Genomic DNA, 278,575 nt, shown 5'->3' on the forward strand with positions numbered 1-278,575 from the left:
CTGCGCTCTGCAGAAAAAGAAACTGAGGCATGGAGAGATTCAATTACTTCCCTAGTTGCTAGCTGGTGGATGGCTGGCCTGGGTCTGTAAGGCTCTAACTTGCCTCAAAACTGGGAAGAGTTAGGGGCGCCTGAGTGGCTCAGTGGGTTAAAGCCTCTGCCTTCAGCTCAGGTCATGATCCCGGGGTCCTGGGATCGAGCCCCACATTGGGCTCTCTGCTCCGCAGGGAGCCTGCTTCCTCCTCTCTCTCGGCCTGCCTCTCTGCCTACTTGTGATCTCTGTCTGTCAAATAAATAAAATCTTTAAAAAAACAAACACACACACAAACAAAAAAAACTGGGAAGAGTTAGCCTGAGGGCCCTCAGCCAGAAAGTGGCACGGACTGAATTCCAATCCTCTTCGGACCAAACAGGGGTCTCAGACTGGTAGATGATACTGGTACACTGTGTGACCTTGGGCTGGTGGCCTTAACCTCTCTGTGCCTCCGTGTTCTCATCTATAAATTAGAGATAACCATCTCCGAAGGTGGTTGTGAAGACGAAATGAACTACTATTCTACGTAAAAAACCCAGAACAGAGCCTGGAGTAGCCAACATCCAAAGTCTTAGCTCTTCATTTCTCCTTGGAACACATACAAAAATTGATCACGGGGGTGTCTGGGTGGCTCAGGTAGTTAAGCATCTGCCTTTGGCTCAGGTCAGGTCCTGGGATTGAGCCCCACAACAGGTTTTCTGCTCAGCAGGAGAGTACGTTTCTCCCTCTCTCTCTTCCCCCATTCGCTGCTTGTGCGTGTACCCTCTCTCTTTCTCTCTCTCAAATAAGATCTTTAAAAAAAAAAATAAATAAGGAAATGCAATTGAAATGACTAGAGAGCAGTGAAAAAGACTGGCCCATCAGACATCAGAAGGAGCTGTAACTTTTGCGAAGTTGAGTATGGTAGTAGCATCATTACGCTGGTCTAGCCAGTCGAGCATGTGACTCTTGACCTTGGGGTTGTAGGTTCAAGCCCCGTGACAGTTGTAGAGATTACTTACAAAAAGAAAGTCCTGGGGCACCTGAGTGGCTCAGTCGTTAAGTGTCTGCCTTTGACTCAGCTCATGATCCCAGGGTTCTGGGATCAAGCCCTATGTTGGGGTCCCTGCTGGGCTCCCTGCTTCTCCCTCTCCCACTCCCCCCTGCTTGTGTTCCTTCTCTCTCACTGTGTTTCTCTCTCCGTCAAATAAATAAATACATAAATAAATATTTTTAAAAATAATAAAATCTTTTTTAAAAAGTACATTTTCATTTGTGCATTTGTCTTTCTCCTTTACTAGACTGATTTTCTGGAAGGCAGGAACTGTGTTTCATTTACTCTGGTACCCACCAACCTGTCTTGCACTCAACAGTTGCTCACACATTGAATGACTCCTTTCTCTCCTCCTCCAGAGAAATTGTATTTATTGAATAAATTAACTTTTCCTTCATTTTCAAACAGATGATTTGAACAGCTAGTATTTTTCCTTTCTTGTCCATAATATTAGCTTCATTTTTATTACACAAATACTTGCTCAGCATAAAAAATTTCAAGTAGAATACGGAACATATAGAAATAGGAGAAAAAAGTAAAAAACTACCTGAGATCTCACTGCCATTAGAAATTTGGTGATTTTCCAGGGCGCCTGGGTGGTGCAGTTGGTTAAGCATCTGACTTCTTTGATTTCAGCCCAGGTCACCATCCCAGGACCCTGGGATGGAGCCCTGTGTCCGGCTCCGTACTCTGCAGAGAATCTGCTTCAGGATTCTCTTTCTCCCTCTGCTCCTCCCCCTACTCATCTCTCTTTCTCAAATAAATCATTTTTTTAAAAGATTTTATTTATTTATTTGACAGAGATCACAAGTAGGCAGAGAGGCGGGCAGAGAGAGGGGGAAGTAGGCTCCTTACTAAGCAGAGAGCCCAATGCGGGGCTCGATCCCAGGACCCCGGGATCATGACCTGAGCCGAAGGCAGAGACTTAACCCACTGAGCCACCCAGGCACCCCTCAAATAAATAAATCTTTTTTTAAAAAATATTTTATTTGTTTGACAGAGAGAAATCACAACTAGGCAGAGGCAGGCAGAGAGAGAAGAGGAAGCAGGCTCCCTGCGGAGCAGAGACCCTGATGCGGGGCTCTATCCCAGGACCCTGGGATCATGACCCGAGCCGAAAGCAGAGGCTTTAACCCACTGAGCCACCCAGGCGCCCCCCCAAATAAATAAATCTTAAAGAAAAAATAAATGTTAAAGAAAAAAGAAAAAAAAATCTTAAAGAAAAAAAAATTTGGCGTTTTCCTATCAATGCATTTATGTTTATAGTTATATGTTAAAAAAATAGGATTGTCATAAAATTTTTAAAAGGAAGCACACTTTATTATTTTTATTTAATGTTTTTATTTTTTCTTATTTTTAATTTAAATTCTAGTTAGTTAACATACAGTGTAATATTAGTTAAGATATTTATTTATTGGGGCACCTGGGTGGCTCAGTGGGTTAAAGCCTCTGCCTTCAGCTCAGGTCATGATCCCGGGGTCCTGGGATCGAGCCCCGCATTGGGCTCTCTGCTCAGCAGGGAGCCTGCTTCCCCCTCTCTCTTTCTCTCTGCCTCCCTCTCTGCCTACTGTGATCTCTGTCAAATAAAAAAAATAAATAAAAAATAAAAATACATTGAGTTCTTAAAACGTACTGAACAATGTCCAGGTAACCTGATTCCTCTCCAAAGTCTTCACTAATAACATGGGCTGTATACCCTTCTATAGCTTTGTCTATCCTCAGGTAATCAAATGCAGACATGCACATGCGCACATACATGGGGTTTTACAAAAACAAGATCATGGAATATACATTTCTCTGCTTTTCTTATCTAATGACAGCACAGAAGTCCCTCTTGGTATGGATTAACTGATTTTCAAGTCTGCCTAATAATCCTGGTTAGGGATTCCAGTTTGCTGAACCCTTCACTTATTTTTTTTTTTAGTTTTTTTTTTTTTTTTTGATAGAGACACAGCGAGAGAGGGAACGCAAGAAGGGGGAGTGGGAGAGGGAGAAGCAGGCTTCCCGCTGAGCAGGGAGGCCCGATGTGAGGCTCCATCCCAGGACCCTGCGATCATGACCTGAGCCAAAGGCAGACGCTTAACGACTGAGCCACCCAGGTGCCCCTAACCCTTCACTTATTAAGGGAAACTCACTTTGTTTCAAGATTTTCCCTACTACAGAGAGTGCTACAGTAAAGGCAGTAGAAGACCATGAACACATTACATTACGTAATCACATGCCTTGAGTTGGGGCAGATTCCCAGAAGTGGGGCTAATACATTGAAAGGGCTTATTTTTAATTTTTCTTGAAAGGGATAGTTTTAATAGATGACAGAATGCTTTCCAAAAAAGAAATTTCTCAGTAGTGTTAGCACATTTGTTGTTTGCTATTTTGATGGTTATATAAAGAGATTCCTCATTATCACCTTAATTTGCATTTCCCTGCAGAGGGCGGGGGCTGGTGCGGTTTCATGTTTTTTTTTTTGCTATTTGGATTTGCTCTTCTGAGACTAGCCTATTCAGTCTTGGCTCATTTTCCATTGTTTTTGTGTTTTTTTCTAACTAGTTTTTAAGACTTCTTTGCATATTAGTGTTTTGTTTTTTTTTTTTAAGATTTTTGTTTGACAGGCAGAGAGGCAGGCAGAGAGAGGGGGAAGCAGGCTCCCCGCTGAGCAGAGAGCCAGATGCGGGGCTCGATTCCAGGACGCTGGGATCATGACCTGAGCCGAAGGCAGAGGCTTTAACCCACTGAGCCACCCAGGCGCCCCGCATATTAGCTCTTTATCACGTGTGGCAAATATAGTTTCCTAATGTGTTACTGTCTGTTGACTTTTATCATACAGTTTTTTATTTTTCTTTTTTAAAGATTTTATTTATTTGACAGAGAGATCACAAGTAGGCAGAGAGGCAGACAGAGAGAGAGGGGAAAGCAGGCTCCCGCTGAGCAAAGAGCCCCATGCGGGCTCGATTCCAGGACCCCGAGACCAGGACCCGAACCAAAATGACCCGAACTGAAATGACCCCAACCGAAGGCAGAGGCTCAACCCACTGAGCCACCCAGGGCCCCCTATTATACAGTTTTTAAAAAAATATTTATTTATTTGAGATCGAGCGAGCGAGCATGAGGGGGAGGGTCAGAGGGAGAAGCGACTCTCTGCGGAGTAGGGAGCCCAATGCCGGCCTCGATCCAGATCCCGGGACTCCAGGATCAGGACCTGACTGAAAGCAGTCGCTTAACCAACTGAGCCACCCAGGCCCCCTTATCATACAGTTTTAATTTCTTTGGTGATCAAGTTTATCTTTTATTACTCTGAGTTTCTTGTTTCCCTAAGTCTCTACCTCTAGATGACCCTGACAGTCGCCTACATAGTATTCTAGGTCTGTTTTATTGTTTAATTCAGGACCCTATACCATTTGTTAGCTCAATTTCTTCTTTACTGAATCTATTTACATATGGGGAATCTATTTCCAGTCTGTATTCCCACAACAAAAGCACTTTGTGTCATTATCATGTCTTGTATGTTCCTATTGTCTGAAAAGCAAGTTCCTCTTCAACCTCGTTTACAAGTTTCCCCACTATTTTCAAAATTATATGATTTTAAGATGATGTAATCAACCCCCAACCCAGTTGATTTTAATGGAAATGCAATGTATTTGTAAATTAATGTTGGAATTGACTTTATATTGTTTTCTGCCTAAGATTACGTGTTCTTCTCCAGGCTCAGATATTGCTTTGATCCTTCACAAAGACTATTTTACACCTTTTACTTTTTCTTCCATTTTTTTTTAAAGAAAACAGGAAGTCCCTTTTTACCTGCGGCGCGTCAACGGATCCGGTTTACGGACGCGCGCCGGCCCCTCCCCCGTCCCTCGGTTCCGGGTTACCATGGGAATCGAGAATTGACGTCACTTAGGGCTTCCGCGCCATACCCCCGCGGTCGACCATGAAGCGAAGGGCGGAGAAGCGGCTTTCACCCGTCTACGCATGCGCGCCCTGCTCCACTCCTCCCCGGCGGCAAATCTCGTTCGGCCTGGGTACCGCCGCGACCTCTTGCTAAATCCCAGCGAAGCTGCTCTCCGTGGGAGGGGAGTAGAGAAAAAAAATCGAACAAGCGACAGCCAATCCCATGACACTACGACGCAACCGAGAATGATTGACTCAACCAGCGTCAGCCAATGAGAAAGCCCGTTGCTCCCACGTCACAGTTTGCCCCACCCTATCCCCCTCCTTTCTGGACTCCGAGCTCAGTTCGCGCAGTAACAAATGAAGTGCGCGCAGCGCCACCTCCCAGCTCGCCAGGGTCGGCCGCCATTTCTTCGCCTGGCCTAACGGTCCGGCCAATCCCAGCGTGCATCGAAGAGGGCTAAGGCTCCACCAATCGCAGGCCGCCGATTCCGACCCCCTTGCCTCGGCTCGGCCCAATCCAGGCCTCGGACCCGTCGCCCCCGGCCCGCCCCCGCGGCGCCCTCTCTCCTCCCTCTTTGTGCGTCTCGCGCCGCCGCCGCCCGCCGCGTGAGAGGACGGGCTCGGCGCGCTCCGCGGCAGCGCAGTCGGGTCCCCTCCCCCCGGAAGGTTCGCGAAGAAGAAGAAGCCGCCGCCGCCGCCTAAAAGGAGCCGCCGGTGCCGGTCCCCGGGGGCGCCATGGCGACCGGAGCGAACGCCACGCCGCTGGGTAAGCTGGGCCCCCCCGGCCTTCCCCCCCTTTCCGGGCCCAAAGGGGGCTTCGAGCCGGGGCCACCGCCTGCTCCCGGGCCTGGGGCGGGGCTGCTGGTGCCCGGGCCGCCGCCACCCCCGCCCGTGGGCTCGGTGGGGGCCTTGACCGCGGCCTTCCCCTTCGCGGCGCTGCCGCCGCCGCCACCGCCGCCGCCCCCGCCTCCCCAGCAGCCGCCGCCGCCGCCGCCGCCCTCCCCGGGCTCCTCGTACCCGCCGCCGCAGCCTCCCCCTCCGCCGCCGCTCTACCAGCGCGTGTCGCCGCCGCAGCCGCCGCCACCCCAGCCGCCCCGTCAGGACCAGCAGCCGGGCCCGGTCGGCGGCGGAGGAGGTGAGTCGGGCCGAGAGCGCGAGAGGCGTCGCGCGGACGGGCCCGGCCGCCTGAGGGGCGCGCGGCGGCGGCGACGGCGGCTGCACGCGGCAGGGGCGCGCGCGCGCACGGGGAGGCCCCGGGCGGAGGCGCCACGGGGCGCGCGGCCCGGTTCTCGGGCCCCGAGTGCGCACGCGCGCTGGAAGGGGGGGGTGGGGTGGATAGAGAGCGGAGGCGCAGGCGCAGTGTGGCGGCCGCGCTTTGTGGCCCGACTCTAATTTGGCGGGGGTCTGCGTGGCTCTCTGGACCTTGGTATAGGAGAGGGGTGTCGAGTGGGTTGATTCGGTGGACGGGGTGGTGGGTGTGCATGTCAGGAGGGCGTGAAAGGGTCTACTGATGACGTGGAGCACTTCCTTCCTGTTTCTAGATAAGTGCAAAAAGCAGAAAAGTAGCAACTGTAGCCTTTTTCCCCCTATAGTAAGGCAAGGTTTTCACTACGGTGAAAGAAAGAGGTCGAAAATCCTCAGGTCGTGGTTGGGTCTGATGCACTTCTGGAGGAAGGAATTTTTTTCCTTCTCTCCATTTATCTTGGAGAAGTCTGATAAGCCTTCTCTTGTTGGGGCTTTCTGGGGGTGGGGGGGTTCGGGGGGGAGTTAGAACTGACTTGGGTACCAGAATGTGTAGGGAGTTATGTCTCTGATTAGGAGGAGACTTTGGCTGCTATTGTATATATTTCTCTTTGTCGGACTTTTGATACATTCCCTAGGAGTTCAGATGTTAGTTGGCCAGGAAAATTGAATCATTATCTTGGCTAAATTTCTGAAGAAGAAAAGTGGTCTTGTTGAAGAACTGGGCTTTTTCACTTAGTAAATCATAGGTTTGGTTGTGTTCTGGCCCATTTGGAAAGGTGACTGGTGGGGAGTGGAGGTGAGAAGAAACAGCAGTTTCCCGGGTCTTGGCTTTACCAAGGTCTGATTATTCGGTATACCTTGTCTCCCTGGGGCTTTTCAACAATCATGGTTGATGTCACGTATCTGAAACTTCAGGCATGAAGATGTGTTTGCTTGTTCACATACTTTGCGGTTTTCTTGGATATGTGTTATAAATGTGAAATGTTACTATCTCGGATCCAGAACCAGGTAGCCTTGTGGTGGCCGTTTGTCTCTGACTTCTCCGGTTTGTGTTCATTTTTTGCCATTTACGTTTTAGGTCAAGTTCTCAGTTTCCCAGTCTGCGGATGTTGTGTCTAGTACCATAAGTATCCTGAACTGCCTGTTGGTAGTTAATTTGCTGGTTTATATTTGCATTTGATGGACTTTATCCTGCCTTTAGACTTCCCAAGTAAGAAGCGAAAGAGGAGCCGCTGGAACCAAGATACCATGGAACAGAAGACAGTGATTCCAGGAATGCCGACAGTCATCCCCCCTGGACTTACTCGGGAACAAGAAAGAGCTTATATAGGTAAATACACGTTCTGCATCCAAATACGTTTTCAGATGGTTAACGGTTTATTCTGAGCAATGTTTAATGTGTCTTAAGTTTGAGACCTTAAAGTCTTGTTCTTTTGAGATGAGGTATGGTCAGGTGTAATGTCACGACTGTAACGTAACCCGTGAGTTTTTACTCTCTTAAGTCCTGCATTTCAAGCTCCTTGTTTTGGTCTGTTCCGTAATAGCAGTGTTCTCCATGAGTGCCAGGAAGGTAGAGGGACCCGCTTAGTGAGGGCAGTCCCCAGTCTAGCACCCCACCCCACCCCGCCCTTTTCAGCTGCTGCTCATTGCCTGTTGGTGAGGTGAGTGTCTTCTGCCTCTCTGGACACGGCCCCAGTGGAGAACACTGCAGGTATTATAAACTAAGTACCTTTTTCACAGCATGGCCTTTCACCATTTTACATTCCTCCCTCCCCTTCAAATGTGGTCTTTTACTTTTTATAGGTACTTTCTGAAAAGAAAAACTCAGTTTAATCAAAGAGTGGTCCTGAAAGTGTTGAACAGTGCACCCCTTTCTACCATTTTGTTGAATTTAACCTTTCCTTCAGCATCTTTTCTGGTTTGGTCTTTGGAGAGCTGTCTTAAAACGAGGGCTCTTTTACTATTTATTGTCAAAGAACTCTGCTGGGAAAGGGGTACTATTTGGATATGGAATGAGTGGTAGGATAAAAGATCTTAACTGTTGCGATATTTCAAGAATTAACGATAATTGTCCACAGTGTAAATGAAGTTAACCTCAAAATTACCTTTTTTTTAAATACAAGGTTTTTAATGCAAGTTTCACCTTTATTCATGTATCTGCAGCTGTCTCCAAAAAGTTCACTTGATAAACATTTCCTACTAACTAAATAAACAACCCCTTTGGAGTAAATTATGGCAAAGGCCGCCTAGGCCTCTGAGGCTGTATCCTTCACAGATAAAAAGCTTCAAGGCTGGCATGTGTTATTCTTGAGGATCGTATTGCTGAGAGGTTTCGAGGTGTTGGAATGGTTTATGTTGTTTTCATAGTACTAATATTTCTTCTTTCCCCGCTGTCCCAATTTACTTCCACCCACCCCCTTGTCTCATTAGATCGGCCTGGGTCTTTACAACCTTCTGGAAATGTCCTTAGTGGAATGACATTCCAAGAACACAAGCAGACTTAGGGGGCAAAACAGACTTACTCTCTAGGTCTCCAGTCCTCTTCCTGTGCAGGGAGTTAATGCACTGAGCCCTGAGGGTATCTCTAGCTATAAGTCAAAGGCCAGTGTAGATCTCAGATCCAAGAACGATCCCTTTGATTTAAGTACCAGCTATTTCCTCGGGTCAGACCCCACACCCCTACGTTCCGTTAGGAGGGCTGCCTGCCACCATGAAGCTGACTTCCACCTTGAGTTCTTGACCTTAGTACTTACTGCCAAGTCAGAAATTTTCTGGCATAGAAGAGGTTAGTGAGCCATGTATCTTAATTCTTCTGTGTCTCACGTACACACTGCTTTGTACAATGCCCCCAGTATCTTCTCTTGATGTGAATGTGGGTTTCCAGTTCTTTGGAGTGGAATGGTGTGTGGTATAGCCCTGTGGGATGTATTTAAAATTAGAAGGCTGTCTGGGGCTAGACTTGCAGTAATCCTATTTTGGAGCCAGCTCAGCTTTAACCCAACCCAGTAAGACTTGCCCTCACTAGAGGTGCCTGCTCACAACTCTGAGATGCCGCAAAGGTAAGAAAACAGGTGGGTCTTCAGTGTGCTGAAGGCCGTGATCTGGCTCTGCAGTTGCCGCACTGTCTTAAGTCATTGGGGTAGCATTTCCCTGGAGTCACTGAACTTTGGTGAAACCCTCTCTCTCTTTCACATACAGCCTCCTTTTGTCAAGGTCCGAGGGCCACACACACTGTCCTTGACCCACACTTTGTATTTTCTACATCCCCTACTTTTACTCCCCTCGTGAGGAGCAAGTCTGAGAACAGACTTCTTAACGTCTCACAGTTACTGGTTTATTAAGGTATATGGATTGTCACCTCAGACTGGAATAAAAGCAACAGGTATCGGGAGATCCTTAATAATATGGATCTGGTTGTACAGAAAGAGTATGTATAACGGGTTTTTGAAGAGGTGTCGAATTGGTTATTAAATGTCTTACATGTTTAAGGAATTTTGAACCTGGTATCAATGAAAATGATCTTTGCTCAGCTGGTATTTTTCCTTGTCCCATGTTAATTGGGTTTCATTTTGGGCTATGCTTAATATTTAACGAAGAAAAATAAACTCTCAAGAGTCTTGCCCTCAAAGTAATTTGGTTGGGAACAGGGTGTTGGTGATGACATACATGGTCTGTTCTGGGTGCCAATTGTCTAGCAAGCCTTGGCGGGGCGGGAGAGGTGAGACTCCTGGTAACTGCTTTGATGTTAGCCTTAGGGGACAGTCTATACCGCTAACCCCTCTTCCAGCAAACTGTTTGCTTCCTTAAGTGATAACCATTTTGAAGTGAAAAATCCCTGTAGATGTAAGTGGACTCCTGCCGGTAGGTGGCTGGGGGTTGCCTCAATGTGTTCACTGATCAATCGTCCCTTTCAAAGTCTCCGAGTTCTTCATGCTTGTTGTTGAGATTTGAGATGTTTTTTGGTAACATTGTCTTTTTTCCATCCTTTTTTTTTCTTTCCTAACCTGGTTTCTTCCAGTGCAACTGCAGATAGAAGACCTGACTCGTAAACTGCGCACAGGAGACCTGGGCATCCCCCCTAACCCTGAGGACAGGTTGGGAAACAGTTTTAACCAGCTGACAGTAACGCTTTTACCTTTTTCTCAATACGTTTTACTGGTGGCAACATATTGTGTCAGTTCAATGAAATCCTAGTGAGTCGACTGGTAATGCTCTGACCATTCTGGGGCCTAGGGTTTGATTAGCAATCTGTATGGTCAGTGATCAGTTAGAGAATTGGAGTGGAACTTAATTACTAGCAGAATAAAAAGTTACGGGAAAATGGACACCTGGTTTCCAGTTGGTAAGCATATGCAGATTTTCACCTGACTTACCCGCCCGTAGGGACAGTGAGGTGGCCCATTAACCAGCCTTTTCAGTAACTGCTTGGGTTGAAAGCCGAGGGGGTAGAGCTTTTCTCACAGGTACACGGGTGCAGGGATTAAGAAAACTTTTTGAGCATCACTGAGTTTGAGCAGACCAGAAGCTCAGTCTGGTTAGCTCTTTGCTGCAGTCTTCCTGCTCCTGGTTTTGAGATGGTTTTAAAGTAGATGAGATTCTAACCAGCTTCCTTCACTGCCAGTGAATTTTCCTGCCTCGGCCATTGCCTGGGGATATTGGGAGGGGCCAGAATATTCTCGCCTGTTTTGGAAAGGCTAGCAACCAACCCTAAATCTTTTTTTTTTTTTTTTTTTTTAAAGAGTGTGGTCTTCAGACAGCTGTGGTCACGTCCTTTCAGTTTATAATTTCTCTCACCTTTGAAAAGTAAAAAGTCTGAGGAAAATGAACTTTTTAACCAGGAATTAGCTGGTTGAACTTTGAACAGCTAAAATCTGGTCCATGTAATGAGGGCAGTATGCCTCCCTCTCTGTGAAATTGCTCTTAATGCATGCAGCATAATTGAAAACATTTTCACTTTAAAAAGTAGTGTTTTTAGTTTTTATTACCCAGTTAATGGCTTGTTAAATCAGGAAGATGATGTAATGGTTTTAGAAGCCACGCACTTACGCATCTTTCTGCTTCCCTTTGCAGGGAACAAATTAACTTAATCTCTTCATATGGGCTCTCTGATTTTACTTAATGAAATTTAGTAATTTTTTAACCTGTAGATTTCGGTTGGAGGGATGTGTTGTGTTTTATATATACATTTTTTTTTTTAAATTTTTTTTTTCCTCCAAAGATTTGCATTGTAGGTTGTAGACCACAACTGTATAGTGCTTTTTTGGCCTTTTTCCCTTTAATATGTCTAACAGGTTACCAGGCAATTCTCAAAAGGTTGAATTTTTAACAAACCTTTGCTTCCTGGAGAAATGGGATTAGAGTTTAGTTGATATATATGATTTGAAGTGAAGAAGTTGGGCCAATCTAACCTCCAGAATATTAGCTTTTGCCTTTTCACATCAACAATTTGGGAAGAGGTTAAACTGTTTTGTGAGGCTTTTAAATGACCAATTTGGTACTGGTAAACCTTGTTTTGTTGATTAGCCAGAAATGCTTAATTCTAGACAGCTATGGGGTGGGAATTAGAAATGTCAATCATGTCAGAAATAAAACCAGAGCAGTTTTTTTTCTCCCTGTATTCAGTTTGAAAGAGGGCCTAATGCCTGATTGGTTTTGCTTTTGAGCCCAGGTTGGAGGGAACTGCATGAGTTTCGTACCTTTACTAAGGTTATTTCCTAAGAAGGTGTATTCTCAATATTAAGCCACTATGCTATTTTGATGTTGCTTAAGTTGCACAGTTAAAAATGTTTTGAAAATATCTTGTAGACTTAAATGTATAAGATGATAGTCTAATGAGCTGGGGTACGTTTGTTTTTGTTCACTATTACTGGATTGTGTTAACAGTTTATATAAATGCTAGAAACGGAGGTGTCATTTAGCCGTCATTAGCCATGAACAAACCTGACCTTTTATTCCATCGTGTGTGTAACGTGGTATGACATGGTTCCCTTTAGGCTGAAGACAGTGGGAGCAGCCGAGTTCAGTCCTTGCTCTCCAACTAGGCAAGGTTCTCTCAACTAAACCAAGGGTATAGGAGTCTTGACTACTTTCAGGATGTTTTTTTAATAACCTGATCCACATGGTCTCTTCCCTTCTTGCAGCTGCTACTAAATTTTCATTCAGAATATCAAGCTATGGTCCTTTTTGTAATCTCAACTCAGAATTCTAGGAGCGTAACTTCTCTTTTTTTATTACCGCAAAATCCAGCTGTGGTAAACTGACCATTTTATCATTACTATTTTTTACTTGTAGCAACAGCATTTTACTCCTTAAAAAAATGAGAGAGAGAAAATCTGCTTTCTGGACTTGTAAACATTGGTGGAGAATCCTAGGTTTTCCCCTTGCCGTTTGCAGGTCCAGACCCTAGACAAGTACTTGACCAAATCTGCATTTGCAGCCTCTAGCAGAAGCTGCTTTAGCACGTTAACGTTTTTCTCTACCCAGACTCCCCAACCTCGAACAGCCAGAAAACAGGTTGACTCCTGGGCCTTGGACACAGCCAGCCAGGCCATTGAAGGAAAAGCAGAGACGAAGCCTTGAACCATCTCTCTCCATTGTGGGGCCAAGTAGCTGCAGCAGCCTTGAGTCCCAGTGGCATTGGGTTAAAGAGCTCATCCTTACTATGTGGCAGGGGTGCAGACACTGTTCCTGATAGGGCACGAGCTCTGCAAGAGTTCACATTTTACCTAAACTTGGGGTTTCCGTGGTTCATAAAGTTGTAATACTGTATAGTTTTTTTTTTTAAATGAAAAATTCATATTTGGCAAGAAGACTCCAGAGGATGGTACTGTCCTTGCCATCTACAGTCCACATATTTTCCCCCAGAGGGGCAGACTTTTTTCTTCTCAACACTTAGAAGCAAGACCTTTTTTTTTTCCTTTCTCACACACACCCCAGTCCCCCTAATGCTAAGCCAGCTTTCATCTCCCCATTCCACACGATCTTGAGTAGCACACGTTATGGTCGGTTCCTCCGAAGAGTGTTGTGTTAGGGTCTGAGAGGCAGAGGGGCTGGGGAAGACTAATTTTAGCCCATGTGGGATGAGAAAAGTGAAGGCAGAGCAGTAACGGTGGTCTGTTTCCCACAGGTCCCCTTCCCCTGAGCCCATCTACAATAGTGAGGGGAAGCGGCTTAACACCCGCGAGTTCCGCACCCGCAAAAAGCTTGAAGAGGAGCGACACAACCTCATCACCGAGATGGTTGCCCTCAACCCTGATTTCAAGCCACCTGCAGATTACAAGTAAGCAGAGGGGCTGGGTTGTCCAGGCCAAGAACTTTGATCTGTACAAGTAGAACTGTTTGGTACTAATGTTGCACCTCTTAACCTCAGATCATGTATGGTTAATACGTGGTAACGAGGTTGGTTCTGGAAGAGCTGTGGGTTATTTGTGTCCTCTCTGAAGAATATGCAGAGCCTATGAGTCTTGTCTTTTTTAGACCTCCAGCAACACGGGTGAGCGATAAAGTAATGATTCCACAAGATGAATATCCCGAAATCAACTTTGTGGGGCTGCTGATTGGGCCCAGGTGAGTAACTGCTACCCAGTGGGATACTGATTCCTAAGAAACTATGAGATGTATCACTGTTAGGCCCAGCTGGGTGCCATTGATGGCTTATCTTCTGTTTTTGGTGGGTGTTTACACTTTTCTGTGAGAAAATCTCTTTGACCCCGTTTTACTGCAGAGAACTCAAATCTTGAGGATTGGTGTGGCTGCCCTTAGAGATCATGGAGCTCTTGTTGGGAAACCCCAACTCTCTGCACTCACGGTTTCCTGCCAGTGTGATCAGCCTGCTCTGTCCCCTCTGGCATGTGATCTTACTTGACGAGTCTGTCAACTCAATTTTTTCTGCCCCTGATAGAGGGAACACCTTGAAAAACATAGAGAAGGAGTGTAATGCCAAGATTATGATCCGAGGGAAAGGGTCTGTCAAAGAAGGGAAAGTTGGCCGCAAGGATGGCCAGATGCTGCCCGGAGAAGACGAGCCGCTTCACGCCCTGGTTACTGCCAACACCATGGAGAATGTGAAGAAAGCTGTGGAGCAGGTGAGGCAACCAGAGAGGGAGCCTCTTGCTGGGAACCTAGCGGTGGTCCAAGCGTTTTACGTAACTCTGCCCATTGCGTCCCCACTAGATAAGAAACATCCTGAAGCAGGGTATCGAGACCCCTGAGGACCAGAATGATCTACGGAAGATGCAGCTTCGGGAGTTGGCTCGCTTGAATGGGACCCTTCGGGAAGATGACAACAGGTGTGTGATTGGGTTGGAGTAGACAGAGTGAAGACCTGCAGAACCTGTGGGGGGAGGAAGCTTGGCCATAGCCCTTGAGGTGACTTTCTTCCCCCCTCTCCCGTGACAGAATCTTAAGACCCTGGCAGAGCTCAGAGACACGCAGCATTACCAACACCACAGTGTGTACCAAGTGTGGAGGGGCTGGACACATTGCTTCGGATTGCAAATTCCAAAGGTGAGGGCCTGGGCTTGTGGCTTCTTTGTAGCCAGTGGTGCTCAAGACATTTCTTGAGCCTGTCCGTTGCTTGTTGTTAACTCTTGGACCCGAGAGCAGCTTGCTTTCTGTGAGTGTGGTCTGTAACAGTGTGGTGTTAAAGCCGAGGGTGACTAGAAGCAGCTTGTGCGAACACCTGTATTTTGTGGCTCGTGTTGAGTTCAGGAAAACTAGAAATTTCCATCCTGAGTATAAATGGGTCCACTGGGGCTCGTATTAACTATCTTGCTGCTTAGGATTGGTTTCAGAAGCCATCTGAATTTTTGACCATTTTTGAACCAGCCCTTGATAGCAACATTTTTTTGCTTTTTTCTCTTTTGGAAAACCTGGCAGGTGCTCTAGTCTTGCATAGACTTTTCTGCCCTCAAACTGGGAATGTAGGGTTTGATGAAAGTTTCCTCTTCGGAAGAGCCTGTGCTTTTCTGGCTCGCGTGCCTGGCTGGGTGCTCTGTCTTCTCTGTTGTGGCGGGAAATCCACGTGGTCTCCCAGATGCAGAGCTGGGCTTGGAACTGAGGACTTACTATATTGAGGAACAGTTAAAAAGGATGATTGAATTTCTCAAAACTCCCTGTCAGTTCTTCAGGATAGAACTTTCCTTCTTAATAATGAATTTTTTTTTCCCGCTCCTCTCTCTCTTGTGCCCCTTATCCCACCTTCAGGCCTGGTGACCCCCAGTCAGCTCAGGATAAAGCACGGATGGATAAAGAATATTTGTCCCTCATGGCTGAACTGGGCGAAGCACCCGTGCCAGCATCTGTGGGCTCCTCCTCTGGGCCCGCCACCACGCCCCTGGCCAGTGCACCTCGGCCTGCTGCTCCTGCCAACAACCCGCCGCCTCCGGTGAGTTTTGGGGCTGGTTCTTAGGGTCTGGCCTCCCCCCCCCCATTCTCTTTCGCAGAGATTGGGGGCTGTGGCCAGGTGCTTTGGGTAGAGCACACTGACAGACATGGCTGGCAACATTGTTCTTCCGGGTGTCAGGATGTTCAGGGATCTTTCACTTTAGGAAGATCCTGTCCTTGCATGTTTCCTGGTCCTCTTGGCACAGCCGGAAGGGCAGTGTTGCCACCAGGGGGAGCAGGCAGGGACGTCGGCGGGAAATGCTCTCACATAGTCTCTCATGTCCACCACCCAGAGCCGCCCACCCTGGATGAATTCCGGTCCTTCAGAAAGTCGGCCCTACCATGGCATGCACGGAGGTGGTCCTGGTGGGCCTGGAGGTGGCCCCCACAGCTTCCCACACCCGTTACCCAGCCTGACAGGTGGGCACGGTGGACATCCCATGCAGCACAACCCTAACGGACCCCCACCCCCTTGGATGCAGCCGCCTCCGCCACCGATGAACCAGGGCCCCCACCCACCTGGGCATCATGGCCCTCCTCCAATGGGTAAGTAAGTGTCAGACCAGAAACCTTGGGGCTTTGGGATAAGCAAGGGTGATACCTGGTTGCTGTAAACCGGAAGCAGCTCCCCCAGTGGCTGGATATTGCACCAGGTCTCTTGCCAAGGCTGGGGCTCCAGAAGGAGCAAGACTTCATCGTGATTTAGGAAGTGGTTTCTGTGTGGGGTAGACACAGGCCTCCCTCTTAAAGGCAGGGTTCCAGAACCGTTCATACTAGGGTATTGTATGGTTGCAAGCTATGGGATTCGAATCAGCTGTCGGTGGGGGCATCTTTCCCGGCCAGTTCAAATGTCCTGCTAAGTCCCTGCTCTTTCCTTCCATCAAGATCAGTACCTGGGAAGTACGCCTGTGGGCTCTGGGGTCTATCGCCTGCATCAAGGAAAAGGTAATGCGGCCCGTCACCTGCTCACTCTGGGCTGTGCCCTGCGCCCGGGAGTGGGGTCTCTGGCCGGGGTCCCTCTCCCCCGCCTCTCCCCCCCCAGGCCTCAACCTTGCCTCTGCCCACCTGCAGGTATGATGCCGCCGCCGCCTATGGGCATGATGCCGCCGCCGCCGCCGCCTCCCAGTGGGCAGCCCCCGCCCCCTCCCTCTGGTCCTCTTCCCCCATGGCAGCAGCAGCAGCAGCAGCCTCCGCCGCCCCCTCCGCCCAGCAGCAGTATGGCTTCCAGTACCCCCTTGCCATGGCAGCAAAGTGAGTGCACTATTTTGGGCCTGTGGGGGTGGGAGGGATGGGGAGGTGGGGCTGAGAGGAGCAGGAGCGAGCACCTCACGGGCGCGCAGGCAGGCAGACACCCGCGGAGGAGCGCTGCTCTCTGCCGGGGGTGTAAGCGGAAAGGGCCTCGTGGCCCCTGGGGGTCTGGGGGAGGAGAGCTGATGTTTGGCGTGGTTGTGTCTGGGGAGTGGTTTTGGGGGGCCTGGAGGGAACCTGCCATTGTAGGTGGGGTGCCAGAGTGCAGGCTCGCACCGGCTGGGCAGCTCGGCTGGGCTGCGGGAGCTGCCGGCTGCCGGCTTCTGGCCGGCCCCGAGCCTGTGTGGAAGGCCTGGGTGGGGAGGGCGCTTGCATGCTGCGGAGAGGGATGTGACTGGGGCCTGAGAGACTGCAGGGATGGGAGTGGGCTGTGGGGGGAGTAGCTGTGGCCTTGAGGTTGAATGTGCCGTTCGGTGGTGGCGGCGGATGGGCGGAGGGATGTCAGAGCCGGTTCTTGTGTCTGGTACCTTCCCCTCAGCCCTTCCAGGGGCACTGGTGACAAAGGGCTTACTCTGCTAAGCCCAGAGACCTCGAGGCTGACCCCAGGGTAGTCCTGCCCACCCCTCCACTCCCCATCACCAGGACAGCCCCGCCCGCCCGCCCCCCACCACCGTACCGCATGCCAAGCAAGGAGCAGGCGCCCCTCGCCCCCCCATCCCAAGGCAGCCGCCGCAGAGAGCCGCGGTGTGCCCCCGCGCGTGTGACCTTGGGCTTCTTTACCACCCCAGATACGACGACTACCACCACGAGCGCTGGCACAGGGTCCATCCCGCCATGGCAACAGCAGCAGGCGGCTGCCGCAGCTTCTCCAGGAGCCCCTCAGATGCAAGGCAACCCCACTATGGTGCCCCTGCCCCCCGGGGTCCAGCCGCCTCTGCCGCCCGGGGCCCCTCCCCCTCCGCCGCCTCCGCCGCCTGGTTCCGCCGGCATGATGTATGCCCCGCCCCCTCCTCCTCCGCCTCCCATGGACCCTTCTAACTTTGTCACCATGATGGGCATGGGGGTGGCGGGCATGCCGCCCTTCGGGATGCCTCCAGCTCCCCCACCGCCTCCACCACAGAACTAGACTCGGTTTTTTAAGAAAATATATATTATATATAGAGAGAATTGGTCTCGTTTAAACACACGCCGAACCTCACCATATGGAGCCAGACATTGGGATGCACGCATGTGATTTGTGTGCACGCATGTGTGTGTGTGCACGCACCGGGCTGGGCCAAGCGACTGAGGACTCGCTTGGGAACGGGCAGGTGGTAGTAGGGGCGCCAGCTTGGGCTCTCCTGGCGCCCCGTAGCATCGAGTGTCTTCTTTGTCTTCTTTCTCTCCTCACCCAACTCCCTTTGCCTCTCCCCAAACCGGGCCGCCAGGATCCCTCCCCGCAGCGGCGATGGCCCGAGCCATGAGAGTGAGGACTTTCCGCGCCCATTGGTGACCCTTCCAGGCAGACAGCCTCAGCAGCGCCCCTGGTGGACAGGATGGTTCGGCAAAGCAGCCTGAGTTATTTTTGTGGATGGAATCGGAACACGCTGGCTCCATATCGTGAAATTTTTATTAATTTTTTTCTTTTTCCTTTGTTGTTTCCTTATCTCTTCCTTTCTTCAGACTCCGTCCAAGGAGATGCTCTTCCCTGATCTTCTGCTGCAATTAGATTCCTTTCCTTTTTCTCCATTCCTTGTTCTTCTCTTCCCAAGGAGAGGAGGGAGCAAATGGTTTTAGGCGCAAGCTTTGGCCATTAATGTCAGTCTGTTTGAGGGGGGGAGAGGGTCCTTTGGTTCTAAGATTTTCAAGGTTGCCATGACCACCCCAGAGTTGTTGGTTTTTGGTTTTGTTTTTTGTTTTTTGTTTTTTTGTAGCGTAACATTTTGTCTTTGCCACCTTTATAGGGTAGTGGGTTAATTTCCAGGTCCGGGGCCGAAACCCATCCTGGCACCCCTGCCAGTGATAGGTGGGGCCACCTAAGCCACTTCAGGCTTGTCTGCCATCCTGGAGAGTCCTTTCTGTGCTCCCTGAGCACCTGAGCTGCCTCAGATTCCATTTGTCCTTCTCCTTCCTGGAAGGTTTCCTTTCAAATTTTATTTTAATCCCAAACTTCTGAATGTTTTGCAGTGTCTAGGGGTTCGAGCCCCTTGTTTTTCGTTCTGCTTTTTTCTTCCCTTCCCTCTTCGTGGAGTGATTATGTTGACAAGAATGTATAACGCGCGTTCTCCTCACTGGTTTATCTGCAGAAATTTCTCTGGGCTTTTTTTTTCGGTGTATGATTCAACACTGCGTTAAAGGGGGATGTTCCATTGAATAAAAGAGCAGTGTGGTTTTCTGGGTCTGTTTCTTTATTTTCTTTTCTCAGCAGCTCCAGAGTTCCCTCACCTGCCTGCATTCAGCACCTGGCCCCAGCCATCCCGTTCTCTCTTGGGAACCCCTGGGACATTCATTAAGGAGCCTCCCGCCTGCGTCCCTGTGTGTGGCTTTGCTCCGTGGCAGCCGAGTGTGTGGGTGGTCCCACCATCTCCACCTTGTTTACCAGTTCACAGCTGAGAACCGGGTTCTTCACAACCCCCCACCCCCATCACTGCTTTATCCCCTGGTCCCTGTTGTTCTGAAGGCCTTTTCCTGGGGCTTAGACCCCCCACATCTGCTGAGCTCTGGTTGCGATCTCTGTCTGGAAGCTGCCACGTGACTAAGGCCCTGGGCCTAGGGCGGCATCAGCACTAAAGGTCAGGCCAACGGATCCTGCCTGCCAGGCACAGAGCAGCTAAAATTAAAACCGTCAAGTGGCTTTTTCTTTTCCTGCTGGTGACTTGCAGCCTACCAGCCCCGCAGGCTTTGGGGATGGGTGGGGGCAAAGCTACCAGCCCCGCAGGCTTTGGGGATGGGTAGGGGCAAAGAAGAAAGTGCCCCGACTTGTGCTTTGTAAGTGCTGCTTTGCGGAAGGTCTCAGGCTGTTGCGTTCTTTCCTGTCTGGGGCAGTGCCGGTTCTGGCACCCGAAAAGTCCACATCAGGGTTCCAGGAGGCATGAGGTCCTCACCCAGCGGTTGCTGTGCTGCTCTGTCCCTGGGGAGAGCCATGCTGAGCCTGCCCTTCCCCTGGGGAAGGTTTCCTTCTTTTGGGGGAGGTTAAGGGACAGCAGTCTCCTGCTGCCCCCAGCACCTGGCCAGTGGGGCCAACTCTGGCTTGGGCTGCTTTCCATCTTGAGGTGGGGTCTGACCACTGCTCTGTGTCTAGAGCAGAAGCCAGTTGTGTGGGCCGGGTCCCAGATGTCTGTCCTGCTCAGTGGGTTTCCCTAACCAAGCCTGAAACTTCAGTTGACTAAAAGAAGAGAATGATCTTTTCTCTTTGTCCTTAACTGATGGGATGGGGGCAGGGCCTGGGGCCTAGCAACCCGCTTTGACCTTGGCTTCCCCTCATTGCTTCCCCCACAAGCTCGGTTTCCCTGGTGGGCTCATTGGGCGGTTAATTAGCTCTTTGAAGCTCTGGAAGAGGCAAAGTGGCGCTATGTGGGTTTTAGAAATAAAATCAATACATGACTTAACCACAGCCCAGCTATCTCCTCTGTCTCTCTCCCCTGGGGCCAGCTCCATTCCTGTGCTAGCTCCCTCCCTGCCGTCAGCTTTTGTTAAGGTTTTGGAGAGTAACAAAGTGGCTAACTAAGGCGCCCTGTCTCAGGCCTTTCTCCAAGCAGCTCCAGGCCCTGGGATGGAAGAGAGACAGCAGGAAGGCTTGGTCCTCAGAAGTGCCTGGAGCACCTGCCTTTGTGGCCCAGTGGGGGGAGAGGGAAAACACTTTCCCACCCACCTTGAGACGCTTCGGGTGGAGGAAGAAACCTTTGCTCAACCATGACTGTTCCTGTGTCCCCGCAGCACTGGCTCCCTGCCCCCAAGCTTGCTTGGTGAAAGGAATACCAGTTGGGAAAGGTCAGCATTAGGGCTCCGGAGAAACCCAAGATTGGTCCGGAGAAGGAGGCAGGATTTCTGGTCAGAAACCTAGTCAGACATAAACAACCTTGTTATTTCAAGTTGGTCAAGTGCTTCCAGGGTTCAAGATTGATCTGCCCCTGTGGTACTGGGGAGTGAGGGATTGGAGAGGACGTGGGGACACAAGAAGTGGGTCAGTTTGAGCCTTCAAGGTCTCATTGCTGGGCTGGGGCTTGCAAAATAAGAGGAGGGGCCCCAAGGTGGTGTCACCCTGGGAAAAAGCCTGGAAGCTGCTTGAGGGGGGGGGCACAAGGGAGGTAGTTGGAGAAGTCAAAAGTAATTTCTGAGCGCCTGGCTGGCTCAGTTGGTAAAGCGGGAGATTCTTGATCTCAGGGTGGTGAGTTCATGCCTCAAGTTGGGCATGGAGCCTACTTTAAAAAAGGAATTTCTGGGGTGCCTGGGTGGCTCAGCGGGTTAAAGCCTCTGCCTTCGGCTTGGGTCATGATCCCAGGGTCCTGGGATCGAGCCCCGCATCGGGCTCTCTGCTCAGCAGGGAGCCTGCTTCCCTTCCTCTCTCTCTGCCTGCCTCTCTGCCTACTTGTGATCTCTGTCAAATAAATAAAATAATCTAAAAAAAAAAAAAGGAATTTCTGTTTCCTAGTAGAAACAGGCCAAGTCCCAGCTGAGAAGGTCCCTTGAGCACCAAGGAAGGGCGAGCACAGTGCTGAGGCATAGGAAGAGGGTATCACAGCCAGTCAGCTGGAAGAAAATTGGATTCATTTGGGAAGTAGGATGAGAATTTGGGAATGGTTTTGGAGCAGGTCTTTACTGGCAGGAAAGTAAACTGGTCGGCAACTAGGGGTCTGTGCGGAGAAGGGCTGTGGGGCCAGGGTGCTGCCGCAGCGAGGGTGTGGGGTGACAGCACAGGTAACAGGCCCCTTCCTCTGGGGAGCACTGTGCACTAAGGAGCCTCTGAGCCTGGCTCAGAGCAGCCTCTTGAGAGCAGGTCCAGGCCCAGCAGCCCCAGATGCTAGCCAAGTCCAGAGACCAGCTCCTTGGAGGGTGGGTGACCCTGCAGAGGCACAGCCCTGGCGGGGAGCCCTGGGGACGGGAGCTCGGGAGAGACGAGGGAGCCACCAGACACTACTGAAATAGAATGTACAAAAGACCAAAAGGAGAAACTGGAAAATACTGAGAAATTTCAAGGTTTCTATATTCCTGCTACGTCTGTGTAGGCACACTTGGGTGTTTTCCTGATCTTTTTTCTCACTTTGAAGCATGGCAGCTATGGGAGATGAACACCGTAATGTCGTCTGGGAGCAGGGGAGAGCAGTGCCCCCCCACTAAGATTGTCCCTCCAGGGCTGGGTCTGCTGTGGCTCAGAATGTCCACCAAGACAGCTTGGCCTTCCCCGAAACCAGGCTCTCTGTAGCACCCTGCAGCTGTCCAGGCCTCTGACCTGCTTCCTTGATCTTCAGAGAACACCCAGTCCCTCTCCACCAGCCCACTGCCCAGGGAGGCCCAGGCATCCTCTGAAATAGCGCAAAGCCCTGGGCCCCTTTTGCTCAAAGAACAAAGCAGGAACCAGTCGCCTCCACAAGAGTAGGAGGCAGCCGCTGGAGGAGGCAGGAATTTATATTCTCATTTGAGAGTATAAATTGGATGAAGGCATTCGTGGCCCAGAAAAGTAAAGCAACCTGCTTGAGGTCACACAGCAAATCAGTGCTGGGGCTGGGGCATGAGCAGTGGACTGGGGACAGTCCCATAGCTGCCCGGCCGTGAAGACGAGTAAGTGGTGGTGTCAAGTCCCAGGTGCAGAGGCTCCCATTTTACAGGTGAGGTCACAGCTGTGAATCCTGACCCATACGTGGCCCCAGGTGGGAGGAACGAGTCGGAGGGAGGTCTCCAGTGACCTGGCAGCTGCGTCACAGGGAGACCTCATACCACTGGCCATTATCAGGAGTTGGTGGGGGATGCTTGTGTATTCTGCCACCCGTGGGCCCAGGACTACAGTTCCCAGAGGCCTCTGCTCTAGCCTGGCAGCCCCTAGCCTCTGCTCTAGCCTGGCAGCCCCTAGCCAAAGCTGGCCTGTAATCTGAATACCAGCCCTCTCAAAAGGTCACTACAGAGCTCCTTGAAGGACAGCAACAGGGGCAACTCTGGGAGGCTCGACTTCGGTGGGGGTGGGGGGAGCAGGAGCCCTGCCCCAGGCGACCTCCTCCATACCACCCCCCGGAACCCAGTGTCCTGGTCCCCCTTCTCTCAGGCGCCCAGTGTCATTTCCTGGCTACTCCTGTTCAGCTGACCCTCAGCTCCTGGCCCTTAAGCCTGCATGGGGGTGTCGTGGTCCCCAGTGCCACTGCATAGGACCTCCCCACCTGGGGCACAGGCCTCCCCCCTTCCCTGGGGAGGGCCACCATGGAAGCTTGGTCAGAGGTCTTCCGGATTGGAACTGGTGGGCTTTGGGCAAATGTCTAAAACAGCAGCCAGCCTGCTCTGAGGATGGCTTAGCCTCCTGCCGCCTGTCCCCCCGACAGCCCTCCTTGGCTCCTCCGGGAGCCCCGAACGAGGCCGCAACCCGGCCTCACTGTTCCTCCACAACCCAAGGAAAGGACCCAGATCAAGGCAACCTCTTGGCCAAAGGCACGGCCCCCGAGCTCCAGGGAGGCCTCAGGCCTCTCAGGGGTGACTGAGGCAGCCGCACCCTGTCTCTGACCCCGCAAGAGGCCGAGGCGGGCACAGCGGACCCCAGTGTGCGAGGCCTGCAGGAAGTGGGTCAGCACAGGGCTGTGAATGAGCCAGGCTGGGCCCGCTCTCCTGGCCCCTTTCCCTTCTCCCCCGCTTGCCCCCAAAATAGCTCCCTGAGCAGCCAGGCCAAGACCCTCCCATCGCAGGGGGAGGCGGGGCGGGCCTCTGGGAGCCAGGCTTATAAAACCCCAGGCGGCCGGGGGATCTCCACCCCCCCGGCTGGAGGCACTGCAGAGGCCGCTCGTCCACCCACCATCAGTCCGGCCCGCCCTCCCGCAGCCATGTCCCGGCCCCTGTCCGACCAGGACAAGAGGAAGCAAATCAGCGTGCGCGGCCTGGCCGGCGTGGAGAATGTCACCGAGCTCAAGAAGAACTTCAACCGGCACCTGCATTTCACACTCGTGAAGGACCGCAATGTGGCCACCCCCAGAGACTACTACTTCGCGCTGGCCCACACCGTGCGCGACCATCTCGTGGGCCGCTGGATCCGCACGCAGCAGCACTACTACGAGAAGGACCCCAAGGTGCTGCTTGGGGCGCCTGGGGGTGGGGAATGGGCTGTCGGGGGAGCCCAGAGATCTTGGCGAAGCAGCGGCCCTCTGTGGGGCCAGGGGTTTCGGCGGTGAAATAAAGGGGCCTTCCAGGCTGCTGACATTGGAGGCGCAGGAGCGCCAAGGGGAGCTGGGGCTGGGACAACCCGGGCCAAGAAACCTGGGTGGGGGGTGGCGGGGACAAGTTTGGGGGGCTCAGATCAGGCTGAGCCAGATCAGATCAGAGAGCGGAGGGGCTTCTGGTGGTTGGGAAGCTCCCTGCGGCCTGGGTTGGACCTGAAGTGGAAGCCCAGGTCGTTAAATTTGAGAGTGGTGTCCCTGTGCCACCGGAGGGGCTGGTGCGCCACCGGGACAGCTGGGGTAGTGAGATCAAGTGTCTGCTGGGGTCATGGTAAATGTCAGCAACCTGACACTCCCGGGCAGGGGAGGGGGAGGGGCAGGCGAGTGGGCCAGGGAGGGGACCTAGGAAACCAAGAGGCCAGGCACCCTCAGCATCCTCTGTCCTCTTCTTGGGGCTGAGGCTTGAGGATCAAGGGGAACGGGGGAACCTCAAAGACAGGAGGTGCCCAACTCTAGCCATGAGTGAGTCACAGTGACCTTGAGCAAATGACTGGTTTCTCTGCATCTTGGCCTTCCCCTCTGGGGGAGGACTTGGAGGGGCTTCCGTGCATCCTGACTCCCCTGTGGGTCGAGGGGAGGCTTGTGTGCGACGGCGGGGGTTCTCACCTCTTCTACGCACCTCAGTTGCCGAGGTAGCTAGGGCAGCCCTATTTTCCGGGGCAGGAGACTGAAGCTCAGAGAAGAAAAGCAAAGTGTCCAAAGTCAGAGGAAATGCTAGGCCGGAACCTTCCTGATGGGTTTGGAAACCTGTAATGAAAAGAAAATAAGTGGAGACAGGGCTGGCACATGCTGGGCCTGAGGAGGGGACCTCAGGGGTGAGAGGCCTGGGCAAATGCTGCTGGGCAGCCCTGATCCTTCCCCACACCTGTCTCTCCGGGCAGAGGATCTACTACCTGTCTCTGGAGTTCTACATGGGACGGACACTACAAAACACCATGGTGAACCTGGCCTTGGAGAACGCCTGTGATGAGGCCACCTACCAGGTGTGGAGGGGGCTGGGAGTGGGGCAGGGAGTGGGGCAAGCTGAGGAATCGGGGGATTCACCTGCTGGCCCTTGGCCTTGACCACTGCCACACCCTCCCCCCTCCAGCTGGGCCTGGACATGGAGGAGCTGGAGGAGATTGAGGAGGACGCGGGGCTGGGCAACGGGGGCCTGGGTCGGCTCGCTGGTAAGTAAGTGGGCAGGGTGGCAGGGGTGGGGTGGACAGAAGAGCTCCTTTCTGCCAGGTCCCTGACACCCACCTCCCTACATACCCCTAGCCTGCTTTCTGGACTCCATGGCAACACTGGGCCTGGCTGCCTACGGCTATGGGATCCGCTATGAGTTTGGGATTTTTAACCAGAAGATCTGCGGGGGCTGGCAGGTGAGCAGCCTTGGGCCCTGGCCTTGTGGGGGCCCAGGCATGATGGAGAGGACCCCCACCGGGTCATCTACCTCCAGATAGATCCAGAACCAACCTCAGCTTTGACAGAAAGCGCCCTTGTCCCTTCTCCCTGGCAACCCCCCAGGCCTAAAACCTGCTGGTCACTCTTGGAATGGGTGGTCCACGCCCGTGGAAGCTGTCAGACTCCCATACACATGCTGCGTCCCATCGGTTACCCCACCAGTCTGGGGGCCCACTCCAGGGCCCTTAGTTTACACTCTAGAGAGGGCACACCAGGGCCCGGCTCCTGCCCTACCCACTGTCCCCTGTGATGTGAGTCTGGGTCTGAGCCTGGGTCTGACGCTGCCTCCCTTTCTCCCCAACCTGCCTTGAGCTCAGATGGAGGAGGCTGATGACTGGCTTCGCTATGGAAACCCCTGGGAGAAGGCCCGACCTGAATTCACGCTGCCAGTGCACTTCTACGGCCGAGTGGAGCACACCAGCCAGGGGGCCAAGTGGGTGGACACACAGGTGAGGGAGTGAGAGGGAAGTGGGGAGGAGGAGGCTCTGGAAGAAAACAAGGAGATACAGGGCAGGAGCCTGGAGGCTACTGGACCCAGTGCTATTTAGCATGGAGGACACCGAGGCTCAGAGAGGTTAAGTGACTTACTCGAGGTCACACAGCTGGAGCCAGGAGAGGCGTGAGATAGGATCACAGAGGGGCCAGGCCAAGCACAGAGCCCAGGAGGAGGACAGAGACCACTCTGCTCCGCCAGGGCCCTTCCCCTGACCCAGCTCCTTTCCACCCCACAAGACTCGTCCAACAGTCTTGACTCCTCAGCACCTTGAACCTGGTAGCTTGATGGGGAGCAAAGCAACAGCCCAGAGAAGGGGACAGGGAGAAAATGAAAACCCTGAGAGAGGAATTGACTTGTTCAAGGTCACACAGGTTAGAGGGAGCTGAGAGCCAAACCAGGTGTCTGAATCCCAGGCCTGTCAGTTCTCTCGCGGTGGCTGCAGGTCACGGGCCTCCTGATGGTTGTGCAGAAACCTCTGGGCTTCAGACTCGGGCACCAGTTCCATTGATACGGTTCAGCGGGGGTTCAGGCAGCCTGCCTAGCTCTGTGCTCTTGGGTCAGTCCCTTCCCTCTCTGAGCTGCAGCTCCCGCTCTGGTCCACTCAGGGGCTCAGTGACTTAGTGTTGGGGAGAAGGGGCGCCACCCCTGGGGGACGTGATGTGCCCCCAGCCCTGTGGTAGCAGGAGCCACTGGCAGCAATTACTGATGTTGGCTTCTCACGGGAGGTGGGGCCGGCCTTAGTCACTGCTGATTAGCCCTGTGGTCAACCAGGCATAAGTCCTGGGGATGGACTTGACATCTGTGTCCCCTTCGGCCGGGCCCCGGGCTCCTCCATCCTTCTCATGAGCCCGGGGGGTCCTCTAGGTTGCGCTCAGGCCAGACGGGCCAGCTCATCCCCAGTCCCTTCGGGGTGGCCCCCAACAGAGCCCACCTCTGGGCTCCAGGCTTGTCACTGCCCCCTGTAATCCTCACAAGCAGCCAGGCAAGATGGGATGGGGGGTATGGGGAGGTCCTGGGGGGCGTCCTCTGTGGACGACATCCAGAGAGGTTCGGAGGCTTGTTCACGGTCACCCCGAGCTGGCACGAGACCCCGGGGTTGGGAGTTGGCAGAGCACAGGGACAAAGGCTGGAACGCCAGCTCTCAGAGCCCCACTAGTCGTGTGGCTGAGACCCAGCTCCTGACACCAAGCCCGACGCCCCTGCAGGTGGTGCTGGCCATGCCCTACGACACTCCGGTGCCTGGCTATCGCAACAACATTGTCAACACCATGCGCCTGTGGTCGGCCAAGGCCCCCAATGACTTCAACCTCAAGGACTGTGAGTCCGGCCCCAGTTGCCAGCGGCCCTGCCCACCCCGGCCCGTGCTCAGCCCCAGCCTGACGCTGTCCCCACTTTCACTCCTCAGTCAACGTCGGTGGCTACATCCAAGCCGTGCTGGACCGAAACCTTGCTGAGAACATCTCGCGTGTCCTGTACCCCAATGACAACGTATGTCACCTCCTGGGCTGCTACAGGAAGCCTGAGGGCCTGGGAGAGGGCGAAGATCGGGAGGGACCGTCTCTGGGGGCCCTAGTCACACCCAGGACCTATTTTTTGTTTTTCAAGTTTGTTTACTTTGTTTTAAGTTTGTTTATTTTTTAAGTTTGTTTACACCCAATGTGGGGCTTGAACTCGCGACCCAAAGATGAAGAGTTATGTGCTCTTCCGACTGACCAAGCCATGTGCCCTGCACCCTGGGACCTATGTGTCCTGTTCCCCTCCCCTGACCCCGCCGAGTTCTTTAAGAGGACACCTAAGTCTTGGGGACAGCGACTTAGGCAGGGCACTTTGGGGGGGGCTGTTGTTCCCTGGTATTGGTGCTGACAATACTCTCCGTCCTTGTGTGGCCCCTCCTCCTAACACCATCCCCTGCACTACTTCTTGGTGGGTGAAAGACCCTTGGGCCCTGAAGCTGGGGTTGTTCACGGCTCTGGGTCTCCGGGTGGGCAGGAGCCTCCTGGCCACGCCCACCGCAGCATTAGCAGCACCGCCGCCCCCCAACCACCACCTCGACTTGCTTAGCCTTGCCTTGAACTCTCCCCAGTTCTTTGAGGGGAAGGAGCTGCGTCTGAAGCAGGAGTACTTTGTCGTGGCCGCCACCCTCCAGGACATCATCCGCCGCTTCAAGTCTTCCAAGTTCGGGTGCCGTGACCCTGTGCGCACGAGCTTTGATGCCTTTCCAGACAAGGTGCCAGGGGCTGGGGAGGGCCCCTCTCTACACCTCCCATGAAGTGTGTGATGCCACCTCTCCCCTCCAGCCTCAGCCTGCCCCGCTCATTTTGTAGGTGAGGGAGTAGAGGCTGAGGGCGCCCTGCCCAGGATCCTCAATCGATGGGCACATAACCTGGGGACTGTCCCCCTCCTCCTGTCCACAGCTGCCCCTCTGAGGGCTTCTACCCCCAGCTCAGCCCTGGGGCCATGGGGGCCCTTAGAGGGGGGCGCTGAGGGAACAAAGCGCAGAGATCACAGCCGAGGTTTGGATCCCAGACTGACTCCCAGGCCCCCTCTCCACAGGTGGCCATCCAGCTGAATGACACCCACCCCTCCTTGGCCATCCCTGAGCTGATGAGGATTCTGGTGGACCTGGAGCGGCTGGACTGGGACAAGGTGGGCTTTCAGACCCCCCCTCCCCCGCGACTGACCCTCTGTCTGTCTCAGAGTTCCCTTCCTGGTCTGGGAGGTGGAAAAATGCGAGTGCAGTCCCCCGGAACAGACAGCAGTGTGAGGCCTGGAGGGAGAGTGTCCTAGAACCCAGGCTCCGGGCTGCATGCTGTATGGGGAGAGCCATGGTGGTTAGGTCCTGCGGTTCCTGACTCCCCAGTCCTGCCCATCAGGCCTGGGACGTGACGGTCAGGACCTGCGCCTATACCAACCACACTGTGCTGCCGGAGGCCCTGGAGCGCTGGCCCGTGCATCTCATTGAGACGCTGCTGCCCCGCCACCTCCAGATCATCTATGAGATCAACCAGCGCTTCCTGAATGTGAGCGGAGGAGGCTTGGAGTCGGGTGGGGGGCGGATCGAAGGGGAGGCATTGGGGAGGTGGGCTGTGCAGGGCTGCTGCCGCAGGCATCCTGACACTAGCGCGGAGGGCTATGGGCGGAGCTCTGGGGGTACCGGGCTGGGGACCTGGGTTCCGTGTCTGGGCCTGAGCTCTGGGCTCTCCCCGAACAGCGGGTGGCAGCTGCGTTCCCAGGGGATGTAGACCGGCTGCGGCGCATGTCGCTAGTGGAGGAGGGCGCAGTGAAGCGCATCAACATGGCCCACCTATGCATCGCCGGTTCACACGCGGTCAATGGCGTGGCTCGCATCCACTCGGAGATCCTCAAGAAGACCATGTGAGACACCTCCCTTCCTCCCCCCGGGCCCCGCCCCTGCTGGCCCCGCCCCTCCCTCTGGCCCCTCCGTGAGATTCCCACCTCCCACTGGCCCCGCCCCCCGCTGGCCCCGCCCCTCCAACTGGTCCCATCCCAGGTCCACCTCCTTGACTTACAGGCCTGGCTCCCTTGCTACCTGACCCCAGCCGGCCCTTTGCACAGGTAGCACGGTTTTTTAGAAGGGTCATGACCCCGATGTCCAGAACAGTTCTGTCCCCAGATGGCCTCTCTCAGCAAGAAACCAGGGTAGGGCCTCAGGGAGGAGGTCTTTGTCCCACAGGGACCAGTACTGACCCTCCAACCCCATCCTGCAGCTTCAAGGACTTCTACGAGCTGGAGCCTCATAAGTTCCAGAATAAGACCAACGGCATCACCCCTCGTCGCTGGCTAGTTCTGTGTAACCCTGGGCTGGCAGAGGTCATTGCTGAGGTGAGAGGTCACTGTATGGCCAGGAGGGGTCCACACTGGTCACTGCAGGGATCAGTTGTGTATGGACCGGTCACTGTAGGGGTTCCCTCATCCCCAGAAGGGCTGAAATCTATCCTGTTCTGCGTTCCCCAAACCTCCCATGTGCCTGGAGGAGGGGGACCATTTTTTCTCTCTTTTTTTTTTAAAAGATTATTTATTTATTTATTTATTTGACAGAGAGAGAGAGAAATCACAAGTAGGCAGAAGTAGGCAGAGAGGCAGGCAGAGAGAGAGGGGGAAGCAGGCTCCCTTTTGAGCAGAGAGCCCGATGTGGAGTTCGATCCCAGTCCCCTGAGATCATGACTGAGCTGCAGGCAGAGGCTTAACCCACTGAGCCACCCAGGCAGGGTGGGGAGTGGGGGGACCATTTTTTTGTTTGTGTGAGGTTGCTCTGTGGGCTAGTGGAGGCCTGACTGTGGTCAACAAGGTGGGAGTTCCCAGTCTAATGGAGAAGGTTGTCAGCAGGTCCCATCTGAAGTGAGACCGGCAGGCGGCAGAGATTGTGAGCAGGGCCTCGAAGTCATTGCCCATCTAAGGACAAGGCCAGGAGGAAGGCCTCCTGGGATCAAGTGGGGTCAGTCATCAGAGGTCAAGGTCCAGAGGGAAGAGGGCTGTGCATGCACCAAGCCCCTGCTGGGAGGCTGCAGAAGGAGGGGCTGTCTGCCAGAGACAGGGCTCCACCGACCTGGAAAGGGACCCCTCTATGAAGGTAGATGTGGGAGGGACAGAGGCCTGACTGCCCTCTCCCACAGCGCATCGGGGAGGACTACATCTCAGACCTGGACCAGCTGCGCAAACTGCTCTCCTTCGTGGATGATGAAGCCTTTATCCGGGATGTGGCCAAAGTGAAGCAGGTAGGCAGGGTGACACCCTGGGACGCTCGCGCCAGGGTGGGAGAGAGCGTGCCAGAGGCGCTGAGAGCCTGGGTCTGGGAATGGCCAGTGGAGCCTATCTCTCCTGCAACCTCAGGCCCTTGGTAAAAGCTTCCTGGAGTCCATGGCGAGAAGGCATCATCTGCTCGCCCTGGAAGAGTGCTGACATTGATTAGTGATGTCTGCTGTGGGGCAGCCATGGAGAGGGGTGGCTTGTGAGCCTCCCATCCTCTACCTTTCTGAGAAGGAAACGACACTGTGGGGTTTCCTGAGGCTGAGGCCTGTTGGTGAGCTTGTCCCCCTCCCTATCTTCAGGAAAACAAGTTAAAGTTTGCTGCGTACCTAGAGAAGGAGTACAAAGTCCATATCAACCCCAACTCGCTCTTCGACATCCAGGTGAAGCGAATCCATGAATATAAACGCCAGCTTCTCAACTGTCTCCATATCATCACCCTGTACAACCGTGAGTGGCAGGGTGTCCCTCTATCTCTCGGGCCTCCCCTCTGTGTGTACCCCATCCTTCCTGATCCATGTCTCTCTTTCGGCCTTGGGACGCCTCTTGGGACATGGGATTATCCCCATTTCATAGATGGGCAAACTGAGGCTCAGAGAGGGGAAAATGGCAGCTCTGAGGTCACATAGCAAATGGTTGCCCAAATCAGGTCTACTGTGTCCTAGCCAGGGCCCAGGCTGGATGGGTACTGTCAGGGGGTGTCGCCCAGAGGGAAGACCTGGCCCGCTGACCTCTGTTTTCTCCACAGGCATCAAGCAGGATCCCAATAGGTTTGTCGTGCCCCGAACTGTGATGATTGGAGGGAAGGTGAGAAGCCAGGACACAGACTGCGGCTCTGGTCCTTTGACACCCAGGCTGAGGTTGGCCTGGCTGGGTTGCAGGCTAGGGGGTAGGGGGCCGGGCTGTGGGGCTGAGCCGTGACTGTGCCCCCACAGGCTGCCCCTGGATACCACATGGCCAAGATGATCATCAAGCTCATCACGGCCATCGGGGATGTGGTTAACCACGACCCGGTGGTAGGAGACCGCCTCCGTGTGATCTTCCTGGAGAACTACCGAGTCTCGCTGGCAGAGAAAGGTGGGGTGCCACCAGAAGGAGGCTCTGAGGAGTACAGTGCCAGGAAGAGACATTGGTCACCTGTCCCTAGCCTACTGGCATTTGGAAGAATCTGGAGAGGACAAGGCTCAAATCACGAGGATGGCCCCCCTCTCACGGTGGAATTTCAGGCAGATTTGCCCTTCAAGTCACACACACATAGTGGGGTGGGTGCGGGGAGAGAATCCAGGTTAGATCTGAGACGTTTAAGGATCTCCAAGCGGTGACAGGGGGCTGGTGGTAAGAGGGAGACTCGGATAGTGACTTCTGAGGGGTTGGGGTGGGGGCGGTGCTCGGAATCTGGGTACCTCCACAGTCCCCGGCTGAGGTGGGACTATTCCTGGAGCTGAGCTTGTCCCCTGCTGTTGCCCCGCAGTGATCCCAGCTGCTGACCTGTCCGAGCAGATCTCCACGGCAGGCACTGAGGCCTCAGGCACGGGCAACATGAAGTTCATGCTCAATGGGGCTCTGACTATCGGCACCATGGACGGGGCCAATGTGGAGATGGCGGAAGAGGCTGGAGAAGAGAACTTCTTCATCTTCGGGATGCGGGTGGAGGACGTGGAAAAGCTGGACCAGAGAGGGTATGGTGGCGGGGAAGGGCTCCAAAGTTCACAGTCTGTGGGCAGGAGGCACCGAGGTGTGGCTACCGGAGGGTAGGGCTTGGGGGCCAGAGAGCATGCCTGGAAAGGCTGGCCCAGTCTGCGCAAGGTCTTGGTTTTGGCCCTCAGGATTCTGGAGAACTTTTGAGGTAACTTACAACACGTGAGGTTAATCGCATAGGAAAAGAAAGAAGCCACACAGAACTGAAGGCAAAGGCAAAGACAACTAGATCAATCCTAGGACATGATATTATTTCCGGAATTTCTGGAAGTAAATTTCAATTCTGAGCTCCCTGGCAGTGGTGGCAAAAAGGGAAATATGAGCAGAGTACATACAGTGGTGCTTGTGGTCAGAAATGCCGTTCTTCGAAGCAGATATTTTCCTGGCTTTACATTTCTTAAAATTTATTTCAAAAATATATTTTTTCCGTATCATAAAAGCAAGACGTGCTCCCGAATTGAAAACATACAAAACCACAAAGAATAAAATAACTGTCATTCATCATCTCGTCACCCATTTTTAAAGCCACAGCTCTTTTTCTACATAATTACGGGTGTGGGGGTATCTGTAAAAGTTGGGACCCGTGCCTGTACAATTTTGATGTCATCACATAATTTTGACTCCTGATGTCATTAAATAGTTTGTGAAATATTTTGAATGTCTGTATAGGGCTCCATTGTGACGGAGGTACCATCACTTACTGAACTGGTTCTATAGTGTTGGACATTAAGGTTGATTTCTGCTGTTCATCCTTGTAAATATCACTGCGTTGATCATGCTTTTACACCCATGTCCACATCTTTATTTCCTTAAGATAATGATCAGAGGGGATATTCCTGAGTCAAAAAAAGTATGAGTTCCTTTTTTTTTTTTTTTTAAAGTACGAGTTCTTAAGGCTCCTGGTGCATGTTGCCAAATGGCTTTCCAGAAAGTTTCTACCAGTATACACTCCCACCAACTGCTTCTGAGAGCTAGCATTAACTATGGAAAGGAAATTCCCCTGTTGGGCTTGACTAGGAAGTTCAGACTCTGTCCTTTGGACAGAAGGGAGACAGAACATGTTTTGAGCAAGACCCAACAGGCTCAGAAGCCGAGTCCTGATGGACAGTTTTGGCTGTGAGGTGGACACTGGGTGGCAGGGGTGTGGGGGGCGGGCAAAGTGCAGGTGGGGGCATGTGGGGGCTGACACCGGAACCCCTGAGAAGAGAGGGGCGGTGTCAGTGCTGGGATGGGGCTTAGGGATGTCCTCTGGCTCCCCGCCCCCTTGTATTTATGGCTTCTGACCCACTGCACCCACTCCCCGGCCTGGGTGGCTGGATGGACGTGCGGAGGGAAGGAAAGAGACGAGACTGGCCCTGGGGAGGGTTTTGAGTCCAGGTGGCTGAGGGGTCTCGTGCCGCCTCAGAAAGTGGCCCACAGGAGTCAAGCGGGCGCCGGGCCAGCGATGATGAGCTCGGCTGGACAGTGAGTTTAAGGAGGTTCCCGAGGACATGCCTGGGGCCCGAGGGCAGATGGACTTGGGAGAGGGAGGGAGGCCAGCCATTCAGGAAGGAAACACACAGGTTAGTAGAGGTAGTGTGTGTGGGAGGAAGAGTACTTGGTTTAGGGCCTTGGCTCTGCCGCTCTGCAGGATGAAAAGCTGAGCAGAGAAGGGGGGAGGCCTCCAGGGAAGGACCCCCAGAGGCCTGTGGCAGCCCCAGGGAGAGCAGCAGCTGTGGGGCCTGGAGGAGGAGCCAGGAACTCCTTTCCAGGGTGCACACCACTCTCCCCCACCCCCCCAGATACAACGCCCAGGAGTACTATGACCGCATTCCTGAGCTTCGGCAGATTATCGAGCAGCTGAGCAGCGGCTTCTTCTCCCCCAAACAGCCGGACCTGTTCAAGGACATCGTCAACATGCTCATGCACCATGACCGGTGAGCAGACCGGCCAGGGAACGTGCAGCGGGGGCTGCTGGGCCGAACCCGGCTTGTGCGCTGTGTGGAGAGGCTGCGTGGGGGTCCTGGGCAGTGGAGGCTAGGCTCCTTTGGAAGTAGCTCCATTCTCCTGGCCCCTAGAAGATCACTGGGACAGAATGGGCTTGGGCTTGACTTCCTGGAACTTCCTGCCTCTCTATTCCTTTCCAGGTTTAAAGTCTTTGCGGATTATGAAGACTACATTAAATGCCAGGAGAAAGTCAGTGCCTTGTACAAGGTGAGGCGTCCTAGGCCAGGGGTCGGCCAGGCTTTGGTGGCCCTGGCTGGGCGATGGTGGACTTTGGGGAGCCCACTGGCAGGATGAACCAGAGCTCTCTTTTGGCCTGTAGAACCCAAGAGAGTGGACGCGGATGGTGATCCGGAACATAGCCACATCTGGCAAGTTCTCCAGCGACAGAACCATTGCCCAGTATGCCCGGGAGATCTGGGGCGTCGAGCCTTCGCGCAAGCGCCTGCCAGCCCCGGACGAGAGCATCTGAGCCTCCAGACCAGACCCCAGACTGGCCCCTGAGTTTGTTTGCAATCCCTTGGGCCAACCCCAGTTCTTCATCTGGAGGGTGGTACTGGAGTTAGATCTCCCAGCCTTTTCCTGGAACCCTCCTATCCACCCCCCCCCCCCCCGCCATCAAGATCCTAGTGTCCGGCGTGACTAAGGACACTGCTCTCATCCTGGCCTCTGGCTCCCTGCCCCCTCCTATTTATGGGTCTGACCGATTGCAACCACTCCCCAATAAATTGATCCTCCTTGGGAGCCTCCTTACTCCCCTGTCTGTTGGGAAATATTTTTAGCTCTGGGCAGGCATCACAGCAGCTGCGCAGTCACCACGCCTTACCGACCCCTCCACCCGCAGGTGCGTCCCTTGCAAAGAAGGGGGGCAGCCCATGGGGGCGGGGCCCGAAACTCTCCAGCCTCCTTTCGGGAGTCACCTTCCACGCCTCTCTTCCCAGAGCTGTGTCCATACTAGGTCAGCGGCCTGCCAGGCTGGCCGAGGGCGGGGCGTCTCCTGGGTGGGGCCCCCCGGGGCCGGGAGCTGGGACTCGGGCAGAAGCCTCCGGGACTACCGAGGATCCACGCGGTCCGGGGCAGGACTTAGGAGGGGGAGGAGCCTGTGGGTGGTTGGCGCCTTCTTGACTCCGCCCTTAGCCCCGCCCCACTGCGGTGTTTAAGGGTCTCTAAGCAGGTGGCTACACTTGGTCTAAGGTCGGGGGAGTCAGGGCGGGGGACACTCACAGACTGTCTAGGCTAGGCCAGTGTTGCCCCCCACCCCCCGCACTTTGGAGAAACTGAGGACCGGAAAGGGTCTGTTTCTGGGCCTCGTATTACCAAGATTGAGGTGTGGGGGAGGTCCTGCCTCCCTAGCCCTGAGGCAGGAAAGGGCAAGCCTCGAAAGGCAGGTTTGGGGCCCGCGGTTTCGCAGTGAGTGTGTTTGAACCCAAACCGCCGGAAATGGTTACTGGCTCCCCTAGGCCTGGCTTGTGGGGACCCCAACTGCCTATGGCTGCCCCTCCCAAGTTCCTCCCTGCCGGGGGGAGGGGCGACCCGCACACAGGTCTCCAGTCTCCAAGCTGCGCAGAACCCACCCCCGGTTTGCAGCTGCCCCTTCCCATCTGGCCCCGTGGGGAGCCAGGCTTCCAGGGCCCGTCCCCACTGTGTAAATTGGAACCCCCCCGCCCCCATTCCCCCAGTCATCGAGGCCACGTTTTCAGGTAGCCGCATTTTCATTCCTCCCTCCCACAGGCCCCTGTCCCCAAAATGTTCCTAGCCCCTCCTCCAGGCTATCACAAGGACCCGCTCTCCCCACGCCCCCGATCTCTACCAGGTTTCTGCCCCCCTCTGCCCGCAGGAAGACGCCCAGCCCCGGGTCCGGTTAGCCCCGTGGGAACGGTTAGTCTCGAAAACAGGAACCCGGGCCGGGGGCGGGGCGAGGCGCCCCTTCCCCACCGCAGTCCGCTTCCTGCCCCTCCCGGCTTCCTCTGCCCAACACCAGGCAGGGCGGGGGGCATAGGGGCATCTGGGTGGGGGGAGAGGGCTCTCGGTTTGGCTCCCCCCTCCAAGAACCGCGAGGCCTGACCTCCGCTCGCCCACCCTCGGCGCGGCGGGTGGCTCAGCCCCAGCCCGCGGCTCTGGCCTCCCGGGCGGCGCGGCGGGGGAGGGGTTAAGCTGCCGCAGGGACCGCCGCGTGCGGGGCGAGAGGGAGCCCCCGATGGGGGTGGCGCAGCGGGATGTGCGGAGCCCCGCGCAGGGGCGGGAGGGGCGGGGAGGGGAGGGGGCGGCCGCGGCGCGGGGGCGGGGCGGCGGGAAGCGGGGCCGCGGCGCGGAGGGCGGGCGGGAGCCGCAGCCGCAGCGAGGCCGGCGGGCGGGAGCGCACGGAGGTGGCGCCGGCCCGGCCGAGAGCGGGCTCCGTGCCGCGGGTCCCAAGAGTGAGTGAGCGAGAGCGGGCGGGGCGCTGGGCAGAAGAGGGCCCGGCCCCTTGGGTGTCCCCCACGGGCGACGCAGGCGGGCTAGGGGCAGCGGGTATGGATTGGTGGGTGCGGAGTCGGCGGCCGGGTCCGGGGTGGAAGGGAGAGAGCTGGAGCGCCCCGGACAACCCGCGGGAGAGGGCGGCATCCGCGGCGCAACCGGCTCTTCCCAGCCACGTCTTAGCTGGCCCTTCTCCCGCGGAACCCCCCATTTGACAGATGAGAAAATTGAGGCTCCGAGAGGCCAACTGACTCTCAAGGTCACACAGCGAGACAGCGGCAGGGCTAGACGGGGTTGGCAACGGGTGGCTCCTAGGAAAAGTCCGCCAGAGAACTCAGGAGAGGAGCCCCCCTCCAGCCCAGGGGAGTTTGTGTAGGGGCAGGGTTCCTCTTTGTGGGGCCAGGCCCTGCCTGCACCCGGGGATGAGGGGTGTCAGGGCGTTGTGGCCGCAGAGCTTTTCCTGGACTGCGGATGAAAGGGGGGGCGGCGGCGGAATGGGCGTGTGTGCTCACCCACGGGGGTGTGTGCGTATGTGGGAATGTGCATGCGTGTAGGTGTCCTGTCTTGTGTGTGTGCACACGTGTGCGATTCCAGCGCCTCTGTGGCCGCGGAACTCCAGGCTGGCCTGGCTCGAGTGAGCTGCAAGTCCGGGAACGGGCCCCATCAACGGGCTGGCCGCATTCTGGGCTGGAAGGCTGGGTATGTGTGCCGGAGGGTTCCTTCCTGCAGGTGTGTGCTGGGTGTGAGTGCCATTGTGTGTATGAGACAGGATGGGAGACAAGTGCCAGAGGCTCGGGTGTGTGTGTGGGGGGGGGGGAGGAGGTCTTACACCCCAGTGTGGGCCCCTGGCCTCGGGTTTAGAACGAGTGGGTGCGTCTGACCCTGCTGATGGATACCGCCAGGCATTCTCCACCCCTCACGGCGCTAGCGCCCCCTTCTGGGCACCCTGCTCTATGTGCTTGAATGTGGCCGGCCTCTGTGTGCGCTCACAGTTCGACTGTGCAGTATGGGGGCCTGGAACTCCGGCTGGGGAGGAAGATGGTCTGCTGAAGGGTTGAGCCTGGACCCCTGGGGCCTTCACTGAGGAGGTGGCTTGGGAGCGCGCGGTTCCCAGGCTCAGGCTTCCCGCTGACGCCTCCCGGCAGCAGCGGGCTACCCCCACCCCCACCCCGCACCCCGCCCCAGGAATGTTCTTCTCCACTCCAGCTCGCCTCCCCAAGGGCAGGCCCCTGGGGGCTGCCACAGCCCCGCCTCCCCTCCCCGGGAGCCCGGGAGGGGGCGATGCGGGCAGGACGCCTGGGTTCCTCCCTCCCTCCCATCCCAGGGAGAAATTCCTCCGAGGTCCCCTCAGGCTCTGGGTTCCCAAAATAACCCTGCGGGGGAAGGGAGGCTGTGGCGGGAGGGAAGCGGGAGGGGCGCGGAGCCGAGCCGCGGGGTGCTGCAGGTGCCTCTGGGGGAGAGGACGCGAGGGGAAGAAGGCCTAGGAGGGGCTGGGGCACAAACCAGTCCCCGGAGTCCTGGCTCGTCCCCCTTCCCGGGGAGCCCCTCGGCCTTCCCGTGACTCCGAGGGTGAGCCGGAAGCCTCTCGGCAGCTCGGTTTCCCAACTGGTGGGTTGCACCATCCCGGGCCAGACCGTTTAACCCCGGGAGTGGCCGCAGCGGACTACTCCGCCCCTGCCCAGCAGGGGGCGTGCCCGCCCCGCCCCGCCCCTACCCGCCCCGCGACTCGAACCCCCGCCCCCCGCCGGCCCCTCGGCAGACTCCCTCTCTGCCTCTCCTGGGACAGGGGTCCGGTCCGAGCCCCGTGGGAGGCTCCGGAGTGCAGCTGGGCCCAGCCTACCCGCTCCGGCAGTCATGGCGGGCACCCTAGACCTGGACAAGGGCTGCACAGTGGAGGAGCTGCTCCGCGGCTGCATCGAAGCCTTCGGTGAGTGGCACGCGAGGGCACACCCAGCCCGAGCCCAGCCCCGAGCCTGAAGCCGGGTCCCTGCCTCCCAGGACAGACCACCGGCCTAGACCCACCCCGTTCCGCAGGCTGCAACCATTTTAACGAAAGTCTGCTCTTCATCACAGGGTAGAGGGACCCACAGGCTTCAGAAAGGTTGTTCCCCTTCCCTAGCATGCCGGCATTGAAGGGAGTGGGATGGGGTCCCCAGACTCTGGCACATGAGGCGATTATCTGTCTCCCCGGAGATTCCGGAGGAACTCTCTATCTCCGGCCTGGGAGCTGTTTCCGGCTGATGGGGGGCGGCTTATCTGGTGAAGGGGTGCCCCTTCCCCCAAGCACACAGGAAATGACCTCTCGATTCCTGACCCTGGGGAACCCAGGCTTCTTCCGCCCCAGCTGGTTCCCCTCGGGATGGTGGCCGGGTCGGACAGTCCCCTCCTCCAGATCTTCGGATCCTGCCTTATCCCTCTCCCACCCTACCTTTTCTCCCATATCTGCCTACTGGTTGCAGAGTCCTGGGAAAGCAAGTGATGGGCGGGGAGGGGGAGATACCCGGCGGGCGGTGAGGTAGGCTTGAGGGACCACAGCTGCGGGACGAAGGGTCAACCCTCTCCTCTCTGACCCCTCGGAGTTAGATGACTCCGGGAAGGTGCGGGACCCTCAACTGGTGCGTATGTTCCTCATGATGCATCCTTGGTACATCCCGTCCTCTCAGCTGGCGGCAAAACTGCTTCACATATATCCTTCGCAGGCCGCGCCATGGGCCCCGCGGTCCCGGTCCATGAGGGAGCCTGGCTGCCCGGCCCAGCCCAGGCCGAGACTGGGCTTTACTCCTACAGCGTGAGCCCCTCCTGTGTCCTAGAATTCAGGCTTGGCCCAGCCTCGCTCCACGGCCTAGGCTCCGCCCCTTTCCTCTTCTAGACTCAGGCCCCGCCCCCTCCCCAACCGGGGCTTTGCTCTCCTGCTCCCTACAGTCTAAGACCTGTCCCTGCTCCCAGCCCAGGTCCCTCCTCTGGCCTCTCTTCTGGAGCCCAGGCCATGCTTTCAGCCACCCCCAGAACCTAGCCCCCTCCCCAGCTGTACACCCACCCAAACCTCACCCCTCACCCCAGACTTCAGCCCCTTTCCGACCGGCCTCGCCCCAGATCCCGCCCCCAGCATTTCTCCTAGGACCAGGCCCAGCCTTCAGCAGCCTCCCTCCGGAACTCGGAACCCTTCCGCAGCCTCCCTTTCTAGAATTAGTCTCCTCCTTTCTCGATTTCCTTAACCCCCCTTCACCTACCAACAGTCCCGGAAGGACAACTCCAATTCGCTGCAGGTGAAAACATGCCACCTGGTCAGGTGAGTCTTCCTTTTGGGGCTCTGTCCCCTCCTTTTGCTCCCTTCTCTCAGGCTTCAGATTGGCCTGATGGAGTGGAAAGGGCCCGTTCTGGGAAGTCAGTCGTGTGGGCTCGAGTTCCGGCTCTGTCCATGGTGGGCTTGCTGCTGCCGGCTCGCCCCTTGCTCGTCTGGGTCTGGTTTTGGGATCTGCCCAGAAGGGGTGGGGAGGGAATGAACCCGGAGGTGGGGGGACCACAGTCTTGGGGCTCTTTCCCCCTCTCTGGGGAGCTCCAGTCTCTGGGGACGGAGGGGGAGGCCTGCTTCGGGTGACTCGAAGCTTCTAGCAGGTACTGGATCTCAGCATTCCCAGCAGAGTTTGATTTGAACCCTGAGCTCGCAGAGCAGATCAAGGAGCTGAAGGCTCTGCTTGACCAAGAAGGGAACCGGCGGCACAGCAGCCTCATTGACATCGAGAGCGTGTGCGTGGGGCGAGCTAGAGGGCTGGGGAGGGCGCTCAGCATCCCACACCATCTGTCCTTAATAAATGTTTGTTAAATTGAATGAGTGAGGGTCATGTCACTCTCTTGCTTGAAAACCTGTGGCTCCCTGTCACCTTCACAATGTCTCGGCCGGGGATTAAAGCCTTTGGTAGTCTCCGGCCAGCTTGGCGTCCCTGCATCATCTTCCACTGCCCGCTCCCATCCCACGCCCTTCATACCGCAGCTGCACGCCATTCTCCAGCCTTCCCTCCCCACCATGGTGCTCTGCTCAACTGGGTCCCTTTGCCTGCCTCTCTGTGTTGTGGAGACTCTGCTCAGGCATGGGCTCCGAGTCCGTGGGCTCGGAGGGCTCAGAAGGCTTCCAGGGAAGAATTTGTCATTCCCTCCTGTGTCCCCCGCCACCAGGCGCTGTGCGGAGACGCCCTCCCCTCCACCCCCCCTCGCCCGCTGCCCCATGCAAAGACCTGCATACGTGCCACGCTGTTCTGTGATTGTTTCTGTGTCTGTCTCCCTCAGTAGACTGTGAGCTCCTCAAGGGCAGGAAACTGTGTGCTACTCATCTCTGTACGCCCCAGCGCCTAGCACAGTGCCTGAGTGCATGACAAGGGGGAGACTGTAGGAGTTGTGGGGACGGGGGACCTCAGTGTCCGTCTGGCATAGTACTTTAGATGGTGGAGGTCCCCCGTGAGCCTGAGTGGTGCGTCTGCATGGGTGTGGGGCCGCCGCGGATAGGGCGTCTCCAGCAAAGGACTCACGGCTCCTACCCCACCTCCCAGCCCCACCTACAAGTGGAAGAGGCAGGTGACCCAGCGGAACCCCGTAGGACAGAAAAAGCGAAAGATGTCCCTATTGTTCGACCACCTGGAGCCCATGGAGCTGGCCGAGCATCTCACCTACTTGGAGTATCGCTCCTTCTGCAAGATCCTGGTGCGGCCCAAGGGCCTTGGGGCAGGGTGGGCTGGGAAGAGGGTCCGGGGAGGGACGGGGTCCCTGGGATTAGGCAGGGTCACAGGGCTGGTCGGGGGTTTCAGGGTCACCAACCAAGGGCAGCCCAAGGGCAGCTGGAGGGTGAGGAGGGGCCATCTTTGAGGGGAGAGGCCTGAAGGGGCTGAGGCCGCTCCTGCCCCCAGTTCCAGGACTATCACAGCTTTGTGACTCATGGCTGCACGGTGGACAACCCGGTCCTGGAGCGGTTCATCTCCCTCTTCAACAGTGTCTCCCAGTGGGTGCAGCTCATGATCCTCAGCAAGCCCACAGCTCCTCAGAGGGCCCTGGTCATCACACACTTTGTCCACGTGGCAGAGGTGCCTGCCCCACCCCTCTCCCAAGCCCGGCCCCTCTCCCAAGCCCCACCCCCATCTCCCAAGTCCCGCCCCTCAAGCCCCGCCCTCCCAAGGAGGGCGACTCCCTCCTTTCTGCTCACTCACTGCCTCCTCTCCAGAGAAGCCTGGCCAAATCTAGGGCCTTGTCCAGTGACTCACTGCCTCGCTCCTCCTCGTTTGCCCCCACCCCCCCCCAGAAGCTGCTGCAGTTGCAGAATTTCAACACTCTGATGGCGGTGGTCGGAGGCCTGAGTCACAGCTCCATCTCCCGCCTCAAGGAGACCCACAGTCATGTTAGCCCTGAGACCATCAAGGTGCCTGGGACCCCGGGGTTGGCCGGGGGGGGGGCGTCGGGGGAAGAGCCTCGTCAAGCCTGGGGTCAGCCTTCCCACGTCTGGCCTCCCTGAGTAGAGCTGGGATCTGGGCACTCCTGTCTCCATTTGACAGATACAGAAACTGAGGCTCGGAGGGGTTCAGTGCTCTTCCTAGGTTATACAGTGAGAGTGGCAGAGGGGGGGCTCACAGGACTGCCTGACCCCAGAGTTGGCACTTTCCTCCTCTCCTTATATTTATCTTCTCACATATCGGGTGATGTACATATAGAGACATATAGAAAACAAATGTAGAGATTAAAGAAAAATTATAAAGAAAATGCCTGTGTAACTACCACACAGGTCAAGAAATAGAACATTGCCAGCCCCCGAAGCTCCCAGCACCTTAGAGCATAACTCCCTCCCCATCAGAGGTAACCCGTGTCATGACTTTCGTAATGATGATGGCCTTGGTTTTCTTTATAGCTCTGCCACTTACGTATGAATCTCCAAACAATGTGGGGTTTTTGTCGCCTGTTTTTGGATTTTCTATGAATGGAATCCTGTTGTATGTTATTTTATGTCTTGCTTCTTTCATTCTCACATTCTGTTACTTGGAGCTGTTATTCATGCGGTTCTGTGGCCGTATGATATTTTATTGTAAGTCCTAACCACAATGTGTAGATCTGTTCTCCTGCTGAACATCTGGGGGTCTTTCCAGTGTGGGCTGTCACAAACGGCGCAGCCAGGAACATTCTTCTGGATCTTTCTCCTGTGCTCTTTGCCTCCCTGAGCCTCAGTTTTTTCCTCTTATGAAGTGTTGGTGGTAGTGCGTGCTCAGACCTGGTGCAGAGGTGTGGTGTTTGGCTGTGGGTGTTCCCTTGAGCTCATGACCTACGAACTCTGACCTCCTCCCGGGGCTAAGGGAAACAGTTTTGGGGGACAGTGAGGGAGGATTTTTAATCTTTTGCCCATCCCGGACTCTGACTCCTCATCCTCTCCCACATGTCCTGGGCGGGGGTGGGTGGGTGGGAGGGTAGTTGAGCCAGTGACGTGCGTGCGTGTGTGTGTGTGTGTGTGTGTGTGTGTGTGTGACCGTGACCCTCTCCCTTCTGCCTCCCCCCCAACCCCCCAGCTCTGGGAAGGTCTGACAGAGCTAGTGACGGCCACCGGCAACTACGGCAACTACCGGCGCCGGCTGGCCGCCTGTGTGGGTTTCCGCTTTCCCATCCTGGGCGTACACCTCAAGGACTTGGTGGCCCTCCAGCTGGCACTGCCTGACTGGTTGGACCCTGCCCGGACCCGACTTAATGGGGCCAAGATGAAGCAGCTCTTCAGCATCCTGGAGGAGCTGGCCATGGTGACCAGCCTTCGGCCACCAGTGCAGGCCAACCCCGATCTCCTGAGCCTACTCACGGTGAGCGGTGGGGAGCAGGGATGCTGGGTGCCTGGGCACCAGGGATGACAACCGTACCTGGTCTTGGGTTTGTGCAAGGCTGCAAATGTGGCCTTGAGTTTGAGGTCCTGATCGAGGGATGGAGATCCAGCCTGGGCTGCAGGGTCTGGAGTGGACTCTGAGATGAGTTCCGGGCTCTGAATGGGGCTATGGATGGAGGTCTGACTCGAGGCTGCCATGTGGGCTTTCTGTGTTGGGCCTTGAAGCTGGGCCTGGGTCCTGGGTTGAGTTCCTGGGACTGGGTTGTATTCAAGGCCTGGGGCCCAGCGCTGGGTTCTGGGTGTGGGAGTGGTTTCTAAACATAGCCTTGAGCGCAAGCCCAGACTTGGACTTGGTTTTGGGGTCTAGGATGAGAGTGAAGTTCTAGTCCAGATTTGGATTAGATTCTAGACGTGGATCTGGGGCTTGGGTTTTGGGTTTAGAGTGAATTCTTAGCTGTTTCTAGGCTCTGGACTGGGATCAGGATTGAAATCTGAGCTGGGTGGTGGACGCTGGGTTCTAGGTTGGGGCTTAATCTCGGAGCTCTTGGCTGTGTTCTGACCTAGATTCTTGGCCGGATTCTTGTCAGTGCCTTCTGCTCCAGGTTTGGGCCAAGATGTGGTCCATGTGCTAGGCTGGTGTGTGGTTGCTGGCTCGATCTCATGACAGCGAGATCATGACCAGAGGCAAAATCAAGCCTGAGCCACCCAGGCGCCCTGCTGGGGTGTATTCTAAGCTGACCTTTGTCCTGAGTCTAGCTTCTAGACGGGGTTCCAGGCTGAGCTGTGGCCTCTAGGTGGACCTATGACCCTGGGCTCTGGACAGTGGACTCCTGAGGGCATCAGGGGGCAATGGGTATGATTAGACCTGTGTGTGTTGCAGGTATCTTTGGATCAGTATCAGACAGAGGATGAACTCTATCAGCTGTCCCTACAGCGGGAGCCACGCTCCAAGTCCTCGGTGAGATAGGGAATCACTGCTTCCCCACTTTGCCCAACCTCTTCCTCCCCTACCTCTGCCCTTTCTGAGAATCCCAGGACATGAGGGCAAGCAGAGCTCTTAGAAACTACCTCACTTCTCCAGCTCGCTGGGCGGGCTTCCTTCTCCCCCGGGCTCCCTCCTCCTCTGCTCCCCTAGGCCCTGGGCTCCTTCCCTCTGGCCCTCACTCAGTCCTGACCATTCCCATAGCCAACCAGCCCCACAAGCTGCACCCCACCTCCCCGGCCCCCAGTGCTGGATGAGTGGACCTCAGCTGCCAAGCCCAAGTTGGATCAGGCACTTATGGTGGAACACATCGAGAAGATGGTGGAGGTGAGACTCTGTGGCAGCCTGCCCTGGCACCTGAGGGGCTGGGAGACAGGTCCGTAGTGGTCAATCAAGAGTGATTTTGCCGGCCACTACCCTTGGAGCCATACCAGTGCCATGTTCAAGGGCCAGTGCTCCGTCTCCAGAAGACAAGGGGCGTTGGGGTTGGGGCAGGGGTCTGGAAGAGGGAGATAAAAGGAGAGATGGAGAGCCCCCGCATCTGATCCACCCTTCCTAACACGGGCTGGGAAGATGGGCATTTTGTTTTACGCTCCTGCCCCCTGTATGTCCCTCTGTGTGTTCCAGTCTGTGTTCCGGAACTTTGATGTCGATGGGGACGGCCACATCTCACAGGAAGAGTTCCAGATCATCCGTGGGAACTTCCCTTACCTCAGCGCCTTTGGGGATCTCGACCAGAACCAGTGAGGAGGGCTGGGGGTTGGGGGAGAGGGAAGGCAGGCTCACTTCCCCTCCGGTTTCAGCTTCCTGCTGTGCAAGAGAAGGCCATTGAACCAGATGATCTCTGCAGAGGAAGCTACCAATGTGGGGAGGGGCTCTTATTTGGGTGGGGGGAGGCTGTCAGCTGTGGCAGCACAGGGTCACCTCACTTGTTCAGGCAGATGGGGGGGGCTCCACCTGACTCTCACAAAGACGGGGGCCTGGGGACAGTGGCGCTTGCAGCTGGCAAAAAGTGTGGGCAAGTTCAACTCCTGGGTAGCCTGTTTTAATGAATAGAAAAGAAAGGCCTGTAATTAGCAGCACCCACTTGCTTATCAACAATTCACATCCTGACAATTTGGACAAACAACTGGTTTTCTGAAGTAGGTTAAACATGCCCCCCACAACCACGTTCAGATCCCCATTTTGCTGAGCAGACAAAACGCTAGTCAAAATTTACAGTCCAGCTCGGGTCGAGTTATATTTTAATGTTATTCATGTTTCAAAACTCTGTTTTTTTTTTTAATTTTCCATACTGTAAAACCCCATGGTAAAAAAGAAATCCAGGTAGCGAAATAGATTTATAGTGAACAAAGCCTGTGAATTAAGAAACCTAAGTTCCCTTCTTTTCCCCATCTTTCCCATCCGAAGAGGTTCTATTATCCTTAGCAACACATTAACAATGTTCCTGGTTTGGCTACAGTGTATCCTTCCAGTCTTTTTTTCCCATGTTCCGTAGGAGTTGATCCAGATTTTGTCTCTCTGGGTCTGTTCCTTAGACAAACAGGATCACTGTATAAATCTGCCTCTGCCCATGGTGCTGGTTGTCATTGTCTCGTTTCTGCTCCCAGAACTGAGACCAAGTTCTAGGTTAGGTCCCTGGGTGGGTGGGTGGATTTTTTTTTTCCAGGTCACACGTTCAGTGAGGGTGCAGCCCTTGGAGACCTTGGAAATAGCTTTCCTCAGGGGTCTCAAACCTTAACCCCCCAACTTCTCCACGTGCCAAGCCTTGGGCCCAGCCCATCTGGGTATCAAAACCAGCACCCGGCTCACTGGGGAGACCAGCAACCCCCTCCTGGGGCGGCCTCAGCCTCTGGTCCCCACTCCCTGCATCAGCTTGAAGCTCACTCTTTTTTTCTGCAACTTGGGGGACATCCATTTGTATCTGGCAAATTCACCTTTGCACTTGAAGCAAATGTGGATGTATTTTAATACCAGAATCTATGTATTCGTAGCAGTAGGATTGTCAGGTTTTTGTGTTGTTGTTCTTGTTGGTTTCTTTTTTTTTTCTTTTTTTTTCTTTTTTCTTTTCAATCCCTGTCTTGATGGAATGGCACATCTTGGCTTTTTGCCTTTGTTTTTGTTTTCCACTTAACCCTTTATCATGGACAGCTTTCTATGCTGCTTCATGCAGAACCCGACCTCCTCGTTGTTTAGAAAAGCTGCAGCAGAGCTCCACAGTGTAGCCAGGCCGTCACTGGCCTCCCCATTCTCCTGCTGACAGACGTGGAGACTGTTCCCAGTGTTTCGCTATTAATATACGCCATGCTGCTGTGAGCATCTTTGTACCCATGCACTCAGGCCACTATTTCAGTAGGAGAAATTCCTAGAAGTGGGATAATTGGATCAAAAGATATGCACATTCTAAATTAGGAGAGAGACTGCCAAAGTGACCTCAGGCAAGGTTGTGCCAGCTTGCACCCCGATCAGCAGTGAGCAAGTGCCCATCTCCCAACTTCCTTGCCAACAGTGGACGCTATAATAAGCTTTACAGTTTTGTCAGTCTAATTGGCAAACGGTGTCTTGGTTAAATCTGGATCTCTTCAATACTAGTGGGGGTAGGATATCTTTTCATATGTTTATTGGCCTCTTGTATTTCCTCTGTGGATTGCCTGTTCATAGTCTTTCTCCATTATTCCACTGGATTCATTGGTCTTTTTCTCATCAATTTTCAGAATCTCTGTTAATGGATATTAACCCTTTGCTGTTGAATGTGTTCGCAAATATTTCTCCCAGTCTGTCATTTATGTTGTCTTTTGCCATATAAAGTTTTTAAAAAATGTCGTGTGCTCAATATGTCAGTCTTTTCCTTTATGGCTTCTCGGATTTGTGTTATGTGTAGAAGAGCCCTACTTGCCTGGAAATTACAAAGTAATTCTCTTACACCTTTTCCGAGACTTTGATAAGTTTTTTTTTTTTTTTTTTTTTTTTTACATTAGTGTTCTCAGTTCGGTGAGGATTTTAGTGCTCATGCACGGTGTGAGATAGGGATCTAGGGTGATATTCTTTTCTAGATGGACAGTGGACCCCATGCCCCATTGAACGGAAGGGTCGGTCACCCGGATCATGTCACAGAGCCCGAGGTATAATGGGCAGGAGTTTCCAACAAGGACCAACCCTGCTGGAAGTAGCTCCTGGTGGCCCAGGACCCACTAACTACAAAGACACAGTTGTAAATGCTTACTGTATACCTCATTCACCAAATCCTCACCAAAACCCTCTAAGGGGCAGGGATTATCACTGTCCCCATTTGCAGAAGCAGAAACTGAGGCACAGGGAGATTAACTAGCCCAAAGGTCACACAGCCAGGATTAGCAGACCAGAATTTGAATTGAGGTCTGTCTCCAGATCACATGCTCACTCTTGCCCTACAGCACATTGATGGGTAAGGAAAGGGTTCTGTGGGCAGCCCTGGATTATGTGGGGAACCCTGACCGCAGGTGTCCTTCCGGCAGTCAGTCACATGAGAGTGAGACGCAAGTGGCTTTTCCCCATCTTGCCCGGCCCCAGAGCTCCTCAGAAATCTAATTCTCAGGGCTCCCCACTGGTGTTCCAAGGCTGATGATCTTGTGGGCAGGGGCACAGCCCTTTCAGTTAGTGTCCGCCCCTACTATGTGAAGTGGCCATGGCAGGAATTCGATCCCCATTTTTCTGGGAAGGCGGCCTGGGGTTAGTGATTTGCTCAAGACCACACAAGTAGTTGGTAGTGGCCTGCGCACCTGCCTCGCTCCAAGGCTAGCGTTCTCTCTGCTGCACCAGGAGTCCCAAATCAGGAGTTGGGTGAGGATCTTTTTCCTGGTAGGGAACTTCCCAGTGGGATGGGTTAGGCCGCTTGGTGGGTCGTCCTGGGGAGGGCCCACCCTGAGGCACTCCCCCTGCCCCCGAACAGGGATGGCTGCATCAGCAGGGAGGAGATGGTCTCCTACTTCCTGCGCTCCAGCTCGGTGCTGGGCGGCCGCATGGGCTTCGTGCACAACTTCCAGGAGAGCAACTCCTTGCGCCCGGTTGCCTGCCGCCACTGCAAGGCCCTGGTGAGCCCCCGCCCAAGCCACGCCCCCAGTCCCGACCCCTCCCCACACTGGCCCCTCCGCACCTGCTGGAGCCTTCTCTACCTTATTAATCCCGCCTGCCTCTCCTCCTGCTGTTCTGCGTCTACCCAGCCCTGAGGGGGCCCCAGAGAGGGCCAGCCTCAGACCTTGCCCTTGAAAAGGAAGACGTAGAGCCTTTAGCTCTAAAGACCTCTTCGCCAGCACGGCCCCCTTCTCTATTTCAGATCCTGGGCATCTACAAACAGGGCCTCAAATGCCGAGGTGAGCGGGGCAGGTGGGCTAAATTTTGGGGGGATAGTTACTCCCTGGGTGGTGATTCTTATTTGGGTGGGGCATTTGCGGAGCAGTGAAGAACCTTGCAGCCCGAGAGGCGCAGTGATTATATTGCAGGGGGTACCCATCCAGTGGGCTTTTATTTTGGTGAGACAGCTGCCCAGGGAGCCGAGCACTTTGGAGAGGGCAGGGACTGGCAAGTAGGATGAAGAGAACGGTTTGGAAGAGGATTCTTATTTTGGTGGGGCAGCTGCTCGGGAGCAAAAGAAACTGGGGAGAAGTACAGGCCTGGAGATGGGGACGAGGGTGTTCCGACCAATGGCCCTGGCCAGGGGGCCCCCCCAACTGCCGACCCCCTCTCCCCACCGTCTGCCTCCCCCAGCCTGTGGTGTGAACTGCCACAAACAGTGTAAAGACCGTCTGTCAGTTGAATGCCGACGCCGGGCCCAGAGTGTGAGTCTGGAGGGGTCTGCACCCTCCCCCTCCCCCACCCACACCCATCATCGGGCCTTCAGCTTCTCCCTGCCCCGCCCTGGGCGTCGAGGCTCCCGGCCTCCAGGTAAGAGGGGATCTCATTCTGTGCTGGTCTCTGAAGGGAGGGAGGCAGCACCATGCTGGCAAAGTGTTCACTTACCCAGAATGGAAACCATTCTGGAGTTGTAGTTCTCTTATTTTGGTGGGGTGATCCAGCAGGGTTGGACAGGTAAGGGGGCCAGAAGATGGCTCAGGAACCCTTGACCTTGGGAAGCTCAGAGAGACTAATACATAAAGAAGAGTAAAAGGGAAAGAGGCTTCAAGATTCCAGTTGCGGGGGGCACCTGGCTGGCTCAGCCAGTAGAGCATGTGACTCTTGATTTCAGGGTAGTGAGTTCAAACCCCACGTTGGGCATAAAGCTTACCTAAAAAAAAAAAAAAAAAATCCAGTCACACTCTAATTTTGTTAGGGGGGTTGACAATGGATTGGAGAGGGAATTGCGTGAACCATTTGTCTGTATTTTCCCTTTTTGGCTGCTCCGGAGGCCATTCTGAGAAAAGTCCCTTGCCCCGAACATCTCCGGCGGCTCTCTTGGGGTCTCTGGTGGCTTTAGGCCAATTTGCTGAATGACAATTCCCCCAAATGATTATTTTGCTGAGAACAGTCTGAGCGGCCACGTTAAACGGGGGTCTAAGGCAGTGACCACAACCGTTTGGATTGGCATAAGTCCTGAAAAAATAGAGGCAGGCACCAGGTATGAGTCCTCAAAAATCGAAAAGATGAAACCATTTGCATTGAGCCTTCCAGAAGTGCTGGGGTCTAAAATGTGAAATACACACAAAATTGACATTTTAAGCAAACTGCACTGACAAATCTGCGGCTGTGGAAAAGCTGCGGCAGAATGAAAACTTAGAGAAAGAGCCTCAAAAATGGGCCCGATTGGTCATTCAGTGAATTGATTTTTGGTGGATGGGTCTGCTTCCAGGATGGGGTGGGCTGTCTCCTGTGAGTGGGGGAAGGGCCGCCCAAGGCACTGGGACCCAGAAATTGTTCCTTGCCCCATCCCCACCCCAATTTCCCTGCAGAGATCCGAGAAGAGGATGTGCAGACAGTGGAGGGTGGCGTATTTGATATCCACTTGTAATGGATGGTGAGTGCCACTGAGGGCTGGGGGCATGGAGGGAGTGGCGGGAGGGATCAGGGAAACATACGCTCTGTGCAAATGGCCCAGTGTAGGCGGACTCCTACTTTTGGGGGGAAGGTCTTCCTTACAACCTCTGTTTTTTTGCCTTTTTTTTTTTTTTTCTTTCCCAGCTGTGACTGGATCAAACACTCATATCTGCCTTGGAGAAAAGACTTGGACCAGAGCAGAAAGCCTGGGGTGCTGGGGCAGCAGGCTGGGGCTGGGTGGGTGGGGTGTGAGGGTGGCATGCAACTGAGGGTTGGGCCAGGGCTGGCGTCCCTAAGGTTGTACAGACTCTTGTGAATATTTGTACTTTCCAGATGGAATAAAAAAAGGCCCATGTAATTAACCTGGACCATCAGAGTCTAGAATCTTCACGTGGCTGGGGGCGTGTGTGGGGGGGGGCGGGAACAGTAATCATAGGGACTAGAGTCTTGGAGTCTAGAACTTTGTAGTCAGAGACTCTTGGGAGATCTGGGATCTCATGTGCTGGGAATCGGAGAGGGACTAGAATTGGGGGCTAGAACTGTAGCGCCAAAATACCTTGGAACATAACGATTTGGGGGAGGGTCTAGAATCTCCAGGAATCCAGAAACTTGGGCATCTGAAACTTGAAGCCTGTGCTTCCTTGCTCCAGAATTACTGGGTCCAGTGGTCATGGATAACCATAGCCTTCAGCCCATAGCCAGAATTCCCTTGCTTGACAGGTGACCTCTCAGCTCTAGCTTGGATCCTTCCAGTGATGGGGACCTCACTGCAGAGAATCATGGGGGAGAGAGGGTGGGAGTGCCGGCCATGGGGAAGGGGAGAGGGTGGGACCCTGGGCAGCCCAGGCCCCAGTAGCTCTCACTGGTCTTGCGTGCCTCAGGGTGGGCGTGCACTCTGAGCTCAGAGCCTCCTGGCCTTGTGCTGTTCTGCTGCCAGCCGGAAGGACAGTTACTTCCAGAGGAAATGCATATTGATCCTGCTGTCAGCCTCCTGTGGCCTCTCCCAGCCCAGCCCTTCCCTCCTGAGTTTACAGCACGGAGGTTTTGGGGGTCACCGCTACCTGAGGAAGGCTGAGGCTGCTTCTAAGGCTGGTCTGGGTGAAGAGGGTGGGCTGGGGGGGGTCTTCTAAAGGTTCTGAAGCTGGGCCGGGCTCTGGCAGCCCCCCTCCCCCCCCAGAGAGTGGGGGAGCTACCTCCTCACTCCCGAACCTGGGGTGTATCCTACAGCAGCTGTGGGTTGTCCTGGGGGTGGAGGCTTGGGCGTCCCAATTTCCACCTGTGAAGCAATGGCCTCAGCCCCTCCCTCCGGGTTCCCTGACCCCATGCCCACCTCTCCCCTTGGGACCCCGCTCTCCGACCAACTCCTCATTGAGGTCACCCCCCCCGCCCAGTTACTTCTCAGCCACAGCACTGCCCTCCATCAGGCCCCCCAGGGGTGTCCCCGTGTCCCCCATCGGGTCCCTCACTCTAGCGGCCTCAGCCCCCTCCTGGCCCTTCCCCCTCTGAAGGCTGTAATATCCGTTTCACGATTTGGGGGCTGAGTTGCTATAACAACAGACGGGGATTGTGTTGTGAAGAGCGGCTCGCTCCCTGTGCCGCCTCCACCCCTGCAGCCTGGTCGGCTCCCCTCCCTGCAGCCCTCCGCCCCAGCCTGGCCTATTCCCAGCATATGTGTGTGTGTGTGTGTGTGTGTGTGTGTGTGTGCATGCAGATGTGTGCCCAAGGTCTGCCCTGCCCAGGGAGGGTCACGTGTGACTGTTTCACGGTTGCATGTGTGAATGTCATGTAGAAGCTTCCACGCTGCACGTGTGTGTGTGTGTGTGTGCGCACGCGCAGATGCACACGCTCTGTTTGCTGCATTTTCCCTCCACCCTGGGTCCCCACTGGACTGTGCCTGGGAGAAGGGCCACACTGGGTGGGTGACTTTGGGGAGGGGTGCCTTCAGGTGGTGGGTCCCAGCTACGTTGGGTCGCCTGAACCTTGGACCTTGGGGGGAGACAGTCCTGTACCTGGGAGGAGGGGCTGGAGGTGCAGCAGCTGCCAGGTGACCTTTCCTGCCCTTGATGGGCAAAGGTGGCCCAGGGAGCTGGGGGTAGGGACAGGAGACAGATGCTCACTCTTCCATCTCTCCCTGGCCCTGCCCTCCTGTCCCTTTTTACACCCATCAAAAAGGGTCTGTGAGAGTCTCTGAGTCACTGCCCCTCTCCACCTGTCTCTCTGTGTCCGGGTGCCTGGCTGGACATGTCTGTGTGTGTGGGGGGGGTGGTGGTGGTGTGGTGTGTGTAGGCTGTGGGGAGAGGCGCAGTGGGGGATGGCTGGGGCAGTGGGCTTTGGGGTCAGAGAGGACATTTCACATCCACAGACCCTGACTCAGCAGTTCCCATTCTCTGGCTCCTCTAGTGGCCTTGGTGGGGCCAGCCTGAGGGTCTTTACATGGTCAGCGTGGGCCTCAAGTCTGGGAGCTGGCTTAGGGATAGCTCTTCCAGACCCCTAAAAATCGCCCCTAGCAGTCTGGGTCCCCTGCTCCCCCACACAGTCCGGAGAGGAAGACCACTTGTGGGTGGGTATCCTCGCCCATCTACTCTCTGTAACCGGCCACTTTTGTGCAAAGTGCTTCGCGGGGGCGGAATGACCCTGTGAGCCAGTCCTCTGTGAGCCTCTGTTCCCCTGGCCCCGTGCATTTACCCCCGTGCTGGCGCTTGTGTGCTCAAGTTTGTATGCATATGTGTATGTTCTTGGGCAAGCGTGTGCTTCCTGTGGGGATCTTGCCCACAGGAGATGGGCAAGGGGATCACTGCCCATCTTGCAGTGGGGCATTTCTGCAACTGTCCCTGTGTGTCTCTTTGGGAATGCCTGTATGCACATGGATAGTTGTGCATGGCTGTGAGTGTGCTGTGGTGTGCCCGTGCATGCATTACCTCCAGCTAAAGAAACACCACCTACTATGGGCTATGCAAATCATGGCCCCTGCAAATCATGGCCCCTGCAACAGAGATCAGGGTTCTGGGCGAGGTGGCAGAATGGTGTGGTGTACACACACACACACACACACGCACACAGCCTCATTCAGAAGTCCAGTGTCCAACTTTGTGGTACACACACTAGGTGCCAGGTCCACCTTTGATTGGCTGGGTGAGTGAAGGGGTGTCCCCTTCCTCCCACACTCATCCACGCGCACATTCAGGGTGTCCTCACAGGGAAGGCCTCCACCCAGCGCCACGCTCACTCTGAAACTCCCGGTTGGGGGGAGGAGCACAGAGGACCCGGCTGCTGCCAGCATTCCTTCCGGGATCCAGGCAAAGTGCAGCCTCGCCTCTGCCCCCAGACCTGCTCCTGCCCACGTCCGGAGTTCCGGGCAGGACTGGGAACCAGGCTTCAAACTCGGATTCCCATCAAGTAGCGCTGGGAAACCCCAAGCCCTTAGGTCTACCCCGCCATCATCGCTGCCTTTCCCTCCCCGCTGCCTCCTTCCTTAGAGACCCTCACGCCTCAGTTCTAGGGGAAGCCAGGGCGTCCTCGGGCGGTGGGAGGCGGAGGCCAGGCTAAGGGTTTGGAAAAAGCCCCCCCACCGCGGCCTCGGGCTGGTCTTCCTTCCCTAGGCTCCCGACAGCCTGGGCCCGCCCTGGGCGTAACCAGTAGAGGGCGCTGCGACCCGGGTCCCTCACTGGTCCTGCTCCCTCCGTGCCCCAAGTCGGGGCCCACAGCCTCTCCTTGGGCACGTCCCAGTCCTGGGCGCTGCTACACGGGGCCGTCGGCCGAGGGATGCGGGACCGGAGAACCCGACCCAATAAGGGAGAGGCTAGGGCGTCTGGGTTGCCAGAAAAGACATTGGGGCTGGGTTGGGGGTCTGCCTGGTTGGGAGCCCCGGCGCCAGGGCTAAGGACCGCGAGAGGCGGGGAAGAGCTCGGATGCCCTGGGGCCGGGACGCCTGGGTCCCTGGCAGGGGAGGGAGGTGGGCCCGTGGAGCCGCGGGACTGGCGCCTTCTGCGCCTTCGCATTGGCTGCGCCGCTCGTCCGTTAGCGCAGCGTGGCCCAATGCGCGTGTCTGGGGGGCGGGCACTGGTGCTGATGCTGCCGTCAGTCGGTGTTGCAGGGATGCGGCGGCGGGAGCAGCCGCCCTGACTCGCAGAGCATCTTCCTCCGAGCGGCACCGCGGCGGGGCGGGCGGGCGGACGAGCCGGCGGGCGGGGAAGCGGCGGGGAGCGAGAGAGGCGCGAGGCGGCCGACACCGCTGGCCCCAGCTCTGCCACCCGCTGGAGACGGGGCGACCCTGGGGCTCTGATCCCCACCCTCCAGCTCCAGCTGCCCCCAGAACCAGGTACGGGGGGGGGGGCTGCGGCGGAGACGGGCGGGGGGCGGGAGCGGATCGGAATCGGGGGAGGGGAGCGATCGGAGGGGCGGGGGAGGCAGGAAGGATGGATTGGGGGGCGGGGGCGCTGCCGCGCTGAGAGGGCTGGCTGGGTGACAGCGAGGAGGCTAAGTGGCTGGGGAGGGGGTTGGGGGTCGGAGGCTCCCTGTGGAAGGGGCACTGGCCCTGAGCAGGGGTGAGTGGAGAGGAATGGGAGGGAGGGTCGTTGGGGGAAGGGATGGGGCAAAAAGGAGGGGCATCCGGAGGGCTGGGAGGGAGGCTCTGAATGGGGGGTCCCCAGTCTGTGCTAGCCCCAAGGGCTGGAAGCAGTGTTCGTCCAGAGGGGCTGGGAAGCTGTTGTGCTCTAAGGGTCTGCAGGGGAGAAACCAGTGAGGAACTGGGCTTGGTGGGCGAAGGAGAGGGCGCTGGAGAGGGGAAAGAGAGAAGTGGAGAGGCAAGGAAGGAGCAGGGGCCAGGCCAAGGGCTTCATACTGGGGGGCACCACGGAGGACCAGGCTTTACTGGGGGATGGGAGCCAAGGGGAGAGGAGGTTATCGGGAGGGAGCAGAGGGGAAGGTGCCAAGATGCTTGAGGCGGAGCTGGGTCTGTGCTGGTGGAGAGCCGGGAAAGATGGGGGGGCCTGAGGGAAAGCAGCGGAAGCTTGCGGGGAAGGTTGGGGGCGACGGAGAGGGAGACTGGGAAATCAGTAGGAGGGGGCTGTGCTGGGGTGGAATGCGCTGGGGGCGGCGACGGGGTTATGGTCAGAGAGCGCTGCAGGGAGAGGCAGCTGCAGGGCCCTGGGCTGGCTCCCCCACCCCCAAAGAGGAGGGGACCATTTCTCATGTCCCAGCCTCTCCCCCAGCTGAAGGAGCCATCTGCCCTGGGTTCTTTGGTCTGGGTGTGAGCCCTTGAACCCTTGATGGGCCCTTGGAGGCGAAAGGGGCTTCTCAGAGGGCGGTTGTCTTCTTTACTCTTAACCCCCACCTGAGTCCTGGGTGAAGGCATTTGGTGCCTCATTGAACGAGCAAGGGCTGGGAGGGGATTGTTTCTTGGTGCCTGGAGGTGAAAGGGGTAGTCGTCCAGACCTGGAGGGACGGAATAAGCCTTAGGGGGTGGGTCTTGGGTGTCCAGTCCTCTCCACTGCTTTGCGGGTTTCCATACACCCCTGGTTTTGTATGTGTTGGGGGTGGGGTGGGGTGGGGTGGGCGAGGGCCTCCCACTCACTCCTGCCCCTGCCTCTGGCCACCTGCCTTGTGTCCGGGTATTCGTTTTGGGGAGCTTGAGGGTTTTGCATTCTCTATCTTCTGCAGAGAAATAGAAAGAGAGAAAGGAGACAGAAGGAAGAATGAGTGGAGGGAGGTCGGCTGGTCTGTTAATTGTGAGGCCTTTGGATTTGTGGGGTGCTTCAGCCACTCCAGTCCCTAAGTCCTCCTGCCTCCAGGGACGCCCCTGGGGATGCTGGCATCTGAGGCTGGGTTGGATCTTCATGAGGGCAGGGCAGAAGGGTCTAGCTGGGGGTTCCTTCATTCCCGCTGGAGGAAGTGTTCTCAGACTCCTCCTGTCCTCAGAGCCATGGGGGTGGATGGGACTGACAGACAGGCAGAGGCCAGTGGTCACTGGGTGGCTGGGGAGCCCTCTCCAGGAGTCGAGGTCCTGTCCTCGCTTCTCGGCTTGAGCTGAATCCACACTACGGGCTCCTGAGAGGCTGGCTGGGCTCTGGGGGTGCTGTTAGGGACCTCTCTGGGAAGCTCTCCGTCTCTGCCCGAGTCCAGCTGCTCCCTCCTGCCCGCCCTTGTCAGTGACACAGACAAGCTGACACTGATACATACACTCGGTGGCACCCACCCAGACACACACCTACACAGGCACACACACCTGCGTACACAATACGCCTCCCGGCAGCACCCCGCCTACACTCCCCACCCGGGGAGACTGCCACCTCGCTGCCTGCCTCCGAGACCTCCCCCAGGTGCCCTGCGCTCCTGTACATGACACATGCCTGGCCCCTACCTGCCCCCAGAGCCCCAGCTCTGCACCGTCAGCTCTCACCCTCACACACTACACACACACAGCCCCCCGCCCACCCAGCCCCCCGCCCACCCATTCACCTCCCCAGGATGACGCAGCCAAGTCAGCACACCTGCGCTCCTCCCTACACACCCTCGCCCCCGGACACACCCTCCTGGACACCCCCCTGCCCCAGTCAGCATCACATGGGTCATGGTGCCACTTTGCCTCAGGCCTTTGTGTGTGTGTGTGTGTGTGTGTATGTGTGTTTCTGCACCCCGGCACACACTTACGCTCACTAACACCCTTTATGCCCTGGCTCACCCCCTAAGCTTCTCCCCCACTTTCATTCACTCGGATATCTTTGCTCCTTGAAAGAGAGCACCACCACCCCAAGCCCCAGGCCCTCCTACCCGTCCCGACCAGGACCGCAGTCCCTCCCTGTCACTCAGCTACACCTGGCCTTCCCCAGGAACTCCCATCCCACCTCTCCCACTAATCCTCGGGGGCCCTACCCCCGCCTGACACAGGGGCCACGCCGTCCATTCATTCCCAGCTCTGAGCTCAGCCCCCAGGGGGATGCAGACCATGTGTCTCACACGCCACCCACCCTGCCGCTCCATCTGTCGGGGCGGCTCCCCACCCGGCCCTATCCACACCGACAGACAGGCCCGTGGGGCTCAGAGACTCACTCAACAGATAAGCCCGCGCATCGTGGCACCCAAGCCATTACCAAGCCTTCTTGCCACCACCCTGGGGGCGCCACGTGGGCTCCGCTCTGCCCCTCAGTGAGCCTCCGCTCCTCATCTGTAAAATGAGGGGGTCCTTGTACCTATCTTGTGGGATTCTTGCAAAGGACCAGATAAGGGGCCAATAATGGTAACAACTTTATGCATCGCGTTCCTACCGTGAACCCGGCTCAGGTCTAAGTGCTCTGAAATTCACCTCCTGTATTTGTCAGGACCGGAGCGAGCCTCCGGCAAGCAGTGGCTGATTCCATCATGATCATGTAACCTTCCACACACTCGTGTGCACACACCTGTCCTGGGTACCTTTAGGAACTGACCCAGGTACCTCCTGCTGACTCACAAGGCTGCCCCTGGAAACCATCTGTCCCCTCTGCATCACTGGGGTGTGCCCACCCAGGTTGGTGTCTCCCAGCTGTGCACAGCTCAGGGATGGGCGTAGGGGTGAGCTCAGCGGTCCCACTGTCTGCCCCCAGGCTCCTAGGCACCGAAGCCCCAGCCCCCACTTTGCCGAGTCATTCCATCAGACCTCGGCCCCCAGCCCACCCAACTTCTCAGCCCCACACCTGACAACAGCCTCGTTGTGCATGCCTTGAGCTGCCGCCTCTTATGCCCAGCCCCCTGCATGCTTCTCTCCACATGCACAGAGACCCACTCAGGGGGCTGCGATGTGTATGACATTCACTTCTAGCGTTGCCACTATGGGACTCCCTCTGGTCTTTAGACCTTGTCCCACCTTCCTAGGCAGGAAGAGGTGCCCAACAGAATCGGGGAGGGCCCAGGGAGCAAAATTTGAGTCCCAACTCTGCCACCTCCAAACTCTGTGACCTTGGGGGGTCCCTTTCCCTCTTTGAGTGTGTTTCCCCATCTGCAAAAGGGGGCAGTGAGAAGCCCCGCCTTGATTGCTTCACTCACTGGGCCTGGTGGAATCAAAGGAAACACGAGACACGTGGAGTTTTGCAAATTGCAAGATGCTGAGATGAGGAGATTTAAATGTAATCATTAACACAACACATTCAGGCTATGCCAGGCGCTGTCATGAAGTGCTTTACATATATTAACTCTTAATTTGGACAACGCCAGTCTTACCGTTATTTTACACGTAAGGAAACTGAGGCCCAGAGGGGCTAAGTAATTTGCCCAAAGTCACACAGCCGGAAAAGGGTAGGGCTGGTATTTGAACCCAGGCTCCGGGGTGAGTGCCTCTGATCACTGCTTTGTTCCTGCCAGCTGCTAAGGTGAGGCCAGATGCCAACATGCTCTAGGTCTCCCCAAAAAAGTCATCAGGGCTGGGAGAAGGGAGCGGAGGAGGGAGATCAGAACTGTTTTCGGCCCACCAAGCCTGCCTGTGGTTTTAGGGAGGAGAAGGGACCCTCCAAAAAACACATTGGGACCGAAAGGGACTTTAGGGCTCAAGTAGTGTGATGGCCCCTCCCCTAGGATCCCAGGGCCCCCTCCTGAGCCGCTCTGAGCAGTAGTCTTTCTGCTCTGCTCACACACCTCCACAGAAAGGGAACTCATCCCCCCCCCCCCCCGGAGGCAGCCTACTCCACTGTTGGAGGTTCTAAATTGCCAGCAAGCCTCTCTTTAGCTCGAGCCAAAATCTCCCTCCCCCTAACACGCACTTCTCCCACCTGTCCACGGGCTGCCTTCTGGGGCCACCAGAATGTGTGCAAACCCAGCTTTTCCTCCCTGGCGCCTGGGGGAGGCCCCTGCTGTCACACTCCCAGCTGGCATGAGAGGGAGCTGGCGTGAGGCGAAGAGAGCCAGAGGGAGGCTGGCATTCCCATGGCTGGAGGTGTGTGTGCGTGCGCACGCGCGAGTGTGGTATCGAGGTGGCCCGAGATGGGGTGGGTGGGTGTGGGGAGAAGGCCCCTGGCCAGGGGCTCTGCCAGAGTGGGTGTGGACTCTCTGTCCTCCTGGGATTTGCCTCTATTCGCTCAGGTTGCCCTGGTCGTCATGGGGAGGTGGGGGGCGGGGAGGGAGCTGAGGCTTTTGGTCAGGCGAAAGGCCCAGGTCTGGAACAGTGGGTACAGTGGGGAGCATCTAGAATGGAAGGCCAGGGACCTTGGTTTTAGTCTTGCTCAGCTGGGTGGCCCCGGGTCAGTCATTGCCCCTCTCTGGGACTCAGTTTCCACCTCAGAGAAAGCCAGAGAGTTGAACTCCCGGAGCTCTGAGTTCTGTGGTTCTCATTCCGGGGGGCAGGCTCAGTCTGGGTTGCCTGGAGAGGGTAGCGGCCCCTGTGAATTCCCCATCAGAGAAAGGGGGACTCCGAGCTCAACACTTCCTTCCCTGTGGCCCGTGGAGCGGACCAGGTGGCAGGAAGGCCATAGGCGTTGGAGACAGCCCACCCCTTACCTGCACTCGCACGCACTTGCGCGAATGGATTTATCTTGCTAAGCTCTGAAAGCCTGGGGTGATGGGGGAGCCCATCAAACCGCCGAAACTGAGGGTGAGATGAGACAGTGTATGGTTGTCCAGCCAGGCGCTGGGCGCAACTGGAGAGCCCAGAAGTTCCAGCCCACGTGACACCGGCCTGGCCGTGGGAGATGAGAAGGCGGCTGTCAGCCTAGAAAGGCCTAGAAAGGGTCTGTGGGAGAGGGCTCAGTGGGTGAGAGAGTAGGCCTCTCAGAGGAGCCTAGTCACCCCACACCCCCTGCCCCCGCGGCTCCCCTCCCCACTGGCTCCAGGCTCCAGGGGCCATCTGTGGGTAGGAGGCGCTGGGAGGCTGACTGGGTGCAGAGTCCCAGGGAACATGGGAGAGGTCAGGTCCCCAGAGGAACAGTGGCCGGGGGCCAGCCGTGGCTGGCAGTGTGCACTGCGCTGACGTCAGTCAGCCGACAGGATATCCCGAGGCTGCGCTGGCCTGTGTCCCTGCACTGACAGTGGGCATTGGAGAGAAAGAGTGGGTCTTGGGGAGCAGTGCCTGGATGGTGGGGGCAGGGGGCTCCCAGTGGGGGAGGGGCCGTTGCCCTGTACAACTCCAGGGGAACCATTTACTTGATGTAGTTGTGCAAGGAGATCTGAGGCCAGAGAGCCGTGTGCCAAGAGTAGAGGAAGGTTAGTGGGTCCTAGGTTTGCAGGAAACCCCTGCATCCTGGGAGGAAGGCGGGGTTGGAGGCTGGGTCAGCAGAAGTTTCATCCAGGGGAGGTGAGGGAGGGAGCGGCAGGTTTCCCAGGGAACTGTGGGGTGGGGTGGGGTGGAAGGGACCCAAGTGTCCACTTAGCACACCCTCCTCTTGGGGCCATCTCTGTCTCCCGAGCCTGCAGCTGCCCCAAGGGTTTCTGGGTCCCTGCAGCGAGGACCCGGGGAGGACTGGGGCTTCCTCCTGGCCAGGCCGGCAGCCCCTGTGCCCGGCACTGAGCCAGCCTGGCCTGGGCTGTAGAGCTGTGGGCTGTGGGGAGAATGAGTAATGAGTCTTGAGGGGCCCTGGTTCCCAGACCCTGCCCTCGCCCCTCCCTGGAGACACCGCCCAGGCCCAGTCTCTGCCCCCACAGCTGCCTCTCAGCACAGTACCCGCTCCCTTCTCACACTCTCCCTCCACAGCCTGGCACACGCGCCCCGTGGAGTCATCCCCTCCCGGACCCTCACACACTTTGCCTCCCCTCACCCCCACTGGCCTCCAGGTACATTCCTTCTGGCTCCTAGGACCCAGGCGTCTACCGCCCAGCCTCTGGGGGCTTCCTCACCAACCTCCACTCGATCAGTGCCCTGCCAGCCTCCTGAGCAAGGGAGACCGGCCCCGGAGGCATTTTCAGTAAGAAGCCCTCGGCCAGCTCCCTGGAGGGTGGGGGATGTGAGTATGACAGGGGGACTGGGTTTCGGGGTGGGGCAGGGGAGCCAATCCCCTCCCTCTCCTGAGCTGAGGGGCGAGTGGACAGCAGCCCGCAATCCTATTCCCTCTGCTAGTGGAAATCGATAGCTAATTAATTCCCTCCCCAAAATGTGTCCGGAGGTGGGGGTGGGGGTTGGGAGAGAGGCAGGGAGAGGCTGGGCCAGTCAGAGACTGAGACCCCAGCACGGGGAGGGAGAGAGGAAGGGGAGGGAGAGAGGAAGGACGTCACTTTTCTGGTCTTCCGGCCTGTGCCTCCGCTGGGGGTCTCCCTGCCCCCTCTGCAGAAGAGGGGGTTTGGCCTTTCCCTCCCCCAAGCCTGAGGGTCCCCTTCCCCTGCCCTGGGCCAGGGTGGGGGTGCATGTGTGTGTGTGTGGGGGGGGTAAGGGCGTCAATCAGCCTGGGAGCAGGTGCTGTATTTAATTTGATTGGCTAATTAGCCCGCGCATGTTAATTATCTCCATTACCCAATGAGGAGAGGCAGTGACAAAGCTATATATAACCCGGACAGTGTTCGCAGGGAGAGGGGGCTGTCTGCCTGCTCTGTCCCCTGCTTGGGAAGGAGCAGCCCTTGGGGGGGCGGCAGTGAGGCAGGACACTTGAGTCCCCATTGATGCTGGTGGGTCTGGCTGGGGAGTGGTGGTGATGGGGGGCAACAGTCAGAAGCAGCCAGGAGGAAGGACCTGAGAACGGGGATTTTAGAGTCTCTTGGGGATGGCTCCCCAGACTCTCCCGCTGTTCCCCTAGGCTTTCCGTGCCCCTTCTTCCTTTGGCAAACATGTCACTCCAACCATCCCTGCCCTCCCGTGACTCTCTCCTCACTCCTCTGCTATGGTTTTTTTAGGGGCCCCCTGGCTTTCTCTGTCTCCCTTCATACCCCAGCTTTCTTCCATGGAGAAGGGAACCGCACCCACCCCAACTTCTGCCTTGCCCCTCTTCTCTTGTTTGGGTTCGCGCTGCCCTGAGCTACACCCGAGGCTGCCCCACCCTTTGTGCCTTTGTGGGGAGACTGGAGTCTGACACATGAGGATCTAAGTCCCAGTTCTCTGCTGTGTGACCTTGGGCTAGTCTCTAGTCTTTCTATGAGGGCTTCCCCAGTGGTTAGTGGGAATAGTGGGGCTTCTGAGAGTGATTAGTAAAATGCCATTTGTAAAAAGGCCCAACATCCAGGGCCTTGACAAATGCTGTTTGGATTAATTTTCTCTACGGTCTCTTTCCTCTTCTCCCCATCAGGCCGCCCTTCTCCTCCACTACTCCTCTGTCTCTGTCGCTCTTTCTGCAATTTCCACCCCTCAAACTTCAGTCTTTCCCTGTCTCTTCCTAAACTTCGGCCCTTCCCTCCTTCTCTCCCAGGCTTCTCCCCACCTCCTTCCCTTCCTCCCTCCCCAAAATAAAATCAATGCAATATTCAGGAGGGTTGTTGGATATAAATAATTACGACTCGGAGTTTAACGAGATGCAAATTCCCCTCCCCGGTGTGGGGTATAAATTGCTCTCTGACAGCCCGTTACAAGGGTAATCATTTCAGAAAGGCAATTTTATGGAAATAAGGCTGCCTGCCTCCTGGTGGCTCCCCCAGCCCTGAATGGGGAGGAGGTGGAACTGAGGGCTGAAGAGAACCCAGGTACCGGGGCCAGGCCTGAGGCAGAGGACTGGGAACTGGAGGTTGAGTGTGACAGACATTTAGGTTTTGGAAGGATCTGGGCTGGTGAGCAGTGGGGTTGGGGCCCAGGAAGAGGTGAGTGTTGTTTGGGGGCATTTGGAGACATGTGTCTTTGCATGATTGGAGAGGGTTTGGGGCCTGGATGCCTGGGTCCTCGCTGGCTTCTCTCCCTTGCCCCCTTCTCAGCCGGGTTACCCAATGATCCCATTGACGAATTGGCATTTAATTAATCCCAATGAATTATTTAGCAACTTCATTATCCAGCATCAGGAGCTGATGAGAGAGCCCCGGACTGGCTGGCTGGGGGTGGGAGCATCGCCCAGGCGTTGGGTGGTTCAGAGAGAAAGGGGCGGGGGCGGGGCGGGGGAGTGGTCGCCACCTGGTGGAGGGTCTCCAGGCCGCACCCACAGGAGCTGGCCCTGGTCCTGACGGGAGGCGAGGGTGAAGGCATCCGACTTGGGCTCCTACCGGACTTTAAGATGCTACTACCCACCCGCCCACATCTCAAATTAATAATTACCTTAATGAGCGCCATAACTCTGCAAGGGCTGGACCCCCAGTCCTACCGTCGTCGGTGGTGGTGTCTCTTGCTCTGGGACCCTCTCCGGGTAGGGCCGGCTCCTCAAGTCCTAAAAGGAAACATTTGAGTGCTTGCTGGTGTGATGGGGGAGTCAGCACCGATGATCCCCTCCTTAACCCTCTCCCCTCCTCCGAACCCCTCATTAACCCTTTCCTCTCTGTTTCCCCCGCAGGCATCCCTCCCCCATCCTCCGTTGGAGACCGCCGCGGGGGAGGGGCGCCGCCGCCGCCACCGCCGCCGCCCCGGGAAGCCGGTACCTGGGCCTCTGCGCCTCGCCCCGTGGCCGGGCCCATGGCACTGTGAGCCAGCGAGGGAGCCCCGCTCGGCGCGGGGGGCGCCCGGCCCCCTCCCCGCCCCATGCGCCCGCGGCTCTGAAGCCTGAGCGGGGCCGGGGGCCGGGCGGGGCCGGGGCCGCCGGAGGTATGGCGGCCGGGAGCCGGTGGCGGCCGCCGTCGCCGCGGTTGCTGCTGCCCCTGCTGTTGGTGCTGGCGGCGGGCGCCGGCGGCCTGGAGTTCGGCGGCGGCCCCGGGCAGTGGGCTCGCTACGCGCGCTGGGCGGGCGCGGCGAGCAGCGGCGAGCTCAGCTTCAGCCTGCGCACCAACGCCACGCGCGCGCTGCTGCTCTACCTGGACGACGGTGGCGACTGCGACTTCCTGGAGCTGCTGCTGGTGGACGGGCGCCTGCGGCTACGCTTCACGCTCTCGTGCGCCGAGCCGGCCACACTGCAGCTGGACACGCCGGTGGCCGACGACCGCTGGCACATGGTGCTGCTGACCCGCGATGCGCGCCGCACGGCGCTGGCGGTGGACGGCGAGGCCCGTGCGGCCGAGGTGCGCTCCAAGAGGCGTGAGATGCAGGTGGCCAGCGACCTGTTCGTGGGCGGCATCCCGCCCGACGTGCGCCTCTCGGCGCTCACGCTCAGCACCGTCAAGTACGAGCCGCCCTTCCGCGGCCTCCTGGCCAACCTGAAGCTGGGCGAGCGGCCCCCCGCGCTCCTGGGCAGCCAGGGCCTGCGAGGCGCCGCCGCCGACCCACTGTGCGCGCCTGCGCGCAACCCCTGTGCCAACGGCGGCCTCTGCACGGTGCTGGCCCCTGGCGAGGTGGGCTGCGACTGCAGCCACACAGGCTTCGGCGGCAAGTTCTGCAGCGAAGGTGAGCCCGGGGGAGCCGCCGCTGGGCGCCTGGGCTCGGGAGCCAGGGCTTGCCCGTGCTGGGTCCCAGGGTCACGCATGTCCTGGGGGGTTGCCGGCGGCCAAGGACGTGTGAGAGCGCGCGCCAGGCCGCGGGGTCGTGAGATGTGTCCTTGCGAGGAATGGGTGAGGACGCCTGTCCTGAGGAGAGGGGGCGCGAGACTAGCCAGTGAACTGTGTGGACGTGGCCTGTGCAGGGCGGCCTGTGAGTAGTACTGTGCCGTTTGGTCCTGTAAGGGGCTGGCTGGAGCCCGAGGGTCCGAGCGCTTGAGGGTCTCTGGGTCCGGTGTGTGAGGGACTGTGCCGACAGGATGGGTGCCGGCGGGCTTTTGTGGGCGGGGACTATGGGGCTGTGAGATCTACTGTGGGTGCAGCCTGGAAGGCTAGGCGGTGTGCGGGTCGGGAGGGTGAGGGGTCTGCCCGGGGTTGGGGGTTGGGGTGGGGCGTGAAGGGCTGCGAGTGGGGCCTGTGTGGGCGGGGCCTACAGAGGCGGGGTCTTGGCGGGCCCAGGCCCGCCGAGCAGGTGTGGCCCCCATCGGAGAATTTCTGAGAGTGAAGCCTGCGAAGTATGGCTGGTGAGGCCGGGGCCGGCCGGGAGGAAGAGGACCTGGGCATGGGGAGGAGGGCACACAGCGACGGCAGGTGAGGGACATTGGGGATGGCCAGGTTGTGCCTGGAAAGGGAGGTTTCAGGGAGGGAGAGCTTCCACCAGCTCTCCGGCTTCAAGGGGAGGAGCTGAGTGAGATGAGGGGACAGGTCGTGGGGGTGGCGCCATGCCGGGTCCCTGAGGGCTGTGGTTCAGGGGGACAGGGAAGGAGGGACTTGAAGGCACCTGTTGTACCTTGGTCTGGCGGGGCAGTGGGGGAGACGTTCCCTATCAGTTTGGGGACTAGGATGGGCATCTCCTTTGCCCCCGGTCTGTGGAGGCAGGTATGCTTTCCTCTGCCCCAGACCCCTAGAAGCTGTTGGCCACCTAGCCACTGTGTGTGTGTGTCTGCCCCCTCCCCGGAGAGGTAGAGCCTTTTGGGGAGTGTGTGTGTGTGTGTGTGTGCCCTCAAACTAGTGCAGCAGTGGGACTGTCTTGGGGATGGGTGTCCTCCTGGCTGTCAGCATGTGCACAGCCCTGGGAGGAGCCGAGGCTGCCCGTGTGGTCCTGGGTTTGGGATATGCTGTATTTTGACTGTGTATCTGTGGTTGTGGTAGAGGAATCCTTAAGGAAAGTGTTTGGATTGCTTTTGTAGGGTTATTTGCATAAGGCTGTGGACTGTATCTTCAGGAACTGTGTGTATTAAGTTAACCTGACACCTTCTCACCTTTTCTCCAAGGAATGCAGGTGCTCTCTAAACTGTGAAAGTGTGTGTCTGTGTGTGTTTGGCTGCACGCAGAGGCTGGAGTCTGGCAGCATGTATTACGTGTGAATGGTCTGCTTGACTAGAGTGGGGTTTACAGACAGGAGCTGCAGGGCCTAGGAGAGTAACCAGTACACAAATGAGTACCCGCCTGCATGTATCTTTTTTTTTTTTAAATTTTTATTTATTTGACAGAAAGAGAGATGATAGGTAGCAGAGAGGCAGGCAGAGAGAGAGGGGGAAGCAGGCTCCCTGCTGAGCAGAGAGCCCCATGCGGGACTCGATCCCAGGACCCTGAGATCATGACCTGGGCCGAAGGCAGAGGCTTAACCCACTGAGCCACCCAGGTGCCCCCTGCCTGCATGTATCTTAATGGGAGACCTCAGTAAGAGCCTGGAACTCCATAAGAAATCTTTCTTTCCATGTCTTTGAACTTGATTCTCTGATCTCCATGACCTTTCCCCTCCAAGCCTTTCTAAGAAAACAGGATGAACCACCCATCTAACTTGATGGAAAGGGAATTCAAGCTGTGGAGAGGTTGTAGTAGCCGTTCCTTGGGCTCACTGGCAGAATTGGGCCTGAGTGTATGAAAAATACAGCCAGAGGCACATTGGTCAGTCAGACCCTTGTGTCCAGTCCCCGAAAGGATTTACTGGCCAGAGGCTCCCAGTGAGCTGAATGTGTGTGCTTCTGAATACGGGTTGTGCGGTTGTGTGTCTGAGTTGTGTTGGAGTACCTGTGTGTGGGAGGGACAGTGTGTGTATCATATGTGTGTGTTGGGTGTGAAGGAGATGAATGTTTGTGTTAACTGTGTCGAAACTGGGAGAGACAGCTGCCTATTTGACCCATTGTGTGTGTGTTTGTGTGTGTGTGTGTGTGTGTGTGTGTATGAGAGTCATGAAGGAGAGGGAAAGGGAGCATTAAGTGGGTGTCAGACAGCTGGTCAGGGCAGGGTTGTCTCTGAGTGTATGTGTGTGTGTGTTGGGAGCTCTTGAGGGAGGGGCGGCGCTTTGTCTGTGATAAAGGGGCGGGGATATGCCTCTCCGTATTCCTTGTACCTAATATAGTACCAGGCACTTAGTGGGTGTTTGATAAAAAATTTGCAGGATGAATTAAGAGATATTAATAAGTATTGGGGACAATAAAGGCTTGGGTGAGGCTGAATGGGTATCTGAAAATGCGTATCTGAAAATGTGTATCTGAAAATGTGGGTGGGCGCAGGGTTGTAAACACTGATGGTGTCTGGAGGTGACAGGCACAGTGACAACCCTGCTGATTTGCATCCATCTCCCCACCCCATGACCTCATTCCCTCTCCTTATATTTGTTCTTATTTCCTGGGCAGCTTTTGTAATATCTTGTGCTCATTACACTTCTGGTATATTCTCATCCAGCCGAGGAGGAGAGGAATGCAAACTCCCACCCTTGGGCTTGGGGGTTGAGGAGAAAGCCTTTAAGGGGAATAGGCGTGGCTCCTCATCCCTGAGACAGAGCTGAGACCCAGAGTCCCCACATCTCCCTCTGAAGTTACCGTCATTTGGTGATTATCTTCTTTGAGGGAGGCTCAGCTTGTTTGAGATTGTGGGCATTTAAAAATGTCAGTAATTCATAATACCCTTTCCAAATAGGAGTTATTTTTATATCTGTCCGTTGTGAAAAGGGACGACTCAAAGCTACTATGAATTCAGGAAAGCTTTTAGATGACTTCGATGTTATATTTGCCATTGTGGTTAATCAAATATACATTAGAAAAAAGTTTTTTAGCCTTACAGGCAAGACATATCAATCTGCCTTCAGTATCTGGTGTGCATATGGATTTGTGGGTGCTCTGGAATCACCCTCCCCCAACCCAGGCCTTCCTGGGTCTGGGCCTACCCATTGACTGAGAACCTCCCTGTTAGGAAATGTGCTTCTTTTTTCTCTGGGGCGGGGGAGGGAGAGTTGCCTGGCCACAGGTAATTGAAGAGAGAGCCAAGTTCGAGCGACTGAACGTGTGGACCCAGTGCTGATAATCTGTCAAAGCCAGGCTGAAGTCCACGGGGCACCGGGCAGTGATTTGCATGGGAATTCCTCCCGTCCCTCCCACCCTCAAGTGGAATGGGGGCACAGACGTGTGGGATGGAGTGGCAGGGGTACATGTAGCTTGGGAGAGAAGTATGAAGCCAGGAGACAGGGAGGTAGATGCCCATTTATTTATGTGTGTCTTTCTTATGGTGGTTGCTGACTGAATTCAGTAAGTAGTTATCAAGGCCTCCTTTGTGTGAGGCCTCGTGTTGAGGGCTAAGGGGGAGGGTCAGAAATGAATAAGATGCTGCTCTGGGTGGTGACTGTTTAATTGGGGAAGCCGCTAAAAAAGCAGTCCGGTGCGTGGGAAAGAGCACGGATTATGCAGCCCTGCCTGGGCCAGTGACCTTGGACTTCAGCTCTCTCTGCCCTGGTTTCCTTTTCTGGAAAATGGGGGCAATAATAGTGTCTACCTTACAGAGTTCTGGGAACTAAATCAGCTAATTCATGTCAAGTGCTTAGAATAGTGTCTGGCACATAGAAGATGCTCAATAAACACCAGCAAAAGAGCAAGGCACAAAATCGTGTGGTATCGGGATGCCTGGGCAGCTCAGTCAGTTAAGTGCCTGCCTTCAGCCTCGGTCACGGTCCCAGGGTCCTGGGATGGGGCCCCACGTTGGGCTCCTTGTTCAACGGGGAGCTTCCTTCTCCCTCTGCCCAATGCTTCCCCTGCTTGTGCTTGCTTCCCCCATCCCTGACAAATAAATAAATAAAATCTGCAAAAAAAACCCCAAAAAATTAGTGTGGCATATGCCCAAAGAGATGTAGCAAGATGGTGCAGCTCAGTGATCGAAGCACAGACTCCCGAGTGTCAGGTCTGCATTTCAACCTGACCTTCTGCCCTCACCAGGCCCAAGCCATCAGGTGAGTGCCTAACCTTCAGACGAATTTTTCCTTACCTGTAAATGGAGATAAGCAGGCTTGTCTCGCAGGTCTGTTGTGGGAATTAAATGAATGTCTGATACATAAAAAGTGGTGAGTAGATGGTAGTTACTATTACCAGCAGGGTGCTACCGGTGTTTCAAGGAAGGGGATAGCTTTACACGTTGGCGGGGATCGGTAATAAAAGGCATGCTTTTGAGGATTGACCTTGACCGTGGATGAGTAAGCTTGGTTTGAGGGCGCCACTCCATGCACAGGCACTGGTAGGAGCAAAGGCATGGGAGGGAGGGACAGGTACGACCCGTCCGTAGAGGGGACTCCAAGAATATAAGGAAACAAGAGCGATCTAACACAGGAGAAGCAGGCTGAAGCCAGGTCTTGGAGTTTTGACTTAAATCATTCAACCAACATTTATTGGATGCTGTGTCCCAAGTATTGGCAAATGCAGCCACTAAGCCTCCACAGTTTTGTTTTGTTTTTTAGTATTTTATTTATTTGACAGAGAGCGATCACAAGTAGGCAGAGAGGCAGGCAGAGAAAGAGAGGAGGAAGCAGGCTCCCCGCTGAGCAGAGAGCCCGATGAGGGGCTCGATCCCAGGACACTGGGATCATGACCTGAGCTGAAGGCAGAGGCTTAACCCACTGAGCCACCCAGGCGCCCCAAAGGTCCACAGTTTTGAGCAGATATATGAATAAGAGCTATATATCAGAAGCTGGGAGTTTGCTGTAGAAGGATTATGGGTGGCAGAGTTATGCAGTGGAAAAGTCAGTTGGGAGACAGTTCAGGAGAGAGATTTGGGGCCCCCGCATCTTGTTGGGCTTGGGGAGTGGCGAGGAAGGGTGGTGGCCTTTGTGACAGCAGGAGGAGCAGGTGCTTGGGAGCTGTTGCTGGAATGGAAGCTCTGGGACTCAGAGAGGAGGCAGAGGGGATGAGGTTTCAGGTTTGCTTGGAAGGACGGTGGCGGCGGCGGGCCGGGCCGTGGCAGTGGAGGGGTGACAGAAAAAGGGGAGCGGTGGGAGGGGAGCAGGCTTGGGCCCCAGATGGTGCACGTGTTGAACTGCGGTGTCCCTTGGTGTTCTTAGACAGAGACACCCAGGCTGTTGGAAAGGTGAGACCAGAGCTTTGCGTTGAAGGCGGGGCTGTGGATGGAGAGACCTGGGTGCCACGGGGGCGTGCGTGGAGAGAGAGAATATTTGTAGTTCTGGAATCAGGAGGTGGCCAAGAAGAAGGTGAGGAGACTTCAGAGGAGCCGCAGGTGGAGGGGAGTGGCTGCAGACATAGCGAAGGAGCAGTTAGAACAAAAAGAGACCAGATCACACAGTCAAGCAGGGGAGAGCCTGGGACCTCACAGCTAGTGACCGTTTGCTGTGCCTCGAATGTTTTCTCTCATTTCATCCTGATGCCACTGCCTGCATCTGAACCCCAACGTGACTCAGGGGCCAGTTGTCCCCCACCGTTGTCCACACTGCCCCCCTAAGCTCAGGCAATAGGTCAGCTGTGTCCGCGCATTACTCGCGTGTGGGTTTTTTTTTTTTTTCCTGCGTGTGGTTTATTGGGGGTCATCAGGGAGAGTGTTTCATCAGAAGCCAGTAACCATTCCCAGTTCCTCAGGTCACAGCTTTTCCCTCAAGTCGGGACGTGATGAGGGTGTCCCCGTGTCTGCCAGCAGCTGTCCCAGCGCCGAGAGAGGGCAGTGGAAATCGATCAGTAAAATCTCAGTCTTCCGGGACCCTGGGGGAGAAACTCACCCCGGAAAGTGGAGCATTATCCCATTAAAATCCACAACTCACCAACATTGAAAGCATTTCAGACGGAAATCTTCCCGAGATATGTCGCACACCTCTCTGCCCCCCCACCCCCGAGCATAATATTTGGAAAGTGATTTAACCTTTTCCGGATGACTCAGGATGTCGTGATTCCCCTTAGGTGTTGGACTGTCATACTGTGGTTCCTTCACTGAGATTTGTCCCTGCCTGAAATGATGCCTGACTGCTGTATTTGGATAGTTCTTAGATTAGCTTTTCTCGAGTTTTTCCACCTCCGTCCTTAGGAGGGGTTGTCAGGCGGCAGCCCACATCTCCTCCCATTTGTGAACTTGGAAATCAGCATTCCCAAGTGTGTTAGGGTTGTGGTCACCACTGGTAAGTGGGTTCTGGGTGAGGTCTGAGAGGTTCTCCTACAAGGATATAATAGTTTTTTTTTTTTAAGAGTTTATTTATTTATTTGACAGATAGAGATCACAAGTAGGCAGAGAGGCAGGCAGAGAGAGAGGAAGGGAATCAGGCTCCCTGCTGAGCAGAGAGCCCGATGTGGGGCTCGATCCCAGGACGCTGGGATCATGACCTGAGCCGAAGGCAGAGGCTTTAACCCACTGAGCCACCCAGGTGCCCCTATATAATAGTTTTTTTTTTTTAAAGATTTTATTTATTTATTTGACAGAGATCACAAGTAGGCAGAAAGGCAGGCAGGGAGAGAGGAAGGGAAGCAGGCTCCCTGCTGAGCAGAGAGCCCGATGCGGGGCTCCATCCCGGGACCCTGGGATCATGACCTGAGCCGAAGGCAGGGGCTTTAACCTGCTGAGCCACCCAGGCACCCCCTATAGAAGAGTTTTTAATGCATCGCCATCAATGATGTTCGTTGTGGCCACTCAGAACTTTTTCTTTTCTTTTGTTCTGGTCTTCCTCACTGTCCTTGATAATGAGTCTAGTCTGCTGGAATCCCGAGTTCATGTTAGGCAAGACAATACCATCTCCGCCCACTGGTGGGGTGGATAAGACTTCTGTGTGTGAAAGTTGAGTAAATGAGGTCACGTATGTGGAACCACTATGTCAGCTGTTAATATCCGATGCCTGTGGGCCTGACAGTTTCTGCTGTGAGAGAGATGGCTCCAGGCTCAAGAGAGTGGGTCAGGGAGTGGCTGGCGTGAGAACCCAGAGATGAGACCGATACTCACAAGGAAAGCCTCAAATGGCAGAGTGGTTAAGAGCAAGGGGGGCCCGGGGTCTAATCCAAGTTTTCTTTTTTTTTTTTTTTAAGATTTTATTTATTTTCTTGACAGAGATCACAAGTAGGCAGAGAGGCAGGCAGAGAGAAGGGAAGCAGGCTCCCCGCTGAGCAGAGAGCCCGATGCGGGGCTCAATCCCAAAACTCTGAGATCATGACCTGAGCCAAAGGCAGAGGCTTAACCCACTGAGCCTCCCAAGCGCCCCTAATCCAAGTTTTCTACTTGCTGTGTGTGTCAGCTTGGTTAATTTACTTAATCACTTTGTTCTTCAATGTCCTGCTCTGTAACATGGAGGTTATGATGTCGTTGCAAGGACACAATGAGCTATATGGAAATCCTTTACAATGGGCCAGGCACTGTTCTAAATGATCCATAAAGGCGACTCTGATCATCAACCCTAGTGGTCAGAGAAGGCTGCAAGAAGGTGGTGGGACTTGGCTAGATCTTGAATGGGGACTGAGTGAGATTTGTGGAGGTGGAAAGGAACGGGCAGGGCTTTCCCTCCAGGAAAACAGCCTAAACGCGAGGTCTAGGAGATGGGAGTCGGGTGTGTTGGGGTGCGTGTGAGGAGACCAAGATGGTTGTACGTTGGGGGAGATAAGATCAGAACTGTAGAGTCAGGTCAGCGTCTAAAAGTCTTGACTTCCAGCCAAGAATGTGGGTCATGGGAAGTTTTAAAGCCAGACAGATTCAGGCTCAGATTTTGACTCTGTCCCCTCACTGGCAGTATGACACGGGACAAGTTTCTCCTGCTATAGGAGGTTCAGTGTCCCCGTCTCTGTGAGAGGGTGATGGTAGCATCCCTTGACAAGGCAGTAGTGGCGAGAGATGGGAACAGCGCATGGAAAGAGCCCGGCACCCTTGAAGTACTCAGTATGTAAGAAGTGTTTTTGATTATTCATTCAACAAACATAAGCATGTCTTTTTCTGAGCCAGGAACTGTGCAAGCAGCTGGAGGTAGAGATGAATGAGACATTGTCCTTGCTTTTGGATATCACACAGTCCAGCCAGGAAGCAGAGATGGAAACGCAATTCGCCTTGGAGATACAATAAAGTGAAATAAGGATACAATGTACATATTGAGATCAGGCACAGAGGAGGGGCAGTTAGCCCTGCCGTGTGAGGCCAGTTGGGGAACACAGAGGTATACTGACCTGGTCTTAAAATAAGAGCTGGCTTTCTCAGGGAGCTAAGGGTGGGAGGAGTGGGACTAGGGAAGGGTCTTTCAAGCCAAGGGAACAGTATGTGCAGAAATGTGGGACATTAGGGGAATGGACAGCTGTTGGGTGTGGCTAGAACCTGGATTGTCACAGGAAAGGAGGTTGGAGGGAGGCATGGCCCAATTTCCAATGGACTTGCTTGAGAAGATCAGACTGTATCCTGGAGGAGTGTCCTGGGAAGTCTTGAAGGGTTTTAAACAGGGTTGTGACTTGGTTGGACCGCTTTAGTGGTGTGTGGACTAAGAACTGCTGGGGAAAAGACTGGCGTTGGGGGGAGATCATTGAAGAGGCTTATTAATGTTCCGAGGAGAGGATCTGAGAAGGGTCTGGCTTTGGGGCCATGGTGGGGGAGGGATGGAAGGATGAAAAACATTTCTAGGAGTTTTGTTTAGTTTTTAGGGGTTTAGAAGGTGGAACTGACAGGACCTGGTGATTGGTATGAAAAAAAAAAAAAAAAAAGAACAAGGCTGATTTCTGGTTGCCTACATTGACCAGGGAGAGCAGGTGGGAGGAGAGGGAAGGGTTAGGAGGTCCATCTTGGGCATGCTGGGGGCGAGAAGCCCAGGTAGCACTTCTCTGAAGACAGGTGGGGACATAGATTGAGAACACAGAAGAGAGGTTTGAGCCACTGAAAAGTTCTGAGTGTGTGTGCGGGTGCGCATGTGCCTCTGTGTGTGTGTGTTTGTGTGTGTGTGTATGTGTGTGCTTGATCAGAGCAGTATTTCATCAGGTGTATCTGGCCCCTGGGCCAAGAGAGCCTAGTTGGGGATGGGCAGGGAGACCAACCAGCAGGAGGCTCTTGGAGGAAACCGGAGGGGATAGGTGGGGCTAGGATGACCTAGGAGAACAGTGGTCAAAGTCAGAGATGACTGTGCTGCTGGGCAAGTTCCCTTCCCTGCCCCCTGGAAGTAGGTAACACCACCAGTCTCCTGAGGTTGCTGGGAGGGTAATGTGTGAGCCCCCTGCTGAGGGCCGCTAGGGTGTCGGCCACTTGGCTAATTAGCGGCATCTTGAGCTTGGCTGAGTGGGGGGCACCTCGTGGGGGTTTGAGAAGCATCGGTTGAATGCAATGCCTTTGCCAAATGCAGGGCAACGGGCCTTTGGTTGCGGGGGTGGGGAGAAGCGCGGCTTTCGTGGTGGACTTTGGGTGTCAGGGAGCTGTCCGAGTAATCGCTGCGCAGACAGACGGGGACCCACAACTGGTACCCAGGGGAGAAGCCCAGTCTACAAACACAGGCTGGGGAGTCCTTAAGCCACGGAAGTGAGCTATCGCCAAGGAGGGCAGGGAGAAGGAAGGAGCATGGAAGGCATAGGACCCAGCCTGGAAGGGTCTGTGATGGCAGGTGAATCAGCAGAAAGCAAAGAGCCGCACAGGAGGAGAGGTCAGTGAGTCTCCAGGAGCTGTGTCCCGGAAGCCAGGAGAGGCAAGGCTCACGCGGCCCGCAAACCTAGCAGGCTCGTCGCGTCTTCGTGGGTGTAGCGTGGCCCACGTTTGTGGCAGGTGGGAATACTTTTGAAAGACCAGCCATGTTGGATTTTCTAGAACATCACCCTGCCTCTTTGTTTGTACAGGTGCTGGAGAGATGATTGCGCTGACTGCCTGGGGCGTTTGCACACCAGGGCCAAAGAGGTCCGGCCGTGAGGCTCCTCGCGAGAGCCCAGGGGTTTTCCTGGGGGCCCCTTTCTAGCCCGCATAGCAACCCCTGCCCTCAAAGCAATGCGATCCAGTTTATTTAAGAACACTGTGTAGACACAGTTTTTTGGGGGGGTGCGGCTGGCCGGTGGAAGCAGTTCTGCGTGTACAACATGTGCAGATAGGTAAAGGCTTGCATGAAATGCAGATAGACGGTCGATGGACAGACAGAAAGGGGGCTGTGTTCATCGCGGAGTCCTCAGCCGGCGGAGGGAGAGCGGGGCGTGTTGGCGGTGTACGCATCTAATATTAGATCTTAGATCACCGTGTGGGTATTGATTCTGCATTCAGCCCCCGTGTGTGTATTAAGGAGGTGGGATAAGGTCTGATAAATGACAGCGTGTGTGTTTCTGGAGAGACCTAACCCCCTAAGAGCCGCTGAACAAATGACACAAAATGACGCCGGAGGCAGGTGACAGTGCGTGCCTGCAGGAGTGAGTGTGCACCCAACAGCTGTGTGTGTGTGTGTGTGTGTGTGTGTGTGTGTGTCCTGTGGCCTGCAGGCCCATGTGCGTGTGCATGCGTGTGCGTGTGCGTGTGCGTGTGTGTTTCCCCATCGGGTCTGTGCGTTTGTAGGCTGCGCTTTTTCTCTGCCACCTGTTGCTTCCTCCGAAGTCTCCCAGGAGGTGGGCGCGTGAGAAATGTTCAGGGAAGGGGATGACCCCGCCTCACCCTGGGCAGACCAGAGCCCGGCCTGCCTGGGCTGTTGTCGCTTCTTCGAAGGAACCGTCTCCATCCTCTCTTGACCCACTGGGGTCAAGACCCAGGCCCAGTCAGAGCCCCTAGGTGAGGGCTGGCAACCCAGAGGCTGCGGTGGGACTTAGGGACGGGTCCAGTGTGGCCCACTGTGTTCTGATCACCTCCCCCAGCTGCTTGTCCCTAGAATCACAGAACCGGAGCCAGAGGGGCCTTGGAAACGTTCGAGTCCGCCGGCCTCATTTTTACAGAGGAGGGACAGGTGGCTCAGAGAGGTCCAGTGACCGGGATGGGATGGGAGTCACGTGGCACTTTGAGGCAGAACTGGGCTTTCTGACCTTCGGACTGTGTGCGGATGACTTCTCTCCCGTGGGGGTAGAGTGTTGCGGGGTGGGGTGGTGGCATCCGTGTGTGCAAAGGCTTCGAGTGTGGGTTGCGTGAGAGATGACACGTGTCTCCGGATCGCTGAGCGCCTATGTGTGTCAGTGTGTCACCGAGTGTGAGTGTGTCTCGGGTAAGCCCTGTGTGAGCGTGTCCCCATCTGTCTCCGAGGCACCGTGGAATGAAGGGGAGGAGCGTGCTCGGGAGAGGCAAGCCTGCCCGCCTGCCTGCCACTCCAGGCTCTGCCCCCCGAGTCTCTGTGTGACCTTGAGGGTCACTTCCCTGCCCTGGGCCTCAGTTTCCGGAAATGTAACATGAGATGTAGGGCCTCCTGGACGGAGTGACCCTGTGTGTGAGGCCTTGACTCAGATGGCCGCTCCGTGTCTGTCCCCTTTCAGCCTGGGTGGGGCTCAGGGACCTTGAACTCCTCACCCCCCCCTGGGAGCTCTGTCCTTGGTACCCCCACTAACCAGCCCTCCTTTCTTCTCTCTCTCTGTCTTGCCCTTCCCTGAACCTTGCCGGCCTACAGAGGAGCACCCCATGGAAGGTGAGTGATGCTTTCTTGTCTTTGGGGCGGTGGTCAGTCACCGCGGGGTCCTCTGTGAGGGGGTGTCGTTGGCCCCCGGAGGGCTCCCTCTCCTGCCCATGTTTGGGGGCCCCCTAGGGGAAGGATGTCTGGGGGTCCTCTTGGCTGCCTCGGCCCCACTTCTCGCCTGTTCCTTCCTTATTGGTTTGCTGGGGAGAACTGCTGGGCAGAGAGCAGGCCTTTCCGCGGGCCGCTGCGCCGCCTGGCATGTGTTCTTCTTTAGGGAGGAGACGGGAGCGAGGACGAAGGGATAGAGCTGGAGGGTCTGAAGTGCCCGGAAGGGAGTGAGGAGACACTCTTGGCCAGCCCAGCGGGGGGGGAGCTTACGAGGGCCATGCAGCTGGGGGTCTTGGGGCTGCGTGGGTGGGGTCCGCTCTGAGTCTGGAGGAGGCAGGCAGAGGGCGGGGGGCCGTGTCCCCGGGTCCGTGGGTGTAGGTGGGTGGCAGCTTCTCTGCTCTGACGGACACCTGGGCTGGACGGCAGGGGCGGTCTGCTTCTTCTCTGGGCCCTGGTCGAGGGCCAGCGCTAGGCCCGGAGGCTGCCCCTCTTTGGAGTCCCTCTGTCTGTTCCTTCCCTGTCCTCTGTTTCGTCTGCCTTTCCTTTCTCTCTCTCGCTCGCTCTCTCTCTCTCTCTCTGGTTTCTGTCTTAACCTTTCTTTTTCTCCAGGGCTCTATCTCTGGACCTCTTCCTCTGTCTCTGTCTTTCCCCCGGCTCTCTCTGGGCTCCTGTCAGTCTCTGAACCGTCCCCTCTCGCGTTGGTGTGCCCTGCTCCTTGTCCTCCTCTGGGGTGCCCGGGAGACGGGAAGACTCGGTGGGCTGGTCAGGTGTGGCGGCTGGGTGGCGGGGAGCTCACGCGGCCACCAGGAAGAAGGCAGGCAGCAAGGAGGGTGGGAGGGGGGATCCGGTCCCCAAACCTGTCCCATGTTCTTTTCCTGGAGAAGCAGGAAGAGGGCGGGAGAGTGGGAGGGACACGGGGACTCTAGGTAGGCCGGAAGCTCCCTGGGCCTGGGCCCTGGCGCGGGAGGGGTAGGGGGAAAGCACTCAGGACGGGGGAGTCCCAGCTGGGAAAGAAGGGGGGGGGCTTTTGGCCGGAGTGTGGGCTGGAATCCATTTTTCCTTGTGGCGTCCATGGTTTGGCTTGTCTCTTACTGATGTCTCTTTTCCCTGAGTGGCTTCGTTTCCCCTGGTCCCGGGGGGCAGGCACCCATCTCTGTGTGTGTGTGTGTGTGTGTGTGTGTGTGCAAGAGAGAGAGAGAGAGACTGCGTGTAGCTGTGTGCACACGTCTCCTTGGGCTTGGCTGCTTGGTTGTGCCCGTGTGCCTTTGTGCACGTCTGTCCCTCTGTGCTCTTGTGCTCGTGCCTGAGTGTGTGTGTAGGTGCGTGCACGCCTGTCCTCGTGTCTTCTGTGGCGTGGTCCGCATCTCTGTGTGTCTCTGTAGGCGTGTCTGCGTCTGTGTCTGCCTCTCTGTGTGTCAGTGTTTACCTCCGTGTGCGTGAGAGAGGGAGTCTGTGCGTCGTGTGGACGCAGCCGTCTGAGGGCTGGAGATAAGATTTAGTGCTGATGTGACTTTTACTTGCTCTTGATGTCATGTCTCCTCCGGAACAAAGGGAGAGACGGAAGGAGAGAGAGGGGAGGGGAACGAGCCAGAAGGGGGAGGCTTGTAGGGAGGAAGACAGGGGCAGAGAGGTGGGAGGAAAGAGGGGGGTAAGTAGAGGCAGGAAGAGGAAGTGGAGGGAGGGACAGAAAGGAGAGAACTCAGGGAGGGGAAACAAAGGAGAAAGCAGGAGGGCTGCTGGAGAGAGGTGACTAAGCCAGGAGGGGACAGGAGAGGGACCGTCAGTTCTTTCCCAAGCAAGCAGGATAGACAGGGACAAGAAGGGAAGCTGGGCTTGGGGACAAGTGGGGAATGAGCCCCTTTGGATGCCACTGACCCATTTCTTGTGGGCGGCACGCTGGCCTGCTGTTTTGGAAGGGGCAGTGTGTGTGCCTGCGTGTCAGCGTGTGTGTGTAACACACCCAGGGGTGTGACACATCTGTGTGTCTCTCTGTGACGTGTCTGCTTGTGTGTCTCTCAATCCTGTCCCCTGTCGCCATCTTTCTTCTTGGGTCATCTTGGGCTTCTGGTAGAAGGGCAGGGAGTGAGACTGGGAGTGGTTTTGGGGGGCTGGGGTGGGCTGGGGCCTCCTCTGGGGCGCAGTGCTCTGGACTCAGCCGCTGAGACCTTAGGGTCCTCCTTGCCGCCTTCATCCTCTTTTCCCGTCCCTCAATGCTGTGCCCTCATCCTGGCCTTCTCCCGGGAACCCGGCCAACCAGCTCCCCAGCCCCTGACAGCCCCTGCTCCGTCCTCCCCAGCCTCTGGTAACAGGGAGAGAAGACCCAGAAGCAGCCAGATAAAATGTCCTAGGAAAGGGCCCTTGGTAATGCCATCCATCACTGCCGGCCTCTTCTCCGGGGGGTGGGAGGAGGGACCAATGCCACAGGTGGACGTGGGGAGGGCTCGCCCCGGCCCGCTGGGCTCGAGGAGGGAGCAGAGATTTCAGGCCTGGGGGACGGGGGCGGGGGCTGAGGAGACGTAGGCTTTAAGGGGGGCGCACCCGCAGGCCAGGCTGGCTGGAGCCAGGGGGTAGACAGGGCAGGGAACCGGCCTCCCCTTGCCCAAGATGGCTGGTGCTGTCACGCCTGAGGGAGCTGAGCAGCTGGTTGCCGTGGTGACGGAGGGAAAGTGCCGCATGCTAATGAGGCTGCCTGGGAGCTGGGCAGTGGAAGGGTCTGCGAGGGGAGAGACTTGGCTCCGTCCCCACCCCACGCAGCCATGCAGGCCTGCAGGGGGGACAGAGGGCCCGTCCTAGGGCCTCTAGCCCCTGGGCCTGGATTTCCAAGGATGGGAGGCCACAGGCGAGGCTATTTCTGCCTGGAAGAGTTGGGGGAAGGTTTAGGGCTCTGGGTCTGGCTCCTGGGTTTAGGGGGTTTGGAAGAAAATGCTGGGAGACCTTGGAGAAAGTTTGTGGGGGACATTCAGAGCCAAGAATAAGACTCAGTCCAGATGCTTGGTCCTCTCCACTTTCGTGGCTAAAACCTTTGTCTTCCCTAGAGCTGTTCTCTCCTGATGCAGCCCTTTTGATGCAGGAGGGGTGGTCCCCTCCCCCAACCGGCCTGAGCTGCAGAGGTGGGGGGAGACCCATGCCTTTCCCCCAAGAGAGGAGAAAGGGGCGATGTGAACCTCTGCCCACATTTTCCCCAGGGTCCAGGCCTTTGGTCCCTGGCCACTCCCTTCCTGGCCCCTGGAGGTCTTTACCTTGATAACCCCACTCTGGCCTGACTTTTCGTCCGAGGGCCACCCTCTCATTGCCACAGCACTGGGATGGTTTCCAGGTTTCCAAGGACTCTTCCTTCCCCGCCCTTTTGGCTAGAGACCTGGGAGGCAGGGTCCGGGGAGAGGGAGGGCCTGGCTGGTCATGTCAAGGAGGCCTGGGGCTGCCAGCTTCAGGTCGGGGAGGGCTTTCCGCGGCTGGTGTCCGCCCAGGACTAGGGTGCTGGTCGGCTTGGCTAGAGTCTTCCCCACCTAAGGTTTACGAAGGCCCGGGTCAGGGCTGATGAGGCTTTTCCAAGGGGCCGAGGTAACGGTGGAAAAAAGTCCCAGCCCATCTTGCCTTGAGTCTTGGAGCTAGGGCTTCTGTTTTCCATTTTCAAAATTCAGCTTCTGGCTCATCTCAGGGAGGGCTGGGCCAGAGAAAGGGGGTCCGTAGAGTAATTATGACCTCTCGGAGAGCCAGACCTCCTGCCCATAAGCCTTGGCTGTCCTCTTTGGTTCTTGCTGTCCCAAGGGGCGGGCCCCAGCCTCCCAGCTCTGCTTGTGGAAGGATCCAAGTTCAAGCCCTCTGCTCCAGCTTTTCCCACCCTCCGATCTGCTTCTGCTCTAACGTCGTCCTCCTGGGCCTCGCTTTCCTTGTAGGGTCCAGGAGCGCAGCGATCAGTGTGGAGGTTGTTGGGCAGGTGGGCATCTGGGAGGACCGGGGCTGGACAGATGCCTTTGCAAAGCCCACTTTGGTGGGATTTGTCCTTCTAGGCCCAGGCCCCGCACGTCCCCCCTCCACCTCCTGTGCCAGGCTCACAGGGGTGAGGTCTCGGGGTGGAGGTGGGGTGGGGTTGGAGGTCCCCCCTGTCCACTTAATCCCGCGCTAACAGGACACTCTCTCTCTCTCCAGGTGGCTTTGATTTTTGTGTCGTGTTTTATTTTCTCTTCCATCCGAATCGTTTTTTCTCGTTGACTGTTTTTTTTTCTCTCCGCCTCCCGGAAGAAAAAAAAAAAGAAAAAAAGAAAAAGGAAAAAGCAGCCTCCCAGCCTCATGCTTCTCCTCCTTTTCCTTTTTTTTTTCCGGCAAGAAGAAAAAAAAGAAACCAAATTCTCTCCCCCTTGCAGTGACTCCCTGCCCCGACCCTTCCTCTGGTTCTGCCTGTACCCCCTCCCCCCTTCTGGTACCCCCTCTCTCACTCTCTGTCTCTCTCTGTCCCCCCCCCTTGTGCCCTCCACCCTGTTTCTGGCATCGGGGGCCCCTCTCCTCAGCTTCCGGGGCTGGGGTCTTTCCCCTCGATGCCTGTCACAAGTTAAAAAGGGTTTTTAAATTGTGGCAGCAAAAGCTTTTGTCTCCCCTCTCTCTGGCTGATTTTGATGACTCGTGTTTTCTTTGTTTCTTTCCCCTTTTCTTTCTTTTTTCTCCCCCCCCCTTTTTTTTTTCCGTTCTTTCTTTCTCCCCTTCCCCTTTCCAAGGTCCGGCTCACCTGACGTTAAACAGCGAAGGTATGGTTTGAAGTTCTGGTTTGGATTGGATTGGATTGGATTGCCCCCAACCTGCGACTGGATTTTCTGTTCCTCTCCCTGCCCCACCCACCCCCTCCCCAGGCTCCACCTGTCCCACCGCCTTCCCGCCCTTCCTGCCCGCGGCCTCTGTCCTCTCCGTGTTCCGGGACTGGGGCGCTGGGGTGGGGGCGGGGCTGACCCCCGGCTGTGCTCTCCCCTCCCCCGCCCTCCCTGCCGCACTCCATCCGCCCTCATCTCACCTTGGTTTCTGACATCAAGAGATGTTAAAACTCCTGCCGCTGTCTCCAGTCACCCTTTTGCGTTTTCCTGGTACTGTATCTTCTTTTTCCCTCCTCATGATGGTGTTTTATTTCCTTCCACTCATTCTGATCATTCTTTCTTTTCTGTGCACCCAAGTACAAGGAGAAAAGCAGGGGCCTGAGGCAGAGGCTTCTAGGCAGCCTCGCCGCCCTCCCCCTGCTGCTGCGTGGTGTCCCCTCTGTCCACAGTGGCCTCGAAGCGGGGAGAGGCAGGGGGCTGGAGGTGTGGGACACCCTCTTGGCACAGCTGTCCCGCCGTCTGCCCTCACCGGCATCTCTTGACCCTGTTTGACAGAGGAGGACAGTCGGGCACAGAGGGATGTGGCGACTCATTAGTGATTAGATGGCCCTTAGTTGGTGGTAACATTGGGGCTGCTTCTCTATTTTTAGCCTCCCTTCCCTACCAAGTCCCTACCATCTTTAAAAGCCCTGGCGTTGAGCAAACCTGACTCTGATCCCCGCCCCCACCCAGCGCTGAGCTCTCCCCGGTCTCCTGGTCCCTGATTCTTGAGCTCAGGTGTTCCAGACCCTTAATCATTGCTCCCCATGCCCGGGGGGTCCTCTGCCAGGGCTCCTCTCCTGTAGAGGAGGGTCTCTTTAGCCTGTAGGCGGGAGAGGCCTAGGGGACGAAGACTGGACTGTGGGGAGAGGCTCCGCTCTGGAATTTGGGATGGATTTAGGTCTGGGAAGGTAGGGGTCTGGGATTCTTGCAGGGCTGTGAAATTTTGGCAAAAACGGTGGGACAAGGGGACATCCCGCGGGAGTAGTCGGGACCGGGGTGGTTCCATCACATCCTTCTTGCCTCTCAGTGCCTGTTCTGGGGCTGTTGGTGTCCAGAGAGGGTGCACCTTGTCATAGATGCAGCCCAAAGGAACAGCGCCCTACTCCCCTGCCCCCCTCCCCGACAGGTCCACAGCCCAGGTGGGATTCCAGCTTTGCTTGTGGGGATTTGGGGTTGAGATGGAATAAGGGCCCAGACACAGACTTTTAACCTCCGTTCTCCAGCCCTCCCATGGGCTCTGGCAGTAGCTGTGCGGATCCGAGAGCCAAGCGTTGAGTGCCCGAGTCCCTGGCAGGGGTGGGTGGGGAGCTCAAGCCAGCCTGGAACCCAGATGTGATAACATGTGTCTGCGGGGGCTTTGGAGAGGAGGCCTGGTGGTTTGATGGGCCGCGTGGGGGGAAGTGGGAAGTCAGCCCTGAGAAAGGCCTTCCCCATATACATGATAAACTCTGGCCAGGCAGAGTCTCTCTCGGTGTGCCTCGCCCTGCAGAAGACCATGACAGCAACCATGGCCCTGGCCCTGGGAAGCCCTGTGATCTAACTGGCAAAGCAGGGGACAGAGGGGACATCAGGAACGCTCACCACTAAGTGAACCAGGTGTAGACAGAGAACCAGATTTGCCTTGAGGACAGGCCAAGAACATGAGAGGCCTTTGGTGCGTGAATCAGGATGGTCTGGGAGGCGGGGCACCTGTGTCAGGCTTTTGGAGGAGTGAGAAGCATGAACTCCCCGCCCAGCAGAGAAGGTCCCAGAAGAAGCAGAGCGGGGAGGCGAGTGAGCGGGCATCTGGAAGTGGAGGCTTAGGGTCCCAAGGGCTGGCCTGTCTGCATGTTCTCGAGAAGAAGGAGCTTCTGAACCATCAGGGCCCCTGCTTCTCCTGCAGTCTCCCCAGCCCCGGGCCAAGGGCAGAAGTTGGTGGCTGTGATTTTCATGGGCTCTGCGGGCCTGTTGGGTTTGTCATCTGGCCCCGAAGGTAGTCCCCAGAACAGCACCCCCTGCCCCACCTGTACCTCCGAGCAGGACCTTGACCCTGGAGAGGGCCTTCTATCACCTCAAGGCTGGGGTGGGACTGGCTGGGTAGCCCCCTGTGCCTGACTCCCCAATTCTGCTTCTCCAGTAGGGTCCTTACTGTTCTCCGAGGGGGGGGCCGGGAGAGGAGGAGCCAGCGATGTGCACCAGCCAACGAAAGGTCAGTGACCCCACAGTCCCCAGAGAGCCCAGCCCCCTTGCAGGCTAACTGCACTTCCGGGGGCGGGGACAGATGAGTCAGCAAAGGTGTATCCCTTTGCCCCCACTCTGAGGTCCCCGGCGATGGCTGGGCCTGCGTCCCTGGGACCTGCCCTCGTGTGAAGGGCCACAAATCCCAGTTGTCCTAATGACCTTTTTCTAGAACACGCATGTCTTTTGGTGACAGATGTTCAAGCCCATCCCTAGGAAGTATCTGGGAAGTAGGGTAAAGAAGCAGGGCACCTCCCCCATTTAACCACCAAATTCTGGAAGCCTGCTAGATGCCAGCAGCCCAGGGGGATTCTGGTTAGGAGACGGGGCCTCTATAATATGTGTGTATCCCCTAAATGAGCCTTCACCTCCCTTTGTGGATGGCCTCGTCACCCTGGGCTTACAGATGCGAAAGGTGACGCCTGCCCGAGCCCCTGCAGTCGGCTCGTGGCCTCTCAGTCCGTCTTGGGGCTGTCTAGGTTCTCAGCAACTTTTTCTGCACTGAGGCTGCCTCCCGTAAGAGATCCTCTTTCCCAAGGAGTTTGGGGTGGGGGCAGTCTAGCAGCCCACAAGGAGCTCACTGGGTGCCAAGCCCCGGGCCTATCAGGTCCTGATCCTGGATCCGTCTGTGCTCCCTCGGACATGCCGTGCGCGCTGTTGGCTTGGCTTTCTACCACCCCCGCCTTCTTCCTGACTATTCAGTATCTCTCTGATACTGAATCTTTTTGAAAAAGCGGCCGGGCCCTCCACCCCGGCGCTCTCCCCTGAACTCTGCAAGCAAACCCACACGCTGCTCGGTGCCTCCATTTTATCTTCCTCACCACTGGCAACATTACTGTCACTTCCCCTGTTTGCCTCCCCCTCCCCCCAGACTGAGCCCCTGCCCACCTCCCCCCAGGGCAGGGGTGGGGTGTTGTCACCTGTACACCCCCAGGGCTTCACACAGCTCCCAGCAGGAGCTCCCGTGACTTTATTTGAAATGGGTAAATGGTCTCTGTTCTCCAGGGGCTCATTGACATTCTAACAAGTAACTACAAAAAAGTGTGGTCCATGCAAAGTGTCTGAAAAGTGCAGACTTTGTCCAAGAGGAGTTAACGTATTTGTTTATCTAGAGAGAGGCAGTGCGCACGCATGCGCGCGCGCGCGCGCACACACACACACACACACAAAGTTACACATCAGCGCAAGCGTCATTTATTAGTGGAATAGGTCACAGTTAACGAAGCTTCATCCCAGCTGTTCTCCTTCTAGATGCCACAGCAGTCTGTGAGGCAGGCCGACGGTCAGCCCCTTTGCCCAGAGGAGGAAGCTGGGGCTTAGAGATTGGCCTCTTGGTCAAGGTCACCGAGCTGGTGGGAGAGCCAGCATTAGTGCCCAGGTCTTCTTTCTCACATCACACTTCCTCTCGAGGGAGCAGTACAAGAGGTTACTAGGCAGTAAGTGCCAAATGAGCAGAACAGACAGCTGTAGCGCTGGAGAGGAGGGAGGGGCGAAGGAGGGCTGGAGACCTTCCCAGAGGAAGGCCTCGAGCTGGCCCTGGAAGGGAGGCAGGTGCTCTGTCTCTCATGGTGCTTAGAACACCAGGAGCCTAACACTGGGTCTCTAGCTGCCTTGGTCCTGACTGGAGACACTTGTGGGGCTCCCCACTCCCTGGCCGTGGGAGGTGAACACAGATCAGCCCTGGTCCCTCTTCTGGATCCGGGGTGGGGGTGGGGGTGGGGGTGGAGCATCAAGAGCTGCCGTTGTTTCTCTGAGGCCCCTGGGAACTGTAGCGCCCCCCGACTCCCGCCACAGGGTCCGAGTGTAGTAGTGGGGGAGAGTGCCCCCTGGCGCTTTGGGTCTGGCTCCTCCCAGGTCTGGTTTGTGGCCCCCTGAGCACCCTGGGCATCCTTACGGCCACAGAGACCAGCCGTCAGTCCCTTTGATCCTGCTGGCCTCCTCCCCATTCCGGGTCTGCTCCCCATTCCGGGTCTGCTCGGTTCTTCCCGCCAACCTTGGGCTGTCTGGTTCACATTTGCTCACCTCCTTTCTGTCCCTCTCTTCCAATTCTTTCCCACTCTCTCTGGCGGCTCCAAGCCTCTGTCCATCTCTGGGCTTAATCGGAGAACACGGAGACTCCTCCGACCCCATAGCTGGCTTTGCCTCCTCTTCTAGGAGATCCGAGGCAGAGCCCAGAGGAATCGAGGAATGGCCTTGGCAGCCGTGGTCCTGCTCCGGGCCCTCCTCTCCGCTCTCTTTTGTTCTGCCCCCATCACTTCTTCACGTGATGGCTTTCTTCTTTCTTTCTGTTTGCTGTCCCTTTAATGATAGTTCCTTTGACTGCAGTGAAGGTGAGGGAACGGGAGGGGAAGCCTGGCTTCTGGAAAGGACTAGTACGGGTGGCAAACCCAAGGTCAAACGCATCCCCTTCTCCAGTCCTTGAGCCCCCTGGCTCTGCCCAGACTTGGGCAGCAGGCCTGGTTGCTATGGAAACACCCAGGCCCTGAGACAGCCTTGGCTTCCCTTCCCTAGAGGCCCCTGTCCCCCTTTCCTTGCTGGTCCCATTCCGGCCCCCTCACCTGTCCCCCCTCGGCTTGCGGCTCGTCTTTAACCAGGCTGCTTCTCTCTGTCACCTCTTGCTGCATCCTTGCTCTGAGCCGGCTCCATGTCCCTTCTGCCCCCTGTGGCCATCTCTCCCCCTCTCTGTGGTTCCCCTCTGCGCCATCCTTCTTCCCCGTTGTCCCGTTCCCGTCTCTGCCTGGCTCCCCTTCATTTCCTGGTCCTTCTCGCTGGAGCCCGGAGGTAGGCAGAGCGGGGTTCCGACTGTCCCCGTGTTGCTCCTGCCCCCACCAGCTCCGCGGCCCCGTGGCCTCAGGAAACCGGGCCTTGCCAGCTGCAGCGAGCGCAGTGCCAGGCTCTGGGGCAGCAGCTGGTGCCTTGGCATCCGGAGGCAGTGAGGACGGAGTCTCCGGGCAGCGCGCCCGGAGGGAGAGAAGCGGGGCTGTTGTGTGCCGGGGAGGGGCGGCGGCGGAAAGCGCACCCGGGTCACGGCCGCTCCCACACGTGGTGCTGCTACTGTGGCCGGGCTCACAGGGGCGCAGGTGTCCTCCGAGGGCTGTGCGTGCGCCTGGCATTGTGCCCTGCTCCTTCCTGGGCCTGGTGGCCTGGGTTGAGGACCCTGCACTCCATGAGGGCCTGAGGCCGCCCATCCCCACCCCAACCCACAATGGGAGGTGGGCCAGGCGAGCTCTGCAGTGCCCAGTGTTGGCAGAAGCGAGTCCCTGTCTTCGTCTGGGTCCTCTGCTTTGCCCTGACTCCACTTCCCCTCCTCTTCCTCCCGTGTGTGCTCTAGCTTGTGGCGGTGCGGGGCTGGGACCCTCAACATCTCTCCACACGGCTGTCGTCCTGTCACTTGTCACTCATTTACAGACGCTACAAATCCCTAAGGTCTCCCAAGTGTTATTTTGCTTCTGTTTGAAAAGTGCCCTTGGAGGGAGCCCTGTGCCGGGTGCTTACACACGCACACATGCAAACGCACGCACGTGTGCCCAAGACCCAGAACCATCTGCTGGCACTCGGGAGCCCTACCCCTGCCCTCTGGGGCCCCTCGGAGACTCTCGGCCTAGGGCCCATCTGTACTGTCCTCTCAGGTTGGAGTGACCAGGGGCTGGCCTGGCGGCTGGCCTGCGGTCACCTGTGTGAGCCCCACCTGGTGGTCCTCAGCTCCCTCGTGCTTATCCCTGTCACCTGCATCGTCCTCCCGTGTGTCTTCCCCACGTCTTACCTTACCCCACCCCACCGTTCCCCAGCCTCCTCTTCTGCTCCCTGCCACCCACCAAGCCTGCTGGGCCTATCCCCACCACGTGAGGCCCGAAACTGCCCCGGGCCCTGAGAATGACCATCTGCAGAGAAGAGGCAGGGGCGGGAGGAGGCGGGCTGCCATTAGGAGACCCTCGGCGCCCCAGCCTTAGGGGAGGCGCTCCAGCATCCCTTGGTTCCGGGAAGTGGCCGAAGGAGGGCCGGCTGGGGGTGGGGGTGGGTGCGGGGAGAGTGCAAACGTCTGCTTTGCCCAGGCTTGTGGCAGCTAAATTGTCAGCTGTCTGTGTGAGCGCCGCTGAGCCGCCTCCCGCTTTGGCCATGGACACAGGCAAAGGCGACTTCTGACAGTCAAAACGTCCGTGTCCAGAGGGAGGGTGGATGAGTGGGGGGGGGGTGGTGGGGACGGAATAGGGCCTGACACTTGCAGAGGGAGCTGCTGGGCTCCCTCTGGTGCCCAGGACCTGTGCCCCGGGCCGCTGGAGGGGCGGCGGCAGGTCCGGCGTGCCCTGTCCGGCTCAGCCTCTCCCGTTTCCCCATGCCGCGGCATCCAGGCAAGGAGGAGTTTGTGGCGACCTTCAAAGGCAACGAGTTCTTCTGCTACGACCTGTCGCACAACCCGATCCAGAGCAGCACGGATGAGATCACGCTGGCCTTCCGCACCCTGCAGCGCAACGGGCTGATGCTGCACACGGGCAAGTCGGCCGACTACGTCAACCTGTCCCTCAAGTCTGGGGCTGTCTGGCTGGTCATCAACCTGGGCTCAGGAGCCTTCGAGGCCCTTGTGGAACCCGTCAACGGCAAGTTCAACGACAACGCCTGGCACGACGTCCGGGTCACCCGAAACCTGCGCCAGGTAGGGGGAGCGAGAAGGAGGCGGGGGTGGGGGGTGGCAGCTGTGCTGGGGTGGACGGGAGTGCAGTGCAGGGGGGGCGGCCTGCGTGGAGGGGCGTGGGGGGGTGTGGGGTGGGGTGGTAAGGCATCAAGGCCCCGCCCAAGAGGTGTGGTTCTGGAGATGTTCCAGGCTTGGGGTGCGAGGGCAGCGGAGCGTGGGGGCGGCGGGCAGGTTGCAAGCTCCAGGAAGGCAAGCGGAGAGGAGGCTGCAGAGCTGCCTGGGGCGGGGCCCGAGGGAAGGGGAAGGGCCCTGGCTCTCACTGGTGTCCGCTGCTAGGCTTTCAAGGGCCCCGGGGGTTAAAAAGTCAGGTGCCCTGGCAGGAGAGCAATTTTGGGGAGGGCGGTAGAGCCTGGGTGGGTGGGCCCTGGGAGCCGGTGGAAAGGTTCTGGCCTGGTGGCTGTGGGTTCCCTGACTCTAGGGCAGAAGGGCACCGATGTAAGTGTGGGGACAGAGTGTGGCCTGCCCACTGGCGGGGCCTTTCCAGGGCAAGGCAGGGATGGGCTCCGGGCAGGGTAAAGGTGCGGCAGGTGTGAGGGAGAGCAGGACTGCTGGGCGTGCTGGGCCTCGCCTCTCCTCCGGGACTGCACACTTCCTTCTCCTCGCCCCTCCTGGCGGGCCCAGCAGCCCGTGGCGATCTTTCCGCGGCCCCCAGGCCCCTTGCAGGAGCCCAGAGGAGACCCCGCAGGAAGGACGAGATTCTTCTCTGCAGCGGCTCCCAGATGGTCCACCGGCAGGGGCAGCAGCTCTAGAGTCCTCCAGGTGGCCTCTGTGCCACTGGCTTCTAAGGCCCAGGGTGGCCACGGTGGGTCAGGCCGTCTCTCTGGCCGGGCTTCTGCTTGACCCCCACTCCCCTCACCCCCCATTTGTTTCCGGCCCTGGCAACTTCTTGCCTTAAGCAGCCTCCCAGCCAGACCCCTCTTCCTCTGCCAGCGCAGCCGCCGTGCCTCCAGCGACACCCGTCTACATCTCCCGACTCCTCTCTCCGTGCGCTCGGGCAGGGGCGGGGGGCCCGGGCTCCTGCTGGTCCTCTTCTCTCAGACCCACCGCTTTCTCTCGCAGCGAGTGGCGGGGAAGCTCTTCCAGCTGTTCCCAGCAGGCTGAGGGCCACCAGGGACGCGGCCATCGCTGTCCCGGGAGGCGCTTCACCACTGCCGGTTAGGCCTCCTCTCGCTAGGTATCGTCTCTGTCCTTCCTAGTTCCAGCCTCGCGGCCACTCGCCTTCCGCCGCCTCTCCTGATGGTCCTGGCCATGCTCCTTCTCCCTGCTGCCTCCCAGACAGGCTCCTCTGTGGGCGTGGGGATCCCGGCTGACCTCGCGCTCTTCCTACCCGTTCTTTGCCACCCCTGGGGGATGACTGCATGGGGGCTCCTCCATTGGCACCTTCCTCCTTGCTGGGAGGTCTCTGTGACTAATCCTGGGGCTCCTTCTCGAGCCTGCTACTTCCCGTGGCTGCGGGGCTCCTACCCACGTGCCTCCTCTCCGTGCTCCCCATGCTCCGAGGGGTACCAAGCTTGGGGGGGGCCCTCCTCAGGGCAGTGCCTTTCTTCACGTCACATCATTCTCTGACCCCATCGTAGGGCGGTCTTGTGTTGTCACTATTGTCTGAGCACACCTGAGTGTGTCCTGTGCATTTGTCCTACTTGTAGGTGCCACACGTGTGGCACCTGCTGGGGGGAAGGGGCATTGTTCTGGTGCTTCTCGAAGACTCTCCCTTCGCGGGACCAGGACTGTCACCTGGTACTGACCTCTGGGAACATGCTGCAAGCCCAGGGTCCCTATCCACGTGTCGCTGGTCAACAAACACATCATGCATCCACGGTGGGTGCAGAGGGGGAAAGGCAGTCCGTGCCCTGCCAGCCCTCCGGCTCCCGGGGACACAGGGTGGATCTGTTGAAAGAGAGCAGAGCAAAGCTACGCCTGTGCCAGGGAGCAGCAGGGACCTTAAAAGTTCTGGGAGCTTAGAGTCACTGAGAGGAGGCTGGGGGAGGCAGGGGAGGCCTGGCCCCAGCAGCACCGAGTGGAGACAGTGACCCATGGTGGCCTCTTCCCGGGGCTCCCAGAGTTGGGGGTTCAAGCTGCTAACTGCTGGAAATCACTTTCCCTGGCCTTTTTTCTTTCCTTTCTTTTCTTTTTTTTTTTTTTTTAAAGATTTATTTATTTTTTTGAGAGTAAGAGAGCAAGCCTGGGTGGGAGGAGGGGCAGAGGGAGAGGGAGAGAGAGAATCTCAAGCAGACTCCCGGCTGAGCACGGAGCCCAACATGGGGCTCGATCTCAGGATCCTGAGATCATGACCTGAGCTGAAATCAAGACTCGGATGCTTAACTGACCGAGGCCCCCAGGTGCCCCTTCCCCTGGTCTCTTTTACGACGAGTCCGAGCAGAGTCCGGTCGTGGTGACCCGAGCACAGGCCTTCAGGGCCAAAGAAGGTGTCTGGTAAAGACTTGGATTGAGGTGGTCTTTAGGAAGTTGTTTCTGGAGGGATCCACATGCTTACATTCAAGGTACAGTCCCGTTTTGGTCATTGTGATGGTCCCCGAGTAGGTCAGCCTCGGGCTTGTGCTCTGGACTCACTCTCCCCACTGTCCCCACTCAAGACCCAGCCTGTGGCCGAGTCTATCCTCACCAGGCCCTCTGAGTCCCTGCCTGTTTTCTCAGGGCTTCTCAGCCAAGATCCTGGGACCTGTGAGGCTCTCAGCCAAGGACAGTGTGTCCCCTCAGGGCCCCTGGGGGGACACGGCGGATGAGACACTGTGTTCCAGCCCGTCATCACGTTCCTTACGTGTGGTCAATATCTGTGTTCATTTCTTTTCTCTATGGGGCCGGGGTGGGGGGGTCGGTCTGCTCCTTGAGGTCTTAAAACCAGCAACTAAAGCGCGTTTGTAGTTGTTTTCCAAGTGGTTTTCCTGGTTCGTTAGGCACTCTACGAGGCCGATTTTGGACAGGAGGCCCCGGCAGATCTGTTTCACATGCCCTGGGAACAACTCCTCTTCCCTTGCAAAGTCAGAGGAAAGAGCACTTCTCCCTACATCCCTTCAGGATTGTCTCAGGACCGTGTCCCCTCTTCTTACAGTGTTTTTCAGAAGACACTGGCAATCTCTTTTCTGTTTTGTATCTCGCCTAATTCTCATGAACCATCCTGTGCCGTGGGACACATTCCTGTTTTATCAATGAGCAAATCGAGACTCCGCAGGTTAGAACTTGCCCGGTTATCCCCTCAGGAAGGGATAGGATTGGAAGTCTGCCCTCGAAGCCGCACCCGTTTCCCTACCTCCCTGGGAGAGCCCTGGTTGGTGTCCCTTGGAGCAAAATGCAAAGGCCACCAGAACTCCTAATTTGTCTTGTGGATCTTCCATTCTTGGATGTTCTCGAGTCTTGTCTCTGCCCCTAGCTGCTCTAGGTAGAGCTACAGCCAGAGTTCAAGGTGGAGAGGGGGCTAAGTTGCCCCTGGATATAATGGCTGAGCCCCCCGCCCCATGACTTGATGCCTTCCTCCTTCTTCATGCGCTGTCATTCTTGTGCTGTCGGACTCCAGGAGCCCTCTCTGTTCCTAGAGTGGAGAAGAACCTTTACCACTCATGTGCTGGTGGGAAGCCTTAGTATTCTGCATCCTGGCATTCTGGAAGGCACACGGGCTGCTGCGGACCCCTCCTTGTGCTGTGTCCCGGGCCGCCAGGAATGGCTTCCAGCGTCCGCTCCACTCGACTTACTTTGGCCACAGTCGCCTTGGGTTTCGGGTTCCGGACCCATCCCTGCTTCACCTACTCCCAACTTGCTGTTTTTCAGAGGAAGCCGGGATGTCCTGACATTAGCGGCAGGCCCTGGCTTTGAACTCACCTCCCTTTCTTCTCAGCCCTGTTTCTGAATTTGCTGTTCTACTTGTTAAAAATTAAAGTTGTCTCAGAAAGTTGAAAACTGTTCTTTTTTTTTCTTACTTTAGTCTCCACAACCAGTTCTAGTTCAAAAAGAGTGATAGTAGTTGGATTTTTACCTCTGATCCCCACCCCACCCCCGTGCCTTTTTTCTCCTGTGTTGCTCGACTACTCAGGGATATCAACAACTCTTCCGTTTCGGGTGCCCTGGGTATCGCTGCCCTGAAACTAATTGTCCCTTGTCCTGACTGGTTGGCCTCTTCACTTCGCCACGGTCCCGCCAGCTGACAGGACTAATCCTCGGACCCTGGGTTAGCCCCTCGCACGGGTCCCTGCACCTGCGGTTTGATCCCTGCCTTCCTGTTTTGTCAAGGGCTTCGGTATCACTAGGAATTGACACCGCTTGTCTGGACGTCTCCTGGTTGCTCAGTGTTGAATTCTGTTATTTTTCATTATACGAGGCCCTGATTAATTGTCTTTCTGAATTAGTCCCGGGCTCGCTGGTGATAATAATGCTGTAATGATCTGTCCCTAGAATACTTCTTCTTGAAATCACCCCCTCGGGTGTGCCTTTAGTCTTTAATGGACATCCAGCCAGAGTGTCCCGCCACCTCTGATCCCCTCAGCGAAGCCGCCTCTGTCCCTTTGATTTCTCTCCCACAAACACAAGGGTTATTTGGAAGGTGATGGTTGCCTCTGCCTTTGGCCTTGAGAAGAGAAAATAAACAAGAGCCACGTGGGGGCGGGGCCTCTAGAGACTGGGTTAGAAGATGCTGGTTTATGGCTTAGGGAGGAGTAAGGGGTTTTAGAGGTGAAGGGGCCTCCGTGTTCCTTTTTATGGTGCGGTGTGTGGGGGATATGGATTTCTGGGGCTGCCTGTGGGGAGTGGAGGCTCGGGGGTCTGTGGCGTGCGTGGAAGGAGGCTGGGCTGCTGGGAAAGGCTTCCCAATTCCAGGGCATGTAGGGGTGGTGGCGGAGGGGGAGCATTTCATTCCAGGACGGATAAGCTGCCCAGAGGAGCATAAGAGAATGAGGGTCTGGTGTTTGAAGAAACTGGGGAAGTTTCGGGGGGAAAATGGGCTCTGGAAAGTCAAAATTAGGGAGGAAGGAGGGATCAGCCATGAGTGGGAGAGTGGGAGGAGAGGGAGGGGGCTTGGGATGAGATATGCGGTGAACGTGAGCCCTCGGCCAGCCCGCGGAGGGCAAGGTTTCCCTTTCCCTGTTCAGGTGGTTACTCTCTCTCTTCTTTTCTCAAGGAAGAGAAACAATAAAAGAGGAGTTGCCCCTCCCTTCCATGACTCCCTGGATCGATTTGCCTCTCCTCCATGCCCAGGAAAAGCAGACCCCAGTATCCCTTCCCATGCTCCTTGGGGAACCTCTTCCCTTTGCCTCTAAATGAAATTGCCTCTCATTCTAGCCAGTCCCGTGACTCTCTGGGGGCATTGGCCACCCTTCTCCAAGGCTGACAGCCAGCTGGGCCACCACCAGCCGGTTAACCCATTAACTTGATATGGTCACTGGTCAGCCAGGAGGCCGGTTCTCTAGAAGGCCATCTGGTTGACCAGTTAGCCAACAACTCATTGTCCACTCCCCGAGTCAACAGCCCATCCCTTTCTCACGTCCCTTGTTTCCCCCCTTCCTTCCCCTCAACTCCCTAACATTTCAGCTGAAAGGACTTACTAATCCTGCATCAATGGGTCTGCTTCTTAACCCCTGCCTTCCCTCTCTCACCCTCTGTTGGAAAACCCCGTTGCCGACTCTGTGTGTGTTACTAACACGCTTATAACCCAGGGGACCAAGGGATGGGCAGGGACAGGTGGGATGAGGTATGAGTGAAAAACCGAACTAACCTTTCTGTCTCATTGCGGAATGTCGGCCATCTTTAAGTCTTTGCTTTCCTGGTCCAGTTCTTTTGTTGTTTTCTTCGCTACTAACCAAGGTCTTTAACTGTTCCCCTTCTCTGCAGCCGGCTCTTCCGGGAGGGGTGTGGGGGACAGAGGAATCTAGGGGAGGGGTTGGGAGGGGGGACTGGGAGAAGAAGGGATTTAATTTTTTGTGTGTTTTATTTCTCCCTCCCATTATAATTTAATATTCTTTAAACAAAATGCTTCAGCTGAGCCTACGGTGGGAGGGTCTGAACAACCAACCAAATACATACGGATATCTATATTTTTTTCCTCCTTCCTTGAGTTTCACAGTTGGTCATTTTATTTTTCTTTTCTTTTCGTTCTGTTCTTTCGTTGTTGTCTTTGTTGTTGTTGTTGTTGTTGTTATTTTTTTTTTTGGACCCCCCCACCCCTCCCCCATATCTCCGGTGAAGCACGCAGGGATTGGACACGCTATGGTAAACAAACTGCATTATCTGGTAGATATCACTCTAATTGTCTTACCGTTTGGTTTGCCGTGGGTTTTTTTAGCTGTTCGATTCTCCCTCTTTTGTTTCCTTTCCCCGTTTGGTTTTGGTTGTTTTGCTCTTCCGATCGTTTTTTTGGCGTCCTGGACAACCTTCAGATTTTGCTTCTCTCTCTTTTAGTTTTTCCTCTTTCCCTTTTCTTTCTTTTTTTTTTTTGGCCCAAACTCAAATCCAAAAGACAAGTGGAAACCAAGGAATTTGGCCTGTCCCTGCCTTAACCCCTGACTCCTGAATTCAGATTCCTGGCCAGAGAGACCTGGGGGGCAGGCCCCATGTTCATCGGCTCTGGTCAGACCAGCCCCGATGCCAGGCTGCTGATTTCTATTGCTTTATTTTGTTCCTTTTTCCCCACACCCTTTCGCTCCCTCGTTTTTTCTCTTTGATTTAGTTTCTTTCTTGGTCTCCTGAAAATCCATGGAAAACACCATCCCATGACATGCTACGCTCTGCTCACTGTCAGCTCCCGGACAGACCCCTCCAGCTGGGAGCCGGGGGGGCTGGGGCTGAGCCTCCAGTGGCAGCCAGCTGGGCAGGTTCCTAAGTGGGGGGGTGGTGGGGATGGCCCCGGGAGATGCGGAGTGGCCTGGGACCAGCTCATACCAGTTTGGGCTCAGTCCCATGCTGGCTGCCAGCGAAGAGGTGACATCCCCTCCCTCACGCCTCAGCCTTGAGGGTTCCTGGTTCCGTCCCCCCCACATTTGCATGGCATGAATGGTCTTTTCCCCCCAGGAGGGATAGTGGCCAGTTCCCCCACCGCTCTGCTGTTCTGACTAACACTCTGTTTCACACTGTCTTCCTCCCCCCCCCATCTCCCCTGACCTCCGTCCCCTGCCTGTCCCGCATGGCCTCCGATGGGGGTGGTTGCCTTCCCTGGTGAGGGGATGAGAGGAGGAGGCGCAGCAGGGGTGAAGCGGGGCTAGTTGTTGCCAAACCCCTCTGTTTGGGTTGGGCTCAGTCCCCGTGAGTGTCGGTGTGGGTGTGTGTGTCAGTGCAGCTGGTGTGTGTTGGTGTGTGGGTGCGACTGTGGGTAAATGTTGGTGTGACATTTAGGGGGTGTTAGTGGGAGACTGTGCTGTGTGTCTGTGGGCTTCTGCTAGTGACTCCACACATATAAACGCTGGTGTGAGCTAGGGGCTGCGGGACGGGGAGGAGGTTTGAGCCTGGGAAGGGCTCTGGGTGGAGGCAGGTAGGAGCCGGCCCTCAGGTCTGGGGCCATGATGGGCAGGAGCAGAGGGCAAGGAGCTGGGACTGGCCCTTTGCTCCTCGCCTTGCCTTGGAGTGTGTGCCTGCCGGCTGTGCCGTGTGCCATCCCCTGGGATTCCCTCGTGCCCGCCCGTCCCGGCTCTGTGGCAGCAGGCTGTTAGTCATCGCCTATTAATAATGCAGAGTGATTGAGCACCAGGCTGGGGACCCTGCAGATGGACGTGTCTGCTCCCGTGGGGCCCGCGCTGCTGGGGGCAGCTGCCTGGCCTTCCCAGCCTCCCTGATCTGCGAGGCTGCGTGGCTGGCCACGAGGGAAGCTTGCTAGCTGGGGCTCCCAGTCGGCTCCCTGACCTCCCCAGGGGTTCGAACTGTGAGGCTATGTCGGGCCTGTCCTGATGCTTACACGGGCTGTGTTTCCCTGCACCCACAGCCCCGTGCTGGCCCTGTCCTCTGCCCTGTCCCCAAGGCAGTGCCCACGGCCGCAGCCATCCCAGCCTTCCCGAGCCAGGATCTCATCTGGTCACTCCCAGGCATCCCAGTGTTGAGGCAGAACCAGGTGGCGGTCCCGGCGCCATCCCACCCACAGGCTCCGCTCTCCAGCTGCTACTTTTAGAAGTTAGCCGCTGCCCACCCCTCCGGCCAGGGCATTTGGAACTCTTTGTTTACGTAGCCTCACTGGACAGCCAACCTGTGACTTTGGGGAGAGAAAGGAGGCAAGATAAACCTGTGCGGCACACCCCAAACACCAGGGCAAAACCATCTGAGACTTGGGACTCTGTAGACCTTCCTTCCGGTCTCAGTTCCGTTAAAAATTGATCACATGGACTTGGGCCGAAGCTCAGTTTCCTCATCGACTGAACAGCTGATAGAGTCTGTTGCCTCCTTCCTGGGGTCAGCGTGAAGATAAAGCAGGGTAATAGAAGTGAAAGCATCCGTACTCTGTAAAGGAAATTATGGTTTTATTCATCTTTATGGCATGTTAACTGATTATCTGTCTCAGTGTTTCCAGGGTGAGGATGTTTTGTAAAAAAGTGATTCTTTTCCCATCACAAACCCTGAAGAATACAGCATCTTTGGCCCCACGGGAGAGCCCATTATTGTCCCTTCTTAGGAATCAGTCTCAAAATAACTTCAGGAGGTCCCAGAATGCCTCAGGAATTGGCCGGGGCAGGAGGAGGAAAGGTGGAGGAACATGGCTAAGTTGGTTAAGAGGCAAACGGCCTTGTCTGGGTTCAGCCCTGGCAAGGAATGTTCCTGCTAAATTCCAAGTTTTTAAAGTGCACGGTGTGAGCATTACTGTTTGATGATCTGGGCTGGTTGCCTCCTGGGGGCCTAAGGAGTCTCATAAACCCTCAAAAACCTGTCCCCAGGGATCAGCCTTTTCAGGGGGACTGGAGTCAGAGCATGGGGCCCCAAAAGAAATGGGGTTTACCCTGTTCTTACTCCCAGGCCTCCCTCTGCCCCAGTTCCAGTTGGCTTTGAATTTATTTTTACTAACTCATTTTTATATGGTCTCTTTTGTTGTTATTGGTGCGCTTCTCCTTGGGGGAGAGGGTGGATCCAGAACAAAAAGGATAATCCATTGAGAGGTTTGGGTCAGGTGTGTAAGGATGATGGATGTTTCCTTGTAAAAATAATAATAGTTTTTTTTTTTTTTTTGCGCACACACTGGGGTCTCTGATTCTTCTTCTTCTTTTTTTTTTTTCTCCTTTTCTTTTTTCAAAGATTTTATTTACTTATTTGACAGACAGAGATCACAAGTAGGCAGCGAGGCAGGCAGAGAGAGAGGGAGAAGCAGCCTCCCCGCTGAGCAGAGAGCCCGATGCGGGGCTTGATCCCAGGACCCCGGGATCATGACCTGAGCCGAAGGCAGAGGCTTTAACCCACTGAGCCACCCAGGTGCCCCTCTGATTCTTCTAAATAGTTCTCACATTCTGCATATAATTTAAACTTGGCAAATGCCTAGGTTGAGGCATCAGCAAAGACTGTTGTCAGTTAACCAGTGGGGAAACTGAGGCTCAGAGACAGCGGTGGGGGGGCACATAGCAGTTCTGGAGGGTTGGGTGCCTTCCCTCCTGTTATTTCATTCGATCCGCGTTGTCACCCTGAGAGAAGCACGAGTGGTGGAGGTCATTACACCCCTTTGGCGGACGAGAGGCACAGATTGTCGTGGAAAATGGGAAAGGCAGAAGAGGAGCTCGAGTTCTCTGACCTGAAGTCTTGCCCCTCTCATCCCAAATGTTATCAAATCCAGATGTCAGGAGTTGCTATAGGGCTGTAACTGCTAACCGAGTCGTTTTCCTGCAAGTCTTTTCAACCTGATTCTCTTTAGCTTCACCCTACCCCAGACAGATGGCTGAACTTGAGCCGGAAGCAGGCCTGCACGACCTCCCTCAGCCATCTTGTCTTCACGCCCGACTCCCATCCCACTTCGTCCTAAGGGGAGGCCTGGGCCTTCTTCCTAAACTAGTTCTTTTTTTTTTTTTTTAAAGATTTTATTTATTTATTTGACAGAGATCACAAGTAGGCAGAGAGGCAGGCAGAGAAAGAGGGGGGAAGCAGGCTCCCCACTGAGCAGAGAGCCCGATGCGGGGCTCAATGCCAGGACCCCGAGATCATGACCTGAGCCGAAGGCAGAGGCTTAACCCACTGAGCCACCCAGGCGCCCCACTAAACTAGTTCATAACCGCCTTTGGCTTCTAGATCCCTTTGAGAATTTGTTGACAGCCATGGACCAATGAGACACTTTTGCATACAATGTCCTGGAAACCCATCTAGCCCCTCCATAAGTCAAAAACATCTGCCCTCCATCCTATTCTCCCCTGAAAAAGTCCCCCTCCCAAGGAGGTTGATGACCCTGTGATCCACGCAGGCAGCCGGGGAAGGCTCTGGATGATGCCAGAGGGGCTCTCCCTCTTCCTCAGTCTTTCTTCCCGGGTCGGGACAGGCATGGAGGGCGCCTGTGGGGACAGTTGTGGCCGGGACCTGGTTTCATATCCCACCAGCCTCCCTAAGAGGGACACGCAGAGCTCAGAGCAGATGAGAGGTGGGCCCAGCAGGGAGGGTTGAGACCCCGCCTAGGTCAGTGGCTGCCTAGCCACCCTCGGAGCTCCTGGAGCAAGGAGGGAGGCTGGGCTCCCAGGTCTTCGGTGCCTCACCCCTTCTTCCCTGGCTGCACGTGGCTGTTCCAGGGCAGAGCCATGGCTCATTCCCACTGGCCACCTCAATTCTCACTCGGGGCCCTGCCTGTCCGGGTTGATGGGTTGGTGTGGGTTGGGCGGCGCGTCTGCTGTGGCTCGGGTGCTAGCCGTGGTGCTGATGACCGAAAGGAGGATGCTTGGAGATGAGCCGGTCAGGACTTCCTCCCACCGCCTTCAGCAGGATGTGGTGTGTGAGCTGGTGTGTCTGGGTCAGCGATCAGTAGTGAATGGGTGGTGGCAGTGAGTGTCTGAGTCACCCCCTGGTGAGGAAGATCTGAGCCTCGTGTCCCTTCCCTTTCTTTCTCAACCCATAAATGTCTCTGTCCTAGCGGTGGCTCCTCTCTCCTCCTCCGTTGGAAGGAAGCTTCTCCTTCCTGCACCCACGGCTCCCTCGCCTCCATCTCTGCTCTCCCCCATCTCCCCTGGCCCCGCATGCCCTCTCACGTGCGGCTGCCTCTCTGTCTCCTCTCCTGCTGGGCCTGGCTCTCAACCCTGGCCCTCTAACCCGCATGTGTCCCAGCTGCAGAGGCTGTTCTGTCGCACGGCCCTCCTGCCCTCCTCCCCCGCCGGCCCCACCCCTTCCAGAAGCTGCGCGGGGAGGGGGGGTTGGGGGGCAGGGGCATCGTGAACCCCTGGGGTGGAGGGGGACGGGGGAATTACTCCCCTGATTCCTGCTTTTACTAACGAACCCGCCATTTTTGTGTCTGGACTTTGATTTGTCTGAGGGAACAGTTGGGTTTTACTAATCTCCGTCATCTCCCTCCTTGCCTTCCCCAGAGACTGTCCTCCATTCCTCCTACTCTCGGCTTCCTTTCCACCCAGTGCCCGTCTCCCCCTTTCTCCCTCTACTTCCTCCACCCCCAGGCTGACCCCCCCTTCCTCTGTGCACCTCTGTATGTCACCCTTCTCCCACTACCCTCTCCCTCAGCCCCTGTTCTAAAAAATAGTTGTGAATTTGGGGGGACCTATAGGAGGGTGATGAAGGCATCCCTTTTCCAAAAGGGGCACTAGATGGCCGTGATTTGCATAAAGCCGTAGAGGGCAAGGTCAGATTCATGCCCAGTGTGAAGGGGAATCCAGGAGGGTGTTCCCCACAGGTCATGTCCTTCTAACTCTAGAATGGCAAAGGCAGGTGAGCTCCCTGCATGGACTGGGCCAAAGAGAGCCCACAGGATGAGGATAATGGTGTAGCTGGTGCCCTGGCTGCTGGGGCTGCGGGGAGGGAGGACACAGCTGAGTGGCTCAGGGGGGCTGGAAGGCCGAGGAGGCCAGGAAGCCTCTTCCTGAGGACTTTGGGGGCCAGCAGGGGCCTCCCCCGTACAGAATCAAGGGCACCTGGTTAGAACAGGCTCGGAGGAGGGAAGCTCTGTCCACTCAAGTCTCCTGAGGTGTTGGGCTTATAGATGGGATACAGGCAGGGAGAAATAGTGTTTCTCTGGGTCACGAGGTGACTTGACATTCACCTTTAATGACCATGATGTGTCCCCTGGATTGTGATGGGATTAACGTGGTTATAGGGGCATGTCAGGCCAGGGACCTGCCTTAGGAGCTGACTGTCTAGCTGGAGTGAGCAAGCACAGCTCAGGAACTAATTAGTGACCCATTTCCTGGTCTTGGTGTGGCATCAAGAGTGGAGGTGCAGGGTGGGACAGAGCTGAATTTGCCCTAGGGAGACCTCTTCACCTACCACCCCTCCCTGTCCTATCCCACCCCTTCACCCCAATCCCCTTCTACCCTTTCCCTCGCCCCCTTCTACCCTTTCCCTCGCCCCCTTCTGCCCATCCTAATCTTGTCTGCATGTTTTTGTGACTAATACTTTGACCCTTCCCTTTTCTACCCCAATCCCTACTTCCCAGCCTTAGGTGGGTGGAGAGAAGAAGAAATAAACAATAATGACCAGCCCTCCCCTCAAAATAAGACTCAAGAGCTTTTGAACTGCCCCCTCCCACAAAGACCTCTGTCCTTGAACCTGGTCCCCCAGCACAAGGTTTGATGGTTCCCAGGAGGGAGCCCTTCAGCCCTCACTCTGCTCAGCTGTGCCCCCAACTCACTGTGAATGAGGGGGACTCGAGGGCCCTGCGGGGGAAGTCCCCCTTGCCTCATTCTGCCCATGTTCTTTGGGAGTTCCTAACATCCTCGTCCCACCCCCAAGACAATGGAACCCTGGAGACCAGTCTCAGGAAAATGGCTGGTGGCATGTGCGTATGGGCCGGTGGGGGCAGGGACACACAGGATGTGACTGGAAGACCCAAATCTCCAGACTGTGCCTAAAAAGAGGGTCCTGAAGCATGTTTGGGGACTGGGGAGCGGGGGTGAGCTGTGGCCTGCCCTTCCCAGGCGGCCACCCTGAGCCACAGCTCCCCTCCAGTGGGGCGCTCACGGTCCCGAAGCCCTGGATTCTTCCCCCATGTCTTGCTGGGTCTCTGGAGCGCTTGTAGGCTGCTCCTATGGCTAAACTTTTCAAGGCCAAGTGGGGATTTGTCTGGGGAGGGGGTAGACAGAGAGTTCCTTGCATCTGTCACTTCTCCCCAAGGTCACTTCTGCTTTCCCCAGGCCACCGCTGAACCCCTGTCCTCTCCTTGGAACATTGGGTACTCCCCCCTCCTTTCCCTTGTTGCTTTCTTAGCTGACTTTTCAGCCCAGGGTTAAGATATCATGAGGTTAGCTCTGTCCCCCTGTTCCCTAACCTGGCCCTGAGTAATGATGGTGGTGTTAGCAGGGAAGACAACGAAGAAAATAGGGCAGGCTGATGAATAGGTAAAGAGCCACCCTCTCCTTGGGAGACAAGAGAGCCACCAGCATATGGAGGGACTGGGGAATAAAGAGACAGACTCAGGAAGAAGGCACGGACCAGTGGGAGCCCTTGAAGTTAGGGTGGTGGTGGTGGGAATCGGCCCCGAAGGCGTTATGCGTCCCCCAGGAAGTTCCAACGCTCTCCAGTACTATCCCCAGTGTTCTGGATGCCCTTGCTGTCTCCCACTTCCCTGCTGGGCTAAGGCTTCAAGGACTCCTCGGTGTCCCACAGTGACAGCTGCAGGTGAGGCAAAGCCACCAAGATCCAAGGAGAACTGGTGTTCTCTATGTCCTTTATGAAAAATGCTCTGCAATCACCCAAGGCTCTCCAGCAAGCACCTAAAGAGGGGGGAAGTGAGGATGCCACTTGCATCCCCCCATAATGGGGCCTTGTCTTGAGGTCCCTACTCCTGTTTGGAGCCATTTCCAGGCCCTGCTTCTTGCTGGTCTTCATGGTGAGCTCTCCGAGTACCCTTCAGGCCTCCGCCTGCTGAGTTGGGGGCTGTGGGGCAGGCCTTAGCCCACCCTGAAACCATCAAATCTTGTGCTACCTCCTTTCCTGCCTTCCCTCTCTCCCCCTACTGTTCCTCTTCCAAGACAAGCAGACATAAAAATGGGGGTGTCCCCCTCCCCCGCAGCCCCCCGGCCCCTCCCTTGCCCAGCCCGTGGCTTTTCCCAGGGAGTTGATGCCGGTTGTCTCCTTGTCTCTCTCCCTCCCTCCTTGGGCTGGGCAGGTGACCATCTCGGTGGACGGGATCCTGACCACCACAGGCTACACGCAGGAGGATTACACCATGCTGGGCTCGGATGACTTCTTCTACATCGGGGGCAGTCCCAACACGGCTGACCTGCCAGGCTCACCCGTCAGCAACAACTTTATGGGCTGCCTCAAGGACGTAAGTAGGGCTCGGAAGGGTCTGGGCTCAGCCAGGAAACCCCCTGGTCCCTGTCTTCAGTGTGATTTAGTCTGAGCTGGCCAGCTGCCTGCTTCCTCTGTTCTGTCCAAGGTGTGGGGAGACCTCCCCTCATCAAAACCTAAGCCCCATTGATTTTATCAAGAAGCTTCTCCTCTCTCATTTCCTTGAGCCCCCGTCCTCTCCGAGGACTCTCGAGGGCAGCAGTGGTGCAGAGGACAGAACGTTGGATGTGAAGCCTAAAGACCTGTGTTTGGTCTTGGCTCTCCCACCCACTAGCTCTGTGACCTTGGCCGAGTCTGGCGGCCTGTCTCGTTCTTAGTCGCCTCATCTAAAAAGTGAGTAGTCAGTACCTACTTCTCAAGGTGGATGTGAGGGGCGGACGAGAGTGTCAATGAAAATACTCTGTCAGTTGGGAGACGTCCGCTAGATGCGAGCCGTGATTGTCTTGTCACTGTACTGAGGGCTGCCCTGCTCGGCTGGGCTGGAGGACGGAGCACAGACCATAAGTGGGGCAAGGGAGGTGCTTGGTCAGAGCCTCTATATGTGAAGTTCTAGAACAGAGGTCCAAGCCAGTGATCCGGTGGCCATGAGCAGCACCCCACCCCCCCCACAATGGCAGGGTCCCGCGGTGGCTGCTGCTGCTGGGCCGGAGTGGCCAGCCCTGAGCGGCTTTTGCTTCCTCATCCCTGACCCTACCCCTCCCCGCAGGTGGTCTATAAGAACAATGACTTCAAGCTGGAACTGTCCCGCCTGGCGAAGGAAGGGGACCCCAAGATGAAGCTTCAGGGGGACCTGTCATTCCGCTGTGAGGATGTGGCTGCCCTCGACCCCGTGACCTTTGAGAGTCCTGAGGCTTTCGTGGCCCTGCCCCGCTGGAGTGCCAAACGCACCGGCTCCATCTCCCTCGACTTCCGCACCACGGAGCCCAATGGGCTGCTGCTTTTCAGCCAGGGCCGGCGGGCCGGGGCCGGGGCCGGGGCTGGCGGCCACAGCTCCGCCCAGCGGGCGGACTACTTCGCCATGGAGCTGTTGGATGGCTACCTCTACCTCCTGCTGGACATGGGCTCTGGGGGCATCAAGCTGCGGGCGTCTAGCCGCAAGGTCAATGATGGCGAGTGGTGCCACGTGGACTTCCAAAGGGATGGGCGCAAAGGTCAGGTGGCCTGGGGGGTGGGGGGCCTTTTCCACCCTTCCCCTGCCCGACTTCTTTTCCAGACCCCTCCCACTGGCCTCCTGGCCTCTCCCCCATCCTTTCTGGACCCCTCCCACTCTCCCGGCCACTCCCCATCCTTTCCAGGCCCTTCCCACTTTCCTCCTGGCCACTCCCCATCCTTTCCAGGCCCTTCCCACTTTCCTCCTGGCCACACCCCATCCTTTCCAGGCCCCTCCCACTGCTGTCCTTCCTCTCCTTCCATTCGGGCTGGTCCTGTCGTGGTGCATCACCGGGAAGAGGGTACTGTTTGGAGTCAGCAGAGCTGGGTTCATACCTCAGCTCTCCACTTACCGTGTGTGTGACTTCAGGCCCTTATCAGCCCCTTGAAGCCCCAGTTTCATTATCTGTAAAAGGAACCATTACACAGGGGTCCTTAAGTGGAGGAAATACAAGAATATCTATAAAAGCACAGTACCTAACACAGAGTAGAAATCCTATTCTCCCTTAAACAAACAAACAATAATCTTTCCAACCACGCCTTCCTTGTAGCTAGGCCCAGGCAACCTTCTTTTATTAACTCACTCGACAAGTGCTTAGGGAGCACCTACTGGGTGCCAGGAGCTGTCCAAGGTGCTGGGATGGGAACCGTGGGGAACGAAACTGTCTTCGCTGTCGTGGAGCTCATGCTCTGGGGCAGGGGGGCGGGATACAAAGTAACACCCAACACTCCCACCTGCTGAGGTTTCTAGCACAATAAAGCAGAGGGCAGAGTTGCTCGGGCCAGGCGGGTGCCGTTTCTTGAAACTTCTATTGCTTCCGACCACCCTTTCCTCTACTCTTCCCTTTTGGTCTTCTTTCCCAACCTCTTGCTTTCTGCCTCGTTCTCTCTTCACTCTTCTCCATCTTGTCGTCCACGAGAGGAGTTGATGTAAAGGAGAACTGACACGTTACCCAACGTAAGCGCTTACCCACATCAGCTAAATTGTTGTCACTGCACCAGGACTTTGAGACTGGGTGGAGGGGCTGTTTCCTCCCACACACAGGGAGGGAGGAGGCCCTGTGGCTCCCGGAAACACCAGCTTCTCATGGCTGGCTGTTCCTTCCCTTCTCTTCCTCAGAGATGTCACCTTCCCCAGGCTTTACAGTATGTGGGTTCATCCCCTGGTTTTCTCTTGAGGGCACCCGGGGTTCTTCTCAGAGCTTGCTGCCTCTCAGGGTTTCCCCGTAGGTGACTTGTGACTCTCTAGGTTAGAAGTCTGCCCAGGCCTTGCAGAGAACCCCAGGGCCTTCTGCTCCTCTCTGCCTTCATGAGGTGGTCTCCTTAGCTTCCCACAGATCTCTAGAGCCCACACACCAGGACTGACGGGTCCTTGGGTCACTGTTTGACCAGCTCTGGCCATTGCTGATGTCCCATGTTCACGTGTGCACCTAAGCCCAGACTTGGGGCAGCCGTCCCAGCAGGACTCTCCTTGATCTTTTCTGTGTCTTTTTTTTTTTTTAATTGTGTTAAATTACACATAACATTACCATTTTAGCCATTTTTTTAAAGTGCACAGTTCGGTGGCATTAAGGAACTTCACACTGTGGTCCTACCATTACCACCATCCACCTCCAGAACATTTTCATCTTCCCAAACTGAAACTATGTCCCCATGAGACACTAACTCCCTGTACCCCCTCCCCCAGGCCCTGGCAGCCAAAATCCTTTCTCTTTCAATGAATTGACTACCCTAGGGACCTCCTGTAAATGGAATCATATAATGTCTGTTTTTGTCTGGCTCACTTCACTCAGTGTGATTTCGGCTTTATCCATGACGCAGCACATATCTCAGCATTTCCTTCCTTTTCATGGCCGAATAGTATTCCATTTTATGTAAATACCACCACCTTTTGTTTGTCCTTTTACCTGTCAATAGACACTCGGGTTGTTCCATTTCCGTGTTTTGGAGCAAGGATCTTGGAGCAAGGCCTGTACTCGCTTTAGTTTCCTTTTGCTGACTCTCCATTATACATTCTTTCCCCAATTCTTCCTTTCCCTCCCTCTTCCTTCTCCCACATTTGATTCATTTACTGAGAGTCGAGCTGGGTAGCGCCCATGGCCAGGAGGCCCCACAGCAGGTGGGTGGAGCGGGCATCTGGGAATCTGCTACCAGTAGAGATGTGGGTGATCAGAGGGCCATAACTGGGGACCTGCTGGGGGAGTGGGTTTTAGCAGGGAGACTCTGGAGCATCTGACACCTAGTCAGGGGAGACAAGCTAGGGCCACGTTATTAAAATGGGACACAGGGGAGTGACTTCTCTGGTTCAGTAAAGGTTTTGAGCAGAGGAGAACGTGCTCCAGATTAAGAATCCCAGCCATAGAGGAGGCCCTAATTCTGCTTCCTGAATGTGACACCCCGTTTTCATGCTTTGATCTCCTGCTGCACCCCTTACCCTGTCCAGATCTCTGCCCGGTCAGGCCTGATGTAGACCAAACCCTCCTTACCTCTCTTTAACTTCATGGACGTATGCAGACTTTATTTTATTTTATTTTTTATTTTACTTATGAGAGAGAGAAAGTAAGCACACAAGTGGATGAGTTGGGGAGGTAGGAGGAAGGGGTAGAGGGAGAGGGAGAAGCAGACTCCCTGCTGAACAGAGAGCCCAATGCGCCCTCGATCCCAGGACCCTGGGATCATGACCTGAGCCGAAGGCAGACGCTTAACGACTGAGCCACCCAGGCACCCAAAGACTTTTTTTTTTTTTAAGCATTCCTCTTGAGAAAAGACAGAGGATGGAAAAAGTACAGAAAAAAATATATAAACAGAATAGTTTCTAATGTATAGGCTTCTACTTCTTAAAGATCTCAGTGAAGGTTTTGGAGCTCCCACCTTATTCCAAATATTTTTCTAAGATTACCAGCCTTTCCTTCCAAAGAAGCCATACAACTCGGGAGCTCTGTGCCCAGCCACCCCCCTCCTGGCTGTCATCCTGTGTCAGGCCTGGGAAGTGGATCTGCCTGCCTATCTCGTCCAACCAGGCAGAAGGTTGGACCATGCGGGCTCTGCATGGCGGTCTGCCTCTGCTCCTGACCCTCCCTGGTACTTCGGGCAGCTTCCCCAATCTCCTTAGGCCTCACATGCCGCTTTAGAACGAGATCGTCAAGGGCTCCTTTCCTTGAGACTCTGACATGAGAGGAGTGCTGAGCGTCTGACATGCGGTCATGCAAGTTCAATAAGTGTTAGTAGGAAGAAAACGCTTTGCAGTCAAAGCCTCCAGGCCCCATAGGTTTCTCTGCCTCTGGTTTCTGGTCTAAGGCACTGGCCGGGGCGATGGTCCAGGCCTTTGGAGGCATGTCCACCTCCTGTGCAGGCCCCGAGGACTCACTCGGGTGCAGAGGGAGGCGTGTGGACAGAGGCCCCCTCACACTGCAGCTTGGCTGGGGCTGGTTCACCTGGGTTCCTGAACTGGACATCTTTGTCTAGTAGTATTCACAGCAGCAAATAAGGCCGAGCTTCTGGCCCAGGGCTGCTGTAGAGCGTGGAGTGGAAGATCAGGGGTCCCTTTCTGGCCCGTGTAGACTCTCTATCCTGCCTTCGTCACTGAGGCCCGCTCTCCCTCCATCCCTAGGCTCCATCTCCGTGAACAGCCGCAGCACACCGTTCTTGGCCACCGGGGAGAGTGAGATTCTGGACCTGGAGAGCGAGCTGTACCTAGGCGGTCTCCCTGAGGGGGGGCGGGTAGACCTCCCTCTGCCCCCGGAGGTGTGGACGGCGGCGCTCCGGGCTGGCTACGTGGGCTGTGTGCGGGACCTCTTCATAGATGGGCGCAGCCGAGACCTCCGGGGCCTGGCCGAGGCTCAGGGGGCGGTGGGCATCGCCCCCTTCTGTTCCCGGGAGACGCTGAAGCAGTGCGCATCTGCCCCCTGTCGCAATGGGGGCACCTGTCGAGAGGGCTGGAACCGCTTCGTCTGTGACTGCATCGGGACCGGCTTTCTGGGGCGGGTCTGTGAGAGAGGTGAGGCCGGTTTCCATTCCGGGCTTCCCCACTGCCCATCCTTGGGCCCCTTCCTCCTCAGGGTGTTTGTCATCCTTGTAACGATCCTCTCGGTCTTATCTCTCCCTCCACTGGCTTTCCCCTGTTCCTCGATTCCCTCTTCTCCCACTTCTGGGGCAGAGGCCACGGTCCTGAGCTACGACGGCTCCATGTACATGAAGATCATGCTGCCAAACGCCATGCACACGGAGGCGGAGGACGTGTCCCTGCGCTTCATGTCCCAGCGGGCCTATGGGCTCATGATGGCCACCACCTCCAGGGAGTCCGCCGACACCCTGCGCCTTGAGCTGGATGGAGGCCAGATGAAGCTCACAGTCAACCTCGGTAACCACCCCGCCCTGTGCTCTGGTCTCTTCCCTGTCCCTGCCTCTGACCACACCCCCCTCTGTCTGGAGAAGCTGGTGGTGGCACCACCAAGGGAGGGAAATGGGGAGGGGCCAACCCCGGCTCAGCGCCCCTGAGAGCTTCATCCCCAGCGAGGATGCTCAGAGTAGGGGGTGCTGGTGTTTGGCAGCCCTGGGTATGGGGTACCCCTACTATGGCTGTGCCATCCACCCAAGTGTGTCTCGGTGTGACAGCCGTGCTCCAGGAATGCTCCTTTGGGTTTGGTGGTGTCTGTCCTGTATCCATATGTGATGATGTAGCTCATTCTTGGTTTAGTCTTTCACTGGCTCATTCATTGGGGAAGGACTTGCAGATGCCTCCCGGGGCTAAGCCTGAGCTGAACGCAGCTCACCTGGAGATGAGGAGGACCTGGCCCTGTACACAGCCACTCTCACCTGCTCTGCGTTTAAAGAGCCGTGTCTGTCTGTGTGCACAGGTGCCCACGTGATGCGGGACGCCTCAGGACATAGCTTCCCTTGTCTGCTTTCACGTTTGAGTCCCATAGCTGCCCTGTGAAGCCACAGGGTCACCTGTTGGGCTGTGCTTTACTTGTTTTATAGATTGCGGAATTCACATGGCGACTCATCCATCATGGCAAAACCAGCATTTGTTGGGGAAGGAGCCCAGCCTCAAACCCAGGCCATTTGCCCTAATGTACAGTGTTTTCCTATTGCCTCTAACAGACTGGGGGGCGGAGGGCAACAGGGACCCTCGCCATCTCTGCTCCTGCCCAGAGCAGGCTGAGGCCCCAAGTCACAGGGCCGTCCCCGGGGCGTCTGTGCGGGTGGGACTGTCAGGCCTGTTGGTACAGGAAGAAGACGGCAGGTGTACTCAGTCAGCTCGTATTTACGGGACACGTCGTAAGCGCCAGTGTCTTCTGCCCTGGACTTCAACAGTAGCGAAGACGAGGATCTCGCCTCGGTGGGGCTGTCAGTCAGGGGAACACTGGAAGGTGGAGGTCCTGAGCCGTCCAGGCTGGGCTCGCGACTGTCCGTTTCATACTAGCCTCGCTAAGCACATGCAAGTATAGGACCCAAGAGCCTGCCACGAAGGAAGATTCAGGCCACGAGGGTCACTGTTGCGTCCTGGGCAGGAAGAGAAGCAGGATTCTTCTGAGCAAATTAGGGTTCTCAACTGGAGAGAACACAGAGCTTTGAGCTTTTAAATCTCGATCTGGAGTTTCATCCTAACTTTGGTCACCAGATCATTTGTGGGACAGGCTGTGGCCTTTTGGGGACCCGTTGCCTCATTAATAAATTTATACTATGTCTTTCCCTTTCCCCTTTGGCCACTTGATCTTTGCCCTCCCAGGATGAGGATTTGCCAAGCAGGGTGGGGGCTGGAGGCAGGGAGGAGTGTAGGCGTCCAGGGCCTCAGAGTTGCGGGGCCATAAGGGCTCCGTGAAGCTCTGCTTTGGGCCATCGTCACAGCCCACAAAGTGGTTGCTGGGTTTCAGGGCTGCAGGGGGAAAGTAGGAAGGGAGACACCCTTTGACCAATGTCCCACAGTCTGTACAACATCCCTGGGCCCTCTGAAATGGTCACAGGAGGGAGGCACCAGCCCAGGACCCCACCAGTGGCCCCGTGCTTCCTGGTCTGGGTATCCAGACCTGGTGTGACACACTCCATCATCCTGGGGGGATATGTTCTCTGCACAGTAGCACATGGCTCTGTGCACTGGGTAGTGATGTGGTGGGGAACATCTCTAGCCTCTAGCAGGGAAGGCAGCTGCTTCTTCCTGACCTGGGCTATCTTAGGTGCTTGGGGAGGAAGCTTGGGTTCCTTTAGATTAGACAGGAGACGGTGTCCTCAGCCAGGAAAATACTCCCTGGGGGGTCCTCGGGGCCATTCATTCTTAGGATCTTCCTTCTCCTTCCCATCAGCATGCTTTTCTGTCTGTGCCTTATAAGTACCTAGAAGGCAGAGAACAAGGTGGCCGTCAGGATGCCGGCCAGCAAGACAGGCTTTCCACCCCTGGCCTGTCCCTTTCTCCCACCCTTGGCTGCCCCGGGCCCCATGCGGAGATGCCGTCTCTAATATGGCTCATGACGACCCATGGCCAAATGTTTGGTGCAGACACATCTGTCCCCAATACCGAGGGACATACATGCAGGGAGGCGGGTGGCTGCTCCGTGGTCCTCCCCCAATTTATCAGCCTCAGGCTCTGATGGGACGAGCCCTGGGCCTGGGGGCGGGAGATCTGGGTTTTGCACCTGGTCACTTTGACTGCTGACCAAGTCATTCCCCTCTGCTGGCCTCTGGGTCATCTGTAAAATGAAGTTAAGGATCCTCGCTCTGTTAACCTGTGGCGGTTTTGAGGCTCCTTTGGAAAATGGGAGTGAAGGCATTATACAGAGGCAGGACGTGTGTGGAGACTCACCCAGCCTTCTCGAAGGGAAATATGAGTGGGATAGGGTCCTAAGCTCCGAGCCAGGCCCGGGGGCTTGCTTCCACATTGCGTGGCCCCGTCTGGTTACCGCTTCCCCATCCTGCTTGCTACCCAGGGCCTGTGGGGCCACACAGGCAGGGAGCACCACCAAGGCTCTGGTCCTGGGCTGGACTTACTGCTGGGGGCCAGAGAGAAGGCTGAGAAGGTTGGTCTCTGGCCTTGAGGGTTCATCCTGTAGGGAAGGCAGGCAGGCAGAGGGGGGCAGCTCTGCAACCTGTCAGATGCTCAGTGGAATGTCGCAGATTCGGTGCTGGGTCCTAGAGAAGAAAGGGAGGCTGCTGGTAGTCACTTGGTGGGACAGCTGGGAGGAGGCCCTCCGTGCCAGCCTCAGGAGGTGGGGCGTTTGCTGGGCCAGAAAGGGCCAACCAGCAGCTGCTTCTAGAATCCTCCGGGCAGAGGATTCTAGAAACACTAGACTGTGCCTCCTGTCCCATTCCTTGGCCTGCAGACAGTGAGCAGGGTCGTTGATTCCTGTTTCTAGAGAACGCTGGAGTCCCCTGGATTCTTTGCCCTGTTCCACTGTGACCTGTGTTCCTAGGTCCTTTTGCCCTTGATATGGTCTCTCGGGCCATTGCCCAGCCTGTCCTGTCCCTTGTTGCCCTCCACCAGGCATGCCCCTGCCGACCCAGCTGTTCATGATGCTGACACGAAGGGCATATTGTAATCAGAGAATCTCCAGGCTGGAGATACCGTTAGAGGTTAGAGGTTATCTCCTCCTCCGGCCAGCACGCCCCGCCCCCCGCCCCGCCCCACCCCGATGTGTGAATTACCGGTTAGTTCCTCCATCTCTGCTCACAGGCCCATGTCAGGAGCTCCCCACCTCTGAGGCCACTCTAATCCCTGGGTCCTTCTTCCTTCTTGTCAACCGCCCCTTCTGAAATTCCCACTTGTGGACCTAGTTCTGCCCTCTCAGGCCGTACACAGTGAGTCTAACTCGTTCTTGTCCTAAGCCAGACTCGATACACAGGGTGCCTCATTCCCACGGGGCGGGGGGCGGGGGGCTTCTGTCAGTGGTTCTCAGGCTCCTGCCATAGCCTGGGCTGCTGGGAAGATCGCTCTGAACGAGGACCGCATGCTTCTGCTCTTCGATGTCACTTCTGAGATGAGCTTCTGGCCAGTGGGCTCCTGAGGCTCCTTGCGTGGGAGTCTCGGACCACCATCTCCAATCTGTGCCATCTGTGGCTTCTGGGTGGGGCAGGGGATCAGGTGGGGTGTGGGATGGGAAGCCTGGGTTCTTCACCCTGGTTTCCTTGCCATGCAGGTGACCTTTCCCACCTGTTTCTTCACGCACGCATCCCCTCGTGCTGGTCGCTGTGTCCAGCCAGGACTTTGGTGGGTCTGCACAGACCTGTCACTTCACTAGCTGAGTGCAGCTCACTAGCTAATGCTGCCTGAGCTGGGCTCCGGGCGGGTGTGTGCACGGAGGGCTGGTGCCCACCCCCCACCCCCACGTTCTGCCTGCCTCCGGGGTGGGGCCGGCTCTTTCCCGCAGTGCCCATTTTCACGGGGTGTTCACTGTCCTCAAACGCCACTGGAGTGGGGCTTCCGAGGGTGGGGTCCTTGCAGGGGGTGGGCCTGGAGCTGACACCTCTTCTCTGGACAGATGGACCCCCATTCCTGGAGCTCCCCTGCTGGGGAGGGGAAGAACTGAACTTTTCCCAGCAGGGGATCGGCCTGCCCTTCCAACCCCTTTTTTCTTTTTTGGACCCTTCATTGGTGAAGACTCTGCTGGCCCAAAGAGAGCCTCCGTGACCCAACTCCAGGCCTGGCACCCTCCCGCCCTCACCCTGACATTCTTCCCCTCCCACTGTCTAGCTTCTCCTTCCCTTGGCTCCCCCTTCCTTCCTCTTTTCTCTCTACACCTCTCAACCTTCTTCCTCTCGCTGGGCCTCCGACTTCCCCCTGAATCTGCTCCTTGGCCTTCCTCTACTTCCTCTTCCCTCCCTTGGTGCCAGGCTGTGGCTCAGGGTCCCGGCTGCTCCCCCACTGTTCTGCTGCGGTTGACAACGCGTGTGGAGCTCAGCCGTACTGCCCGAGGGGCCCAGGCCCCCAGAGCCACAGGGGAATCTGTTCACCTCCACTGCAGGAACCTTCAGGGGCCCAAGGGATGCCAGATGCCCCCACCCGCCTTTGTTTCCACGGTGTTGGGGTGCGGGCAGAATCTGCCCCGGGAGGAGCCATAGGATACCAGGCTATTGCCTGAAACTGCCCCTTTGCTGAAAGACAAATTTCTGCTCGCTGAAGCCCTCTTTCTTATTCACAGGGAGGAAAGCTGAGGCTCAGAGAATAGAGATCAGGGCCCAGCTCCTCTGCCTCAGAGTGTAGGACTTTCTGCAGCCCTGAGGCTCTCCGGGTCAGATGGCATGGTTCAGGAGTCCAGAGGGGCCTAAGCCCTAACTTTCTAGGACCCTAGTGTTTCATTCCCTCCAAAAGGCTGGCCGACTAACACGTCGTGGGTAATGCGTCCCATCGGAGGCGGGTAGCGGGGGAGAGGTTGGTCCGAGGCCCTGGGGCCCTAGGCTGCAGTTCTGTGTAGTGTGCTTTCTGGCCCTGTGGGGCCCGCTGACCCTGGAGTCACAGGATAGCAATGGTGGGGCTGGGGCAGGGGCAGGAGATTAAGCCTACTGTACCTGCCTGTCCCTGACTTGCTTTGTGTCCTCAGTATCCCCATCTGTGAGGCCCTGGCTCCTCCCTAGGAGAACAGATCGAGGCTAGTTGCTCTCCAGGGTAAAAGATCCCTCCAGTCCCCAGGGGCAGCCTGGCATCCTCCGTGTTAGGAAGGGTAGAAGGAAGGTTCCTGGAGGGGTGGTGCTGGCCCCCTGGGACTTTGGGAGGTGGATGGCCACGGGAAGGGAGCCCTGGGGCAGACCCCTCCATTTAGCTCAGAGCCCAGGGGGCATGGGGAGAGACGTGTCACCACTTGGGCTCTGAGCAGGGAGTCGTCCCAGAGCAGGGGATGCAGGGATCCTGACCCACCCCAGCCGTCTCCCTCCCAGAGATGTGGAGATGTGGGGTTGGTCAACCCTGCAGCCCCACTATGATCCCCTGTACGACTGGGATTCCCAAGGTGCCCATCTCCCTCAAACACGAGAGGCCTGGGCCCCTCTAAGGGGAACGCAAGCCCTCTTCCCATCACCCGACTGCCCTGCCTCCCAGCTCTAGGGAGGGTTGGAGCCCTCTTGGGGGCAGGAGGGACAGGGGTCCAACTGAGGAAGGGGAGAGGGCACCTGGGCACGCGTGGTCCCCAGAAAGTGGTCCCGGGGGGGAACCCCCGCCCGCAGACACCCCTGCCTGTGAAGGATGTAAAAAAAAAAAAAAAAACTTGTTCTGCCTTTTTGTCTCCCCTCCCCCTCTGCCCGCCCCATGGCCCCCCCAGACTGCCTGCGTGTCGGCTGCGCACCCAGTAAGTGGCTTCCCTCTTCTTCTGCAGAGCCCCCAGGGGCCCGAGATGCTGACCGCTGGGGATCTGGGGAGGGACGGAGGGACGGAGGGGGGAGGAGAGCCTTCCTCACTAGCTTGTGTGGGGGTTGGGCCTTGGGTATGGGGAGGGGAGCAGGCATGAGGGTGGGGGGCATGGCTGTGGAGGGCAGAACGGGCCCAATGACGCTGGACCAGGAAGAGCTGGGGGAGGGCTCTGGGTCAGCGTGTTCCCCAGGTCTGAGAAAAGGAAAGCCAGGAAACCTTATCATCTCAAGTCCTCAGGAGGGTGGGGCAAAGATTTGGTGGCACCTGTTGCGGGACGGCCCACCACCCTCTGGCCCCAAGAAGCCAGAGAGAAGCTGGGACATTCCACTGCATCTCCAGAGATGGCCACAAGGGGGAGGGCGAGGCACGCAAGAAAGAAGATGGGGATGGGGAGCCGGGTCCGGGCTTCAAAGTTCAGCCCTCCACAGCTCCTGCGGCGGGTGGGGGCCGAGTTTCTGCCAAGTTTGGGGTGCACTCAGAGGGGACGGGGAGGCTCTCAGCTGGGGTGAGGTGGAGAGCAGGTGCGGACATTTCTGAGCATCCCAGTGTGCTGGGCTCAGTGTTCCGTCTCCGAGAGAGTGTTTCTGTGTGGTGTGGCCTGATGTCATGGGAGAGGGCACAGGAGCCCGGCAGATGCTGGCAGAGGGGCCATGTGTGCTCAGCGTGTTTGTGCGTATGTTTGGTCCCTGTGCACGCATGTGTGGTTAACCCTGTCCCCGCTGGCCTGTGCACTGGGGGCCCAGTGCTGATCTGGGCGTGCCGAACGGCGTAACATTATTCTATAGAAAAATATATTTTGTCTTGGGATCGGATAATCCCAGTCTTGAATAAACAGTCATAATTCCTAAGAAACATTCCCCTCTCTGGCCACGTTGGCCACGTGTGTGGTCGCATGTCCAGGTGTGTGGAGTTAACCAGCTGTGTACAGGAGGGTCCCACGGGGTCCCTCCGTGGGTGGGGGAGCTGAGTGTCTGTGCGAAGGCTTCCCTGCCAGCAACGGAGCTGTGGGTGTAGACTCACATGGGGGCACGGTAATGCTCTGTGTTTGTTGGAAATTATAGGTCTATGCCTATAGGCTGGGAATGTCACTGCTGGCTACACACCTTGACATTGAAGTTCCTTAGAAGACTTGGAAAGAAAATGTTGGTTATAGGTATGAGTGTCTGTGTGCAGGGCCTTGGGGCGCCAGTCTAGAGGCATCTTTCCCATCACACTCGATTCCAGTGACGCCCTTGGGAGTCGTCCAGAGCGGCAGTACCGTTATCTGGATTTAGGACTGCCTGTGTAACCACTGTGTAGTGTGTGTCCTTGTGCGTGTGGGTGCGTGGCACAGCTGAATAGAAGCCGTAGGCTGTCTGTGTGCACCTGTGCGCCTCTGCGTGTGCAGGGGCGAGACTCTGTGTGCTCCGCGCGGCACAGGAAACCCTCTGCGGGCACGCAGGAGCACGGGGCTCACTCCCCCCTTGGTGCCGCAGGTAAAGGCCCCGAGACACTCTTCGCGGGCCACAAGCTCAATGACAACGAGTGGCACACAGTGAGGGTGGTACGGCGTGGCAAGAGCTTGCAGCTGTCTGTGGACAACGTCACCGTCGAGGGTGAGTGCTCGGAGACCAGGGAGTGGAGCCATCCCTAGCCACCTGTGGATGGCTCTCTTCTCCGTGACAATGGCTTGGGCCTCCCTTCCCGGGGCAGCATTCTGGCAAGCTACTGCTGGCCTTTCTCCTCGAGGGGTGGCATATTAGGGTGGGGGGCTCCTAGCAGGTGGCACGGGCCTGTGAGTGCTGGACCAGTGAGCTGCCCGGGAGGTGCCGGCTGCCGGCACCCTGCCCCCCCCGCCCCGCCCACCGAAGTTCTTGTGTAGAGTGGAGACTCCTGGGGGACCTGAGGCCCAGCCCTGGAAATGCTCCCCCAGTCTGCCCGCCTCATCTCTGTCTCTGGTCCTGAGCAGGACAGATGGCAGGAGCCCATACACGGCTGGAATTCCATAACATCGAGACGGGCATCATGACGGAGCGCCGCTTCATCTCCGTGGTGCCCTCCAACTTCATCGGGCACCTGAGCGGGCTGGTGTTCAACGGCCAGCCCTACATGGACCAGTGCAAGGACGGCGACATCACCTACTGCGAGCTCAACGCTCGCTTTGGCCTGCGGGCCATCGTGGCCGATCCCGTCACCTTCAAGAGCCGCAGCAGCTACCTGGCGCTCGCCACGCTCCAAGCCTACGCCTCCATGCACCTCTTCTTCCAGTTCAAGACCACGGCCCCCGACGGGCTTCTCCTGTTCAACTCGGGCAACGGCAATGACTTCATTGTCATCGAGCTGGTCAAGGGGTGAGGTGCTGGGCCTGCACGGCTGGCGAGGAAGGGCTCCCCTTCCCCTGCTGACCATGACCTGGCCCCCAGCCGCCGGCTGAGAAATCCAGTCCCCTTGAACCGCAGCTCAAGGTTCAGGTCCCCAGCCACTGGCCAAGATGGAGAAGCAGTACTCCTTCTTCCACCCGGGTGACCCCAGTTGCAGCCTCGCCGGGATTCTCCCAGTTGTATCTGTTTTCTGTTCACCGTCTGGGCTCAGGCGGGGCCTTCCTACAGGCAAAAGGCAGGACCTGGCCTCTGAGGCCTCTCTTGCCTGAGAGGACCCCACCCTAGAGTAGCTCTGTCCTGCTCTCTGAGGGCCTTGCTGTCCCCACAAACCTGTCCCCCAACCAGCTCCTCTTCTGAACCTGTCATGGGAGTTGGCTGCTCCGTGGTCCTCCATCCCCACGTTCTCCCCGTGATGGGAGTCCTCCTGCCATTGGGCTGGGTCCCTCCACTCTGGGGTTCCCTCTCCATCCCTCCATCCCGTGGTCCCTGGGACCCCTGCGAGCCACGGCTCCTCCTTACCCTGCCCTCGCAGCGCCACCCCCGCCTTGACCCGGTGTCTCCTCCCCACCGTGGGACAGGTACGTCCACTACGTGTTTGACCTGGGGAATGGCCCGTCCTTGATGAAGGGGAACTCAGACAAACCAGTCAATGACAACCAGTGGCACAACGTGGTGGTGTCCAGGGACCCGGGCAATGTGCACACGCTCAAGATTGACTCCCGCACAGTCACGCAGCACTCCAATGGCGCCCGCAACCTCGATCTCAAAGGTGGGGCCTGGGGCCTGTGGAGAAGGCCTGGCCCTAACCCAGAACCCTCCCCCCCCCCAATTCCCCTCGGTCGCAGTGAGCTCTCCCCCTGGGCCCTGGGCCCTGGGATCCTCTCTCCCCCTGCTGCCACCGCGGTTTCCATCTTATTCCCATTCTCTGCTGGGTCTAGCCAGGCATTTCCTGTTCCGCTCTCCTGTGAAACTGATCTCAACGCAGAAAGCCTGGCCGCAGGATGGGCCTCATGGGGACCTTGGGGGCCTTGCTCTAGAGCTGGGCTGCTGAAGGCCTCTTGGGCCTCGAAGCTGGAGAAGCTGGTCTTGGCTGAGGGCTGGAAAGAGGCTGGGAAGAGAATGGGTAGCTTAGCGTCCTGGCAGGTGCCTCCCCTAGATGGCATGGGAGGGAACAGTTGATAAGGGTAAGAGGAAGTAGCCATGGCGGGGTGGTGGGGGGCTCCCTGCCCGCTGCCTTGGTCGTATACACTGGGCATTGGCTAGGCGAGCTCGTGGGGGCTCTTCGGGACCCAGGCTGCCCTGGAGTCTCTGTCACACCGGGGTCACGCGTTCCCCAGGGGCCTTCCGTGTCTTCGGAATGGGTGCTCGAGGGCACAGGGAAGGAGGAGGAGCCTAGAGCCCAGCCTGGGTAAAGGAACAGGAGCGAAGCCAAGGTCTGCAGCTTCTCCAGAGCCCACTGGGGCAACGGAAGCGACCTCCTCCACCAGGCAGCCCTCGGCCCCCTGGGAACTCCTGCGTGTCAGTGTGACTCAGACCATCTGGGCTTGGGGAGGGTCCTCAGAGACCCTCTTGAATTCACCCCCCTCTGGGAGAGGAGGAAATAGGAGCTTCAGAAGCCGGGAGCAGGAGGCAGAGGCGCCCGCAGTGCCGCCGATCCCCCCAGCTCCCAGAAGGGGGCAACGTGTCACAGATAATCCTCGGCCGGCAACCCCGAGGGGGCTCTGGGCTGCGCTGGTGTTGCTGGGAGCCAGTGGCGGAGCTCAGCGGCCGGGGGCTGCACGACTTCCAGGGAGCGAGGTGTGATGTGGCTGGGCAGTGGTGCGCGGGGTCAGGTCCCCGAGGAGAACTGCTCCCTGGAGTCGCTCAGAGTCCCCAGGCCCAGTCCTAGCTGTTGGGGAAAGGGGAGCTGGGTTGGAGCACCAGGAGGGGTGGTTACGGAGAGCTGCTGGGAGAGGCCCCAAAAAGCTCTGGGAACCGGGAGAAGGGAGGGAGTGGGAGTGGGGCGGATAGGGCCTCGCGGCTCTGAAAGGCCCTGATTACAGGCCGGAACTGGAATCAGATGTGTGGGAGAGAGCACGGAGCCGTTCTTCCAGCTGCTTTCCCTCGCCGCCCCCCACCGCAAGCCCGCCCTGGGCATCTGGGCTTCTCTGGGAGGGGAGCAGACAGATGGCAAAGTGGAGAAGGAAGGAGGAAGAGGTGGGGGTGGGCTGTGGGATCTCTGTATGGAACCGAGCCTGGGAGGGGATGCTGCAGGCTGGGAGGACTTGCCAGCCAGATGCTGGGATCCTGGGAGGGGACCCGGGACCCGGATGCCGAGGTTTTGACCCCCCTCCCTCTGCAGGGGAGTTGTACATCGGTGGTCTGAGCAAGAACATGTTCAGCAACCTGCCCAAGCTGGTGGCCTCCCGGGACGGCTTTCAGGGCTGCCTGGCCTCAGTGGACCTCAATGGACGCCTCCCAGACCTCATAGCCGACGCCCTGCACCGCATCGGGCAGGTGGAGAGGGGCTGTGACGGTGAGTGTAGGGAGGAGGAGTGAGGGGTGACTCTGCAGGCTGCAGGAGGGCCAAGCTGCAGGGGTGCATCAGGGTGGCCAAGTGCCCCCAAGTGCTCTGGGGCAGGGGTGCGGGGGGGTAAAGTGTCACTTCCCGTTGCCTCCCACCCTGCCCCTTGATCACAGTTCAAGGCCCAGCCTCGTAGTCCCTGAGCACCTGTCCGCCCCGCATGCCCCTGGCAGGATTTGGCCCTTCCGGTCTGGCAGGGCTGAGAGCGGGACCTCCTGCCTAGCTCTGCACCTTCCACGCCTCCTGGGGAGGGAGGGGGCTTGGCTGAGTGGGGGGTGTTCCTTCCTCCCACCTCTTCCAGGCCCCAGCACCACCTGCACCGAAGAGTCCTGTGCCAACCAGGGCGTCTGCCTGCAACAGTGGGACGGCTTCACCTGTGACTGCACCATGACTTCCTACGGAGGCCCTGTCTGCAATGACCGTGAGTGCCCAGGGCGGGGCGGCGGGGGGTTGGTGGTGGGGGCATCCTGGCCTAGGCCCAGCAGTGAGGACTGAGTGGGAGGAGGGGGGGGTCTCCGAGAGCCATGCTGCCTGCTTCCTTCTTATCCCTTCCTGCCCTGAGAGCCCAAGGGGAGCTGCTGGCCGCTGTCCACTCTTGGAGTCTTCTCTTTCGGGCCATGCAGGATTGCGAACTGCTGGGTCTCTGGGGCGATCTGTTGACAGATGGCCTCTCTTCTCGGTCCGAGCTGGTTGGACCCTGCTCCCTTCACCTATAACCAAAGGCGTCAGCCTCTGTTTCTCTCCCTGTGAGATGTGGGTGATGGTCTCCCGTGTCTTATTTGTAGCTCCCCCATCCAGGCTATGGTGCAGGATGGGGGACAGGCATTGACCTGTACCCCCTTTCTGCTGGTGCCCTCGGAAGTGCCAGTGCAAGTCTCTTATTTCCTGCCCAGAGTGGGTCCGCTCCCAAGGGGGCAAGCTCAGGAGGTTCCCAGGAGGCGAGGCCCAGCTGGCTACCCTAGACCCGGCTGTGTGGGTCCCTTGCCCCCCCATTCTCCCCCCCCCCACCCCCTGGAGAATCTCAGCTGCTTGGTTGATCCTTGGAGCCACAAGGACACTCCTTCGTGTCCTTGTCTGGTTCTTCTCCTCCCCGTCTGGGCATCTGTCTGCCAACTTGCACGCTGTTTGAGGCCCCTCCCTGGAGAGGGCAGGGTGGACAGCAGTCTCCACTCCCTCGTGGTTGGTGGCCAGCAGCTGGTGAGAGCTGGGGCAGGCAGTGGGGAGAGGTGACCTCCTACCCCAGGGGGGCTGTGGAGTTTCTCTCTGATGACTGGGCTGGGGGCAGCGGCTGGGGAGAGGGCAGCCTTCTCGGGCATCACCTGAATGGTCTTCCTTGGGGTAGCCCTGTTGAGAGACCAGGGATGTGACAAGTCAGAGGCCCGTGGAAAGACACACACACACACACACACACACACACACACACCCACGCAGCACAGGGCTTCTTCATTTTCCAAAGATGGAAACTGAAGCCTGGAGGGGTCGGTGGGTTTTTGGGGGGTAGTTAATAGTAGATCTGGGCTTAAAACTGGGGTCAGAGACTTTGCCTCTGTGCCAAGCCTTGGAGCCTTCGTCCTCTGGGCCAAAGCCCTGAGTTTCTTACGGGATAAATCTGCCTGTTTCAGGGCTTGGGTTCTTGGGCAGGCCTTGGGTTTTTCCTTTTCCTCTGGAAATATGTCCAGCCCGTCTCCCTCAGTGTTGTCCTGTGCTCTCAGGCATGGCCCAGCCTGGAGAATCTCCACATCCCTCTCCTGTCTCCAGGATTCTCTCGTCTGACCTGCTGCTCTCTGTTCCTTCCAAAACCCCCAGACGATGGCCAGCTCAGGGACTCTCGAGCCCGGGCTGTAGGGGAATAAAGACAGGCCCGGGCCTCTTTCTACCCCGCTCGCTCGCTGTGCACAGGCATTCTGCAAATGGTGGTAATTTTGCTGCTTAATAGTAGCAATGCCCGCTGACTGTTTCGTGTTTGGCAGCTTACAAGGCCCTTTGAATTTGTTCCTCAGTGAAGGCAGGGGCATGAAGACCGACCGTCCTGTTTAACTGATGAGGACACCGAGGCCGCGTACCCTGAGTCCTGGGGCGCTGGGGGCAGGGTGCAGCCAGGCCTAGGATCTCGTGCCTCTGTGAGCTCCTGGCTGCTCATTTAGGCCCGGGGCTGGTGGTGCTAAGAGTGGGCATCTCTTGCCTAGGGTGCAAGGGATCAAGGTGAAGAAATGCCGCTGCCCCTTGTCACTACGACACTCCCACACACTGGAGCCTTCTGGAAGCGGGCATAGTGATTGACGGGGGTTTAGGGAGTCATGCCATCCTTTAGCAAGGGTGGGAAGAGGGGCCAGATCCCAGGCAGGTGGGAGGCAGGGGTAATCGGGGCTGGGGAGCAGGGGACGTCTTGGGAAGAGTCACCATCCCTGAGCACTGGTCTGTGTGTCTGGCCCGAGCAGAGCCGTGCAGGTAAAGACAAGGTGGGTGCAGCCCGGCAGCTGGAGGGATTCTGACTGCTGTTTCTCCAGATGCCAGTCCGGGGGGACCTTCCGAGAAGGGCAGGGCAGGAACCTGGGGGTGGGGGTCTCTGCCGTTGCCTCCCAAACCATACTTTCCTCTTCTCTGGGGCTGTGCCTCCTAAGTCTGCACGCTCGGCTGCTCCTCATTCGTACTGCCTCTCTCTGGCTGATCTTGTCCGGGACCGACTGAGGCACAAGGCCAAGCAGCAACTGGCCGAGAGGCCTGCTCTGTTCACTCTGCCCCTGGGCACCGAGGAAACCTGTACCTGGAGATGGAAAGGAGAGTGGGCATGGCCAAGGTGTCCTCAGAGGGTTGGGGTTGTCTCGTGGGGGAGGGACTGGGAAGAGGAGAGATCTGACCTTCATTCAGGACAGGCTTTCCCAACTTGTGGCCTCAGGTTCTCCATCTGTGACATGGGATGTGAGGGACCTCCGTGTCCCCTTAAAGCTCACTCCGGGAAAGCCCATCTCTTCTGGGAGAGAGAGGAAAGTGGGGAGAGAATGAAAAAGAGAATATGAAGCGAGAGAGGAAGGGAAGAGAGAAGGAGGGACACTCGCTGCCATGAAGCTGGGGTTCGGGACCCAGGTGGTCCCATCAGGTCCGCTGGGGTTCTGTCTTCCAGAGCCAGCCCCTTGCAGGCAGGCGGTGAACCGCGCCTGCCCCTGTCTGTTTCTGGGCTCATCCTCTTGCTCTGTCCCTCTCTACAGCCTTTGTTGATCTCTCGCACACCTTTCTCTTTTGTACCCTCTGCTCCCCCTCGCTCCCCAACATCATCCCCTCCAACTCTCTCCACTTCCCACTCACTGATATTGATTGGCCTCTAGGCGGTTTCCCTTCCTCTCCTCTCACCGCCACCGGCTCCTCCCTCCCTCCCTCTGGGACCATACATTTTCTGCCTGCTCAGAGCTCTGTCAGTCTCTATTCCAGAGCCAGGGACATTAGAATGGGATGGAGAGGGCAGGAGGACAAGGCTTTGGGGGACCCCAGCCCTGCTTTGTAGGCTGCCATCTCTCCTCCCTCCTGGATCCCTGTAGCGCCTTGAAGCCTTCTTTTCTGAGGACCCCTTTCTTCACTTTTGAAGAACCTGGGGCCTAGCTGGAGGGGAGGGGGGCCCTGTTGGCTCCCCGGGTGGGGGCGGGGGTGTGGCCACAGAGGAGCTGTCCCAGGTGCTGACTGCATTCGGCGGGGCGCGAAGCACTGTGCCGCCCTTGGTGACAGTTTTTGCTCCAAGATGGAATTCAGAATCAATAATCAGGAGCCAGCCCTCTCCTCCCTGGGTGCCCCCATTCTGTCTCCCCTTTCTCACGTCACCTCCCCTTTCCTTTTACCCATTCTTCACCACCTCTCCTCCCCGCTCTACTACATTATTTCTTTGACTCCTTCCAGGTCCAACTCCGCCTCCCTCCCCTTTTTCTTTCTCTACCTTCTGGCTCTCCAACTCCCCCCCCCCCGCCCCCACACACATCCTTCCCTGAGCCTAGCCCAGCCCAGATTGATGTGGGTACAGAGGTCACATCCAGACGAAAGGAAGGGAGCCTCTCTGCGCTTACCTCTTGGGCTACGACAAGTGCTTTCTAGAGGTCCCCAAAACTCTGGGGAGGGGGCAGATCCTAGTGGAGTGGCACCTAGATGAAGTGGCTTCCTCAGCTGAACATAAGTGACCCACGAAGGGTTTTTGTCCTACGTGGGACACTCAGTGGACAGGTGTCCTGGAAACTCTGTGGAGGAGAGGTTGAGGCTGGGGGAGGGCCTGCAGGGGGAGTCCAGAGGAAGGATTGGGGGAGTCCAGCAGTGGTGTGCAGGGGGTAGGGGAACATCCTTTGGGGGGAGATGGTGAGAAGACTCCATGCATGTGTGACATGTCTTACTCTTGAGTACCTCTGAGGCTCTGGGTCGTTATTTTTGGAGGGTAAGATGAGAGGAGGTGTCTGTGTGTATGTCGGCTGTTCATCACTTGTGGCCAGACATGTATGTGTGGGCGCATATGTGCCTCTGTGCATGTGTACACTCCGTGCCCCTCCCCTGTGCTGAGTGTGAGTCCGTGGGCCAGTGTCTATGAGCACATGTATGCATGTATGTGTCTGAGTCTATGTGTGCCTGCGCGCTCCCCGGTGCCTGTATGGGCACGTGGGTGTCTCCATACCCGTCCACATCCTAGCGAGCACGTGTATTCCGAGGGGTGCGTGCAGAGGTGGCTGTGGCCACATCACTGCGCGCTGGACCGGAGAGCAGTATTGGGGTTCGTCCAGGTGCGGGGGAAGGGAAGGAGGAGGAAGAGAGCTGCCTCTCCTGCTAGTCTCGTTCCTGTTCAATTATTCAGCAGGGCCCCTTCTCTGGAGCGGGCGGGAGGGGAGCGCGCGCCCGGGCGCGGGGGAGGGGCGGGGCGCGCGCAGAGGAGAGGCGAGCGCCTAGCGGGCTAGCCAGGTGCCGTGCGGCGGAGCTGCCCAGCGCCGCCCGCAGATCGGGAGCCGCTCGGGTCCCTCTGCCCTGCCCCCTCCTCCTCCCGCGCTCCCTCTCCCCTCCCCTCTCCACTCCTCTCCTTTCCTCCCTCCCTGTCTCCCTCCCTCCCTCTCCCTTCCAGCCCTCAGCCTCTGCAGCAACACTCCGCTGCCTCCATCTCTCCGCCGGAATCTCGCAGGCTCGCGCCTTTCCTCCGCTCAGCCGCGCTCCCCTCCTCTCCTCTCCCCTCCTCTCCTGCCTTCATTCCCCCCTCACCCGGATTTGCTTCCCTCCTCCCTTCTCCCGCCCCCCCGCCTCGGCCGCTCCCTCCTTTCCCCCGGCCTCCGTCGGGCGGCAGCGGCAGCAGCGGCGCGGCCGGCCCTAGTCTCCGTCGGTCTCCCGCTTCTCCCCTCCAGTCCCCCTCCCCCGGCTCGGTTTTTCCGCAGGATTTCCCCCGCTCTCCCATCTCTGCCTGGCCCCCGCGCCTCCCCTGCCTCTCCACCCGGCACCATGCCCCCTCCCCCGGGCGCTCCCCCGGGTTTCTGACGGCCCTCTGCGCCGCTCCGACCCCGCCGGGATGCGGGCAGACCCTTAGCTCCTCGAGATGGACCCAGGCGTCCTGGACCTTGGCGTTGCCGCTCCGCGGACCTCGGATTCCCCGGCGGGATCCAGTTGATTTCGTTGGCTCCGGACCGAGGCTTGGGCTCTGGTTTTCCTTCTCTTCACCCCCTACCCCCCTCCCGGGGCTCGGAGCCGGAGGGGGGCTTCGCGGGGCTGCGCAGCCCCGCGTCCCCGCCCCCGGCCATGGGGCTGTGAGGCGGCCGCCCCCGGGCCGAAATGCCCCCCGGGGGGAGCGGGCCGGGGGGGTGCCCGCGCCGCCCCCCCGCCCTGGCCGGGCCCCTGACGCCGCCGCCGCCACCTCTGCCGCCGCTGCTGCCGCTGCTGCTGCTGCTGTTTCTGGGGGCGGCCGAGGGGGCCCGGGTCTCCTCCAGCCTCAGCACCACCCACCACGTCCACCACTTCCACAGCAAGCACGGCACCGTGCCCATCGCCATCAACCGCATGCCCTTCCTCACCCGCGGCGGGCACGGTAAGTGGCGCTGCCGTGGCCGGCCGGGGCCCCCCCACCCCCCCTTCCCGGGCCTCCCTTGCGCGCGGCCCTGGCCCCGCGGGCCGCACCCCGGCTTGTGCGCGCCAAGCCCGGCCCCTCCGCTTTGCGGGCCCGCGCTCCCTCACCTGCCATCTCCGGCTCCACCCTCGCTCTCCATCAGCCCCTTCCTTCATCGCCCTCTGCTCTGCCTCCATCACTCATTTCTTGCCTCACCTTCACCTCCTTCTTCCCATCTCGGGTTTGTCATCACCTTCCTGTTTCCGCTCCCGTCACCTCCCCAGCGCTGTCCTTTCATCCCCTGTCCCTACCCGGTCTCTCTTCCTCACCATCTCCTCCATCTCTGCCCCTTCCCATCTCTCCAGACGTCTTGCCTTCACCGCTGCCTCTCTCTACCTTCCCATGGCTGCTCCAACATCTCTGTACCCGGGTTCTCAGCTGTGTCCCCCGCTCTGTCCCATCTGTCATCTCTGCCTCTGACATGTTCCATCTCTTCCTCTTCCACCTCTCCATGTCCATCTCTGTTTCGCCTCTGTCCCTCCAGCAACCTTCCCTTCTCCCCCTACCCCACCACTGTCTTTCCGTCACCTGCCAGACAGACGGCTCTCCTCCACCGTCCCAGCCCTCTCCCAGTCTCCTGTCTCCTTCGCATGCCCCTTTGTTGCTGCCGTACCTCCACCTCTGACCCCCAGCATCTCTCCCCTCTGCAGCTCCATTGCTTGGAGCTTACGGTCCCCCATCCTGGGCTCCCCGTCACCTTCCAACCCAGGCTCCCTGTAATCTCCCAGCCCATCACCCCTCATCCCAGTCTCTCCCTCACCCCCATTCCAGACTCCCTCTCGCCCCATCACCCCCACTCCGGGCTCCCCATCCCCTCCCCGCCTAGTCTCCCCATTGCCCCCTGTAGCGGTCCTCTATCACTTTCCACTGTCTCAACCCCTCATAACCTTCCATCTCAAAACCTACTTCATCTTCCCTCTCAGACCTCATCACCTTCCATTTCCAACCTCTATCACCTCTTGTTTCTGGCCTGGATCACCTCCCGTCTCAGGCCCCTCATCACTTCATAGCTTCAGCCCCAAGGTTCTCTCTATGCCATTTCTGACTCTGTACCTGTCGCCTTTCATCTCTGTCCTCCCTGGTCTCTGTGGTCTATCATTTCCCATCACAACACCCCACACCTTCTGTCTGTGCACTTCCCATCACTTCTGCATCCGGCCGTCTTTCCATGTCACCCTGTTTCCATGCCAGACCCCATCACCTCCCATCTCAGTCCCTGCACATTCCACCTCAGACCCCTGTCAGCTCCTATCCCAGAGGCCCCATCGCCTCCCATTTTAGTCTACTCATCATTTCCCTTCCCTGTACACTGCCATCACTTTCCATAGGCGATCCCCATCACCTCCCATCTCTCTATCTCCTTTGCCTCCTAGACCTGCCCCCCTGTCACCTCCCGTCTTGACTCCCATGGTGTCCTGACATCTCCAAGCTCCCATCACCTTTTATCTGGACTCTCCTGGGCTCTCATCACTGTGCTATCACCAGCTCTCACTCTGTACCCTTGTCGCCTCCCATTTCTGCCCATCCATCACCTCTCGTGTCTGTCTTTCTTTCTTTCTTTCTTTTTTTTTTTTTTTTTTACTCCACTATTGTTTTTCCCTCATCTTCCATGCTTAGATCTTCCTCACTTCCCAGCCATGCCTCTCTGGGCCTACAGTGTCTGTGCTCACTTCTGCCTCCCCAGTCCTGCTCCACATCTGTCCATCCTTGCCTCCCGACCTTTGCCTCCATGTTCCTTCCAATCGTCTCACCCCATTTCTACTCTCCCCTGCTCCCCTACTTTGTCTTAACTCATTTTTCATGCCTCTATGCTGTCTTTTTCCACTTCCCAAGTGTGACCCTTTCCCAGCCCCCTCTCCATTGCTTTCTTCTCTCTTCCCCAGAGCAGTGTCCCTCTGCTCATCTCTGTCCCTGTCCCAGCGGCGGTCCTCTCCGTATAGCCCTCTCTCTCCTCTGTCTTCCTCCACGTCCCCAGCCCACACCCTCTCTGGCTCTTGACTCCCTTTTTTCCCCCATGAGCTCTCCAGCCCTCTGCCTCCTCTCTCCTCTTCATTGTCCCCTCTGGCTCCCCAGAGGCCCAGTGTTGCTCCCAAAGGGGCCCCAGAGGACATGGTTCTTCTGGGCACTGAGGTGAGGCATGGAGGGGTGAGATACAGAAGGGGAGGTGGGAATATTGGAGGAGAGTGTCTAGGGGGGAGGGCCGGAGGTGAAAGAGGAAAGGACCAAGAGAGGAGCTGGCCCAGGGGAGGTGAGCAGATTGGAAGGAGGGACATTCCTTGGCGCTGAGTGGCACAGGGAGGCTCAGTGAGGGAGCTCGAGTCAGGATGCAAGGAGCTGGGAGAACAGGAGAGAAAATGGAGGCGAGCACACGGGAGGGGGGGTGTGTGGAATGTCGGTGTTGGGGTTGCCTCAGAGATGGCCGCCCCCTTGCTGTGTTGAGAACAGCCCCACGGGGGCTAATGGCTGCCCAGTGCCACATGGCAACAGGGGAAGATGGCTGGAGGGCACTGTAGGACAGGGCTGGAAGGTGGTGGGAGCCTGAAGGGAGGAGCCCGGAAGGGTCAGGCAGGTGAGGGAGGGAAGAGGGTCAAAGGGCAGCTAGAAGAGGTCAGAGAACGCCACCTGTTCTGGCTGGCCTCCACCTCTGCTGACCTTAGTCATGAGGAGAGGTGAAGTGACAGGCTTCTCTTGGGACCCCAGGGTTGGCTAGAGGAAGAGGCCAGCTTGGGAGAGTTTCCTGGCGAGGGAGGGGAGATCCTTCCTCTTTGCCCCAACATCTCCCTAGCTTCCCCCAGTATGAGGGAGCCTCTCCTTCTGCGCTCGCTTCTCCATGTCCCTTCTCTTGGCTTCTTTTTGCCTTCCTTCCCTCCTTCTCTTCACTCTGTCCTCCATTTACATTCCATCCCCCGATGTCTCCTGTTACATAATATCCCCACCGACCTGCCAGACACCCATTGACACCCCTGCACCTGATGTCGGTCTGGCCACGAGGTGGGGGGGGACTAGTACACCTGGCTCCTAAAAATGTCCCAAGGGGGTGACATTCTTCTGGTCCTTGACCCCAATTTTGGTTTTGGAGCCTTTCAGCCCCTGCGACCTTCATTTCTGCCTCATTTCTGAGTCAATGGCTTCCAGGGTTCTGGGCTCATCACTCCAGCTTGCTTCTCAAGGGGGCTGGCATTGATCTTGATTCTGAAAATGGGTGTGTTAAGTTGGGTTTCTGACTGGATGGTCATGGCCAAGGATGGGCACAGGAATTGAGGGGAGATTGCTCTGGGATTCTAGATCAAGAGAGCTGAGCCCAGGGCTGTGGATCCGTGGGGATCCCCCTGGGTTGTGGAGATCCATATACAGAGTCGGCATGGGCTATGGGCACCCAGAACCATGGCTTTTCTGGATTGTACAGGAGCTTTTGCCTCTCATGCTTCTGGGTCTACCAGAAGGTCTTTGTCATGGCTTCTGATGCTGCGGGGAGGGTCTGCACGTGTCATTTCAACCACATGGGCATCACTTCATGGTGGTTTTTTTTGGTTGTTTGTTGGTTTGTTTTTACATGGAATGAGTTTACTGTTTGGGTCTGTGTTAGCTAACCATTATTAACGGATGGTGATGTTCTCTAGAATGCAGGTGTGTGTGAACTCTATGGAACATTCTTGATCATTTAGTGTTTTACTGGGATCCGTGAATTTTGGGGTCCAGGAGGCCCAGACGATGTCGGGTGTGGACCGAGGGTGCCAGCGCTGGGCCGTTGGTGGTGGGCACCAGGGCCTGGGGCACCTTGCGTGTGGCCAGAGGCTCTCTTGCTTCAGGGTTGGGTGACCCCCCCCCTTCTCCTCCTCCACTGCCAGGCACTATGTAGCTCACTAGCTACATGGGGAGGTCACAGACAGTGGGTCTGGGCCATCCTGGAGTAACATTCTGGGCCTTGGCTTAGGCCCCTCCCCCGGAGCCCTTTCTGGAAGCTCTCAGAGGTTCTGGATGCCAGTGCAGCGTCCTGGGCTCCTGGTCCTCACGCCCCAGGGAGTCTGGTGGCCAGGGCCCTGGAGGCCAGCTTGCAGGGGGTGGGGTGGGGGGAGAGGGCCCCCCCCCAAGTCTCAGGGAGGGACCTGGGCCAGGGGCCCCACCCGCTGCCTGCCGGCTGCCCCCCTCCCCCCACACCAGGCAGAAGCGCCCTGCTGGGGGGAGAAATGTCTCCCCAGGGTAATTACTGCTGTCCCAGTCCAATAAGCCATTCAACCTGGTCTGTGCCCGTCGCGTCCCTCCACCCGATTCCCCCACAGTGTAATCACCGCCCTTAGGCTTCACCGGGCCCGGCCCGCGTAATGAAGCGGCCTCGGTGTTAGAACAGCCGGCTAATAAACCCCGGGGGGAAGCCGGGCCGAGCCGGGCCGGGCTGGGGACCGGGGGTAGGGGAGGGTGGGGGGGGGGAGGGTGCCCTTTGGCCTCGGGGGCGGGGACGGGCGCCGGTTCGAGGCCAGTCTTTGTGCGCTCCCGCCATGTTTGCCGGCTGCCTCGTGTCTCCGCTGCCCGCCTCCCCACGCTGGGGCTTTGTGTGCGGCTGGGTGTGTCGTCGCCGGTGTGTGGGTGTGGGGTCTGGGACGGGGCTGCTCGGGCGCCGGGTGGGGGGTGGGGGCCTCTGTTCCCGGAGGCCTGGCTGCGGCCCCTCTGGGCTCAGGCGGGGTTGTCTCCACGGGGAGGCGCTGTCTGGGTTCCTGGGGTGGGGAAGGGAGGAGAAAGGGCCTCCTTTCTCTCAGGCCTGGGAGGCTTGGGAGCAGGCCCCACGGACGTGGGGTTTGGCGGGTCTGAGGGACCAAGCAGCCCAGTGAGCCCCTTCTGCGCCTGACCTAGGGGGCCCTGGGGCTGATGAGGCGAAGAGGCTGCGGCCTCTGGTCAGGGAGGCAGGGACGGGGGCTCTGGGGGGGGTGTCCAGCCATCTCCCTTCCCTTGGCCCTCCCCAGCCCCCCAATTTGGACTTGCAGCTTGTGAGTGGAGGGGGAAGGGAGGACCCTGGGTATTACGGTTGCCATGGAAACAGCCGGTTTTCCAGAGTGCTGCAGTGTTGGGAGTGGAGAGGCTGTACCAGTGGAGTCCTACCCTGCTCCTGGCCGGCAGGCCCAGCCCCTTTTCGGGCAAGTCACCCGCCTGGGGGGTGGGTGTGCCTCACTGTGTACCCCACCTCCCGCCAGCTCTCCTTCTTAATCCTGCCCCCCCAAGAGCTTCCAGCACCCCCCCACCATAAAGGATACCAGGTCTGGGGGCAGGGGGTGGAGCCAAGCTCCCCCTGTCTGGGGGGTACTCAGAGTGGGTCTTTCCTGCCTGCTGTGCTCTGCCCTGGGGCCCCGGGGTCATCTCTCCTCTCTGGCCGGATCTGGGAGGATGGAGGGCTCTGACGACAAGTGCTCTGGAGAACAGCTCCTGCTCCCCTCCACCCCCAGCCCCGAACCCCTGCGGGCCTCACTGCCTCTCAGGGACCCAGGCAGGCAGCAGGCTTTTCTTCCTGCCTCAGCTCCGTCCTGGGCCTGTGGGTGATGCAGATGCCTCCTCCCTCCAAGGCCCTCAGAGTCTAGTCTCCTTCGGGGGCCCAGGAGCTTCCTCGGGTAGAGCCCCCTCATCCCTGATGGTCCAAACTGCGCTGGGGCTCCTAGTCCCTGTGGTGAGAGGCCCCTGTGGTGCTGGAGAGGCCTGGCCTTAGTGTTAGCAGCTGGGATGCTGTCTTGAGGAGCAGGTTTGCCGGCCTCTGAAGTGTCTCAGGCCTCAGGCCCTCCTCGGGCTCGGCCTCCGGCCTCCCCAGCTCGCAGCTCCCTAACCCCAGGGCCTTCCATACCAGCTGAAGGCCTCACTTGCTTCCCAGCCTGCTTCAGGCTTTCGCCCTCAGGCCCCACCTGCCTTTGTCTCCGGATAAGTCCTCCCTCCGCTGAACCCCTCTCCCCCAAGAAGTGCTCGGAGAGGAGTCGTTAGTGGCTAATTATTTAATTAAGCATTTTATGAATCTCATCTGCTCCATTTATGTTCTAAAGAATGCAAGATTGTTCTCCTCCTTCTCTGAAGGCCCCAGAGTACTAGTCCTCTTGGCTTCCCAGACAAGGCTCCTTTCCCGGAAACTGGGTGACCAGCACCCAACCCCCACCCCAGCCATCGGTCTGCTCCTACCCCCCCACCCCACCCCCAGGGAGCCCAGTCAGCCGCAGGAGGGAACATGGCGACTAATGGGGTTTATTTTGGGGCTGAGATCGTTAGGGACCTCACACCCGCCCCCGGCAGCCGGATGGAGGAGACTGAGAGGGGGAGGGAGGGTGGGGTGGGGGAGGGCAGGGAGAGGGAGCCTTCATCTCTGGCTTCCATTCTCCCACTTTCTCTCACCTACACCCCTCTCCGTCCCTCTCTGTCCATCTGTCTCTCTGCCTCCTTCCTCCTCTGGCTGTCGGTCTCTATTCCACACCACCGCCCTCCCCCAGCCCCAATACCTGTCTCTTTGCTGGGTAAGGCTTCAGGCACCCCATGTTTTGGGACCCTGACAGCCCCCTAATTGGGAGCAGAAGCAAGGAGTCCTGGGCAAACTGGGACCAGGATTTCCAGAGGGGCTTGGGAGGAATTGGGGGCAGGTGGTGGAAGGGTGCCAAGCTGTGGGGTGTGAGTCAGAGCTGAACACAGCCCCTGCGCCTCCCGCCATCGCCTGGGGCTCCTTTCGCCTTCGTGCTGGCCCAGCTTGGCCCCGCAGAAGGACACACCTCGGATCTGTCACCTCCGCCAGTGCTGAGAGACGTTGAGCTGGTAGAGCCCAGCACCCCCCGCACCCCGGGCCTACCTGCCCTCCGTACACTTCTTGGTCCCCTTGAAGCCTCTCTCTGGGCTCTCTCTCCGTGTCACTCTCTCGCTTGCCTCCCTGTGTTGCTGTAATTAAAGCTAGAATTCTTGATGAGGCAGCTACATCTGTCTGCGCGCGTGCACCGGCTCTCACCGGGCACCCGCCCGCCAACTGTTCCTGAGGACTGCAGGGCCTGGCGGCTGCTGTGGGCATCACAGCCCTCGCTCGCCCGGTGGCCCCGTGCTCTGGTTGCAGCCCCGAAGACCTGCCAAATTCGCTCGCCTGAAGTCACATCTCCCTTTCTCCCTTCTCTCTGCAGCTGGGACCACATACATCTTTGGGAAGGGGGGAGCGCTCATCACCTACACGTGGCCCCCCAATGACCGGCCCAGCACGAGGATGGACCGCCTGGCCGTGGGCTTCAGCACGCACCAGCGCAGTGCGGTGCTGGTGCGGGTGGACAGTGCCTCCGGCCTTGGAGACTACTTGCAACTTCATATCGTAAGGATCCAGGGCCCTGGCCCCCGCCTGCCCCCTACACCCCTGCCCCCACTCCCGGTCTTCACACCCCAGATCTACTCAGTCCCCTCATGGTCATGGGATCAGCACCTCGAATCGTCCCTCTTGTGTTCCCCAATTCCTGGAGGTCCCTCTGCGTGGCTCTGCCTCTGAGACCCACTCCCTGTCGTGCTTCCCCAGAGCCCCCCCCTAGCTGGTTGGAAGCTCCCCAGCTCCCCACCCCCTGACTCCGGCTGTGTCTTCTGACCTTCCTGGACGCAGGGCCTCCATGAGCCTTCTGGGCCATTCTCCTGCAGCCCATGAAGTGTCCCCACATGGTGACTGCCCTGGGCCACTGCCTGCTCACTTCTAGACCACCTGGGGTGGCCCACTGTGTCCTGCCTGGATTTTCACTCGGCTTCTTCATACCTCTGGGGCCCCAGCACGTCCATGCCTGCTCCCACACCCTGCTCGGAAATCCGGCCACTGCCTGTGCTCTGCCCTTAACCTCTGCTCCCATGACCTTAGCCCTCTCGGCGGCCCCTTTACCCCGCCTCCCCTATAACCTCTCTGGTCATGCCCACTCCTCTCTGACCTCTTGGCCCAGCACCACATCCCCACCCGGAGCCCCTGTCCCACTTGGCTCTGCCCTGTGTTGCCCAGCTGCCCACCTCAACCTCTGCTGCTTTCCCATGCCTCCTTCTGGGCCTCCCATCAAACCTGCCCCTATCTGCCCTTCTCACCTGGCCGCCCGATACTTCATACCCTCTCTCGCTCTACCTGCCATACCCACCGTTCTTGCCATACCCCACACCCTCCATATCCCTATCTGTCGTACTCCCCTGCCCACCATACCCCCTCCCTGCCATAACCCCTACCCGCCATACACCCCCACCTGTCATCCTCCATGCCCCTACCCGCCAAAGCCCCTACCCGCCATAACCCCCACTCACCATACCCCTACCCGCCATACCCCACTACCTATCCTACCTCCTACCCACCATACACTCCCATTTGTCATATCCCTCAACCTTCCATACCCCTCTACCCGCCATGCTCCCTCCCCACCATTCACCCCCAACCGTCATACCCCCACCATACCCGCTACCTGCCATACCCCCTTACCCAACATAACGCCATCAGCCATACTCCCCCCACCCGCCATACTTCCCTACTCGGCATACCATATCCCGACCCCCCTTACCGTACTCACGGCTCCTCTCGGTTTTCGTCCTAACTCTAGCCTTCAGGCAGCTCCTTTTCCTCTTTGACCCTTTCCACATCTCCGGTCCTACCCCACACCCTTCCCAGTGGCCTCTGGCCTTGCTCTGTTTCATTTCTATGCTTAGCCTCTCCCCTGTCTCCTTTCCATGGTCTTAACCCCTGGGCCTCTGAGCTCCATCTTCAATCCCAACTGTAAGCCCCCTGCTGCCTGCATCCCCCATGCTGACCCTGGCCAGGACCCTCCTGAGCTGGAGGATCGAGCAGGGTGGCCAGGCTCTATGTGCTAGAAAGATCTGGGTGGGGGGCCCTGGCCTTTAGGGGGAACGAGGAAGCATGTTTGGGCTCTTGCCCCTCCCCATCTGACTGGACCGCGGCAACCAGCCCCTCTGAGCACATCGGCTTTTCCAGGGTCCCCCTGCACAGCCCTCCCCCAACACCAGGGAGCAAAGGAAGGAGGTGTGAGATGTCCCGTGGGTAGAGTGGAGCTGGAGTGGGAGTGACAGCCGCTGGGCGCTGGACGGGGGAAGCTAGGCAGAGCAGTGTGTAGGGAAGGGGTGCAGAGGGGCGAGTCGCCTGGAAGGTTCGTACCTGTGTGGGCAGGACAGTGTCTCCGGCCGAATGTGAGAGACCGTGGCTGTGGACTGTGTGTGGCTTGTGGGGCTGGGTGCATATTGATGGTATCAGGAGCGACAGTGGGACCTCGGGGGATGGTGGAGGACAGGCTCACCTCAGATCACGTGTGTCGCTGCTCGCGTGCCTTCCCCGGGAGAGTGGTATTTGCTGTTACTCCGGTCTCCTGACCCTGTGGCAGGTGTGGCTGTGTCCATGGCCTTGTCAGTGAGCGAGGGCTGTGTTCTCTCGCCGGCTGGGCGTGGCTTTGGAGCTGATGGCCTGGGTTTGAGTCTCAGCTCTGCCGCTCCCTTGCTCTGTCCTTGCACAGTCACCACCCCCCACCCCCGTCCTGAGCCCCAGCACCCTCATCTGCAGAGTGGTCCGGTAACCAGGATGGTAAAAGGACAAGAGGGAGTCTGTGAGGTTCCGGGGAGATTGTGTGTGTCAAGCCCTGGGGACACGGCCCAGCGACAGGAAGCACTCGGGGTCAGCCCGTGCCCGATCATCAGGGACTCCAGATCTGCCCGTGCTCTGGGTCTGCCTCACTGACCACTCCTGTGTGTCTTTGTGCCTGCGAGGTTAGGAGTTGGGGCTCCCCAGCGCTGAGGAGACAGCATAAGGGCTCGAGGTGCAGGGAGAAGGGACCCCCTCTTCTCCCCCAGCGGTTCCCTCAGGCCTCACCTGGCTCAGTGTTATGGAGGAATGAGGGCTGATGCCTGGTGCTGCAGAGGGCAGGGGTGGGGCGCCCGGCGAGGGCAGGGGCCCCGGAGGAAGTGTGGGAGCCCCGGGAGAGCCCACCTCTGAGGGCGGCGCAGGGCCCAGACAGGGCTGAAGCCTCTGGGGGGCCGCCCCCGAGCCCCTCCTCTCCTGGTGACACACCAGCTCCCACCGCCGCGTCATTAACAGCTCTCAGAGAGCGGGGAGGCGGCCGCAAAATAAGAGAAAAGCAATTTGACGTTTCTAATAAAGCGTCGCTCCACTTTGCCAAATTAATTTTGACTCCCATAATTATTTGCTGTAGGAGCGGCCGCGTTCTCCCCACCGCCGCCTAATGAGGTAATTGGGGAATTAGGAATTAATGACTTTAACAGAAGTGACAACTGACTTCACGTCGGGAGCAGCTCTGGGAGCTGCCTCTCCCCCGGAGCGTATGGCTCTGAGCTCGGCTGCCTCCTAGGAAACCTGGGTGTCCTGCCTTCCTTGCCCCGGCCAGCACCCCCGGCACCCCAGCTCCCAGGTGGCCTCTGCTCCTTGACCACCGTCCCTGCCTGGCCTGAGCCTCACGGGGGAGAAACCCTCGGAGGCGGCTAAGGGGCTGCTACTATTCTGGGCGATGTTACTGCTAAAAATAGTATGGAGGAGCATCGGCTGTTTCCCTCCTGTGTGTGGGGAACATGTGATCACCCCGTCTCCCTGGGATGTTGTCAGTCTGTGGGTGGTGGGTGCGTGGGGCTTGTGAGTACTCTGTTAGGCGAGCCCAGCCTCAGTTTCCCTGCTTTACTGCACCTGAGGAGAGAGGCTGTGTGCGTATATGACTGTGTGTGTGTGTGTGTGTGTGTGTGTGTGTGTGGCTTTCCCAGGTTCTAGGAGGGGGAGGACTGGACCCACGATGGGGGAAGGGATCGGGTCTGGATCTCCAGGCAAGCCACAGCTCCCTTGTGCCAGCTCTCTGCAAAACCCCAATCCTTGTGCCATCTGTGAGTCTCCCCATCCCATCCTCAGTGCCACCAAGCTGCTTGGCTGAACGGGCCCTCCTGCCCAGGCTGGACTGCAGTAGTCTTTCAGGAAGAGCCAAGGTGTGTGTGTGTGGATTCTCTGATGACCTGGGTCCTGGACTGTGTGTGCTTCAGGGGGCCTAAGTGAGCCTGTATGGGTGTCTGTCCTGAGCAGGAGGAGGGGGGTGGGGGGACCCAGGAAGCTGAGTCAAGTGCTGCCGGAAGTGCAGGGGAATGGAATAGGGGCTCAACTTTAGGGCCTCCTGGGCCTTCCCCTGACTTCTTTAGAGGTCTCTGGTCTCTCAGGTGGGCTGGGCTCAGTAGCTGCTCAGATCATGCCCCTGCCTTTTGAGTCAGTGTCTCCCTAGACTAGTGGGCAGGAGAGAGCGAGCACTGGCTCTGGAGTCAGGCCAACTGGGGTGCAAACCTGGGGTTCCTTTCCTTGTGATGTGGATTTGGGGTTGCTACTCAACCTCCCCGGACCTCAGTTTTCTCCTTGCTGAATTGGGAATGCCATAGCTTCCCGAGAGGGTCACTGTGGGGATGGAGAGAACGCGTGTATATGGTCCCCTCAGAGGGCCTGGCACCTTTTAGGGGTTCAGTGAAGCACTCGTTCTCATACCAGTGCCACCAACGGAACTCTTCTGGGGCTGGATCCTGGGTGGCCTCCGCAGGGTTCCCCAGGCCCTGCCCTGTCCAGAGCATGGGACCCTAGGTCCCAGAGGTTGCCGAGACTGACTCTTTGCTCCCTTCTCCAGGCCTGGGTCTCTGACTTTCCTCTCCTTCCCCAACTCCCAGCCCCATCCTCTATCCCTACACCCACAATCCCACCTTTCCTTAGTAAGTCTACAGGGGTTGACCTCCCTGATCTCTTTCCATACTCATCACTCCCCAAAATCCACAGTTCAGACCCCCGCCTCTGCTCCTATGATTTCGCACTCAGGCCTGACCAACATGGGGCCTGATGAGCTGCCGGAAGCATGTTGATGCGCTAGTACAGGGGCCTCAGGGGACCCACTCCGTGCCGAGCGGGAAAGGAAGGGGAGTTCCAAGGCTGGGGGTGGTGGGGAGCAGGGAGGCCAGAATTTCCTCAGGCACAGGGATGGCTTCCATGGATTTCTCTGTTGGTCGTGCCCTAGGGAGGCCCCCGCCCTGAGCTCTCGTTGGCCCCCAGCTGGGTCCTGGCCACCTTGTCTGGGGCCTGGGCTCAGTGGCCCTTAGCACAGAATGGGTGCCCTGTGAACATCTGTGAATACTCTGAACAAACCGCAAGGCAAGAGGCAGGTGTGGTTAGTAGGAGCGCTCCCGTTCCAGGCTCTACACCCCGCCAGGGTCCCAGCCTCTCTGAATCTCGGGTCACTCCTTTGCCCACGAGTCAGGGAGAGGCAAGCCCGCCAGCCTCTTTGGGCGGGTGAGAGGGTCAAAGCATGACTGGGAGATGTGCGTTGTAAAGCTATAAAGTGCCACAGATCTGGGCCCGTGCGGTCACAGGTGGAGTTCTAGAAAGAGTGAATGGTTATTCCCTCCCCCTGTTGACCTCTACCTCCTCCTCCCCAGGACCAGGGCACCGTGGGGGTGATCTTTAACGTGGGCACGGACGACATTACCATCGACGAGCCCAATGCCATCGTGAGCGACGGCAAATATCACGTGGTGCGCTTCACTCGAAGCGGCGGCAACGCCACCCTGCAGGTGGACAGCTGGCCGGTCAATGAGCGGTACCCGGCAGGTAGGCGGCGCCGGCGCGCGGAGGAGGCGCTGAGGGCGGGGCGGGGGCGGGGCGGGGCGGGGGCGGGGCCGGCAAGGCGGCCTCTGATAGGATCGCTGCCTGCACGCCCGGGAGCGATCTCCTGCGGGGCTAAGCGGGGAGGTTTCTGGTGGGGCTGGGGCGTGGCCAAGTCAAAGGCGAGGCTAATGGGGACCCTGGGTGGGGGCGTGGCTAAAGAGAAACCTCGGGATTCGCAAGGCAGAACTAGACCTCGGTGGTGGGAGTCTGTGGGCTGGGAGGGAGAGGGCGGAGCTGAGCTGGGAAGGCTGCAAGGCCGGGGTCCAGGTGCGGGTAGGGGAGAAGAGAAGAGGAAGGGGGTAGAAGTAGGGAGAATCTGACACGAGTGAGGAAAGGATGGGTTTAGAATTGAGGGACAGGCAGAAATGAGGAGGCAGATGCAGAAACCAAAGAGAGAAGATCCAAAAGTAACCCAAAATATATCTTGCCAAGGAAGCACGGCTGATCCCAAGGACAGAATCAAGGAATGAACCAAGGTCTTTACAAAGAGCAAATCAAAGATCTGTATCAGGAGATCCAGATAAAGGAAGAGAAGTGACCACAGAGGCTCAGGGAAAAGGAACCCCAGTGTCTCAGGGCATAAGGGACACAGTGAAAGGGAGAGAACGTCAAGAGACAAGAGTGCAAGCTCATTCCACAGACCTTCACTGGGAGCCTCCTGGGTGTCAGGCTCGGGAGATGCACAGCAGCGGGACGCGGCCTCTGTTTGCAGGGGCTCGCAGTCTGGGGGGGGGGCACGAGCATGCAACCGGACCCCATTCTATAGTGTCACACAGTGTGATGGCTGTGGCGGCCCAGGACAAACCAAGGTCTGAAGCGCAAGAGGAAGGAGGGGATGAGGACATGGGAGAAATGAGGAGGCAGAGAAAGAGCCTCAGAGTGCGGGGGAGCCAGGGGAGAGGCGATGGAGAGATATGGGAACAGTCACTGCGAGCAGAGACGGAGGCAGCCCCAGAGTGATGCAGAGAGATATATGGAGACGTCGTGGCACAGACCCAGCCAGTGGGAGAAGAGGTGGCCAGAGCCTCAGGAGGAAGAGGAAGAGAGCCCGGTGCGGGAGACCGAGAGGGAGGGGAAGGGAGCCACCGCAGGGGAGAACTGCAGAAGCGCAGACTTGTGGAGGTATAATCTGGCTCAGCGACCGCATAGTCACACACGGGGGCACTGCATAGTCACACACGGGGGCGACTGAGGAGAAAGGAGCATCTGCAGGCTCGGTCCCTCTCCAAGGCCGAAGCGACAGCCGAGGCGGGGGCTGAGAGGCTGCCCCACGCTGGCTGAGAGGGGTGTGGGCAGAAGGACACGGAAAGGTGCAGGTGTGCCGACCCTCATGGGCCCACTTACGCCGGCAGAAAGATGCCAGTCTCGATTCCCAGGTCCCCGTCGTGCAGGTTTGTGCCCAGCCCTCTCTGGGGTTAAAGAGAACCACACGGCCCCCACCCCTCGCCCAAGAAGTACAGAGGCTGACGGACATAAGGACACAAGGACAAGTACAGAGGCTGACGGACATAAGGACACAAGGACAAGTGCAAAGACTTGTAAGGTCAGACTGACATAGGAGAGGCCGCCCGAGGGAGGCCAGCCCACACCCAGGTTCTGGGCCTGTGTGGGATCACGGAGGCACACCAACCCTCCCATGTGAAGTCTTGCAGGTGCGCGGGCCAGGCTCTGACGTGTGATTGCCTTGCGATCATTGGTCTCTCTCTCTCTCAGCCACACACACACGTGAAGGCAACTTTGGTGGCCGTGGGGACCCCTGCCTGGGCCAAACAAGGTTGTACTGGGAGGACATGAAGGCTTCACCACATCAAGCCATGATGTGGGTCCAGAGCACCTTCCCTTGAGGCCCAGCAGGCCAGAGGCCAGGGCTTGGAGGGTCCATGCCTGCTCTCCTCTGCTCAGAGACCCCTGGGTGGGGGTGGGGAGACTGCTGGGCACCCCCTCAGCCGCCCAGCAGGGTAACCCAGTGCCAGCCTGGGTGCGGTGTGAGGGCAGGTGGCCGACCAAAGCCGAGTGTCCTCCTGACCTACCCTGGCGGGCTGGGCTGGCAGAACACTTCCACGTAGAGCCTGGGCCTCCAGACTTTTCGGGAGCACAGAGACTCAGCTCTTAGCCTCTGGACCTCCTACTGATAAGTCCGTGGCTTTGGGCGGGTCATCCAGCCTCTGAATCTGTCTCCCCCTCTGAAAGAGAGGGATAATAGGCCCCCCCTAGTAATACCTGAGAATCCCACAAGATAACCCAAGGAAAGCCCTCGAGTGGCATGGCCAAGGGGAAGTGCTCAATGAGAAGAATTTGGGTTAGAATTGTTACGTGCTACAATGAGGAAGGGACACACACAGGGACAGCTACACAAACAGCTGCCTTCCCGAGTCTTTGACTCTGCTTATGTGCCCCCGACCCCTAGCCCTGCCAGACTCCCTTCTGGCCCGTTCACCTCTCCTGCAGTGTCTTCACTGGGGTCTCTCACTCCCAGCCCTGGGCAGGGATGTCCTGTGCAACCTCCAGCAAAACAAAGAACATTGCCGGTCACTCGCCAGTCTCCCCTGCTTAGCTGGGGCGCTCGGCGGGTCAGGGCCAGGCCTCTGTCTCTGCATCTCCAGTACCCAGCATGAGGAACAGAGCAGGCACTCAAGAAATGTTTATTGAGTGACCAAACGAGTGAACAATCCATTTTTTACTGAAACAGCGGTGACCTGAACCTGTCAGGAAGGCAAGGTCTTGTTCAGTGAGGAGCACCTAGGGAGGCAGCAGCCGTGCACACACGCGGACACGTCGTGTGCTTGCTCAGGGGGGATGTCCAGGGCAGGCCCGGGCCCTGGCCTCACTAGGGGCACACACAGCCGTGCATTGCGAGAGGAACAGGAAAGCCTCCCCCCAACACGTTATGGAGCACTGTACGTGGTTTCAATGGGAAGAGTGGCCAGATTCCCAAAGGAAATGATTTCCATTTCCACTGCAACAGCCTGGCATAATCCACAGCCCGTGGGTGCGGGGAGGAGCACACCGAACTCCTAGGCACACTGATAAACCCCTTTCCATGGTCTGTTTGTCACACACACACACACACACACACACACAGACTATCGTTCCTCCCCATCTCCAGGGCCTGGACAATGGTGAGTGGAGAGAGGGACAGGCAGGGTGGAGAAGGAGTGAGGTTAGGAATTGTGGGGAGGAGCCTGAAAGGAGAAAGACTAGGAAGTGACAGCATGTTGGGAGCTGGGCTGGCCCCCCCACCCGGTGCAGAGGCAAAAGTGGACCAGAGCAGCGCTGAGTCTGAGGGTCTTGGAATGGGGCTGAGATGGGGGAAGAGAGCCTCCAGACAGAGGGGCCGGGGGAGGGATGCCCTGTGGGGAGGGAGCCAGGGCAGGCTTAGAGGGGTGGAAGAGATGGCTGCAGGAAAGGTGGAGAAGGGCAGAGGGGTGGGAGGGGCGGCAGGGTGGTGAGGTGACCTGTAGGGATGGCGGGCTGGGTGGCAAGGCTGTGGTGGCGGGCCCTCTGAGGAGGGAGGAATCGGGGTAGAAGCTGGTGGGGTAGGGGTGCGGGGTGAGCTGGCAAAGAGGGCGCCGCGGGGAGCTGAGCTCGGAAGGGAAAGGGAACTGAGTGCCTGGAGAAGTGGTTGAAATGTCACTGTTAAGTGCGAGGGCCGGGCCACCCCCTAAATGCCGCATAAACCCCACTTAACCCATCCCTCCCACTTCTAAACCACCCTCTAAACTCAGTAACCAGCTGGGCCACTGAGGCCCCCCACCCCCCAACTTAAACCCGCTAAATGCCCCTCCCTGCCCCCACTGCCCCACTCTGGGATGGGGACGGAAGGTGAGCACCACAGCCTGAACATAGATAAACCTGTTTAACCTCTGACCTTTGACCTTCCAGCGGCCTTTTCTTTTCTGTCCCCTTTCCTTTTCTTCTACGTCCCTGTCTTTTTCTTTGGGTCACTCGTGCCCCTCGGGTGGGGCTGGCTCTGGACGGGAGCCTAGGGAGGGGACGGGAGGACGAGGGACCCAGTACTGCTTCTCCCGCCTTGGGTGGACCTTCCCCCCTTTCCGGTGGATGTTGCTGCTTTACTCTGAGTCTCCTGAGAAATGCGTAATTACTTTGCTAACTCCTTTGGACTTCGCCGCCTGAGAAACCTACTGTCTTTCTAAACTTTTCCAAGGAAACTTTGATAACGAGCGCCTGGCGATTGCTAGACAGAGAATCCCCTACCGGCTTGGTCGAGTAGTAGATGAGTGGCTGCTCGACAAAGGTAATTAACCAGAATTAATTAATTAATTAATTAATTAACTTTAAAAACACTATCTTAAAGGTGCAGAGCTCTCTCTTTCCCCACCTTGCCTTCCCCATCGCCCGCCCCTTAGCGGAGGCCTGATTATCCCCCACCCCCGGGATGCCCCCCTCCCTTTCCTCTCTGGATGCAGATCATCTGTGTCTTTAGAAGTAGAGGGGTGGTTTCTGACAGGGCTGGGGTTTTGCTCAGAAGAGGGAGAGTCCTTGAGCTCTTTCCAAAGCTGGGATGGGTTAGGATAATCCCTGAGATTTTTCAACTGAGCCCCTCCCCGCCTCCCCCCCCTCCCCCTGGAACCGCCTGGTAAAGCAGGCTGGAGTGTAGATCAGGAGCGGGGTTTGGTGAAGGGCTGGCCAGGGGGCCGCAGTGCACTGAGAAGCAGAAAGCGCTCATCTTGGGATCCCAAGGGAGGGTGGGAAGGCTTCCCCAGAGTCATCTGAGGAGGAAAGGCAAGTATGGAGGCCTCACATCTTACTGGAAAGACCCCCCCACCCGCTACCAAGGGAGTGGCTGTGGGACAGGCTCTGGAATGGGCCCACCTGGGTCCAGAAGGCCTCTCAGAAGTAAACAGGCGGGGGAAGGGGGATTCTAGGAGGTAGGGCCAGGGGTGGCCATCCCCCAGGGCTTTCTGTGCCTGCTAGAACTGATGAGGAAGACAGAACAGGCCCGCTGAGCGGCTACAGGGAGTGGCCAGACACTGCTGGGTGTGAGGGAGAAGGCCACTTGTCACCAAGGGAAGTTGGGGCCAAGGGCCAAGCCATCCCTTCCCTTCGGAGAGGGGGCGAGCTCTGTACCTCTAAGGCTAAACTCTAGGGGGGAGTAGAACTGTTAAACCCCCACCTAACCAGCTGATAACTGTGCTTTTAAATGTCGCCCAGCTAAACCCCCAAATGTCCCCTGCAGCCCCCCGCACAGCCAGCGGGGACTAAACACGCTGATAACCAGATGTGATAAATCCATAACAGGACAAAAAGTTAAAGGGACTGTAACAGACATCGCTAAAACCTACAGCCCCCAGCCGCACTGGGTTGCTCTCTCCAGCGGGGTGAACTTTAACCCTTTGAGGAGTTCATGGCGGGCGGGGCTGCAGCGGCCAAGTTCGCAGACCTATGTAGCTTCCTCTCCATTACCCACCTCCCACTCCCAGAATCAGAAAGGCCAAGGGAGCAGCTTGGGCTGAGGCTGGGACAACTTGTGACCCCAGGGAGACAGAGCTGGACAGGCCCCCGGGGGGGGGTGGCTTTCTGTTCAGGTGACAATGAACCCCAGCGGTCCCTTCCTAGCTGCGGGGCCATACCCTCTCTTTAGACCTCTGTTTCCGCTTCTGGAAAATGAAAGATGGGGCAAAATGCTCTGGTATTTCCCAGAGTGTGGAAGGAGGAACTTGCTTCCCCTTTCTCAGGAGGGGTGAGTCCCCCCAGCCCCTCAGCCTACCTCCTGGGGGCTGCTGGGAGAATGAGATGTAGTGAGGAGCAGGGAGGTATTTCAGAACAAGATCTGGGCCCTCTTGGAGGGATGATTTTACTGTCAGCTTCTGGCATGAGGTAGGTGCTCAATAAATATTTATCGAATGAGCCAATTTCCAGTTCCAAAACATGTCCGGAGCAGCCTAAGTCCCACAAGAGGCTTCCCAAGAAAGAGATTTGTGGTAAAATGAGCTTGGGAAATGCCGAATCCTGTTTCTTCCTCTCGAAGATACACATGGACGTTGGTTTAATAAAGGCTCTGAGAAGTCCTGTGAGAACGAAAGCTGTCGCTTCCCAAACTTGTTGGACCACCATGAGGCTTCTCCTCTTCATTGTCTCCTAACTCTTACGCCTGGGAATTATCTGTGGACGGTAGTCCATGAGCACCTCTCCGGGTCTGGTGTTCCAGCTGCTACTGACTAGGGCTCAGCATTTGTGGGCCCCGGCGCCCCCATTTGTAAGATGGTGACGCTGCAGTAAGGAGCTGGGCAGTGGGAGGGGGCCAGACAGCCCAGCAGAGTCCCCACCAGGGAGGGTCAGACAGATGGTTGGGTGGCCCCGGGGAACCCGTGTTTCCGAAGAGAGTGTGGGTTTCACAAGTTGGACGATCCTCAGCCCAGGTTTTGGGGGCAGGACGTACAGACACCTAACTCTAAACCAGATCTTTAAAGAGGCACTAACCAGAGGCTAACGAGGGCTAAGCCAGGTCTTAAACCCCCCAGCGCCCGCAGCTGAAGGTCCAGGGGAGCAGGGGCGGCCATGGAGTCATTCCTCTGTCCCCCTCCTCCCGAAATAAGCAACACCAAAACAAAAGTTAAATCTAAACTTAAAACACAATAAATCTCTTTTCTAAAAACCAAACCAAAGCAACAAACTCAGAGGGTTAAACCGACCCCCAGATTCACTAAAACCAAAAAGAACAGCCGAACCCCACCCAGGGGGGATGCTGAGGTGACAGCTGCTGAGTGGCGAGCGAGATTGGAGCTGGAGCGGGGTTTTTTTTGGCTGTCAGCGAGCGAAGCAAGGTCCCTTTAACGTTTTCCATCTCTGTGCTTGCACATCCGGGCGGGGAGGAAGGCCTCTGCTCTCCAGGGCCTGGTCCCCCTCCTGGGCAGGGCAGCGGCTGGGCCTCGGAGTGGGGAGGTGAGAGGGGAGCCTGGCCAGAGGTCAGAGGGCTTGGCGTGGCTGGCAGGGCAGAGCGGGGTCTGCGTGGCTGCTCCCACCCTCACGCACGCCAGCCCTCCTCCCGCGCACCGTCCTCACCTCCGGCACGTCGGTGGGTGGCTGTCGCTCCCTCTATGCTTTGACGCGCACTGACCACTCAGCCCGGCAGTCTCCTTCTCTGTCTCTGCCTTTTTGTCTCCTCTGTCTGCTGCTTCTGAGGGCTCCGTGGCTCGGGGCTGGACACTGGGCGTGGGACGTTTGGGGAAGCAGGTGGAGAAGGTGGGGATCAAATTGAGGGATGGGAAAGAGCGGGGTGCGATGCCCCTGGAGCAGGAGAGGAGAGGGGGATGGGAAGGTCAGAGGCATGAGCATGGCGGGGAGAGGGGGGAGCTGGGCTCCCTTTCCCAGCCCATGTGTGCCTTGGGGACCCTCCCCCTCCGGGGTCCCCACCTGGCTGGGCTGGGGGCTGTGGCTGACAAGGACTTTCCCTTTGGTGTCTGCCCCCTTCCTCGTTTTCTCCAATCCCCCACTCCTGCCCCTTGCCGGTTTCCCCCTCCATCCTCTTTCCTTCCCTTGGCTTCCCTCTGTTCTCCCCTTCCCTCTCCGATCTCTCCCCGTTGCCTGCCCCTCCCCTGTCCATCGCCCCCACCAACTCCCCCCCACTTCCCAGGCCGCCAGCTGACCATCTTCAACAGCCAGGCTGCCATCAAGATCGGGGGCCGGGATCAGGGCCGCCCGTTCCAGGGCCAGGTGTCCGGCCTCTACTACAATGGGCTCAAGGTGCTGGCGCTGGCCGCCGAGAGCGACCCCAACGTGCGGACCGAAGGCCACCTGCGCCTGGTGGGGGAGGGGCCGTCCGTGCTGCTCAGCGCGGAGACCACGGCCACCACCCTGCTGGCCGACATGGCGACCACCATCATGGAGACCACCACCACCATGGCTACCACGACCACGCGCCGGGGCCGCTCCCCCACGCTGAGGGACAGCACCACCCAGGTGAGGGCCCACGGGGCCGCCAGACGAGGAGCGAGGCCTCGTGAGGCTTTGGGTGGGAGGCGGGGCTGATGTCCCGTAGCAACTCTGGCGCCCAGGGGAGGGTCTGAGGGCTCTGGTGGGATCTGGAGGCTGCGGTCTCCTCATCGTCATGGCGGTGCTACAGGTGAGGTGGGAAAGGCCTCCCTTCCCGAAGTGGCCTGGCGACCAGGGCTGTTGTCTGTGGGAAGGTGGTCACTGTTTCTAGGGGCCGGGTCCAGTGGTAAGGGGGAGTTTGGTACTCCAGCTAGACCAGGGAAGACTGCCTAAGAGGGGAGAAGTCTGGGCTGGGGTGAAGGTGGGACGGCCCCGTCTACCTGCCCGTACCAGAGGCCAGGGAGCGGACAACTGGGATGGCATTGCTCTGGCTGGGCACCTAGGAGACAGCCCTGGAGGGCCCAGAGGCTCAGCTGAGGGTGGCTGGCTGGGGGCTGTCGGAGGCCCACAACAGTGTCCCCTGGATTGCTGGTGTCCTCGCAGTGGGACTCCAAGCCCACTGCCTTCTCACGTCCTCTCCTCGGGACCCGGAGCAGGTGTCCCTGCCTGGCAGGGTGCCCTGTGCCTGTGTGTCGGAGGGGGTGTTGGTGCAGACGGTTTCCTAGTGCTTTACTCTCCGAGCTGCCCACCCCACCTGCTCAGGCGCTCTCTCCGGATCAGGACAAGCCCAAGTGATTTGAGTTTATCTTCTCTTGTACGCGGAGTGGGGTCAAACCTGGGGAATGAGGCTCTCACGGGGCAGGACAGGCCTGGCTTTCCGGGTGCCAAAAGCCAGCTGAGCATGTGTGACTTAAGGCGGCAACTCGGGGGCCCAGCTGAGTTTTCTGATTGTCACCATCAACGACTGTGGCCCGGGGAGGGTTTACTCAGTCACTCCGTACCCCGTGCCCAAGCTACTTCTGTCCCTCATCACCCATGGCTGCTGACTCTGTGCCTGGAGAGAGCTCTGAGCTCCCAGGGTGAGGGAGAGGTCTGAGGGCAGCCTGGGCGGGGGTGTGGGGAGGTGGGGGGGTGGGGGGTGGGGGGGTGGGGGGGGGTTCCCACTCCATGCCAGCCTATCTTCAGTGTCTGTACATGAGGGCCAGACTCCATGAACTCGGAGTCCCCTCCTCCCGGCCAGTCTGTGCTGTAGGGGGCCTGGCACTGGCTGACAGGCTCATGCAGGGGAAGAGAGAAGTCTGGACCCCCGTCCCCTCTGCTTTCACTGCCAAGAAAAGCTAGGCTCTCTGAAGGCCAGGCCTTGTCCCAGGGAGCAAGGAGCCCTGGGGGAAAGGCCTGGTCCTACCCAAGGTTGGGCACCTACTGTGCCCAGTGCCCAGAGGCAAGAAGGGCGCCCCTGTCTCAGTGGGAGGCCACGGACTGACCATCCAGGTGGAAGAGAGGGGTGGGGGCCTTCGGGGTCACAGCTGTGCTGGAGAAGCCCCCATAGGAGAGGCTGGGGCTGGTGGGAGGCGAGGGTGCGGAAGGAAAACCAGTCTTCTGGAGATGGGATGGGGCCGGGGGGAGCTGAGAAAAGGCACCATTCGGCCCTTTCACCCCCCCACCCACCCCAGGCTCCTCCCACCCTCGGCTTCCAGGAGCCCTCTCCCTGCTTCCTGCCCTCTCTTGGGCTCCACTCCTGCCTGGATTCCGGGTTTCCCTCCTTGGGTCTCTTCCCTAACAAACCCTGAGCACACTGCCCTCCCCGCCCCCTTACATTCACTCATCTTGGGGATTCTCTTTCTTTGCAATCAGGAGGAGAGAAAATGCTGACAAAGTCGACTCCCATTGCCATGGTAACCACAGCCCTAATTATTGTGTGCAGCCTGGTTCCGGGCTCTGGGAAGGGGGTTGGGAGAGAGATGATGGGTGGTGGGGTAGTGAGGTTGGAGCCATGAGCCACCCCCTACCCCCTACCACCCCAGGTTCTGCTCCCCTTCTCTGCCTGTGCTGGCCTCCAGACGCCCCCATGCCTCATCTCCCTGATGCCCGGGGTCCCCTTGCTCCAGCCCTGCACCCCCAGGTCCGCCGTCCAGCCTCCCAGCTTCCTAGAAATAAAAGACACAGCACGTACCATCCCACTGATCTCCAGGAGCTGTGGGAGCTGCTGCAGGGTGGGCGCTGGCCAGTCTGTATTTGCACGTGGGGAACGGGGGGCTCTCGGTCACCCAGCGAGCAATGGGAGAACTGGGCAACAGATCAGGGTGTGTGTTTCTTAGCCCAGGACCCACCTCCTGTGTGGTGCCGCACCTCCAGAGGTGGCTTTGGGGCCTACTGACCCACCCCCGAACCCTCTTCCCCACCCCTCCCTCCTGTCGCCCACAGAACACGGATGACCTCTTGGTGGCCTCTGCCGAGTGTCCGAGTGATGACGAGGACCTGGAAGAGTGTGAGCCCAGTACTGGTGAGTGCCTTTCCCCCCTCCCCTGCCCCGGGCCCAGGTGACGCTGATGGGAGGGGGGCGACTGTCCCTGCCACCTTGCCCGAGCCCAAGGGGCCTGCTGCCAGGCTTTACCTTTTCCTGATAGCTTCCTCTGCCTTCCTGCCGTTCCCCCCCAGGTCCCTCAAATTGTCCCTCTGGCAAGGCAGTTTCTGGCTCTTCAGTGCCCAGCCCTCTGAGGTAGTGAGGTCCTTAGCTGGGGATCCTGGGGTTCAGGGCCAAGGAATGCTGGGAAACAAAGAGGGAGACTTTTCCCTAGCAAGATAAGTAACTGCAGCTCCCATGAGTCTTTATGGGGTGGAGGGTGGAGGGGGAGGGTAGGTGGGAGAACGCAGGCCGAGGAACTACAAATCCCATCAGCTCTTGTGTCCAGAACTGCAACCCCCATCAGTCCCTGAGGCTTGATTTTTATCCTGGGTCAGCAGTAGAGGAGATCCCCGCTGGATCCAGAACCCTCCTCTTTCCTGGTCTCAGGGAGGTGGCCAGACCAAGCTGGGGCCGTCTATCACTCAGCAGCTCTGTGCCCGGCAGTATGTGGCTGGGAGGTGCCCCTGGCCAGATGTGTGGTCCCCTGGGGAGATCGGGACGTGAGTTCTGGTCTAGATGTCTAGTGGAGCCGCTGCTGTCGCAGGAGAGCAGGGCTGGGAGGGAGGGCTTCCTGGGGGTGGCGTTCCAGGCCTCTGCTGGATCCTTTCAGCTGGAGAGAAGGGTGCGGCCCCAGAGAGAGACCCCATTGGCAAAGGAAGGGTGGGCCTCCAGCACCAATGAGAAGAGTGGGGTGTGGAGCGGCTCAGTGGGTGCAAGGTTGGGGGTGGCTGAGAGGACCCAGGGGGGAGGGAGGGCCTGGGAAGCGGAGGTCCTGGTGCTTACAGCTGGCAGCGGGAAGGGAGGAAGGACTGAATGTGGCCAGATTTCCCAGCGAAGGGTTATGGGACTTGGTGGTGGCCTGGATAAGCGTCCTCCCTGGCTGGGGTTTCCAGAGACTTCTCCTGGTTCCCTCGCAATGCGTGGCACCTGGGCTGTTGCTACTGGAAGGCTGGAGGCTGAGCAGACTCCTGCGGGGTTGGGGGAGGTGACTGCGCAGATGAGGTGGGCAGTGTGACCGGGGCAGTGTGAATCTGGCCTGGGGTGGGGGTGGGGGCGGTCTGCCAGTCCCAGAGGAGACGCTCAAGCTGAGGATAGGCTGCGACCGTGGAAGGAGTGTGGGGAAAGCAAGAAAAACTGTGAAGCCTTGGGGTAGAGGCTCAGCCTCCAGAGACAAAGGGGAGAGGCAGTTCTGGGCCACAGGCCCCCCGACACCGTCAGCCAGGGCTGAAGAGGGTTGTTTGGTGGTCCTGGGCCCTGAGGCACTTGGAGGAGCTGTAGGCTGCTGGGTTGGAAAGGCCTCCCCATCCACAACCAAGAGCTGGTGCTTTCTGGAACAGACGCCCTCCACCGTGGGGAGGCCCCTCTGCTGGGGGGCCATCTGGCTCCATCTCACTAGGCCGTCTCCGCTCGGGGATGCACCCCCGCCCCCCCGTGCTCTGCCATTGCTCTGGGAGGCTCTGGGCATCTGGCAGCTTCCATATGGCCCTCCCCCCTTGACCCTGCTTTACTCCTTTGACTCGTCCGGACTGGGCTTTCCTGGACGTGGAAGTGGTGCCTTGAGCCCAGGCCTTTGGAAAGTGGCTGTGATGAATGGCCCCCTGAGAGCCCTGGGATAGGACTCTGGGGACAAAGGGCGGGCGGATCATGAGAGAAGGGGACTTGGCCCCGTCCCATGTGTTTGCATGCATGTGCTCACTCTGGGGGCGGGGGGGGGGGGAGGTGGGAAGGGACTGTTCTCCCTGGACCCCATGGAGAAGAGTGTTGGGCCAGACTGCCACAGTGCAGGGACAGGCAGCCCATCCCGGACCGTACCAAGGCCACACGCTATCTACCAAAGTTCTAGCTTCCCAGCTGCGGTGCCGAGCGTGTGCACCGGGGCCGAGCTCCCTTAGGTGGCGTGGGGACAAGGGAGCGAGCTGGAGCTGAAGTAGGTGGGTCAGCTGCCCTCCCCCAATCAAAGGGCAAAACCTATGAGGGGAGGTTGGAGGGTAGAGGAGCAGTGAAGCTGGGGGGTAGGGCTGCTGGGCAGCCGGGCCCCTGGCTTCAACATGAGGGCGGAGCGCATGCCAAAGCCTCCCGTGGAAGCCGCCCGAAGCCCCCTGAAGCCCCCCGGGTCTCCCTGAGATGGGCACAGCACACGCCTGCATTTCCATACTCGGGCCACTCTGAAATGCTTCAGCTTGGATTTTTATCTTGATGGGAGGCCAGGCGAGGACCAAGACGACTCCAGAGCCCCTCAGGCTGATTTAGACCATGTCATCCCCCTACTTAGAGGAAAAGGGGCTCCAGCCAGAGGCCCTCTTGTGCCCCCAGAGGAAAAAAGGAGGCTTTTTCCTCTAGCCAAGGGTCAGGCCTCCTTGGGCTCCAAGGTCAGGGTTAGAGTCAAGGGCAGCCTGGCTGGAAACAGTGGCTAACCAGGGGCTTACCCAACGGACCCCAGGACATTGGCGTGCTTCCCACCTGCCGGGTCCTCCTCCCTGCGTCCAGATGTCAAGCCTGGGATCATCCTGACTTGCTTTCCATCCTTTCCCTTGACCTGGGGCCCTTCACAGACCCCGGGGCCCCACTCCTCCTCCTCGCGGCTTGGTGAGATCATCCTGGAACATGGGTATTTCACCCGAGGTTGGATACCCAAGGATATCGTTGTTTAGATCTAAACACAGTGTTTAGATTGCTTGGAATGGGAGTGCCTTTAGTGGGGGCATGCTCTGCATAGAGGGTCATGTCTTACTGTCTTAGCCCGCTGGACCCACACATCATGTTGTGTGCTGGGTGCCTGTAGGGATCGGAGTGTGCCCTGCCTCGGGGTGCATGGGAAGTGCACACCCAGACTCAGATCCCCAGAGTCACACACTTCTATGCACACACAGAGGCATACACACACACAGCTATGCACATACATGTAGGGATCTCCCAGCAAACTCACACCTGCCCACTTGCTCACCAGTGCCCACCTGCTCAGACCCACAGTGTTTCACACTTATGAGTGCTCGTCACACCAGGGTGTGCACCCAGGGTGTCTTCAGCCCGTGGAGGCACGCTCCCACACACACTCCAACCTGTTGAGGCGCAGACCAAACGTTTGGGATCCAATGCACATGCTCAGAAGCTCCCGCACCCTCCAACCCTTGCGACGGGCATGTGTGTTCGGGGTGAGCTTACCCATGCACATTCTCGGACGCCCAGAATCCACACCTGCGGTCGGCGCACAGAGGCACACACGTGTGTACAGATCCTGCTGCGTAACACACGTGCTCCCACCACGTCCTCCGTGCGTGCCCAGACTTACAGATGCTCACAGAGGGTTCCAAGGGGCCGTGTGCTTGTGTTCAGAGCAGGCATGTACAGGGCACCTGGACCCCCTGAGGTGTAGCCGCACACATGCACGCACATGTGCACACACATTCACAGGAGTTCCGGGAGGCACACACCTGTGCCCAGGCTCTCAGGCGCGTGTGGCACAGCCCCACCCAAGTGTGCCCTCATGCTTGGACCTGCAGCATCCCACGAGTAGGTTCACAGGCACTCGGACGCACAGACACACCCTCAGAGGGATGTTGTGTCCCGGCACTTGTGCTCGTTCCCACAGAGGCACGCCTGCCCCCCTCCATTGCCCCATGAGAGGGGGCCCTCCGAGGCCCCCGAGCTCGGACCTGCAGAGGCTCATTCTTACATTCATATCCTTTTGTGCAGAGACACACACATGCACACACACACACACACACACACACACACGCATTCATGTCTACACGGGCCCAGGCGGGCCCGCACAGGTACTGACCCAGTTACTCCTGTGCTCAGACGAACACCTGAGCTGCACGGGGAAGGGTTTCCTACCCTCAGGCCCTCGGGCCGTGCAGACGTGCTCAGACCCAGCAAAATGCACCCCCCCCACCACCATGTGCGCACACACAGCTGTTCAGACCCGCAAGGGTGCACGCGGGCCCATGTAGTCAGGTTCCCAGATGGGGGAGCAGCTCGTGCGCTCACCCCACAGGCTTGGCCCCCAGGCACGCATAGACGAGACCCCCCGAGGCTTTCACGGGCTCAGGTCCACGGACACACAGACACACTTGCTCAGACCCACACACCGCTCAGAATCCCAGGGGCACAAAGGCGCTCCCCTCCAGCGTTTCTTGAGGTGATACTGGTCGCGGCAATGGGTACAGCCTCCACCACCCTGTGGTTTGTTACACAGAAGCATGTGTGTCCTTCACCTAAAGTCACAAACCAGTGTTCCCGGTGGGTGGGCCGCTCCTCGGCACGTGCTAACTCAGGGCCTTGTCGCCCTCCCTGGGTGACCTCCTCAGTTGTGGTGGAAGGTGACTGACAGGCGGGGTCCCGAAGGGGTGGGTCCTGTGGGTCAGGCCCGGGAGGGAGACCCATGTTACACCTGCTGCTTCTGCTCAGTCATGTGGCCGCAGCTCCGCGTCCAGGAAGTCCCCCAGGAAGGAAGCACAAACAGATTTGGGGACCAACTGGCAACTTATCTACCTGGTGTGGCCTTTGGGCCACCCATAATCCATGTCAATCTTCCTGACACCCTGAAGCCCCTCCCACTCAGGGCCGTCAAGGCAGAGGTGATGGTGACTGGCAGGCGGTGGCCCATTGTCGTGTCCAGACTTGCTCCCGAGGACCCATATTTGGTCCGGGTCCCTGTGAAATAACAGGATAGCCGATCTCACTGTCCACACAGCTCCGCACACCCCGCATCCAGTGGGTGGGCCAGAGGCGGCCACCATGGCCACTCTAATTCAAGAAAGGGAAGGATGGAGGAAGACACACAGAGGCTCTTGGTTTTAAGGAAGTAGTTGAGGAAATCCAGCCCTCCACCCCTGAAGCGGGAAAGTTTCTTCCTTAAACTCAGCCTCTCTGGTCTCCAAGAAATGCCCTCTCCTTTGTTTGTGGCCCCGGCGCTGGCCTGGGTGAGGTTCTTCCCAGTTCTTACCCTCCACGGCCATCTCTGAAGTGGGTGTTGGGAAAATGTCCTTCTTGGGGGCCCCATGGTGTTGACAGCCCACTTCCTGCTCCTGTATATTTGGGGGCCCAAAGGATCAAGCTATCGAGATAACTGCACTCAGCGTTCTTTCCTAGACATACTTGTCAAGCGCTTTGTTTCCTTGTTTCTCCGAATCCTTGCTTGTCTCTTAATTTAGACATGACTATTTTGAGGGCCTCGGAAACAGTAGGTGGGGAGGCCATGTCTTTAGTCTGATCTGTGGGGCACGGCTGGGCCCTCCTTATTCAGAGGGAGGTTTCGCTGGGTCATGTTCCCTCAAAGCCATTGCTGACCTCTCGTGATCTGCGGGTTGGAAGCAGGGGCTCTCTTGACACTTGGCACGCCCCTCCCCTTCCTGGGCTCTCTCTGTTCCCTTCTCTGCTTGCAAACCTACCCACTCTTGCCTAACTTTGTCTTCTTGTGATATGTGGCTGAAAGCAGACAGTAAAAGCCGGCACTGGCACCCCGACTTTCTGGCAGGTTCCTTTGGTGCCTCAGCCTCAGCAGACACCTGGCCTTCCCTGTAGGTCATCACAAGCAGGGTTAGAACCGGATGTCCTGCCACTGCTTTGCTGTGGTTCTGCATCTTTCCAGCCGTTTCCTTGGATTGTTGTCGGAAGGCCACCGGTTCTTGTGATGCACGTTTCTGGTTCAGTGTCTGTATTAGTTCAGGTAACATTTATTTCTGGAACAGATGACCCCCAAATCTCAGTGGGTACCTCAAGGGAGGTTTCTCACTCAGGGGAAGCCCCGCCAGGGTGCTCCTGGTCAGCCAGTGGCTTGGCCCCAAAGGGTGCTTTGGGAATCCAGACTCCTTCCATCTTATGGCTCCTCCTTGATATTCACCATGTGGTTTGCAAGGTCACCGGAAGGAGGAGAAAAAGCAAGGTGAATCGCACACAGGGCACTTCCGGTGGGCCAATAGTGGCAGTGCGCCTGGCTCAGTCATGTGACCATACCTAGTTGCAAGGGGTGCTGGGAAGTGTAGTTTCAGTGGAGAGGTGAAAATGAGTTTGGGAAAAGGGGCGCTCATGAAGCCTACCTCATATGCTCAGACCCATGGTGGCATGCTCACATGTCCCCAGCAGCATAGGCGTGCATTCACACACACACACACACACACACGAGTTCTGACTCAGGCTCAGAGGTGGGTGGACACAAGCCCCATGAAAGGCTCACTTACATGCACACGTCTGTTCTGATTCCCTAATGCCCAAGTCCGTGTACTTGGATCCATCGAGGCTTGTGTACACACGCACACAGGCTTAGAGATGTGTGCCCAGGTGCACGGAAATGGACTTTGAGGGTGTATTCTTGCATGCAAACACACACACACACACACACACACACACACACACACAAGACAGAGCCCTGCCTGACCTTGGGTCCACCTTGATGTTTGCTGTGGCTATGCTGGGGTGTCTGAGTGGGGTGGGGCTCCATCCTCTGGGCTACCACACCCAGTGGCACAGGTGGTTGGTTCTGGGCTGGAACAGGTGAGTAAGGGCTGAGAGCTAGCTGGCGCTCTCTGCTCACCCAGCTGCTCGTCCTGGTCCCGGGAGCAGGGCCATGTCCACCAGGAAGACAGAGTGCCTTATTGTGATTGTGCACAGAGAGACCGTGTGCCAAGTCAAGCCCTTGAAGAGCTGTGGCCACACTAAGGGGCTCCCTTTTTAACGCACATGAAATGCCCTGGGGGCTATGGCTTTCTGGCTCTTCCAACCCCAGGGCAGGTTCCAGGCGCTTGTGGGTGGGGCCATCCTGGTTGGGTGGGAATGGGGTTCTTGGGTAGGTTTCTAGTCAGGATCCTCTGTGTCCTGAAGGCAGAAAGAGCTCAGCGGGCTGGTGCATCAGTCCCTAGAGGTAGGGGAGCAGGGGGAGGAAGGGGTGCTCAGGAATGGCCGCTGGTCTCCGTGGCCAGATGGAATTCTCTAGCAAGTGGAACTGACGTGCCCTGACATTCAACTTGAGTGGAGGGGGGGTGGGGTTTGTGATAAATGTGCCTGTGAGTTCTTCCAAGGGCTGCAGCCCCCTTACATGGGGTAGGGGAGGGAAGTGGCCTAGGCTCTTCATCAGACTCCCAGGGGTACCCCATCTCTGGGTGCACCCTTGGAGAGCTGAACCCAGTCCCAGGCACCCCTACAAGTCTTTGCGAGTCTGCTATCTCCAATGCCCAGTGGCAAGGGTGGCCCAGGGAGCCCCTGATTGGGCTTTTCACAGGAGTCTCTGAGGGGCCCTCCCTTGCTCCAGACCCTCACCAGGGCAAGCTTGCTTGACCTCTCCCGGACCAGTGTATGACCCCCAGGAAAACCCAGTACCCTATGTTGCATGTGACTTGCTGGCCACAGAGCCCAGATTGGCTGGGATGAATCTGGGGGAAGGAGGGAGTGTGGGGTCTTGGCAGCACGCTATCTTGGGGACAGAGTGGGAGCAGTGAGGGGCAGAGATGGCAGCTGGTATGGAGGACGTGGGTGAGTGCAGGACACCCTCAGGAGATGCTGTCAAAGCCGTGGACAGAGCAGGGCCTAGGGAAAGCTCCTAGAGAAGCTAGGCACGTAGGGACAGGGCTAAGACCTGGATGTGGAGGCCAGGACACAGCTGGGGTAGAAGGACGAGGGCAAGAGTCAATGTGACTAGGCCTGGGAGGGCTCTGGAGCTTGGGGAAGACTGCACAGGGGGAGCCTCTGTGCCCCCAGGACCTAAAGAACCAGTATGTTGGAGCAAATGGTTGCAGAGGGCTCAGGCAGGGCAGGACTTGTCTGTGGCCCAAGGCCTAAAGCCCTTCCCCCTGCCCCCCCCCCCAAGTCTATCTGGGGGTGAGAAAGAGAATAGAAAGATAAGATCTGTGCCCTGATTTGCCTGATCAGCCCCTCTAGGGCATGACGAGCCCCCTAGCGTGGGACTCCTCCCTGGGCCCTAGCATCCTGGGCCCTAGGTATGGGCAGCCAGTTGAGGGGCACAAGCCTGCCCAGGACAAGCCTGATCCTGAAGCTTCCAGGAGCTGCTGGTGGCCCCATGGAAGATGGAAGGTAGAGATGGCTGCGGGGGAGGGCTGGGGCCACGAAGCAAGGCGCCTAGCAGGCTAAACTCCGCAGCGCCTGCTGTCTTAGGCCAGGAGAGGGAGGCCATTCAGAATCCAGGTGCTCTGGCCCATGAGAGCGGCTCCCATGCCATCCCCGGATACCAGGCACCATGCTGGGTGCTAAGGAAATGGGCCTCAAGCCTTCCTGGAAGAGGAGGTATTTGGTTGGGCAAGGTGTTCTCTGAACAGAAGGCAAAGTTCAGGAAGAGGGGAGGGGGTATGGTCCAGCAGGGAGGGGAACCGTGCCATCATTGGACACAGGCTGCCAGCCTCCCACCAGGAGCTGAAGCTGAGTGTTGTCCTTACCCAGGGACCAGGGTGCTGGGCCATCCGTAGTGGGTCCAGAGCTCAGGAGGGGCCAGAGGGACAAATTACTCGGATGAGTAATTACTCGGATGAGTAACCTCCATAGGCTGGAGGTCTGTGGGAGCCCGGCCTTGGCCTCACCCTGGGCCTGGAGCCCAATACTTTAATTTTATAGATGAGGAAGCTGAGAAGAGTGAGAGAAGCATGTCCACAGTCACACAGCATGGCCTCCCAGGTTAGCAACCGAGCTGAGAGTCAAGCAGATTACTGTGGGCATGGGGAGGGTGAATCAGACCTTTCCAGGCTCCTTGAGAGACTCCGCCCTAGTGGTCTTGGGAAGTCCTGCCCACCCCAGGCCTCCGAATCCTCCTCCATAAAAGACCGATGGTGGATGGTCCCAGCTCCACAGGACCTGCTTGTCTGTTTTTGGCTCAGTTTCTCAGTGTGGCGGCGCCCCAGAAAGGCCAGGTGCCCTGGGGCTTCACGGTCTGGGGTGCAGGTGAGCCCTCGCCCAGGGGGAGAGTGGAGTCTGGTGGGAGGAGCAGCCTGAGGAGCTTGGCAAGCTACAAGTTCAATGGCCAGATCTTGGCTGTGGCTGGCTGGTGTGGCCAAGGACAGCGCTGCCCGGTTGCTGGAGCTTGGGACGTGAAGATCAGCAGTGTTTGAGCAGCAAGCACAGACACTGGCGGGCTCAGGGTGCAGGAACAGGAGGAGGGACGGAAAGATGTGGCAGTGGCACGTGGCTGGTCTGGCTGCAGTGGGGCCCTGGGATACTTCCAAAGGAGGGGGTAGGGGTTGTGGAGTCATGAAAACCACACCCTGCAGAGACCAGGGTTAGGGCAGGGCTTGGGTGGAGGGAGAGCTAGAGAGGAAATCTTCAGCCCCAACCAGACCCAGAGGTGCCCCTCTAACAGGAGGAAGACTTCCCCTAAGCCCCCTAGAGCCAGACTCCTGCTGGCTCTACCCCACACCAGTGGGTTGCAGTATTTGGGAAGGGGTAGTGGGCTGATGGAAGTTGTAGTTGTTGACCCAGGGGCTGATGGGAATTGTAGTCCATATCCCTCCAAGAGCTAATGGGAGTTGTAGTTCCCACCTTTTAGGGCTGATGGGAATTGCAGTTTATGCCCAGGGTACCTCAGTTATGAGACCTAGGGGGAGAGGAGACCTAATGAGCCCCCACAAATCTTGCCCACTAGTGTCCCCCCACCCCAACCCCTGTCCGGGGCCCTGTATTAGCAAGTGCTTCCTTCCCAGATGGCTGTGTATGTATTTTCTTTTCTTTTTTTGCTTTCTTCTTCTTTCCGTTGTTTTATTATTGTTTTAACAATAATAAGAGGGCCAGAGGCAGTCAAGCCCTGGTCAGGTCCTGGCGGCCCATGGGGGTTCTGGGGAGGGGGAGGGGGGAAGCCAGTGGGGGTCAGAGGTGGAGGGTGAAGACAGAGAAAGTCGGGGAATTAGGGTTAGCTCAGGACTCATGTGTCCCCAGTGCACTTCCCTCCCTCATTCCCACCCCCTCCCCACCTCCCTGCCTCTACATGGCTTCTCACCACCTTGCCCAAAGTCCTATGGGACAGGACCCTTCTCCAGCGTGTCTGTCTCCTCCTTGCCCACTCTTTCTCATGGACCTTGTCACCTCCCACCTTCAAGTTCTCATCTTCCCATGGCCGGCTAGCAATCAGCCTTCAAAGCTTCCCGTGATCATCCCCTCTCAAGTCCTCTCACCCATGTAGCTGCCAGCCATGTACCTCTTCCCCCAGCCCTCCTTCCCACTGCTCTCCCCCACCCCCCCACCCCCCACACACGCTGACACCAAGTGGTGGTAACAGTTTCTCAATGCCAGCCTGCACTGTGTAGATTTTAGCTTTGTGTTTAATGAGGGGGAGAGGGCACAAGTGAGGGAGGAGAGAGAGTATTCAGGAGGAAGCAAGATGTCCAGGGAGAGAAGAGTGAGGGAGGGAGATACCAAACAGATAGACAGAAAACGTGGTACGGAAAAGTTGTTTTTTTTCTTATTTTTTCCGGGAGAACCCGCTTACACAGCTCTGTTTGTAATTTTTTTCTTCATGCTAAAATCACACGGCCTATTTGTTGATGTAAGTTGCCTGAATTCCGTGGTATGCTATCTTCTTTTTTAAAAACAAAAGAAAAAAAAAACAAAAGCAAAAAAAGAGAAAAATCTAGAAAAAAAAAAAAACCCTAAAAGATACTGTTGTTAGGTTTGTTTAAATGCTGCTCTTGTATCTGTTTTTAAGCCTTAAACCGGTAGAGTTTTTTTTTTTTTTCCATTTCTTTTCGATTTCCTTTTCCTTTCTGTTCCTTTTGGTTTCTTAAGACAAACAAAAGACCAAAACCCAGTGAGCCACAGAGCCCGTGCGTGGGGCGCCCAGGGCATTTGAGCCGCTGCCCGCTTAAAGCGCAGTGCTCCGGCCGGCTGGCGGGCGGGCGCGGCCCGCTCTAGTCTCCGCCAAAGCCAATTGGAACCGATTTGGGTGTGTGAGGCTGTTGTTTCTCTCTCGTGCCGGCCGCCTGCACCCCGGGCCCTCGCTGACACCCTGTTTTTTCTCTTCTCTCTCTTGTTCTAGGAGGAGAGTTAATATTGCCCATTATCACGGAGGACTCCTTAGACCCCCCTCCCGTGGCCACCCGGTCCCCCTTCGTGCCCCCACCCCCCACCTTCTATCCTTTCCTCACGGGCGTGGGCGCCACCCAAGACACCCTGCCCCCGCCTGCGGCCCGCCGCCCGCCCGCCGGGGGCCCGTGCCAGGCCGAGCAGGACGACAGCGACTGCGAGGAGCCCATCGAGGCCTCCGGCTTTGCGTCCGGGGAGGTCTTTGACTCCAGCCTCCCCCCCACGGACGACGAGGACTTTTACACCACCTTCCCCTTGGTCACGGACCGCACCACCCTCCTCTCGCCCCGCAAACCCGCTCCCCGGCCCAACCTCAGGACAGATGGGGCCACGGGCGCCCCCGGGGTGCTGCTGGCCCCCTCCGCCCCCGCCCCCAACCTGCCTGCGGGCAAAATGAACCACCGAGACCCGTTGCAGCCCTTGCTGGAGAACCCCCCCCTGGGGCCCGGGGCCCCCACGTCTTTCGAGCCGCGGAGGCCCCCTCCCCTGCGCCCCGGCGTGACCGCCGCCCCCGGCTTCCCCCGTTTGCCCACAGCCAACCCCACGGGGCCCGGGGAGCGCGGCCCGCCGGGCGCGGTGGAGGTGATCCGGGAGTCCAGCAGCACCACGGGCATGGTGGTGGGCATCGTGGCGGCGGCGGCGCTCTGCATCCTGATTCTCCTCTACGCCATGTACAAATACCGCAACCGCGACGAGGGCTCCTACCAGGTGGACCAGAGCCGGAACTACATCAGTAACTCGGCCCAGAGCAACGGGGCCGTGGTGAAAGAGAAGGCCCCGGCCGCTCCCAAGACGCCCAGCAAGGCCAAGAAGAACAAAGACAAGGAGTACTACGTCTGAGCCCCGGCACCGCGCCCACTGCCAGCTGTGCCCCTCCCGGGAGGGCCCGGGAGAAGGGTGCAGCCCTCTCCCTGCTGGAGCTCTGGGGACCCGCTCCCCGGCTGCCTCAGACTTCTCTCACGAAGAGGAAACGCAAAAAAACAAAACAAAAAAAAAACCAACAAAAAAACAAAACAAAACAAAAACAAAAAAAAAAAAAGAAAGAAAAAAGAAAGGAAAGAAAAAATGAAAAGAAAGAAAAAAAATGAAAAGAAAGAAAGAAAAAAGAAAAAAACAGAAAAGGAAACCCCGTGCTCGTCCCCTTCCTCCGGCCGTCCAGTGAGGCGGCGCTGTCCGTCCTGGGGCGGTCTGTCCCTCTCCGCTCTGCGCCCGCCCCGGGCAGGGCACGTGCTCACAGCCCTGGGTTGATTTATTTTTTTAAGGGGGGAGGGTAGTTTTATTTTGGTGGGGTTGGGCGGGAAGGAAGGCTGGGGGTTTTGTAACGTGTCCACTACTCGTCTTGTTCATTTCCTCCATTTTTCTTCCTCCCTCCGTCCCTCCTGCCTTCCTTCTCTTCCCAAGCCCTCCGGCCCCCATCCCAGGCTTGCTGTGTCTCTCTGTCCCCACCCTCCCTCTCCACTTCTTTTTTTGTGTGTCTGGTTTCTCCCTTTCCTACCTTTGGGTTTCCAGAGTCGGTGGGAGAAGGGCGGGCGGGTGGGCCCAGTGGCCCAGCGGGAGGGGAGCAGGGGCGGGGCGGGGCAGTGGGGTGGCCCCCCCAAGCGCCCCCGACTCTGCCCACCAGGAGGAGGCGCTGGCCTGGTGCCGCCCAGGGAAGGGGCTCGGGGCCTGGAAAGGCCTGTTCTGTTGTGTGCCGCCGGGCGACGTGCATTGATGGGGAAGCTGCTGGAGGAGCAGGGGTGGGGGGGGCGGGTGGGAGGGAAAGGCAAATGCAGATATATATTAAAGACAAATTATCTAGATACCGCGAGCAGCAGCCTGTGGCACCCGTTGGGTGCGGGCATCAGGGAAGAGAGAGAGCCGGGCGTTGCCCGCTGACTGCTGGGGTCACTTCTCTGCCCACGGGCTCCCTGCTCCCCCAGTTTTTTTTCTCTCTTTGTTAACAAATGTGTCTGAGTCTTGGAAAACACCCCAACCCCGGAAATGTGTGGGAAAAGAAAACAAAAACTTTCCAAATCCAACGGTCCTGTGCAGTTTTTTGGGGGTTGGGTACTGTTGGGACGTCGGTCCTGGCTCTGGTCTGGGGTTTGGGCACAAACTGGCCAGTGAGAGCTGGTAAGTAGCCTCCAGAGTTTTGGGCTGAGCACGGTTTGGGGTTCCTGGGGGCGGCCTGTCTTTGTCTCACCCCCATGTCCCTCCTGGCCTGAGGATGGGGCTGGGGACCAGCTGGTGAGTGGCCTGGGACAGCCCACCCACCCGAGAGTCTCAGTGCAAATCCCCAGAGGCAAGAGCGTCATGTTGCGCCCTAGTGGTTAAAGTGTGTCTATGCTGTTTGTGCATGGGTCTTGCAAAGGTCCTGGGGTTTCTAAAGCCCTTGGGAAGCTGGTGTTATTCCCGGGTGACAAGAGCTTCAGTGGCTGAGTCTGCATTGACCCCCCAGTTCTGCCTAACTCCAGAGTCTGCTTTTTCTGCATCTCTAAGGATTTGGACCCTATCATCTGTAGCCCAACCCCCCCAACCCCCCACCTCCAGTCCGTGCTGGCTGACTGTGGGTAGGTCCTGGGGCTCCAGAACCTCACCCCCAGGTGTTTGCTCCTTCCTGGAGACTCTGAACAGGGCCACGGTCCCAAACACGCTGCGAGGCCGGTTTGTATTTGCTAAGCTCAGTGGCAAGGAGTAGAAACTTACAGGGAGGGCTGTACGTACCTGAGGCCCTGGGCCTGTGGGCATTCTCTGGGGAGCAGAGTGTGGGAGGTCCTCGTCTCTCACGTGGCAGTGGTGGATGGCCACGCCACTGGACACATGAGCTGTGACTCAGCCCTGCTTCTGCCACTCGGATCTCTTCCACTTTGTGCTGGGGGATCTCGCCTCCCTCTCCTGGCTCTGCTTTCTCCTGCCTTTGGCTCACCATCACCCTTCACCCCTCGGATCTGCTTCTCGAGCTTCCAACCACAGGTGGCCCTGTCGCCGGCCCGTTCCTTCTTGCAGCTTCCAGCTCACAAGTCTGGCCCTTTTTTAGGCGTGGATCCCTCTCACAGTCCTTGGGCTTGATGTCCACAGGAGCTGGGGCAACCCTGCCCCAGCTCCCCCGCCTGCCTTCCATCCTGGAATGAAGCTTTTGTTTGAGGATCCTCCTTAACCTGGGGTGTTTCCCCAGGGACCTTTGAGAGCTCTTCCCCAGACTCTTGTCACTGGCCGGAGAGTGAGCTCTCCTGCAACCTCCCCCCAGGTGTGGGTTTCCATAGACTTGGCCTCTCCTTGCCCTTCTGAACCAACCACCTGGGGGGAGGCATGGGCTCTGCTCGCCCCCCGCTGCTCACAGTCTTGGAACCTGAGGTCAGCTCTAACCCCCCCTGTGGAAGCCAGGGGGAGGCCCTGACTCAGGGCAGTCTTGCCAGGACATCCTGTCCCTGTGCCAGAGACGACCTTGCGCCTGGGTCTTTGACGGCTGCTCTCTTTGTCCAAGGGATGGAAACACCTCAGTTTCTTTTGCCCCATCAGCACTAGCCAAAGAAAACAAACAGAAACTGGTAGGAGTTCCATGGTGCCAAGAAGGGAACATTCTTTTCCAAAAATTTCTAGAATTTTCCTAAACAGTCTATCAGAGTAAGGGACCGGAAAGAGGGACAGTGCAGGAGTTGGAAGAACAGGTCCTGCTCACTGCCGCATGGCTGTAGGACTGGGTGTTTTCCTCTCTGTGTCGGGAGGCTAAGAGCTCCTGTCACTCGAGGGCTTGGTTGTAAGAGGAGAGATTTCTGGACTCTACCATTGACTCAGTTTATCCGTTTGTTAGATACGGTCTCCTCAGTCTCAGCTCCTTTGTCTGGGCGTCTGATGTTGAACTTAACACTGGGCCTGAGCTGAGCTTCTTGGGGTCTGGCTGGCCTGGCAGTGACCCCCAGGAGTGTGCCAACAGCGTCTGGGGGTGACTGGAACTCCAGGAACCTCGCTCTTGGACACGGGGTACTTGCAAGGATATGTCAGGAGAGTCCACTTGGGGAGGATCAAGGACAGAGTTGGGGAGGAAGCTCAAAGTGGGGTCTAGCTGATACCTTGACCTTGAAGACCACACAACCCCCCAGGGGAAGGAACACAAGCTCAGCCAGGGCTGGAACCCTTCTGGGAAGACATCCCTTTCCTGGATCCCTTTCGTATCTGGAGCCGAAGGAGCCTGCATTGTCCTCCCCACACCCCCTTCTGGGAGAGCTGCAGGCCTGGCTGGAGATAGGAGAATGGCCGGAGACGGTCCCGAGCCACTGTTCTGTCCCCAGTGCCTGAGGCCTCTACTGCCATGGGGGGCATGAGCCTGTGGGGGTAGTTGATGGGTTCTTCCTTCCCACACCCAGTTCCCTTGGCTCTTCCATTGCAGGGTGTCCCTGCTGCCTCTGGGCTCGGGAGCTACCTGTGGGGAGCATCAAAAGAGAGAGTGTGGCCCAAGGCCTGCTGTTTGTGGGATGGTGTCCAGCTGGAAAGTGGGCCTGTGACCACTGCCAAGAGAGCCCCCTCTCCCTTGGCCAGGCACCCACCCCGCCATGGTGATGATACCCCCTATCTGCCTGAGAGGGGCGGGGCCCTGGAACCTCCTAGCTTCTGGGTCCTGTTGAGTTCAGTGAGGGGAGGACGTGTTGGAAGCAGGTAGGTCCTGGGTTCTAGAAGGCTGGGACCCCCTGGAAGGGCGAGGAGCAAGGCTGCTCTGAATGTGGGCAGAGGGGTAGCTCTGGCCACTTGGTGAACCAGAGAACACTCTAGGAGAGAGGGGGAGCCATCTCTCACCAGCCCCGTGTTCTCTCTTCTGGAAGCTTCTGGACACCAGGGGGTCCCAAGAATGCCGAGCAAGGCTAAGGAAGTAGCTGGGGCTCAGCTGGGCAGCAGGCAGACAGGACGAAAAGTTCCGGGCAGGCTGAGACAAACTTGCCTTTGGGCAACTTTACAGACATGATCCCCACTGCCCTTGTCCTGGGGTTCTGCACTGAGGGGCAGCCTGTGATGGCTGAAAGACATGATCCCAACCTCTCTTCCCCCGAGAGGCCCCGGGCTGTGGAGCAAAGACCAGGCCAGTGAGTGATCCTGTCACTCACAGGAGCAGCTTTTCTGCGTGTGTGAGCACAAGTGTTCCCATCGCTGGTGTGTGTGTGAGTGTGTACACGCGTGCATCAGAGCACAGCCCTTCATGTAGCTGCCCAGAAACAGTGACCCAGGCAGAAGCAGAGGTCACCTGAGCACAGCTCTGGGGTGGTGGGGACCCCGATGGGTCGCAGATGGCTTCCGCCTGCACCCACGTTTGTGCTCGTCCACCCCCTTCCATCGGAGCCCTTGTCTGGGGTTTTCCTGTAGGGGGTGCCAGGGGACTCCACGGGGTCCTGGCTGGTTCTAAGAATGAGGTGTCAGCCTCAAGAGGCTTCACTGGCTGCCCGATGGTACGGTCTGAGGCCAGGGGACAGGGGGTGTCATAGCCAGGGTTCTGGAAACTGGGGCTGGGCTCTTGATTCTACCGCTCCCAGCAGCAGGTCGCAGGCAGTCGCTTTCTCCGAGCCTTACTTTCCCATCTGTAAAATGGGTTGTCTTCCTTGAAGGGTTTGGGAAAAGATAAAACGATGCTTTGAGGTACCGGGGGATGCCCAGCGCACAACCGGCTGGAAAGGGCCGACGCTCTGGCCCTCCTCAAGGGCCAGCTCCTTGAGGAGCTCCCCAGGGCTCTCTGCCATCCCCACCCCCACCCCAAACCCACGGCTTATCCCTGGAGTCAGCTAGCGGCTGTCATTTGTTCCTTTATTCCCTTTTGTCTCCCTCACACCAGTGGACCTCCTGCCAGGCTCTGTGTGGGAGCTGGGGTCGGGGGGTAAGCGGGCCACCCCAACCCTCTGGGAACGTTGAGGCTGGCCGGGTGGGACTCTGGTGCGGGGCCGCGACTGTGGATAAGGATTTCATTATGGCCTTGGGCTGGACCCTGGGCCCCCGGATGGAGGCCATTGTCCTCGGTCTGGGAGGGACTCGGTCAGGTAGAGAAGGGGTGGGGAGGGTTGGCTTTGTGGCTGTGGTGTGGAGAGGGGTGACCGGAGGCCAGAGCTGTCTTTTGGGAACCGCTGAGGATCTGAGACTTGTGCGGGGCTCTGGGGCCAGTGCGAGGAGCTGGGGAAGTTTTGACCTTGGGTGATGGTGCCCTCTGAGTTTGGAGGGGGCCCTGGGCAGCTGGGGGCCGTGAGCAGTGGGGAGGGGAGCAGGAGTGGTGACAGCTTCCCAGGGTCCCTGCTCCTTCTCGCAGTCACAAGGGAGGGTCCTGTGAGGGTGCACAGGGCAGCTGGCAGCCAGAAGCCATCCTCTCGGGCTTTCTCTGTTGAAGTGGCTCAGGCAGAGAGGGGCCGCCCCTGGGTCCTCTTCTAGAGATGGGGGCCTTTGCCGTCCTGCCTTCTCCAAAGGACAGAAGGTGCCCCTCCCCGTGTCTCTCTGCAGAATTCCGGGGAGGCTTAAAAGTGTGTGGATTTCAGGACAGCGGGTCCTGGAGTGCTGTGTGTCGCCTTCTTTACCGCCCTGTTCAGACACAAAAGACAAGAGGCTTGTGTCTCCTGGGTGCAGCGTGACCTCTGAGCCCTGCACTGTGGCCCTCCTGAGGACTGGGGCGGGACTCCTGCCCTGCTCTTCGGAGCCCAGGAAGGAGCTCCCTGAGAGCGTCCTGGGGAGAGGGTGACGGTGACAGCCCTGCCAGCCATCCAGGGGTTTCAGTGGGAGAGTCTGGGGCCTATGAGGCCACCCAACAATGCCCATCGCACCCTTGGCCCTCCCCTTTCCGAAGGACTACACGCATCCTTCCCCTTGACCTCTTGTAAGGTGGAGCGGAGGGCGGGCCATCTATCAGGGCCTCAGATGGTGGCATGAAGGGCAGGAGACCCAGCCTTTGGCCTCCCCTCTCCCACAGATGTACAGTGTGACTGAGCCAGACTTCTGCACCCTGGCTTCTCCCTCTGCCCAGGGGAGGGGGTGGGGGGCAGGGCTGCCCCATTCTGGGCTTCCCTGGGGGGACAGAGAAGGTGGTCCCGGGTGGAGTTCACTCACTGGTTCTGCACATCTTGAATGGTATCGGGCAGCGGCAGGCTCTGGGTCTCCGGGAGCAGGAGGGCAGCCAGGCCGCTGAGCACGGGCACCCCGCCGTATACCAGCAGGGGCAGCGAGCGCCCGTGGATGGCCAGCAGCCGGACCAAAGGCCCCAGGATCGCTCCCCCGCGGGCTGCCATCTGGCCCAGACCCACCGCGGTCATCCTGTTGTCGCAGACACACCGGTGAGGGCCCCCCCACCCCATCCAGGGTGGCCCAGGGGTCCAGGCTGAGCCCTGGGTGGCCCTGAGACCACGTGGAAGGGAGATGACGGTGGGAACGGCCGAGGCTGGGGAAGGCTGTCCCCATTGTGCCCTCCCAGCCCCGGGCGCCCCCTTACCTGAGGACGGTGGGGAAGAGCTCCCCGGTGTAGATGCTGACGCATGTGAAAGCAGCCCCCACGCTCCCAAGCCCCAGCACGGCAAGGGCTGAGCGCAGGGCCCCCATCTCTGCGGACAGAGATGGGCTTAAGCAACGCTGGTGGTGGGGGCCCCGAGATCAGATGGGGGCTCTCTCCAGCCCAGGCCCCTCCCCGACCTCCCAATGTCTGTGACTCAGCTCTACCTGGGTGTCCCCAGAGCACGTCCCGAGTGACCTCATGGCTACATTCACTGTCCCCAAACTGCCACCCACCCTGACACCCGGAGCAGACCCCGGGAACACTCCTGGACCCCCTGCTCCCCACCTTCCCCCTGCACCCGGGCTCTGAGCCATCTTTCCCGGAGGCCCTGGCAGCCTCCTTCCTAACTGGGCCCCCGCTCTGGTCCAGCGCCCTCTGTTCCTGGCTCAGCAACCCCCCAGGTCAGAAAGCCTCGCGTGCCTGCCATGCTCACTGAGGGGCACGAGCGTGTTGGCCAAGATGCAGAGTCCTGACAGCACCAGGGACCCGGCCTGGGTGGGCCGGCGGCCCAGACGGTTCAGCAGCAGCAGGGAGACTATCTTGGCCGGGATGTCCACGACCCCAATGAGGACCTGGAGCAGGAAAATGTTGCTACCCAGAGCCTGCAGATCCAGGGCCAGGCCGTAGAAGGTGAAGCCAAAGGCGAACCTGCGGGGGGGCCGGTGGCGTCAGGCTTGGGGAGAGCTGCCCAACGGCTCGTGTGTTCCCAGACCCGTTTCCACCCTCCTCCTGCAGGCTCCGTGTAGCGGTGGGGTGGCCTCTGTAGACCACCTTTCCCTGGGCCTCTCTGTGAGGTTGGGCCAATGGGGAGCCCTGATGGGAGGCACAGGTGCACCGGCCCTGGGAAGCCTGGGTGGGATATTCCCTCCTCCCTCCCTCTGGGTGCCACGTCCTGTCCCATCCACGGCTGCGGCTTCTGCTGAGTGTGTCTTTCCCCTGCGACCTCAGCGATGCCAGTCCTTGCCGGGTGGCACTGGCTCTTGGGCTCTGATAATCCCCCTCCCTCCTCCCTGGCCCCTCCAGACCGGGCGGGTGGGCACTCTCCTTCCCAGCCGGCTGGGTGGTTCAGTACCCGCCCCCCAACTTCCTCCTGGAGCCTGACCACTAGAGGGGAGGTGGCCGTGCTGGCAGGACCGTGGGCCGACAGAGGAGTCATTAGAGGCCCCTTGACTGGATGCCAGCCAGAGCCCTGATTCCAAGGTCCCCAGTGGGGGTGGTGAGGGGTGCCAGGGACAGCCCGAGGCAGGCCAGAGGCAGAGGCTGGAGCGCCAGGCAGGGCGGGGTTAAAGGGGCGTCTGTCTACCAGCACAGAGTGGAGACGCAGGTCCGCAGGCGCAGTCCAGGCGTGCAGAACAGGGCTCCCAGGCTGGGGGGGGCCTGGCCTCCACTCAGCTCCTCCTGCATGGCTGACAGCAAGACCTGCAGGGGTGGGGTGGGGGTGCCCCGTCAGCACTGGGAGCCCTGCGCCAGCCCTCCTCCCCCTGACCCTCCTCCTCGGGGGCTGTGCGGGGCGGGGGGGGGGGCAGGGGCAGGGTCTGAGGGTTGAGTTCACCTCGGGGGTCAGCGCATCCTCCGCCTCCCTCTTCCCGTTGATGGCGGCCACCCTCCGCAGCTCCCGCAGGCCCCGCTCCAGCCTGCCTGTGATGAGAAGCCATCGGGCAGACTCTGCCAGCCACCTGCAGGGGGTCAGGGGGGACATGGGAGGGGGCACTGCCTGTGGCTCCCAGGGCCTGGCCCGCACAGCCTCACTGCTCCTCTGTCTCCTTCTGTCCTCGGGGGTGGTATCTCTGGTTCCCAGAGACCCCAGGCTCAGGGAGGCCATGCCATTTGACACCCTCCTCTCCCTACAGGCCACCCCACCTGTCTTTTTCCTTCTCCCTCTCGGATTGTGGTGGGGAGGCCCTGTCCCCGCCCCCTGCCACCCACACGGTGGCCTTTCCCTTGCCTCACCTGGTAACCAGGCCTGGAGGAACCCGGGTGCCATAAGGACCCCCCAGTGGTTACAGGACAGCAGACCTGTGAGATGCCCCCGCTCCCGCCCCGCCAGGGTCCCCTCCTGTCCGGGGCCTCCCTGCGGTCACACAGCCTTCTTGCCCTAACTGTCTCCTCCCTCAGGGGCCCCTCCTTGCAAACAACTTCATGCCCAGCCAGGGGCTCAGGCCTGGGGCAGGGTCTTTGGTCCTGATGTCACCAGGCCCCTCCACCTGCCCCCAGGCAGTCACCAATTCCTGTCACCCTCCAGTACCCCTTGCACCTGACCCCTCCCCACTGCCCTTGCCTCACTTTTGACCCTGTCGCCCGTGCCAGGACGTTAGCGAACCCGACACATCCCAGCTCCCCTTCCTCACACCAGGACCCAGCCCCTAACACTAACCTCACCCCTGCAGCCCTCAACAGCAGCCCAGACTGCTTGCACTGGCCCAGCCCACCGAGTTGCCTGTCGTGCCCACCACACTCCACTGGCTCCTGCCTCTGGGCCTCTGCTCAGGCAGCCCCCCCACCCCCAGCCAGGCCCCCCTTTCTCCCAGGAGCAGCAGCCAGGGGTGGGGCCGTCTGCTCCAAGCGTACGGGGCCCTGAGGTCCTCCAGGGTTGACAGAACCAGGGAGAGAAGGGGGACTCAAGGTACACGTTAGAGGTAGAGTTGACAAGACCCAGTGACCTGCCGAACTTGAGGTGGGGGGACAGGGAGGGATGGGGAGGAGGTGTCATGGTGACCCTAACTCTGGGACTGGTGGGTGGAGGCTGCTATCCCTGCTACAGAAACCTTGGAACAGAGCCGGTGTGGGGGTGTGATGCCAAGACCCTGTCATGGAGATGTCACACAGCGGGTGGGAAATGGGAGGCTAGAGGCCCGGGAAGAAGCAGGACCCATGAAGGAATTCGGGGTCTGCAGCACGTGGAGGGAGTCAGAGCTGGGGGCCCCCGGTTGGGTGTCCTGGGAGAGAGCACTGGCCTAGGAGCACCCCCCTCACCGCTGTAGGGGCCATGAGCCATGGGAGGCCAGCATCAGCCTCAGACAGCCAGGAGGGGTGCTCTGGACTCCACATCGTTGACCTTCGCCTTGGCCCCCCTCCCTCCCGCCTCCACTCTGCTGGTACGGGGCTCCTGTCAGGCAACACCATCTCCTCTCTGGGCCAGCGCACCAGGTGTGGTTGTCTCCTGCTCCGGAGAGTGACTGTGAGTTAGGTGCTTGAGGCTCTGCTGTAAGAGCTTTCGGCTCTATCCTGTTGGACTTGGAGATGTGTGTGAGTCAGCCCTCCTCCCAGTGCAGGAGCCCCGTCCTCCCCTGGGCTTCTGCTGGCCTTCCCTCTGCAGTGACCGCAATGGCCACGCAACTAAGTTGCTGGGTCGGTAGGTGAACGACCAGGCTCAGCTCTACCCTAAAGAGCATCCAACCATCCATCCATCCACCCGTCCATCCCTTCCACCCACCCATCCACTCACTAGTTTATCATCCATCCATCTATCTGTCTGTCTGTCTGTCTATCCATCCATCCATCCATCCATCCAGGAGGCCATCCAACAAATATTTACTCTGTACCTACTCTATCTCAGGAGTTCACCAAGAGCCATGCCTGATTTATTTCAGGGCAGCGCAAGGGCTCCCTGACCTCTCACACACGAGAGCCCTGTGTGGGTGCCGGGAGTCCCCTCTGACCACTGGGTCTCCATCCCTGTTCTTTAGTAACAAGGTCGGTACGTAAGGCTGCCCGGGGCTGTGTGTGCGCATCTGCGTGCTGTATCTTTGCATCTTACCCCACACATGCCAAGGCAAGCAGGGACTCAAGACGGAAAAGGGCCCAGAGCTGATGGGAAAGAAGGGCTGGCAGAAGGATGAGTAGAGGAGGAGGCACTGGGAGGAGTAGGGAGGGGAATGGCACCTCGGGCACTTGGGTGAGCATCGTGAGCCGGTGGCCATCAGTGGAGCCAGGCCCCTGGGCCTCCCGTCTGGCTGTGCTCCCGGCCTCCTGCACCCCCAGACCTCTGCTCGCGGGGTGGAGGGGGGGCAGGTCTCTGAGGAGGGGGGATGGCACCCACCAGGAGTACACGAAGCAGAGGAAGAAGGGGGCGGAGACCACCAGCTGCAGCAGGGCCCAGTCCCGCACGCCGTAGGCCACGGCGGCCATCAGGACGTGGCCGAAGCTGAAGCCCAGGGAGTTCACGGTCATCACCAAGGCTCGGGCGCGCGCCGACGTCCACTCCATCACTGTAAGGAGACCGCCAGGGTCAGCGGGGAGCCTGAGCCAGCCTTCCCTGCAGGGCCCGGGTCAGGGGACCTACGGAGCGTGCTGGTGTTCATCATGACGCCTGCCACGCCGAAGGCCGCCAGGAAGCGGAGCAGGCAGTACACCGGGAAGGTGGGTGCGAAGGCGGCGGCCGTGCCCGACACGGCCATCTGAAGGTAGTTCCAGGTGAGCACCAGCCTACGCCCGAACCTGCTGGCACACAGACACACGGGCGGTGGCTGGATCTGCGGCGCCCCGCAGCACCAGCCACTGGGCTCTGGACGCCCTTGGGCTTGCCTGTCGGGCAGAGGCGGAAGGGACCCGAGTTATCCACCCACAGAAGGGTTGGCTGCACCAGCAGAGTCCCCAAAGTCCAGGCAGCTCGAAGGCGCGCTGGGCACAGAGGAGCCCCCTGCCAGCGGGAGCAGCACCGGAAGGCAGGCTCGGGGCTCAGCGGATTTCAGCAGTGAACGCAGGGTCGGGCAGATGACCCTCTCCAACCCCAGAGACTTGGGGAAGCCACGGCCCAGAGTGAGTCTGAGGTTTGCCCAGTGCCAGAGCCAGGTGTCAGGAACAAGACCCATGCAGATGTTCTGGCTGGCAGCGGGGCACTATGGGAGCGTGGGGGGCAGGGCGCGAGGGAAGGGGGGCTGCCAGAGCCGGGGGCACTCACCTGTCGGAGGTGTGGCCACACACGGCAGCTCCAACCAGGATTCCAGACAGGTAGATAGACTGGGCCATGGGCTTCAGGGCGTGGGAGTCACATACCAGGTCCCACTGGTGAGAGAGGAGTGGGAGCTGAGCCCAGAAGGGAGGGGGCACAGGCGCTGGGTGGGAAGGCCCCTGTGAGCTAGGTGGGGGCGGGTGGCCTGCGGACCTCTAGGGTGGTAGGGCTGGGCTGTCACCCTGTTGTCCTCTGGTCCAGGGTCAAGCCCTCTCTAGACTCATTTGCTCTCCCCTGCCGCACCCACTCTGCAGGGCGACCCTGAGCCGGGGCCTTGTCCCCACTCTCCTGGGCTTCCCTGGTTCTACAAAGAGCCCCCTTCCCCTTGCTGGGATGGGCTGCCCCTCCCTCTTGCCCAGATTTGATTGGACTCTGGGGGTCACCTGCCCCCTGAGACAGGCGGTGGGGAGAGCTTCCTGAGTCACGGCTAATCAGGTCCCGCCTGGCTCTTGGTACCTTCCACTCTTCCATAAGCCCAAGTCCCCTGCTGACTCCCCAGAACCCCCTCTCCCGTAGGGCAGGAGATGTGCTGGAAGAGGGCCTGGAAGCCCACCTGTGGTGAGTGAGGAGGTGGGTCCCTCCCAGGACTGGGCCATTCTGAGTCCAGTCAAATATGAGCTCTGACCTTGGCTTCTCAAGTGCCGGGACTCGGGGAAGGTGTCAGGAGATGCTCTTACCTTGTCCACGATGGTGGAGGTGAAGGTGCTGTGGTCGTAGACCCAGCCGTCCACGCACGGCTCCGTGGCAGCCTCGCTCCAGTTGGTGGCCGTGGCGTTGGGGTCCAGGAGCTGCCACTGTGGTTGGCGGAAGCGGCGACACTGGTGGGGTTCACGGTTGGGGCCCGGTGGGATAGAAATGGTCAGGAGGTCCTTGGGGCCCAGGGCCCCAGGAACACTGGCCTGGGCAGTGCTGTTGTCCAGGAGGGGCACCCAGCAGCGGTGGTTGGGCACGGCGGCCGAGAAGTTCTCCAGCATGCTCTGAGTGGTCAGCCACACAATGGGGACCACCAGAGCCACCATCTGGATAACCTGGAACCTGCCCAGGCCACCCACTTGGTCCAGGAGCTCAGAAAATGCCATGGAGCCCACTCAGAGGGACCAATGGAGTACCCACTTCACAGAAGCTGGCCCGGGGCCAAGGAGCCGATGCGGGGGGGTTGTTTCCCCCACAGTAGCACCTGCTTCGTCAGCCAAGAAGTCTGGAGCATGGCAGAGGCCACCCGCCTCGCTGACTCTGGATCAGGGCTCTTCGGAAGTCTGTCCAGCAATGGTCACTCGGGGTGGCTCCGACTGGGACCAGGCGCCATGAGGTGTGATCCTGAAGCTGCCAGCATCCTTCCAGAGGCGCAGCTGGCCCCAAACCTCTAGGAGAAGCTGATTATAGGAAGTGGGGAACATTGGAGACTGAAAGCACCCAGACTGGAATTAAACTGTGACCAGGTGACATTTATGAAACAGGGGTCAGAAATCAGTCAAAGTTTAACCCAGCTCTGAGGGAGGCCCAGGGGCAGAGCACAGTGGTTCCTGCCTGGCGGGGAGGCCTGGCCAGGGGCACCCGGTCTCTGACAGGTGTGGGGGAGGCTTTGGCAGAGCTGCTGCCGTCCCCCAGCGTCCCTGACCGCCTCACAGTGGGGACTATCCAGGGCTCATGCAGAGAGCTGCTGGCCGGGGACCTTACTGATCCTGGGACTGGTGTGAGCCAGGAATGACATCTGTGGACTGTGAGGACTTCAGCTTGTGTGTGTGTGGGGGGGGGGCCTGGGCCCAAGTCAGCCATCTGTACCCACACCTCCCCCGATGTGGCCCTGCCCCCCCTGCCCTCTACCCTCCCCTCTGTTGTCGGCTGCCACTGATGCCCGTGCTCCCTTGGCTGTCCCTCTCTCTGAGCCCTTCATAGGGCTCTGCAGTGTCAGCAGATGTGTGTGCATGATGTGTGGCAGCTGGAGGAGGAGCAAGGGAGCAATGATGGTGACCCAGCCATTTCTTCTCCTGTGTTTTGGGGTATGAGGCCGCCTATTTCAGGAGCAACTCCCTTCCCGTGGCTTTCTGTCTTGCTCACTCTCCCTCTGCCCATCCGTACAGCACACCAGGTACAACCTCTTTGCCTTCCTGGCCTCTGTGCCCCGACTCCCCCCATCACTTCCCCAGTGTGCCCTGGGCCGGCTTAATGGGCTCCCGTCCTTGCTCCTGTCCTTGCCGGTGCTCCCAGCCTGGGATGCCAACCCTGGGCTCAGCTTTGGGCCACATCCTACAGACACTACAAGTGCCTCCTCCTCCAGGGGGCTCTGCAGCTTATTCTTGCTGCCTTCCTGGGCTCTAAGTCAGGAGTGGAGCCCCATCTTTGCACTGGCCTGCACCCTTCTATCACTGTCTGGCTGGTCCCATTTCCAGCCAGGTCCTGGAGGGCAGGGACACCTCCGTAGGGTGTCTTTGGGATCAGCATGGATTTGGACAGCAGGTGCAGGCCTGCTGGTTTTAACAGCAACTTCTCTTTTTTCCCCGGGGATAAAATCAACATACACACCTTTTGGAAATTTCAGAAAATGTGGAAAGGTACAAAGAAAACAAAGATCAGTCCTAAACTCAACAACCAGTGATCGCCACGGTTGACACTTGGGAGTAAGTCCTTCAGGAGCCTGCTCTGGTCATTGGCACATTCAGCTTCTTCATTCTGGGCTGCAAACCAAGCTTAACCTCTCCTTTTGTAAAACCCAAACAAAAAGCTTCTGACTTTAACTAGCGATTCTAACCTGTTCACATTTATTGGAATTACTGTCACGTGTGGACTTCTGGTATGTTTTCGTCTTTGCCGTATTTTCCCTTTACATCTTGGTTTCCTTGTTCCTATTGTCTACTGAACCCAGCATTTTCTTGCTCTGTTTTTCTTCTGTATTGGTTTGGCGATGGCGCATGGCATTTCTGTTAGCCTTCCATGGGAGCATACCCTCCCGGAGCTATTTTATGCCCCCTCCTCCTCCGTCCTCTCTCAAAAGATATCCTTTCTCCTTATTTCACTAAGGAAATAGAAGTCATCAGAAGCCAAGAGTCTCATTCTCTGACCTGCCTCTGGGCCCCTCCATTCTGCCTTTGCTCCTGCCACCTCCATGGCCCGTGTGCTCTCCCTCCTCATGGTCCCTTCACCGTGTGCCCTGCAGCCCACCTCTACACCTGCTCCAGCCTCCTTGGCTTCTGTCTTCCCCTCCCTACTGGATAGTTCCCACCAATGTACACATATGCCAGTTTCTGGGGTGCCTGGCTGGCTCAGCTGGAAGAGTGTTTGACTCCTGATTTGGGGGTCATGAGTTCGAGCCCCACGTTGGGGGTAAAGGTTACTTTAACAAATAAATTAATTTAATTTAATTTTTTAAAAAAGCCCAAATATGTCATTTGCCCCCCAATCCTCAAGAAAGTCCCTTCCCTTTTTGTGCCTCTCTTCGGCACCCACCTCTTTTCCTGTTACCATTTCTAGACAATTCCACAAAAGAGTTACTGGCATTCACCTCCAATTTCTCTTCCCATTCTTTCTGGGATAGATTCCCATCGCGTTTTTGTCCGTGTCACGCCCCAGTCCCCAGTGACCTCACTGCCGCTGTATTTGGTGACTTTTTCAGGGCTCCCCTTACTTGAGTCAGCACAGCCTCTGGCCCGTCTCCCTCTGGACGGCGCTTCCCAGGCCAACACCTTCTGAACCTGCTTCTGTCTCCTCCGCTGGTTCCTGTCTTCCCCGCACACTCCTGGTCCTTGGTCTTCTCTATTGTTGGCGCAATTCACATCTTCGAGGACCTCTCCTTGCAAGATTCGGCTTTAATCCAACCACCTAAGCTTGGGGGTCTGCTGGAAGAACTTTCTAGGCACCAGGCAGAGCCGCTCCTGCGTGGGGGCACTGTGTCAGCAGGTGGGGGCCCTGGGAAAACTGGCAGAAGCTGGCAGAAGCGTGAGAATTCTTCTTTTTGCTCTTTTTTAAAATTTAAATTCAATGAATTAGCATATAATGTATTATTGGTTTCAGAGGTAGTGGTCAGTGACCCATCAGTTTTATGTAACACCCAGTGCTCATTACATCACGTGCTCTCCTTTATGCCCATCACCCAGTCCCCCGTCCCCCGACCCCCCTCCCCTCCAGCAACCCTCCGTTTGTCTCCTATGATTAAGAGTCTCTTATGGTTTGTCTCCTTCTCTGGTTTTGTCCTGTTTTATTTCTTCCTCTCTTCCCCTATGATCCTGTTTTGCTTCTTAAATTCCACATATGAGTGAGATCATGTAATAGCCTTTCTCTGACTGACTTGTTTCGCTTAGTATAACACCCTCTAGTTCTATCCACGTCGTTGTAAATGGCAAGATTTCATTTTCTGATGGCTGAGAAATATTCCATTGTCTGCACATACAGACCACATCTTTATCCATTCATCTGTCGATGGACATCCGGGCTCTTTCTATAGTTTGGCTATTGTGGACATTACTGTTATCAACATTGGGGTGCTGGTGCAAAGGATGGGAATTCTTACCAGAGTCAGCTCTCCCGAATTTCTGTGGAGCCCTGTTGAAAAGGAAGGTACAATTTCACACTGTCCCTTCCTTCCCAAATCCACGCACTTGTGAATCCAGGTTCCCGCTGGCTATCGATCTTTTCTCTCCCGGGGACAGCTATAGCCTCCTTGTCTCCAGTTTCGTGTCCTGAGAACTTGCTTGACTTCCTGTCTAGAAGGGGGTGCAAGTTATCAGTTCTTGCATATGCAGCCCTCGGGTTGGGGGCCCCCAAATATGGCCAGACAGAAGCGTGGGTTGCACGCCATTTGCTGCTGGGGCCGTCCTGCCCGTTGCCAGCCCTCCGGGGATTAATCTCAGTCCTCTTTCTTTCGGCCGTCTTTGGGGGTGGCTCCGGATCTTGGGAGGGTCCTATCTTTTGCCCTGTCTCTGGGGACACCTCTAGCATACCTGGAGTCCTTCGGTACTGCCTGGAGTCTTTTCTTTCTGCTCCCACTGCAACTTCACAAGATACTTGAAGGGATTAAACCGTAGTTCTATGGCCAGAAGTTGATCACGGTGGAATCTGATACTCACAGTGGAATAGGAAAATTTTTTTTAAAAAAGATTTTATTTATTTATTTGTCAGAGAGAGAGAGAGAGTGAGCACAGGCAGACAGAGTGGCAGAGGGAGAAGCAGGCTCCCTGTGGAGCAAGGAGCCCGATGTGGGACTCGATCCCAGGACACTGGGATCATGACCTGAGCCGAAGGCAGCCGCTTAACCAACTGAGCCACCCAGGCATCCCAAGGAATAGGAAATTTTTAAAAAAATATTTTATTTATTTATTTGACAGACAGAGATCACAAGTAGACAGAGAGGCAGGCTGGGGGGTGGGGAGCAGGCTCCCTGCTGAGCAGAGAGCCCAATGCTATGCGGGGCTCTATCCCAGGACCCTGAGATCATGACCTGAGCCAAAGACAGAGGCTTAACCCACTGAGCCACCTAGGCGCCCCAAGGGATAGGAAATCTTTGAAAGAACTTCTCCCCTAAGCGAAAATGAAACTATATAGCCAGAGAGAAAGAAGCCCTTCCAAAGACAAACAGCTCTAAATTTAGAACACAGGAATTTTTGATTTCCATCCCAGCTCAGGATCTTCTCCCTGATGAGAAGAAGCAAATTGAATATAATGTAGCAGGACGGGTGGGTGATCCCCTGGATATGGTTAGGACTGCAAGGCATTTTGAGTCCTGGACTGGTGAGCTCACCTAGGGAACAACCTCTCCCGGCAGAGATGAGGTCTGAGATGGAGCCCCTGGTCTCTGGTTTTTAGAGGTCCGGAAGAGGAGGAGCCTGCAAAAGCGAGTGGTTTCAGTTATGAAGGAGGGGGACGAGAGGGATGAGGAGCACAAGGTGAGGCAGGTGGGCCGAAGACAGAGGGGAGATCACATCGCAGAAAGGCGTAGCATCCCCTGCCCAGAACCAGCCTCGGAGAGCATCAGGTGTTCCCAGGAGCTTGCGTCCGGCCCCGAAAATGGGCACAGACGCCGTGTTCGTCCACATGGGTTTTTCTTGGACCTGGAGATGCACCGTGGACATCTTTCTGCCCGGATCGTGCAGCAGGGTTTTTTGTGATTCCTCCCAACCCCCGATGTCCTGCAGTGACAGCAGCTGCCTCTGGTCCCAGGCCAGGCAGGAGAAAGGGCAGGCAGGAGCACTTACTGTCAGTGACTCAGCAAATTCCCCAGGCAGCTAGCAGGGCCGGCGGAATCCAGGCAGGTGGCTGGAGGAGGCGGTGGCCAGAGCCAGCTGGGCTTGCTTCTGCCTCCAGGGTCCCCAGAACTTGGGCCACAGTATGAAGGTGGCATTAGAGCCTCCACTCCCCACCCCGCCCCCCACCTTCCCTCATCTCCATGGGCTGGATTCTTTAAGACAGGATGACTATCCTGGGAGAGCGCTCTGGGTCGGTCCCTTTGAAGGTGTCAGCCGGCCTCCAGCTTGTCATCCTTCGATGACACCCCAGTGCTTCAGAGGCAAGACCAAGCAGCCTGGAGCCTCCTTCTGGCCCCCAGGGCACCCTCAGAGCTTTCGCTGTGCCGCCTCTTTCCCAGGGCCTGCGCCCTGCCCCCACAGAACACAGCTCGTTCCTAAAATGCCCTGCATGCTGTCTCCTCCTGTTTGCTCTTCCGTCGGGGGGAGGGGGGGGGGGAGGGGAGGGGGGCAGTGGCCCCCAGCCCCACCCCGCCCTCCCAGCTTCTCCCCTGCTGCCCCTGCTCTGGCTTTGACCTCTTCCCTCCGCCACATAATGGCTCCATGCGTCCTAAGGGCCTAGTCCGAGTCCTGGTGCCCCGGACAGTGCCCAGAGCAGGACCCAGTGTGCAGACCAGGGGCCTGGGCACAGCGTGGCTTGACAAGCCCCTAGTTCCTCCTCTGTGGAAAGAGCATCACAGACCCCACTTCACAGGGGTGTTTCTGGGATGAGAAGCCCTGGTTCTCACCTTCTCCAGACACCCCAACACCCTCCTCCAGACACCCCAACACCCACGTGCTCGTGCCCGGAGTTCTGGCGTTTCCAGAACCCCTGAAGATCTGGTCTCCTGGTGGTTCCTGGTTCCGAACGGCTGTTTTGGGCAGGTCTGAAAGTCTGGAACGTTCCTTTCCAGAAGAACACGGTGGCCCCACTGCTCCTCATCACTAAAAAATGTGCCCCACACGAGGCCACAGGCTCAACTCAGAATTCCCCTCTGGACAGCTGAGAGATAAGCCAGTGTCTCGTGAAGATGGTGGTGAGGGGCTTGGACCTAACGGTCGTTGAGTCTTTATTCTGTGTTGGAGACGGTTCTAAGTTCCCTCCCTGTATCAACTCATTTAATCCTTCCAACAGCCCTTCCAATGAGATATCCCTTTTTTTTTTTTTTTTTAAGATTTTACTTATTTGACGGAGAGAGAGAGACAGCGAGAGAGGGAACACAAGCAGGGGGAGTGGGAGAGGGAGAAGCAGACTTCCCGCTGAGCTGGGAGCCCGATGCAGGGCTCGATCCCAGGACCCTGGGATCATGACCTGAGCTGAAGGCAGATGTTTCACCAACTGAGCCACCCAGGTGCCCCTAGATATCCCATTCTTACACCCATTTTTACTCATGTGGAAACTGAGGCTCAGAGAGGGTAATCCAGGGCACACGGCTACTCTGTGGCAGAATCGGGCCTCCAGCCAGGTCTGCTGAGCTCCGGTAGCTACGGTTTTAACTTCTGAGCTTGGCTGAAGGCTGGTGGGTAGCAAAGGAGGATGCCGGGAAGCCACTGAAAGGGCTTATGGCAAGCTCACTGACTCAGTGCCCCCGTCCCTCTCCCTGGGGTCCTGTTCCCTTCTGATTGGCAGCCCCTCCCGCAGACCCTCTTTCCCTTGAGCCCCAGTACCCCCATTTCCTAGCCCGGCACCTCCCAAGAAGGAGCCCCAATCAGTCCCCGTCACAGCCCCCTAGTGCTGGGGCCAGAGATCCCTTTGTTTCTCCACTCCGCCAGCTTGGCCTCCTCTCGCACTGGACCAAATTTTAGCTCTACTTTAGTGTGGTCGAGAGACTCAGTAAGAGGTGGTCTCCGACAGAAACGTGGCCTTCCCCAAGCTGACTTCCAGAGCCCCCCGAAGAACAGCTCATTTCCCACCTTGCTGCACAGCAGGGGGCCTCCCTCCTACCCAGCCCCAGGGGGCCCTGGGGCTCAGAAGCCTGGCCTCCTGTCCCTGGCACGGCTCCAGAGCCCTCACTGGCATTGGCTACAGCAGGGCGCACTCTCCTCTGGCCTTGAGGCTGCTGACCCCCTGGGCAGGTGTGACCACCTGCTGTAGCCATCGTCCACGCTGGCACCGCTGGGTGGGGGGCAGCCACGAGCGGCCGCCGGCTCGGAGCCATCTCGGGGAGGTGGCCAGATCTTAGCGGTGACTGCGCTGTGGCTTTAATTGGCACCCTTGTGCGAGCTGCAGCGGCCTTGACCACAGCCCCCCTGACTGCAGCCCCCCGCCCAGGTGCCTCCAGCCCGTTGAACAAAATCGCTTTAAATAGGTCAAGGAGAGCGCTGGGCAGCTTCCCTTTCATGTGCCTGGCGGCGCGGGCACGTCTGGCCTTCCTGCACCAAAGGGACTTCGCTCTCCTTGCTGCGTCAAAAAGATATTTCATGTTAAAATTCAACGGAGAGATGTTAACCAGCCGTCGGAATAAGACTCGTCAGAGCTCGGGCTGCTCCAACAGGCTGAACTTTGCCACGCTCCGTGCAGGGCTGGGCCCACCGCAGCCGCTGGCTGGCACATTTTAACAAGGTCGGGTGCAAACACCTCCCCTGCCCGCTGCCACCAGGCCCCAGAGCTTGTTGTCCAGAGAAATGATTTTAGGCGGGTGTGAGGACAAGCTGAAGGTTTGGGGGGTGGGAGAAGGCAAGACAGGGATTTTGGCAAAATCCCTCTCATTTCGCCTGGAAAACAGTGGCGGGATTTGGCCGGCAGTGTGCAAACACACTGCGAGATCGGGAGTTTTCTTTTCTGCTTCTGGGGATGAGAAGCGCACAGCTGGCGATCAGAGCTGCTGGCGCCCACCGGGTTTTTAACAAACCCATGAATTCTTCTGAAACGAGGGGCCGTGTGGTCCGAGGGTTATGCACAAAGACTCTGGAGTCGGCCGCCTGGATTTAGATCCCTGTTCTGCCCAAGCTGCGTGGCCTTGGGAAAGGAGTTTAACTTCTCCGTGCCTCAGTTTCCTCCTCTGTAGAATGAAGGCGATGAGAGTTCTGATCTCATAAGGCTCCCGTGAGGACAGTGCGAGTGGGCACAGATCACCTCTAACAGCCCCCAAAGAGCAGTGAATGGCCGTTATTAATGCTGTCACCAACATCTTATATTTTTCTGACAATGAGGATGGGGGAGACACCTGGCCGCCCCAGGAAGCTACCTTAAGAAGGGTTCATGGGTAGCTGGGGTTGGCCCGGAGTCAGATCAAGCCCAGGTAGATGTTGTTTGAAGGACAGGCCTCGAAGACCATCCACAGACTCAGGCTGCTGTAAATCGGGGTCAAACTGTGATTCATCTTTCCGCACGCGGCTGGTACCTGCTTGGCCGTTTTAATGGGGAGCTCTTAACTTCTGGAGGAACAGTGAGGGGACTGGACCTTGGGGCTCACTCCCCGTCCATGCTGTTTGAACAAAATGCAGGAGGGGCAGCATTCTGGGGGGCAGCGGGCAGTGAAGTCGGGGCTTCCCAGCTTCTGGTTACTTCTTGTCCCTGCTGGAGTCTCTGTCGGCCACGCGGCTTGTGGCTCTCCCTGCACGTCTGTACTCCATCACTCTGTATCCTAGAAACCCAAGGCCAGCTTCCAGCCTTTATACGCTCATACTTGCACACGCGTGCCTGCACGGACACACTCACACGTGCGTGCACGGCTGGCCTCAGTCAGGCAGGTTTGAGGAGACTGAGGGCACTTTGCCCCGTAGCCATGAGAACATCCTGGTCTGGTTGGAACTCGACAGTCTTGCCTCCTCCCTCCCTCCCCTGTCTCTCTCCTTGGCTTCCTCCTGCCCCAGAGGTCTGCTCCTTCTATCCCAGGACCCTTCTGTCCTCTTCTCTTCTTTGCTGTAGTTTCTCCTGCAAGACCAGGTGTCCTCAGGGTCTCGCCTTCCCCCATGCGGCCCGGAGCAGGGGTGGGGGGTTCCTTATGGAGACAGTGTATCCCCGAGGGGCCGGTTCTCAGCTCCTGCGGGTACCCCGCCTCCACGGGGTACCAGGCTCCGGGGCCCCAGCCCAGGATCACCAGGCACTTTGGGGAGGGCTGACATTGCCTCAAATCCCATGAGCTAGGGGTGTAACCGCACCCCACTGGGTCTTAAGGCGAAGCGAGTTAACAACCTTCCCTGCCTGCTGACCTAAGGCCCTTCATCTGTAATGGAACCAGTCTGCTTTCCTTGAGAGTCACGCACCGCTGGGCTTGGGGAATCAGGGACCAAAATAAAACGTTCCCAGGCTACAGAGGCCAGCCTGTCTGCCTGAAGCCGCCTTGGCGCTCTGGTTAGTCCAGCAGTCTTTTAGCGACGTGGTTTTTCTTTTTAAGGTCACACGTAGGACTTCACTGACCTCCCTCTGTGCATGTGTAGACGTGCCCCCTTTTGCAGAGAGGACAGAGTCGTCTTGCACAACCAGCTCTGGGGGCACCGAGGGTTAGGACTTTCTCGTGCCACCTCCGAGCACCAAGATGACTGTCGAGGTGGCATCACCGAGTCCCGACATGAGCAAGAAAAGCCACAGACACCCCCCTCCCCGCACCGTGCTCCCTTAACTGATTAAACCGCTTTAAAAACCTCTGGGCCAGGCAGAAACCTCGTGTTGGTTTTGGGATAAGAGTCCACCTTCTCAGGCGACCAGCTGCCTGAATGAAGCTCCTCTTCTTTGCTGGTCAAAACCTGTCCCTTCAACATTGGTCTCCCGAGCCACGGATGACAAAAGTCAGGCAGCCAGACTTGGGTTTTGGGTTTTGGTGACAGGAGGAGGGGGTGCACTGGTGGCATGGGGCCCTGGGGCTGGGCACGGCCTCTGTCCCTTTCTTCTGCTTCTCTCTTGGCTTCAGTCTTTTTTCTCCCCCCCTTTTAAGAAAGATTTTATTGATTGATTGATTGATTGATCCATTGATTTGAGAGCGAGAACGCACGTGAGGCGCGGGGAGGAGCGGAGGGGCAGAGGGACAAGGAGACCCGGTGCTGAGAGCCTGAGGCGGGCCCCGATCCCGTGACCCTGAGAGCACGACCTGAGCCAAAATCAAGGATCAGATGCTTAACGGACTGAGCCCCCCAGGCGCCCCTGTTTTAGCTTCAGTCTTGCTCCAAATCCGTTTCCTCCACACGGAGGAGAGCGCCCCAGCCAGTGCCCCACATGTCCATCCTTACTGCTCCCCCCCCAGAAAAGGGCTGATTTTCTTTCTTCCTGTGCTTAGAAACAGATGGGGGGGGGGCGGTTCTGGTGGGCCAGTGAGGACACGTGCTGCCTCCCGGACTCAGAGGATATGGAGCTTTCCAGTGATGCCACGGGGTGGGGAGAGGCCCGGGCAGGGAGCCTGATCTGACGTTGGTGCCTGGAGGTGGGGCGGGAAAGAGGATGTTTGTGGATGGGGGGGGGGGTCTCTGGAGCCTCTCGGCCACACTCGAAGTCGGGGAGGTGGGAAACTTTAGGCTTCCAGCAGGTGGAGGCAGAGAATGGAGACGCAACTGTACGGTGGAATGTTCTTTTTGGCCCCTTCATGCTCTCTTCTCTGCCATTCACTCATTCACTCGTTCTTTTGTTCATCCCACCAGCAATTATTTAGAAAATACCTTGAATCAGGCTCTGGAGCAGAGTTCTGGGGACACGGTGAGAACAGGACAGACGCATCCCCGCCAGCAGGTGCACCAACCACTAACTCTGTGAAGACAGATCCCAGAAGGGTGATGAAAGACGTCAGGAGGGCTCGGGAGTAACAGGGAGGGGTGGGAGGGGCCCCTCAGCCAGCAGCGGGGATAGCCTCGTCCAGGAGAGAGGAGCGCTCACACCTAGACAGGGGAGTGGCCGAGCGTCAAGGGCAGAGCAGAACAGCAGGGAGCCGTGTGTATGAGGTCCCTGTGGTGGGCAAGGACCTGTGAAGTTCATGGTGTGCCATGAGCCAAGTGAGCGAGGGGGAAGCTGGCAGGGGCTGAGACCAGGTCATGCAGGGTCCTGGGGGTCTCGTGACAACCCATAGAGGGTGGGAGCCACTAGAGGGTTTCCTGTGGGGCAGTGACAGAGAGAGAGACAGAAAGAGAACACAAGCCGAAGAACACAGTGGTGGATGGTTGCTGTGTGTGGAGGGCTGGGGGCAGCAGTGGGAGCTCCTTACAGTGTCCAGGGGAGAGGGGACAGTGGCTTGGGAGGTGGCCATGGTGAGAACAGACACGGATGGACCAGATGTATGTTTCAGAGAGGAAGACAGTGAGACTTGGTGACACGGGGTGAGAGAGGGAGGGTTCGAGGACGCCTCCTAGGCGTCTGGCTTCCACACTGACTGGAGTTAGGGCCATCTTGGGTCTGGGGGAAGGTCAAGACTTCGCTGTGGGCCGTGTCGAGGTTCTGACGTCAGCAAAGCACGGCAGGGGGTCTGCTGGGTCACAGCTGCTGTGAGAAGGGTTGCTATGACACAGATGACCCCGGTCTTGGGAAGTCTGGCTGGGGAGGCCTGGGAAAGTGAGTGGGGGGAGCCTGGGTGCCCGCTCCAGCCAGAGAGGCCTCGTGGGGCTCCTGGCACGGCTGGGACGCAAGAGAGGCTTGGCTGCTCCAGACACACGGGGTGTGGCCCAAACGCTGTGTTTTAAACAAGTAGCCAACCGAATATTCTGGAAATTTCACATAAAAATTGTGGCCTCTTGGGGTGCCTGGGTGGCTCAGTGGGTTAAGCCTCTGCCTTCGGCTCCGGTCATGATCTCAGGGTCCTGGGATCGAGCCCTGCATTGGGCTCTCTGCTTAGCAGGAGGCCTGCTTCCCGTCCCCCTCCTCTACCTGCTGCTCTACCTACAGAGAAAATATCTCTGTGATTTCTTGTGATCGCTCTCTCTCTGTCAGATAAATAAAATCTTAAAAAAAAAATTGTGGCCTCTGATTTAAAGACCCTCCGGAGGCTTGGCAACCCTGGGCTCAAGCTTCAGGGTGACACTGTCTGGGCCAGAGTGGCCCTGGGCCCCTGATGCTGAGCCTTGTACTGCCCCCCCTGCCCCCTGGGCTCTCCCCAGATGTTTGAGTTTGTGAGCCTCACTCTCCTGTTTGGGGAAAAGACATCACCCATCTGGTAAATCCCCACCAGGTGGCCATTCAGAAAACCTCAGGCTTCCTATCTCTCAAGTTCCACTCCTGAATTTCAGCAAATCCAAGGGACTCCATCCAAATCATGCCCTCTGACCACTCCCACGGGGTGAAGCAGGTCATTTCTTGCCAGGACACAAGAGCTGCCTGACGGGGCTCCCCAACCCCACCCTGCAGCCCAGTCCCTGGTTCCCCAGCTCCCCCATCTCCCTAACTTCCCCACCTGCCCCCAGGACCACCTTTCAGAATCCTGGTCATAGCAACTCAGCCCTCACTCAAGACCTTACAGGCCCCCTTCTCGCCCAGAATCCAGTTGACACTTCCCACCATGGCCACTGGCCCTGCACCTTGTGTGACCACCATGCTAGCCTGGCCCCCCACACTCATGGCCCAGCATGCGTGGCCTCAGGGCCTGGACTGGGGAGCTGTGTTCCCATAGATGCTCTGCTCCAGGCTTGCTTTCAAGTTTGATAAACATGTCAGGGAGCCAAGTGCCACAGCCATCAATCGCGTAATATCGAGTTGAAAGTCGTGACCAGCGAAAGGCCGTAGAATTCCGCGCTGCTGTGGCTACAGCAAAGTTCTGAGGGCTGGGTCGGGGGCAGGCACGCGGCCGGGAAACAGTGACGTCAGTGGGGGCCACGTGGGGGCTTCAGAGGACTAGTAAGTCCCCAGTTCTCGTACACAGGCGTTTGATATTTTTTAAAGATTTTATTTGTCTATTTGACACAGAGAGAGAGAGAGATCACAAACAGGCAGAGAGAGAGGAGGAAGCAGGCTCCCCGCTAAGCAGAGAGCCCAATGCGGGGCTCAATCCCAGGACCCTGAGATCACGACCCGAGCCGAAGGCAGAGGCTTAACCAACAGAGCCACCCAGGAGTCCCTGATTACAGTTTCCCTATTTAAGTATATAACTTAATGGTTTTTGACATACGTACACACCAATGAAACCATCTTCATAATCGAGAAAATGAATGTATCCATCACCCCAAAGAGCCCCCGTCACCACTTTGAAATCCTCCTTCCCTCCCCTCCCCTTGTCTTGAGCAACCACAGATCTGCTTTCTGTGCCACAAACTGGTTTGCATTTCTAGCATTCTCTATGCATATATTTTATGTGAATTATATAATCCATTGCATAGATATACTAAAATCTGTTTATCTGCTCATCTGGTGATTGACATGAGGGTAGCTTCCAGCTTTTGGAAGCTGCAAATAGAGCTGCTGGAGCCATCCACGTGCAAGTCCTCATGGACACGGTTTTCCATTTCTTCTGGTAAATATTTAGAAGTGGAGCAGCTGGGTGATAGGGTTGGCATGTGGGTAACTTTCCAAGAAAATGCCACACTGTTTTCCAAAGTGGTTGTACCATTTTACATTCCACAGTTGCCCCACAATCTCGCCAACGTTTGGTCTCTTAAACTTTTGCTCTTCTAGTGGGTATGTGGTAGCATTTAAAAAAAATTATTTACTTATTTGACAGAGAGAGAGACAGTAAGAGAACACAAGCAGCAGGCAGAGGGAGAAGGAGAGACAGGCTTTCCACTGAGCAAGGAGCCCGGTGCGGCGCTCCATCCCAGGACCCTGGGATCATACCCTGAGCCAAAGGCAGACCCTTAACAACTGAGCCACCCAGGCACCCCCACATTTTTGTAGATTTCTTGGGATTTTCTACAATTTTGTCAACTGCAGATCAAAGATAGTTTTATGTCTTTCTTTCTTGTCTAGATGCCTTTTTAAAAATTTTTTCTTTCCTTATTGCACTGATTAGAACCAATATTGAATGGAAGTGGTGAGAGTGGACATCCTAGCTTCAGTCCCGATTTTGACAGGAAAGCATTTAGTCTTTCACCATTAAGTATGATGTTACCTGTAGATTTTTTCATAGACATCCTTTGTCAGGTTGAGGAAATTCACTAATTTTCCTAATTTGCTGAATGTTGTCTATCAGAAACAGATGTTGAATTTTGTTAATTGCACGTTCTGTATCTATTGAGATGATCCCATGGTTTTTCTCCATAGTTTTTTAATAATTTAGTTTGTTAATCTTGATTTTTGAATGTTAAAGCAACTTTGCATTCCTGGGTTAAACTCCACTTGGTCATGATGCATTGCCCTTCTTAGCATAATGTTGCATTTAATTTTCTAAATGTTTGTTAAGAATTTTTGTGTCCATCTTTGTAAAAGATACTGGTTTATCATTTTCTTCTTATATCTTTTTCTGACTTTGGAATTAGGGTAATGCTGGCCTCAAAAAATGAGCCAGAAGGTGTTCTCTCTTTTTCAATCTTCTGGAAGATGTTGAGGGTAATCGTTACTATCTTCTTGCTTAGTTGTTTGGCAGGATTCACCAGTGAAGTCATGTGGGCCTGGAATTTCCTCTGTGGGAAGGTTTTACATCACAACCTCAATTTCTTTCACAGATATGGGGCTAATAATGTTATCTATTTCTCCTTAAGGAAACTTTGCTAGTTCATATCCTTCAGGAAACTTGTTAATTTCTTCTAAGTTGTCAAATTTGCTGGTAAATGTTGCTCATAGTATTTCCTTATCATTTTAATGTCTGTAGGATTGGTAGTGATGCTTCTTCTTTACTCCTAATATTGGTAATGTGTACCTTTGTGGGTTTTTTTCCCTGAGCAATATATCTAGAGATTTATAAATTGTATTGACTTCTCAAAAAACCAGCCTCAGGTTTCATTGATGTTCTTGATCATTTTCTATTTTTCTGACTTCTGTTTATTATTTCCTTTCTTCTACTTCAGTTTAAATTACCTCTTCTTTCTCTTTCTTTTTTTTTTTTTTAGATTTTGTTTATTTATTTGATAGAGATCACAAGTAGGCAGAGAGGCAGGCAGAGAGAGAGGAGGAAGCAGGCTCCCTGCAGAGCAGAGAGCCCGATGCGGGGCTCGATCCCAGGACCCTGGGATCATGACCTGAGCCGAAGGCAGAGGCTTTAACCCACTGAGCCACCCAGGCGCCCACCTCTTCTTTTTCTAATTTTTTTTTAAAAGCTTTATTTATTTATTTATTTATTTGACAGAGAGAGATCACGAATAGGCAGAGGGGCAGGCAGAGAGGGGGAAGCAGGCTCCCCGCTGAGCAGAGAGCCTGATGCGGGGCTCGATCCCAGGATCCCGAGATCATGACCTGAGCCAAAGGCAGAGGCTTTAACCCACTGAGCCACCCAGGCTCCCCTCTTTTTCTAATTTCTAAAGGTGAAAGCTGAGATATTGGATTTGAGACTTCCTTCCTTTCTAATGTAATCACTTAACGAAATAAATTTCCCTTGAATCACTTCTCTAGTTTCATCCCACAAACTCTGATATGTCATTTTTTAAAAAAATTTTCATTCAATTCAAAATATTTTCCAATTACCTTTGTGATGGCTTCTTTTGGCCCCGGGGTTATTTAGAAGTGTGTTGTTTGGTATGAAGGAGTTTCCCCGATACCTCTCTGCTACTGATTTCCAATTTCTCTCCACAAGGATCCAAGAACATACTTTATATGATTTGAATTTTTAAAAACCTTTATTACATGTGAAGCAAGGCTAGAGACCCAGGGAAGCCTGTTGGTGGGGGAAGGTGTGGTCTTTATCATGAGCCCCCAGAGGGTGTTAAGCAGATAGGGGATTTTATTTGAATTGTGTTTGATTGGCCTGCTGTGCCTTGGATTTGATGGAGGGAAATGGGGATGCGTGGATGGGAAGCCTGCGGCTTGAGGCTTCTGAGTCATCCAAGGAGAGTGGGCAGGTGTCCAGAGGGTCTGGCTCTTCAGGGAAGGTTGTGGGAGTAACTCTGTGACACAGATGTGGGTGTCAGGCCTGGGGGGGTGGGGCTGGAGGTGAATGTGAGGAGCCTGGTGTGTGGGAAGGAGCTCTGGACTGGGAGTACGGCCGCCTGGCCAGGGCGCAACCATGTGACTCCAAGCGTATCCCTCCACCTCTTGGAGCTTTAATTTTCTTAACTCTAAAGTAGGCGGTCAGCCTCCACGATCCCCCAGTTCTAGCAACAAGGGCTGCTACCAGCACAGGGAGGAGGGTTTTTGTGTGAATTAGGCAAAGGTGACCCCTTGAGTTAGACATCAAGGGTGCCCCTGTGATGTAAGACTTCAAATTAAGGCCCAGTGTGATGTGTTCCCTTGATGTGTAAGGGAAACCAGGAGGGTCTCGAATGGCTGAATCCAAGTCCTGCCCCACCTGCTCCTGTAGATACTGTCCCGTAGCAAATAGCACTTCTCATCAGGTACCCAGGGGCCATTTCTGTTATTCCTGAGGAGGGGGCCTCAGTCCCCTGTCAATAGGTGGGATTCCTCAGATACACCAGTCACATCCTCCCTCAGGAACCAGGGGTCATGCCGCAGGCTTTGTAATGCCTCTCATGGCCCCCGGTAGTTCCCGCGGGCTGCAAAGGCAGCAGGTTCTACGTGTTGGACTGTGGTCTGTGCTAAGATCTGTTAATCCTGTCACCACCCGCGCCCCCGCCCCTCCCAGCCCCGTAGGTTCTGTGATTATTTCCATTTTACAGATGAGAACTCTGCAAATGGTGGGGGAGGGGCTGGGACTCAGGTCTGTCCAGATCTTTCCATTTGTGTCCTAGGATCCCCTCTGGGAGCCCGGAGGTGAGAAATCTGCAGCTTCCCTCCAGCTTGGTGAAGCGAGTCTGGAGTTTTGAGTGAAGGTGTGAAGATGGGAGCCTGGCGGGGTGGGGGGACAACTTATCAACGGGCCGGGCTCTGCTGAGCTGAGGTTGCGTGGGGAGGTGGGGACAGAAGTGAGTGGGAAAGCAGCCCTCAGCCTCAATGCTGCCTCTTAGCCCGGCCGCCCGGCCCCGGCCACGCCAGGCTCTTGGGGTTCTCCAAATTGCCTCCTTCCTCCACTGGAGAAGAGGTAATTCCCTTCGTGGGGATCTTCAGCCAAAGGGGCTCCATGCAGGCAGAATTTCTAGAACCAGGTACTCTCTGTAATGACCACCTCTTGCCGCTTGCCCTTGGCCGCTGCCGATTTCCTAGAATAATCAAAAGACAGAGAGCGGTGTTGTGTGGTGAGATGGCTGGAGGGCTTGGAGGGAGGAACTGTGGGTTGGAGTCTATGAGCATGTAAACTCTGTGAGATTAGGGATGGATTTTCCTCCGTGTCTCCAAAGCACAAGACAGCGCCTGGAAACAGTAGGTGCTCAAAAAAGTGAAAGAGTAGGTTAAGTCCCATCTTCCCTGCTTCTGAGCTGAGCATCCTTGGGCAAGTCACATGACCTCTCTGTATCTTCATTTCCTTGGCAGTGAAACTGACCCAACAGCACTTTGTGGGGTTGTTGGGATTAAATGAGATGCTTTCCTGACACAGGAAGGGCCCCCCCCCCCAGTACCAGCTGTTGGTATTACTATTTTTAAAAAGATTTTATTTATTTATTTGAGAGAGGTAGAGAGATCGAGGAGGAGCAGAGGGGAGAGGGAGGAACAGACTCCCTGCTGGGCGTGGAGAGCCCGACGAGGGGCTCACCAGGACCCTGAGATCATGACTGGAGCCCAAGTCAGGAGTGGGATGCTCAACCACCCCGGCACCCCCAGCCAGTAGTATGACCTTGGTTCCTGCTCAGCGGCCTGTTGCCGCCCCATGACCCCCTTCACCCAGTTCACAGCAGCCTGGGGCCTGCGCTGTGGGCCTGGCACTGTTCTCGGTGTTTCAATATAATAACTTTAACTCAAAAAGTGGTCTTTGAGCTTGGGTGGACATTTTGTTCCGTTTTGTTTTAAACCCATTTTACAAATGAGGAAGCGGAAGCATCGTGGTGATTCAGGCCACAAAATAAACTTGAGGAATGTTCCCTCGTTTCTGTTCTCTCAAAGGAAGGCGTGAGGGTAGCAGGGTATGTTCCAGAAACTGAGCTCTTGATCCGTCTGGGCCTGGGATTCCTTGGGGAAGACAGAACTAGGGCGGTCAGGGCTGGCTCCAGCCTCATGGGTGAGTGCGGTAAGGGAGGTCAGTGCGTGGCCGGGGAGGAGGGATTCATTCCCAAACAGTCTGGCTGCAAAGTCTGGTTCGTAGCCTTTGCATCTTTGCCTAAGACACGAGTGCTTTCTACCTGTGAGACCTTGAATCGTCCCTTCATCTCCCTGAGCCTCTGGTAAACAGGGTTGGAAATAGTCTCTTCCTGGCTGTGTTGTAGCAGTGATTACGTGGTTTCATACGCAAACCTTTGTGCCCACTGGGTCGCTGCCCCGAGGCACCGGGGCTGCTGTCGGCTCTTGGCAAACTCAGGCTGCTGGTGTCATCTCGATGACAAGCCCAGCCCAGCTCCAGCCTCTTCGTCTAGCACGTCTCCCAGATCCTTGGGCTCTCCCGTCCCGTCCCCCACATCTGCAGCCCTGTCCAGCCACCTCCTGGAAGCCCAGCCCTACTCCCAGGGTGGCCAAGGATCACTCACTGGTTCTTCAGGTCCTGGATGGTGTCAGGAAGTGGGAGTCCCCGGGTCTCCGGGAGAAAGAACAGGAGGACGAGGCTGGACGCGATGGGGATGACACCGTAGGAGACGGGGGCCAGCAGGGGCACGGCCTGGCGAGTCATCCTGACTAGGGGGCCCATTACAGCCCCTAGACGACCTACCGACTGCAGGAAGCCATCTGCTGTCATCCTGTGGGTGGAGGGGAGGACTCAGACCTTCGTCACTGCTGCCACTTTCAAGAAGGAGGCTTTACTGGGTAGGTGGGGAGGAGGGGGAGGCATTTGGCTAGGCCAGGATGTGCCAGGGGAAGGAAAGCTAGGTTGAAGGAGGTATACCCCTCAGAGTCTCCTGACACTACCTCCTCCATGGAGCCCTCCTAGATTTTCCCACCCTCTGCTTCCGAGAACATCCAATCCAGAGTCCTTCACGGACTCTCAAGGACCCACCCCATTCTTCCTGGTCTGCTGCGCTGTTCCTGGATGCCCAGCCCCTCTCTGCCCTCCCCCCTGCTGGCCTTTCCAGGGACGCCCTTTTCTCGTGCACCCCGGGGTCTGGCCGCCCCTCCCGGGTTCAGCGAGCTGCTCAGCCTACCGCAGTGTAGTTGGGAAGAGCTCGGGCTTGTAGACACTGATGGAGGTTAAGCTTATGCCAAAGCATCCCTTTCCCAGCACAGCGAAGACCACGCGCACGGTCTGCAAATCTGGGCAGAGGAAGATGGCGACGGTGGGGTCTGCCTGCGGGGTCCCCAGTCAGCCCAGAACGCCCCTGCCCTTGACGGCGCCCAGGTGCCCCATGGTGCTGACTTGGTGCCAGGCTGCCCAGGGTGGACAGGGATGCGGGTGCAGAATGACATCACAGTTGGGGGGCTGGAGGTGGGGGGCAGGGCCAGAACCCAGCCCAGTCTGGGGTGGGCGAGCCTAGGGCGGGCAAGGTTGGCTCTCGGGATCTTCTCCCTCCAGTGTCCCCGGGGCAAGTCTCTTTGGGACCTGGGTGTGGTTCTTCCATGAAGGAGAGGGTCATGACAGGTCCTCCACACTGCCCTCGGTCTGCCCGTGGGAACGCTGGTCCTGCTGGCTTTTGCGGGGAGCCCCCGCTAGGGAGCCAAGCCCTGCCTTAGCTTTTCCTCCCACACACTGTACTGATGAGTCTCATGAACTGTCACACACCTGTCGTGGCAAATTTTCCCCGAGCACTGCCTTGTTTGGGAGGTCGTCCCTCTGCCTCCCTCCCCATTTCGCTCTCAGCCCAGAACTTGGGGTCCCCGCCCTCCCACCCACCGTCCTGCTTTGAGCCATAAATGGAGACTGAGAGGGTTTTTCGGGGCATTAGAGCTTCATTCAGAAAGAAAAGAGTAAGACGGGGCCACGGGGCCCTTGCCAGCAGTCTCTGCACACCCCAGTTTCCCAGGCTTGGTGCTCCTGCCTCACTTCAAGCAACCTAGAGCGTCCAGCAGCTTTCCCGGCCCCTCCTCCCACCTCTGGACCAGCCTCGGGCTTGAAGCCTGGTCCCAGCCCCGGACCGGTCACTGGCTAGCTGAGGGACCTGAGGCACCCAGCTTCACCTCCCTGAACTTCGGTCGCCTTAGGGGAGTGGTGGGGGATCGATGGGGGGATTCGAAGCCTGAGGTGATGTGGCAGGTGTAGGCTTGGGCATAGCTTGCACACAGGGCTGCAGGGGTGCTGGGCTAGGCGGCAGGAGAGGGGAAGGACCCCAGGAGGCCAGTGCACCAGTCTCTCAGCCGCTCACCCCCCTCAGGCCACCCGCCCTGCCTCACCTTGTGGGACGAAGATGTTGGCCAGGATGGAGAGGCCAGCCATGGCCTGGAAGCTGGCCAGCGTCATGCGGTGACCCAGGAGGCTGAGCAAGAAAGTGGTGGTGGCCCGGCCCAGTAAGTCCACAGCTCCAAAGAGGACCTGGAGGAGGAAGATGTCACTCCCCAGGTTTTGCAGGTCGAGGACCAGCCCGTAGTAGGAGATCATTTGGGAGAAACTGCAGGGCAAAGCCAGAAATCAGATCCCTGCCACACACAGGAGAGGGCACACACCTGGGCTGTCCCCAGGGGCACAGGCTGTCTTGAGCAGGTCACTACCGGACCCCAAAAAGCCTGTTGGATGTTGGACAGTCTCTCGAGAGTGGGACTGACCCAGGAGAGAAAGGGCAGGCTTCATTCATTCCGCCTTAGGCAGTCACCTCTCAGGCTCCCGGCCACCAGTCGGCCACCAGCCCGAGGGGGACACGTAACTCTCCAGGCTGATGAGGCTCTGTGGGTCAAGCCGAGCTTCAGGTCTGCCCCTAGCATTCTCTGGCTTTGCTTCCAGTCGCGGCCAGAACCATGACCTGGCCCTAGCTCTAGTGGCCATGAACCTGGGCAGGTCTCTGCCCCTCCCTGGATTCGAGTTTCTTTATCCTGAAAAATGGGTTCATTGTAGAATGAGGTGGGCTGTGTTGTCCCAAAAGAAAGATCCTTTCCCAGCCTCTGGGAATGCTGCCTCTCAGCTGGGGAGATCATCTCATGACATAGGCCAGAGGGACGGCTCAAAAGGGTCACCCCAGCTCCTTGAGCCCTCCATAGGCTTGTGGGGGGTGCTGCAGTGCCTGTACCCCTGGGACAGCTCCCCTGCCCCATCCGCTTGCTTCCCTCCCCTCTGCTCCCCTGCCCCGCCCTAGCCTCCCCATCCCATCCACAGGAAGGGATCCCAAGAGCCCTCTGCAATGAACTTCCCGCTTACTGACCTGTACCCCAAGTCTGCTGGCGGGAGGGTGAGTGGGGTGGAGGGGTAGGGAGTGGACACGGGACAGATTGCCCTGCCACAGACCCCCCAGGCTCCCCAGTAGCCAAAGCTGAACCTAGAATAGTGGGATTTCCGCAGTTTGGAGATTAAATCTGGGTCCAGTGATGGCCACGATGTGAAATTATTTGCTACCACTTTTCAAATCGGTCCCCAGCCCGGCTTCACGGACACTCCCCTTGGGCCACACCCCAAAGTGTAGCACTCAGCAAGGCAGCAAGATACCAGCTGTAGACTAAAGTTGCAGTCCCCGGCCTTTCTCGAAGTTTGTGGAAGCCCCGTGGGGGAGGGGCTCAGCTCCGGCTCAAAGCAGCCGACCCACCAAAGGGGTTAATGGTAGAAGCCTAGAAACCCACCAGGTTAGCGGCTTCCCAGCCTGTGATCTGAATAACAAGGGATGCAGAGGGGGGGCTCCTGGGAGCATGGAGGAAGCCTTGAAGGTTTTGAAAGAATGGCCCCCTCCACATTCCCAGCACCAGGCACTCCTTTTCATTTGTCAGAAAAAAAACGTAAGCCAGGGGGAAAAAAAAAAAAAAAAGCATTTGATCCATTCTCTAAGGTGTAGCAAATATTTGCCATTGGAATCCATATGTGGTTAAATATAGCAAAAATAAAACATTTTCCCAATCTTTAGTTTCAAGATCCCGTCTTCATCAAACCTGACCCTCACTTGTCAGTATGCTCCCTGCAAGTCACTTGAACCGAATTTGTTTTACTAGGGGCCTTCTCCTGCTCCCAGGTGCCTATGGGGGTGCCAAGAGGGGGCCTGCTGGGGAGTCCGTCCTCAATGTGGGTCCTGAGGGGCTGCAGCGGGCAAGGAGGGGGCTCAGCCGAGGTTCAAATGCCTGTTCTGTCATCTTGGGCAAGTTACCTGCCCGGCTGGGCCCTGCTGTCCCAGGGGCGGGGGGTGTAGATGAACTCGGGTGCCCCAAGCTCTAGGGACATAGGCTCACCTCCAGCCTGGGCTTCAGCGTGCCCCTGTCCCTGACCTTCAGCTGGCTTCCCAAAGGAGCCCCCGTAGCCCCTCCCCAGTGCTGGCTGGGACTCCCGCCTCCTGGGGGAGCTGCCTCTCCGGAGCAGAAAGGTGTTTCCGGCCGCGCAGGAGCTGTCCCCCATCCCCACCCCGGAAATGACCGAGGCCGTTTTGAAGCGATGAACTTGAGCGGTGGAAGCCACAGGAAAGTAGAAGAGCCAACAACAAGACCGCCTGGCTGAAAGCAAACAGACCCATCGGGACCCACCTCAGAACAGCCACTCGCTGACCCGCTGGCTGCTTGCAACTGGGCACTGTTAGCAAGAAAGGAACATTCCACTCGTTCCCTACCTCTTCCCCTCCCCCATAACTACAGTCCCCCCCCCCCCCCAACCCAGCTGCCTCCTGGCAGACAGTGTCTCCTCTGCTGTCCTGCCTGCCGCTCCCTTGCAGCGAATTCAATAAACTTCCATGTCTTTCGTCCTGCCTCGGGTGACCACTTGCATGGCCCTGGCCGCCGGCCTCCACGGACCATCGGGCGGCCCCACGGACGCCGCCAGCCTCCCGGCTCAGCCCCGGCCCTGGGAGGGATGACCAGGGTGCGTACCTCACCAGGAACATACTGCAGCTTCTCCAGCGGAGCGTGGGCACAAGAAACAGGTCCAGCACCGACCTGCGGGCCTTCACAGAGGCCACCTCCTCCTCCATGCTGGCCGTGAGCACCTGCAGTGAGAACAGGACACAGTGGGGTGGGGGTGGGGGCATTGGCCCCGCCCCGCCCCCAAGCCAGGGAATGGCATCCAGATGGGCAGAGTGATGGGAGGAGCCCAGCCTTGGCTTCTGGAAACTGGAAAGCCTGGGGGTAGGAGCGGGAACATGGAAACAGAAAGATCTCTCTCAGGGCGCCTGGGTGATTCAGTGGGTTAAAACCTCTGCCTTTGGCTCAGGACATGATCCCAGGGTCCTGGGATCGAGCCCCCGCATCGGGCTCTCTGCTCAGCCGGGGGCCTGCCTCCTCCTCTCTCTCTCTGCCTGCCTCTCTGCCTACTTGGGATCTCTGTCTGTCAAGTAAATAAACAAAAAAAAGAAAGAAAGAGAAAGAAAGATCTCTCTCTGGCCCCCCACTGCAGTCGGCCCCCCACCGCCGGCAGAGCTCCCTTTTGCAGACAGGGACCCCCTACTCTGAGCCAGGGAGTCAGTCTTGTGTCCCAGCTCTGACTCTCTTAGCTGCGGGCTACATGCTACTCTCGGCAGTTCCTAGGCAAACCCGACCACCCGCCTTGCCCGCCATGGCTGGCGCCAGGGTCTGCCTCGTACCCCAGCCACACGGGCTCCTCACTGTACACAAGGGCCCATTCAGATTCTTCCTGCACCTCTGGGCCCTGACGGCCCTGTGTTCAGCTCACTCTTGGTCTGCTCACCTCCTCCTGGAAGCCTTCCCTGATCCTCCCAACCCCAGGCTGAGTTTTCTTGTTTCTACTGCACGTCCTCCCACACCTGCTTCCTTGAAAGAATCACCACCTGAGCAGCACATCCAGTTTCCCTCCAAAACACCGAGAAGCCCTGTGAGGTCACCATGCAATGCACGTGGTTGAAAGCCCCTGACAAGCCAGCTGGGGATGGGATGTCACTTCTGTCGCCGGAATGGGCAGTGGTGAAGTTGGCGATAAGACATCTGTGGCTGTCATCTCCCTACCATGTCCCACATTCCGGGTCACAAACAGGGGCTCTCACCTCGACGGTCAGTGATGTGGTGGCTTCCTTGTGGCCGTTTATCCTGGCCACTTTTCTGAGCTCCTGGAGTGCTTGTTCTGGTTTGCCCGTGATAATCAGCCAGCGGGCAGACTCCGGCAGCCACCTGGTAAAGACCCAGATGCTTACCTGGGCCCTCCTCGCCAGGTTGGGAGGGGGATGCGGGCAGCCGCTCCCCCAGCAGCAGCGGGAGAGAGACGGCAGCCAGCTGCTCTCCCCTCGGCACTGCTGGTGCCAGGGCGGGAGACTGGCAGGCCCCCACAGCTCCAGAGAAAAGCTGGGTCCCCATGCCCGGCCGCCCTCTTTCCCCTGTGCAACCCCGTCTGGCTTCCCAGCAGCCAGGGACTCACGCGTGGTCAGTGCACGGGCTGCCCGGGACTACGGTGATGCGGAGCCCATTTCTGTGACAGTGCACAGTGTACTGAAGTTAACACACACACACACACACACACACATGAACATCCCCAGCCAGAACTTTTCTTTAAAAGTAGCCTGCTTCTTCCCAGCCTCAGGGAAATGGCAGGGAGAGTCATCTCCTGGGTGAAAAGGTCTGGCGTTTACCCAGCCTGGAGGGGCTCAGCCCTGTTTGCAGGGAAGCGCAGTGGTTCGAAGAGCCAGCCTGCCTGGGTTCAAATCCTGCCTCTGGCGCTTACCAGCTGTGTGGCCTGGGGCAAGTCACTGAACCTCTCTGGGCCTCAGTCCCTCACCTGAAAATGGCGGTCATTGTATCACCTTCCTCGTTAGAAGAAGCGAATACACATCTGGTATAACCAACAGCACCTGGGACGCACCCAACACAGGTGACCAGAGGGGCCGATTAAGTGTGATTATGGGATATCTTCCTCCTTGCTTACTGATTCTGTTGCTGTGCTAAAACTCTGCGTAGTCAGTGGCTTTTGATCTGTTTTCTTTGCTGATGTGTCTCCATGACCTAAAACTGCGTCTGGCACGGGGCAGTAAATGCTGAAGAAGGAATGAATGAGTCCTTGCTACTCTCTGTACCGCGCAGCAGGCTTACGGGGTACAGGTGTACTCAGCCCCGGTTCACAGACACGACAGAACATCCGGGGTCATGAGTTTGTGTCTGTTTCCCTGTCCCTTACCCAAGCACGTGTTTCCAGATCTCAGGGCATGTTACGGCAAATAACCGTGGTAATTGTATCTTTTCATATCCAGTACCAGTCCGCACTGACCCAGGTATCTGCAGGTGGTCGGGCCAGTGATGTGAAGGGAGGGGTCCGACCGGTGGGGGCAGCTGGGGCTGAGAAGGGGAAGACCTGGGGGCCAGCTGGCCAGATGGGAGCCTCATACCTTGGGCTAAAATGCCCACCCCGGAACTCTGAACCCCCGAGATGTTTCTCCTAAGCAGGGGCTCCGCACACATCGTTGCCCTCCGTGGCTCTCAGCCCCTTGGGATCCACGGCCGGCCAGGGTGGTGGGGCTGAGGGGCACCCTGGCCCTCCAAGTGAGTGACGTCCTCCCCAAGGGCAAAGGTCTCACACTGTACCAACCAGGAGATCAGGAAGATGGCAAAGAAGGGCATCGATACGGCCGTCTGGAGAGCCCGCCAGTCCTTCAGGGTGAAGGCCAAGGCCCCCAGGGCCATCTGGCCCAGGCTATAGGAGCATCCCAGCACTGTTACGGTGACGGCCCTCCTGCGGGTTGTGGTCCACTCCACCACTGAAACGTGACGCAGACAGGCAGGTAAGGCCCACTCGGTGGCCTCGGGCCCTGTCCCCTCCCCACCCATCATGGCAGGTATCGCCGAGGCAGGGACTCACTGAGAATCACCGGGATCATGATGATGCCAGCCACTCCAAGAGCGCTCAGGAACCGGAGGCCACAGTAGATGAGGAAATTGGGAGCGAAGAGGGTGCCAGTGTTGGCCAAAGCCACATGCAGGCAGCACCAGCTCAGCACCGGCTTCCGCCCGAACCTGGATCGGGACACAAGCACCGTGGGGGCCTGGAGAGGGGCGCTGGAGACTTGGGCCTGGGGGCAGGTGCTTCAAGGGAAAGGAGGGTTCGAGAGGGTGGGGCACCTGTTGAGGCCCCTCGGTGCAGACAGCGCCTGCTCCCCACCGCGGATCTCCCAGGAGCGGGCTCCAAGTGTTGCTTGTTATAAAAATGGCAGACGCTTGGATCTCAGGGCCAACGTCACCTTAGGGTGAAGTATGGGCTCTGGGCGCCCAGGTGGCTCAGTCAGTTAAGTGTCTGCCTTTAGCTCAGGTCATGATCTCAGGGTCCCGGGATCGAGCCCCGCATTGGGCTCCCTGCTTGTGCTCTCTCTCTCAATCACTCACTCTCTCTCTCTCACTCACTCACTCTCTCTCTCAAATAAATAAATAAAATCTAAAAAAAAAAAAAAAAAAAGAACAGGCTTTGGTTGAATCACTGTTTTGTATACCTGAGACTCATAGTACAATGCATGTTAACCAAATGGAATTTAAATAAAAACTGAACAAAGATGGGCTTTGGGATCAGAAGCCTGGGTTTGAGCCCAGCTGTGTCCTGCCTGGGTGACCTTGGGCACAGGACTCAATGTCTCTGAGCCACAGTTCCCCCGTCTGTGCAATGGGGGTGTGCGTGATGACGGCCTTACAGAGCCGTGAAAACCGTGATGCCGAGCAAGGAGGCGGCGCGCCCGGGGGTTGAGCGCACGTGGCCTTGGGCAAGCCGGCCAGCACGGGGACCAGAGCTCCCGTGAGACCACCCGTGTCGGGCCCTCGGACATCTACCTGCACACCCACCCCAAGGGTGGCTTAGCCCAAACCACGGCCTGCATTTGGCCAAAGCGTGCGTCGGTCCGATGGGAGAGATTCGGGCGATGGTTGGCCAGCCTGTCTGAGCAGTGCCCAGGAACAAGGACATGTGGCCCAGACCCAGCGTGAGGGCTGGATGCCGATACCGGGCCCTGACGCCAGGCTCCCTGGGTAGGCTGCAGACTGATGGTGATTTGGCTCCCGGCATGGACAGCCCCGGGGGGAATGAGCCAGAGCCGCATGGCAGCTGTCCTCTGAAAGTGCCACCTGGACCACGTCCTTCCCTGCTGCCCCCCCGCCCCATGCTCAGGATTAACTAAGGCCCACCGATGATGATGGTAGCAGAGCCACAACAGGAGGAGCCCACACCACCACCCGCCCCGCCTAAGGTCTGTCTGTGATTGATGCCCTTCGTGTGATTAACCCACAACAGCCCCACAGACAGAGCCAGGTCCCCAGAACAGGAAGAAGAGGAGACATGGGAAACAGCATACCCGCCTTCTAGGGAACCAGGGAAAGAAAGGTGGGGATGGGAACCCAGGGGCCAGACCCAGAGCCCGCAGGGTGCGGAGAAAGTCGGGAAGCTGTTCGTGCATTCACTGAATAAGGATTGGGTGCCTGCCACGTGCTGGATGCTGGGGACCTGGGGATGCCGTGCCCCTGCCTTCTGGGAGCTATGTCCCTGGGGGACGCCCCCAGTTGACCAGCGAGGGAGTGAGCGAGTGAGCACTGTTAGAGTAGGTGCAGTGAGTAAGGACAGAAGGCACGACCAGGGGACCCACGGTGCCGGAGGCCAGGGCGGGGGTCCCGAGGCCCTGCTGGGGCCTCCCGCCTGTGGTGGAAAGAGGCTGCCTGGGGTTGAGGTCTGCGTGCCGGGCACAAAGAGACCAGGGGGACAACTGTCAGAGCGAGGCTCAGTCACCAGCCACTGGCCATGGGCCCCCTCCGAGCTCTGCAGCCAGGATGCCAAGGGCGCCCCAGGAAGGGCCTGCATGGGTGTGGGGGAGAAGCCAAGGGCCAAGCCGAGGTGGAGGGGGTGGGGGGGCAGGAACTGTCCTCAGTGCGGTGGCCCTGGAGGACCTCAGGCTGGCATCAACCAGATCCACACAGAGGATTTCGCAAAGTCACTCCAAATGGAGGAAAGAGACCCTCGAGGGGGCCAGGGCCTGCCCCAGGCCGGAGAGGCAGGTGGCTTGGGCAAGGGGAGGGTATGGAGGAGAGGGGCCTGGGGCTGGATCTGCAGGGGAGGGCAGGAGACCAGCGCTGGCTCCCATGGTTAGGGGTATGCCATGGGCAGGGGGTGGGGGCGTGGGGGGCAGTTTCCCAGATGGAGTCTGGTGCCGATGGGTTGGGGGGGCGGTGGGGGTCACGAGGTCCGCATTGGCCCCAGCAAATGTGAGGCAAATGCTCCTCCACGTGGAACCTCAAGTCGGGGTTGGTGGGGGGGGGGCAGTGGCCAAGAGAAGGGGCGGGGCTGGGTCCTGGGGGCAGTGGCCAAGAGAAGGGGCGGGGCTAGGTCCTGGGGGGCACCACCTCACAAGGGGGAGGAGCCAGAGGAGGAGGATTTCTAGTTCACAGCGGGCCAAGTACTTGGAGTTAGAAGAAAGAAGTGGGGGCACCTGGGTGGCTCTGTAGGTCAGGTGTCTGCCTTCAGCTCAGGTCATGATCCTGGGTCCTGAGATTGAGTCCCGCATCCGGCTCCCAGCTCAGCATAAGCTCCCTGGTGCCTGCTTCTCCCTCTCTCTGCCCTTCACCCCCCACCCCCCACTCAAGCTCACTCACATGTGCTCTCTCTCTCTCTCTCTCTCTGAAATAAATAAATAAAATCTTTTAGAAGAAGAAGGAGGAGGAGGAAGAGGGGACTATGGGCTCCCTGAGGACAGGGCTGACCAGCGCCTGGCACACAATAGGTGCCCAGGAAAGTTGGTGTCTCCAAAGGAGAGAGCCTGGTGTTTGAGGGGATCCCGCACAATGTAGCTTAATCTGGCTTGGGATTCTTGGCCGTCCCTGCTCCCTGGGGACCTGGGACTCTCGTCTAGACCCAGAGAGTTCTGTCTCGTAAGGAACGTGGATGTTCATGGTCCATTTCTGTACTTCTGTCCCCATGGTGCTCATTCTGTCAAGGAGAAGCTGATGGGGAGTGAAGGTACTCACCGGTCAGAGAGGAAGCCCCAAGAGACGGACCCCAGCAGGACACCAGCCATGTAGATGGACTGGCCCATGGGCTTCAGGCCCTGGTTGTCACACACTAGGTCCCACTGGAAGAGAAGGAGGGCACAGCAGCTGGGCTCAGGGGACACAGAATAGTGGGGCCTGGGTGGCAGAGGGAGACCCACGTTGGGAGTTCCCAGCCAGGAGCACCTGGTCAGCCTGGGTCCTGGGGGTGGTGTCCCTCGGGCCAGGCGATAGAGATGGAACTGGGTGTGCTGGGGTTGCGGGGTGGGGTGGGGGGACTCCACTCTGTCCTCCCAGCCAGCTGCATGGCACGCACATGACTCGGCCGCTCTGGGTGCATGGGGGTGGGCAGCGGAGTGCGGTGGCTGAACCACAGGCTGCGGTTCTAACCCTGTGGCTGGCTGGGTGAGCCCGGGGTTTTTCTGCACCTGCTGAGCCCGGTTTCTCATGCAGAAGGCGGGCCGTGCAGCTGCTTCCCTCGAAGGGCCGCCGGGATGAGCAGAGAGGGCTGAGTACGTGCGACTCTAATTTCTGAGTGCTCCTGCCCAGGTCCAGGCATCCATGGCTCGAAGACCCCCCACTACACAGTCCTCCACCAAGACCTGATGGCTTTGCTTTGTTTCGGCCTCTCTCGCCTGGACCACTGAAGCAGAAGCCCCCTGTCCCCACGGGGCAAAGTGATCACTGGAAAATGCCAAGCAGATCCCTGCATTGTGGCCTGGCCCCTAACTCCTTGTGCCCACACACAGTGGACCTCCTTCTGCACCCCAGACCTGGACTTCTGTCCCCGCGGAGCTCTCTCTGCACCGTCCTTGTCTCCTCATGCAGGTCTCCCCTCCAGAGAGGTCTTCCCCACCTGCCTCTCAGCCCCGCTCCCAGGACCTGCTTTCCTCCTGTGTAGCCGCAGAACAGGCCGTGATGGAGACCCAGCTTCCGGCAACCGGGGGCTGAGGCGGCTGCTGGAGTGTGTGAGCTGTGTGTCCTGGCCAACTTATCTCCCTCACTCTGCTTCTCTTTGTTCCTTCCCAGATGCAGACAAGGCCCCCCCGCTCGTGAGCTCGGAGTGAGACTAGGGGGAAAGCCTCTAGAACAGTGCCTGTCACTCTCCCTTTCCTGCAGGGTTAAAGGGTGACCAATTCTAAAGCTCCTCAAAGTCTTCCTGCTTATCCTAGAACTCGGGCCTCGGATCAGGGTCCGGGCCAGCACGTGTTGAGCAAGTCGCATCTAATTCAATACCGCTGGCGGGAACAGTACAATCCTTCCAGGCATGGGTGGGCAGCCATCCCTGGGAGGCCGGGTCAGAGAGCCGTGGGGTCAGCAGGGGGGAGGCCCTTACTTCCGACACGATGGTAGAGGTGAAGGTGCTGTGGTCGTAGACCCAGCCGTCCACGCACGGCTCCGTGGCAGCCTCGCTCCAGTTGGTGGCCGTGGCGTTGGGGTCCAGGAGCTGCCACTGTGGTTGGCGGAAGCGGCGACACTGGTGTGGCTCACGGTTGAGGCCTGGTGGGATGGAGATGGTCAGGAGGTCCTCAGAGCTGAGGTTTGCGGGGGCCTCGGAGCTATTGTCCAGCATGGGGACCCAGCAGCGGTGGCCTGGGACGGCGGCCAGGAAGTTCTCTATGAGCATTTGCGAGGGCACCAAGATGGAGGGAAGGAGGAGAGTGAGGACTTGCAGGGCCTGGAAGAGGCCCACTCCCCCTGCTCGCTCCAGGAGCTCGGCAAAGGCCATGGGCAGAGCCGCAGGTGGCCAGGGCAGCTGTCCCAGAGGTCAGGGAGCCCGCGAGTATCCGAACCACTAGCAGCTGCCGGAACCCTGGGCCATCAGGCCTTCTGCCCTCGCTAGCCTGCAGCTGGTTGGGAGAGCAGGCTCGCAACTGGTCAGTAGAGTCAGTCCTGAGATGCCCCAGATGCTTTGAAGAAACTCCCCCTTACCCTGTTTCAGGGAATGACGCTTGGGTGCCCCACCCCTCTGGAGAGCGGACATCAGGGACAAAGCTCACTGTCCCCAGGCTGCCTGGGGCCTCCGAGGCGCTCTGGTTCACCAGCACCAAGAGTAAAAGATCAAGCAGGTGTGGAAAAAGGAAAAAAAAAAAAAAAGGGACTCACTAAACTGTGATGTTACTGAGCTCCTGTAGTGGAGGGAAGTGGCACCCGGCGGTGACCTTGGTTAAAGTTCAATCTCAGTGTGAGATCCTGGGCAGGAAAGTCAGGTCCAGCTACTGAGGGAGGCTTTGGCAGCTCTCTGCTGGGGGTCTGCTCACATTCCTAAATGAAACTTTCAGGTCCTTCTCGTGTGGCTCTTTAAATCAGGTAACGGCCTGAGTTTCAGCCGTGCTGGACGAAGATTCAGGCCATTTGGCTACAGCACAGAGGTGGGGGACTGGGCAGGGTCCTCTGTAGCTGTCCCCACCCCCGCAGGCTGCAGGGAAGCAGGTGGGCTCCCAGCACCAGGAGGGCCCAGGCCTGGGCTCATTCCCTCCGGTCAGGCAGCCCGGGAGACCAGCTTGCAGACTCACTATTTTGGGAAGCTTCTATTTCCAGGTTCCAGGTTGCACTTATTAGACTGGAAGCTCCCCCAGGTGGAAAGCAGGGCTGTGATCCCCTGACATCCATTCGAAGCCCCTCTTGGGCCTGGAGCTGAGCAGGTGTGCAGACTAGGAAAGTGAGTGAAGCCATACCTCCCTGACCCAGGGTCTAATTCTAGCCCAGCCTGGCTTGAGGAGGGGTGAAGGCAGCCCCGTCCCCAGTACCCCACCTAGACTGAGCCTCTTAGTAGCAGCTGCTCCTGGCACTGGGGGCTTGCTGTGTGTGTCCGGCTCTGTGCTGACCGTGCAGTCCGAACCCTCTCCTTCTCTCTTCATAGCAGCCCTTGAGCCCTTGGTGCTAATTCCTCCAGACAAGGAAACTGAGGCTCAGAGAAGGCAGGCAGCTTGCCCCAGGTAACACAGCAGCGTGGGGATTAGAACAAGACACCAAAGCCAGAGCTCTCTGTGAGGCCCCTGGCCGGCTGCCATGTGGTCTCTGGCCCGTCATGGACCAGATCCCAGCAAAAGGCTGGAGTTCAGGATTGCCATCAGACTTAGGGCCAGCCGGGGAGCCAGAAGTCATCTCCCAGGCTAGGAGAGGAATGGGCTGAGTCAGTTCTGGAGAGAAGTCTCACGAGTGCTAGAAGCGTGGGTGAGGTGGGGGTAGGCATCTGGACCCTGAGCTTCCCAGAGGCTTGGAGAATCCGGCCACTGTGACACCCAGCCAGGGGGCCGCGGAGCGGGGGCTGGGGTCTGGGTCTGGATTTCAGAGCTGGCTCTGGTGGCAAGAATTCATTATGAATTTCATTTTATTTTTTAAGGTTTTATTTATTTACTTAATTTGTTTATGGTTTTATTTTATTTAAGATTTTCTTTATTTTTAAGGTTATATTATTTTATTGATTTCTATTTATTTGTTTATGAGAGAAAGAAGCAGACTCCCTGCTGGGTGGGGAGCCCAACATGGGACTCGATCCCAGGACCCTGAGATCATGACTCGAGCCGAAGGCAGACGCTTAACCAACGGAGCCACCCAGGTGCCCCTCCTTATGAATTTTAAAATAGTGAGTAGAGAGAGGTGGAGAGAGAACCAACCCAAATTAGAGCAGGAGGCCATGAGCGAGGGGCCGATTGGGCACAGCCCTCCCTAGTCCAGAAGCCCCAAGGCTGAATCTCACATGGAAAGAACTGGGCTTTATGCCATGTTTGTGCAAATAGCATCTTCACAAGGGAAGGCCTGGCCCCCGGGGGGCAGTGACTTTGAGGCCTCCCATCTCCGGCCCCTGATTTCTGGCCCATGCCAGGAGGTGTTGCCATGTTGGTGACAGCCCGGCTCAAACCTGAGCAGGGGTCAGAAACGGCAGGAGTGCTGGCATTCTAAATGCCATTTCCCAGGTCCTGCCACAAAGGGAGGCCCCAGAATTTGCATTTAAAAATAAGCCCCCCCCCACCCAACCCCCCCCCCCCCCCCCGCTGATTCTGGTGGCTGGGACCCACCCTGGCCTCACTTGGAAAACGAATTTTTGTCTCTGTCTCCTTCCATATGCGTAAAAAATTTTCTCTTCTCCGCTGCCCTTTGCTTGTCATGGACGCCCGTAGGCTTTGCTTACAGCAGAAGGTCAAACCTCCCAGATTTGCCAGAAGGCTCCCGGAATCTCCAACTGACTGTGGGCTCTCAGGCCAAGGAATTTTTAAATTTGGGTTTTCGGTTTTTCTGGGGCTGCTTGGGGGCAGGGCTTGGTGCAGCTGTGCCGCCACCTGCTGGTCATACCCGGGACTGCAGGATTCCCAGCCCCTGGGGCATCCTGGCCTGGGCATCCTGGGGGCCCAAGGGTTCCCAGGTGGAGCGGGTCCAGGGGCGCAGTGGAGAGACGCAGGCAGCCTCAGATCATAGCCGTCAAGTTCCAGAGTGTCTCGTTAATTAGTCTGACTTTTGCTCTTTTTTCTTATGAGTGAGGTTGAGCAACTTTTAATATATTTTAAGATGTATTTGCATTTCTTTTTTCTATGAACCACTTCTTCACATCCGTTACAATTTTTTGATTGCAGTTTGTGGTTTCCGTACCAATTTCTATAAGCCCTTAGATAGCAGGAAGGTTGGCTCTTGGCCTGCGGTGAAAGTTGCCAGTTTTTCTTCCAGTCTGTTTTTTTACTTTGTTACTGTGCTACCGTTATTGATTTTTTTTTTTTGGCAAAATTTCTTTTTTGCCATCAAATTTTCAATCTTTTCTTATTTGACTTTATTAAAATGGCCTCTCCATTTCATGGTGATAAAGGAATTCTTCTATGGTTTTCTTTTAAAAAGATTTTATTTATGGGACTCCTGGGTGGTACAAGTCACTTAAGCAGCTGACTCTGGGTTTGGGCTGGGGTCATGATCTTAGGGTTGTGAGATTAAGCCCCATGTCAGGCTCACGCTCAATGTGGAGTCCGCTTAAGACTCTCTCTCTCTCTCTCTCCCCCTCAAATCCCTCCCCCAAATAAATAAATAAATAATTTTAAAAAGATTTTATTTTAAGTAATCTCTCTGCCCGATGCAGGGCTTGAACTCACAACCCTGAGATCAAGAGTCACAGGCTCCACTGATGAAGCCAACCAGATGCCCCTCAACAACCATTCTTGATTGAAAAAGACAGACCAGGAGGCACCTGGCTGGCTCTATCGGTAGAGCGTGTGACTCTTGATCCCAGCAGTTACGAGTTCCAGTCCCTCATTAGGTGGAGAGATTACTTAAATTAGTAAAACTTAAAAAAATAAATAAAATCTTTTTTAAAATGGTTGTTGAGTCTACCACAAGCCTCTGCAGCACCTATGAAGTTCACGGTATGACTTTTCTTATCAAACTCACGAATATGATGAATTACCTTCATGGACTTTCCTGAATTATATTAATGAATTTTCCAAAATACGCCAAACCACCCTTTCATTCCAGGAGGGAACATGCTGAGACAAGTTGTGCTATTCCTTTAATGCGCTGCTGGATTCGCTTGTTAATGTTTTCTTTAAAGCTTTTTTAAAAAATTTTATTTATTTATTTGACAGAGAGACAGAGATCACAAGTAGGCAGAGAGGCAGGCAGAGAGAGAGGAGGCAGGCTCCCTGCAGGGAGCCTGATGTAGGGCTCGATCCCAGGACCCCGAGACCATGACCTGAGCGGAAGGCAGAGGCTTAACCCACTGAGCCACCCAGGCGCCCCTTCCTTAGGGTTTTTCATGACTCTTCCCATTTGACGCTGGACTGTGATTTTTCTGCCCCACCCCCTCCCTTCCTCTTCCCTCCCTTCCTTGCGGATTTTGATACTGATGTTATATTCACTCGATTGAAAATAATGTGGCTGTGTTCTCTGGCACATTGCCTCAGTTTACACAAGGGAGGCCTTTTCTTCCTTCCTCTGCCCACTTGAATCGTTGTTCCATAAACCGCTATGGGTTTTTTTGTTTGATTTTTTAAAAAGATTTTATTTATTTATTTAAGAGAGAGAAAGAATGAGTGGGAGGGAGGGACAGAGAGAGAGGGAGAGAAGCAGACTCCCTGCTGAGCAGGGACACCCCCCCCAACACCCAACGTGGGGTTCCATCCCAGGACCCTGATCATGACCTGAGCTGAGGGATAGACTGAACCACCCAGACACCCCTAAAAACCTCTGTGGTTTAACAAGGTCTTGGGAGGCTGTGGGAGGGGGAGGGGAGACGGCGGAAGAGGGGGTAGGCTAAGCTTGCACTTTCTGGGAGGAAGGATTTTGATCAGACAGTCTCACACCTGGGCTTTATTTCCTCAAGTGGGTCCGGGCTGCTGAGTGTTCAAGTTAGGGTGTCTGTGTCATTCTCCCGGGGCACGCGTCCGAGCTCTGACCAATGCAAGAACTGTAAGGCCTGGGAAGTCTGCTGGAATCTCCTTGCAAACCTCGCCTTGTCCACTGGCCCTTTCCAATGCGGGCAGCCTGATGTCTACACCGCGATCTCCAGACCTATTGATGAGAACACCCGGGGTTATCTGTGTGGGTCCTAAACCCAATGAATGACAAGTGTCCTTATAAGAGACATATGGAGGAGACATACAAGGAGAAAAGGAGGGCATGTAAGGGCGAAGGCAGAAATCGAAGGTCTGTACTCATAGCCAAGGAATGCCGGGAACCACCAGAAACCAAAGATTATCGGCTGGAATCCTTGGAGGGAGCATGGCTCTGCAGACAGGCACCTTGATTTTGAACTTCGGCTTTCAGAGCCGTGAATGGAACAAACGTCTGTTGTAGTTTTGTGGTACTTTGTCCCCCCAGCCCTAGGAAACCCACACACATGTTTCGGCATCCCACTTAGTTCCTGACATTGTTTTCTAGCAATTTCCCTCTGCCTACCCAGCCTCAGATCCTCAAGGCAGTGGGAGAATTTGTCATCACTTCGGCTCCTCAAGCACATATCAAACGCCTTCTGGGGATCAGGCCCCAGGCTGGGCCCTGGGGACCCAAGGTGAGTCAGCAAGGAGGCACAGCGGGGGGCGGGGGGGGACCGGTGTAAAAACATTGTCACAACATGGTCTGATCACGCCGTGTCAGCTAGACTCGACACGCAGCAGGACAAAGCAGAAGATATTAACGGTATGGGGGCCTCGCCGAAGGACAGAGGGTGCAGGTCTGAGGTTTGGGCAGGGGAGATGAGATGAGTGTTCTGGAAATGGGCAAAGTTTCTGAGCCTGGGAAGGAGGGGTGGAGAAGGGAGGAATGTGGAGGGCGTGAAAGACCACAGGAGGACTGGGGCCTGGGGGCGCCCCTCGGGCCATGAGCAAGCATCTCCAGGAAGGGGGGCGCACAGCAAGCTTTCCGGTTTTGAAAGATCTTCTTGGCCACTGTGTGGAGATGGACTCGGATGAGGAAGAAAACCAGTAAGAGGCTCTTGCCGGGTGCAGAACCCAGCCTGAGCTGCGGATGGTGAGGACCGCGTGCATCCATAAACGTGAGCAGGTGAACTGACATGACACACCCCTACGGGCACGCGCTGGACAGTCTCTCCAGAGTCCAGAATAGGTGTGTTCATGTGCAGCTCTTCTGGGGGTCCTGGCCTCTGGCCCCTGGCAGAGCAAGTCTATCTCAGTCACAGGCTGGATTAACTTCTAAGCCTATTAACAGGGGGTCAGTCTTCTGTCTTGAAAGCCCTCGAAGCTCCGTGGATGGGGAAGCGTCTCCCAGCTTGCTTCCAAGGATGACCGCACCTGACCTGGTCCTGAGCCTCTGCCACTGCCCAGGGGCCTTTACCCTGACCCGGAATGAAGCTACAGGAGCCAAGCATCAGGGCAGTGGCCGTGAGGCTGCTAAGTTATTTGCCAGGAGATAAGCAAACGTTCCAGGCACTCCCCCCTCCCCCCCCCCCCCCCCCCGCATGTGTACTCACTCCACACTCAGGTCTCCGCACTCACCGGGATGTTACTATAAACTCTGAAATCCGAGGACCCCCTCTGACAGAGGGCCCCCCCCTGCAGATCTGAAGAGTGGTCTCCCCTTCCCCAGCTCTGAAGCTGATGGGTGCTGTCCCACCCAGGCAAACCCGCACCCCAGTGCTTTCCCTCTGCGGTGGCACGAAGGACCAGTGTGATGCTGGGCCGTAGGGACCCACAGCCTGGCTGGCCCACCAACAAGGCTCAGGTCTGGCACTGGGTGTAGGGCAGACAGCACCTCCATCAGAACCCCGGTGGGGTTCCCACGGGTACCCACATCACCCTCAGCCCAGAAGCAAGTGTGCAGCAGGAAACGGTGGCTTCCCTCTTCGCTCGCTACTCAGAGTGTGGTCCACGGACTAAGAGCATCAGCGGCATCCAGGCGCTTGTGGAAATGCAGACTCTCGGGGGCTCCTGGGTGGCTCAGACATTAAGCATCTGCCTTCAGCTCAGGTCAGGATCCCAGGGTCCTGGGATTGAGCTCAGCATGGGGCTCCCTGCTCAGCAGGAAGCCTGCTTCTCCCTCTCTTAGTCCTCCTGCTTGTGTTCCCTCTCATGCTGTCTCTCTCTCTGTCAAGTAAACAAATAAACTCTTAAAAAAAAAAAAAGAGGGGTGCCTGGGTGGCTCAGTGGGTTGAAGCCTCTGCTTTCGGCTCGGGTCATGATCCCGGGGTCCTGGGATCGAGCCCCGCATCGGGCTCTCTGCTCGGCGGGGAGCCTGCTTCCCCCTCTCTCTCTGCCTGCCTCTCTGCCTACTTGTGATCTCTCTCTGTCAAATAAATAAATAAAATCTTAAAAAAAAAAAAAAAAAAGAAAGAAAAGAAAGAAAGAAATGTGACAGCTCAGCCCCATTCCAGACCTTCTGAATCAGAATCTACATTTACTAAGATTCCCCCTGTAATTTGTCAAAAAGGTCAAGAGGCACTGGTCTAGATCATTCTCCTCCACAGCCACTACTCTCCCACCCCTCCCATTTCCTCAGAGAGGATCTCCAAGAAGGGCTGGGTTGTTAATGACGTCACTGCCTCCTTACCAAAATATAAGCTCCTTACGGATGGGAAACGTGCCTCGTCCTTCACCTCCCCAGCACCCGAGCCCTGCCTGCGCACAGAGGCCCCTGGTCAGTGATTGCTGAATAAAAGAGGGACAGGGCATCTGAAGGCGTGATCACGGAGTGCCGTGTCACGTTGACTTCTGTCCCCTGCCGCATCAGGCAATGGCGCAAGGAGCTGGATGACGCAGGAGGGTGATGGCACGTGTGTCCCCGCCAGGCCGGGCTAGAATGTGCTCTTTGCGTGGAGAGCCATAGAGACAGATGCCTGGGGACATGTTCCTCACTGCACCCCCACCCCCAGCCTCCCCAACACGCACCCCCTCCGCCTGGCAGCGGGTAAATCCCAGATCGGCTCTTCATCGACCTCAACCCAGCTGCAGCTGGGACCCCTCAGCCCCTTCCTCCCCAGCTGAGGGGCCTGACTTAAGGAACATGCCCAGTGGCATCACTCAGGCCACGGGGTGGGGGGGGTGGGGCGTGAGGTTCCAGATGGCTGACAGGGCCCTCGTCTCTCTCTCCCCCTCCCCAAATCCAAGTGGATTGAGAAGCTAAGAAAAGGTAAAGTGAGAAGGGGATATGTACGAGCTATAAAGGTCATGGGACAGATGGACAGGGAAAGCCCCAGACTGAGACCTGGCGGGATGTCTAAACCTCGAGAATGGGAACGAGTTTCTACACAGGATCCCACCATGACTCTTGCCACATACAGGAGATGCTGGCCTTCGTTCATCCATCCCTCCATCATTTTGAGCACCAGTCTTCACGGAGGACCTGGTCCAATGCCGGTGACTACGGATGTAAAGGTAAGTAGAGCAGATGCTCAGACAAGAAGGAGACGGTCGGCCATGACGGAAAGCCTGGCACCACAGTCAAGGGCACGGGGCTCTGGAGCCTGACTGCCCGGGCTGGCTTCCAGCTCTACCTCTCACCAGCTCAGTGACCTCGCCTCTCCGTGCCTCAGTTTCTATCTCTGCAAAATGGGAATTATAATAGTAGTTTCTCTCTCGTGGGTCATTTTGAGGCTCCGTAGAGCGTTTGGACCGTGACTTGCACATGGTAAAAGTAAACACCCGTAGGTATTTGATGCAGATGTCAAGCAGCAATAAATGCTAAAGATCAGGGATACAGGAGCATCAAGGAGGTGTCTGACCCTGCTTGGGGACCTGGGAGGTCCTGCAGGTGCAGGGGAGACCCCCCCACCCCCAAGCCGGGGTGCAGTCCCGCCGGAAGGTTTCAGACCCAGGGTCCCTGAAGCAAGCACTAGGCTGCCTTCCCCCGGACCCAGCCGTGTGGTCCACCCAGTGCATGAAAGCACATCGGGCTGGCTGCTCAGGGCCCTGGGCTGTCACATGCTGTCTGGGTGAAGCTGACAAGGACCGCGGTGTCACCAGCGCCTGAGGAAGCGGCCCTGGCAGCCTGGATGTTTCACATTTCATTAGGGATCATTGCTCATCCACAACCTGATTTCCTTTCGGCACATCACACTTCCTCAGCCCCAAGGCCAAGGGCCAAGGCCAGTTTGTGAGCAGGGAGGGCCCCGAGGGATGAAGGGAGTGGGGGGGAGTGGCTGTGTGTTCATCTGGAAGTGAAGAAGGTGGCCCCGTGATGGGGGCTGACACTCGGACTCTGGGTGGAAACAGGAAGAGAGGCAGGACTTCCGGGGTTCAGGCAGCCAGGAGAAGGGGGTTTAGGCCAAGGGCCCGTGAATGCAAAAGACAGATGTGCCTCCCCAGTGACTGGGGACTCTGTTTTCAGGGGACCTGCAGCCCAGGCTTTGAGGCTCTGGACTAGTACAGGAGGTCCCATGGCACATGGGATGGTCTGAGGCCACGCTGTCAGCTGTCCTGTGCTGGCCTTGCATCACTGACCACAGCCCTCCAGGGCTCTCTGTGGGCAAGGGGCCTCCTGCTACTTGCAAAGCCCGGCAGACCACCCTCTGGAGCTGGGGGAAGATCTAGATCCTGCCTGAGACGAGGGACAGGCTAACCCCGCCACCCCCCGCCCCCGGGCCTTCTGGGCTTTCTCTTAGCTTCCCCTCTCTGTGGTTTTGTCACCAGAACCTCCCTCCTATTTCCTCCTATAATCTCACTTACTGTCCCCACGTCCCGGGTGGTATCTGGGAGCAGAAAACGTTCCAAGAAGAGCTCCCCCCTCTCCCCAGCTGGCAAGGCTGGGAGGGACATGATAGATACAGTAAGGGCTGGAGGCCACGTATCCTCCTGCGACCCTTCAGGAGCCGGGCGGGGCCACTCCCAGGCTCCTAGAGGGGAGCCCAGGAGTGCCCGGCTCCTGCTTCAGTGGTATTTCTCCCCAAACTCTGCCCTGGAAGGAGAATGACCTCCACTCAGGGCTGTGGGCTTGCCTGACCAGGGGACGAGGCCGGAAGCACCTGAGAACTATTCCCCTCTCCCAGTCCCCAGAACGCGGGGGCCCCACTCGGTGCCGCAGCCCCGGTGTACCCCAAGAGACTTGAGGCTTTTCTAAAAAAAAATTTTTTTTAGATTTTATTGATTTATTTGACAGACACAGATCACAAGTAGGCAGAGAGGCAGGCAGAGAGAGAGGAGGAAACAGGCCCCCGGCTGAGCAGAGAGCCCGATGTGGGGCTCGATCCCAGGAACAAGGATCATGACCTGAGCTGAAGGCAGAGGCTTTAACCCACTGAGCCACCCAGGCGCCCTTGAGGCTTTTTTGCAGAGCACCCTCTGCCCAGAGATGCATTTGAAAAGGCTACATGGGGACAAAATGGCGTGGAGCTGCTGGGCACCCGGACTGGGAAGCCGGCCCCGCGGTGCGAGCTCACAGCACAGACTCAGGAGCCAGCCAGCTGGGGTCCCAACCCAGGCTAGCCTCACCGTGCCTCAGTTGTCTCCCCTGTAAATGGGGACAACAGCATGGATCTGCTGATTCATGAGGCTGAAATGAGGTAATATGAGCAAAGAAGTCAGCGACACCCCCCCCCCCCGCTGCCCCTAGAAAGTGCTACGCACCTGTTTAATACGGAAAGGCTTGTTTCCGGCTTCCGAAACCCCCTGGGCCCACGTCCAAGGCAAGAGAAGCCCAAGAAGACATAACAGGAGGAGCTCCTGACCCAGAAGGCGACAATCGTCTTGCCTCAGAGCAACGAATCCCAAACGTCTGTCACCGACACGTCACGCCGGCTCCTGTCACGTCTTCTGTTTACTCGAATTGGTATTTAATTCATGCTTTTTTCCCCAGTCAACCGACTTCTAAATAATGTAGCCTCCGCAGAATGTCAACTAGCATAACTGGAAAATCAGCATCACTTGTCACCGATAGAGGAAACTGTAAAAGCACATCCTGCGGAAACCGAACCTTGGGAAGTTCTGCCTGGATCTCTGCCTGCCCAGGGCTCTGAGCCCCGCGGGCTCTCTCTTTGCTTTAAGAAGAAGGTACTAGCAAGGACAGGAAGATTCTCCCACTTCAGCCAATGGAGGGCGAGGGGAGGGGCGGCGCTGAAAGAGCAAAGACCGGGGAATAAACTTCTTATTCCCCATCGGGATGCTACCTGCCACCTGGAATGGTCCGTGCCCCACCTGGGCCATTGCTCCCATCTTGGGGGGCTCAGCCTGACAGTGGAGGAGTGAGGGTTATTCCTGCTTCCCGCGACCCTGGGAGGCGCTGCGGGGATGAGGGGTGGGGGAGACACAGGGTATAGACCCGGAGGTGGGGACGGAGGGGAGGGCAGCTGCAGGTCAGGGCTGGATGTGTCGAACCTGAGGACCTTGGCGGCTGCAGATCTAGCCTCTTGCTGCCTTTGGGCAGGGGGAGCACCTGTGCTGGAGGTCTCTGTGGAGGACCTGGTGAAGCAGCCCCCCCCCCCCCCCCGCACTGGGCACACCAGGATATGAAGTCACCGAGCAGCCCCGCTCTGCTCTGTCCCCCAGGGCCCAGGCCCGCCTGCTTCTAGAGACTCCTCCCACTTCCAGGACCTATCAGGCTGGCTCTGCCCCCGGCGCCTCCAGCAGTCTTTCCCCATCCAGCAGGACCAACAGACGTGAACCACTCAATACCCATTAGCCAGCTCGAAGAGGAGGGAGAGACTGAGCCCCGAAAGCAGTGATGGTGCCTCGCCTACCCAGCACACTCCCAAGGGCACCCAAGTGATAAAGAGCACGCTGGTTCCACGCAGGCGCAGTTCCCGCCGAGGCACGCCCCGCGTCCGGTTTACCCGCAAGTGCACTGCGTGAAACAGTGCCGGGAGCAGAACACGTTGCCAGGCCCGGTGGGCTGGCAGGAGGACGCTGAAGGACAAATCAGGAAGCAGGTGCAGAGGCGGAATCTGGCAGGCGTGGGGACAGCCTTGGGCGCCCCAGCACCACAGACTGCCCAGAAAGAAAGGAGCAGGGCACAGGGCAAGCCCAGGGCTCTGTGGCTCGTGAGAGCTGAGTGTACACGGACGGAGGCCAGACCACGTGTAAAAATGCGCAAGCAGCTGCAAGCCCGGCCCAGCCAAACCACCACCGACCCCAAACTGCAGGCCGTGGTCTCTAACTACCAGCTTCCCTAATTTGTTCCCCACTTCCAACTTGGGAACAACCAAGGAAAGCCAAAACTGCTCTTCCCAGCAGTCCCACAAGCTGCCCATCCCTACTTCTAATTAGTCTGCCTCCAGCTTCCCCACGCTGAGGGCTTCCAGGTGGGGGTCCCCTCCCATCCCCAAGGTCCTCGTTCATTCAGTGAACACTTCCTCTAACACGGAGCCTCCTTTCCACCAGAGGAGGAGGGACAATGAACCCTAAACACTAAGATACAGAATGGAGGGCAGGGGATGGATGGTACCACAGAAGGGAATGGAGAGGTGGTGTGGAGGGAAATCCTCTCTGAAAGGTAGCACAGTAGCCCCTCTCCTCCACTGGATCTAGCAGCGGTCTCCCTGCCCCCATCCAGCATCAAGCCTGCAGCCACACCGCCTCAGAGCCCCACCAGCCGCATGCTTGGCTCGCCAGGCACAGGAAAGACAGAGAGACAGCTGGCCTCAGTTCATGGGGACAAGGAGAGCACGTGAGGCAGCAGCGCCCCAGGAAACCGGGTGCCGTGGGGGACGCCCAAGGTTGGTTCAGGGCTGTATGAGCGGTGGCTTCACGGGATACCAGCCTGGATGTGTGTTTTCTGACTTCTGGTCTGTAAGTAGAGGAATAAGGCTCAGCTTTGGAAAGGGCGAGTGGAATCTCGCTCTGGGTGACTTGGGGCCAATTTTTTAACCCCTTTAAGCCTCGCTCCCAACACCTGGAAACTGAACTGCAAAAAAGCTGCCATCTCTTGGGGGGAGAACAGGGGGTGGGCTGCGAGGTTTCCATGAAATAATACTCTTGATGTGTGCAGAACAGAGCCCAGCTCCTGGAAAGCCCCCAACAACTGATGGATAGCGCTATGAGCTTGCTGCCAGCTAGACACCTGACAAGACCAGGGGCTAAGGGAGGCATGGTGGAAACTGAGGCTGGAGAGAACTTAATGTGACTCTGTGGAGCCTCGGAGCCAGGATCTGTGGATCCCTACCTAGAACCTTCTCCAAGGCACCTCTCGACCTGTCCAGGGTCTGTCCTGAGTAGCATCTCCCAAAGGAGGCTGTGGTTTTCACTCTCTTGCCAGCACCGTGCCTTCCATGGATTTGTAGGTGTGGGTCATGTATTCTTTTCTTCCTCCTTTTTACAAACGGTAGCCTCCGGCCATTTGCACTACCAGTATTTCTTGGAACTCATTCCTTATCAAGACATCCTGAAGCCCGAATAGTACCCCATGGTAGAGATGTATGTCATTTATTTCTTGCAGATGAGTGTATTGGTAGGTGAACTCCCCAGAGCTGAGTGGCCAACTCGGAGGGCATGTGTTTGAAACTCCGAAGCATTGCCACTACAACAGATGACCCATCCATCTCACCATTGACACACATGTGGTCACACCTGTGGATCTTGGCCAACCCAACCGAAGAGAACTAATATCTTATCTCAGTGTTCTTTAATACACAGCTCTCCTATAATGAGTGAACCTCTTTCACCTGTTCAACAGCCACTTGTGGTTCATTTCCGTGGATCTCTTCCACCCTCTTCCCACCCCACTAGGCCATTTTCCTGTTGCCATTTCTTGTTGATTTGTAAATGCTCTTTACATGTTAGGAAAATTAGCTGTTGCCTATGATATGGGTTACAGATTTTCTTGCAGTTTGTCATTCAGAGCAGCACTTCTAACCTCTCTGCTAAAGACCATACCCTCTGCTCTCTCTCTGTTTAAAAATTTCCACAGCATCTCACCCAGTTCTTTAGCAACAGTAGATGATCAATAAATGCTTGTTGATTAGATCAAGAGTGCCAAAGCTTTCTTTACTCATCGTCATCATAAAGATGGTTTAAAAGCATTGCCCCTACCATTTGCTTTTAATTATAAATACATACTATTATCACTGTTCTAATATCTTACATGTAATACAAAAATCTCTTTAAGAAATGGAAGTTTAAAAGAATGAGCCAAGAAATACAGGTGGAGTTCTGACCTTTCCTTCCATGCCCTAGTAAATTGTCTTATACCCCCCCGGCCCTCCCGTGCATAGCACCTTCCTTTGGAGACTCCTGGATTGGACGCAGGGACAAGGATACACCCCATCTACTGAGAACTTCAGCTTAACCTGGACATGAACTGGTGTGGCCTCTAGGGTTTGTTGTGAAATGTTTGGCTTGTCTCTCCAGTCTAATGCCGGGCATCTCTGGGCTGTCAGGCTCCCCAGACCATATTTGCCAAGAGTGCGGGAAGGAGGTGCTGGGGTGGAGAAAGTGAGATGCAGGAGTACGAGTCTGGGGTGCAGCAGCCCTGGGGTCCCCAGCAGTATGAGCCCCACCAGTAGATGACAATGGCCACCATGGTGGTCCCAGCCCAGTTTGCGAACTACCCCCCAATGGAAGGAAGCCTGCAGGGGAAGGCTGCCTTCGGGACAGGTAGGCAGAGAAAAGGACTGACAGCCAGCACGCCGGGCCCCAAGGGGTGCTGCCTGCAGACTCACAGAGAGGCCCTGAGCTCATTATCTTGCCGGCCACGGCCACTGGCGAAGGCGCCATTACCAAGTTCAGGAACATTGCACCAATGACCGACGGCAGATCTCCCTTCAAAGAGATGGGATGTCAGCAGCTGCTAAGGAAAATGATGCCTGGAATCTTTTCAGGTCTCCTACTTGGTCCAAGAGGTCAGCGAAGGCCCTGGGGCCCTCCCGGCTGGAGCTCTGGCATCAAAAGCCAAGAGCAAGGAAGTCTCTCCACAGGTGTATCGTCTCCCGTTGCTGCTGTGACAATGACCAACACTCATTTACAACAGCGCTCAGCGCTCGTTTCTTCTGCGACACTCAGCATCCCAGAAGCCCGCAGTTAGTCTCCCCGGGCTGAAGTCAAGGTGATGGCAGGGACTGCTTACCTCCGGGGGCTCTAGGTGGGGAATCTGTTTCCTTGCCTTTTCTAGTTTCTAGAACTGCATTCCTTGGGTTCGGCAGCACAGCCTCCTGCTTCGGTGCTCATATGGCTGCTTTCTTTCATCAAATCTCCCACTGTCTCCCTCTTGCAAGGAATCACATTTAGGGCCCACTCAGATAATCCAGGATCATCTCCCTTAATCTCAAGAACCTTAATTTAATCACACCCCCCCCCAAAGTCTCTCTTGCCGTGTAAGGTAATCTTCGAAGGTTCCAGGGATTAGGATGCGGGATATCTTCAGGGGCCATTATTCTGCTGACTGAAGCACCAAGTGGACAAGAGGCTTTGAAGACTGCGCTGCGTGGTGAAGGTCAGGGAATATCTATGCTCGTCCCCTGCAGAGGCTGTGAGGCGTGCAGGCAGGGACCTTCTGTGCCTCCCAGGTCTCGCCAGTGGTTCAATGGCTGCTTTGAGGGGTACCTCCAAGCTGGGGGGGGAGGGGAAGGCAGAAGGCTGGGTTGGGGGTTCAGTGACCCCCCAGGCAGGCAGCACCTGCCATGCCTGTTGCCCCCTGTGTCCCGGCATTGGCGGGTGGGTGGTGGCTCGGTCATCCTCCCTTAAGCCACCAAAGTCCGACTCCAAGGATCTTTCTGGTGTCCTTGAGGGCAGCTTTGGACAGAGAAAAGACTTCAGAAATACTTAGATTTTTAAAATTGGGTTTTTCAAAAATTATTTATTTATTTATTTTATGTTTTAAAGCTTTTTCGTTTGTTTTGTTTTGTTTTTTTTAAAGATTGTATTTATATATTTGACACACAGAGAGAGATCACAAGTAGGCAGAGAGGCAGGCAGAGGGGGAGGGGGAAGCAGACTCCCTGCCGAGCAGAGAGCCCGATGCGGGACTCGATTGCAAGACCCTGAGATCATGACCTGGGCTGAAGGCAGACGCTTAACCCACTGAGCCACCCAGGCACCCCATAAAGTTTTTTTTAATTTAAATTCTAGTTAGTCAACATATAGTTCAATATCGGGTCAGGAGTAGAGTTCAGGGGTTCCTCCTTTACATATAACGCCCAGTGCTCCTCCCAACAGGTGCCCTCCTTAATGCCCATCCCCCACCTCGTCCATCCCCCACCCACCTCTCTCCACCAACCCTCAGTTTGTTCTCTGTCGTTAAGAGCCTCATATAATTTGTTTCCCTCTCACTCTCTTTTTATACCCGTCCTGAAAGTTCATCTGTTTTGTTTCCTAAATTCCACATATGAATGAAATCAGGGTATTTGTCTTTCTCTGACTTATTTCGCTTAGCGTAGTACACTCTAGGTGCATCCACAGTGCAAATAGCAAGATTTCATTCTTTTTGATGGCTGAGTAATATTCCATCGTGTGTGCAGGGGTGGGGACGGTGGGTGTGTTCATACCACATCTTCTTTCTCCATTCATCTGGCAATGGACATTTGGGCTCTTTCCATAGTTTGGCTATTGTTGATAATGTTGCTATAAACATTGGGGTGCATGTGCCCCTTCAAACGTGTATCTTAATATCCTTTGGGTAAATACCCAGTAGTGCAATTGCTGGATTGATCAGAAGGTGGTTCTATTTTTAGTTTTTTGAGGAACCACCATATTATTCTCCAGAGTGGCTGCACCAGTTTGCATTCCCACCAAGAAGGCAAGAGGGTTCCCTGTTCCCTGCACCTCCGCCCGCACCTGTGGTCTCCTGTGTTGTTAATCCGAGCCATTCTGACCAGTATGAGGTGGTATCTCACTGTAGTTTTGACTTGTATTTCCCTGATGACGAGTGATGTGGCGTACCTTCTCGTGTGCCTGTTAACCATCTAGATGTCTTCTTTAGAAAAATGTCTATTCATGTATTCTGTCTATTTTTTAAGTGGATTCTTTGTTTTGGGGTTTTTTGGGGGGGGTGTTGAATTTAATAAGTTATTTATAGATTTTTGGATACTAATCCTTTATCAGATATGTCATTTGCAAATATCTTCTCCCATTCCGTAGGCTGACTTTTAGTTTTGTTGATTATCTTCTTCACTGTGCAGAAGAATTTGATCTTGATAAGGTCCCAAAAGTTCATTTTTGCTTTTGTTTCTCTTGACCCCAGTGACGTGTCTAGTAAGAAATTGCTATGGTGGAGGTCAACAGGTTGCTGCCTGTCTTCTCCTTAAAGTTGGTTCTTAAGTCCTAATTCTTTGTTGAGCTTTTAAATGCAACTTACAAATCCTATTCTATGAATAGATCCAGACAATTTTAACAATCATCTTTAAGGCGAACTTTGATTAATGTTTGTACCATTTACCTACTTAGTTAATTAAACTCCTTTAAACATTTTAAGCTGCAATCAGAGTTTATTATATTCCGTTTCTAAGTTTTTCAATTATCTGACTAACAAATCTTCCCAAGTCCTTAAGTGATTCTTATCAATCAGATACACTAAACTTACAATTATGGGGATTTTTAAATATTCAAAAACTGTTTACCAACTTGGTAAGATTTCAACTTACAGTCACAGCTCAAAGTCAATGACCTGAGCACATTTAAAATTAGAATCACAAGTCTGATGTGAACATTCAAATATATTCAATTCTCTTAAACTTTATAAGTCCTTAAAATGCCAGAGATATAAAGTAGATTTCTGAGCTTAACACAAAATGATGAAGGCAGTAGTTTTGATCTACTCCATTATCGTTATACTCGATTCTAAATTTCCCTGGGTTAAACCTGTTCCCCAAACAGATTTGGGGTTTCCTTTTCAAGCATTTTCCTTTCCGGGGATATGCTTGAAACATGTGTTCCTTTGAACACAAAGGAACCTCTGTGTTCTGTTTCAACCCCCCAACTGCTGTACAGTGAGTCAATTCCAACATGAATTTTCTTTCCATTTTGTGAATAGTCCAAACTATTTATCCATTGTCCAGAGGAAGGCGTTGGGTTGTTTCCAGCTTGGAGCTGTCGTGCTGTCGTGAGTATAACTGCTCTAGGAGCTCATGTGATGTCTCAGTGGGCATGTGCATGCATTGCTGTTGCGCACACACACAGGAGGACTTGCTGAGCAGAGTGAGCCTCTACCTTTCCTAGACTTGGCCAAACACTTTCCCACAGTATGCACCATGAATCTCCCCATTCTTGAGAAAGAAATCTCTGAGCAGAAAGGACTCAGGGCCCCAGCCTCAGTTTCCCCTCTGTCTGCCTTATGCCAGTGCCCTCCCACAGCTCACAGATCTCTCAGTTCCTTGGAGTTTGGAGTTTGGAACTGCCCCTCAAAACCCTGCCACATTCCACAATCTCCCAGCTGCTGTGCTCCAGGCCCTGTACTGACCAAGAGGGCACACCTGAGCAAGGCAAGGTCTTCATCCAGAGCTGGGGCAGTGAGGCAGTCAAGCAAGTCAGCCACTAAGGACTCAATGCGGTCAGTGCCAAAGCTGAGCTACATGCCGAGGGCTCTGGACATCCACAGGGCACCAAGCCCATGTCGGTATGTTGGAGGGGGCAGGTGTAGACTTGGACATTGTCCCCAAGCATCCAGCATCCTTTCCTTTTGTGTTGACAACTCTCAGGGGACCACTCAGCCCCCACTCATGTGGACCAGTCAGAATCAGTTTCTGTTGCATCCACAGGATCCCGGCTGATCCTGAAAATTCCCCAGGGCCCTGAAAGAAGAATAGGAGTTGACAGATGAGGGGCGGAAGGAAGGGTGTCAGATAGAAGGAATCACATCTGCAAAGGCAAAGAGGCCAGAACCCATCTGGAGCAAGGAGGGAGAGTGGGGGTGGAACGCAATTGTCTACACACTCTGGGAAATGAAGTGAGAATGAGCCACAGGCCATGGGGGGCTGCTCTGTGAAGCTGGGGATGTAGGGTTGCCTCCTAAAAAGGTAACCCAGAGCTTTCCCAGAATGTTAAGCAAAGGAGGAGTGATTTGCTCAGCTTTCTGACTTGGTAGGCTCATTCAGGCTACACTATGGTGGGCCAGATGGAGGTGGGAAACCAGCCAAGAGGAAGTTGGCATGGACTGAGGCCAGGCGGACCAGAGGGGACAGAAGAGGATTGGCAGCAGGACATTTAGGGCTTCTGCATTGGGGCCAGTTGCACATGAGGAGGGAGGGAGGGAGGAAGGCTGTGGGTCTCAGACTGGGGCCCCTGGAACCAGACTGAGGACCCTCCAGACCCAGTTCTCCACAATGTTGAACTGACAACCATTCCCTGAAACCAATGAGCCATGGCCTTTCTCAAAGGTTCCTAGCTCTACCCTGCCCCCAGTTCCCTTCCTTTCCCTCATTTCCTGTCCCATACCCACAGGTTGAATCAGCTGCCCTTTACCTGGGACATCAAGGAGAAATATTTGTCCCTAATCCCCAGAGATTTTACAGACGTGACTAAGGTAAAGACCTTGAGGTGGAGTGATCATCCTGGATTATCCAGTGGGCCCAATGTCACCACAAAGATCCTTGTAAGAGAGAAGCCGACATGAAGACAAAACCAGAGAGAGATCTGAAGTTGCCACACTTCTGGGTAGTTGGCACTGGACAAGGAACAAATTCTCCCCTGGAGCCTCCAGAAGGAGCCAGCCCTACTGGCACCTTGATTTTAGCCCAATGAGACCCATTTCAGACTCCTGACCTCCAGAACTGTAAGCTAAATTTGCATTCCTTTTCAGCTGCTAAAGTTGTGGTAACGCACCTGGGTAGCTCAGCCTGTTAGGGCTCTGGTCATGATCCTAGAGTCCTGGGATTGAGCCCTGCATCAGGTTCAGGGAGCCTCCCTCTCCCTCTGTAGCTCTTTCTGTCTCTCAAATAAATAAAATATTTTTTAAAATATAGTTGGAGTAATTTGTTACAGCAGCAATAAGAAATAAATACACCAGAGTAACAGAAGCTACAGGTCTTCCCCAATGGGTGAGGACTCTTTATTCACACCCCCCATTCTCTGCCCCCGATCTGGGCTCTGCAAAGCCAGCACAGTGCTCTCTACCTTCTCTCTGTGGGGTCAGGTGGGGGTGTGGCCAGCCAGTCCTGCTGGGAAAGTTTGGACATGCCTCCCACCCTACTTTCCACAGGCTAAATAATAAGCTCAGTGAGAGAACACAGTTGCATCTGGGAAATCGAGCTGATGTCTGTTTGCTTTCTCCTTGTGCCAGTGCCCCTGGCAGCATTCTCTCAGGGGGACTATAATCCCACAGTAAGTAAATCCAGAGGCGAGGGTATGTGAGGACTTGAGCCCACACTTTTATACCCAGCCCAAGGTTAACATGATTCTTTTAAGCCACTTAGGACCGTCCAGTGACCCATTTTCCCAGCTCCCTTTGCAGTTGAAGGAAGCAGAATGTGACTGGGTGCTGGTCAATGAGACATAGGCAGAGGTCAATGGGGAGTTTCCGGGGAACCTTGTTTCTGGTTGCTGCTGGCACCCCCTTCTCAACTGCATTCTTCCTGTTCTGAAAGCAGAAATGAAGCCTGGCACAACGGCAGCAGCCTTGCTGTTATGGAGGTGCAGGAGGTGACAGACAGGATTCAGACAATGGATGCAAAGAGAGAAAAGCCTGGTGCCTCATGGCATTGTTAGGGAACCAAACCAAAGCCAGGAACTGTCCGTTCTGGACTTACATAGGCAACCTCCGCACCCTCTACCTTCTAAGGCATAGCTGGGTAGGTTTTCTGCTTGTAGCCCAAAACACTCACACATTGTGCACATGGAGGAACAGCACAACTTATCAAAAACAATCAGTCCATCATACTCAATACTCAGGCAAGAGTGGGAGTCTTTAGAAATAGCACAGGACAACTGGCTAGGAATAGAGGGGAGGAAAGTTGGATCATACCTCACACCACACATGAAAATAAATTGCTCACATATTAAAGACGAAGAAACAATAAACCACAAAAGTCTAGAAGGAGACAAAACTAAATCTTCCAAATGGTAACCAATAAGTAAAGATAAATCATGAATCAGGCAGACTATATTTGGTGGTTGGGAGGACACAGCAGGCATGTAGCTGTAATCACAGTGATTTTTTACCCATGTATCTGAGCCATTCCCCTGCACCCACTATGTGTCCCACCGTGCATCTCAATTCTTTTTTTGGGGGGGGGTTGATTTTAGAGAGGGGTAGAGGGAGAGAGAGAATCCTAAGCAGACTCCCCACTGAGCCCTGAGCCCCACACAGGGCTCAGTCGCACGACCCTGAGTTCGTGACCTGAGCCGGAATCAAGAATGGGACACTTAACCGACTGAGCTACCCAGGCGCTCCTCAGTTGTGAAGCTTTCTGCGCAGAGAGAACACTGGACCCTGTAGGCTGTGTCCCTACCACCACAGATGCAGCCGCACAACTGGGGCGCTATCTCCCGGCTTCAGCCTCTTCTCTCGTGGAGCCCAAAGGAGCAGAAAACGTGGCCATGTGAGGACATGTGACTGACTGGCTTGGGGTCTGAGAACCAGAGCAACAGAGTCTTTTGTTTGTTTATTTATTTATTTATTTATGAAAAAAAGTGTTCAGAGAGGCCCCAGCAAGTATGAGGAGCAGCGTTGTTGCAGATCAGATAACGGTCGGGGGTTAGGCAGCAAGCCCTGAGGAGGTTTCCTGAGGAAGTGGTTCATCAAGAGAAGGAATTAAAAAAAATAATAGAATACCGGTTTGGGGTGAGGGAGAGAGTAGCTGAAGACGCCCCGTTGGTTGAACCAGGCCTGTTTAGACCCTCTAGCATATGTTTCCCCTAATAGCCATTCCTTCAAGTTTATAGATTTCTCTCAGAAATGTAAAGAATCTTTAAGCGTTCATTCTTTCAGCCATTTCCTACTTAAATTCCTCTCAGCGGCCCATCCAAACACAGAGACCCACGAGGATAGGACTTGACTGGGGGACCCCTGAAGCAGGGACATTCCCTACAGTGGAAACATTAAGGGATGAAACAGGGAAATGGCCGAACCCAGGAGATGGAGGTTCTCAGGATCCCAGGGCAGGAAATAGGAAGCAAAGTCCCAGAAGGAGGGGCAGAAGGTTTGGATGAATGGCTCCAACCAAGGCCACCCACTTCGGAGGGCTGACCACTGTGCGCTCCCTTCTGGTCTGAGTGTGTACACGGAAGACACACACAGAACAGTGTGCTTCAGAGGGCCCCTTGACTTTCCCTTTCTTTCTCCAACTAGCTCTTTCAAAACAGCCCGAGTGATTTATAATCTTAATCACAAACTCAGAAAATGTACCTGGAGGTTCCATAACATACAGGACTTGAACGTCCACTAGCTTCGTATTAACAATCTTTCAGGGGGCACCTGTGTGGCTCAGTCGGTTAAGCATCTGCCTTTGGCTCAGGTCATGACAGGGTCCTGGGATCAAGCCCCGCATTGGGCTCCCTGCTTCTTCCTCTCCCCTCTGCCCCCTTTCCTTTGCTGTGCGCGCATGCTCTCTCTCAAATACATAAGACATAGAAAAAAAAAAAAGAAAATATTAACACCTACACAGAGTGTCCCATGGTGTAAACAATGTTCAGGCAAAAAAGTAGATTATCTTCTTTAGAGTACATATATCAGAAGTGATGGTTTCTTTTGCAATATCAAGAATAATGGTATTAGCATCCATGCTTTTATGGAACAGGGAGACATTTTCATTACTACTCTTCATAGGTTGATAGCGGAGGACTTATTAATCCTCTCATACAAACTTGTTTCTCAACAGATCTTGTCTTTTTTCTCTCATACAACCTCAATGCATTCAAAAAGGTGAGAAAAGTAAGATTTTGAAAAGGAGTACAACTTTGGTTCTTGACAGAGGAACACAGGATAGGTACATGGATGGCTGGGTGGTTTCAAGACCTAAAAGAAACATCGCAAAGACTCTGTTGAGTAAACATGTTAACGAGAGAACGGGGAAAGTAGATAATCTCCCAGATGCATGATCTACTTTTAATTCAAGGGGAAACTGCTTGTTTTTCAATGTCAAGTTTTCCGGGACACATATAAATATGATGACAACTTTAAGAAACTTCTAAATCAAAATTTGTGATGGAAAAAAAAAAGTCCCGAAGCTGTCAGTTCGGAGAATAGTGGCTTTCCTTGTTCTGACTGTGGCAGTGTTCATGAACGTGCCAGTGCCATCCCATGTGGATAGAAACAGAAAACAATTACCGTTCTCTTCCCCAAAGGAGGACCCAACCTCCCTTTCTTCTTTCGTCTGGTTTTAATACAGTACTATTCTGAGTCCGAGCTGCTGTAGCTTGTGCTGAGAAGTTAATTAGCAGAGGCTTGTGAATCCCTTCATTAAGTTGATGCAAGAGAAAATTCTATGTAACATGCAATAACAATAAAATGAACCATAGCTGGAACTGGGTTTTGAAATTTCAAAACAAACACACGCGTCATTGTTGGCGGAGCTGAATTTAACCTTGGAATGCAGTGATGATCAACAAAATGGGGTTAGTGGGAGTAATCGTGACCATGTCGGGGGTGGGGGGTGTCTCCATTTGTCCAGACCCTGTGACTGTGGCTTTTCCGCAGAGTACATTTGTTCTTATCACAGAGTCACAGGACTCAGCTGTTAAGAAACTTGCGTAAAGTCTCAGAGATAGGGCAGGAGTCTGACCACCATTACCATTTGTCTCTCTCCAGATCAATGTCCTTTTATTTTATTTTCAATTTTCTTTAAATATTTTACATATTTTTCAAAGTAACCTCTACACCCAACGTGGGGCTCAAACTCACAATCCCGAGGTCAAGAGTTGGAAGCTCCACTGACTGAGCCAACCAGTTCTGGGCCAAGAGCAATGTTCGATCTTTTTTTTTTTTTAAGGTTTTATTTATTTATCTGACAGACAGAGATCACAAGCAGGCAGAGAGGCAGGCAGAGAGAGAGGGGGAGGCAGGCTCCCTGCTGAGCGGAGAGCCCGATGCGGGACTCGATCCCAGGACCCTGGGACAGTGACCTGAGCCGAAGGCAGAGGCTTTAACCCACTGAGCCACCCAGGCACCCCACGCTCGATCTTTTGGAACACACCTTTTTAAACACACGTTATTGTCTTTCCACTAATACACCAAGTTGTCTGACTGTACAGTAGAAAGATCTCAAAAGTCTGCATAGAGAAAAGATAGAGCATCGATAAAAGAAAGACAGGCTGAAAACAGACTTACCACCAACAACGATGGGAGCCAGGAGGCCAAGTAAAAGCATCTTCTGGCTTCCATGATTGTGAAATTAACTCATTACGGACATATAAAAATTTAGGGTTCACCAGCAATAGATCCCAACCAAAGGAGGTCCAAGAGAATGTGCTCCAAGAAGAGGAAAAACAATCCCCTAAGAAAAGGTCTGAGATGGGAGAAAGAATGGCAGATAAATAAATCGACAAACATGCAATGTAGATAGACCTAGACCAGCATCGACCGTACACAATTGTAATTCGAGGGATTAAAAAAGCAAATTAAAGCTAAGATGCTTTTAGGTGGCTACTGTAATTGGCCAGTCCGGTGGAAGAGGGAAGAAGATGGCCAGAAGTGTGCACAAGTCACTGAAGCAAATGGATCAGTTATTAAATTATCGTCTAGGCTCCGAAGCGCCCTTCTCTATTCGGCATTTCTGTGTGAAGGGCAGGGTCCCTGTTAGGTTCCGCCAACAGGGGGCACTAAAGAGACCGACTGCAAAGCTAGAGGAGGAAGAAGGGACTTGCGCCTCCCTGTTTGCTTCCTGTCCAGTGAACAGTATGCCCGCAAAGCCTGTTCACCACGGGGCAGCAATTCCTACCCAAGCAACACTGGAATCCAGTTGGTTTTTCCAACACTCGCAAAGCAACTTCATCGAGACTTCACACTACTCCTCCGAGACACTGGCACGGCCAGCCGTGGCTCCTCAGAGTCTGCGTGAGTCCCAGGCACAGAAGAGGGGACCCTTCCTCTAACTTTCTACTTGTTCATTCCAGCCTCTTCCCTTTGATCCCTCAGCCCTGAGGGGTTGCCAGCCCCCTGAACACTTTATAGAGTTCTCTTTCTACCTTTTCTGTTCCTTAGTTAACAACTGAGTTCTTTATAGTAAATCCTCTCCATTCAATTACCCATGTGGTTTGTCTCCTGACTGTCCCCAATGCAGCTTTAGAAATTAATACATTTCTAAGAATTTCTAAAAGTTGGTGTCGTGCAGACTATGTTGGAAATGTAAAAAAACACACATCTTAAGTAAAAGCACTTGAGTAAACCATGGGAGAATTATTTTATAATATTGGAGGGAAGGAGATTTTCTAATTGTAATACAAAGCTAAAAGCCACAAAAGAAAAAAAATGAAAATTTGACTATCTACATTAAAACATTTCTGAATGGGAAAAAATGTAAGTAAAATCAAAAGACAAATTCAAACGGGGGGAAATAGGCATAATTCATATTATAATCAATGCCTAATATATAAAGAGCTTCTACAGATAAACAAGAGACTAACAACCGAAAAACCTTGGCAAAAGAAATGACCAAACTATACATTTAAGAAAGAAGAAATACAAGTAACTTTTTAAAAATGAAACTTTTATTGAGAAATAATTTTAGATTTACAGAAAGTTGCAAAGATCATACAAAGTTGCCCTACATGCTTTCCCCAGTTTTATCAAAACCAGGGTAATAACAATAGTACATTACTGTTAACTAAACTACAGGCTCTGTTCAGATTTTACCAGTTTTTCCACTAATGTCCTTTTTCTGTTCCAGGGTCCAAATTCAGGGCCCCACATTACATTTACATACCTCCTAGGCCATCTTTCCTTGTTTATCACAACCTCGACAGTTTGGAAGAGTCATGGTCAGGTATCTTCTAGAATGTCCTGAGTCTGAGATTGTCTCACTTTCTGTTTTTTTGTTTGTTTGTTTGTTTGTTTGTTTCAGGATTCCACTGGAGTTACGAGTTTGGGGGAAGAGTACCGCAGAAGTGAGTGCCCTTCTCCTCCTGTCAGATCAGAGAGTGCACCACAGCCAAGCGACATCATGCACAATAGAAGCCCGGATCATTGGTTAAGGTGGTGTTGGCCAGGTTCCTCCAGTCAGACTTCTATTTTCTCTTTCCATTCTCTATTCATAAGAAGCCGTTCCCTAAGCCCAGTAACTCAAGGGAAAGGGAATTAAACTTAACTTTTTGAAGAGGAGAGCGCCTACATAATGACTCAGAATTCCTTCATGAAAAAGATTTGTCTGTTTTCCCCTATTTATTTATTTATACAATCATTTATTTGTCAATGTGAGCACATGTATATTTAATTTATATTCTTGCCTATAGTGTGGTACTACATTATTTATTTTGCTGTTTGAATTGTTCCAGTTTTGGGCATTGGGAGCTTTTCCAGTTGGCTCCTACCACCCTTTAATGTACCCCTGCCATGGTGGTGGCTGGGTTGTTTTCGTTTGTTAGCACTTCCTTACTTCTGACACTACAAGATGCTCCAGGTCTATCTTGCATTTTCCCTGCCCCAGGGAATCAGCCATTTCTCCAAGAAGTCTTGGTTCCTTTTATCAGGAGAATGGCATTTAGAAACCAAGATCTACGTGAATGGCTTTAAAATATATGACAGATGCTCTACTTCATAATAAGGGAAATGCAAATTAAAGCTAAAATGATACCATTATCATTAGTAGAGCAACAGAGGACCAAAATATGATAAGACACTCTGTTAGCAAAGCTGAGGGGTAAATAGAACTTTATACTATGCCTGGAAATGTAAAATGGCAGCATTGGAAGGTGTGGAAGGGATCTGTACAAGGCTTTCAGCAACAGCTATCAAAATCCAAATGCACATCCACTTGACCTAGCAATTCCACATCTATGAAATGACATATTTCGAAATAAGGGGTTTTTTTTTAGCATTTTATTTATTTTTTTGAGAGAGAGCACAAACAGGGGGAGCAGGAGGCAGAGGGAGAGGGAGAAAGCAGGCTCCCCCTGAGCAGGGGACCCAATGTGGAACTCAATCCCAGGACCTGAGCTGAAGGCAGTCATTTGAGCCACCCAGGTGCCCTAAAAAAGGTTTTTATGACAACATTGTTTATAAACTTGGAAAACCATAGTCAACAGAAATGTTCTTCAGTAGAGAACTTGGTATTTAGATTTGGTACATACATTTTTTTTAAAGATTTTATTTATTTATTTGACAGACAGAGATCACAAGTAGGCAAAGAGGCAGGCAGAGAGAGAGGAGAAAGCAGGCTCTCCACGGAGCAGAGAGCCCGATGCGGGGCTTGATCCCAGGACCCTGGGACCACGACCCGAGCCGAATGCAGAGGCTTTAACCCACTGAGCCACCCAGGCGCCCCTTGGTACATACATTTGATGGAACACTATGCAGTTATAAAAAGATGAAGCAGCCTTTCCCATACCGATGTAAAGGAGTAGGATTTGTCTAAGAAGGGGGAAAGGGATATATGCATATTTACATATGCACATAATAATTGTTTATATGCTCATCTATATATATTTTGCTTTATGCACATAAACTATAGGTGGGAGGACACTCAGTTAATGACCAGTATTCACTGCCTATGAATGGGTTCCTGGTGGATGGGGTAGAAGGATTAGTTTTCTGTGTTGACCTTTTAGGCATTTTGGATTTTGTAGCTTTTAAATGTATCCCTCACTGCCACCCCCAAATTGTTTTAACCCTATGCCTCTAAAACTTTAAGTCAACTAAGAAATGATCTTGGAAATTTAAAAATAAATAGAACTGAATGGTGGTGAAAATACTATCAATATATGTAGGATACAGATAAAGCAGTACTTACAGGGAAATTCATAGCCATACACAGATATATTAGCAAAGAACTAAGGCAGAAAATGGATGAACATTTCAAATGAGGTCACCAAGACATCTTACCAAAGAGTAAGATGTCTTGGATGTTTGCTAAATCTGTATATGAACCACTGTTTTAAAAAATATACAAACAAACAAATCAACTTTTGATTCTATCCCCAAGTAGTTGGAAGAGCTTAAGGAATACAACTAGTACAAACCACTCATTTCCTGGTTGGAGAATTAAAGCCCAGAGACGTTTGGAGACTATCAGTTCTCAAGGCCCTGCCTTCTCCTGACCATGTGTTGGACCTCCGAAGGCTCCCTTCCCCTTCCCTGATCGTCCCACTATTCCACCCCACCCCAGTAGCTTGGGCTCAGCTGAGCCAATCAAGAAGTAACATCAGAATGATGTCCCAGGGAAGGGACTGGGATAATCAACATTTAGGAATACAGTTAACCAGGCGACAAGCTTTGCCAGCCTCAAGGAAACTTTGTATTCCAAGTGTGGTTAACTCAAGCAAGCTAGAATGGAGAGGTTTCTGGCAAATGGTGAGGCTGCCCCAGAAGTCCGTTTCCTTGAGGAACAGGGAGTAGGAGCAGGTGAACAAGAATGATCCATCAACAAGAGGGGCACCACAGGAGCCCCAGATCACAGCCAGGGGTTTGCCCTTCAGCCCGTCCCCCGCCCAGTCCGGGGCACATCTGGCTCCTAGAGACAAAGATCTCTTCTTGAAATCTGGGCACAGAGGGCTCAATCCCTAATCCCTTCTGCAGACTGGGCAGGGGACCTTCTTTCCCCCCCGCCACCTGGAGCACTGGAAGGGCAGAAGCCAGGAGGCTGGGCCGAGGGAGGGGACAACCTGGCCTAGCAGAAGCAGGCACCTGTGGGCCAAGCCTCAGTGGTGCTGGTGCCTGGAAGATGCCAACTGGTAGCTAGCTGCCTGGGCTTGAGCACAGGTGGGATGCCCAGGAATATTTTGGAGGAGGATTAACAGAGCTTACAAGGGAGCTGAGACCCCTAAGAAAAATGGGGCAATAACTCGCCATAGTTGGTTTTTTTTTAAGATTTATTTATTTATTTGAGAGAGAGAGAAAGAGAGCATGCATGTGAGTAGTGGGGGAGGGACAGAGGGAGAGAATCTTCAAGCAGACTCCCAGGGGAGTTGGAAGCCTGACTCAGGGCTCTATCCCACCACCCATTAGATCATGACTTGAGCCGAAACCAAGAGTCAGATGCACAGCTCACTGCGGCCCCCCAGGTGCCCCTCCCACCACAGGTTTTACCAGACTTGTGACCCCTGCCACCCCTGCCTAGGCACCCACAGCTGTGGAGGTCTTGGGTAGGGCCAGCAGCAAACGCTCGGAGCTTACAAAGCACAGGGAACAGCTTTTGAGCCAAGCTCAACCCGGGTAAACAGCAATTCCAGTCTCGGGAAAACACAGGGCAATTGAGACACACTCGAAGAATAGAGAATAAAACACTTTGTGATTTACGGGACAGACAAGATCGCACATAAACGGTTACTTTAATCCTGAATTTAAAATTTACACTGGTTCTAAAAAGTACACATTTGCAAGTATCTTCGCTTTAGGATATTACAAAAACAATTTCCCGAGGACTTAAAGATCCCGATTTTGAATTACAGAAGGTAAAGTGGAAGGAGCTGCTACTTGAAAATTGGAATAAATGTCAGCTGAATGGCATCAACAGCAGAACCATGATTTTATGGGCAAAACAGATTTCTTAAAGCAGTATCAAAAGGCCTGAGTTGAGTAGTTACTTTGAATATCCCAATTTCAAAGAAATTTGCCTCCTCTTTGCCAAAACACTTTGCATTGTCAGAGCACAAGAGCACAAAGACCCTTCACAACAAGTACGTTATTAAGCAAATATTTTCTTTGGTTCGATGCCTGTAACTCTGCCAAGCCAACTGCCGGCGAATTGCCGGGGCAATTCTGGCCGGGGATCGGCGCAGGGCTGGGGCAAGGCTCAGGGGGTCTCCTTCCCCAGGTCAGATTCAAGTGCACATCCGCGGACGGCCAAGCGGACCTCAGGGACGGAGTGGGTACAATTTGCTGGTCAGCCGGTCTCCCGCTGCTGCTTTTATGCACAACTGAGACCCCCTACAACAAAAACAAGGGGCTCCCCTCCAGAAACATCCTGGCTAAAAGACACCGACTCCATGGTGGGAAGAAGTGCTAGGAAACCACCGTCCCCCTCAAGCCAAAACCACACTCGGAGGACAGCATTCACTCCTGGGAGAAGGGCCGTGACCAAGCGGTGCCTGGTGTAAAAGTGAATTTGAGGGTTTCGAGTCAGTCCCTACAGGAGTCCTTTCACCAGCTGCTTGGGGCGCAAATTGGCATCTCCGTTTGGAGAAGAGTCTGGGTGCCCCTGATACCCGAAGATGTACATACACTTAGGTCCCTGCCTGGGTCCGTCCCCTGGAGATGGCCACACATGGCGCACACACACCACACACACATTCATGTTTGAGTGAAAAGCATCCAGAATGCTCAGTTCTAGGGGAATGGATGCATAAATTGTGGTATCTTCGAAAATGGAATAGTAACCGGTCTGGTAAAATGAATGAACAAAATCTACAAGCTTCAAGCATAATGTTGAATGAGAAAAGCCTATATGCTGAATGAGAAAAGCCTATGATGCTGTTTCTCTAAATTTAAAAATGTGCAAGATAATACTATCAACTAGTTACGAGGACATTCATATGGAATTAAAAGGTGCATTCCTGCCTGAGATGGAGAACACTGATGGAGCAGACAGAATCCCCCTGGGAAAAAGGGGGACACAGGTAGGGCACATGGAGGCTCCAGGGAAAGTCGGGGCAGGAGGTCATATGTGAACATTCATCACTCTTGTTACTTCTTTTTGCACGCTTGACATATCTCATGATGATAAAAAAGAAAAAAACAACCACCATAGCTGGGGCGCCTGGGTGGCTCAGTCGGGGTTAAGTGTCTGCTTTGAGCTCAGGTCATAATCCTGGGGTCCTGGGATTGAGCCCTGCTTTGGCTTCCTGCTCAGTGGCAAGTCTGCTTCTCCCTCTCCCTTTGTGAGTTCTCTCGCTTTCACTATCTCTCAAATAATTAAAAAAAAAAAAAAAAAACTTAAAGCAAAACCAACAACTGCAAAAAGATGGAAGCCATCCAAATGTCCCCAAATGGTCCACTGACAGATGAACAGATACCTACAACATGGTTGTGTTAAAATGTACCAAAGACACACGAATTCGAAACCCATTGTCATGAAGGAGGAAGTTCACACTCACAGATCCCTGGGAACAGGAGGCAAGGCCATGCGGGGAAGTCCAGTGTTGGTCAGGAAGCAGAGAGGCAGGAGCATGGCCCAGTGCCTTTACTGGGATTTTTGTGGCCAGGAATGGAACAAGAGGGTAAGTCCCCAGGTAAGGTTAGGATTCGATGGTTTGAGTAATTTCGGTGGGCTCTGGGCCATAGCGGTGGCCCCTAGTGGGCCAGAACCTGGACCTAGGATGGTTTAAGTGGGGGGGGAATATTGGCGTGACGTGTGAGTTTGATAAAGAGGATGGTTGGAGCGTGAGCTCTGGGTTGCTGGTTTGTGTATCAAAGGTGCAATTATGGGAGAGACTTCGCTCTCTCTATGCATTAGCTACCCCTGGGGGAGGCAGTCTCTCCAGGATCAAGGCCCCAAATGCCAGAGTTCAAAAATACAGAAAACAAGAAAATATAGTCCATAAGGGGATGATATATACAATGGAACATGACTCACCCCTAAAAAGGAAAGAAATTCTGATGTGTTACAATATGGATAAAGCTTGAAGGTATCATACCAAGTGAAATATGCCTGTCACAGAAGAACAAAGACTGTATGATTCTACTCACATGCAACCCTTGCAATCATCAAGTTCAGAGACAGAAAATAGAATGGTGGTTGCCAGGGGCTGGGGGAGGAGAGAGTGGAGAGTTAGTGTTTCATGAGGTGGTTTCTGCTGGAAATGATGGGGATATTCTAGAGACGGATGGTGGTGAGGGTTGCACAAATACACGAATGGATTTAATGCCCCTGAATGGTTAAAGTGGTAAATTTCACGTTATGTATATTTCACCGCACTGAATAGAACCACTACATGTTAAAAGACTCCTTTCATACACATAAGTGTACGTGATTCTTTTGGGTTATGCTCAGCTGACTCTTTTAAACATAACTGGGATATTTTCTGAGATCACTGAAACTTTCAACACCTGCTAGATAAAACACACTGATAAAACAAAACAGAACAAAACACCCTAGTGATCTGTAGGATTTATTCCTGAGAGGGGGTGATCCATCTGATCCAGGATCCTGGGAGCAGAGGCTGGGGTTTTTATACGTTTTTCTTACCAGAGAGACTTCTGGACACCAGGTGATGATGGGCTGTCTCTTTTCAAGGTCCAGGAACACGCGTGCGCGCACACACACAGAAGCGCCCAGCATCAGCTTGAGTCCGTTCCACCCACACTGACCAGTGGACGTCAGGGCTGGGCTCTGTTCCAGGACCCAAGCCTGCCTGGCTGCTGCCCTCAGAGAACAAAGGAGGCGAAGGTAGATTTGCCAAGTGTTCCAAAAGGGCTGAATGTGTTATGGGCTCTGTGGGCAGGTATACAGAGCAAGAAGAAAAGAAATATAGTCCTTGCAAGCAGGAGGGCTGGGGAGACCCACAGGGGCAGGCATGTGGAAGGACTCCTGAGATATGAATGATGCCAGCGGTTAGCAATGGGGACAGGGAGGCCCACTATCTGGGTCACACGGCATCTGGCAGAAAGGGAGGGTGAACCATTAAATCTGCATAAGGCAGAGAATATCTCCACCAGGGATACAGCTGGACAAATAGGCGGGTTCTGGGCAGTGGATCCAATCTCTAGCTAAGGCACATGGGCTTTGCTAGGGGATCCATGGGGACCCAACGAACGAGCTTCGGTGTCAGGAAAGAAAGAATCACGGCAGTGCCTTCAGGAGCTCCTTCCACTGCCAGGCAAGGAGGAAAGGGGCTGAGGGCCCACTGGTGGACAAAACCCACAAAATCACACAAATAGATGTAACCTGACAACTGCAGTCATTGTTCCCAAGGAGAAGTACAAGTTCACAGGCAGGGTATACAGGGGGCTTCCGTGTGGCCATGAAGCTCAGAGACACCTTCCCGAGGAAGCCATGGGAGAGTCAAGGACTTCAATATAAATAGAAATCAACCAAGTGGGGAGAAGAAGCAAGAGATTCCCAGCAGAAGACGTAGCATATGCCAAGGCCCTGTGGCAGCACAGAACACAGGGCATCCTGGGAGTCAAAGAAGGGGAGTAGAATGAGGGACAGGGTGGAGAGGGAAATGGGGTCCTTAAATAAAAGAGGCACCATCATTTATCTGACCAGTCACCTCCACATGGTCCCATGGCTGCAGACACCAGCCATGCCCCCAGCCTATGGGATGACTCCCAGGTGCGCCTCTAGAGCAGACCCCAGACCCACACCAACAGTCTGCCTGACATTGCCACTGCCAACGGGCCTCTCTTACCTAGCAAGTCCCCTCCTTGATCCTTTGCCAGTCTTCCTCCATCTCGACGATGGTGGCATCACCCACCTGACTGCAGGTGGCTTCGGTGCTTTCCTTGGTTCCTGCTTTTCCTCTCCTTTCAGTAGTGCTGTTGGCACTCACCCAGATGTCCCCAGATCCTCTTTATTGGTTGTGTGTCTCTCTCTAGACTCTGTGCTCTCCCTTCCCAGGCTGGCACTTGCTACTATTTCCAGCTCCCAGAGCCAGAGCTGCTTGAGCTCCATACCCTGAGACTACACCTTTGTTTAGCTCCATCACCCTGATCCTGCTTCCTTACTCTCCTTCTTGCTTCCCAATTCCTGCCTCTCATGGGGTCATTTCCTTAATGAACATTTTCCATTTAAGTCCCCTTCTTACTGTCAGCATCTGCGAGAACCCCATCCAACCCTTCTCCCCAACTCCATGGCCACCCCCTCATGCAGAGAACCATCAGCTCTCAAGTGAACAAGTGTAACGGCCTCCTAGCTGGCTTCTCTCTTGCCTGCCCTTCCCTTTCCATATTCTCCACCCAAACCCTGCTGCTGCCCGAGGAAAACCATCCTCTCCTCCTGGGTCAGCCAGGAGCATCTGCTTGCGTTCCTCTGGTATCCACAGGGCAGGGCCTGACCTGTCATGGTCACTGCCCAGCGCCTGGCAAAGATGCTTTCACCTGGCACTGACATGTACTAGCTGTGTGATCTTTGACAAGTTTCTCAACTTCTCTGTGCCTACGGTTGCTCATTTGTAAAATGGGTTTATTAAAAACTTCCTTCAAGAGGTGTTGGAAGAGCATAAAGTCCTTAGAACGGGGCCCATTCAATGAATATTGGCTACTCTTCATTCATTTAATTCATCAGACAAAACTGCATTGAGTGTCTGCCATTGACAGGCTCCTTTTTAAATGCTTGAGACTCTCCCATAAAGAAACAGTGAAAACCTCTCCCATGGGGCTGACAGTCTAGCAGCGGAGGCGGGTAATAAGAAATGAGTTTAACAAATAAAGAAGTTACTTAGAATGCTAGAAGGCAGTGAGCAGCACAGAAGAAAGACAAAGCAGAGCAGAGCAAGGGAACTAGGGATGGGCAGCCACACAATTTAATTAAGGTGTTCAAGGTCGGCACCATCAAAAAGCTGGCATATGAGCAAAGACTTAGAAATGAGAGAATAAGGCCTGCATATGTCTGGAAAGAGGCATTCCAGGCAGAGGCGAGAGCCAATACAAAGGTCCTGAGGTAGGAAAGGTGGTGACTGAGGAGTAAAAAGACAGGTAAGAGGTGGTGAATTCATGGGGAGTGGTGGGAGATACACTCCAGTTCAGACACTTACAAGGGTAAGTGTCTTACTTACCCTTGTAAGTGTCTGACTCTTGGTTTCAGCTCAAGTCGTGATCTCAAGGTCATGAGACTGAGCCCCATGTCAGGCTCAAAGTTCGGTGTGGAGTCTGCTTGAAGACTCTCTCTCTCCCTCTGCCCCTCCCTGCTGTGTTTTCTCTCTCTCTCTAAAATAAATAAATAAATCTTGAAAAAAAAAAAAAAGAAGAAGGAGAAGAAGAAGCCCTAACTGTAAAAAAAAAAAGAAACATGATACAGTGGAAACAAATATATCATCAACTTTCCCCCTTTTTTTAGATTTTCAAAATTTCCTTAATGGGCTTCTCTAACCGGTTTTTAAAATCACACATTTCAAAACTTGCTAAAGCTTGGAAAAGGAAATCCTTTTGCAGTAAAGAAAGCTCTGGGGTTGTGAGGAAGGAAGGAACAAACCTCGCAGCATCTCCAGACTTCCTGCAGGCTCTCAAGAATCTACTATTGGAAAAAAAAAAAAAATAATAATGTGCCATTGGGAGCTTGGGCCATTATGGCAGCGTGGTGGGGCCTCCCTACTGGACGGGTTCCTCTTCTCCCTCCCCCATCCACAAGCAGGTCCAGGAACCCCCTGGGGGCCATTTGGGGGCCTCATAATCTGCAGGATCTGTCATTAAGGACCTGGTTGGGGGCAGTGGACCCAAGTCCACCAATCAGAGCGCTGGCCCCCAGGGGCCATTCTGAGCAGCTGATTCATCCCTTAACTGAGGCAACGCTGGGCTTGGCGGTCACAGTTTGGTGGGATCGAGTGTTCATTTGAATGAGGTCATTGCATCTTGGGTCTAACTTAAAAGTTGGGAAGTTCTTTACATTCTTCTTTGTTTTGTCTTCATGATGATATCACCTGTCGCCAAACGGGAAGCCATCTGGGAGATTCCTTTCCAAAAAATGCTGTGTTTCGCTGGGATTTCAAAATACCTTTGGTAATTAACCAACCCACATTTCCCTTGCTCTGCGTTCTGCACCCCTCCGGCCTAGATCTCCCTCTTCTCATTCTGGTCCCAACCCTTTCCTCTTTGTGAAAAGGCTTTTAGGACCTTTGGCTCCAAGTAAATATTCCAACACTGTTAGCTTTGGCAGGACCCAGGCCGCCTCGGGGCCCCAAGCCCCTGGTCCCTCCCCGCCCCTGAGAAGTGACTATGAGGAGGGACCAAGACCTCCCCATGTGGCAGCCCCCAACCTTCCCTTCTCAGCTGTCAATGGCCACTGGATTCTTCTGCAGCGTTCCCTCACTGCCCGGCACCTGCTCTTCCCTTCCCTGTCGGTGTGCACATGTGTGTTTCGCTGTGGGTGGTCTGTCTGCCCCACCCGGGTCCACTCCGGGAGGACAGGGCTCTGCCATTGCCCCACCGCATGGCACAGTGTGGCAGGCACCTGCGAGGGATATTTTTATGAACAAATGGTCAAAGGGCGTCTTCTCTCACAGGGGAACAGTGAGGAAGCAACTCTTCCCTCTCTCCATCATCTCCTTCCCAGCCTTTCTTTCTTTTAAATTTAATTTAATTTTTAAAAAGATTTTACTTATATATTTGATGTAGAGAGAGCACAAGCAGGGGGAGTGGCAGGCAGAGGGAGAGGGAGACGCAGGCTCCCCACTGAGCAGGGAGCTCGATGCAGGGGTCGATCCCCCGACCCTGGGATCATGACCCAAGCCCAAGGCAGACCCTTACCCGACTGAGACCCCCCCCCCCAGGCGACCCTGGATTTCTTTTTTCTAACTCTAGCTTTTTCAGAACTGCAACTGTCACGTGAAATGAGAGAAAATTGCACTTTGCCGTGCTCCAATGTTCAGTGAGAATGAGTCACCTTTCGGAAGGCCACGCAGAGGGGCGACAGCAGCACTTTCGGCGTTTGAGTCGGGCACTGTGCCCCCTGTGAGACTGAGCGTGAGCAGCCTCACAGGCCTCTGGGGACATGTGGCAGCTTGATGTCAGACTGGTTATCTAGAAGAGATGGACGAAGCAAGGACAGTAGCGAGGATAATGGAAACCCCACTTCCTACTGCCGGAGAAGAGAGTTACAAATCCAGGAAAGGGAGAAAACGGGTCTGCACCGCCCTGTGGGTTCGATGATAATTAGAGAGATGGATGGATGGTTGTCAATATTCATGGACACACACAGAAATGAGTAGAACTGGGACACCTGGGTGGCTCAGTTGGTTAAGCGGCTGCCTTCGGCTCAGGTCGTGATCCCAGCGTCCTGGGATCGAGTCCCACATCGGGCTCCTTGCTCCGCAGGGAGCCTGCTTCTCCCTCTGCCACTCTGTCTGCCTGTGCTCGCTCTCTCTCTCTCTCTCTGACAAATAAATAAATAAAATCTTAAAAAAAAAAAAAAGAAATGAGTAGAACTAAACGTGTGGGGCGCCTGGGTGGCTCAGTGGGTGAAGCATCTGCCTTGGGTTCAGGTCATGGTCCCAGGGTCCTGGTATTAAAAATCACATCAGGCTCCTTGCTCAGCGGGGAGCCTGCTTCTCCCTCTCTCTCTCTGCCTGGCTTCTCTGCCTGCTTGTGATCTCTGTCTGTCAAATCAATAAATAAAGTCTTTATTTTTTTAAAAGATTTTATTTATTGATTTGACAGACAGAGATCACAAGTAGGCAGAGAGGCAGGCAGAGAGAGAGAGGGGAGCAGGCTCCCCGCTGAGCGGAGAGCCCTATGCAGGGCTTGATCCCAGGACCCTGGGATCATGACCTGAGCGGAAGGCAGAGGCTTTAACCCACTGAGCCACCCAGGCGCCCCAATAAAGTCTTTTTAAAAAAAGATTTTTTAATTTATGTTGGGGGGAGGGGAGGGACAGAGACCAAGGAAGAGAATCTCAAGCAGTCTTCCTACTGAGAATGGAGCACAACCTGGGGCTCGATCCGTCCACCCGGAGATCATGATCTGAGCCGAAATGAAGAATTGGATGCTTAACCCAGTGAGCCTCCCTGGCTCCCCAGAGAAGAATGTTTCTTACACTAAATGCCAACTAATAAACGGAGAAGGAGAGGGAATTAGGAAAACTTACCATTGGACGACCACCATGGTTACCAGCCACTCAGCCGAGAAACGTACTAGATACTAAAATAGGTCCGTGGAAGTGGAAGAGGTGGGATATTTTCGTAATGTCAAAGTTCTTCCCTATAGGTCACCTTATCAGTTACAAAGGGAAAAACAATAACTTTGCAGTGGGGAGCCTGGCAGACATAACCTCAATCAAGTAGTCAAAGTCATGACGTCACAACCCCGTGTGGATGGCATGGGACAGATTCAAATCCTGTTCTCTCTGATAGGATATCAGACACAGACACGACATGTTCTGTGGGATTCCTGCCAAAAAGGCATCATCGGAAGTGAATGAAAAGGAGACCTCCAACAAACCCTAGCAAAGGACATTCTACAAAACAGCTGACCTGTACTCTTCCAAAGTGTCAAGGTCGTGAATGTCAGGGAGAGACTGAGAAACGGTCAGAGCTTGCAGGAGACTAGAGACATGACAGCCAAATACAGCTTGTGACCCTGGATGGGTTCCTATGGCTGTTGATTAGGAGGTAATAACGCATGAGGGTTAATGCCCCAATTTTGATGTTGTGTTGTGGTTATGCAAAAGAATGTCTTTCTGTGTAGGAAACACACACTGAAGTACTTGAGATAATGGGGCATCAGATTGGCAATGTGTTCTCAAATGGTTCAGGGAGGGGGGAAACCCTACAAACTATTTGCAGCGTTCTTACAGTTTTGGATAAGTATGAAATCATTCAAAATTAAAATTATAGGGATGTCTGGCTGGCTCAGTCGGTAGAGCATGTGACTCTTAATCTCAGGGTTGTAAATTCAAGCCCCATGTTGGTTGTAGAGAGTACTCAAAAGTAAAATCTTTGGAGTGCCTGGGTGACTCAGTTGGTTGGGCATCTGACTTTCGAACTCAGCTCAGGTCTTGATCTCAGAGTTGTGAGTTCAAGCCCCGAATTGGGCTCCTCTCTGGCCAAGGAATCTACTTAAAATAAAACAAAATAAAATAAAATAAAATAGGGGCACCTGGGTGGCTCAGTCAGTTAAGCGTCTGCCTTAAGCTCTGGTCATGATCTTGGGTCCCAGGATGGAGCCCCGTGTTTGGGGGGGGTCCCCTGCTCAGTGGCGTGTCTGCTTCTCCCTCTACCTCTCCACCCCCCCACTCATGTACATACACTCTTTCTCTCTCTCTCAAATAAATAAATACAATTTTTAAAAAATAAAATCTTTTTATTTTTTTTTTTTTAAAGATTTTATTTATTTATTTGACAGACAGAGATCACAAGTAGGCAGAGAGGCAGGCAGAGAGAGAGGAGGAAGCAGGCTCCCCGCTGAGCGGAGAGCCCGATGCGGGGCTCGATCCCAGGACCCTAGGATCATGACCTGAGCCGAAGGCAGAGGCTTTAACCCACTGAGCCACCCAGGCGCCCCAAAAATAAAATCTTTTTAAAAAAGGAATGATGAGCAAGGAAATTGGGACGTATGTGGGTAAATCCAAATACTATGAAACAATAATAATAATGTCTACTTTTAGCAAATAAAAAATAAAAGCCCAGACAACAACAGCATATAAGTTGGATGAGTTATGATAGGAATGAAAGCATTCCAAGGCCCCTGATTACTAAGAAGAGTGGGGATATTTTTTAAATTTAGACTTTGTTAATTTCAGGATACATGTGAAAAAAATCTAGGGCTACCACAAAAAGAACAAACAAGCAATTAGAAAAAGGAAAAAAAGCAAAAATTAATCCAAAAGACAGCAAGCAGAAGGAAGGATGGGAAGAGTAAAATCATAGAAAACCCAAAATAGGATATACACAATCAACCTAGACAGAAACGGATGCAGACACGCATGGTCAAGTGAATAAGAAAGAAGGTGAACTTCAAGGCTAAAGGTACTGTTGTTGGGGGCCCCTGGGTGACTCCGTTGGTTAAGTGTCAGACTCTTGATCTCAGCTCAGGTCATGATCTCACGGTCATGAGATCGAGCCCCACATTGTGCTGGGCATGAAACCTGCTTAACATTCTCTTCTTTTCCCTCTTCCCCTCCTCCCTGTCTAAAAAAATAATAATAAATTAATTAAATGAATAAAAATGGCTCTGGCTGCTGGGCGAAGGCAGGACTGTAGGGGGTGAGGCATGGACAGGGGTACAAGAGGTTGCTCAGTGGCCCTGATCATGTGGATGGGGGCAGAGAGGCGGTGTCAGTGGGCAGCTGATGGACCGTGCCACCGTTCTGAAGGGAGGTTCCCAGAGGATCAGATTCAAGTGGGGCCCAGGTGGGATCCGGAGTTTGTAACTGTCGGCAAAATCCCCCAGATGACTCTCTCAAACAAGGCCTGTGGGTGCACCCACAAGCCCCCCGGGGGCTAACCTGAGGGAACCCCCCGCTGAATTGTCCAGTGCCTCGGCTGAGACTGTGTCGGGCCATTCTTTCCCCTTTGACATCCTGTGGCTCTTGCCAAAATTGTGTTTCAGAGAAGTCTCCTAAATGGCTGAAGGCAAGTTGATGGCCCCAAACCAGCACAGCCCCAGCCCTGACCCCCTGCTCTGGCTGATAGCCACGAGTGTCCATGGCAACCATGGCTGACCACAGAAGAGGATGCCAACCTCCCTGGAACCAAGACCACATCGGAGTAAAACCAAGGGGATGTGGGTCCAGCTTGTGTGGGGCGCCCCCAAGTGGTCAATCATGGCAGAGGGGCCTGGGCATCCCAGAGGTTGTCCCAGAGACCAAGACTGAGGGACCAACAGAGTGGCCAAAGCGGGACTTTTCCTGAGCATGTGGCCTGGGGAAGTGAGTTTGCCAGGCTGTGGGCCGCTCCCCCACCCACCTCGGCATCCCCGCATGAGCCATGATAACCACGTGTTCCTTCATCCTTGCTTCCCCTGAGCTCCTCTACTCACTGGGCCCACAGGACCCAGAGATGAGCAAGGCTCACCAAGCCCTTCCCTTGACAAACGCATGTGACACACAAGCGGGTGTGTCTACATCACCGGGGTGAAACCATTGGGCGCGTGATTTAAGATAATATTTTTACGGCAACACCAAAACAGAGCTTATGGAGTAGCATGAACAATGTCCAAGAATTTTGAAGGTAAAACAGGAGACTTTCAAGAAATTTTATACTTGGGTGGGTCATTTCCGGCCCTTCCTCTCTATTCCTTCGGACACACGTTACTCTTCTACGTGGAGGATGCCTCAGTGGAGACATCTGGTCAGTGTGGCAAGAATTATGGAATCAGAAAAATCTGGGTTCAAGTCTCAGCTCAGCCTATCATCAGAGATGGAACAGTCATGACGAGTTGCTTCATTTCTCGGAGCCAATTTCCGTATCTATAAAATGGAGACTGTTTCCCACAAGACAAAGGAATCTTGGACACATCCCTGAACCACTTAGGAATTTCAGATTACAGTCAATTCTCAGTATTTGAGCTAACATGTTCTACAAAGTCACCTTGAACACTGGACCATCACTCTTAGGGGAAGTATAGGGTTGGGATCCCGCCAGCCTCTAGTCCCAGCATTTTGTTGACACATCAGTGCATAACCTTGTTTTATGTGTGTTTCTGTTTAAAAAAAAAAAAAAAACCTGATTTCACATATATTGTTGCTTTGTTACTATTGCTCTCACAGCCAACAGCTCATGCCCAAAGCTTATTGAATGCAAATATTTTCTCCATGAGGGACAGCCTTCTCATGCCTAGGAACGCTAGAGCACCTCAGCCTTACCTATGGAGACCATTTAACAATAAAATCACCAAGAAAAAGCAAAAAAATGCAAAAACAAGCAAACAAACAAAAAACAACATGACACCAAATAGTGTTGAAGAGGACCCTTGTTTACAGTACAAGAGTGGAAAGAGGTTAGAAGCTTCTTTGCAGCTGTTGGCTATCGGGTGGGGGCTGCCCGGGCTGGGAGCTGCTCACAGGGCTCACTCAGAAGCAGGCCTGCCCCAGGCTCAACCCAGCCTCGCCAAAGCCACCCTGGAACACTGAGAACTTGATTTTCCTTTTCTCTGAAAGGATGTTTCTACACGTGGATGATCTTCGATCCCGGGTCTTCACTGTTTGATTTTCTCTCTAACAAGAAAAACAATAGAAGAGACCAAAGTTCACCTCCAGGGCCTGTGTTATCCACCTTCAAGAGAGAGACCGGTTGGTTGCGGGGCAAGGGTGTGGGGGGCCTGGGAGGCTCAGTTGATTAGTGTCTCCCTTCGGCTCAGGTCATGGCCCCGGGGCCTGGGATTCAGCACACATCAGGGAATCCCTGCTCGGCAGGGAGTCTGCTTCTTCCTCTCCTGCTCCTCCCACTTGTGCTCTCTCTCTGCCTCTGTCTGTCTGTCTGTCTCTCTCTCTATGACAAATAAATAAATCTTTAAAAAGAGAGAGAGAGAGACAGAGGACACTGGGATCTCTCCCATCCCAGGCCCACGCACCCTTTCTCACTTGCTCAAGGATGACTCTCCAGCCACCCTTCTCTTCCTCTCTTTAATTACCATTGGTTCCATCTCCTATCAAGACCAGCGGTGATGTTCTCACGACTACACCCAGAGGTCAGCCCTGGGATCCCAATCACCTGACTTCTCTGCAGCACCTGGCAAGGTGGCAAACATTCCTTCCTGTTATCTCCCCTGGGCTCCCCTGTTTGCACTGACAGGGGCTTCCACGGTCTCCCTGCTGGCCCTCCCTAGGCTGGGGGCCCAGCACCAAGGCTCTGCTCTTTCCACAGCCACGGGGTGTGTGTAATTGGGGGAGAGGGGTCTTGGCCAGTCTCGCAGGTGTTGCCAGACTCGCAATCCAGCCTTTCACTCCCTTATGTCCAGCTTGGAACATCTCCCCTTGAATGTCTAGCGGCCAGTTCAACTCGACAGACCCAAAAACGAATCCTATCTTCTCCCCTGGGTCCTCTCCCACGTGAACGGTAACTGTAGCTGACTCAGACCAGAATCCCTTGGACTCATCCTTGGTTCTTCCCTTTCTCACATTCCATGTCCAGCCACTAGCAGATCCTGTCAGCTCCACCTTCAGCTAAATCCGGACTCCAGCCTCAAGTCCCGCTCTCCCTCTGTGGCTACCGCTCTGGACCAGACCCCGGCACACGGTGCCATTCCACCCCCCCCCCCCCCCCCGTCTCCACCCAGCAGTCCACTGGCCCCTTTAAAATAGCTTTTCTCCACAAACGTCTGAGGCTGCATTTGGAAATCAGTAGGAGCCGCTGCTGGGCACATCACAGTGGGGCCGGAGCAGCCCCCAGGGCCTGGAGCAGCCCCCAGGGCCTGGAATGGCGGCCGCGGAGAACCACGCCTACTTCCGGCTGCACTTCCGGTGTTCTGGCTGGCCCTAGTGCCAGTGCAAAATTTGTTGGCCAGTTCCGTGTGCCTAGAACACATCTCTATTTTACATTTAAAAGTGAAATTTCTTTTGCTCGTGCCTCATAGACGCTGGCTGGGCTGCAGCTACCACACAGTGCGAGCAGAGGCCGAGCTCTACTGGCGGGAGACTTCTCCGAGAACCGCTCGCCATGGCAGAGCCCCAGACACCGGGGGCCACATTGTGGGTGACGGCAGCCTCTGTGGTGTCCCCTTAGACACGGGCCACAGGCTTGGCGACAGATTTTGGGAACAAACGTTATCGGATTCCCAGGCGAGGGAAACGCAAAGACTTCACTGAATTTCATTACACAAGTTCATTCAATTTTTTACTCTCTCATAGTGCTGTGAAAACAAATCTATGCCATGGGAAGTGACAAAATGAGATTATTTATCTGTTTTAGTTTGCCTGGTGGTTCCCCACCACCCGATGACTGTCTGCCCCAACCCTGCCAGTCCCCAGAAGCTCAATGGGCACCGCTTCTCTCTCCAACCACCCACTCCCTGGGGTCACCAGCCAAGGTATTGTCCGCGCCCTCCATGGTTTTTGTTTTATTTATTTATTTGAGAGATAGTGAGCAAGAGAGAGAACATGAGCGGGGACAGAAGGAAAGGGAGAAGCAGATGCCCCACTGAGCAGGAAGCCTGACGTGGGGCTCAGTCCCGGGACCCTGCGATCACAACCTCAGCAGAAGGCAGATAGGGACTGAGCCACCCAAGAGTCCCCCTGTCCATGGGTGGTGGTGGTTGTTGTTGTTGTTGTTGTTTAAATAAACCTCTTCTCTTTTTTTTTAATATTTTATTTATTTATTTGAGAGATAGAGCATGAGAGGGGAGAGGTCAGAGGGAGAAGCAGACTCCCCATTGAGCAAGGAGCTCGATGTGGGACTCAATCCCGGGACTCCAAGATCATGACGTGAGCCGAAGGCAGTCACCCAACCAACTGAGCCACCCAGGTGCCCCATGGTTTTAAGTACAGATGTGGAAGTCTCCCTCACCAGCAGTGATGTTCTGGGGTGTGGCGGGGTACAGGTTATGCTTCTGGGCTATTCCTCTAGGACACCATCTCCATGGTGGGTAGAAGACCCAGCTCCTTTGCAAGAACGACAGGTTTCCTTGTTTTCTGCTCGCTGAGAATCTGTCATTGTCACAGCTTCTTATCCCCACAGCCATGAGTTGTTTTCCTTCCCCATCTCATCCATTCCTTCCCAAACTACTTTTGATCCAATGTCCACTGCACTCCAGCTCTCTCTCCCTCTTCTCCCCACTATGTGCATGTGGGTGGCTTCCAACCTCTTGTCTGAAATTCAGATTTATTTATTGTAAGTAGGAGCAAGCCACATGAAATGGCTCAAAGAGGGACTGAGCACTCCTCGACTTCTCGGGTCATTGTGGAGAGCAGTTACATTTTGAACAACGATAATTATGGTTTTATTGTAATTCACATTTCTTTCTTCTTAATATTACGTGCTTAAAAAAAACTATTCATGCAGGTAGAGTATATTATCTCTAAATTTCATTTCCAGATAGCATAGAGGGTGTCACAGAACATCTATTGGGAAGGGAGCCTCTGGGTCTAAGACTGTCAAGGACCTCTGTGATGGGAAGAGTCAGGTGACACCTCCTCAGCTCAGAGGACTTCCCGTTACCTCCCCATGCTGCTTCTTAGCTCTTCCTGCTTCTTCTGCCCCGTCGCATGGGCTGGTTGCTGCTCCTCCAATGTGCCAGGCACTCTCCTGCCTCAGGGCCTTTGCACCACTCTTCCTTCTTTCTCTATATTTCCTGCCCAGATATCCCAATACTTCACACTCTCACTTTTTTGGATCTGTGCAAGTCCCTACTTGCACAGCCTTCCCCGACCCTGGGCCAGCCCAGTACTGTCTGCTCCTTAGCCCTCCCTGCTCGTTCATCAGCATGTACTCCCAGCTGAGGAGCTATTCATGTCATTGCTGTGCCTTGCTTGTCCTCTGTCCTGCATGGGGCACCCCACCACCCCCAGAACATAAGCTCCAAGTCAGCAGGGAGTTCTATGTGCTCTGTTTCACTGCTGAATCCCTGGTGCTTAGATCCATAAACAAATCCCAAATGAACAAATGAATATCTGCTTCACAGAGTTGTTTTGAGGGTTGAATGAAAGGGTCCAGTCTGGTGCTGGACACAGGGCAACGATGAGATAACAGACCCATTCCTCTCCTCTGGAGTTCCTGATGGTGAAAAGCCCTTAGTGGATCAGAAGGAACTGGGGGACTATTTTCTTGGCCCAAAAATGGTGGATGTGGATCCAAAATGGGGAGTTTAGTGTACTGGACACCCAGGCCTCCAGGAGAAAGTGGGGGATAGGGTGGGGGTGAGGAGCAGGTCAGAAACGTCCAGGTCCCTCAGCTGAGCCCAGTGGTGGAGCTGCCACCCAGGTCACTGGGAGTCTAGGCAGCAAGTATCCCTCTGACTCTGCCAGGATCTGGAGTGGCCATGAGTACCATGTTGGTGTGTGTCACTTACACCTGCGGGCACACCAGACACTGAGAAATAAAAGAACTACTTGTCCTTGAAGAGTTCTGTTTGTTTACTTTCTGCAAATTTATTTCAATCTTCTAAGTAAGTATATGGAAGAAGGAGTTTTTAGAAAATTGAATTCCATTTGGATTCCATAACGATGACCTGGGAGCAGGGAGCCTGTGGCACAGTCTTTAAGGAGACGCTCATTCCTTTGCAAAGCCCACCCTGCATTTGCACTACCCCAAGGTGGGGGGCTCCCTTGAGTTTTAGAGGCCTTAGGGGTCTCACATGCCTCACTCTTCTTTCTTCGAAGTTTGTCTTTGTTGAGTGAAATGGGATGGAATGGCTCTTTGGATGAATCTGGGATTATCCTTATACCTGCAACCCACCTAGGGGGCTGCATGCATTCAGTGTACTCCAGGCTCATCCTCTTTCACTAAGAAGTTAGTTTAACAAAGTTGCAAGATACGAGGTCAGTACACAAAATCCATTGCCTATCTTGATTCTATTAATAATCAATTAGAAAATGAAATGTTTGAAAACGCAATTTACAACGTATAACTTGTTCACCAACACCAGCACCTCCCTTCAACATGTCTTAGGACAATTTATTCATCAAAAATTTGAAGTACTTGGGGTGCCTGGATGGCTCAGTCTGTTAAGTGTCTACCTTTGACTCAGGCCATGATCCCAGGATCCTGGGATCGAGCCCCACATTGGGCTCCCTGCGTAGTGGGGAACCTGCTTCTCCCTCTCCCTCTGCCGCTCTCCCTGCTTGGGCTCTCTCACTCTCTCTCAAGTAAATAAATAGAATCTTCAAACATATGATGTACTTAGGGACAAAGTTAATGAAATATATGTCAGACCTGCACCCTAAAAACTGCACAGCATTGCAGAGGACAAAAATACATGGAAAGATCACTTGTGCTGCTGGATTGCAAGACTCAATATTGTTAAAATGCCAGTTCAACTCAGATTGAGCTTAGGGTTAATGCAATCCCGATCTAAAGCCCAACAGGCTTTCTGTAAAAATTTATAAGGTGATTCTGAAATTTACATGGAAATATAAATGTCCTAGAATAGCAAAATAAATTTTGAAAAAGAAGAAGAAATTGGGAAAATGTATACTCCCCAATAATAGGACTTACTATAAAGCTACAGTAATCAAGGCAGGGTGATACTTGGCATAAGGGTAGACCAATCTCAGTGGGACAGAATAAGAAATCCAGAAAACAATTCAATGGGGAAAGGACAATCTACTGAGTAAAGTGCCAGAACAATTGGATATCTATATGGAAATGACACGTCCTTACACTGCACACAAAACTGACCTTGAAATGACTCATAGATGTAAACATAAAAGCTAACACGATAAAGCTTCTAGAGGGCAACAGGAAAAAAATCTTCACAACCTTTGGGTAGCAAAGATTTCTTAGGGAGCCCAAAGCATGAGCCAATAAAAAATTGATGAATCGAACTTCAAGGAAATTTTCAATTTCTGCTTTTCAGAGAACTTTGTTAAGAAAATAAAAAGGCAAACCACAGGCTAGGAAAAAATATTTGCAATACGTGTATATGTCAAGAGACTCGTATCCACAATATACAAGGGACCCTTAAAATTCAATATGAAGACGACACAATTTTTCAGAATGAGGCAAAAGAGTCCAACAGACTTTTCTCAAAAAAAAGACGCAAATGGTCCATAAGTGCAAGAACAGAGGCTCAGTATTATTAGTTTGGGGCAGATTCAGATTAAAAGCCCAGTGAGACACCAGGCCACACCGTTAGGATGGTTAAAATGGAAAAGACCGACAATCTCAAGTGTCGACAAGGAGGAGGTGCACAAGGAACGGCCACTGTGGAAGACGGCCCGGCAGTTTCTGACAAGGTCAAACACACACTCACCGGTAATCCCACCCCTAGACATCTTTTACCCAAGAGAAATGGAAACATATGTCCACACAAAAATGTGTACGTTAAGTAGCAGTCTTCTTCTTCATAGCCGAAACATGGATCAGGCTCACAGATATGATGCTGAGCAAAATGAACTAGACGTGAATGACGACATAAAGTATGATTACATTTATACGAAATTCCAGAAAGAGTAAGAACCAAACTGTAATGACAGAAAGTATGAACGGTCCCCCGGGTCTGGATGCTGAGGGGGAGGGAAGGACGTTGCCTATAAAGCTTGGGGAGTGCTCAAAGTGGTTGCAGCGGTGGCTACACGGACATATATGCTTGTCAAAACCCACACACTTAAGATAGATGCACGTCACTGGGGCGCCCAGTCGGTTAAGCGTCTGCCTTCTGCTCAGGTCATGATCCTGGAGTCCCCTGATCGAGCCCCGCACCGGCCTTCCCCATCAGGCTTCCTGCTCAGTGAGGAGTTTGCTTCTCCCTCTCCCGGGCATCCCACTCGTGCTCTCTCTCACTCTCACTCTCTCAAATAAATAAATAAATTATCTCAAATAAATAAATAAATAAATAAATTTTAAAAAGGGACGCCCGGATGGTGGCTCAGTCTGTTAAGTGTCCGGTTTCGGGTCAGGTCATGATCTCAGGGTCCTGGAATCAAGAGTCCCTCATGGGCTCCCTCCTGTGGAGAACCTTCTTCTCCCTCCCCCTCTGCCCCCCCCCCCGCCTCCACTCGTGCTCTTTCTCTCTGTCTCTCTCAAATAGATAAATAAAATCTTTTTTAAAAAAAAGTAAGAATGCACATCATCATAACAAATTATGCCTCCTAAAGCTTATTCTATAAAATCCTATATTCTTCATGTTCCTTGCTAAGAAGCCCAGACACCGTGCCTATCTGACACTCACATTCCGCAACTCTGAAGTGAGAATTTGGAAAAACTCACTTGACTGGGTTGTAAAATGAGAAGAAGATAAAATGTGTGGAAGGGCCTTGAAAACGGTAACGCAAAATGCAAATGTTAATTACAGTTCCTTTTTATAAATGAGAAACCATGAGAAAGAGTGTGTAGCCCGTCATCAGGAATAGCGTTACCTGGAAGATTCAGTGAGTGGATCACCCAGGACGTGTTAAGAGGAGGAGCCGGTGTCGCGAACTGAACGGGCCTTCCGGAGAAGGTGGGGTTGGAGAGTCGGCAAGTCTGGAGAGGGTGGAGGGGCCGGCGGCTGGGCTGGGGGAAGGGAGGATGAGGGGGAAGGAGAGCGTGTGCCCCGTGTGCCCCGCAGGAAGGCAGGAGGGCGTGGAAGCAGCTGGTGCCTCCCCCGGACCCTTGACCTGGAAAGACGTGCTCCGCCTAGGGCAGCCACCTCCCTGGAAGAGCCTGGGAGGTCACACCCCCCCGCCAGGGCCACCGGCCCCAGGGATGCTCTGCTTCTTCGCCCAACTGTAGGACGACTCCGTGGTGCCCGCCACACTCCAGGCTCCTGGGATCAGGCTGAGGCTGGGAGACCAGGGCAAACACATGGTCTCCTCCCTGCTCCCCATGCCCCCCACTCCCGAGAGCCCTCCCTCAATGAGCCACCTGCTTAGGAAGCCCCATCTGAGGGATTCCACTTCTGGGGAATCTGCCCTAAGACACCAGGAAATAATGCGTGGAAGGGCAGGGAACGATCCAAGAGAAAGCAGAAGTCTACGAGAAAGCAAGGGATGGGGCCGCTCTTGGTCTCAGGGGCTGGGGCGGCTCCTCTGGAGAAGCCCTGAATCCACCGTGTCTGTCCTCAGCTCTCAGACCATCCATACCCTTGTTCCTGCAGGATAAAGTCTATCATCCTTGGCTCGGCCTTCCGGGCTCCTACTCACTCCTTCCCGACACAGGCTGCCTGATCTTCACGTGCCTGAATGTCACAGTCACCTCCCCTGCTCAAACCCATGGGACCCTGGAGGATCGTCAGGTCTCTGAGTGTTCCCTGGGCCCTCCCTGATGGCCCCATGGGGTCTCACATTGCCTCCTCCCCCTCCATCACAGCCACAGCCCCAGCCAGGCCATGAGCCCTATGAGGGCGGGGTGGCCAAGAAGGGGTTTCACAACTCATCAATCCCAGAATCCAAAAAGCTCAGAGTGGGGAGGCATTTATAAAAAGGATTTCTTTGGAGAATACTGGAAGTCCCACCTCCCGCCAAGTGTAATGAGGGAGGGGAAGAAGAAGGGGTGTCTGCCTCCCACCTCAAGACTGGGGGGTCTGGGGCTTCCACAGAGCTTGATAGGGGTGGACCCCGCTGCTGGGGACACACAGTGAGGACGAGACCATGGTGCTCCCCTGGCCCACTGACAAACGGGCTCCAGCCTGCCTCCTAGAGTTGGTCCAGGCAGAGGAGGACGAAGACTACGCATGTGGGCATGCTGGAGTCCCACCGGTCGGTGGGAACAGCACGCAGCCCTCACAGAGGTGGGTTTCAGTCCTAGGACCTGAGAAGGGAGTCACCATACAGGGCACTAGAGGATACCACCTCCCCCAGAGCACACAGACCTCTGCCCCAGAGAGTCTCTGTCACCCACATCAGCCCAGGAGACAAAGTGGCTTTTCAATCCCAGCAGATCCCAGAGCACACACAGAGCTCTTGGGACCAGACAGTCCTGCCAGGACTTTCCTGCCTCCAGGCCGCTCCCTGGCCCACCCCCAGCTGCAGAGGACAAGGACACAGCTCAGACCTCCTTGCTGCTGCCCGCCATCAGCCTGCCGTCATGACACACCTTGGCTGGGAGCAAAAAAGGACCAGCACGGGGACTAGAAAACTTGAATTTCCAAACTGAGACCTTGCTTTAGACTTACAGAGACTATAGGACATTCCTTTTCTGTGAGTGATTGCAAAAGTCATGGGATGACCCAAATTTTCATCTCCCACTGCACTGGGCCGAACAGGATCCCCCCAGAATCCACGTCCACCCAGAACCTCAGAATGTGACTTTATTTGGAAATAGGGTCTTTATAGCTGAAAGCAAGTTAAGATGAGTTAAAAAGGTTGGGACCTAAATCCACCGAGTGGTGCCCTTATAAGGAGGTGGGGGGAGGAATTGGGTCACAGACACACACACACAGGGAAGGCAGATGAGGACACAGAGACACGGGGAAGAAGGCTACGTGCTGACGGAGGCAGAAACGGGAGAGACGGGTCTACAAGCCAAGTGACGCCAAGATCTCCTGCAGTCTGGAAGCTGGAAGGGGCTGGGGAGACGCCTCCCTAGAGCCTTGGGAGGGAGTGCGGTCCTGCCAGCCCCCGGCTTTCAGACTTCAGCCTCCAGACCTGCGAGGGTAGAAATGACTGTCATTATGAGCCCCCAGTTTGGGGCACTGTTACAGCAGCCCTTGGGAACCAACACACTCACCATCTAAAGTTAGTGTCCGGCTGGCTCCTTCCGCAGCCCAGCCAGTGGCAGGTCCAAGGACTCGCTGGGCCCCCTCGACAGAGGAGAGCCCAAGTGCGGCTGCCCTTCCCGCGGTTAGGTGGCTGCTGGCCATACCGTCACCGAATCATACGTGCCAACCCCACCCCTCCCAGGTGCCCACGGTGAGGATTCGGAGACCATGTTGCCAAGCCCGGTTCCTCTCCGAGGGGCTGGCCCCAGATGCCCCATGTCACTCTCCGCATTCAGATCCAGTTTGTGGATGGGTATAAATCGACCATGTGGGGGCTTCAACAAGAGCCCTTGAATCTAATTAAAATCCCACCAACCCCAAAGCTGCTCCCAGGAAGCAGTGTCCTCCACGGCGTTCCTAAGACCACATTCCCCTTCTCATCTCAGCGGTAAGCATGTCTCTGGCTTCTCTTTGCTCATTCATTTGTGCTGGGCTCCCAGGTGCTTCATGAGACGGATGCGCTGCCTACTCCGCTAAGGAGGCACCTTCCCAGGTGCTTTAAACTCCAGCTCTAGTTTGCTTGAGGGAATCAGCCCATTGGGAGACTCTTCCAAATACCCAGGTGGACCCGGATTTTCCCAGGCGACACTTCATCGGCTCACGGATGCCAATGATCACCAGATAATACTCAGAGCAAGAAAGCATCGCGGGCAGCCTGGCTCATTAGGGGCCTGGGCGTGGCCTCTTGTCAGCTCTGGGTACCAATTCTCTCCAAGTCAGAGGTGTGTCTTCCAATCAAATTAGTGCCCAGAGCAGATGAAAATGAATTTGAATTTCACAGCTAAGGTAGAAGGTCATACTTTTTCTATTTCAGAATGTACAGACTCTATTTCCCTTACAGATATCAATGACTCAGATTCTGCGTCTTTTTCTTTCTTGTTTATTTTATTTTTATTCTTAATGTTAATAATGCCTCTCATACAGCTTACAAAGAGCTTTCCAAGAGTGCAGGGCCATCCTCGTTTTGTAGGTGAGATCTGTGCTGCTAATGGCTGGGCAATTTCCCAAAACCCCTGGGCTCTCATCTCCAAGTCAAAGCTTTGCCCCCTTTATTGCTTCCTCCTGAAGCTAATGAATGGAAATTTGGAGTGAAGGAAACTCAAGAGCCCATTTAATGGAATCACTTGGGAAACTGGTCAGAATCTATGAACCAGAAGATTTCTTGCACAGAAGGCTAGTAAAAAATCCAAGGAGAGTTTCTCTGCCTCCCAAAAGAGTGGGACGCTGGGAGAGACTCCCTTGGTGACGTTGGTCCCTTCTGCGGAACTGAATTAACAGAAATACAGCCTGCCTTCATGGCTTGCCCACTCCTGGAGGATTCCTAGTGTGGACTACAGAGGAAGGCCACGTCTACATCCAGTCCCCCTCCCCAGCCTCACCCCACCGACAGAGTTCTGACTCCCCGGAGAGGTAGAGACTGGAGAAATCTGGAGACCCCAGTTCTACTGTTCACTCACTGTCACAGGCCAAATTGTGTCCCCCAAAGTCACATGTTGAAGCCCTAACCCCCATCCCTCAGGATGTGACTGACTGCATTTGGACACCTTTAAGGAGGTGACAAAGTTAAAATGAGACCATCAGAGTGGTCCCCAATCCAGTTTAAACTCTCGATTTCAGCTCAGGGTCATGGGATGGAGCCCATGTCCTGGGCATGGAGCCTGCTTAGGATTCTCTCTCTCTCTCTCTCTCCCTCTGCCCCTCCCCACCCTGCTCGTACACTCTCACTCTCTTAAAACAATGAAAAATTAAAATTAAAATTAAAACAACAATAATTGAAAGTAAAGTCACACACAAACACACAGATTTATTTAATGTATGTTAGAATCAGTTTTGACTGCATATAAAAACTCAAAAAAACCAGTGGCTTAAATAAAATAACAGTACATTTGTCTCACACACAAAAAGATGCAGATGAAGGTCAGCCAGAAATGGCACAACAGTTCCATTGTCAATAGGGACCCCACATTTTTCCTTCTTTCTGTTCCATTATTCCAGTACTTGGTGTCATTTTCAAGTCAACTTCACGTTCCAAAATGGCTGCCAGAGTTCCAACCATCCAATCAGCATTCCAGGCAGCAGAATGGGGGGAGACGGACAGAACAAAAGTGCATCCTCCCTACTGGATTGACACCCTGCAAGCAGCCCTTCTGTCCTGCCAACATCTCACGTACCACCCTATGCTGCAGGAGAGGCTGTTTAATGTCGTTTTAGCCAGCTGCATTTTCACCACAAATACCGTTTGGCTCTTTTGCTTAGAAGGAATGGGAAAGTTAGTACTGGATGACGACTGGTAACTTCTGCCACAGTAGACAAATACTAACAACAAAAGCTGGCCTGACAATATTAAAGTAAGAATTTATGACAGAAAGCATTATTAGGCATACATAAATAAATATACAACATAATGACAAAGTATACTATCATCCAAATCATGAATTTGCATGCACCTAACAATGTAACTTCACCATGCACAAAGCTAAAACGGACTCATTTACAATGAGAAATGGAAGAGCCACAGGCGTGGAGGAAGAACCTTGATACTCATCCATCAGAAACTAATAGATCAGGCAGGTAAAAAAATGTAATAATTTATAATGTCTGAACAACATAATTCACAAGCCTAATCTACTTTACATATTTGGACGCAACACATAGACAATATTCATTATTTTCAAGCACACACTGAACATACGTAAAAATTGACCATTTGTGAGGTCACAGAGGAAGTCTTAAGAAATACTGAAAAATCGGTATCTTATAGGCCACAATCTGTCAGCACAATGCAGTGAAACTGGAAACACTTAAAAAAACTTTTTCTTTAACCCCACTCATTTAGAAATAAGAAATAAGCCTTGGATAAATCAAGATTATAAAGGAACCTACAGGGGTGCCTGGGTGGCTCAATGGGTTAAGCCTCTGTCTTTGGCTCAGGTCATGACCTCAGGGTCCTGGGCTCAGGTCATGACCTCAGGGTCCTGGGATCAAGCCCCACGTCGGGCTCTCTGCTCAGTGGGGAGCCTGCTTCCCCCTCTCTCTTTCTGCCTGCCTCTCTGCCTACTTGTGTTGTCTGTCTGTCAAATAAATAAAATCTTTTTAAAAAAGGAACCTACAAATACACGACAAAGTATTGAGAATTGGGTGTTGAGAGAGGTACTGCTTTTCCAAAATCTGTGGGACACAGGTAAAGTGCACAGCTACTTAGTTCTAAATGTACACCCTTAACGGTGATACTTTTTTTTAAAGATTTTATTTACTTATTTGACAGACAGAGATCACAAGTAGGCAGAGAGGCAGGCAGAGAGAGGAAGGGAAGCAGGCTCCCTGCTGAGCTGAGAGCCCAATGTGGGGCTCGATCCCAGGACCCTGGGATCATGACCTGAGCTGCAGGCAGAGGCTTTAACCCACTGAGCCACCCAGGCATCCCTCGGTGATATATTTTTTAAAAACAATCAAGATTGAAAACAATGACTGAAACAATCAACTAGGGAAGCTAGAGAAATATTAAAGAGAAAACAAAAGAAAGTAGAAGGAATGAAATAAAAATGGTAAAATAAAACCTAATGAAATAGGAACTTTTAAATACTGGAGATAATTAGTGTCAGGTAAGACTGTGCATTCCCTGCCTCTGAGGCTTCCTTCCAAGGGGAAGGAGGAACCAGTCAGGCCTCTGTGCTCTCGCTCCCCTACCTTCCACCTCCTAGGGGACAGGAGAGCCTCCCCCGTTGGACACAGAAGCTAACCCTGTATGAACCCACCTCTTCTCCTCTCTCAATCTCTTTCCCCTCTGTCCCCACTCAAGCCAAGAATGTGTTCACTATAGTTCTTGGCCACAGACTAAGTGGAGCATAAAAGCCTGTCTCTATGGGACAAAGTGTGGGTGGCCGTTTCCCAACCCTGTGAATAGGTGGACCCACGAGTCTGTCTCACTCCAGGGTTCGGTCCTGGAAGGGCCTTTGCCCTCATCTATAAGTTTCATTCCCCTGTATTGATGTTGCCAGTAATAAGGATGATAATTTGGTGCTTCCCTTTCTGTCTTATTCTCAAATGACCTATAAATTCCATAAGACAGATAATAGATACTGGATTTCCTAAAGCTTCCCACAATCAAAGGCACCAAAAACTGATTCCTTTAAAAGACCAATAAAATAAACTCTGTGCAAATCCAATCAACTCAAAGGGTCAAGTCATAAGCATGGAGAAGAAAACGGAGATCATAACAATTACTACAATAGGGATGTTTTAAAATAGTATAAAGACAGTTCCCCACTTATTTAGGAAGATATTATACCTGACATGCCAGGTGGACAAAGATTGCACAAGAAAGGAAATTTATAAACTGATTTCACGGTTTGACATATATGTAAAAATCCTAAGTAAAATACAAGCAAAACATAATGCATTTTTTTGAAGTTGGGTTTAATTCATTAATAATTAACCTAGGTCTGTAATGGTCAATTTTTGAAAAATATTTAGATAGAATTTCCCACATTAACAGAGTAAAGAAGAGATGACATCCCCATCTCAGGAGATGCGGAAAAACATGTAATAAACTCCAACATTTATTCATGATACAAACTAAAAACAGAAAGAAATGCCTTCAGTAAGATCAAAGAAATCTAAAAACTCACAGCAGATGGCAGATTATTATACTTTAATGTGAAAACATTAAAGTCATGGCCATTAAAATTCAGGAATAAATTAAGTATACCAGCAAGTTAGCACATTGTGCTAGAGATCCTAGCCAATTCAGTAGGATAAGAAAAAGAAATAAGCAGCACAATAATAGGAAAAAAAGAGCCAAAACATTGTAATTCTTTACTGATAATATGATTGTCTACATAGAAAACCCAAGAGCTTCTACAAACGTTGAAAAGTAATCGAAAGGTTGCTAGATACCAGAGCAACATAAAAGATCAATATTATTCTATGCCTGGCAATAACCAGTCAGAAAATATAATGTCAGAAGGCATTGCTTACAAAAGCAGTAAAAACCACCAGGAATTGAGATTAGAAGAGAGAAAGTGAGGGGTAAGTTCTTTACAGAGGAAATTGCAAAATATTACTGCAGAACACAGGAGACGTGAACAGATAAAAATATATAGCATGTTCGTGAATAGAAAGGCTCAGAATTATAAACACAACAATTCTCCAACAGATTAATCTAAAAAGTTAATGCAATTCCAATCAAATTCTGAATGGGCCTTTTCAGGGAACCTGACAGTATAATCCTAAGATGTATTTGGGATAGTAAAGGGTCGAGGATAACCAAAACTATTTTGAAGGAGAACAATAAATGGAGGTAAGGGAAGGGATTTGTCCCTACCAGGCAGCAAGACTTAAAGGACTATGATAATTAAAGGGGGCCTTGGGTGGCTCAGTCAGGCGTCCAACTCTTGATTTCTATTCAGGTCATGAGATCAAGTCCCATGTCTGGCTCTGTACTTTGGTGGGAAGTCTGCTTGAGATTCTCTCTCTCTGTTTCCCCCGCCCCTCCCCCACTCCCATGCACTTGCACTCTCTCTAGCTTCTAAATAATAAATAAATCTTTTTTAAAAAACCAACATGATCGTAATACAGAGATAGACAAATACACACAGAATGTGAACCCAGAAATTTGATATAATAAAGTCAATAAGAAAATGGAGGGACTAGGGATGCCTGGGTGGCTCAGTTGGTTAGGCCGCTGCCTTCGGCTCAGGTCGTGATCCCAGGGTCCTGGGATCGAGTCCCACATCGGGCTCCTTGCTCAGCAGGGAGCCTGCTTCTCTCGCTGCCTCTGCCTGCCTCTCTGCCTGCTTGTGTGTACTCTCTCTCTGACAAATAAATAAATAAAATCTTAAAAAAAATGGAGGGACTATTTAATAAATTGTACTAGACCAACTGGTTGGCCATGAAACAAACGCGGGTCCCAGCCTCACACTGAAGTGAACACGGGTGCCCTGCCCCATTCCCTGCACAGTCCTTTTTTTTTTTTTAAGATTTTATTTATTTATTTGTCAGAGAGCGCGGGAGAGAAAGCACAAGCAGGGGGAGCAGCAGGCAGAGGGAGAAGCAGGCTCCCCGCTGAGCAAGGAGCCCCATGTGGGACTCGATCCCAGGACCCTGGGATCATGACCTGAGCCAAAGGCAGATGCCCAGCCAACTGAGACCCCCAGGCGTCACCCCTGCACCTTCCTGATGCAGACCTAGAAAGGGGTCCACCTGCAAGCACCTCTGAGACCCACGGGCTTCTACTCACCCTGCAAGAACAGCAGGCTGGAAGGGCAAGCTGAGTTAACACTCCAGGAATGGCGCTCAGGGGGTGCTCGGCAGAGTGGAAGGATGAACACCACCACCACTTCCTTGCTCCTGAAGCAAGATAATTGTGAAGTGTGTTCTACACTGTCTCCCTGAGGTCCCCAGTAGGACTGAGCCTCAGTTGTCCTCCATGGTACATGGTCAATAACACTCACTTCCTTTCCCTTCCCCCTCTCCCCACTGGCACCCAAGTCTTAGTCTCAAGTCAGCTCCTCGAGGAACCAAACCTAAGATAACACCATACCAAAAAAAATAGACGAGGTCTGCAGGAGTCTCGACTACGAAAAGATGAAAAGCAAAGTTTTCAAACATTTATAAGAAGAAAATGTAGGAGAATCTGTTTATGATCTCTGCATAGGGGAAGCATTTCTTAAACAAGACGCGAAAAGCACATCCTAAAAGAGAAGATTGATAAATGGGATGACAGTAGAATGCGGTGTTTCCGTTCAACAAAAGACTCCACAAAGTGGAAAACCAACTATAGATTAGGAAAAGATATTTGAACAGCACTAAAGGATCATGACCAGCATATGCATGAACGTCCTGGAATAAAATAAGACAAAATGAGAAAATGAACTAAGGACAGAAATTGGGAATCTACAAAATAAAAAAATGCAAATGGCCAAGAAACATAAAAATATGTCTTACTGCAATAATGCTTAAGGAAATACAAGGGAAAGCAATGAGATCATCATATTTAATCTACCAGATCAGTACCATTGCAGAAGACGAGACCGGCGTGGATGAAGGGCGTGTTCACACACCCGCAGCAAGCAGGCGTCAGAAACTTTTGGGAGAACAATTTGGTGACATCCAAAGACATATGAAATGCTTATACCCTATGACCCAGCCATCCCACCTTTAGAAATGTACCCTACAGAAGTAATAGCACGAGTGTATCAAAAATATGTTAAAGGGTACGTTTTTCTGCATTGCTAGTAAATAGAAAAATCACAAAAGAAACCTAAATGTCTCTCCATAAGGAATTTTAAAATTAACGAAACTCTTCAACTCAGTCATTACACGTTAAGGGGCGAAGCGTGCTATATTCATACAATGCAATATTATTCAGCCTTAAAGAGCAGAAAGGACAGTCTGACACGTTGGTGAGCCTGAAAGATGTTATCCCCAGCGAAATAGTCCCATCATGGCGGGACGAATACGGTCTGAGTCCTTGTGCAGGGGGTCCCTAGAGTCTCCAAGTGCATAGAGACACGAAATAGGATGCTGGCTGCCAGGGTGTGAGGGGAAGGGGGAATGGGAGTTTGTGTTTCATGGGGACAGAGTCTCAGTACGGGACAATGAGAATGTTCTGGAGGTGGGTTGTGATGACGGTTGCATAAGAACGTGATGTACGGGGTACACTCAAGGGTACGCTTAAAATGTTAAGACGGTGCATATATGTTCCATATGTAACATAGGTATGTTGTTGTGCGGAGAAGAAGGGACGTTCTGAGCCACTCTGGCCGCTGCCGAGGTCCATACCTCGCTGGCCAGAAGGTGACCTGGATGGGCTTCACTAGGCTCCGCCACAGGCCACCCCTCGAGACACTCAGGCTCTTGTTTTCTGCATCGGGTCGCCTCCCCGGGACTCTGTCTCTCCTGCACGGTTGTCACGACTCCTGGGGAAACTCCAGGGGGTGGGTGAGTGGGGAAAACCAAGGCCTCGCCCCTGCACTTGACCGGGAGGCCTTCGCCGACTCTCACTGCTGCCTCCCCACTTCCTCATCCGAGGGCGCCCCAGACTTCCATCACCCCGGCCATGGTTGTTATCTGTGCCATTTCCAGATAAAACTGGACACTCCATGGACCACCTGAGTGCCACACATATCCTCTTCCTCGTCCCAATGTCCTGTCCTCACCTCCCATCCCCATGACACAGCAGCGTCCCTGCCCCTCATAGTGACTGCGCTCTCCCCGCTGCCCATGTGGGGGCTCCTTTCTGTACCTGGGGCGCTACTGGCGTGGGGCCCAGACAGGTTACGGCAGCGCGAAGTGTAGTGGGACCATTACCGCGTCCCCCGTAGAAACATGCGTGCACACTCACTCGGGCACACACGTGTACACGTGCTCACGCACACTCACATCTGGACCCAGGCCCTCTAGACGTTCACGTGGGGACCCAAGGCACAAATTCCCTAAGTGCGTCACAGGGGTCGGCGTCCGTGAAGCCACTCCCTCGGCCACCCTGAGCCATCTAGAGTGGACACAGCTTCGTGGGGCGGCGCAGACCACGGAGCCATCGAACCTTGAAAGATCCTAACAGGGCCCTTCCCCTGCTCTACCCAGCAGCCGGCTGGAGCAGAAGCACCCCTTCCTTTCCCATACAGTGAACCTGCTAGTCGTGGGTGGTGTTACTCAGGCTCCCGGGATGGTGAGGGAGCCACTCCCTGAGCCTGTGGACCGCGGTGCTGGCCCCGGCCCTGAAAGGAGGGAAGGCAAGCCCCCCGCCCCAGAACCCATCGCGTGGATCTGGGTCAATCACTGCCCTTTGTGGGATGAAATCAACCAGCAACCACGTGGCCTGCTCACCACCTTGAGGGGATGGCTCCGTCCTGGGAGCTCAGAGCCCGCCCCACGTGCTGACAGGTCAGACCCTGGGAGGTGGCAGTAACTGGAGGCTTCAGTGAGTAGCGACACGCTGTCCTGGGCCTAGGCCTGGCCTCCAGCTCTGCCACCATCACTGCTCCTCTTCACGAGCCCGTGGCCCGCACACCGTGCCCGCCAAGGACAATGGCTGGCTGGGCCATCTTGTCCACTTGCTTGTTCGTTGTCTCTGCGGCACCAGAAGCCCTCTGGCTCTAACGTGAGAGGAGGAGTGTCCCACTTTGTGCCCTCCTCCAGGTCCCCTTGTTCCCAGCCTTCCCGTCCTACGCTTTGCTGACTCGACCAAGCAGTCTAGCCACTGTCCACGAGGGCATGCGGTCCTGAGCCCACACAGCATCGATGGCTCGGGCCGGCCCAAAGCCCACCCGCTGTCCCGTGAGCCCGCCCCAACTGCTCACCCCAATGTATCCAGCTGACACCTGCACGAGCCGACCTCGGCCTTTTTCTGCTCGTGGCGGGCCACAGCGAGCTCCCCCTCCAAAGTGTGAGCTGCATGGGGCGTCCGTGTAACAGCAGTTGGTGACATGGGAATCTGGGCCACCTGTCCTTCAGGACCTGTGTAAGCCCAGTCCCTGATGCGCCACTCAAGACAGAGGCCCGGCCCTGAGTTTGGTGAGTGATTCATCAGCTCGTGATGAAGCATTGTGGCCCCTTGGTCACCGGATGTCCCCTGGACAGATGCTCAGTTTCCATCCGGGCTCAGGGGCACGCCAGGAGCCCTTCTCCACTGCAGATGGCATAGCCTTGTCCAGCCCCTCCCAATCTGCACAGGGGCTTTCCTGTGGGAGCTCTCCCTCTAGCCACCTACTCTGCTACGGACACCTCGAGTGCCATCGGGTCAGACGGGTCACGTGCCGCAGACCTCACCGCAGCTCCAAATCTGCAGCCTTCTGTGTCACCCCGTCAACAGGCCAAAGCGGTATTCCCCAGCGCTGACAAGCTGCCCCCAACCCCAGAGGCCCACCAGGAGCTGTGCTTCTCTCCAAAGAGCGAAAGGTATGCGGTGTGATGAGCCACCCTTAGCTTTGGAGCAGATGACCCGACATGCCCAGACCTCCGTCCAAACTCTAGAGCACATGAGTTCTACAAAACTTCCAACATGTCTACTGCATCTTGCTCATCGGGTCTGATTAATACGCTGTTGCCGACAGAGCAACCGACGTGGAAGACGGTGCGCTGTCCAGAGGGCCGGGTCCCTTTGAATTATACCATGATAGACAGCAGGAAAATTCACAGAGCCCTGCCGCCATAGCCACATCCCCTATAGGCAAGATGTCAACCAGCTCAGACAGAAAGGCCACATCTTCCACAGAAGCAGTACTGGGGGCCACTACGTGGCTGAGTCTCTGGTTAGCCACTGTCGTCTGCTGTGACCCATCAGGCTTTTGCAGGGGCCAGACAGGTGCACTCAACGGGGATGTGATAAAGACCCTTCCCCCTGCATCCTCTGAGTCTCTAAAGATGGCGCCAACCTCTATCATTCCTCCAGAAGCGCAATATTGATATTTTTCTTTCTTTTTTTTAAGATTTTATTTTCTTTTATTTGTCTTGATAGACGATCAAGCTAAGTTGAGGTCATTAGGGTGGGCCCTAGTCCCATATGACTGTGTCCTTATAAAAAGGACAAATGGGGGCTCAAACACACACATGGGGAGAAGACCACATGACTGCTGGCAGAGATCAGTGTGCTGCTATTACAAGATGAGGATGGCCATAGATTGCCAGCCAACCCCTAGCAGTGGGGGGAGAGGGGTGGACCAGAGTCTTCCTCACGTCCTTCAAGAGAAATCAGACCTGCCAACCCATTGATTTCTGACTTCTGGCCTCAGAACTACAAGACAATGAGTTTCTGTTATTGAAGCCTCCCTGTGTGTGGTATTTCATTACAGCAGCCCTCGCAAACTCATACAGTGCCTTTGGGAAAAGACTGGAAAAATCACTCTCTATGTGCTTGCTGTGATATTTCAGGGCCCTTCCTTATGGAACCTACCCTTCCTTTAACTGACGGATTCTGAGCTTGAGAACTTGTTCAAGTTTGGATGAAGGATCATTACCTTCCATTGAGGCAACCAACTTCCGCCCCCTGCTAATTCATTCTCAGTCTCTTTTTCTTTTATTTTTTTAGAGAGAGAGATAAAGAGTGCACACGAGGGTTTGGGGGAGGGACAAAGGGAGAGGGAGAGAGAGGATCCCAAACAGGCTCCATGCCCAGCGTAGAGCCTGACGTGGGGCTTGATCTCATGACTCTGAGATCATGACCTGAGCTGAAATCAAGAGTCGAACACTTAACCCACCAAGCCATCCAGGCACCCCAACTTTTTTTAAAGATTCTATTTTTTTTATGTTTTCTCTACACCCAACACGGGGCTCAAATGTACAAACCCGAAATCAAGAGTCCCATGCTCTACCCGCTGAGTCAGCCCGACACCCCACTCTTGACCACTTTTGATTATATACATTAAACAATGGCCTCGCTGGCTGTGCGTATAGTTTGCCCCTGGAAATGTCATGTACTATTAGTCATCTCCATGGTCCTTGCAGGTCAGGGTCCCTGGCTGCCATCCCAACCTTGTCGTCTTTTCTGGTAATTATATCTATCTTACTTGTGACAGTTAAGTGCTGGCGTTACGGGATCCTATCATCCCCATTGCTACTAGGGAGCTCGGTTCCTTAGCAGCCTCTCCACTGTCAGCCCCAAGCTATAGAGGACAGCCCCCCCTGGGCTTCTCAGTGATGCTGTGTCTCATCTCCAGTTCATTCCTTATCACCTTATCACCTTCATAAAGAACTTAGTCAGCCGGTGGGTTTTCCAGTCTACCACAGAAGACCCAATCTAGCTTGCCCACTTCTCTGAACCTTTGCATACCTTCTTCTGTGGTCTGCCACCGCTGTTCAGCACCTGTTTCCTTCAGTGGGGACTATCGCGACTCCCAGTGTTCTGAGAACCATCTCTCCAGAGCCTTTCCAAGGGTCAAATCTGAGAGTCTTTCCATGCTGCTAAATTCTTCGATATTCTGCTATGTTCAACTTCCTTTGAGCTGATGCCTTCAGAGTCCACTCCTGGGAATTTCTCCCAGTCTCTGCCAGTCCCTGTAGACTTACTCCTGCAGCTCCTTTGGCGATTCATTCCTCTTGTCCCTTAATAGGCAAAACACTCCCCTGGTCAGGTCATGTTGAGACGTGATTGCGCTTTGGGATCTGGTGGCCTAGAGAGGAGGTGGGAGCAGATCCCAAAGAGGGTAAGCCTTGTCTTGAAGGAGCACTTAGGTAAGATTTCTGTATGGTCTTTAAGCAAGGGCGGGGGGGACCTCTATCTTCCAACGGGATGAGTGGGCTACTTCAGCAGGCCTGAGAGTACAGGAGGGTTCAAGGTTGTCAAGCTCATCTCCCTGAGAGCTCCATCTCAGGACTCAGGTCCCCACCCTACCTCTCTGGGGCCCTGACTTTGGAGGAGAGATGTCCCCAGGCTGGGAACTCAGCCTTCTCTGAAATTCTATTACAGTTAAGTCCTGAGCCTGTCTCCAGCTGCCTGCCTTCTGGCTATAGGAAAGCTGCCTTAAAAACTGCCAAGAAATCCTCCTGACTTTGCTTTAAATTCGTGATCAATGCCCTGAGCTTGTCATTTTCTTTCTTCAGATCATCAGTGCTACCCAGCCACAGCCTCCCTGTTCCAAAGTCCTTAGGATTATTATTTCCCCAATGTCTCTCAAGCCCCAGGGATATTGCACAAGCCACGATATCCCCTGCCACCTGAGTCTTGTCCCAGGTGATCAAGGTAGAAGGGGGGCATCTGGTCACCAGGGCTCTGCTCCCCACCAGGGGGAGGGAGGGGCCCTCATTACAACGGAAACGGAAGGCATCCAGCTGCAAAACCCCATCCTTGGTGTTTGCTTCCTAGGACCACTTTTGACACTACCTGCCTTCAGTTGTCTAGAAGCAGAGCCTGAGACATGGTTCTTTTGGTTTTTTGGGAGCAGGGATTTGCTAAGGGGAGCTCCTCAGTACAAGCCCCTTGAGGAATGAAGGAAACAGGATAAGGAAGAGAGGAGGGTGAGTAACGACACCATTTCAGACGAAACCCAGCCTTGACCTGATGCGCGGATTGTACCACGAACTTATTCTGGTCTGAGGTGAGGGAACAGCCTCTTACATCCTGAACCATGGGCTATGGGCTGTCCTGCGAACCTTCCAGGCATTGTGGCTCTGTCAGCCCAGAGCACTTCTTCAGAGAAGGCACATCAGCTGGAAGAAGGATCTGGTAGGATGCCACCAGTGGCTGCTGGAACTGCAGCCCTCGCTTCTGCTACCTCAGGCCAAATCCCTGGTCAATCACCATTTCGTTGTGTCCGGTGAGAGGGTCAGTCCCCTGTCCAATGTGGCCCCCGAGCTACAGGGAACACAAACCAAGCTCCAAATTCCCACACCACTCATGCCCTCTCTGACCTCTTTGACAGGTTGGAGGGGGTCATCTAGGAGTTCCAGAGTCGGTTCTCCATGACCAACCTTGCAAGGATGAGGGCTATTTGCATGTCCTTGTTTGCTTAAAGCCTCCATCAAAGAAAGCCAGAAAGTCTGAAATTAACCGGCCGGTTATCTTAACGTGTGAGCTGCATCTGATTCCAGCTTTCCACTCCCCACCCCGGATCCTCCACCCCAGGGCGTACCCACCCTCACCGCCCCCGCCCCAAATCAGCGGAAACCGAGGCCAGAATTCCATCCCCCCCCCCCCCCCAGCACAGCCAAAGCCAAGCCAGGAGATACACAGGGGGAGAGTGCGCCACCTAGTGGACGCCAAGGGCAGTGGAATCTGCCAGGGGATGATGGGGGACTGCGACCCAGGGTGGGGTGGGGCCAAGGGGCTGGGTGGCCAAGGACACAAAGAAAGTAGACTCTTGGGAAAGTGGAGGGACCAAAGCACTTCCATGGGACTTTCATGAACCCCACCCCAGCCTGCCCCTGCCCTGCCCTAAGGGAGCATGTTGGCTCAACCGAGACACAGTGTCCTCTCTGCCCCTCCCCTGACTTGTGGGAGAAATTCCTGAACATTCCAAAAAGTCACTTAAAATCCATATGGGTCTGATATTTGCTTTATCCCAAGAAAATGGGTAAGAGAAAATTCAGATAGTAGCCTGGGGGTCATGGACCCACTCCCTCAACATGGTCTCTCAGGCAGCGAAAAGGATAAGCAAGCTGCCTGGCCCCCAGAGGTGTACAAGGAAGGTCCATGTTCCAACCTTCTCCTCTCCAGCCACCCCTCGCGGGGCAGAGAGGAGGGAGCCTCCACACGGGTAACACGCCTCTGCTATGTGTAGATATATGCCCTCCTCAATGCATTAGAAGTCTGGAAAGAGCTGTACCCAAGTCAGTAGACGCTCTCCTGGGGGAGGGGGGGCGGGGGAGAGCTGTTGAGGGGGCAGAAGACAGAGCTTTCACTTCTTAATTTACACGCTTCCCCAAAAATGTGGTGGGATCATGGGTGGATTCTACTTCTAGTTTTGACCTCTTTTTGTATTTTTCAAGCTAAATAGCATGTGTATCATAAAGACGGAAGGTGTGGTGGTTGTCAGGGGCTGGGGGGAGGGGAGGATGGGAGGTTAGTGTTTCATGGGGACAGAGTTTCTGTTTTACCAGCTGGACAGTCATGGTGGACTGTATAGCACCATGCATGAATTTAATACCCCTGGACACCTCACAGGGGTTTAAAAAGGTAAATTTTGTTGCATTTTACCACCACCAAAAAAAGAAAAGAAAAGGAATTGGCAATGATGGGACACGAGGTGTCTCCACACACAGGCAACACCACCAATGAGACACCCAATCAAAGCTGAACATGACCCAGCCTTAAATCAGGGGTCTGCGAACTACGACCCTGAATCAAATTCGACCAAAACACGCCCCTGCTCTTTTTTCATACTATCTACGACTGTTTCCATCCTACTTTTTACAAGAGTGCAGGAATTATGACAGAAACCATACGGCCCACAAAGCTGAAAATATTTACTATCCGGCTTTTGACAGAAAAACTTGGCCAACGCCCGCCCTAGATCCAACCACCAAATTACAAGAAATACGGGAAACAGAAGAACTTGTCCAGCAACACCAAGGTCATGCAACCAGCAAAGTTGCAAAACCAGGAGACTATAGGAGAAAGTGCCCCTGTCTTCAATATGTAATTTGCAACAATAAAAATGGAGCGCACCTAAGATTTTAAAAGATTTTAAAAGGGCTGGGCAGGTCGTACAAGTGTGGATGGTAAGAAAAGAAAAGCTCAAAATAAAAACTTGGAAGAAAAAAAAAAAAGCTCATTTTCCACAGTAGCAAGTGGAGAGATATAGCTAAAACTGAAAACCGAGAATTAAGGTATAAACAGTTTCATTTAGACATGGAAATTAAAAAAAAAAAAAAGAGGAAACATCTATTAAAAGCTAAATGTGGTTGCCTCTGCAGAGGGGGTTTCAAGAATCAGGGAAATGGAGTAGAGTACTAATTTCTTTCAACCTAGTGGTAGTATTTGGCTTTTTAAGTTCTGTATATGTTTAAGCGTAAAATATTTAAATGTAAATATTTGAGTGAAATAACTTTAAATTTTAAAAATTTAATATATGGGTGAATGGTTTTATAATCTTTATAACATGACCTGAAAATCTGAAACAACTAAGGAAAGGGTCAACCTATCTGGTGGCCCAAGAATCCAAAATTTCTGGGGAGCCTGGCTGGCTCAGTGAGTAGAGTATACAGCTCTCGATGTCAGGGTCGTATGTTCAAGCCCCGTATTGGGTGTGGAGACTGCTTTAAAAAAAAAGAAATCCAGGAGCACCTGGGTGGCTCAGTGGTTAAGCGTCTGTCTCCAGTTCGGGTCATGATCTCAGGGTCCCGGGATGGAGTCCCGCATCGGGTTCCCTGCTTAGCAGGAAGCCTGCTTCTCCCTCTCCCACTACCCCTGCTTGCGTTCCCTCTCTCGCCGTGTCTCTCTCTGTCAAATAAATAAATAAAATCCAAAAAAAAAAAAAATCTAAAACTTCTTTTTGTTTTTAAGATTTTATTTATTTATTTGAGAGAGAGAGAGAAAAAAAAAAAAAAACAAGCAGAGCAGGAAGGAGGATCAGAGGGAGAGGGAGAAGCAGGCTCCCCGCTGAGCAGGGAGTCCAATGTGGGGCTCGATCCCAGGACCCTGAGATCATGACCTGAGCTGAAGGCAGTCGCTTAACGGACCAAGCCACCCAGGTGCTCCAATCCAAAGCTTCTTTACAGGAAAAGCTATTGTACATATAAGGTTACAAGACGAATAACAACCCGACAAAGGATGTGTAACAAACAATGCAGACAAAGGTTACTATCACAGTTCTGTTCTTGCTCCAAGCAACTGAAACTGACCTTAGCTGATTTAAGCAGCAAAGGGATGGATGGACACTGAGCTTGGAGCAGGCTCGGGGAGGGCTGGGGAAGTTGTCTTGATGGCCTCCCAGACAGAAATGGCCATGGTGTTCTAGCTGTTCGGATAGACCCTGGTGCCGTCCTCATGCTGGGCATCAACGCTGCCACTGGTTGCTCTCTCTCCGGAATAAAGTCCGTGCAGCTCTCGCTACCTTTGATCATTAGCTTCCGGTTGTGTTTCTGAGGCAAGAGCATCTGCATGGCAGAGCCTCGGTCACAAGCCTGCACGCTAGCTGCAAGGGGGGCTGGAATGCAAGCCTGGCTTCTGTAGCAGAAATCAGGGAATACCTCCAAGGGAGGAAGGGAATTCAGATGCTGGGTGGGCAAAGATAACCACAGATGCGCATTACAAGGCCTAACACAACGAAAGACCTTACCATCCATTAATAAAAGATGAAAACTTTGTTAGAAAAATAGGCAAAGGACCCAAAGGGGCAATTGACAAAACAAGTGAAATGAGCCAGCAAGGATATAAAAAGCTGTGCAGCCGCACCAATATGGCGGCCATTGGTGGTAGCCTACTGCAATCAATTCCCAACTTCCTCCTTGCTGGTGAAACCCTGAGGTTGTTTGGATCTCAAGTCCACCAGCAAACAAGTCAGTGGATGGCATGCCGTCTAGCTCTGGTCAATGAGCTGTGCCAACAAGTCTGCTAGGGGGTCTTCCAGGAAATATTTCTGTATTAGTCATCAGCTGCTAGCTGCGTAACAAACATCCTCCAGATCCTTATACCTAACACAACGAAAGTTTCTCTCTTGCTCATGCAAAGCCTCACATAGGTATTCTTGGTTGGGAGCTCCTCCCTAGCCGTTCTCCTCCAGGCAATGACTCAGAAACCAAAGACCCTTCCACTGTGTTCTCCACCTCAAGATATGACCCCTCAACCCACCTCCCGTGGATCACTGCGCTTGGTGCCTTCTGCTCACGCTCCACTGGGCAGAACAGATCACATGGTCATATAGACAGATCTAGCCGCCTGGGAAGCTGGGAACTCTAGTCTAGCTATGTGCCCAGAAGAAAATGAGCCAAATTTAGTGATCACCAAACACTGTCCTTGCCTCAATTCCCCCTGGGGTCACCACACGTCCCTTCGGCTCTTCCCCAAACAAAGAAGACTCCCCTCATTTGGGCTCTGAATCTCCTCTCATAGCAAAACCCCCTTCTCATTGCTCTCCATGGCCTGAAGTCCTTTTGCATTAACCTCCTTGCCCACATCTGGAGACCTACCGAGTACACGGTGCCCTCCTGTGGCATATCAGAGTGACAGCCCCCAGTTTGGCCAGGATGGGGGCCACCAGCCCTCACTCTACCCACAGACTCTCTGCTGGGCCTGCGCAGCTCATAGGAGCTGATGCTTTGGGCAAGCAGGGAAAAGTGCCAGCCCCAGGGGACCGAGGCTTCAACCACTCTCAGGTGCTGAAGGGAGAGTCCTCAGTGATTTGATGAGCACCGTTGGGGGCAGGGGTGGCGGTGCACACAATGTATACAAGGAAGGCTTTCGAGAACTTGAAACACAAACATACGCAGGACTTTCAGAATTAAAATTTCATAGAGGAAGCGAGAAAAAGGAAAGGTCCTCTGAGAACAAAAGCCTCATTCCAGAAGATCGACAGAGGGGCTCACTCTCCCCATAAAGCCAAAATGCAAAGAAATGAAAGCATGAATAAAAAGATAAGAGGCTGTGAAATCAGACTGAGGACCCCAAATGGTGGGTAATAGCATTTCTAGAAGGTAGAAAATGAACAAAAGAGATATGGTGATTTAAGAAGTGAGTGCAAGAGAGAAGGAACCTTGAGATTTGAAAGGGCCACGGGCAGAAGTGATAAATAAAGAACACCCACCTCCTAGCAGCCCAGCGAGGAGTCTGAGCTCCACAGATGAGAGAGGAGCTCTTCGAGCTTCCAGAAAGAAAGGCCCCTGACGGGCAGAGAGGCAGACTTCTCATTTGCATCCCTGGAACTGAGAGGAGAGGGAACCCATTTATAAACTAGTAAGGGACGGCCGCTCAGGATAGGAAAGGCTCCTTTGGAGTAACAAGGAAAACAGACCAGAGCTCTGACAGGTTGAAAATCAAATTGGACAAAAGTCTTACAAGAGCAGAAGACAGAGTGGGAGAGCCGTAAAGCCTGGTTAGTTACATTTCTGGGGCTGCTAAGGTGCCTGAGAAATAGGGTATAATTCTTCCAAAGGGATTGCTGAAAACCAGGAAACATCCTCTAAGAGAAAAGTTAATCACAAATAGCCTAAAAATGTAACTTAAATATCTAAATGACATCAGCAAAACTCAGGACTTGAGTTGGGGGCAGCGGCAAGAGAGTGAGAGAGGGGAAGTGTTCTAGAGTTCTCTTTTTGCCAGGGCGGGGGCAGGCTGGGCAAGAAAAATGTCGGGGGTTGGGTATTTATAACACTTAACTTGGATATGGTAAGAGGGAATTAGAGGTTTAAATAAGGTTATTTAGGGCTAGAAATTAGCCACTGGGAGAATCCAGGAGCCTGGTGGAACTTCTAAATTGGGAGCAGACCGGCTGGCCGAGGCCAGAAATAAAAATGAAGTTGTTCAAGCCAGTGAAAGTGAAGAAAGGCAAAAACAACAAAGGGAAATAATTGGAAAAGCCATAGCGTCCTACCCCTTTCTGAGCACCTTACTGTTTGCGGGGAGGTGGAAAACAAAATACATTTCCCAGACATAGCCTGTGACCTTGCAGCCACACCTGAGGGACAGTCAAGGGCAAAAGGGAGGCCAGTCCTGCTTCTGCTTTCAGGAAAAAGCAGTGGTGAGGGGTGGGGCTGAGTTCCCTGACACAGAGGTTCTGCTGGGGTGAATCATGGTCAGGTCATGCCATCCTGGAACCCACAGTCATGGCAGCCATGTACTAAGCCCTGTGTCTAGTGGAGACAGTGTGCCCAGGGCCAGCATCAAGGCAGTGGCAAGCTGAGTCCCCAGCTTCCTGGTCATGTTGGGGATAGCAGCTGCCTGTCAGCCTCTTGAGCAGTCACTCCTGAAAGTTCCACCAGCTATCCCAACAATTTTGTAAGCACCTGATTCCTTGTATAAAACCTCCTCTGCTTAAACTAGATGATTTATGTTACTTGCAACTGAACCGTGACAAATACAAACAGTAAACATGAAATAAACATGAAATAAGATGGAAGGACCAAAAAGAAATGGTATCTATTATCACAATAAATGTGAATGGGCTAAATCCCCTAATTAACTTTGAAGTTCAAATTGGGGAAGAAAGAAAGAAAGAGGGAGAAGAAGGAGGAGGAGAAAGGAGGAGGAGAGAGGAGAAGGGCAGGGAGAGAGGAGGAAGAGAGGGAGAGAGGAAAGAAGAAAGGGAGAGAGAAAATCCCATTAGACAACCACTTTGGAAAACCATTTGGCCCTCCCTACCTACTAAAGCTAAATGTAAAGCTGCCTACCTGTGGGCCAGCAATTCCTCTCTTAGGTCAATACCCAAGAGAAATGGGTGCATATTTCCACCGAAAGGCATGTACAAACATGTTCATCATAGGGTCACTCAATATGGTCCCCAAACTAGCAACCACGCAAATGTCTGTCAACACCAGAATGGATAAATAATGGCATATTCATGCGGTGGACAACGCCAGAACAAGGAAGAAACAACATGCCACTGACACACCCAATAACACGGATGAATCTTGCAACCATAATATTTGGAGGAAAAAAGCCAGACAGAGAAGAGTACAGACCATAGAACACACACCAGTAATGGAAGTCAGAATAGCAGTTACTAATCTCTGGGAGGGGAAAGAGAGAGCCTGGGGAGGGGGGTGGCAGGGAACAAGAAATGTCCTGTCTCATATGGGTGCTGGCTGCATGGGTATAGATCCACCTAAAACGTGAGCCAGTCGGCTACTTAAGATTAGTGCATTTTGCTCACTATATCAGATGTTTATTACACATGAATAAATGTTTTAATCCCGTCATGCTACTGAAAAGAAGATAAATCTAAAACAAAGTGAAAAGAAACTAACTTGCTTGAGAAAAAAGGAAAATTCTAAAGAAATAACATTTCAAGACCAACCGCAGACCCCCATCATTGCCCGATGTTTTGGACAGCGCCTCTGCACTCTGGAGGGAGGGATGATCTGGAAGTCCGTAAAAAGGGGTGTCACAGCCTCCCCAAGTTCCCCTTCCCTTCTGGTCTCCTTCCTGCCTCCACCCAAGGAAAATCTGCTTCCCACACACCTGGACACTAAACACTGAGTAGCCACCTACTGCATGCACCATGCCACCCAGGTATGTCTGTGTCCTTCCCTCCCCTGCCCATAGCTTGGCACAGAAAGGCTAGATCTGACTTTTTGCTAATACATTTTGCTTGGACTGCTTGAGCCCCTCCCTCAGCAATGGCTCCCAGTGGGGTCCCAGGGCCACCAATGAGAGGCCCCACCCCAAGGTGTCTGCCATACAAAGGGCATTGGCCCAAAACAGACTGTGCCCATTCCACATGGCAGACTAAAGCATCAGCCCCAGTTCTACCTCCTATGTGTCTGTACCCCTGGTGTGGTCTGCCCATGACGGAGGACCCTTTCCTGCTCCTTGACTTTGAGATTGTCCTTGTGATTTGCTTTGACCAGTGCCAGCTGGCCAGGTCCCAAGAGGCTTAATATGTTCTGTTTGCCCTCTCGTGTTTCTGTAGTGAGGCACGTGCCTCAGCTAGTCCACTGGCCCAAAGAGGACGAGAGACACGTGGGACTGAGCTGCCTGAGCAACGGCAGCCTGGCTAGATCAGCAAGCCCCAACCAACCCACAAAGTCACACGAAGAAATCATTGTCATTCCAAGCCACTGGCTTTGGGGATGATTTGTTACGTGACATTATGGTGGCAGTCACTAACATCCTGTCACTCAAGAACTGTGTGACCAGGACCACGTGGGGGCATAATGAAGAGAGCGAGATCATTGTGGAAGAAGGATCAAGAAGCTTCCCAGGGGTGCCTGGGTGGCTCAGTGGGTTAAAAGCCTCTGCTTTCGGCTCAGGTCGTGATCCTGGGGTCCTGGGATCGAGCCCTGCGTCGGGCTCTCTGCTCAGCGGGGAGCCTGCTTCCCCCTCTCTCTCTGCCTGTTTCTCTGCCTACATGTGATCTCTGTCCATCAAATAAATAAATAAAATCTTAAAAAAAAAAAAAAGAAGCTTCCCAGAGAGGGTGGCTCCATAGAATGGCAGCCTGTTGGATGTCAGGTAGCGTGTATATGGTCCTCAGCAATATCCCTTCAAGGGAGATGCTCCTATCCAGGGACACCGAGCCTCTTCATTCCTGGATGACAAGAGTCAGCGGAGCTGAGCTGTCCCTCGACCTCTCCATGGGGCACCCTCCACGCAGTCTCCCACACCCCGCTCTGGCTCCCAGTCGCCTCGCGCCTGGCCCAGACCATTCGTCTGCATGACCTGCCTGGCTCTTTCGGGCACTGGAGCTGGAGACACCCAGGAGAGAGACAGAATGTCCTCAAGGCCGAGAGAAGCCTTGTCTCCTGAGGGAGGGATGCCTGCAGGTGCTGCGGGACAACTAAGGAAGAAAGCCAGGAAAGACCGGTCACCCCGCACCCCTGCACAGGCAGCAGGGGGCCATGCCTCCTGCAGCACAATAAGGCAGAAGCCAAGATGCAAAGGGATTTTTTTTTTTTTAAAGACAAGAAAGAGTTCCTGAGGGCTCAGAGCCAGGGCCCTGGAGGTTGTGTGGACGAGCTTTCAACGCCCACGGCGTTATTTGTGTAATGCCCAGAGATACAGGACAAAACACAGGTTCTGCACCCCTCCCAGAACTCTTCCTAAACTGGGTTGTTGCCTCCGTTTTTCTCCAGGCCACTACATTCTGCTTTGCTCCACATTTTTTTGGTACAAAAGATACCGAAGTCCATGAATAGGGTTGGGAGATTTCCCAGAAAGAAAGAAAAAAAAAACCTACTTTGGTTTCCATAGCTGTGGAATCATTGTTCCCTAAATACCTGGTCCATCATTTCTTTTCTGGGCACATCCCAGGAGAATGAGCCAAAATGCTGCTCAGACTCATCCAATCCCACCTCTGCCCCAGATCTCTGAGCGCCTCTGGAGGCGGGGACATCAGGGGAGGTAAGACAAGATTCTCCCCTCCCTTGACTCTCCACTCCAGCCTACCCCAAATCCCTCAAGTGCACCAAGGCAGCTCCCACTCTCTCCTTGGCTCTCTTGTTCCCATCCTCCCAGCTCTGCATCAAGGAGCCCAGGAACTGACCTTGCAAAAACAAAGTTCGTCTCAAAGGCCGGGGGCAGGGAAGTTGGTCCAGCCAGGGCAGAAGTCCCCTAGGGAGGCGGGAGAAGGGGCAACAACCAGCCGGCAACCACCGACTAAGGAATTTTGCCCTTGACTGAAGAAATGAGCCCTACTTGCTCCACAGAGACCAGGGGGCTGAAGGTCCCGACCTGGGAATATCGCACCCCAGCTCCCAAGCTGTATCATTTGGGGTGCTCTCAAGCAAATGGGGGAAATGTCACCCAAAAGTCTGGAGATGAGGCATGATCAGACAATGTCACCAGAAACTATGCTCTTTCTACATCTCTGCCCTGTCTTCTGAGGCATTAGCTCCGTCCTGCCATCAGCCCCTCCCGCGGTCATAGGACGGCAGCTGGGCTGCCTGGTTCCTTGATCATAATTAGTCTTTTTTTCTTTTTTTTAAGATTTTATTTATTTGTCAGAGGGCGAGAGCACAAGCAAAGGGAGCCCAATGCGGGACTCGATCCCAGGACCCCGGGATCACGACCTGAGCCAAAGGCAGAGGCTCAACCGACTCAGCCACCCAAGCATTCCCCCTTGATCACAGTTAGTGGGGGAGGGTCGCTGGTGTGCTGGTAAGCTGGCTTGGGGCCGGAGGGACCCTTATTTGTAGGCTTTGCCAATTTCTGTGGTGCAAAGACCCCACATGCTGACTTCAAGCTACCAACTTGACAACACGGTTGGAAAGCAATGCGCGTGGTAGGGTCTCACGGGCCAGTTCTAACCAGCTCCAGCACCCTGCTGGGGGTAGGGTAGCATCCTTCTCCAGAGCAGGTGAAATCCCCATGGAACGGAGGATGGGATTACATGGATGGGTTTAGACCTATCAGAGCTCAACCCCCCCACCCCCCCGCCCCCAGGGAGCCGGGGCAAGGTCAACTGCATCCAAACCATTTGTCAGCAGCGTGGCACGTGCAGGGAGCAGGGAGGCGCCCATGCTGGGAGGCGCAGCCTTGACGGATACCTCCCATCTTGCCAGCGTCCTTCCTCCCGACAGTCCAGCCCAGCTGGCATCTCGAAGCTTCGGCGGCTGGGGTAGTGATGGGCAGTGCCTGATTCCTGGTCTGAGGGACAA

The 278,575-nt window shown here is 55.4% G+C and overlaps 6 protein-coding genes across 46 annotated transcripts; 4 read left to right on the top strand and 2 right to left on the bottom strand.

The window, feature by feature from the left end:
* Positions 1–5,293: 5,293 nt before the first annotated feature.
* On the top strand, positions 5,294–19,203 carry SF1 (splicing factor 1). 20 transcript variants are annotated; one of them, XM_080817213.1, is made up of 14 exons: positions 5,295–5,720; positions 7,401–7,529; positions 10,218–10,293; positions 13,326–13,478; positions 13,676–13,765; positions 14,100–14,283; positions 14,372–14,487; positions 14,597–14,704; positions 15,404–15,584; positions 15,856–16,129; positions 16,469–16,528; positions 16,655–16,834; positions 17,620–17,824; positions 18,259–19,203. In XM_080817213.1, the coding sequence occupies exons 1-14, from the start codon at positions 5,690–5,692 to the stop codon at positions 18,386–18,388; spliced, it is 1,917 nt and encodes a 638-aa protein (XP_080673339.1). In that variant the 5' UTR covers positions 5,295–5,689; the 3' UTR covers positions 18,389–19,203. The 20 variants fall into 20 exon arrangements, with proteins under 20 accessions (XP_080673329.1, XP_080673339.1, XP_080673341.1 ...); XM_080817209.1 differs by having other exon boundaries at positions 5,316–6,089; XM_080817203.1 differs by lacking the exon at positions 17,620–17,824 and having other exon boundaries at positions 5,294–5,720; positions 15,877–16,129.
* Positions 19,204–23,763: 4,560 nt separating this feature from the next.
* Positions 23,764–35,379, top strand: PYGM (glycogen phosphorylase, muscle associated). 2 transcript variants are annotated; one of them, XM_080817179.1, is made up of 20 exons: positions 23,764–24,072; positions 25,101–25,202; positions 25,310–25,388; positions 25,480–25,583; positions 25,983–26,114; positions 27,367–27,478; positions 27,567–27,649; positions 28,245–28,388; positions 28,715–28,807; positions 29,035–29,181; positions 29,373–29,536; positions 29,890–30,004; positions 30,796–30,897; positions 31,231–31,378; positions 31,677–31,735; positions 31,864–32,005; positions 32,400–32,607; positions 34,408–34,542; positions 34,753–34,819; positions 34,932–35,379. In XM_080817179.1, exons 1-20 carry the CDS (start codon positions 23,830–23,832, stop codon positions 35,079–35,081), a joined length of 2,529 nt encoding a protein of 842 aa, XP_080673305.1. In that variant the 5' UTR covers positions 23,764–23,829; the 3' UTR covers positions 35,082–35,379. The 2 variants fall into 2 exon arrangements, with proteins under 2 accessions (XP_080673305.1, XP_080673306.1); XM_080817180.1 differs by lacking the exon at positions 23,764–24,072 and adding an exon at positions 24,574–24,681.
* A 1,073-nt stretch (positions 35,380–36,452) lies between these two features.
* RASGRP2 (RAS guanyl releasing protein 2) lies at positions 36,453–51,269 on the top strand. Of its 6 annotated transcripts, none has more exons than XM_080817233.1 (17): positions 36,453–36,487; positions 38,850–38,990; positions 39,647–39,749; positions 40,290–40,352; positions 40,679–40,810; positions 41,608–41,758; positions 41,962–42,135; positions 42,351–42,467; positions 43,600–43,881; positions 44,782–44,859; positions 45,088–45,210; positions 45,511–45,626; positions 48,812–48,953; positions 49,196–49,232; positions 49,627–49,803; positions 50,805–50,869; positions 51,034–51,269. In XM_080817233.1, exons 2-16 carry the CDS (start codon positions 38,918–38,920, stop codon positions 50,861–50,863), a joined length of 1,827 nt encoding a protein of 608 aa, XP_080673359.1. In that variant the 5' UTR covers positions 36,453–36,487; positions 38,850–38,917; the 3' UTR covers positions 50,864–50,869; positions 51,034–51,269. The 6 variants fall into 6 exon arrangements, 5 of the variants coding, with proteins under 5 accessions (XP_080673359.1, XP_080673357.1, XP_080673361.1 ...); XR_013967585.1 differs by lacking the exon at positions 36,453–36,487 and adding an exon at positions 36,926–37,023 and having other exon boundaries at positions 49,577–49,803; positions 51,034–51,256; XM_080817231.1 differs by lacking the exon at positions 36,453–36,487 and adding an exon at positions 36,926–37,023.
* A 13,219-nt stretch (positions 51,270–64,488) lies between these two features.
* Positions 64,489–160,936, top strand: NRXN2 (neurexin 2; the record flags this gene model as incomplete). Of its 15 annotated transcripts, none has more annotated exons than XM_080817168.1 (22): positions 64,489–65,218; positions 77,075–77,092; positions 81,901–81,930; positions 84,149–84,220; positions 88,599–88,900; positions 95,129–95,173; positions 103,152–103,313; positions 104,043–104,487; positions 108,096–108,482; positions 108,642–108,845; positions 114,730–114,756; positions 116,294–116,413; positions 116,767–117,148; positions 117,757–117,947; positions 119,520–119,693; positions 120,043–120,162; positions 132,972–133,153; positions 138,259–138,430; positions 142,653–142,742; positions 146,082–146,407; positions 148,745–148,823; positions 160,498–160,936. In XM_080817168.1, 22 exons carry the CDS (start codon positions 64,489–64,491, stop codon positions 160,800–160,802), a joined length of 4,563 nt encoding a protein of 1,520 aa, XP_080673294.1. The 15 variants fall into 15 exon arrangements, with proteins under 15 accessions (XP_080673294.1, XP_080673295.1, XP_080673296.1 ...); XM_080817169.1 differs by having other exon boundaries at positions 95,129–95,152; XM_080817170.1 differs by having other exon boundaries at positions 84,152–84,220; positions 95,129–95,152.
* Positions 160,937–165,709: 4,773 nt separating this feature from the next.
* On the bottom strand, positions 165,710–173,911 carry SLC22A12 (solute carrier family 22 member 12). 2 transcript variants are annotated; one of them, XM_080817184.1, is made up of 10 exons: positions 173,077–173,909; positions 172,349–172,452; positions 171,731–171,885; positions 171,488–171,656; positions 169,001–169,124; positions 168,752–168,867; positions 167,869–168,096; positions 167,389–167,497; positions 167,010–167,213; positions 165,710–166,487 (listed from the first exon to the last, which is right to left on the bottom strand). In XM_080817184.1, exons 1-10 carry the CDS (start codon positions 173,476–173,478, stop codon positions 165,729–165,731), a joined length of 2,370 nt encoding a protein of 789 aa, XP_080673310.1. In that variant the 5' UTR covers positions 173,479–173,909; the 3' UTR covers positions 165,710–165,728. The 2 variants fall into 2 exon arrangements, with proteins under 2 accessions (XP_080673310.1, XP_080673311.1); XM_080817185.1 differs by having other exon boundaries at positions 165,712–166,487; positions 167,882–168,096; positions 173,077–173,911.
* A 15,298-nt stretch (positions 173,912–189,209) lies between these two features.
* Positions 189,210–204,317, bottom strand: SLC22A11 (solute carrier family 22 member 11; the record flags this gene model as incomplete). Its single annotated transcript, XM_080817249.1, has 10 exons — positions 189,210–190,704; positions 192,121–192,327; positions 192,730–192,838; positions 193,913–194,127; positions 196,508–196,623; positions 197,635–197,758; positions 199,164–199,332; positions 199,434–199,588; positions 202,568–202,671; positions 203,925–204,317. The coding sequence occupies 10 exons, from the start codon at positions 204,315–204,317 to the stop codon at positions 190,641–190,643; spliced, it is 1,656 nt and encodes a 551-aa protein (XP_080673375.1). The 3' UTR covers positions 189,210–190,640.
* Between the last annotated feature and the right edge of the window lie 74,258 nt (positions 204,318–278,575).

The sequence above is a fragment of the Martes martes genome, assembly GCF_963455335.1.
Source record: "Martes martes genome assembly, chromosome: 10".
In the NCBI taxonomy this organism is placed as follows: domain Eukaryota; kingdom Metazoa; phylum Chordata; class Mammalia; order Carnivora; family Mustelidae; genus Martes; species Martes martes.

Excerpts from the sequence above, each read along its gene's own strand:
- SLC22A12 (XM_080817184.1), bottom strand. The coding sequence starts at position 173,478 with ATGGCATTTTCTGAGCTCCTGGACCAAGTGGGTGGCCTGGGCAGGTTC. Across the intron at positions 168,097-168,751 it reads TGCGTCTCCACTCTGTGCTG|GTTCGCCTTTGGCTTCACCT; the intron begins GTAGACAGACGC and ends GCCCCCCCGCAG. Across the intron at positions 167,498-167,868 it reads CCCCTCAGTGAGCATGGCAG|AGATGGGGGCCCTGCGCTCA; the intron begins GCACGCGAGGCT and ends CTCTGTCCGCAG.
- SF1 (XM_080817198.1), top strand. The coding sequence starts at position 5,690 with ATGGCGACCGGAGCGAACGCCACGCCGCTGGGTAAGCTGGGCCCCCCC. Across the intron at positions 7,530-10,217 it reads ACAAGAAAGAGCTTATATAG|TGCAACTGCAGATAGAAGAC; the intron begins GTAAATACACGT and ends GGTTTCTTCCAG. Across the intron at positions 13,479-13,675 it reads AAGCCACCTGCAGATTACAA|ACCTCCAGCAACACGGGTGA; the intron begins GTAAGCAGAGGG and ends TGTCTTTTTTAG.
- PYGM (XM_080817179.1), top strand. The coding sequence starts at position 23,830 with ATGTCCCGGCCCCTGTCCGACCAGGACAAGAGGAAGCAAATCAGCGTG. Across the intron at positions 26,115-27,366 it reads CCAAGTGGGTGGACACACAG|GTGGTGCTGGCCATGCCCTA; the intron begins GTGAGGGAGTGA and ends ACGCCCCTGCAG. Across the intron at positions 32,608-34,407 it reads GAAAAGCTGGACCAGAGAGG|ATACAACGCCCAGGAGTACT; the intron begins GTATGGTGGCGG and ends CCACCCCCCCAG.
- RASGRP2 (XM_080817233.1), top strand. The coding sequence starts at position 38,918 with ATGGCGGGCACCCTAGACCTGGACAAGGGCTGCACAGTGGAGGAGCTG. Across the intron at positions 40,811-41,607 it reads CTCATTGACATCGAGAGCGT|CCCCACCTACAAGTGGAAGA; the intron begins GTGCGTGGGGCG and ends CCCACCTCCCAG. Across the intron at positions 42,468-43,599 it reads TTAGCCCTGAGACCATCAAG|CTCTGGGAAGGTCTGACAGA; the intron begins GTGCCTGGGACC and ends CCAACCCCCCAG.